We start from the raw sequence: 288358 nt of genomic DNA on the forward strand, positions 1-288358 counted from the left end.
TAAAACGCACAAATAATCAGTTGTAAAAATCCCTTCTACCCACAGAGTTGATATTTTTCCAGACCTAAGAAGAAACTAAAAAATTTGGCTTAACTCTTTTTTATTTTGGCATGGGATGAAATTTAACTTGCATAGTAGTTATTAGTGCTGTTTGCCACGTACTTTTGGTCCTCCGACCTTCTGGGCACAAGGTGGCATTGCACTTCCTGGATACCTTATGGTTAGGTGGGGCCATGTGACTGGTTTCAGCCAATAAGTGAGTGATGAAATGATATGTATCACTTCTGTACCAGGACATTGAACTACTACTGATGCAGGAGTCTCCAGAACTCTCTTTTTCCTCTAGCATTAACCAATTTCCTCATACGTTAACCAGTGATGTTTAAGATGAAAGTTACTCCATCTCCCTGTATCTCTGAATGTCTGCAATGAGCAAAGCCCCCACTGCTGACCCACAATGGACATATGGCTTGAGGTAGAAATAAAATTTTGTTGTTTTAAGGCACTGAGGTTTGGGGATCATTTGTTACAGCAGCATTATTTAGTCTATCCTGACTAATTCAACTGCATGAAGTTTTAAGAGAGATGGCTAAGCAAAATGATAGGTGGAGGCAATGTAAGAGAACATATTGCTCTTCTTCTCTAAGTGAGTCAAAGGCTATATATCCCCAGAGAAGCCAGCAGTGAGCCAGAGCTCAGAATCTTACTCAAGTCTTGTGTATAACCAGATTCCCAGTGCCCGGCACATAGTAGACATTCAAACAAAGTGTTTGCTTGATTCAATTAAGCCAGAGTTCTCCTTTCAGATTGTGCTTTTTTTTTTTTTTTTAATGGAATTTCTTGGAGGGGGGAATCAGATTCTTTTTAATTTTTTTTTTTTTAAACTTTGGGTTTATTTATTTATTTATTTATTTATGGCTGTGTTGGGTCTTTGTTTCTGTGCGAGGGCTTTCTCTAGTTGCGGCAAGTGGGGGCCACTCTTCATCGCGGTGCGCGGGCCTCTCGTTATCGCGGCCTCTCTTGTTGCGGAGCACAGGCTCCAGACGCGCAGGCTCAGTAATTGTGGCTCACGGGCCTAGTTGCTCCGCGGCATGTGGGATCTTCCCAGACCAGGGCTCGAACCCGTGTCCCCTGCATTAGCAGGCAGATTCTCAACCACTGCGCCACCAGGGAAGCCCCTAGATTGTGCTTTGTAAAGAGGAAGCACAGCATTTTCTGTCACTTTCCCCCACTACCTTCTCATTGCCTGCAAATGGGAGTGACAAAAACAACCTGTCCTCAAGAATTGTTGGGAGAAATTGTGCTGATTACAAAAAGCTTTGCAAAATGTGAAATCCTATCTAAGTAGCAATTTTCTCCATTGCTATGCCAATTGTAATAAATAAATATTGTTTTTAAAGCTGACTCCTGGCTTGCTTTCCCTTGGCCATCCCATAAAACACTCCAGCACACTGGGGGTTATTGTCTACTCTGGATTTGCATGTGTGTGCATGACGCTTGTGTAATGCTGTTTGTTTATTAAGGAGTTGAGTAATCCCATCTTGTAGCAATAAAACTTGAGAACGATGTCATACCCCATTGGAGAGGTGATGGGTCAGAACAACTCACCCAGGACAACTGTACTATATGTTCCCCAAGGGCAGGGGGACTTTTTTCAGTCATTTCTGCAGCCCTAGTGTGCCTGGATTAGAGAATGTTCTCTGTGGGTATTAACATTTTTTAATTCTTGGCCCAGCTTGTATTGAGAACCTAAGTTCCTGGCTCACGCATAGCTATGGGTAGAGTCCAGGAACTCCCATAAACTATGCATCTGCTGATTGTTAAATTCATGTTCACTGACCACTGAGCATTGACCACATGCTAGAAGCTATGAGGGATGCAAAGATTACTGACATACTTCCGGATTTCAGTGAGCTCCCAGTTAGTAGGGAGCTAAAGGAGACATTCATCCATTCATTCATTCACCCATTCAGTCATTGATTCTACTAATACTAATTCTACTAATGTCAATTGTTGTTCTAGGTACCATTCTAGCTACAAAACAAAGTCATGGCTCTCATAGGAGCATAAGTTCTAATAGGGGGATACAGGCATTAATCAAATCATTACAGTGGTAAATATTTTATTATAACTTATGATAAACACAGTTGAAAAAGATTTTAGAGTTCTGTGAGCACAAAAAACCAAAGGAACAGAGTGTTTCAGCGGGAGGCAGCCAAGGAAGTTTTCTCTGAGCAAGTGACCTCTGAGTTTAGGCCTAAAGGGTGAGTTAAGAGTTACTTGGTCTGGAGGTGGTATGGGGAAGGGGAACAAGTCAGGCAGGAAAAACAATACATTTGATGTGAGAAAGACTATATAAGGTGCCACAAATGAGAGGCAGATAACATGCGAGGGGAGGTCCCAGAACAAGTTTCATTGTTACTAGGGGAATGAGGAAGGCTGCCTATAAGAGGTGGTGCTTGGGGGCTTCCCTGGTGGTACAGTCGTTAAGAATCCGCCTGCCAACGCAGGGGACACAGGTTCGAGCCCTGGTCCAGGAAGATCCCACATGCCGCAGAGAAACCAAGCGTGTGTGCCACAACTACTGAGCCTGTGCTCTAGAGCCCGCGAGCCACAACTACTGAAGCCCGTGCACCTAGAGCCCATGCTCTGCAGCAAGAGAAGCCACCGCAATGAGAAGCCTGTGCCCCTCAACGAAGAGTAGCCCCTGCTCGCTGCAACTAGAGAAAGCCCACGAGCAGCAAGAAAGACCCAACAGAGGCAAAAATAAATAAATTAAATAAATAAAAAAAAAAAAAAAAAAGAGATGGTGCCTGGGCTGGACCTAGTAGGGCAGGGAGGACTCGCACAGGTGGATTTTCTAGAGGAAGGAGGAAGAATAGTACAAACAAAGACCCAGAGGTAGAAAAGAGTAGAGGATGAGGAATCTAGGGCAGACTGTGAAGAGCCTTGAATGCCAGGCTAAGGAGTTTGGACTTCCCCCACTGGTGGTGGAGAGTCACTGAAGGTTTTGGAACAAGAGAGTGATGTGATCAGAAAACTTGGGTGAGAGGGGCTCCTTTGTCCCCCCTGGAGACAGCTCTGTATGTAACCCAAAAGGATCTCAGAGCTTCTGGCCTCCTGGAGCTCAGAGAAGGGTTTCAGGGGCTAGTTCTCTGCCCACCAAGGAGAAACCACATATGCAAGAGAGGCAGGGAGTAAGGGACACAGGGTCCTGCAGCTGGCACTTTCTTCCTTAGTGGCAAGGAAATGTGTGTGTGAGCATTGTACCCAAAGTGGCCCAGAGCAGAGGTCTGTTTGTGTGTGTGCTATTGTATGAAACAGGCTGATATGAGAAAAGACCTTGTATTAGTTTTAGGACCCTTTAAGGTGCGAGGAAAAGAATTTCAACTCAGTCTAAAATAAAGACTAAAGAGAATTAATTGAGCTATGAGACTGGGTACCTATAGGAGATGACACTGACTTTAGGCATGGCTGAGTCCAGGGCTTAAACCAAGTCATCAGGATTCTCTTTCTCTCTCCATCTCTTGGGTTTGCTTCCATCTATATATTGGACTCATTATCTCCCATTGCAGTTGGGCTTCCTCTATGCAGGTGAGGAAAAGAACTGTTGAAAGTTCTAGGCTTACACTGCAGCACAAAGAGGGACTTTCTGTGTGTCAGTATATAAATCCCAGGGAAGCACTCTGATTGGTCCTGATAAGTCACATGCTCATCTCTTGGACCAATCACTGCTGCCAGAGGGAAGAGGTACTATGGTTGGTCAGGCCTGTCTGGAGACTGACTGCCAGCCCCAGCCAAATCACACACAGTGGAGGAGAGCAGAGCCCCAGTGGAAGCAAAGCTGAGTTGACAAAAATAACCCAGAGCCATTATGGTCCTTTTCTCAGGCTGTCCACTGTAAGGCAAGTGACCCATAGGAGTGTGTTTGTATTCATCCTGGCAATCTGGGAGGCTGGGTCATTTAAGGAGAGAATAATATAATAATATTTATAAATATAATAATTATATATTTTTTAAATGAGCTTTTTTATAGAGACATTCATTTTTTAATATTCTTTTCCATTATGGTTTATCACAGGATATTGAATATAGTTCCTTGTGCTATACAGTAGGACCTTGTTGTTTATCCATCCTATACATAATAGTTTACATCTGCTAATCCCACACTCCCAGTCCTTCCCTCCCCCATCCCCCTCCCCCTTGGCAACCACAAGTCTGTTCTCTATGTTTGTGAGTCTGTTTCTGTTTTATAGATAGGTTCATTTGTGCCATATTTTAAATTACACATATAAGTGATATCATGTGGTATTTGTCTTTCTCTTTCTGACTTACTTCACTTAGTATGATAATCTCTAGTTGCATCTATGTTGCTGCAAATAACATTTTTTCATTCTTTTTTATGGCTGAGTAGTATTCCATTGTGTATATGTACCACATCTTCTTTATCCATTCATCTGTTGATGGACATTTAGGTTGTTTCCATGTTTGGCTATTAAATGAGCCTTTGAAGTCAGGCATGGTCAATAATTTTGATATGACAAGATTAATTAAAGCTATGGAGTTCTGCTTTCAGTAGAGGTCTAGTTGCTCCTCTAAGGGGTTTTAATGCAGAGGGGTCGGTGGCTCTGTTATTTTGAGGGAAGAGCCTTGGAGGGAGGTCAGGTGATTGAGCTCTGGCTCTGGGCCTGCCCGCAGCTCACTCTGTAATCTTAGACAAGTCCTTTCCTCTCTCTGGACCTCAGTATACCCATCTCTACAACAAGAGGGGTGATATCTGCTGGTAGATCTCATGGAATTGGGCCCCTCCTGCAAGATCACCTCTCTCTGAGTTAAATCACATTGCAGGAGACGCCCATTGCTCCCACAAGCACAGGATGCCCCACAGGGAGCATGTGAGTCCTGCCCCCACCAGCTTCTCTCTGAGAACTGAAGAGTCTGGAGCATGTGGCTAGTGCTGGGGTAAGGGATGAACTAAAGTTCAGTATTCCTGTAACGCCTGGTCCTGGCTCCACTCCCCTGACAGGGGGCTACAAAGAGGGCATTTGCCAGCTGTGGTTTCTAAGAAGCCAATTCACAGAGTCACAGAGACCCTGAGCTAGAAGGTCCTGAAAGGTCCCTGAGCCAAGACTCCCGTTCTGTGCTGGAGCTCCTCCCTAACAGCCAGGAGAGTGCTCCTCCAGCCACTGTGCACACCTCCCGTGATGTGGGGCTCACTCTCATCCTTGGACCCCTCAAGAGTACAATTTGCCTTTGACATCTCCCTACAAGTCCCAGTGGTACAAAAGAATATTCTTTTTTTTTTTTTTACAAAGCAGACATTTTTAATTTATTTTATTTATTTATTTATTTATGGTTGTGTTGGGTCTTCGTTTCTGTGCGAGGGCTTTCTCTAGTTGTGGCGAGCGGGGGCCACTCTTCATCGCGGTGCGCAGGCCTCTCACTGTCGCGGCCTCTCTCGTTGCGGAGCACAGGCTCCAGACGCGCAGGCTCAGTAGTTGTGGCTCACGGGCCTAGTTGCTCCGCGGCATGTGGGATCTTCCCAGACCAGGGCTCGAACCCATGTCCCCTGCATCGGCAGGCAGATTCTCAACCACTGCGCCACCAGGGAAGCCCACAAAAGAATATTCTAGTCAGAGGTATGGGGAAAGAAAAGGTCAGAATGGCTGGAGCACTGAGCAAGTGGCAGGCGCCGGAGATGAGGGGCAAAGACGGCAGGGCCTTGAAGACTGAAAAGGAGTCTGAATTCTGCCTCAAGGGCAAGGGGACAGGGGCCCGTTCCCCCCTCCTTGGTCCTGGAGGTCCAGACCAGTGGGGGTAGGGGGAGGCTGGGGGGCAGGCAGGGTTGGGAAGGTAGGACCCCCTGGTGGGTGGCGAGAGCCCTGGACCCTGAGCCTGCTCAGCGCCGGGCTCTGGCCTTAGCCTTCGCCTCTGGAAAATGGGGCGAGGCGCCTGCGGGGCGTCCAGCCTGGGGGCTGAGCTGCTGATGGGCACGAGGCAGGGGACGGAAGGAGCCGGCTGGAAGCTGGTAATTAATAAATGAAATGCCCTGGGACTACCGCTGAGCCGACTCAGATGACATATCTGTCGCGGGCTCGGCAAACCATTAAATGACCATTTTCTGACAGAACGACTTCCCCGCTGCCGCGGCAGAGCTGCCTGACTTGCCGGGACGTATTTCCTTCTCACCCTCTTTCCTCCCCGCCCCCCGCCCCTCCCCCACCTGGTACTCTGCCCTCCCTGGGGTGCCGCTGTCCTCGGTGTATCTCCCTTTCTGTTTCTGCATGTGTCTCTCCATCTCTCTGCCTCTCTGTGTGTGCGTGTCTCTGTGTGTCTGTTTCTGCCCTCTTGGTCTCTCGGTGTCTCTATGTCACTCCATCTCTGTGTGTCTCTGTCTCTCTCCTCCCCTCTCACTCTGGTTTCTCTTCGTGGCCACCTCGCTCTTTCTCGGGTCTCTGGCCCTCTCGTCTCCCGGGCTGCGCGCTCTCTCCCCCGCCCCCTTGCCCTCTCTCCCTCTCTCGGTTTCTCCCCGTCTGTATAAGGTTTAACTACCCCCACCAACCTCCCCCCACCCCGCGTCTGGCTCAGCCTCCCCCCCCTCCCCCTCCCCCCCCTCCCCGGCTGCCTGACGGCTCCAGTTCATTTCTGCCTGTTTAATTGGGCCCCGGATGAGTTTGGTCGACAGGGCCATTCATCATGTGGCCGCGGCTGGCGGCGGAGCCCGGGGGAGCGGGGCTGACAGCTCCGCCAGGCTGGGATGCGGCCTGCGTCGGGAAGTTCACATATTTGGGCATTAGTGCAGCTATTAGTTTAACAAGCTTCGTTTATCCTTGTCACTACCACTTCAGCTTCCCATGTAATCATTTGAAATGTAGATTACAGCCAGACAAATGGGACAGCGCAAGATGCGCAGGGTGGAGGGAGTGACATGCTGCCGCTCGTTAGGGCTGCCTTCCCAGCCCCATCCCTTCCCAGGCACAGCTTTGATTAGCTTAATATTCACATGATTTCGGTGGGAAGCGCCAGTCACCTGTGCTGAGCCCCTAGCGCTGGGCGGAGGTGCCTAGGGTGCCCCCAGGTGAGGGTCTAGGTCCTGCCAGGGTAGGGCCCCTCTCATCCAAAGGCCATCCACCCTTAGGCAAGAACACACGTGGGTGGCCAGAGCCTCAGAGCCTGCCCCCAAAACTCCTCCCAAAGGGATCTTCCTCCCGGGGTGAGGGGGCCTCTAGACCTCCTTCTCCCTCTAGCTCTGATTTTGGCAGCCTGGAGGCTGGGCCACTGTCTCCCTGTGACCTGAGTGAGGTCTGCCCTTCTCTGGGCCTCACGTCCCCATCTGGACGGGGGAGTTTCGAATTAGACCACGTGGGCCCACTTGTCTCGCCTTGGTTCCTCTGATGGAATACCCCAGCTTCTAGTCATTTCTATTCTTCACCCGGTAGACTGAGGGCCCTTTTCAAAATGTGAACCTGGCTGTCGATGCCCTGCTCCAGAGGCCCTCGTGGCCCTCAGAATAAAGGCAGAGCCCCTTGGTAGAGCTTGGGGAGTGGTGGGGAGGGGGAGGTCGTCAGGCTCCACCGCTGCCCCCCTTCAGCTTTACCTGGAGCCCCCTCCTTTGTTGATGCGCAGCAGCTCCCTGCACCCCTGGCAGTTGTCAAATGCCCGAGCTCTCTCTCACCTCTGGGGTTTTGTGCGTGCTGTTTTCTCTGCCAGGAACACCAGTCTCCCTGTGGCCCCTCCCCCCACTCCTCTTCTCAGACATCTTTCTCATCCTCCAGATTCTCAGTGTAGAAATTCCTTCCTCCAGCAAATCCTCCCTCCCCCTGGTCCTTCTGCCCAGGGCCTCTCCTCCTGTGTGCATCTCAGAGCCCTGAACCTCCCTACAATAGCGCCTGACACACGGGATCAGGCTGTTTGCATCCCCACTGGACTGTAAGCTGCAGGAGGGCTGGGCCTGACGAGCAGGGACGCTGCCCAGCCCAGGTTTGCTGGAAGAGTAAATGCAGCACAAGCAGCGCCGTGCCTGAGGAGCCTCGGACAGAGAGGCCTGGCCCCAGCGTCCCTCACGGAACAATTGCGTTGTGTCAAAGCTCCTTTTCCCCGGCTCCCTTCTTCCCCGTCCTGCTGACTCTCTGGAAGGGTCGGAGTCTGGTTCTCATTGGGGAGGCTCCTCTGAATCAGTCAGGTCCCAGGAGAAAATGGTCAGCCCACTCAGAGTTCAGCCGAGAAGAGTTCAGTGGTGAGATTGTGCAGAGGAGTGAGCAGCGCTGAGGAGACTGACGCGGATGGCGAGGCCTCCGTGGGGACCGGTATAACCCTGGGCTGAGGGGCAGCGGGAGCGAACGTCATTGCCAGAAGCTGGAGAAAGAGCAGGAGCTGTAGAAGAGGGGCCGCAGGAGGATGGAACTCTAGAAGCAGCCACACAGAACTGGGGTGAGGCGAGGAGGGAGTGGGGGCTGAATTCTCTGATGAATTTTCTCTCCCTCCAGCCTCTGGCTGCTGCCTCCTGGAGGACCAGCGTTCTGTGTGATGTGGGCCACAGAGACCAACCTCCTGGGGTACAGGACAGGGCAGAGGAAAGAGAAGGCCTGGTGCGGGGGGGACAAACGGGGAGTATGGAGAACACCCCACATACTGTCCCCTCGCTCCCTCAGGCTGGCCCCTTTGCACGGAGGCCAGGACACCCCAGAAGGGCCACAAGAAAGCATGTCTCAGGACCAAGTGGACTCCTCTACAGAGGGCTCCACAGGGTGTGGACACCATCAACAGCTGCCTTTACCTCGTGCCTTCACTGCCACATCTCCCTGCCCAATCCGGCGGGCTGGGCAGTCCTAAACTCAGTTTCTTTTTCCACCTCTTCCCCTGCCAAGGTGCTTGTCTCCATTTCCTTCCTGACACCTTCTGAATAATGGCACCAGACCTTGAAGCCAACGAATCGTGAGTCAAAGTGGCTTCTCGATATCATAAAAGAGATGTTCTAAACCCCAAACATAAAGATCGTTTTATCTTTATTAATAGTTTAATGCATCTGAGAAAGCTATTTGCATTTTTTACACCTCCAACTCTTTCCTTCATGCATTGCTGGTCAGATTACACCAGGGTTCAGCCACTTAAATCCACTTAATAACTGACTAAATTCTACACTGAATTTACATTGAGCTACTGATTCTAGGATATAGATGAATTTTCTAATGGGGGAGAAAAAAAAACCCACACCAACAGATTTCCAAAGTTGTAAATCTGCTTTAATAATGAAAAAGGAATTAGTTAAATTATTGGGATTGATGTCATGTTTAACAGCATTTCCTGATGAAGACTCTGCAGCATAAAGTGAAGAAATAGACCTGGATTAATAATTGGGAGTATTTTCTTCACCTATTTAATTGAAGCACCACATTTGCAAACACACGTGAAATTAATTGAAAACACATGGAATTTGAGACACAGAGAACACAGAGACTCTTTTCAACCTCTGGCAGACCCAGTGCACATCAGTGCATGACACTGTAAGGAGAAATGTTTGGTCATTAATGACACTGACTTGGAATAACATCTAATTGGCTAATTGTTTCTACTGTAAATACACACACCCACCACTACTACCATCACCATCACAGAAACATATCCAAACACATATGACCACATTTAACATATAAACGCACACACAGTGGAGCCTAGCGCACCACACACCCGCATACATGCAAATATTCTCTCAACAAGAGACATACATGTGTGGGTCAATAAATTGTACACACATACTCCCAAGCCAGGCTTAGTAGAGAAAGGGGGAAAAACCTGCTCTCTGCCTCGCCCCAGCTTCCCAGAAAGAAAAAAAATGTCAGTGTCAGAAATGTGATAGGACTGTCAAAGACATATGGGAAAAACTCAAACAAACCATGGAAGTTGTGAAACATAAATCTCAGTTCTATTTGTTCTGCGACAGTGTACACACCACACATTTTTCAAACCACACATTTTCAGATAGAAAATTAAAACCCTCACCAGGTTCAGAATTGCTGGGGAAGTTGGATGGAAATTCTAGTATCCTGGCAAAAGAACTGTTAGCTGGCCTAGGACTGAAGGATGCTTCTGGACCACTGTCAGCAAGGCTTAGCTGGCCTCTTTTCCTCCACATTTTAGAGGGGCTGTGACCATGTCTGTGCAACCCAGGGCTGTGATGGGACAAACATTCCATAGATATGTTCTCCACTAAAAAACATTCCTTGGTTAAGCATAGGTTCTACTTCTGGGGAGTCCCCAAGCAGCCCTGATCTCCACATAGCTCCTGGGGCTGTCCTCTACTCGCCTAAATCCATAGCCAGGTCTGTTTCTCCACTGAAACTCACCTGATTCATTTCAAACCTCCAAGTGGCCTGGGAGTTTTTCCAATGCTTTAGTTCCAAATGTCTTAACTTCTTCCTCTCAAGGAACTCTCCCTAATAACCATCTAATATTGACTAAACCAGTTAATCCCAGTCCCTAGAAAAGTAGATAATGTTACTATGTACCATTCAGAGTAGTGTCTGTTTAATGCCCACATCTGGTTTTTCTTTCCCCTAAGCCAGTTTGTTAATCATGAAGAAATGTCCCAAGACTTCTTAAAAAGCTCCATGTTTTGGGTGGGTTTGTTGTGCAATGTCCCTAAAACATTTGAAGACCAAATAATGACACCTTTTGGTACATTCTCATCCAAACATCATTCTTCCTCAAAAGAAGCTTCCTGGATCAGACAGGCAAGCTTCTCTTTGTGGAAGCCTCACTCCCCCCTCCCCACAGTTTGTCCCTTATGGACCCTCAAGCCACCATTCTTAATAGCTCCTGCTGGAAACCTTCAACAGACAGGCAGTCTGTTGCCACTGGCAGCCTGACACTTCTTTGGCTTGGGGTTAATTTCCAATGCCAGGTGCCTCATTGTGGCCAGAGTTCTGCAATTTTATTCTCCACTTTCTTCCTAGCCCTAGGGTAGACACCAGTGTTGACTGAGATCCAGATGGTTGGCTAAGCAGAATCCAGTGCCCAGGGGCTTTCAGGGGGCCCTTTGAGGGATGAAGATCAGAACGTGGAAGGCCAGATCCAAGGAGCCCTCCATATCTTTGATCTCTCATTTTTGACTCTGAGTCCCCCTGGTCAGTGCTTGGTCTCTTGCCCTTGATTCACTGAGAACCCGTCTCACTGAGCATTTGAGAGGGAAGGACTGGAGAACATGTGGTTCAGCTTTATGTCCCCTACCCTGTTGTGCGGACGGAGACACTGAACCCCACGTGAGGACCTTCTGACATGGGTGCGAGAGGAATTAGGCAGGAAGATGACTGTTCTCTCTAGGGGTGGAGTAGGGTTCTTAGATGATCCCTCCTGAGTTTGTGAAGCAGGTCTGGGTCCTCTGTCATCCTCACCCAAGTCCACCCTATCTCCTGTCTCCCTTCAATTCAATTCAACATTTATTCAATAACGATCAGCTGAATAAATAATAAAGGAATGAGTCTCTCTGAACGAAGCAGTGTGCGGTAGGCAATGGAGACATGGTGGTATGGCAGAAACTGCTGCTCATGTTCCAATAGCCACCCTCTCCTTTGCCCATAGTAACAGAAGCTGTAGCTGGACCAATAGCGTCGCTCAGAATAAAGATCACCTTCTCCAGTCTCCCTTGCAGCTAGATGTGGCCACGTGACTCAGTTCTGGCCAGTGGGATATAAGCAGAAGGGTCAGGTGCCAGCTTCCGGGAGACGGCTGGTTCTCTTTTCTTCGTCTCCTCTGTCCTGTTGCCTGGAATCCTGCTGCTGCCATCTTGGACCTCGGGGCTGAGGGATGTAGTCCAGGGAGAGCCGAGGATGTCTGAGTCTGGTCCTTGTGGGCCTGCTGCAGCCAAGTTGCCATATCAACCCCGATTACCAACTTCCAGGCTCCGTATGTGTGAGAGAGAGTAAATCTTACGTCTTATATAAGCCACTGTTATTCTGGATTTTTCAGTCATTCATAGCCTATCTATTCTGTTATAGGCAGTAAAATAAGTACTTAACAAGTGTTTGAAAAAAAGATTGTATTCTTCCTAGCTTTGCCAAGAAAACATTGGACTTTTTCAAGGGGAAGTTTTATTAAGAAACTAGATCCTCTTGCTGAAAATATTTTAAATGTAGAGATATGTGTATATACACACATACAGCTCACGTTGCCCCAAGCCCCCACCAAGCATGGAGCAGAGATCAAGGAGCATTTACTTGCTGAAGGGAGAAGAAAGCAATGGACATTTCACTTTAAAATGCAGGTCCTGACAGCAGTTCCCAGTCACCCCAGTTGATTCATGCTTTTTCCTGGAATTTTAGTTTTTCTAGTATTCAACTTTCAGCCGCATCAAGGCATGCCAAGGTGAGGCATGTAAACACAAGGGCAGGTCACCAGATCTGCTGGCCAAGAATATACCCATACAGGAAGTGACATCCCAGTCTCTCCTTGAAGATACCTTCAAACTTCCAAGGGATTCTCTTAAAGCCACTTTCTTTCTTTTTTTTTTAAATTTATTTATTTATTTATTTATTTTTGGCTGTGTTGGGTCTTCGTTTCTGTGCGAGGGCTTTCTCTAGTTGTGGCAAGCGGGGGCCACTCTTCATCGCGGTGCGTGGGCCTCTCACTATCGCGGCCTCTCTTGTTGCGGAGCACAGGCTTCAGACGCGCAGGCTCAGTAATTGTGGCTCACGGGCCTAGTCGCTCCGCGGCATGTGGGATCTTCCCAGACCAGGGCGCGAACCCGTGTCCCCTGCATTAGCAGGCAGATTCTCAACCACTGCGCCACCAGGGAAGCCCAAAGCCACTTTCCCTTGGCTTTGGAGAGAGGAAGCAGCAGCCCTGCCCACAGGGCTCCTGAACCTGCATTTCCCCTAAGCTCCCCACCACTTCCTCTCTGTCTCTATATTTGCAGTGGTAGGGTGACTGTAGGAGAGTGGTACTGGGCAGTCAGGCCCATTCTCTGAATTGTCACCTCTCAGCACTGCAGGAGGTGACTGGACTCAACTGTTAGTGGCTCCATGAACTTTTAGCTTCAACTTTGGGCTTTGGCTATGCAATTTTTGGAACAACAGGAAAAAGTCCACTAAGCATCAGTGCCTGGAAGATAGTTAGCGCTCAATAAATGCTAGTAGGTATTATCGTTCATAACTCAACCCAAAGAGTCTTGTATTTAGAAGCAGGGCAGAAGATCAGAATGGACCAGGAGCATAGCTGCTGATGACAAGACGTGGGACACCGTCAGTTCTTCAGGCCAGGGATACGCTTGTCCTCCAAGCCTGGTGTCAGTTTGAGTTCAACTGAGGGTAGGACAAAGGTGAGGAGCAGGGAGCTGGGCATGGCGGAGCTGGGCATGGCTCAGCCATTCTTTTGCTTCAGCCTATCTGTCCTTCACTGCCCCAGAGTTAGTAGAAAAGAACTGGGTGAAGCTGAGGTTGAAATTCTCTGGAATTCATGAGTGTCATAAAGATACAGCCTGACTATCTGTCCCCAGGCCCATTTCCTCTTCATCAGCACACAGCTAGACGGCATTTCTCAGCCTCCTTTGCAATTGGGTGTGGCCACAGGACAGGGTTCTGGGCAATTGAATGTGAATGGAAAGGAAAACCTCCCAAGGCATGAACCTCCATGCTCTTTCCTTCTTTGCAAGCTTGATGCAGATAAACAGGATAACCTTGGAGGCCATACCTTAAAGATAGCAGAGCCAAAAGATAAAAGGAACCTGGATCCCTTAGTCACCTTGTGGAAGGCTGCCTGTCTACCAGGAACGCCCACACTTAACTGTTGTGTAAGTGAAAAACAGACTTCTATTTTGTTAAGACACTGAAGTTATGGGTTATGTTTGTTACATCAGTAGGCATCGCCTTAACCAATACGCCAAGTTCACACAGTAAATGAGGAAATGAGTCTGTGCCCACATCGTCCATGCTTTAAGAACCTCTAGGCATTTCAGGAGTTTATCTGCCCTGCTCTATAAAGTATGCACAATGTTTTAATTCCACTTTCTAGAAAGGTTTTCTTTCCAAACCTTCTTCTGGGCCTTCTCTATTAAAAAGGCCCATTTATAGAAACTACTACTTAGCATTTTTGGAACTTGTTATCCTATTCAGCAGAGTCTAAGTCAGGAGGCTTTGAACTCGGACAATTACTGCTCTTGATTAACAACAAGAACTGATGAGTTGGCCTTTCCAGTGTGCTAAGCAAACTCAGCCAAGCAGAAAATATCACTGAAAGGGAAACAACGGGAAGTGATTTTCTTGGTTACATTATGCGCCGTCGCGATATTTACACATGTTTGTGGATAATGTGGGAACCTCTGCTGCGCGTGCCCTTCCAGATGATACCATTGGGCTTGAAACGCCATGTTCCCTACTTGACCTGGGCTGTAAACGTCATCCTGTGACTGCAGACAGCCAGCCTAGTGGGAAAACCACAGACCTGGGAGTGGGAGTAGGCAGACCTGGCTGCAAGACCCCCGCTGTGCTCTTTTAGAGTCCCTGCTCCTCTGAGTGTCCCCAGAGCCAGCACCCAGGCCTGGCAATCAACAGGCAGCTGTGGCCTCATACTGTCGGACGGCCCAGAGGCAGCCTGGAGGAGCGTCCACTTCCTTGCACCCTCACCCAAACTGGGTATTTAAAAAAGATCTTTGTGACGTTGAATCATGTTTTTTTCTAATCTTGGACTGGACATTTACTAATATTTAGTATTACTTCATTTATGAGTGATCTATGCATGTCCGTTACCCATTTCTCTTTCTTCGAGATAATAGTATTTTTCATATAATTGCATACAGCATTTTCATATATTAAGGGCATTGCACCTCTTCACATTTCAAAGGTTTATTTTCCCAGGTTATTTGTCTTTTGTTTCTGTTAAAAAAATTTTTTTTGGTATATATAAAAGTAAAAGAAGAGAAACAGTCAAATATTTCTACTTTTTCCCTTAAGACGTTTCTTTATAAGCTTATAAAGTCACATTCCATATGGAGATTTGAGATATATTTATCTATAAACCCCTAGTTTTATTTTAAAAAATTAAAAGTATTTGTTTAACCTACCAGGGATTTATCTGAATGTAAGATGTGAGGTAAGGATCTTCCTAGGGGCTACACTGGGAGTTGAGATCTGGGAAACAGAGCCTCTGGCTTGTGTGGAGGTTTGGACACACAGGGGCAGACGTCCCTGGACAGAGGTGGCACTGGACAGGCCAAGGAGGAGTTGATGTGTGAAGGGCACATCCAGGCTGGGCTTGGGTCTGGGGGTCTCTTTTTTCTCAGGTGATTCTGTGGACTGAATTGTGTCCCCCCACTATGCCCCCGACCCCCCGGCCCCAAATTCATATGTTGAAGTCCTAACCCTAGTGCCTCAGAATGTGGCTGTGTTTGGAGATAGGGTCTTTAAAGAGGTAAATAAGTTAAAATGATCATTAGGGTGCTCCCTAATCCAATAGGACTATTGTCCTCATAAGAAGAGATTAGACAAGTACAGAGGGAAGCCCACGTGAAGACCCAGGGAGAAGTCAGCCATCCACAAGCCAAAGAGAGAGGCCTCGGAAGAGACCAACACTGCTGACACCTTGATCTTGGACTTCCCCACCTCCAGAATTGTGAGACAATACATTTCTATTGTTTAAGCCACCTGTCCTGTGGTACTTTGTTATGGCAGCCCTAGCAGACTAATACAGGTCGGCCCTCTGCTAAATGCCCTCAGAGCTGGTCTGAAGTGGGGCTTGCAAAGCCTCCCATTACAGTCTGCTGGTGATACCGAGTCAAGATAGCAACGTGAATTTTTAAAAATTATCTATACATTGTGTATAATGCATATTCACTAGGAAAAATCAGGATATACAGATTAGCAAAAGAAATAAGATCACCTGAGGTGCTAATGCCCCCAGTGGTCCAAACTCACACTGGCTGTGTGTCCTGCAGGGGGCCCTCCTCCTGACCTGCTCCAAGTGGTGGCTACCCCCTTCTCCTCGGGCTGTGTGGACCATGTATCTCTCCCAGAGACAGCTGTTGCATCGCGTATGGGCGAGGCCACTGCAGTGCTAAGGCTGCCAGAAGAGTCCCTTTACCCCATCACCACACAGCTGGCCAGGAGGTCCAGAGGCTGCTAGATTCGCAGGGCTGGAAGTCCGCCTGCTCCCACCCCCTCTGCAGCCTCCAAAGAGTCTTCACCCTTTGCTTGCACTTGCCACTGCCTCCTCCTCCTTAAGCAATCCTATCTGTTAGGAAATGACCTGAACCCAGTCTAGCCCTTACCTTTGACCCAGTGGCACCCACAGAGCCCCTGAAGGCAACGTGGGGGAAAGGCCACAGTGCCTGGTTAACTCAGAGGTAAACTGTCTACTGGCTCTTTCTGACACACCCCTATTCTCACCCTGGGGTTTTGTGCACTGTCCCTGCTGCCTGGAATGCCTTTCCTTCCTACTTTCTCTAAAATTTCTTATTGGAATCCTGCCCACCCTTCACAGCTCTGCTCAAAAACCATCTCTTCCAGGAAGCCTTTCCTGATCACCCTTCCCCCAAATGAATGGAATCCCCACTCTGAGCCTACACCTCACTGTCTGCTCCACCCATAGGTGGCACTGGTCACGTTGCCTGGAATTAAAATATGCACATCACCTGCCCCAGATGGCAGGCTCCTTGTTGGTTCATTTCTGTACTCCACCCTTGTCTTGGCCTATTGGGGCTGCTATAACAAAAACACTACAGACTGGGTGGTTTAAACCAGGGGTCCCCAACCCCCGGGCCATGGACAGGTACCAATCTGTTAGCAACCGGGCCGCACAGCAGGAGGCGAGCGAGCGAAGCTTCATCTGCCACTCCCCATCACTCCCTATCGCTCGCATTACCCCCTGAACCATCCCTCCCCCCCAACCCCCGTCCATCCGTGGAAAAATTGCCTTCTATGAAACCGTTGGTCCCTGGTGCCACAAAGGTTGGGGACTGCTGGCTTAAACAACAAACATTTATGTCTCACAGTTCTGGAGGTTGAGAAGTTCAAGATCAAGGCCTTGGTAGATACAGTGTCAAGTGAGGATCTGTTTCATATGTCCTCATATAGTAGAAGGGATAAGGAAGTTCTCTGGGGTTTCTTTTATTAGGGCACTAATGCCATTTATGAGAGCTCCACCCTCATGACCTAAGCACCTCCCAGAGGTCCCACCTCCATACACCATCACAAAGCAGAGTAAGTTTCAACATACACATTTTAGGGGGAACACAAACATTCAGTCTATAGCAATCCTCCTCCTGCATCTAGCACTAAGCCTGGCTCAGAGAATCTTCCAACTAGAGTTTGACCTTTGGATGTAAAATTTTGATTTCTTTGTGGCAGAGAAAATAAAAAATCTCACACAATGCATAACATGTTCCTTATAACATCTTCCAAGTAAATGTTATAAGGTTTATACCCATTGTACAGATGAAGAAACCAAGGTCCCTAGAATTTAAGAGAAGGCTCACATAAGCAAACTGACCATCAAGAACTGGAGCTGAGACTCCCAGCCCCGGCTCTTAGGAGCCTTTATCCCTCCACCTTTTTCACGGCCCAGGTGTAATCTCATCCTCCCAATGGATCACCTCTGTCCCCATCACCCAGCATGGGACCCGGCTGCAGTGAAAGTTTGAGGAACAAATGGGCCTGAGGCTTAAGCCTCACATGGCAGGCCTCAGGCATCTGCTCTGCCTCTCTTGGTGATGGTCGCTGAGGGCAGAGGTGTTGCTGGAGACAGAACATGCCTGAGCGTGTTCAGGGTGGCATTTCCACCCTCCCTACTGGAGGCCTGGCCCGAGACCTCCATCCTGCGTCATGAGGGGGTGGCACATGCCCTGGTTACTGCAGATACTGGTGCCCCACGAGGAGGGCAGAGGTGTCTCCTCTCTGTCCCAGGAGAGTCAGGGACAAGGTTCTGCAGCCTCAGGGACGAAAGCACAGCTCTGCCTCACTGGTTCCCCTAGGTTTGGAGCCCAGCTTTCAGTTCCCAAATGCTGCTGCTTCGCTTTGAAGTTTGTGCCTCTCAGTCCTGAGTGTGGGGAGGAGAGGAGCTGGACCAGTTCTCCGCGCAGCATCTCTCTCTCTCTCCCTCAGGAATCACCTCCGTCACCATCCATTGCCAAAATGAATGGAGGCTGCTCAGCTGGCTTTATTAAATATGAATGAGTCGCAGCCCACGGCCCCACACGGTCACTCGCCCACTCTATCTCTGGCAATTACTGCATCGCACACACTGTGCCAACGGGCGCAGCGGTCCCTGCCTGCCCTTGCAGACTGACACCGCCCAGCAGGGGCAGGGCTCGGGCTGTAGCTGCCCTGCCCCCTGATGGAAAGCCACCCCAGGCTCCCGTGCAGCCAAAACCCTCAGCTCTGAAGGCGTAGGGACAGGGCACCTCCCACAGAAGGATTGTGGATTCTTGGGCTCTGGTCTCCTGGCACGAGCGGCTTCCGAGCTTTGCTGCACGTTAGAGGTGTGGGAAACGCCCAGACTGCTTAGGTTCCAGGCAACTTAAAGATTCAACCCAGATCAAGGTTAAGAGCATGTTTGCATGCACGCACCATTACTGAGCATATACTCGTGCATGTTAACCTTCACGAGAACCCCCTAGCAAATAAGCTTCACGTTAGCAGGGTCCTCGTTTGCCAAGTTCTCCATTGTGTCCCTAGTGCTGGGGACAGAATAGATGCTCAACCACTGTTTGTTGAATGAATGAATGAGGTGGGTGTTACTGACCATTCTGGAGCTAATGAAATTGAGGTTACAGAACTCAGCCAAGGATCCCCAGCCAGTGAATCAGAGCCAGAAGTCAAATCCAGCGGGGGGCTCAACCATCACTCCCCCCTGCCATGGCTGCTTGCCTGGAACCTCTCGAGGGTGGGGAATCTGCCTCTCCTGCCCCTGCCCGGGCCACAGTCCAAAGCCACAGCACACCGTTCTAGCTGCACGGATTTGTTCTGACCCTGATTTTATCAGGAGAGCCAATAAAACTCCCCACAAGCCCAATGGGCTTTGTCAAAGTCGTAAAAGACCATCTATGAAGTTGTATAAACAAATGAGATCAAATTCTTTTTCTGAACTTAAAAAATTACTTTTATTTTAGGAACCAATAAAATTATGGCAAATATTTACAAATAATTATCTCACATAAAGGTTACATAAAATCAATTCTTCACAAGTAACAGTCACTCATGAAAAGACACACAGATATTGAAACTACGCCAATCTTATTGCAGGTTTCTCCAACTAACCTAAAATAAATGTGTTGCAGTCAACCATTTAACTTAGAATAAAACCACAAATTCCAGGTTTGACAAGAAAAAAAGTTAAAAATGAAACCAAAATCCCACCCCTCTTTTCTCCCAAGTCCCACCCCCAGCCCCTGCCCTCCTCCCAACAAAAGAAAAATATGTCCAACATCTTTGGCAAATTGGCACTGCTGTAATTACATTCAAATATTATTACACACAAAAGCAACACACATCACTAAGAAAAAAAAAACCACCAATATTTCAAGTCAATTATTTTCTACTAGAAAAAAAGAATACAAAACATACACATTTTTAAGAAGCATTTTTTTTTCAATCTGTTGGAGACAGATTATCTCCCACTTTCAAAGGCAATTCAATTGTGGTTTTTTTTTTTTTTTTTTTTTTTTTTTTTTTTTTTTTTTACAAGTAAGCGTCTATGCAGGCATCACAAACTTTGGCGGTAACAGTAGATATGTATTTCTTTGATGCTGGAAGGTCAGTCCCTAAGACAAAGTCAACTGTTTCAAAGAATGAAAAGCAAAATCCACGTGTCTTCCTGGCAAAGAGTTCCATTTGCAATGTAATCTGCATTTCTACAAATACTCCATGTCCAAGGCCACTAGAGACTGAAAAACCAGGGCAGCATCTTCCAGCAAGAGTCAGGGCAAAACCCGAGTCAGATTTCCACCCTTGGCCCAAACTTGGAGGCCCGGAAGCTGGGGCCGAGAAGTGTGGCCTCACTGCCTGCTACCCCACACCGTGCTGGCGGCTTGGGACCAGGGCATGGGCCTGCCTCTTCCTGAGCCCTGGGATAGGCTGCTGCCAGGTCTGCTCATCTCCTCTGACCAAAGGTGAGAAGAGCAGGCAAGAATTGGCATGAGGAGACTCAGTGCTTCCTCTGAGTTTCAAGTACGTCTGAGGTGTCGGGGTGCGCATGCCTGTGCGTGCGTGTGTACACTCACCTGGGCACGTGTGGAGGGGGAGGCCAGATTTGGAGGCTCTGAGCTTCGCAGGGTGTTTAAAATAGACTCAGGACTTACTTATTTTCTTTTTAGCTTTATAGCAATTAATTGGCTATTGATTGGTTGGAATGTTCAACTCTCCATTTCCTCAAATACAATAAAATAGTTTCATTAAAATGTATTCATGCTTGAAAATAAGGGAGCCATTAAATGGTTTCCTTTCTGTTCCACTCCAAGGGAAATGCACCATTTGTAAATCAAAAATCCATCATCGAAAATCACTTGTTCTTAATGGTGCTTTTGGAGAAGATGAGGGATGTGGTCATGAGCGTGGCAATTGTGGGGATGAGGGGCCCCTCTGGCTGCAGGAGTGGGTGAGCCCAGGTTGGGATGGGTGAGGCTGCAGCTGGGCCTCCTCCAGCCAGGCCTCAGAGTCAGGGAGGGAGGCACGTAACTCCCAAGGGGTCCCTCCCCCTGCTGTTCCACACACCTCTCTCCCTGCCAGGCTCAGAGCTGCCCGAAGCTGAAGGGCAGGATTCCTGCCCTCTCCCTCCTGCCCAGAGGCCAAATATACCACCTGAGACTGACTCCCTTTTACAATTCATCAAGATTCCCTCAATAAATAGATAAACTGCTGCATTTTCTCCTCATGTGGCTCAGGGGTCTAAGATGTGGGAAGAAGAATAGACTTACTGACTGGTAGTTATGTGTACCCTTAACTTGGAGATGAGCTAAACAGGACCCCTGGGAACATGTGGATTGAAACTCTAGAATGGCAGGGACGTGACCCTGAGGTCCCCTTTGATCCGGGGGGTCCAGGAACGGGACCCCAGTGTTGAGAAATTACAGTGAATGAAAGATAGGCTGGTGCCTGCCTGCTCCCGGCAAGCAGCCCGTGTCAGAGAAGCTGCAGGTCCCTGGTCAGGAGAGCGGGCAGGCAAGGGGCTCGCTCCCAGTCGGCCCCCTGGGACCTGGCCGCCACTCTGGAGGCGCAGCCGCGCTGACAGTGGGGAAGGTGGATCGACACCTCGGCTCTGCCATGAATATGCAAGAGGAAATCCTGAGGTACGGGAACAACAGGGGACAAGGGGCCAAAGGGGCTGCCAGGAGGTGGGGCAGAATGCAGGCTAGGAGTCATGGCCTGACTGTCCAACTTTCCAGTAATGTATTTTGTTACCTTTTAAGAAATGCACTTGCCTTGGACCTCTCCGAGGCCAAAAGAACTAAAGGAATGTATTCTCCAGGAGCGCTGGTGTGCATGCCTGGAAACCGTCAGAGGCGGGCTCCTGGATGGGTGAGAGGCCAAGGCTGCAGAGCCGCCTCTTAGCGGGGCCGCCGGGGAGCCGGTCTAGCCCCCGCGCTGTGGATCCACCCACTCTGGCCTGGGCCTGGCCTATCCAGGGGCCTGGATTTTTCCTCTACCCTTGTGGCAGTTGTGTCTCAGACATATCTTGTTTCCAGGTATTTGTCAGGAGTGCTTGGCTTGTTTTTAAGATTTGCTCTCCATGGCTTGGAGCTAAATTCTAACTGAAATGTCATCCAGAAAGGGGTGGCTGGAGTCAGAGGCTGCCAAGGCAGGGCAGACGCTCTGGGATGTGACTTCTCATAAAGGGATTTCATCCCTCAGTGCCTTGTGGCCACATCTGGGGCTCTTCCCTGGGCATGTGAAAGACGCCGGCAGCACTGACCTCACCTTGAAGCCAACAGTCCCCTATCCCGGTCTACCCGTCCCGCCTGCAAAGCCCAAAAGCCTGCAAGAGCCCAGAGTGTGGGAGGGAGAGAGTAGGTACTGGGGGTACCTGTTCCTGACACTGACTTGCTGGACAACATGAACCTCATCTCTTACCTCTCTGAGCTCCCATCTCCCCCGTTGTCCTTCATCTGCAATGAAGGACAAGGAGGTGAAGAAGAAAGGAAGCATTGGACAAAGAATGGGGATCACAAGCTGGTGACCCGTGGGTCAAATTTTACCCACAGACTTTTTTTTTTTTGGCTGACAGAGTATTTTAAAAGTTTTCACACTTGAATGCCACTAGGTAGGGCAAGCCCCCACTGCCCAGGCTGCCAGTGCCTTGCAGAAGCAGCAAGGTCACCCCACCTGCCTGGCCTGGGAAGCAGCTGGTCCAGGGCCCTTGAGATAGTGATCTGTGCTTCCCAGGGCTCTGGGCACCCCTGATGGCCCGAATCTGGGGACTGCTGCATATTGTCACAGCCAGATTTGAAGTCTGTTCCACAGCAAGAAGGACAAAGACAAGAGGAGTGTGGGGACAGCTCATGAGGCTGGAGCCCTGGACCCTGGGAGTCAGAGCTGGGCCCACGTCCAGGCCCTGTCAGGGCTTGTGCTATGGCCTTGGATAAGCTCCAACTCCCTCTGAGTTTCAGGCACAGCAGGGAATGAGTCGGGGTGAAACCTCAGAAGAGTTGGTGTGAATCTGGCAAAAACTCTGCAGTTTTCAGTGTTAATGGGAATCAAGTTGGACCAGCAAAGCTACCAACCCCCTGGCCCCTACGTCAGGCCAGCCTCTGAGTCTGTTTTTTCTTTCCTCATTGCAGGTCTGGGGGTTTCTAGGGGACTGAAGGGTGTTTCTAAGCCACACATGCCCATGACAGGAGCATGAATCTGGAAGAATGAGGCCTGGAAATCTGAGAATTCTCTTTACCTCTATCTTGCCATGTGAGTCTTAAATCTCAGTTTTTCCATCTATAAAATGGGCATTGTGATCTTTGCCCCATGGGATGGTCAAGGATTGCAAAGCACCATACAAACATCAGTTATGAAAGGGCTAACCCTAACTAAGGCGCCTTGGGAAAGGGATGTTGGGTTTGATATGTCATCAAATTTTTCTTGGTTTCAGATAGACTAATGGTATGAAAAATTTTTGTAAAATCTACAATGTCCTTTTCAAAAAGAGCTGGAACACAGGGCTGAAGGCCCATGGAGGAATGCCCCAGGCCTCCTGCCACAATGCTGGTGAAAGCCCTTGCCTTGTGTTTTCCTTCAGAATTCTCTGGCATCTACTCAACGGCTTGTGTCCTTTGGAACCTTCCTCTCCAAGCTCCCAGGAAGCTCCTTGGGCAGCGTGGGGAACTCAGCTGGTGAGAGCAGGTACATGTGTGGCAACATGCACGTGCGTCTGTGTGCGCTTGTGCTTTCTGCCTGGCAGCCCAGGAATCAAGTGGTAGTAATCGATATAAATACAATCTGAGGACCTGCAGAGCCTCAGGGGAGAGAGAAAAGGCATGGAGGGAGCTCATCACAGGTCAGGAGGAGGAACAGGATGGGGAGAGTGGTGCACTTGGGGCCAGGTGGGCTTTGCCGAGGAAGGACGGTGTGCGCCTTACGTAGCCAGTTCAGGGAAGGCTGACCTCCTCCCAACAGCCTGAGACCATAGGAGCACCAGGATCCAAGGATGTGGGTGCCAGAGGCCAAGAGGCCGATGCTGCAGGCCCCAGACTCCACCACTTTCTCTGGAAGGGAGGGAAGGTGGGAGGGTCCAGGTAACATATCTGCTCCTACCTTGCCCGGCAGGTGGAGGCTGGAGCTGGTTCATCTGGGCTCCCGGAGGCGAGCTCTGGCCCCAGCTGCCTCCTTTCTTGGCACAGCAGGTTCCAGGGCGGTGGGTGTGCCTGCGGTGAGCTCACTGGCTCCACTGCTGCCCTGGGTGACTGGGCTTCCTCGGCAGTTCTAGCAGCTCCAGGACACCTCGTCGGAAGTGGTGGCCCAGAACCATCTCCTGCTGCCCTCACTGTCGACTTCCTGCCCCAGGGATGAGAGCATCGCTACATGCCAGGGGTCAGGGGGCCGAGTCCCAGCCTCACCTCCACCAGTCACTGCCTGGGGACTCCACCTTGCTAAGCCTCGGTTTCTTCTTCTATCCCACTACCTTGTAGGGGCATTGTGGGGCGGGGGGATACTTGGTGGTGGCCAGAGGAGATCCGCTCTGTCTCCCTGCACGGTCCTGGGCATCCCCAAGCTGGGCCTCAGTTTCCCCTAAGGGGAGCTGACTTAGGTCTTCCTCAAAGCTGAGTTTCACCCCCCTAGGTGTTCTTGTTTTTCACTTGGTCGGAACATTAGCAGGACTCCGGTGCCCTACTATGCCTGCTCGGACCTGGAGGGCTTGCCCAGAGGCCCGTGTCACAGCCTCAGCGCCCCGGGAGAAAGGAAGGGAAGGAGAGAGCTGTCGGGTAATTCTGCAGGGGACCCTGCTCTACCAAGGCAGCTAAGGCTCAGAGAGGTGAACAGTCTTGCCTGAGGACGCACAGCAAGGCAGGCAGAGGTGCGGCCAGGACAAGACCTCTTAGGCCTGATAACCTCAAGTGCGGGCTCTCTCTGCCCCAGCTCTCTGCCAGCTTGGTGACATGCAGACATCAGGCACACTGTCACAGGAGAGGGCAAAGTCCACTGTCATTGTGGTAATTCAGTCCATGTTTGGATGGGGCCTCTACCTGTCTGTTCTGAGTTGGCAAGAGATATTGTGCAAGGAGTTGAGGCCCCAGGCAAAGAGATGGTGGCCCTGGTACCTCCATTTCGAAACCATTCCCAGTTCACACACCAATTCCTCACTGCCTGTCCTGTTCCTCTCCAGGAAGCTTTCCTCTGTCCCCCAGATCCTCCCAGGTGGCTTTTTCTGACCCCTCCAGCCCACAGTGAGTTATCCCAGCTCCCACTCCAGGCTCCCGAGGCCCTTGGCCATGGCCCTGACCATCACAGCCCCTTGCATCAACAGGTAGATACCCACTGTGCAAGTCAGGCATCCGCCCCCACCAGAGCACCTCTGTTCCTAGCTGCATACTAGGCTCCATGAGGCCAGGGAGGGGCTGGTCAGGAAGTTCTGGCTGACTGCTGTAGGTGTTTGCGGTCCTTGGTCCAGGCAAAGTCCTTTTTGTTAATCATTGTCTATGTGGCAGGGACAGGCTTGCCCAGAATCCACTCACAGGCATCCTGGAGGGTGGGAGAAGTGTCCATGGTAGGTGTCCAATGTGATTTGAGCCTGGGCACACCTCAGAAAACACATCCCAGTTCAGTTCAGTGGTTCCAGGGGCTGGTGGTCTGGAGAGCCTCAGGCCCGCCTTGGACCATCATCTCCTGGGTCCCGTCCAGCCCTAACATTCCAAGTCCACAATGCAATCAGCACCTTGGGTGACATCTTACTTTAAAACAGTAGCTGAGGAATCTCCTAGACAGTTCTTTTTGAGTCCTTTGATATGGAAAAGAGCTGCTCACACTGCACTGGGCCCAGGGAAATGGGGGCAGGAAGCCAGGGAGGGGTCTTGGGGTGGGGGGTGCTTAGAGCAAAGCCAACCCAATGAGACTCTTAGTCCAGATATTAAAGAAGTAGCAATGAGCAGGGAGCTGGGGCCTGGGGGTGGGCATCCTTAGTCTCAAGGGCATCTCCAAACCCACCTTCAGGGGGCACCCAGAGCAGAGGGGATGCTCTGTGCACAGGTCTAAGTCATCCTGTGACACGACGGGAGTGCTGGATGCATAATGGCTGGGCAGTCTGCTCAGCTGGACCCTCGGGCCCACAAAAAAGCAATAAGGTATTTACACGGGTGCTGTTGAAGCAACAAAAGCAAAAACTCTCCTTCCCAGGCCTGAGGCAGGAAGACGGACGGGTGGTCAGACAGCTAGGGGGCTGGCAGGCTGGGCTGGGGCTGCAGTTGTCTGCAGAACAGTCTGTTGGTTTGTGGAGACCCAGTCACATCGGGAGAAGCTCATCAACTGACTCTTAGAAATGGACGGGTGTCTAGAAGTCCAACAGTCCTACCACAGAAGCCCAGAGTCCCTGGCAGGAAAAGGGGGAGGGAGTTTCAGGCGAGTGGGGGGTTGCTGGGGGACGGTCTCATTGGGCCCCTCTGGCTGTGTTCGGAGGGGGCTGGGAGGCTATGGCCTTCAGTGATATGTGTCATAAGTGCTTGGCGCCTGCCTGGCTCCTGGGGTCAGTGACGGTCGTAGGCCGTGGCAGCTGCGGGCGGGGCGGCTCCTCGGGCAGCGGCGCTGTAATAGTACGGGGAGCCTGGAAGAGACAGAAGAGGCCACGGAAGTTGGAGGGAGACCCTGTGCCCCCAGCTCCGTACCGTGGGTCCCCTTTCCACCAGTGTCCCCTGCCTCTGTCCCTTCCTCCCCCTCCCCCAGTCCAGGCCACTGTCCTCTCTCACCAAGATCTCAGTCCCTGATCAGGGCCGCTGCCTGGTCATAGGTTTCAGGGCCTCCTCACCACCTAGAGCTGGGGTGGGCAGATGGGGCCAAATCCACCCACCCACCCCCCGCCCCCCCTCCCACCCCCACGCTGCTGCCTGTTTCAGTAATTAACGTTTGACTGGGACCCAACCTTGCCCATTCCTTTCTGTATCGTCTGTGACTGCTTTCATGCTGCTACTGCAGAGCTGAGTGCTACAATAGCGACCACACGGCCTGCAAAGCCTAAAATATGTACTATCAGGCCCTTTACAGAAAAAGTTTGCCAGTTTCTGAGCAAGATGATGAAAAGTCATCACTTCGTAGTCTGGCCCGTGGAAGCTTTGTGACCTAGCCCTGCCGACCTCTGGATTTCCCTCTAGGACCACCACCCCTCCGGCTCACTCCCAGGCACCCCGCTCCTGCAAGATCACACTCTGCAGCCATCTCAAATATACCAGAGGGCTAATGGCAGCTACCACAGGCTGAGCACTTCCTGCCCCACCCTGCCATATCCTTTACACACGTTGTCTGATTTAATCCTACGGGGCAGGTAGAGCTAGCCCATTTTATCCAACTCGCATGCCTCCGCGCCTTTTCCACGCTCTGCCTCCTGCCTGGAACACGTTGGCTGCACCTTCACCCCCTTTCCTGTCTGCTGAATAGTGCCGCCTCCTTCAAGTCCGAGAGCCCCTGTCTCCTCCTCTGGGCTGCCCCCTGTCCTGAGCCCACACCGTGCTGCAGGCTGGCCACGGGCTCTGATCATCTCTTTCTGTGCTTCTTCCCCCTCGCCTGCACGGAGAGCCCCACACGGGCAGGGGCTGGGTTCTGCTCTGCTCGGTGTCTGTCGCCAGCCCCCAGCCTGGAGCCCGGCACGTGGCACGTGCTCGGCTAGGTTTGCTGAGAAGATGAGCAACAGCACTGAGTGAACCAACAATAGTAAAGACCCTGCCCATTCATTCATTTATTTTCCAACCCTACTGGGTGCAGCACTGGGCAATAATGAACAAACGCAGGCCAATGTTCAGAGTCAGGAGGGGGATCAGAGCTCTGGGAAAAGAGCTCTGGGAATGCAAGATTATTCTGGCAGGGTCAGGCTTCCTGGAGGAAGCAGGTTGGGTTGAACTTGGAGGACATGAAGATTTGGATAGATGAGTACGTGGGCGAAGGGCAGGGGGCAGCCCTGCTTCCTGTGACCTCCAGACAGAGCCAGTGTGGGGCCTTTTGTACCGATGCTGGGTTCTTCCCACTGTCTCGGGGCTGCTCTCTTTAACTGCGTGCTTTGGATGAGGCCTGCCGGAGCCCTGCTCTGTGTTCAAACTCCTCTCCAGGGACAAAAGGGTCTGGGGGGCTCAAGGGGACGAGCAGATTCTCAGAACCACAGAAGTTAGAGACACTAGGCCGTCTCTTCCTTTTACAGGTGGGGCTGGGGGTGGTAGAACTGAGGCTCAACAGACCACTCATGTGCCCAAAGCCACAGAGCCTCTCAGGGCCAGAGCCTGGCCTGGAATTCTGGTTGTCGGCCCCTAGTTCAGGACTCTTTCTGCCATGACACAGTTCACAGCCTGTACAGCTATGTCGGAGGGCTGTGTTTATCCAAGTGGATAGCAGCTGGGGTCCTGTCAGCCACTGTAGGCCACGTGTCTGCTGGGGCAGGAATAGTAAGCTTCTTAATTCCCCAGGGGAGGTGACTCATACTTATTCTGAAATCTCACCCAAATCCAAACCAATCCTGGCAATTCTTCCAGATGCCATAACTGGGCACCAAGGCCTGAAGATTGCCAGTCAGGCTCTATCGCTCCTGGCTGAGTGAACTTGGACAAGTGGCTTCACTCCCCTGAGCCTCAGTTTTCTCATCTCTAAAAGCGGGGTCACAGTGGGGCTATACGAGGGCACCACGAGGTAAGGATGTGAAGGTACTCTGGAAATGAACACTTTTCTAAGCCCTTTATATGCTTTCACTCTTTTAATTTCCACAACAATTCTATCAGGTAGGCACTAGTATTGCCCCCATTTAGCAGATGAGGAAACTGATGCACAGAGAGAATAAGTAGCTCGCCCAGGGTCATGCTGCTAGGAGGTAATCAAGAGGGCAGGATTAGCATGTGCCACCACCCCTCCAAACTCAGCCCCATTTAGTGGGTATAATTCTCCCTCCCCAGCCCCCAGGAAGGCAGTAATGGCTCAAGCAGCAGTGACGATGGGGGAGCAGGCAGTGCCTTGCTGTGCTGTTCCGGAAGGTATGGACACCAGTGCCATGCTGAAGTATTCCCAGAGATGGATTTTTCTGCTGCCTTCTGTCACCTCCCTGGCCAGAGCCCTGACTCAGACGCATGTGTGTGTGTGTGTGTGTGTGTGTGTGTGTGTGTGTGTGTGTGTGTGTGTGTGTGTGTGTGTGTCAGGAAAACCACAGGGGCTGCCCCCGCAAATGAGGGACGGGAAATCCTGGCTCGGGCCTCAGAGTTTCCCAGGGGCCAGCTCTCATCCTGGGCTCCGACTCGCTTCCCTCTCAAAGCCTAATCTCTCGGCCAGGCTGTCCAGCGACCTCAGTGCGAGGGCCCCATGGCAAAAATCAAAAACGCTTGCATTTACCGTGAGAAATGAAAACATCACCTCACAAAGCTCTCTGTCTTCCTGGTGCCCATTAGACCTCCATCTAGAATAAACTTGTCCTTTCTTCTGTCATTTTTCCTCTCTAATTCACATTATCATCAATTTACTTCTTGACACAGTCATTCCGGGCTCCTACTCGCTCTCTAATCCCTTTACAGTGGCCACAGGCGCTCCGGTTCTAATCCTAATTGACCGCGGCAGCCTTTCTTCCTGCCGCCCCGCCTGCCCGGGGCCCCAATGGGATGCTGGATCCCGGCCGCCCTGGCTGGGCCGGGCGTGGGCAGACCGCAGGCAGCTCCTGGGGAGGAGGCTTGGCGGGAAGGGAGGCTCTCCTGCAGCTTCGTTAGGTGGCATTGCCCATCCAGGTGTGGGCACGGTGTGTGAGGGTCCCACCTGTTTCCACAGCTCCCACTGATCTAGCAGAGCACAGAGGCACCTCAGAGCAGGTTTCCCCGCTGGTACCCTCCCCAAGTAGCAGAAATACTCTACTTCTCCAGCCCAGTGGGATTCTTTCAGCTAAAGCCCTGAAGACACTGGGGGAAGGGCAGGCTGGTAGATGGGAGAGGGCCTGGAACTTATTTGCAAGACTATGGCAGAGCAAGCCTGGCATCTCACTCATCTTCAGGAAAGTGGGATCACCGCATTCCGGGCCTCAAAAGAGCATCGGGTTCAGCTCCCGCTTGAATGAAGCTGCCAGTGGCCACTATCCTCATTTTACACCTGCAGCAACTGAGGCCCAGAATGGTTGATGACCTGACCTTGATTCCCCAGGTTACAGACTTGGGCAGAGCAGGGGCCATTTCTCATGTTTGTAACAGTCCAACATTGTTTAAACTTTTCTTGCGTTTGCAGAGTTTTCTGTGGTATGAGGCCTGCCTCTTTGAGTTAGAAGTCAGAACTCATTCTCCCAGTTGCCTTTGCTGCTAGGGCACAGGGGCGTCACCTGGGCCCTGCCAATTGGAATCTCTTGAGTTTGACCTCAGTTGGGAGGGGAGCAGCTTGAGGAAGTGGGCTGACAGGCTCTACCTGCTGGAGGTGGGTACAGAGGCAGGGCAGAGCTCTCAAGCACCCCAGCTGAAGCAGTAGCACAGAGCGGGCTGCTTGCGGGTACCAACAGTGGAGGTGTGTATGCTAGAGCAGCCCTGGTGTTGTTCCTGGCTATGTGTCCCATGCCTGTCTCTTTGGTCCTCCTGGAGATTCTGGGAGCCCCCAATATTCCTTAATAAATTCACTTTCTGCTTAAACCAGCCAGAGTGGAATCTGTTGTTTGCAACTGAAAGCCTGACAGATAAATACAATAACCTGGCTTTCAAAAATAGATCAGCGCTGTTCTCATGGCATACAAGGTCTGAGTATTTGGGACTCCCAGGCTTGTTAGTATGGAGAGATGAGCCTCTTTTCCTGGCTGTAGTACTGTTCAGACTGAATTGGTCAGGAAGAGTAAGAGTACCACATCACACACTGATTATGAATACAGGCTCTAGAGTCAGGGTGACGGGAGTTTGAGTTCTCATTCTGCTCCCTGCATGCTGTGTGACCTCAAGTAAGTTAATTAACCTTTCTGAGCCTCACTCTCTTCATCTGTAAAGATAATATTGATACCTTGTGCCCCCTAGGACTGTTGATAGGATAAAATGAGGTAACCCCCATGAAGGGTTTTGCCCAGTGCCTGCACAATTAGCAAGTGCTCATTTAGATGAACAGAGTTTTGATTCTTTTTCCTCTTCTCCACACTGGTTCTGGCCCCCCTCAAGTCACTGAGCACATCGCAGCCCAGATACACTTGCCTGAGGCTCTCTCACCCCCAGCCTGTGAGCTCCCTGGGACATTGTCCACAACTTTTCCACACCAGACACATAGTCCACGCGTATAATTGGGGATATGAACTGGATTTCACTCCAGCTTGAGCAGCAAAGACCTCGGATGTGGTCTAGTCCCCTCCTCCCCTTGACATCCCCTTGGGGTCCTAGCTGCCCGCACAATCAGGTGCAGCCTTCTCAGTGTGGCATTCAAGGTCCCCCACGTGTGGCCCTACTTCCTATTCCATCCCTTTGCTATGCTTGCCTGAGCAGCTACTTTCTCACTTCTCTGATTCTTGAACTCCCAGGCAAATAAGCCTATCAGATACCTCATAAACATTAGAAAAAGCAGCCATACTCCTGTGCCAGGGCTTTGTACCATGCATGGGCTCGATTTCAGCCCCCACTTGTCCCCTTGGGCAGTACACGGCCATATGTGGAGGCCCTAGGTCAACATGGCCTCATTGGGGTCATATCCCCATCACAAGGAACCCCTCCTGCAGCCTGGCCCAGGCCTCCTTTGTGCCACATCCCCTGTGGGTCTCACAGCAGCGCTGGGACCAGGGCTCTGTATGAGGCCGATTTGCAGGGAGCGGCTCCCAGGCTCAGGCCTCCTGACCCGTCCCTCCACCCCAACCCCTGCCGAAAGACTGGTTCAGGGTCAGCGTTTGCCTCCTGACACTGACAACTGGGCCAACTCAGAACCCAGGGCCTCTCAGGGGGGTGGTTAAGGAAAAGCATTAAGTAAGCGGAGACCTTACTTCATACCTAGAAGTAATTTTTACCAAAACCAAAAAAGAAGTCTGAGCAATCAGTCCACAGATTCAGCCCCTCCAGGAGGCCACAGATGGCAAGAACCCAGTCTGCTATAAAACGAAATATTCAGGCACAGGGCCTGGAGTGCTAGTTGGCATTGTTCCTTATTTCACCTGAAGTTTTGCATGCTACACCAAAATGCTTTGGGTGGCCCAAGGCTCAAACGCATGGAAGGACTGCAGCAGGAAGGGATGGTGTCTACGTCATTGTCTGTCCTAATCACCAAAGCAGGTTGGGGAAGGGGCCAAGGCTGTGACTTCATGGCCTCCTTCGCAGACCCATGCCTAGCAACTTGAGTTTGAAGACACCAGGTTCTTGCTTTTTTGATGAAGTCTATGTTTCTCAGTCCTGAAATAATTCAGCATCCAGGGAATTAACAGGTTCTTAATTAAGCAGGCCTTGTTAAGCTGTACAGATAAACCTGGATGGTCTCAGAGGCCCTTCCATGCCTGACCTTAGTGGAAATTCCTCAGCTGACTGCTGGGGAAAGATCGGTGTTGCTGCCTGCAGGCTGATTCACTGGCTCTGCCCCCAGGGTGTGTGACATCTGCGAGCCCTGAGCCCCTGCTTCATGCTCCAGAATCTTCAGCTCCAGCTGGCACTCACCAGCTGGTCTCATGTAAGTTCATTGCAACAAAACAAAGGGCTCTCCTTGGCCTTTTGAGGGCTGAGTTAGCCCTCCTTGGTCTTTGGGGTGGCCCAAATATCTTTGATGATGTACACAGATCAGGCTGGCCCCAGCCATGGACCATCTGCAGTCTGAGGCCTGGGCAGAGTCTGGGCACCAGCTGAGCTCGGAACGGCATGACTTGGCAGGCCTTCAGCCACAGGGCAACCCATTTCTAATGGAGCTGGCTCTAGTGGTGTCCATGGCAGACATCACTAATCAATATCCATGCCTCAGAGTCCTTACCAAGACAGATAGCCACTACCAATCAATCCAAGTTGGTCTCCTGGCTGCTCTTATTTAGAGATTTCTCACCAAAATATTCAATGATTCTTAAGAAATATGTTACTCTTGGGCAGGCACTTTTCCTACCTTTCTCTTTCTCCCTCAGTGGCCTTTTTAAATCTGTTCCCCTTCTGTGCCATTTTCCCTTATCCACTAAAACATCTGGGGGAGGGCTGAGGGCACAAGCAGGGCTGGAGTGGTGTTTACTGTCCTGAAGCCCCATCACAACTCCCACGTTGCAAGCATCTGGGGTGAGCTACCCACCCCACCTCAGTGACCGGACCTGAGGATATTGAGGGACCCTGGCCCAACGGGGCAGCTGATGGCCCAGGGGCCCCACAGGGCCTCCGCCAGTACTCACCGAGCAGCCCCGGGTTGGGGAACCTCCAGGAGTCGTTGTACGAGGGATATTGAGGGTGGCTGTAGGGGCTCCCGGAAAACTCACTCCCTGCATGTGGTGGGTGGGGAGAGAAACAGGAACCAAATGTCAAGTCAGGTTCGGAAAATGCCAATGGCATTTGTCTCTTTCATAAACTGCGGGTACTTTGTGTAACCAATAAAGGCAAGTCCGGTCCACCCCCTTATCAAGTGGACAGCTGTCATTGGCATTGTCTACATTTTCCCCTATAACCTTTTTCTTATTAGTGGGATTGAATACCAACCTCTCACATGAGTACCATTGGATTACCATGTGCCAGGTGTTCCCTGGGGTTATTGGCCCATTTTATAGATGGGAAGACTGATGCCCAGGGTCTCTCACAAAACAGCCTGGATTCACCCAACCCAAGTCCAAAGGCCCAACTGCTTGGTTCTCAGCAGTAGCCTAAAAAGCCACTCAACAGCCAGCTACCTATACAACTGCTGAGAACCAAGCAGTCTGGGGCTTGGGACTTGGTTCTCAGCACTGACAGAGGCCACTCCAGAACCCCAGTGTGGATGCAGTGCCACTTCCCATGTGTTTCCTGAGTGGCTCTGGACTGGGAAGCCAAAGATGACCCCAACTCTAGTCTAGACCTCTGTGCTGTGAATCCAGAGGTGACTGCTCCCCAGGCCTCAGTCCAATGGGGAAGATGAGACATAAACTCAGGCCCCCGGCACTTTGCTGAGATGAAGGGACAAGCTGAAGGGCTGGGGGAGCACAGAAGAGGGACTGGGTGGGGCCTTCTGGGCATGGGGAAAGGACCAAGAGCTGCAAGCTGCGCCAGGTGGAGAGAGCAGTGGGTGTGGGCGGGCAGAGTGGTAATTGAGGATGGTTCACTCTTGCCCAGCTGTTCGTGGAGCCATGATACTTGCATCTGGCACTTCCTTGTGCCCTCACTTCCAGCCACAGGAGAGCCTCTTTACCACTAGCCAGTGTCAGGAGAGGAGCTCAAAATCCCTGCCCTCAAACCTTGCTGCCCTGGCTCTGTAGCAGGACAGGCCCCTCCTGTCTCCTCCCTGTGGCTGGAGCTCCTGGGGTGTGGGTGCCCCAGTGTGGCAGCAGTTGTGTAGGTAGCTGGCTGTTGAGTGGCTTTTTAGGCTACTGGTTACAGAGCATGTGGGCCCCACCCTGGCAGTGGTGACAGGAGTCACACAGCCCCATGAGACCACCCTTGGCACCATCCATGCTTCCATGGATTCTTGTTAGGGATGCCAAAGGGCCGAAGGGCAGGAGCCTCTAGAAGGACAGCCAGCCAGAAGTCAGGACGTGGAGCACTGCTCTTTCTCTGGGGGCCTCGGCCCAAATGTAGGGGCCCCAGGGCTCCACCAGGTGCAGCAGGAACAATAAAGCAGGCCCGAGGGCCAGCCGCTCCCACCCACCCCCAGGCCCAGCTAGCCTCCTCCCCACTTCCACAGGCGACTGCAGTCAGGTCATGCGCACGCGCGCGCGCACGCACACACACACACACACACACGCACACACACGCACGCGCTCGCACGCACACATGCGCTCCTCCTCTGGCCTCTCTGGGGGCCACTCCCAGCCTGACAGGCTGAGCCTTCCAATTCTCTGTTTTTTATGCCTCAGTGGTCAGGGTGTCAGGTTCCAGCGTGCAAGGGAGAGCATGGTGACAGTGCTGGGCCCCAGCAGCCCAGCCTCTGCATTTCCATCAGCGCCACGGCACCTCCTCCTCCTCCTCCTCCTGGGGGGTCGGGTGGGGGAGCAGAGCCACAAGCCGCCTGGAGAAGGGGGACAGCCACCCTCTCCCCAGGGCTCTGGGCACCCACGGAGCTGCACCATCAGAGGCACTTCCTCACAGCTCTGCGCCTGGCCCGGGGCATCGGACTACACCAGCAAAGGCCGTCTCTGCATCTCCATCTAGCAGCATCGCGCCTGTCTGCTAGGCCCAGCTCCAAGGCCACCTCTTCCAGGAAGCCTCCTTGATCTCCAGCCCCCAAAAGTGCAAGTCTCGGGCCTGTTCAGCTGGAGTTAATTAATTAATTGTATCGTTGTTATCCATCCCACACCTTCCCCCCAACTCTGTCCCCAAATTGGCAAAGGGCCATAAACAGCTCCAACTCCTCGAGAGGATGTACCTGTCAGTGTTGCCCACCATCCTCGACTCCGTCCCCACCTGCCTGGCCTTCTAGAATCCCACTCAGGTACCTCTTCCTCTGGGAAGCCCCTCTCCTGCCCCTCCTGGGGCGCACCCTGTCTCCTGCTGTGCCCCACAGCGCCAGATTCGCCCTGACCTGCACGGGAGTCTCCTGTGACATGGGAGTGTCTGTCTGCAGGTCAGCGTCTGATTCTTCTCAGCACCCACGTGCCACCCACCCCCAGTGTAACACCCCGTCCACAGCAGACAGTCGGTGCTCCATGAACCGCCGGTAGCTCGCTGCCTCTACCTGTAACACGATGCTGTTGTCCACGTGGCTCTCTCCCTCACCTCCTTCCAGGCTTTGCTCCAGTGTCACCTCCGAACCATCGCATTTCCAATGGAAACTCCTTCCACTTTCCCTGCTTAACTTTTCTCCATAGAACCGATCACAATCTAACATAACTAGCTTATTGTGCTTATCTTTCTTGTTAATTCTGCTTCCTCCACGAGGATGTAAGCTCCATGGGGGCAGGGAGTTCATGCCTCTATCTCAATGTCTAGCAGGCCCTGAAAACTATTTGTTAAATGAATGAAAGAATGGGAACTCCTCCCATTCTTTCATAGATGACGGCTCTCACTACTTCCATTATTAGTACCGATAGCCAGGGGTGTATTGTGAACCTGCTGTGTGCCAGGATTCAAACCGGTTTATCCGATCCATTGCCCAGGTTCCATCCACCACGCCATCCTTCTCCTGGTGGAAGAAATGAACCCCCAGGGACCCACCCTGCCTGGTGTGTTTAGAGCACTGGCATGGCGGTACCTTTGGTGGGGCCCCTGTCCTGTGAGATGCCCTGTGAGAGTGTGCCCTCTGGGTAAGGGGAGCTTGACGGTCTCTGGGGCATGAGGCTGACCTCAGGTCTGGTCCAGCCACATGCTGGGGACTCCGGGATGGTGTCATTATCTGAAGTGCCACACAGGCAGCTGGCTGGGTTTAGGGAGTCCTCACCCATGAGATGTGGGGAGACCAGGTCGTCAATTGCCAAGAAAGCTGCCTGTCTATGGACCCGGACTAGCTCGGCCACAAAGATGGCTGGGAAGCAGCAGACCACCCAGATTCAAACCCACATGCTGCCACTGAACCCTTCAGAGCAAGGGCTCTGGAGCCAGACTGCCTGGGTCCAAATCCTGCGTCTGCCTCTTCCTAGCTCTGTGACCATCAGCAGGTTACTCAACCTCTCTGCGCCTGTTTCCTCCTCAGTAGAGTCAGGACAATTAATAGATCCCACTGCACGTGGTCACTGTAAAGACTGAATGAATGATACACAGTGTCTGGCACGCAGTGACTGCTCAGCAAATGTCAGCCACAATGACAATGACCTGACTTCGGTCACCAAGGCCTCCTTGGCATCTAGAATCTCATTTAACCCTCCCAACAGTCCTGTGACGCTCATGAGATGGATGCAACCGTCCGCATTTTATATGTGAGGAAATGGAGGCTCAGGAAGGTGTGGGGGACTTGCCCAGGCCAGGAGGCAACCCCAAGTCCAGCTTCCTGTCTCCCAGCCCAGGGCCCTCTGCCCATGTGACACTGTGACACTGCCTTCCCACCCTGGGCCTCTGTCTTCCATTTGTGTCTAAAGGCCCTTCCTATCTGCTGAGCCTGAATTTCACTTCTCAGGGGCCACAGTGCTCCCAGCAGGGAGGGAGGCCTCTCCTTGAGGCTCTGTGGGCCCCACCTGATGATGAGTTTCTTTGGGTCTGGAGGCTCCAATCTCCTGCTGCGTCTCCCCTGCTTGAATTCGCCACCATCATGACACCTGAGGCGCATTCACCTTCTTTCCTTCAAATCTTAGGACCGCAGCTTAGAAAAGAGAGTCTGGTCCAGCCAAGAGAAGGTCCAGGGAAAGCACTGGGGATGCCTTCTGGGTGGAGGGGAGCATGTGAGCCAGGATGGGTAGGAGTTTGATATGCAGAGGCAAACAGGGCATTCCGGGCACAAGCAAAGGTATGGGGTGGGATGGACAGAGTGTGACCCCCGCACACCCAGGTCTTCATGAGGCCCCAGCAGAGGCAAGCCATGGAGCAGAGTGAGGCGGAGCAGAAACGTTATGCATTTCTCCCATCAGGGCTGGGACCCGGGCAGCCTTCAGACTCAGGAGGACCAGGACCTGGAGGACGGGCTGCAGGAGGTGAGCCCGTGGTCAGGGAGACCAGCTGGGAGGCTGCGGTCACAATCCAAGCCAGAGGGAACGGGAGCCTGAGGGACAACACAGCTGCAACATCCACAGGCACGAAGCGATGCTCCTCCAGCGCAGGGATGAGATTCTCAGGCATCACATGAAAGCCCCACTTCTGGCTCATTGTTGGGAAACCCAGAGGTGAGGCCAGATGGCCCAAGACAGAGCTTGCACAATAGACGCTTCTCTTACGATTGCCCAGCACCAAGGACACCACGGGACCCTTGCCTCATTCCACTAACTGATCCATGCTTTGAGCATCTCTCAAAAATGCCAACCCTTTAAACTGGGAAACCTTTTCTTTATGCATTAAAAGAAAAGCTTCTGTGAGGCCTGACTGTGGTGCCAGCTCATGCCCAGCAGCTCATGCCCAGTAGGCAGTGAGACCTCCATCTGGGAAGCACACAGCACATGGACCCTCCTCAGAGACCGTGTCTGGAGGTGCTCCGACAGAAGCCCCAAGAACTCTCAACAACGAAACATGGGTCATGATCTTCTCCATCTTCAGCCCCCCAGGAGCGAGCAGTCCTGAGGAGAAAGCAAGACTGGACCTTCTGAGACCAGGCCTGGAACTGGCACCGTGAGCTGGGCCCCCGCACTGTGCTGGGCCACCAGAAAGTGGGGAGGGGGCGGGGAGGAGCTGCCCACAGGGTGGGTGTGGGCTTCCCGTGGCAGTGCTGAGAGGGAGCCTGCCCCCATGGTCTGCAGCCAGCCTGCCACTTATTGGCTGTGTGGCCTTGGGAAAGTAATGGAACCTCTCTGGGCAGAGTCTTGTCATCTTGAATATGGGCCTAATAAAACACCTACATCATAGGATTGGTGACAGGTAAGCGAGATAATATTATTGGAAGAACAAAACTACCTTCTCCTGTGCCAAGGAGACTGGGGAAGCTGGGGAGTGAGGGAAGACTGAATCGGTCCCTAAAAGGAATTTTAGAGTGTTATTTATTTTTATCGCTGAGTTCTTGGATATGCAAAAGGAGGCCCAGAGCTGGGTTCAGGGGTGGGGATGGTGACGGCTCACGTGCGGTGCGCGGAGGACTGAACGGCCTGAACTGAGGGAGGTTCTGCTATCAAGAAGGAGAAAGCGGGAGACAAAAGGAGACGTCCGTGCCCCATGGGGTGGGGGGAGCGAAGAACATTCAAGAAGTGGGCATCTAATTCCCATTTTAAGTCACCCACATTGGGACGTAAAGCCTGCTACACACTCAAATGCCGGTACGACTGGGCTGGTGTTTTCTCCCCACGTGGAAATCGAAGGAAGCAGCTGCGTGCCACGTTTGGGCAGCCAGTGGGGTTGAGGTGAAAGACTGTGGTCCAAGAACAGTGTGGATCACAGGGCCCAAGAATTCCGTGATGTCAGGAAGCCTGAGTCACAGGGGTGGGCGTGCGAAAGTTAACCGTCCCCCCTCCAACACCCCGTCTGAGCGCAGTTAGGAAGCAGCCAGAGGGCGTGGCACTCCATCTCATGATAACCCCATCCAAGATTTTAGAGCAGAGAACTCAGGGGCTCGGGGCCGAGGGACTTGGCTTCTCACTAGGTATCCGAGGGACTAGCAATCACTCCCCTCATACCTACCCAACTCCAACCAACTCACTCCTTCCCAGAATTAATGGGAAGTAAGATAGGCCCGTTCCCCCCACCACAAACTTATCTTACATTACACCTCGCCAACCTCTGCTGGGACTCATAGTCCCAGATTATTTGGACTGGACAAACTTGAGAGATGAGTTCCTTCAACCTCCCCTCCCCCAAGCCACACACCAGGCACAGCCAGGGCAGGACCAGAACACCGGCCTATTCCCAAGTCCCCGGGCTTCCACCATCCCAAGGAAGACATCACTGGGCTGGGCCAGCGGGGGAGAGAAAGTCCTCCCCTCCCCACCCTCCCCACCTCTGGTATGTCTGAGAATTTTCAAACACACAGCAAAGTTGAAAGAATTTTACAGTGAACACTTGTGTACCCACTACCTAATTCCACCATCAATATTTTCTTATATTTGCTTATCATCTATCTCTCCCTCCAGCCTTTCATTCATCTTATCTTTTATGTATTTCCAAGTAAATTGGAAACATCAATACATTTTCCCCTAAGTATTTCAGCATGCGTATCATTAACTGAAGTTCATTATTTGTTTAAAAGTTTTTTCTTTTGACGTAAAGTGTACACATAATGAAATGCACAGATCTTAAATGTACTATTGCTACGTTTTGACAAATGTATACACCTGTGTAGCCCAAACCTCTATGAAGATATAGAACATTATCTTCACCCCAGAGAAGGAAAGTTCTCTTCTGCTGGAGAAGGGGGTCTTTTGACCATGAGAACCCAGTTATCTGAGGATCTGACCAAGTCATTCCCCCATGAACACGGGGCTCTAAGATTAGCGCTGATATCGTTCCTTCTGTTAACTAGAAGAGGGCAGTGAGTACTTTCATCTGCATTGTCTGTTAGAGCAGGGGACAGTTAAGTCCTTTGTGCTTGGCCAACATATCAAGCACATTAAGGAAGTTATCAAGCGTGATGTCTTGGAGGGTATAACCCCGAACATCGAAGACTGGGTAACTGTGACTAAAACAAAACAAGGCGGGCTGACTAAATCTGTTGATGCCCGCTACACTGTCTTTTATCTCCTCATTAAGCAGCATCCGGAGGCTCACTGGGCATGGACTAACATTCCAGCCTTTTCTCCAGCCGCCCTCCATACGGAGCGCCGCCTAGCTTTGATCGCTCAGCGGAAGAAGGATCTGCAGCCAGGGCCCTGTGGCCCTCGTAGCAAGGTACCTGTTATTCTTAACAGGACCACTCACAAATACAGCGAGGTTGTGGACTGGCTAGTCGAAAACGGAATAACTTCTGAGAGACAATGGTTGCTGGAAGACAAAGAATCCTTTCGCAGCTTTCAAGCAAGCTCAACAGGGCAGCACTGGAGAACGCGTGAGCCGAAATGCTCCTGACGAAGTCGGCCGATGACTACCTGCTAGGCAAGCTTCCAGTCAGGGACACCACCAAGAACAAGGTGTTCCAACGTTTCCAGGTGAATCGGTACGACCCCGTCTTGGCAGCGAACATCCTAGTTCGCTGGGCCCGGTGGGAGTTCAACAAGTGCAACGCCATCTGGTTCTACAGACCTGCGACCACCAGCAAGACAAGCATCGTGGAGGCTATTGCCCGTGCTGTGCCATTTTATGGCTGTGGAAACTGGACTAATGAGAACTTTCCTTTCAGTGACTGGGTAGATAAGATGGTGATTTGGTGGGAGGAAGGAAAGATGACTAGTAAAATTGTAGAGTCTGCTAAAGCCATTTTGGGTGGGTTGGCTGTGCGGGGTTGATCAAAAATGTAAAGGTTCTGTGCAAATTGAACCAACGCCTGTACTTATTACCAGTAATACATATAAGTGTGCTGTGGTTGATGGGAACAGCACTACCTTGGAACATAAGGAACCTTTGGAGGAAAGAATGTTCCTTTTTAGGTTCACAGTAAAACTCAGGCATGATTTTGGGAAAATAAGTAAATGGGAGATAAGAGAATTTTTCCAGTGGGGCCATGACAATGCTATACCAGTTGAACCGGTGTTGGAGGTTCCTACAGGTGCTAACAAACCCCGCTTACCTGAGACCGCTATGACTAGACCAGTTGTAGTTTCGGTAGAGAGGGGATTTCCATTGCCTTGGTGAGCAGCTCCTGAAAGTTCCCCATGTCAGCTGGAAAGTGCCGATGTTCCCCCAGCTCCTCCCTCGCCCCCTGCCGCATCTGCTGAATCAGCAGCTGACACAGGGATATAAGGGCCCACCAGGAGGCAAGGGAAAACACACCAGAGGAGTCTCTTGACCTGTTCACAGTGTGCGCTCTTGACACCACTGGTCTGGCTGAAATAAAGGCGAGGTGCCCAGAGCGCAAGTTTAGCCGTCATAGAGCTGTCCTGTTGTGCGAGGAACATAAGGGGTTGGCGAAACCAGTGGCTTTGGATCAATCTAATAAGCATACGCAGGAATATCACACGTGCGTGGCTCATCACAGTTTGGACTGTTATGAATGTTATCCTTTCGACCCCACTGAGTTTGATTTGCCTGGTGATGGTGACTCGGAACAATAAATGAGTAAAACATAGATATGGCTGGCTTTCTAGATACTTCTGAAGAGTGGTACAAGCGGGCAGCAGCTACTTGGTGCAACTCAAAACCTGGACGCGCTGTCCCTGAACCAAACCAACAGCAGCCGTGGCTTCCAGCTTTGTCTGGATCTGGAGTACAACCTAAACACTCTGCAATGGGTCTTGTCCTCCCTGGCTATAAGTACCTTGGCCCTTTTAACGGCCTTGCTAAGGGCCCTCAGGTCAACAAGGCGGACGCAGCCATGTGAGTCCATGACCTACGACAAAATAATCGAGGAGGGAAAGAACCCTTATCTCACTTTTAATTCAGCAGACCAAGAGCTGATAGACTCTTTCCAAGGAGATACCTCCTTTGGTGGAAACCTTGCCCGAGGTGTCTTCCAGGCCAAGAAGCACCTGCTGACACACATGGGCCTCACAGACACACACCCCCTCCCCCCTACAGCTGCTAAATGTCCCAAGGTCGCAGACACCAGCCCTGGAGAGCCCAGTCTCCCCGTGGGAGGATGAGGAGGAGAACGTACCCCTTTGGTCCCCCGCGGATCCTCTGGAGGGGCTACCACGAGAAGCACAGGAGGCAGAAATGCGGAGATAGCTACACGAGGCACAGAAGTTTCAGATGCAGGCGGCGGCAACAGCGGCATTGGAGAGTCCTCAGGAAATTGGCATGTGATTCTCAATGGCAAGGGAATCTCGTCACCACTCGTTCCACCAGAACTTGGGTGCTCCCCTCCTATGACAACAATCTCTACAAGCAGATTAAAGGCGATGCCTCCGACATGTCCTACTTGGGCTACAGCACCCCTGGGCCTACCTCGACTTCAACAGATTCCAGTGCCACTGGAGTCCCCGAGACTGTCAGCGGCTCATCGACAACTACTGGGGCATCCGACCAAAGGCTTGTAGAATCAAAATTTTCAACATACAAGTTAAGGAGGTCATGGAGGCAGCAGGCACAAACACAATTGCCAATAACCTAATGTCAACCATCCAGATTTTTGCAGATGACACATACCAGCTGCCATATGTGATTGGAAATGCCACTGAGGGGTGCTTGCCTGCTTTTCCCGGTGATGTTTTTATGTTGCCTCAGTACTGGTACTGCACTGTGCATACGAAGAGCAGAGGGAACACATCCCCTACTCCACGCTCAGCTTTTTATTGCGTAGAATACTTTTCCAGGCAGATGCTTCGCACCGGCAATAATTTCAGTTTTCAATATGCCTTTGAAGACCTCCCTTTTCACTCTTGCTTTGCACATAATCAAAGAGTGACTCGGGCTTCCCTAGTGGCGCAGTGGTTAAGAATCTGCCTGCCAATGCAGGGGACACGGGTTCGAGCTCTGGTCTGGGAAGATCCCACATGCCACGGAGCAACTAAGCCCATGAGCCACAACTACTGAGCCTGCGCGTCTGGAGCCTGTGCTCCGCAACAAGAGAGGCCGCGATAACGAGAGGCCCGCGCACCGCGATGAAGAGTGGCCCCCGCTCGCCGCAACTGGAGAAAGCCCTTGCACAGAAACGAAGACCCAACACAGCCAAAAATTAATTAATTAATTAATTTAAAAAAAAAAAAAAAAAGAGTGACTCATCTCTCCAACCCCCTTGTCGACCAGTACCTATATGGGTTCTACCAAACTTCAGAAGATGGCACAATTCAAACCACAAAAATTAAGAAGAGTAACTATGGGCAAAAATACACCAACTATGAGCCGGGCCCGTGGCAATGCATGCAGGGGTTCTCAACCAATAAAGAAAACAACCAACCTAACATGTCTGCAGAGGACCAAGCAGTGGAGAATTGGTTGGCAAATGCAAAGAGCTTTTGAAGGCCCAGACCAAATGGCAGGAGCAATTGGAACGACAATGCAGGGAAGGTGGTGTGGATAACAGCTTGATAATGCAGACCACCAACAAAGCACCTACCCCACATTTCAGCAAAGAAGATGAGACTGAAACAACAAATATCTATGCAGCTACTTCTGGCAGAAAAATTCCATCGAGTCAAAACACCCCCAGCAATAAACCACAAAAGGAAGTGCCCTTATATATGGGTGTACAGCCTGGTCAGGTATGTATGGATAAAGACATCTATCTCCAGGGCCCTATTTGGGCAAAAATTCCTGACACTGATGGCAATTTTCAGCCTCATCCTAACATGGGAGGCTTTGGGTGCAAACATCCACCTCCGATGATTCTGCAGAAAAATACTCCAGTCCCTGCAGAACCTCCTGCGGCCTTCACTGAAACGCCTATTAAGTCTTTATTAGTCAGTATTCCACTGGTCAGGTAACAGTGGAAATTGATTGGGAGCGAAAATAAGAATCCAGCAAACGCTGGAATCCAGAGATCCAATTCACAAATAATTACACCCCAACTGATTGGGCAGAGTTTTCTCCTAATGAAAAGGGAGAATACAATTATTTTCCTCGCTTTATTGGGTCAAGATACCTTATTAAGAACCTGTAACCCTGATCCCTCTATAAACCGTGTAATTCCTGAACCAAATATAAGTGTGTGTGTATTATTTTCGTCTTTTGATGTTTCCCTCTTATCTGGTTCATTCATTCATGGTCACGGCGGTGGCGGGGGAAGGGGTGGGGCGCGGAATGGTGGCTGGTACAACCGGAAATCAAGATTGCATCAGACGGAAGTGATGCAACTGGCAGCACATCACTGGACCGGAAACACGTCATCAGAAGGCAACTGGGCGGGGCTAGGGTTAGGGTTAACCTCCCCAATGGGATGTGCCAGGGCCGCCCGATCGCTGAAAGGCCCCTGAGTGGCAAATGGAAAGCCCTTCCAAAGCTACTAAACAGAATCAAGCTGAGGAATAGATGTTCTCTCCTCAAAGGCCCAAAAAGAAAGCAGAGGCTTAAGAAATTTAGGATAAATGGTGAATTTTCCCAAAACAGCACCATCTTTCAAACATAGAAGAGCTGGCTGTAGAAAAACAGTAACTATTGTAAAAAACAATAGCTAGGTAACTAGAAAGGAGTGATTGAAATTAAAAGTTTAAAGGGGGCCACAAGAAAAGGCACTGAATGCAGCTGTCCTGGAGATTCCAGGGCCAGGAAAATCGTCAGAATCAGAGATGTTTTAGTTTCCCCTTTGCTAAAAGCTCAGGGATGGCAAGAAAGTCAAAAATTCTCACTCTCACTAAAATTCTCAGAAGTGACAGGTAAAGGGCTCAGTGTAGCTCTTAATTAACCCAAAACGACACCTGCCAGATGATGGGGATTTGCAGAGCGCGCTGGGGGCCGACCCCATCTGCAGATGGTGGGCTCCCACCTCTGCTCAAGACCTTGGCCAGCTGTAATTAACATACAGAAAGTCTTTCAAAGTGACTTCGCAGCCAAGTTCTATTTCTGAAGGATTCAACTGGCTTTGAGAGAAAATCTCTGCAGAGGAAGAGGAGGAAGAGGAATGATTTGAAAAGGACCGTGAGACTTCTGCAGTCCTTCCCTGTGGTTTTGTAGAACTGCATGACGCCCCGTGGCTCAGGGTCAGCGGTACCTGGGCATATACAACACTGTCTATGGCCAGAGTGATCCTGACCAGAGCACCCAACACAGGCACAGCCAGCCTTTCAAATATATTACATATTATTTATATTATCACATTATATAATATACCACATACGTTATTATAATATACACGTATATATACACTGGATATATACATACACATATATGTGTGTACATACAATATATATAATGCACGTATCCACAGATATCCATATGCACATGCACACACATGCAGGATTCTGGGGCTCTGTCAAGCCTCTCTGAGTGACCTTGATCAAGTCTTTTCTTCTCACCAAGACTCAGTTTTCTCATCTGTAAAGGCGGTGTGTACGGGAGAGATTGAAATAACTGACCTCAAAGGGCTTTCATGGCTCAGATCCCCCCTTTCCTATCTTCCCTGCACCCACCCCCAATCTGGCCCCCTTGAAGGCCAAGGTTCCTCAACTGTCTTCTCTCCAGAGCAAGACCTTCCTGGGCTCCCAACGGAGAAAGGAAAACCCAAGCAAACTCGGTAAAGGTCAGCCCTGTCAGCCCGGACAGCCCAGCACACAGAGCATCGATCTGTTCCTGGGAAAAACCTCTTCTCCCACCAGCTAGGCCAGCCATGAAGCCCTTCAGAAAAACAGAGAGAGGAGAAAAACCAAGGGAGAGGGTGAGAGTGAGGGGGAGAATGCAGAATGTCTCATTTCTGCTTCTCTGGAGCGCCGTGGACTTTGCAGTTAGGTGGTGGTGCTGGCAGGGGCACAGCGAGACGGAGCTGAAGACCGGGGTTGAGTCGTGGCTCTTCCACCATGAGGCAGTGGAGTGACCATTCTGAGCCTTGACTTGGTCCCCAGTAGAGAGGAGGCTGCTGTGCCCTCAGCCCGCTTCCTGTTGTCTGCAACTCCAAAGCCCCGAATGCAGGGCCCCTTCAGGGAACTTAGGGGAAACAAGGCCACAGTCACATTACAGCGCCTCCAACACAGACCACAGGACGTGCACAGACCCCACCTGCTGGCCACCCATCAGAGGCAAGATTGGGGCCCCCGAGCCACATGGGGCCAACAGAAACATATTGCTGGTCCGCTCAGTGTTGTTTGGTTTTTTTTTGTTTGTTTATTCCCCACACTGTGCATTTCTTCCCTGGCTGCCTACTGTTTTAAAGGGGCAAGTGTGTCATCAGCTACAGAACAAGCAATATACAATTGTCTTGTTCCCAATGCTGATTTCCCCTCTTTCTGTGACGTGCCTGGCCCCTGTAGGTATTTCAGTGTGAGACCCATGGCTATGCTATGACTCACATTGAGCACTTCTGGTTCAATTTTAATCTGTTCTCTTGGTGTGGTATTATTCCAAAATTCTGTCTCAGTGCTCTCATTTAAGCAAACAATGCACAAGACAACGTAATGTCTCACTAGGGTGCAAGACAACACCTAATTTGTGAGTATGTGTGTGGAACTGGGGAGTTCCTGGTTTCTAGCGTGCCCTTACCTGGGAGTGCCCACAGGCAACACATGTGTGAGGACCAGGCCTGCAAGGTAATGCCCAGAAGCCTCATAGTGGCATTCAAGGCCCTGCAGGGTCTGTCCCAATGAGCTTCCCAGCCATACCTCCCACTGCCCCATTGCTCTTCATCTGAAATGCCACCTTCCTCTCCCTCCTCATGTCCAATCCCTCACCTTGTCAAAACCCAGCTCAAATACCACCTCCTCCAGGAAGCCTTTCTGGATTGATCGTCCTCACTTTTCCGTGAGCCCCCAACCCTGGGTCGATCCCTGGCTATGGCCCAGAGCACTTCCTGCCCAGACTCAGGCTGGTTGTGACCCTATCTTGCTTCCCCTGTTGGTAAGTCTGTGGCTTCTCCTTGAGGGCAGGAGCCAGGACTGATCATGTGTGACTGACAGATCCCAGTGGCCCCGGCTGCCCCCCAGAGCCTGGCTCCACCCATAGTACAAATGCTGGCTGAGTGAGCACTGCGTGTGTCCGACAGCTGTTCCTTGAGCCAGGTGCTTTCAACGTCAGATAGAAACAGATCGTGAAATTATGCTACAGAGCATTAGTGAAACACTGGTCCTTGCTCTTTGATAGAGGCATGAAGCATGAGGCAGAAAGACAGACAAAGGCAACAAAACACACAGAAAAGAGAGGTGGGCTATGTCTGCTGCAGGGGCCAGGGTGCAGGTCCCGCAGGTGGAAAGGGACACTGGATGGGTGCCATCCTGAAGGGCTAGGACCCCCATCAGGCCTCTCTGGGCCTCCCTGCCACATAATGACAGCACCAAGGTTGGCTCACTCCAAAAGAAGAAAGAAGTTTAAAAAAACGAAAGAGCAAAAACTCTTTCGTCTGATAGTTACAGCTCAGAAACCAGGACCAAACTGCATTCCAAGGGGCCGAAGCTGGGTTGGAAAACTGGGCAGGTTTTTTTCCTGAGAACTCATTTGGCCTTCAGAAGATGCTGGGTCTGGAAACCTGAAGACTTTCTCTGAGTGACCAGGAGGTGGCCAAAAGCCCCCATTCCAAGCCTAAACTGCCAGACTCCAGGTTCTACAGGATTCTGTGGGAATAACACTGAATTGCATTCCCGAGAAAATCCAGCTCACACATTTGTGATGGATGTCTAATAAATTCACAAGAATTCTGTTTATCCATTCAATTCCAGCATTCACAGTAGGCTCTATTCAGAGCTCTCTGCTTAGGTCCCCCTTCCCCCCACTCGGGATGGTGCACAGGCCCCGTATTCAGGCCCACCCTGCATCTAAGAGGACTTCCTTAGACCCAGAACTAGGCATTTAGGCACCAGCAAATGGTGAGGAGGACTTAGAAGCAGAGCAGAAGTTATCATTTATTCTGGCTGGGGTATCCAGGAAGGCTTCTTGTAAGAAGTGACTGTGATATGGGCTTTGAAGGACCTTGAAGCACCATCATTTAGTGGGTTACTGAAATCTGTTCCTATGCACCTCCCACCAGCCCCGGCTGCATTCTGAAGATCAAAGTGCACTGCCACTGTCCCCATGGAAGGGAGCCTGGGGGCAAGGAGGCAGTTCCGCAGGACACAATGTGTCCTGGTGTGGAATGGGCCACAGAGGCCTGACTCTTATCTCTTTCAGCTCCGTCGAGGCAACTGCCGATGAGGCACATTGACCGATAAACCCTGAAACCCTTGGACAGCTCTGAACCACATCATGACTTTTGTAAATTATGGTAAAAAGGTGGGCACTGATATTCTGCACAGGTAGTGAGAGCAGCCGTGGCTGCCACTCTGTGTTGATAACTGAGGCGATGGGGAAGCCCATGGGCTTGGAGCCAGTCAGTCTCTGTCAAAACCCCTCGGCCACTCAGCTGAGTGGCCTTGGAGGAGTCACTTTACTTCTCTGAACCTGAGGTCATTTGCAATGTGGCATTGCAGCATTCACAGGACTAAACTGTATCAACGCATTTCAAAGTCTTCTGTGAATCAAAAAGTGTTCTACAGACGTGAGGGGCTATTTGATGCTTAACCCAGGCCTTGGCACATAACACACACTCTGTGTGACAGTTGAAAAAATGGATGCACTGGGACTTGTTTTTAATGAAAATTATATTTCCAGATGATTTTCTCATATTTCAACAAGTGCTCCAAATTCTTGATTGTAGGGGAAGCCTTGAACTAGGAGTCAGGGTCCCAATCTTGTTCTGCCTCTACCACTGTGCGACCTTGGATATATGCCTTGGACGTTCACTTAGCCTCAGTTTTCCCAAGTGAACCATGGCAGGTGGGAAGTAGACAAGATTGGTTTCCAATCTCTCTGCACTAAGGAACACTTTTTCTCCTGGACTCCTGCTCAATCGCCCTTGTGCTTGCTTAAATGATGAGTCCAACCCCATGCCCTTTGAAAGTGTTCTTTGAAGTCTTTTTGTGGGCAAATAGACAATTTCCACCAGGCCGCCTATAAAGCTGAACAAGCCCCCAGCCCCAGTTACCAGCTCCCAGACTCAAAAAATGGCCCCAGCCGCCTGCAACTCAGAGGCCCTCTCACCTCCCGGCACATTCCCGGAGCCTCCTGGGATGCCTTCTCTCAGCTCACGTCAGCCCAAAGCTGAGTTACTTTCCCGTGGCCGAGACCTTGGCCTGTCCCTCAGAGCAGCCAGGGGTCCTCCTCTGAAGAATCGCCTCCCCCCTGGCTGGGCCTGGCTCGGCACGGAGGCCTGAGCGTCCTGCCGCTGACTAATGAGAGGGAGGTGACGGTGTCATACCTCGCTGGGAAGTCGCAGTGCTAGTGCCGACCCGCGCCGCCTGCCATCAAATTTTAATGTTGCTGCTGACAGATTTACGGAATGCCTCACCAAGTGTTTGCGAGGAGACCAGCCAAGATTTACCTCCACAATTACTACCACGATGTGCAGGCTTTGCTGTGTGCCGGGAACTTGCAGCAGAGCGGCCCGGAGCCACAGTGCACCCCGAGGATCGCACTCAATTCCACACACCTTTCCCGCCCCCAGAGCCAAGGGTCCGGGGCCGGAGGCAGAGATGAATCAGACTCGGTCCCTGCCCACCAAGAGAGCTCGCGGTCCGCGGGAGGGGGCAGCACACACATCAATTACTCAGGTCCTGGGTGGCTGGGGACCAGCACACAGATACAGGGAGAGAGGCGGGCTGGGCTGAAGAGGGGAAGGGGGTTATTTCTCTATCAGGGTCAGGGTCAAGGACGGAGCCAAAGATGGGGCTCCGCGGGGCCATCCAGCTGCTTCAGCTCTCCTGGTCACTCCTCTGCCTGGAAGGGCTCCGGGGCTCTCCATCCCTCCCCACTGCTGGGCTCAGGGTGTCGGCACCCCTCTCCATCAGTAGCTGTGCCCGCCATTCAATCCTTGGGGTGCCCTCTCCCGAGGCTGATGGAGTGGATGTAGCCTCCCAGCTCCTCACCCTTCCTCACCGTGTCAACGAATCCCTTGCTCTTTAAGTTGTAGGGCTCTCCCTGAGCAGAGATGCGCCAGAGGGCAGGAGTAACGTGCAGTGATCCAGGCCCGTGTTCTCAAACCTTGCTACCTGTTAGAATCATCTGGGGAGCTTTAGGAAATCCAGATGGCCAGGCCACACCCCAAACCAGTTAAATCAGAATCTCTGGGGTGGGGCCAGGTGTCAGTATTGGTCTGAACTCCTGAGGTGATTCCACGTGCAGTGACTTCGAGAAGTAGTGGACAGGCACTTGCTACTCAGAGTGTAGCAGCATCAACGGGGAGTTTGTTAGAACTGCAGCGTCCTGGGCCCCAGTCTAGTTTTAATGAACCAAATCTGCTCTGGAAGATGATCCCTAGGTGGTTTGTGTGCAGTAAAGTTTGAGAAGCACTGACCCACGTTAAAGAGTTTCCCAGCATCCTCAGAGGCACACTGTGTCTAGTCCCCAGGCCCTCTGAAACCAGCCCCCTAAGAAGGCTGGCCTCTAAGAAGGTTAACCTCCCACAGCTGACCGCAAAGAGGGGCCGCTGGTGTGGGTGGACCGGCAGGTGGCTGGGCACCTGCCACAGGTACTCGGCAAGTTTGATGAGGCACTTGTTCTGTGGAGGGAGCTGGATCAGGACACCCCTCAGGCCAATTCTCACAACTGTCAAGGCTGGACCGGAGGCAGGAGCCCCAGTGAGGTCCCGTCTCTACCACAAACTCACTGGAGCAAGGGTCTTCCCCAGTCCAGGCCTCAGTTTCCCCATGGGTGAGAAAATCAGCCCTGAAGTTTGCTGTGCCAGTGGAGTCCTCTTCTTTCTTAAATTCAACTGACACTTTCATCCATGTTCTCTGTGACCCGCCCACAGACCTGGCTGAGATGAAGCTTTGTGGGGAGGGACCTGGGAGAGGGGAGGGGAGATGTGTTTGGGGGCCAAGGAACGAAGAGTGAAGAAGCTTCCTAAGGGAATAAATGCAGGGCGAGGTGGGGGAGCCCCCAGGCGTGCCGGGGAGACCTGGTGTGTGTCTACCTTGATGCCAGGCACACAGCAGACGGTCAATGCTTCATCCGCCTATTCATTCAGCAGATGTTGGCTGAGTGCCTACTGGATACCAGGCACTGCTCTGGACACTGAGAATATAGCCGTGAACAAAACAAATGTCCCTGTCCTCGGAGAGCTTATATTCTAGTGGTACAAACAGATAATAAATAGGAAAAAGCAAAGCATAGAGTGTGTGTTAAGGAGAAAACATAAGGAGGTGAGAGGGTGGCTGGGGATGGCTTCACCAAAAAGGTGACCTTCGAATAAAGAGGCAAAGGAAGTGAGAGTCACCACGTGAATATCTATGGGAAGAGCACTCTGAGCAGAAGGAACGGCAAGTGGTGCAAAGGCCCTGAGGCAGGAGAATGGGTGGTGTGTTGGAGGATCGGTGAGGAGATCTGTGAGGCTGGAGGGGAAAAGTTGGGGGGGAGGCAGGCAGAAGGTGAGGTCAAGGAAGGAAGTGGGAAGGGGAAGATCAGGTAAGGACTTTGGCCTCTACTCTGAGTGAGCAAAAGAGGGACATGACCCAACTCAGATTGTAACAAGCTCACTCTGGCTGCTATGGTGAGAACGGACTCAAGGGGGCACGGGTGGCACTGGGGAGACCAGTAAGGAGGATTCTGCATATATTTACTGAAAGACTGACCTACCCACAGAGTGGGCACCTCCGGCCATTTGGAGCTTAATGCTATGGGGCTGGGAAGGGCCAGGCTGTGTGGCCATGCAAGTAGGTGGTCAGCTGGCCAAAGCCAAGGACACTCATAGGGTGAGGCCAGATATGGACGGCTGGGTAGAGGGGAGCACCTTGGATTCCAGTCCTGGCTCGGCATGGCCCTGGGCCAGCGCCCTCCTCTCACTGAGCCTATAACAAAAGTGATAACCAAGGGCACCCACGGGTTTGTGGTGAGGATTCTGTGAGAGTGTGGATGTACCAACTGCGGGTAAACTGAGGAGGGGTGTGGCGGCGGGGCCGTCCTGCTTGTCCTGCCCACACCAGGAATGCCACAGGCAGGAGGGCGATGTGTCCCGATTCTCCACTAGGGGGAGCCTGGGCAATTCCTCCTCCAGCAGAAATGAAGTTTGCAAGCGTTCATCCTGTCTCATCCGGGGAATTGCGGAAGTGCCCGGGTCCCTGGATGAGAATGTCCTGAGCTGTCCTCCTAGCCTGGGATTCTGTGTCTGGGGAGCTAGTCCTCTCCAAGACATGTGCTGAACAGCCCAGCAGCAGCTACTGAGAGGTCGCTACCTGGAGACCTAAAGTTCCATCAGGCTCACACCGTAGCCCCCAAATAACAAACCAAAGAGTAGGTGGAAAGGAAAAGCCACCCATGGCTGAAGTCTTTGGCCTGAGGTAAGCAGGATGGATGGCTTTTAGTTCACCCCTGCACGTGTTTGTGTGTTCACTTCCTCTCTTGGTCCACACATTATTAAATGTGGCTTCTCAAACCTTCACTGAGTGTCTGCCCTGTGCCAGGGTCTGTACTGGGTGGTGCTGTGATGCAGCAGACACTCAGGCTCGTAAGCCTCCTTTGCCCCCCAGACAGCCAGCAGCCAGCTGGGGTTTTGAGTTTCTTAGGGTCTCTCTCACCTCTCCATTTATCTGAAGGCTAAAGAGTTCCAATAAGATTCCCTTAAAACAGACAAAGGGGAAGGACAGCCCTGTAGGGATGAGTAGGTTGTTCACTGCACAAGAGCAACCAGCTAATTGGGCATGTGAGGACTGAAATCCAGCCCCCTCTCCACTTGCCATACCCTGAATCTTGGAGTGGGGCTGCATCCACCCACCGGGAGGAAGGAGCAAGGTCCTGAGAAACAGCCTGGGGGAAACTACAAGATAAGTTCTGTGGCTTCCCCTCTCTCTCTCCTGCTGTAGCTTCTTCACTCTGCTGTCACAGGTCAGGAGGAGAACACAAAGGTGGATACAGTGGATCCCAAAGACTGTCAAACCTGGGCCACCTGGGTTCTCTTCGTTCAGCCCACAGTTATTTAGTACTAAGAATGTGCCAAGCACTGTTAAGAGGCACAGGTTGCCTGCAAGGCGGTGTCATCACGCCTTTCACTGTCGAGGCAGAAGCATGATCTGGCTTTCAGGGTCCTGCCTTTTCTCTTGTTAAAAGGGCTCTGAGCAATCAAGACTGGACTCTACCCTGGCCCTGCCACTTGGGCAAGTTACTCTGTGTGAGCTGAGGCCTCAGCCTCCTCCGCTGGCAGGGAAATGGGGTACCATCAACACCAACCTGGTGAGGTTACTGTGAAGGGCAAGCAGGCTGGGAAATGACCAGCCCACAGACGTTCTCACTAGATGTCAGCTACTTCTAGAAAGCAGGGCCTTCTTCTCTTATGCTCACGACAGCCCTTGGAGGAAGACCATAAAGATGTCTCCAACATAAAAATGCTGAGTGGGGAATGTGACTGGAGGCAGGACTGAGGCCACGGGTGCCGAGTCCTGGGCCAGGGCGTCCAAGACACCCCACACACCTTCTCAGCCTCCCCCAAATCTCCCTCCCAGCTGGAGGAATTCCACGCATAGATTTGGACAGAGATGTTCCAGGCACGCGAAGGCTGAGAGGGATGTGTTAAGTCAGGCCTGGGAGACAAAGAAGGGAGAGCGAGGCAGGACTTGGACTTGCTGCTTACAGGTGTGCAGGTGGGAGAAAGTGCCCCAGGGGTCCCCACGGGGCCACTACGCAGAACCCACCCACTGAGAGGCTCCCTGGGCCCCGGGTCAGGGGGCCCCACTCCACCCTCACGCTGCCCCCGCGGCTCCATCCAGTCAAGGCTGGTGAGCTGAGCACCGGTCGGCTCCCCCAGCAGCCCTCCCGCTTCCTCTCGCTTCCTCCGGCTGGCCGGCATGGTGGCAGGCCCTGCCTGCTCCCCGGGGAGCCTGCCGCCAGGCCTGATGGCGCTGACGGAGGGAGGGAGGGCCGCCAAGCTGTCAGTCTGGAGGTGCCCCTCGGAGCCCCTCCGGCTGGAGTGAGGAGGGCGGGCCGGCGCCGGAGCCGGGCTGTCAGGGCCTTCACAGAGACGAGGCCGGAGAGGCACTGCCTGACAGCTCGCCCACCGAATTAGGACCATTTGCATGCTAATTTCCAGCGCTCTAACGGGCTGGCAGGCTGGCTGGGGTGTGGAGAGTGTGCAGAGAGAGGCGCCGCGGCCTCCCTGCCCGCGCTGGAACAATGCTTGACTGATCTAGCTGCGTTAACGAGCAAATTATGGTAATTTTGTTATTACAAATGCATAGAAATTTCCAAAGCAGGCAGCCATTCAGGGCAGCTCCCTGCTCCTCCCTGCTCTTAAATACTGAACCCCTGTTTGTACACATGGGCCTGGCACCCGCTTCAGGGACGGAGGTTCCGAGGGGCCAGGCTTCCATGGGAGCCTCTCGCGGAGTCCCAGGGTGAAACGGCCTTAGGCCAGGGGATCCCTTCCTGTCTGCAGTCCAGCCTTGCATCCCCCAAACCCCACCCTCCTGTCCCCCAGGAGTCCCTGCCTAGTCCCTGGGCCTAGCGGTCCCACAAACCTGCCACAGTCAAGCTGGTTTCTTTCCATTCTGAGCAGGTAACATAGGTGATTCTCCTCATAGATGCTCTGAGGTCTTGAGAAATTCAATGATTTCTGTATCCACTCTGTGAACTGGGCTCAGCACCCATGAGGAGGAGCTCAGGGATTGTCTGATGAATGAATGAATGAATGGGAGAGTAAATGAAGGAAGGAGGAAGGGAGGAAGGAAAGAGAGGAGGGAATAAGGGAAGGGGGGAAGGTTAGGAAGGGAGGTAGTGAAGGAAGGAGGGAAGGAAGAGGTGGAGGGAGGAAGGAAGGAAGGAAGGAAGGAATGGAGGAAGGAAGGAAGGAAGGAATGGAGGAAGGCCAGAACTTATCCCACAAATGAGGACAATTAAGAAAGACCCCCGGTCAGCTCACTGGTGATGTAATTAATCCAAGACCTCACCGGAGGAGTTTATTTGCCAACTGGCAACCCCTCCTGGCATTTATAATTGTCCACTGCTGGACAATCACAATTTGTCCCAGTTTTTCTGGTGACCTTCTTTTTGATTAAAAGTATGTTTTTGGAAGCATGCTCTGGAATGTATCCAGACAGAAACCTTTTCCAAGAAAGTGAGCTCCCTGCTCCCAGCAGCTCGGAGTGGGTAGCTCCAGCCGCAGGGCGGGGCGACCACAAAGCTGGATGGTGGGACCCTATTAAAAACCAGTGCACTTGTGGGCGGGGCCCACTGCTTCCCTCCGGGGCCTCTGCCTGTGACCTACTGGCAGTCCTCTGATTTCATGACAGGGATTTCAGGTTCGGGCTGATGTTATTGAAAGGTCAAGAGGCTGCCTCAAATCCATTTTGGAAGTCAGTGGGGAAAAAAATCATCGGTTACGGAGGAGCGCAGCACTGAGGAAGGTCTGCTCCAGGTGGCTGAGGAAGCCTGAGCCGGCCCGGCTCTCGGCTCGCGGCTCTCGGCTCTCGGCTCTCGGCTCTCGGCTCTCGGCTCTCGGCTCTCGGCTCGCGGCTCTCGGCTCTCGGCTCTCGGAGGGGCGTATGGGAGGCAGGGACCTAAATGTGTGCCGAGACTTTAGAACCGCAGCTGGGGTCATGGCCAGATTTTTCTATTTGTCTGATTTTCTAATTGGGTCACAACTTCCAGAGGGAAACTGAACCCAGGAAAGAAAACAATCATTTCTTTTCATCCAGCTGCCTGACTCTGTGGGGAAAGCTGAGAGCAGGGGGAGTCGGGACCTCAGCATGGCCCCAGGCTGAAGCTCTGACCGGCCTGGGGACGGGCACAGCCTGCATCCCAGGAGATGCTCTTGCAGCTGACCAGGTAGGGCCTGGGGAAGACCTGGGCTCAGGAAGAACATGAGAAGGTTGGGGTGGGTGGAGCGAGAGTCGTGCTTTGAGTTGTTCTAGAAGCCGGGTCACCCAGGGACCACCCCAGGAATGCCAGGCCTGCATGAAGTCAGGAGACACAAAGCTTCCTTTTTTTTGCTTCGGTGAAGAACGAGAGGGTGTGGTATTTCCCACCAGCCCAAGGGGGGACAAAAGGACAGGCTGCTGCCACAGAAAGAAAGCCAGCCTGGCTCTTCCTCTGACTTGCTGTACGACCTTGAACAAGTCCTTTCCTTGACCTCATCTGCACACTCCCCTGCTGATTTCTAAGGTCAGTCCAGCCCTGTCCATCCCTGGCAAAGGGAGAAGTAGCTATAGAGTGTACAAGGGCCATCTCCAGCCCTCTCTGAGGCATGTGTTAGAACAGATCCGCACCCAACACCCCACAGCTGCACCCCAACCTAGACCTGTGCTAGCTGCCTGCAGTGCTTTGCCCGCGGGCAGATTCCCCCAACGCCACGGGCAGGGCCTCTGCTGAACCAGTACCTTTGTTGCTGCCCCCAGGTACCTGCTCTACGTTCCCCTCCTAGGGTCCTGGGTGGTGGTAGGTGATACACAGCTGCTGTCCAGATTCCAATTCTCCTGCAGCCATTTCTGCAAACGGCTCCGACTCCTTCCTGGGGAGTTCTCTTTCTAGGAACCCCCCACCCAAAGTACTCTCAGAAAGTCTGCATATTCACAGAGTTCTGCGGCTGTGGGGATCTGCTTCAATCCAACACTCCTCAGTGCAGACCCGGGACTTCCCCTTATCTCAGAGCTGCCCGTGCAGCACACTTCTCTTGGGTCCTGCCAGAGAAAAGCACTGTGTTCTAAGAGTCAAACTCCAAATTGGCAAAGTCCTTCCCTTGTCATCTGGACCCGACCGCTCGCTAGCTGTGTGACCTTAGCCTCGGTTTTCATCTCTGTGAAATGGGGCTAAAAACCATGCCCTCCTGATGCTATGGTGGGGACTTGCTGAGATCACACAAGAAAAAGGCTTGTACTTTGTAAAGATCTGTCCAGATGGTGGTTCATGTTCTTCTCATTGCTGTGAACAAGACCTCAAAATGGCCACAACTGTCACACATCCTGCTCTGGCAGGACAATGCCCAAGGCATGTGTGACCTGGGATTGCGCTTCAGACAGAAGGACATGATAACACAGTTGTCATCTTAAAATTTCCTTTCCCCCCTCTTTTATGTCTTGCTCTCATTCCCACTCCTTCCCTCTCTTTTTCTCTCTTTCAGCCCTGGATCTAAGTCTCCCTGATTCGGGTCCTTTATCTGTGCCGTTGCACATAGACTCCTTATAAAGAAAATTCATTTGTTCAGGGTCACCGCGTGGTTTTTCATTAAAAACAAATTACCCGCATTCAGGGAGGACATCTGGGCTTCTCGGGTCCCATTAATGACTATATTTCCAGCCTCCCCGGCCCGGTTGGGCTCCCCTTGCCTGTCACCCTGCGTTCCCGGCCCCGGGAGGACAATGAGAGTGACAGTCAAGTGAAAGGGAAAACATGAGGGATGAGGGCGAGAGGCGAGTCCCCCGAGAGGGGAAGGAGGCAAAAGTGAAAAAAATAAATAACTCAAACAGAGGGTAACAAGGGCCATTGTCTCAGCGTCTTCCAGTGAGGAGCCAGAGCAAATATGGGAAGAGCGAGCCAGGGTGTGTAAGTCGAGCTGAAGCCCCGTTTAATTATACAGTCGGGCCCCAAGTCCCCGACTCTGGACCAGACAAGGTCGCGAGGGCACGTGCCCGATTCAGATACATCCCACCCATATCCATGGAGCACCTACTGTGTGCAGGGACTGGGCAGGTGGAGGACTGCAAGAGGAGCAACCAGGAGCTGGGAGAGCCCAGTCACTCCAGCTCTGAGCGAGGCGGACCACGGGCAGTGCCCTGGCGCTGCTCAGGGGAGAGATGAGCCCCGGGGTGGGGGGCGTAGGCTTCCTGTGAAGGAGAGCACTTGACCGGGGCCTAGGAGGATGGCTGAGACGTGGACAGGTGAAGATGGGCAGTAGAAGGGGATGTACTGGAACCTGAAGTGTGGTCCCCTGGTGTCCCAGCTGGGAAGGACTTCTCCCAGCCATAAAAGATCTCTGGGTCAGGAAGGCCATCCACAGCCCTGAGGGAGCACCAAGGAAACCAAGGCCTCTTCCAGGGCCCAGAGCCCATTCCTTCTCACTTTCTATGGGCACCAGGGGTTGGATGAACTCGGAACCAGAGTTCCAGGCACCAGGCCTAGCTGCTCCCCTGACTGTCTGTGCACCCTGGCGAGGCACGGCACCTCTCTGAACTCAGCTCGCTTGCCTCTGAAATATAGGGATAAAACATTCCAACCTCAAAGGTGCTTTCAGACTTCCCTGGTGGGTGCAGTGGTTGAGAATCCGCCTGCCTGCCAATGCAAGGGACACGGGTTCGAGCCCCGGTCCGGGAAGATCCCACATGCCACGGAGCAACTAAGCCCGTGCGCCACAACTACTGGCTAGCGCTCTAGAGCCGGCGAGCCACAACTACTGAGCCTGTGTGCCACAACTACTGAAGCCCGCGTACCCTAGAGCCCGTGCTCCGCAACAAGAGAAGCCACTGCAATGAGAGCCCCTCGCCTCAACTAGAGAAAGCCCGCGTGCAGCAACGAAGACCCAACGCAGCCAAAAATAAATAAATAAAAATTTTTTTTTCAAAGGTGCTTTCAAATTGCCACTGGGGGTGACAAGCATGTCTCCCTTATAGACTGTAAAGCACCATGTGTGTTGAGGCCAGGCTTGTTGGTGGAATTAACTTATGGACGGAGGTATTTGGCTTTAATTCCAAAGCATTTTCCTTTTGGAGGGGCACGAGCCAAGCCCCACTGCTCTCCCTGCCCCCGAAAGCTCTGGGGGCTGCCAGAAGTTCTCAGGGAGAGAAGCGTCGCAGGTGGAGTGACCCACAGGCTTAGTGGTGGCAGTCCATCCAGCTGAGGGCTGACAGCTGATGAAGTTTTAGAGACAAGGGCTGCAGATTCCAGTGGATCAAAGTAGGAGAACAAAGATGACCCAGTAGATTTGGTTTGGTTTTTGGAAGGACTCCAGTATGTACAGAAGCTAAGCATGCCTCAGAACCTTTATATTCACTATCCCTTCCCCAGACTGAAGCATTCATTTCCCCCTCCTCACTCCACCTCCCACCAGCTAACATGCTGCTCCAACAACATCAAGCCTGAGAATCGCTCTTCCTAGATTCCTCCCCTGACCCAGGGTGGCACCACTGGGAAGCTTTAGCTCTGCCCCTGGTCTCCCCCATTCTTTGATGTGGACAATGGTGTCTGCTCAATTTTAGCAAAACTCTTATGCAAAAGCTGCTTCAGACATGCTCACCGCCCCCTAAACAAACCCCTCTATAGGGAAATTCTGGAGCCGTCTATGCCTGACAATCCCCATTCTAGGCTGGATCCCCCTTCTCTCTCCTGTGCTCTGGTGCTCCAGAGTCCCTGGGATAACCTGGTTGCCACCCCCTGTTCCCATAGACCCTAGCTGACTCGCCTGTATGCACTATAGACTGAGATTTTCGTGTCCATGTCCATGGACAAGGGCCATGGCTCTCCTCCCCTCACATCCTAGGCTATGCCCATGCGACATGTAGATGGTCAATAAATGTTGGAAGGAAGGAAGGGAGGGAGGGAAGAGGAAAGGAAGGATGGGGTGGGGGGTGGATTGGATGGATGGATGGATGGATGGATGGATGGATGGATGGACGGATGGATGAATGGATGGAGCAGACATGGGGAAACTAACAAGAGGGTGGGACCCAGAGTAGCCTAGAGGAGGTGAAGGTGTCCTCAGTGCCCGCTCCGAGCTCCCCCAGTTGTGGCCACTTCCTGGGCAGCCTATCCTTGCCATGGGCCTGACGTGTGTGAGAAAAGGCTGAGGTGCCCTGCCTCCCACCTCCGTGCTCCCCAAAGGGACGCTCTGCTTAGATGAGGGAACAAATCATGGTCATCTTTGCTGCCTCTCTTGCCCTGAGGTTCTAGATTCCAAAGTCTGTAAGAACCCATCCCAGGTGGGATGCCCTGAAGGCCATCCTCGCCTGTCACAGCAGCGTTAGGGGACACAGCTATGGGTGTATGGGATTAGCATATTCTGAGGCACCCTTCCTTCAGCTCCACTCCTTGGAAGTGATTACCCAATTATATACGATAGCCCAGGGGCCGTTGCGTTAGCATGTCCCAGCCCCAGAGCTGAATGGAAACTGGAAGGGAAATTGCTGCCCACGTCAAACAGAGGTGGCAAGGCTCGGGAGCCCTCCAGTTCAGCTGAGGGGTGATACCAGCAGGCAGGGACATCACAGATTTAGAAGCCCTTGTGTGGCAGGACCAGAAAGCCCCCTACAGAGCATCTAATTCAATCTTCTCACCCCCTGCCTCCTGTTTTAAGAGAAAGCAGGAAGTCCCAAGACCACATCCCAAGGTCACACTGTGAGTGTCTGGCAGCTGGAATCAAAACCCAAGCCTCCTAAGTTCCAGTAGGACCTTCATGCCCCAGCGTGCTTTCCATCTCTGAGCCTTTGCTTTTGCAACTCTTTTCTTCCCCAATGCGGCAAAGCACTCATAAAGCCCACGTGGAGTTTCTCCCCAGTCCCAGTGTCACTTCAATGCAGTGTTCACATGGGGCTTTAGTCACATGCACTGTCCAGATCAGGCCACTCCAAACCCCTCATTCTCCATTCTACGAAGGCACAGCAGCCTTGCCTCTGACTCAGGTCCAGATCTTCCTGGGCCAAGCCTGCCATCTGTCAAGGCTGCTGTTTGCAGCACTTCGTGCCACAGAGGTTTCCAGGGGTTAAGGCTCTGGGTCTTCTTACACATAGTCCCTCACCCAGTAATGCCCCTCCAACTTCTCAGACTGACAAACTCACCCTTCAATGTGCAGCTCAAATGACCTTCTCGGGGAAGCCTTCCCTGATTTCCCCCACTCCGCCCCATTGCCCCAGCAGACCTAGCAGTCTCTCTCCTTTATTTCCTCAGCACATTCCTAGATTTTAGCTCTAAACACAGCATGCAGGGATGATTTTTTTTTATATCTGTCTCCCTAACTGGACTTTGAGCTCCCTGAGGGCAGGGGCTGTGTCTGTAACACCACACCTAGCCCAGAATGGGCACCCAGTGTCTCTCAGGAACTGTCTGAGAATGAATGAATGGACAAATGAATGGCCACCTGCCATTTCATCCTAGCTGTGCCTGTCATTCCTTGGGGTCTACGTTCCTGGTGTGGCAGAGTGACTGGAGGCCACTAGAGGGCAGCAAAGAGTCAGGAACGAGCAACAGGTGTGCACCCCGAGCCCAGGGCGGGCTTGGAAAGGTGTGGAGGGAGCTTGGAAAGTGCCCAGGCCACGGGACCAGCAGGAGCCCTGGTCAGGGGGAAGTAAGACCTAAAAACAAAGGCCATTCATCCCCTAAGCAAACACTCTGATGCTTGGGCCAGGGGAGGCACCTGGGGACAAAGCACTGATCCAGTCTCCTACCTGATGCTCCAGCCCCTCTGCCAAGTCCTCCCTGGCTTCTGCTGGCCCCTCCCAAGCCTGCCCATTCCCATACCTTCAGTTCTAATTTTGGAGAAGGGTCTCTATACAAGGCTGAAGAAGGTGTCCCTCTGACTCCCATCCATGGGTCCCGGCCATGCCTATGGAACTGTGCAGAGTGTATGGTCCCTGCTCTACAGGCTGAGTGAGGCCCAGAGAGTGGAAATGGCGTGTCAGACCACACGGTGAGGCCCTGGCTGAGCTCGGCCAGAATCCAAGCTTCTGCCTCCCCGCCTGGTGCCGGGCCCCCACCCCTCAAGAAGCCTTTCACAGAGCAAGCAATGCTCAGTCGGGGAGGGGCTTGCTACAGACAGACAAAAGAAGCCCTCCTCTCCTCCCCTCCAGACCTCAGTACCCTTTCTACCTGACACGGCTGGTGCCTCAGTAACTGCAAACCTTCATTTCAAATGCTCCTCCAAAACAGCAGGCAGGGCAGCTCAGAGAGGTCACAGAGCTCATGCATAGTCCCACAGCTAATCAGTGCCGAAGCCACACTCCTTCCACGGGACCCCTACTTCTCTTGGGACAATTCCACGTCTCTCTCTGGGCAGACTTTGCCCCTGTGCTCCTGATCTGCTTCACCACCTGTCTGCAGAGCACCTCACCAGGATGTCTGCTTGGTCTCCAAAGTTGACAAGTTCAGATCCTAACCTTGTTGGCCCCCGGCCTCCTCCTCAACCATCTCCCCTTCCTGTCAACCCCACTTACCCAGCTGGGCTGTCTGGGTCATGCTCCCGCCCACGTGAACCCCCTCCAGTCGATGGCGGGACCCACTCTCAGCCCCCTGCCCCACCCTCTTCTTCAGACGGCCAAGGATACTCCGGTTACAGCCCAGCTCATGGCCCTCTTTACCAGGACACCTTTCTCAACTGGACCAACCCCAGGTGCCTCTCCATTTTCTCCAGGCCTGGCACTCAGAGTCTGCCTTACTCCTGCTTGGCAATGCTCTTGTTTGTGACTGGATTCTTCTCTAACTGGATCTCCCATTGATCCATGGGATCCATGGGCTGTGGGCTTTGCTGGAGAGCTCTTGATCTGATGCCAGCTGGGCCAGGCCAGCTTTAGGCATGCCTGCTAGGCTTCTCTCCTTACCACCGCACCCAGCTCAGACCCCTGTATAAATAACAGCAATCATGAATAATAATAATAATTAATGCTTACATTGCACTTAATACGTGCCAGGCAGAGTTCTAAGAGTTTTTACATTTATTACAGCCGTCCCTCAGTATCTGCCAGGGATTGGTTCCAGGACCCCCTCGGATACCAAAATCCACAGATGCTCAAGTTTGTTCTATAAAATGATGTAATATTTGCATATAACCTACACACATCCTCCTGTATACTTTAAATCATCTCTTGATTACTTGTAACACCTACTCCAATATAAGTGCTATGTAAATAGTTGCTGACACTATTCAAGTTTTGCTTTGTGGAACTTTCTGGAATTTTTTTCCAAGTATTTTCTATCCATGGTTGGTTGAACCCATGGATGCAGAACCCACAGATACAGAGAGCCAACTGTACATCATTTACATGTACATCTCATTATCATCATCATTCCCATTTTATAGATGAGGAGGAAACTAGGGTCTAGAGAAGTTACGTAACTTGCCCCATGTCACACAGCTAGTAAGAAGCAGGACGGTGACTCAAAACCAGGCAGTCTGGCTCCAGAGCCCATGCTCTTAACCACTCAGTCTCCCTGCTTCACCACGTGGCTGCCAGTGCGGGCCCTCGGGCAGCCCAGCTTCCTTGGCTGCAGTGTTCCAGCACTGGGCTGAGCTCTCCCTGGCAGCCCAGCCCTCATCGCCACCACCACCCCTCTCCACCACCTTTTGTATCTCATCTACTGTTGCCTGAGTGCTGCTACGGGCCAGGCACTCTGCCAGGAACCAGGGACACAGCAGTGAACAAAACAGACAGAACCTTGTGTGCTGTATGACCCTTCTGTACTGTATAGACCTGAGAGGAAACTGGATGAGGAAGGAGTAAACCGCTAATTAAATCCCTTCCATTGTGCTTAGTATCACAAATGAAAAGAACAGGATGCTTTGAGAGGGGCGTGATGGGGTTCTGGTTCAGATGGTGTGGCGGGCAGAATAACACCGCCATCCCCCAGAGATGTCTACGTCCTAATCCCTGGAACCCAGGATCGTGTTAGGTTATATGGCAAAGGGGGAATTAAGGGAGCTGACCTGAAGATATGGAGATTATCCGGGATTAAGCAGGTGAGTCCAATAAAACAACAAGGGTCTTTCTAACGGGAAGAGGGGGCCAGGAGAGAGCAAACCTGGAATATGGAAGCACGATCAAGACTCAGCCCAATGTGGGGCCCCAAAGCAAGGGATGCAGAGGATCTACAGGCTGGGAAAGGCACGGAAACAATTCTCCCCTGGGGCCTCCAGAAGGCACACCTGGACTTCAGCCCAGGGAGACCCACTTTGGATTCCCGACCTCCAGAGCCGTAAGATGAGAAATTACCATTGTTTTTAGTCACTCGTTTGTGGTAACTCATCACAGAAGCGAGGAAACTAACACATATTTGGTGATGGGGAAGCCCCTCTGAGGAGGTGATACCGCGGGGGCGAGAGGGAGCCAGGCAGGCTGGGCCAGTCGGCAGCAGCGGCAGCAGCAGAGGGGGCTGAGCGCGCTAAGCAGAGGAAACTGCCCGTGTGAGGGGAGCAGGTGCCGTCATTCCTCCCGCTGGAATCCGGGGCCCTGTGCCTGCCCAGACGGCCTCACTGGCCTCAGGGGTCTGCTCCACCCTCACCCTCACCTCCCACTTCTTCAAGAAAGCCATCAGTTGATTGAGCAATTTAACTGAATGGCATCTAGAAGTGATGTACACCAATCCATGGCAAGTAGGGCGCCCAGGGCAGAGGAGCCTGCCAGGCTCCTTCTAGGGCCTCCCATCAAACAGCTGCTCGTCTGCTGCAGCGCAGGGAAGGCAAACACGACAGGATTTCCTGGCACTCTGGCCTGAAGCCCCCGAAGAGGAGTCCAGTAAAGGATACATGGGGGGGCTTCCCTGGTGGCGCAGTGGTTGGGAATCTGCCTGCCAATGCAGGGGACACGGGTTCGAGCCCTGGTCTGGGAGGATCCCACATACCGCGGAGCAACTAAGCCCGTGAGCGACAGCTACTGAGCCTGCGCGTCTGGAGCCTGTGCTCCGCAACAAGAGAGGCCGCGACAGTGAGAGGCCCGCGCACCGCGATGAAGAGTGGCCCCTGCTCTCCGCAACTACAGAAAGCCCTCGCACAGAAACGAAGACCCAACACAGCCAAAAATAAATAATAAATAAATAATAAAAATTTAAAAAAAAAAAAAAAAAAAGGATACATGGGGGCGCCCAGGTTCATCTCAAAGACAGTTGGTTACTTTCCTTCTTAGACTCACTGAAGCCAAAGGGCAGTGAACGCCCCCTTCTTTCCCCCAGCCTAGAATTTTTAAGAGTTTCAAATGCCATGTCGATATCTGTTAGGTTGTGCAAATATCTTCAGGTGGGAATCAACTAGTTATACTGCTCAAGACACTATGGAATCTTTGGTGCAAAACTTTTGGCATTTGATGAAGATAAAACCTGAAAACTGTCTCCACTCTGAGCTGACGTGATGTGCCGCACTTGCTTTAATCGACGAAGCAAAGGGTTACGCGGGGTTGGCAGAGCCACAGGAACTGAATCTACCAACGCTAGAGAAAACCAAGTAGCCCTGTTTTGCGGGTGTGAAAACACCCTGGAACCAGAAAGGGCAGACAACCCCTGATGGCAGAGTCAAATTCGAAATAAACAAGAGTCCAAGCCACCAAGCTGGCAGTACAGAAAAATGTACGATTTTTCCAGGCCCCAAAGTTCAACTGCCCAAGTGTTCCCTGGACATGATCCCTCCTCAACTTGTCCTAAAAGCAGACCTTATCCATGGAAGCCTCCTTTATAAATGGAAGCGGGGGCAGTGAAATGTTTCCCAAAACCTAGGGTAGGAAAAACAGCTCAGAAGATTTCAGTTTCCCTCGGGATTCACTGCCAGGCGAGGAGGGGGGACTGTTCCATATAGCGAAACAGACCATCGCTGTGTAACAGCCTCAGAGATACAAAAGCAGGATAAATGATTCTCCTAAAACCTTGCTCAGCTTGTTTCTCCAAATGCTGTCAACATGCCCTTGGGGGTCTAGAAATGGTATCGCCTGCGGTCACAATTGAATGAATGCCTCCCAGATCCAGAAGCCCCAGGGGTTATGGATCAGAAATCTGAACAACTACAAAGTTGAAACCCTGAAACAGGTTGTGGTATATCCACATTCTAATCCCTAGAACCAGGGCACATTACGTATACGACCAAAAAAAGTGGGGGGAGGGGTCCTTGTAGATGTGATTAAGTCAAGGATCTTGAAATGGGAAGATTACCTCACATTATCTGGGTGGGCCCTAAATACAGTCACATGTATCCTTACAAGAGAGAGCTTGAGGGAGACTTGATACACACACACACACACACACACACACACACGGAGAAGTGATGTGAAGATGGGGCAGAGAGTTGCAGATTGGAATGATGCAGCCACAAGCCAAGGAACGCCAGGAGCCGCAAGAAGGTAGCAGAGGAAAGGAACGGGTCTTTCTCTGGGGCCTCCAGAGCGAGTACAGCCCTGCCCACACCTTGATTTTGGTCCGGTGATACCGATTTCAGCCTTCTGGGCCCCAGGACTGTGAGAGAAATTTCTCTATTGTTTTAAGCCACCGAGTTTGTGCTGATTTGTTAAAGCAGCCACAGGAAACTCATATGCGGGTCAATGTTAATTTTCCCTCCCTCCCGCCCTCAGCCAACTCTCACAAAAAAGTACCTATTCCGTGTTATGGGCTATGAGGGGTGCAGAGGACGACTAAGGCAGAGGCCTGGCCTCAGTGAGCCCACCTCCTGGTGGCAAAGCTAATTGGTCCACGTGGCATAACAAACAAATGTACAGCATTGTCCCCAGAGCAGGGCCTCACCAGAGGCATCAGAGGCGGTGATGCTTATGCCCAGCCCTGGAGGGTGAAGCTGGATCCCAACAGGCTGAGGCAGGAGGTGGTCTAAGCCAGAGACACAGAATAAGGAGGGACACTGACCGGTCTGAGAGGCCTGCTGGGGACCAGCGAGCGGTCAGGGAGGGGACGGGCTGGGAGAGTTGGCCAGAAAGGCAAGTTGAGGCCAGACTATGGTGAGCCTGATGACAGGCCCGGGACCTGCTCTGCTGAAAGGTGGGCCGTCTCTGCCATGGGCCAACTCTGGGCAGTTCCAGCAAAGACCATGCATGCGGGCCAGCACTGCCCCATGAAGCCTTGCAAGAATGAGTTTGGAAATCATTTTGGAGACAGAGTCCCAGAGATGTGATGCTGGTTTGGACACTGAGGAACAGGAACTGAGGACCTGCCTGCTGAGCGTGGAGTCCCAGCCCTGACGCCAGGTCTGGCACTGAAGGAGTGCTGAGCTGCATGAGAAGAGAAAGCAGAGAGAGAAGGAAAAGGGGGAGGAGGGAGACGTGGGGCTCCCCCGCCAAAATGCTTGTCTTCCTTCCTCCTCACTGTGCACCCTCCCTCTCTGCAGAGTCCCAGGGGACCACACCACCCGGCTGGCCCCTGTGGCTGCCCCAGTCCAGCTGCTGCCGGCAGGTTTGGTTAGACTGTACCCTTGTGCAGGCCTGTGATTCCTGCTGCCACTGTTAATGGGCATCGGTTCCCGCTGGGGGCTCTGCCAGGCCCCCAGCCGTTTGTATCCTGAGCCTGGTAATTAGAGCTGGAAGAATCCCAGGGGCTGGAGGGCAGGCTCTGTCTGGATAATCTCGGGAAAGTTCAGCTGCTCCTCTGAACTCGGCCTCTTTGGGGTTGGCAGCAGGGAGCCAGCAGGGCCAGCCGGGTGGCGTCTGCTTCACCTGCCAATGTGCTCTCGGGACAGGGCCCAGGGTTGCCGCCTCCCCCTCTGCTATCACTGAAAGCGTGCATTGACAGACTGAACGTACACGATGGCAGAGGACAGGAGTGCTGAACTGGAGGGCAGAAGACCCAGATTCAAGATCTCCCACCACCAAGCTCTGCAGCCTTGGGCAGTTCCCTAACTTCTCTGAGTCTCAGTCTCCTTCTGACCCTCGGGACCCTGCCCACCTCACAAGGTTGTAACACCAAAGGGCTCCTGGGCAAGCACTCTGCACTTGACAAAGGGCTCCACAGACGCGAGGGGCAGGGTCCATCTCCTAAGGCTGCCCTATTTGCTGAGGGCTGAGAGATGAGTGGAGGTGGAGTGGGGGGCAGGAGGGCATGTGTCCCACCGCCTCCGCTTGCCCTGAGCATGGTGTGTCCCTGTGCTCTGCCACGGCCCATCCTGGCGGCAGAAAAGGCAAAGGCTTTGCAGGCGTGAACCTGGCAGGCCTCCCCAGCGTTGGCAAGGCCCAGGGCAAGAGTACGCACGGAGGCCATTTTCCATATGTCTCATATTTAAAAGTCATAAATCAAGCTAACAAACCGTTAAATGAAATATGCTCTGTCCTCCTACCTTGTTAAATACATCTTCGTAATACCCTGGAAGGCCAGGAGCGAATTTAGAATTCTGGGACTCCCTGGCGCCTGCGCCGGGCTCTGGCTGCGTGGGAAAGCCCGCTTGAGCTCTGGTCTGCCTAGCTTCCTTTCCCATTGCCCAGCCCACTCATCCTCACCCCGGCCTCGACGCAGGTGTGGACGCCCAGCCTTCACGTCCAAGCTCTGTCCACACCGTCGCGAAGAGTCGGTCCTCAGGCCCTGGGGGTGCACGTGTCTGTGACGTGGGCTGGAGGGGGGCTGGAAGAGGCTTAGGGCTGTTTGGGCAGGACCCTGGGTGGGCTAGAAGGAGGGGTATGGGTACCAGATGGGCACGTCCCCTTGGCCTGCAGACTCCCCAGTCCATGGGTGGGGGGACACTGCCCCTGCAGTGTGGAGGTGGCGCCAGAGCAGGGGCCCTGCTGCCTGGTCTAAGGGTGGTTCACGCTGGTCATGGCTTCTAGTCGTGGCTTCAGCCTCCTACTTGATGGGTGCTTAGGCACGTCCCGGCCCCCTCTCTGACCTTCGGCCAGGGTCCCGTCCCCCTCCGTGTTCAGGCTCCCTGTGTAGCCAGTGAGGGGGTGTTTGAGTGACAGTCAAGGGCCCCCCTCTCTCTGATGTCCTCCCAGGTGCTGCCGCTGGCTGGTCCAGCCCCACTGCCAACCCAGCTGCAGAGAAAGAGGCCAAGAGTGCAGACCTCTGCCTCATTTATTCCGGTCCACTTCTCAGAAGCAGAGAGGTCATCTGGGCTGTTTGCGGGATGCCCCCGGAACCCCGAACGTCGCCTGCTACAGAGACGCAGAGAGCGCAAACTCACCAGGCACCATCCCTGTCAGTGTCGGCGCTGAGTAGCTGCCCTGTCCGGCGGGGGGGACATGCGGAGGGTACCCAGGGAGGGTCGTGCTCGCCAAGTCGCGGCCTGAGGAATCAAAGCAACAAATCACAGGGTGAGCATCTCCACGGCCAGCTGCTCATGTCCACAGCTCCCTGGACATCTGCACATTTGTCACGTCTGGATGCTTAACACCAATGTGCCCCCAGTCCACGTGCATGTGCATGCACGTGCACGCGCGCACACACACACACACACACACACACGCTTACCCACCCCTCCAGCCGCCCAGGCTCCACTCAGCAGGAAGCAGGGATGGCTCTGCCACATCCCTGGGAAACTGGAGCTCTGACCAGCTCCCCTTGCTCTCTACTCCCCAAGTAGGGCTTGGACTTCTCCATCCCACACCTTTTCTTCTGCTGTGCCCTCCGCACACGGCCCAACACCAGCCGCCTTCAAAGACCAGCTCAACCACCTCCCCCCTCCTCTTCCTTGACAGTGGGCGGGGGCTCCTGCCTGCCTCAGACCCGTATCTGGTCCTCACTGAACTTTTCCTCTTTGGGCTTAGAGCTTGTCATTCATTCAGTGATGGTGCAGGAAGCACCTCCTGACACCAGACACTGTTCTGGACTCTGTGACATGGAGGTTACGGCCTCAGCCCTCGGAGGCAGACATCCAGTGGGCACATGTCCACCTTGTTGCAGGCTGTCAGCTCCTGAGGGCAGGGGTGACCCCTCGTTCAGCACCCAGAACACCTGCCTCCACCACAGGGCTTAGCACCTATAGTAGGTCTTCATGAATAAATGTGTGAATGAATGCAGCAGCCAAGTGGTCTGGGTTCCAGGCCGTGTGGAAGAAAACCCCAAAGTGGTAGAACTCTGTAAGGGAAGTGCCACTGAGGTTTGCCGCTCAGGGAAAGAGCGGGGCTACAGCTCTTCAAACACTGCCAGTCACATGTATGTACCAAGGTGCTCACGCACAGACCAGCAATCCAGACCCTGGGAGACGGGACTGTTCAGTGATTACCTGCTGAGCTCTGAGGACGAGACCCTACCCTGGTGGGCGGAATTGGCAGTTGCCCCTAAAAGAAAGGGTTGCCCCTGCTGTCAGCCATCCTGGGAAATGGGTGGGAAATCAGGTGCCCTTGGGATGAGGGAGGGAGAGAGGGCGGAACCTTGACCTCTTCTGGATGTGGACACTGAGGACCGGGAAGGCCAGAAGAGGTCCAGCGGTGTGGGGGACCAGCCCCTGACCCTGCAGAGCCAGACTGGGGCCCAGGAGCCTCCCCTAGGGCCCAGTGGGGTGCTACCAGCAGGACACAGGTAGACGACTTTGAGCTCCTGCACCGCTAGCAGGTGGCCCAAGAGGAGGGACCACCTCTGACCAATGCCGCCCAGAGAATCCAAGGCAGCGTGTGGTATGAGCCTATAAATGGTCCCCCATATGAAATAACAGCGCTTCCAGTGCCAGTCACTCAAAGACTGTCCAGCCAGCGCCCAGAGGCTGCCTCGTTTCACAGGTTCTGCTTGTCTTCCGGACCCTTACAGAGCACAAGGCAGCTGCTCGACAGCAGGCCCCCGGCCCCCTCCCTCTGCTCAGCACCTCCCTGGCTTTGGACTGGGCATCTGGCTTGTGACAAGCATGGCTCGTGTCTCTTCACACGCGGCATTGCTGCAGCACAGCAGGTGCCCCAAGGTTTACCTCCCGGAGTCCTGATCGCCCCCTGAACTGCACGTGACTCCCCATGAGAGCTGAGATCAGACAGAAAAGTGGGGTTGACAGAACTGACCACACTTACATGGTGATTTCAAGAGGCTTGCCCCCTCCCGGCCCCCCGGCATCCCCTCCTTCTTCTGACCCAGCAACCACAGCCCTCCACGGCAGCTCCTTTCTGCACAGTCTAAGCTCCAGGATCAAGTCTTTGTACCCTAAGGCTGTAATGGCAGAGGCCTACAAACGTTTAAGTGAACAAAAGGCGTGGCCCTGCTAGAGAAGCAGAAACTCTCTGGAGGCCATAATACTCCCCTCCATCTGGGGTCAAGGGCTCTCAGAGCTCTTCTTGACCAACCCCTGTGCCATTTTGCAGACGGAAAAACTGAGACCCACGGCAGGGAGAGGGGAGCAACTGGCCCAGGTACGTCTGCCCATGTTTCCTAACATCAGCCCAGGAGCCACCTCTATCTTAAGCAGCATCCTGTTGGGGGTTGCGGGAGCACCCAGGCCCAACACAGTCTTCTCCACACTTGCTACAGAGATTTGGTGACCCAAGGGCCACTGAAAAGATGTCTCAGGAAGCAGAGTGAGCACAAGTGTCAGAATACTCGGTGCAAGATCGTGGTGCCAGGGGCCAGACTGTGAAACGTGTAGAGAGAGCACAGGCTGGGGCTGCTCTAATGGGTCGGCTTCCCCACTGACCCGTGGCGCACCCACTCGGCCCCGGCCCCAGACTCAAACCACAAACACCCTGATGACAACAACAAACCACAAACGCTTACACAGAAATTGTAAACACCAGGCTCTATTCTCCGTCTTTTAAATCATTAACTCATTTAACCCTCAACAACCCTATGAGGTAAGGTACCGATACTTTCCCCACTTTATAGAATAATGAGACGGAGAAAGGTCAAGTAATTTGTCCAGGGCTGCACAGTAAGGGCCAGGGTTTGAACCCAAGCAATCCAGTGGCAAAGACCATATGTTTAGCCAGTCCACTCCACTGCCTTGCACAGGTACCTGGCTGTGCTTCTGTCCACCCGACTCTCAGCTGGGACAGCAGGCTGAGCCCTGCCTTCAGGCCACAGCGTCACCATGGCTTACTGGCTCCCTCATGCAGAAGGAAATTCAACTACACGGTTTTTGTGATATATGTGTTGAGGTGGGAGCCAGGACCACACCAGCAGGAGGCCAGATCTGCCTCCTGAAAGATGCAGGTATTATCCTGATAGGAGGCTGCCTGGTGCAGGGGGCTCCTGGGGCCAAGCTGCACGAGGTCCGCACCCCACCTGTCTGCCTGAGATGGATAAGAGGCTCCTGAGAAGGGAAGGGACTTGCCCATGACACTCTACTGATTTGAGGCAAGGCTGGGACTGGAATCCAGCTCTCCTGTCTCCTGGGATTTGGTTCTTTCTTCAACAGGGGCTGTTCTTTTGGTCACATCTGAACCTCAACGGTTTCTGCCGCTGTTACATATGCTTTAAAACCCTGATCCCATCTAAAGAAGATATACAAAAATGGCCAATTCGCTATCAGGGAAATGCAAATCAAAACCACAATGAAACACCACTTCATACCCATTAGAATGGCTATAATCAAAAAGACAGATTTTGACAGCATTGGGAAAGATGTGGAAAATTGGAACCCTTATACACTGCTGGTGGGGATATAAAATGGTGCAGCCACTTTAGAAAAGTCTGGAAGTTCCTCAAAAAGTTAAACATAGAGTTACCATGTGACCCAGTAATTCACTCCAAGAGAAACAAAAACATATGTCCACACAAAACATGTACATGTATGCTTAAAGCAGCATTATTCATAGTAGCCAAAAAGTAGAAACAATTCGAGTATCCATCAACTGATGAATGGATAAAGAAAATATGGTGTATCCATACAATGGAATATTTGGCAATAAAAAGGAATGAAGTACTGATACATGCTACAACATGGATGAACTTGAAATCATTACGCTAAGTGAAAGAAGCCAGCCACAAAAGACTACATATTGTATGATCCTATTAATATAAAATGTCCAGAATAGGCAAATTTATGGAGACAAAAAGTAGATTAGTGGTTGCCTTAGTCTGGGGGTGGGAAACAGGGGGAAGGGAGGAACTGCTAATGGATATGAGGTCTTTTTTTGGGGGGGGGGTGCAATGTTCTAAAATTGGTCATGGTGATGGTTGCATGACTTTGTGAGTGCACTAAAAGTCATTGAATTGTACACCTCATATGGGTGAATTGTATGGTATGTGAAGTATATCTCAATAGCACTGTTATTTTTTATTCTTGCCATCTATCATCACCATCATCTTGAAAAAGAAAAAGTCATTTGACACCAAAAATGTAGGAAGGACATACTATTAAACTGTTTCTGAAACCAAATAAAATTATCTTTAAGGAAAAAATATACAATAAAAGATTGATAAAATGGATTACTTAATAGAACAGACCAAAAATCTCTTGCCTGGTAAAAACAAAATAAGCAAAGTCAAATGATAAATGGCGGACTGAAAGAAATTATTTGCAGCATATACCGTAGATAAATGGCTACTATCCCGATATATCAAGAGCACATAAGAATCAAAGGGAAAAGAACAAAAATCCCGTAGAAAAATGCACAAAATTCATGAACATAAAACTCACCAAAAAAAAAAAAATCTATATATATATGTAAAATGACAAACAAATTGAAAAGACGTTCAGTTTACTCATAATACTAGAAATGCAAATTAAATGCAAAATTGTACAACCCCATGTGGAGGGGGATTTGGCAACATCTAACAAAACCACACAAGTGTTTACCTTCCAACAAGCAATCTCACTTCTAGGGATTTACCCTGAACATACAGATGCCTTCAGCAATACACAAATGCATACACACGGGTTAGTCACTGCAGCACTATTTGTAACTACAAAGTACTGGAAACGACCTAAAGGCCCAAGCCTAGAGAACCGGGTGAATAAACTGTGGCGCGCACACACACTGGGGTGCTGTGCAGCTGTGCAGAAGAACGAGAAGCCGGAGGGCTGCGCCTGGCACAGGCGATGGAAGCCAGGAACTGAACCCTGGTCTCCCCACGCCTTTGCAGCAGGTTGCTGTCCTCCACACAATCCCAGGTCAGAACCCTTAGGGAACTTCAAGTTCAGGTTCCAAATGACTAACTTTGGAAAACCACGGAGGAACGATGGTAGGGAAGGGACAAAAGTACACTGTTGGTCCTGGAGGTGCGTGAGTTTGGAATGCTCAAAATACAAACGAGTGAAGGGGAGAGGGCGCAGGGCTGGCTTAGCCACAGCTGACACTGGTGGAGGAAGTGGCCTCTGGAGGCCAGACCCATCCCGAGGGAGGAGACGCTCAAGCCAGTGCAGAGGGTGTCAGGCTCCAGGGGGCACGAAGCCACCTTCACCTGCTCAACTCTCATACAGGCCCCCAGTTGCCTCCAGAGCCAAATCTGGACTCCTGGGCCTGGCAGGGGGCGTGGAATTTGGAATCACACAGGTCTGGGTGCAAACTTAGCACCACCACTTCCCAGCCGTCTGACCTTTGGCAAGTAATACAATCATCTGAGCTTCAGTCTTCCTTTTGTAATTGGAAAAAGAGCGTATTTATTGGGAGCAAAACAATGTGGTGCTTGCTGTGACAGTATTAAAACATGTCCGCAAAACATGTCTTCTTTGCTAGCCTTCTCATAGAGGGAAGGGGTCTATGTCCCCTTGCCTTGAATCTGGGCCACTTTGGTGACTAGTCAACCAACAGAGCAACAACTTCCTTAGAGGTTCCTATGAGCCAGGCCCTGGGCCAGTACTTTACATGCCTTATCTCAGTCAACACTCACAACAACCCCAGAATGTGGGTGCTATTATTTTCCCCACTCTACAGATGAGGAAATGAAGGCCTCAAGCAGTTGATGTGCCCAAGGTCGTACAGCTGATAATCATGATCGCCAACATTTTTGCAGCACTTACTATATGCCAGGCACTGTTCTAACACTAGGCAGCATTCCAAACACTGTTCACTGTGTTTTGTAGATATTAACCCATTTAATGCTCAGAAACTCTGTAAGGTAAGTCCTACTATTATCCCCATTTTACAGATGTGGAACTAAAACACAAAGAGGTTAGGCACCTGCCCAAGGTCTCACATCTAGTAAGAAATGGAGCCATATCCAAACTTAGACATTCTGGCACCAGATTCCTCACACTCCCCCAGTACACTGGGCGCTTGTCCTTTTCCTGCCTGTAAATTGGAGGTCCCCAGACAGCAAGAGCTGCTCACATCCCTCCCTTCCCTGCACTGGCCGGGCACACAGTAGGTGCTCAGAAAACGTCTGCCAAGGTGAAACTAATCAAAAGACATTGGTTCTCCCGTCTGAAAGAAACTTTGGTTCCCATCTCATCAACATCTCAGAAAGCCCTTCATCATGAACTCCACAAGATAACTAGGCCTGATTTATCTTTTTGCTCGGATGCAACTTTTTCTTTTTCATACAGGCCATTTCTAGGTAGGCTCTCTCTATGTACACTAATGGGGGGAAATCTGAATCCAATTAACTTCAAATTTAGCTCATAATGAACTTATCTCATTTTGCTACCAGCTCCATTCTCATCGTGTGGCAGTAATTAACCACTGGGGGTTGTCACTCCCAGACACATGACATGGAGATCCTCCCATCTCCTCACTTCAAACCCTTACAGAATTCATTACCCTGACAGTGTGCAAACCCTTCATTCTGAATACCGCAGGGCACCAACCAAACTCCCCCTCTATCTGCCTGACCGTGTGTGAGTGAGAGAAAGAAGAAAGCGAGCCACTGAGGAGGCATGAATTATTGTGAACAAGATGGGAGCAGGATGCTGGTGATGGTTCAATGGCCAGAGCAGGTCTGCCAGCCTTGACAGCCCTGGGTTGGAGGTTCTGCCCAGAGGAGGGTAGTCTCCACCCACAAAGCGCAAGCTCTAAAGGAATATGGCAGAGCTGGCTGGGGAAGGCTAAGTCCCTTCCAAACTGGCGATCATATCCACTGGAGACTCTTAATGCCCAGGAAGCCTGCACACCCCAGGTTGGGGCAATGGTGACTTGCTGTGTGACCTCAGGTAAGTTCTACCACCTCTCTGGGCCTTAGTTTTCCCATCAGAACACTCAAGCAGTGGGAACAGATGGCCTCTGAGGGTTTTTTCTGCTCCAACATTCTATAGGTCAGAAGCCTCACTTTACCCCTGTGTTGTTGGAAATGGAGGCCGGGCCAGCTGCTATAGAGATGGAAGTTCCTGCCCAGCTAGCCTCAGCACTCCCGCCTAAAGCCTCAGGTACCCTGGGGCCCCTGGATTAAATCCTAGTGAAAGGAGGGTAAGCATCAGTCTTGTTTCTGTCTTCAGGAAAGGAACTTACGGCAGGAGATGGGGGCTGTCGACCTGCACTTTACTGCCATGGCCCCCTCACCAAATTTCCACAAGGGCGAACAGGCACCTGGCCCGGAAAGCAGGTCCTCCTCGGCTGTGGCTAGTTTTCAGAAGAAGCTGGTTTCATTTCATTTGGGAATCGCCTGTCTATGTGAATGTTGACTCAAATCCAGTTTCTAAAATGTACACTGAGGGCCAAAGAAAACTTATCTGAAGCCCACGTTTAGCCCTCAGACGGCCAATTCTCAACCTTTCCTATCCTCAAAGCTCTCGAATCCTGTCTGAACCTCCCCACACCATCACCCCCACCAGCTTCACCAGCTGCCAGGCCTTTTAAGGACATGAGCCCTGCCTGGGTGTCCAGGTAACTGTGAAAGAGGTAACCACCGTGCAGGGCAGAACAGGCCAGGGGATGGAGGAAAAGCACAGCAGGAGGCGACTGGTGAGAAACTGGGGCACGACCACAGCCAGCTCCCTGCGGCCATCCTAACCGCCTACCATCTTCCTTATTTCGGGGGGGGGGGGGGAAGGGACAGCCCCAGCCTCCCAGCCACGCCAGCTTCCAAGACACCCGTTCTCCCTCAAGCCCAGTCAGTCCCCAAGCCCCTCCTGACTCTCCATTGCCTTGGTGCCCTCTCCTCCCTGGCCCGACCTGCCAGGTCAGACTGTTCTTCCCTTCACTCTGTTTCCTGGCAACCTCCTCTCAGCCCCCTGCCCTGTCCCTGCCCTACCGTCTGTCTGGATGGCTTGTCAAGGCTGCTCTTCCAGAGTCCCGGCATCCAGCCACCAAACCGCTCGGCTCACCCTGAAGGACAGCTTGGAATCGCGCAGGAACTCAGTGAGGGCTCTGAAGCCAACGCTTCTGATTCTATCTTGGTTCAATAATTTAACCAGAACTGCAGACACTTCTACTTCTACAACATTTTCTCAGAAAACACTTCCTCAGAGTCACAGAACCATGAGAAAGCCTTTTGCATGTTAAGAAACATTATGAAAACTTAAAAAGAAAAGGTCATAAAGGTGGGAAGCATAGCCTTTCAATGTCACGGGGCACCATTTAACAGGCACACCCAAGGATCATACTTCTAAGAGAATATGGCTGTGTTTGATGATTCTTTACTGTTTGATGAGAGCCTAGAAATAGGGAAGTTACACATTAATGTGTAGATTTCTATCAAGTAGAAAAGATAACCCCAAAGGTTTGGGTTTATTGCCCTATAGGGCATTAACCAATTTTGTATCTAATCTAGCAATTTTATTCCAACATTTTTTAAAAATGCCTTTCTCCATGGACAATATAAACCCTGTTCCTCAAATGTTCTTGGAACCACTTTTATCTTTTTATAGGTTCGCTCATTAATATGAGTTGAGTAAAATCTTCATGTGTTCATTCTATATTTGTACATGAGCTATGTTCTTAATTTTTTAAAAATTATACTTTGACACTCGTTATAGGAAAAAGCCAACAAACCCTGAGTGAGTTGAGTTGAAGATTTTCAACCAACACCAAAGCAGGTGACAGTAAACAACTGCCGCCGTAGGAGAGGGAAAGAGGAACAACCCAACACCCAGGATCTGGGAAGGGGATTAATCCTGCTGCACAAACCCCCGGTGTGTGTGTACACGAAGTGCGTATGCCACCAGGCTCGTTCTTTCCAGCTGGCGTTTGAAATGTGTGACAGTTTGAACAGGGGCTGCTCCGGAGTCTCCCTTTGTTCAGACCTGCCACAAGCAAAGGGTGTGTGAGCTGGTGGGTGCAGGGGGAGTGTTTCACCTAGAGGGGAAAGGCTGGCAACGAGGGAGTAGCCCAATTGCCTGCACACAATGGACGTGCTAATTGCAGACGGGCCTATCCAGTCATTAAAGCAGACCTGGCCGGCTCCTAATGACAGGTTTATCAGCCATTAGTTTAGGTGGTGTTATTTACTTAGAAATAATAACCCTCAATTTCTTTCCCCCAAATTACTTAATCCCCACTTTCAACTAATTCTGACTAGCCCTCCTCTAATTGCCCTGGCTAAAGATCTAATCTGGATTTGTCTAGCAGGGAAGACAACTCTGAGAATTCATTCATCAGGGCTCTGTTTACTTTGCAGCCTCAGGCCTCCCCATTCTTTCATTCCAACCGACCTCATCTACTCCCCTGGAATCACTGGGAACTTCCGGACTCCAACAACTGTGTTTCAATTTCAAGAAAATGTTTGAATTTCATCTGCCTGGCATTTTAGAGCAGATACTGGGGCTCAGTCAATATTTCCATGTACATTTATGACAAGATCTTCCTCAACTAGCAACTGTTGATCCAACGTAATAAACCAACAAAGGCAGGGTTCTAGTGAGCAAGACTGCAAAGTGGCTCTGCCACGCTCATGGCTCCGGGCGTCCCTGACAGGACAGGTGCTGCTCCAGGGAGAGACGGAAGCCAGTATTTACAGCAAGAGGACAGCAAGGGCCACTGTGGGCTAGCTCAGGTCTTCACTCATTCATTTGTTCACTCATTCATTCATGCATTATCTGATCCCTACTGAGTTCTAGCACCAGAGGACCTGGAGATGATAATAACAGTAATAATAATATCCACAACAATAACAATGATTGTTTATTCAGCTCTTACCATGCGCCAGGCACCATTCGAAGTGCTTATATGTATGATCTCATTTAAGTGTCACAGCCACCCTGGGAGATATAAACCTTTATAATCCCTAATTTGCAGATAAGATGGTGGCACTTGGAGGCAAACTGAGGCCAACTGATGCCAGAGTCCGTACCTTTACCGCCCCCCTCCCCTCATTATTCTTCTTCAATAGGTGAATTGCAAAAAACAAAACACACCTCCTTTTGACCTGCAATTCTACTTCTAGGACTTTACCTATGGAAACACACAGAAAAGTACACCAAGATTTATATTTAATGGGAAGGAAGGAGGGAAGGTGGGGAAGGAGGGAGACAATCCAAGTGTCTATCATAATGGCTGGATTAAATAAATTATGATACTTCCCTGTGATGGAATATTGCACACTTCTGAAAAACAACGAGGCAGATTTGAGTGTGCGGACTGTGGAAAGAGCTCCAAGATACATTATTGAGTGAATAAAGCTAAGTGCAGAAGAGCACTGTGCACAGTGTGATTTTATTTGTGCCAGTAAAAAGTGGATAAATCTATCTGCTGATAGATGCATAAAAATGTTACTGGAAGTATACACAAGACACGGTTAACTTTGGGGTGAGGGATTACGGATGGGAGGGCTGAGGTTGGGGAAAGGAGAACTATTTTCCATTTTATATTTTTCTGTATGGTTTAAATATTTAACCACATGCATGTATTACTTTTTATTCAAAATTAACTTTCTGATTTAAAATTAACTTTTTCTTAAGAATCAGACACTGTCTGTGCCCCAAGGGGCTCACTGACAGTCTTGAAGGGGAGATAATAATGAATCTAGGATGCACAAAGGGCACACTCCCCCCACTCCCCCCTGCTCCCACCTCAGCAGCTCCTGGGCCAGAGCTGTCATGGCGGGAAATCCTCGCTTTCAAGGACAACATCATGATGCCAGGAGCATCTTGGCCAAGTCACACATCCACAGCTTATGGTCCCACCAGGCCTCCCCCACGCCAGCACCCAGCCCTGCACAGACAGAAAATGCAGTGATGTCCCGCCCATCCGAAATGTGCCATCAGGGAACCTCAGTCCTGACAATCTGGCTGTGAGTAGCCAAAAGGTGGGCACAAAGCCTGTCCCTAGAGCCCCCCTGGGCACCAGCTCTGGCAGGCCAGGTCCTCATCTGCACACAGTTCCAACAAGCTCAGTGGCTTGGTTTCCCAGCTGCCAGCAGATTGAAAACAGCAAAATAAGAAGAGAGAGAGAGACTTCTAGAGCCAGGCAAACTGATGTTAGGAGAAGTGACAGGTGAGCAGCAAGGATGGAGACGGGAAAACAATATAATCCGACATAAGAAGCCCAAACCTCAGCAGCCTGGGGTGCTTGGCGGAGGGCAAGCTGCCTGCTTACAGACCTCCAGAGCCTTCGCCGCTGCAGCGGTCGAGGTTCAGGGATGCTGGTTCACGGAGGTGAACCTGGGTGCTGTCATTGGAGGAGGGTGAACTTCTGACTCTCCAGCATGATTATGTGCATCTCTTATCTGAGAAACTGATATGACAAACCACTGTTTTGAAAGTTGGCTTGGGACCTATATAATCACAAGTAGCAGATGGAGAAAAGCCCAGTTGTCCATCTCAGTCTAGGATGGGTCCTTAGAGAACCCTTGTACGGTGCATGGCAATGGAAAAGACCACCAGGAGATTCGATTGCTGATGGAAACCCTCCTCGCCTCCACTCCTGGTTATGGTACGCACCCACCCAAGCTGGCTGGAGGATATTGAAAATGTATTCTTGCCTCCCAATGTCTCGGAACAATGGAGTCCCATGGCTGGACTGAAACTTGGAGGTGTCCCAGTCCCCCCGCCGCCCTGACTCAGGGCTGACAATATTCTCATCACGTTTACCGACCCCAGGCTGCTAATGCAGAACACACTTCCCAAATCTAATGGTTGGGAGTCTCTTCCTTCCCAAGAATTGTTTTATACATAAACTAGATGATTACTAAATGGAAAGTGGAATGAATAAATGAATACACAGAAAGCATCGAGTTCCCCTGAGGTGACCTTCCAGATTGGGGGACTTTAAATCTTTGTAAAAGGGCACAGTGTGGCATGGTAGTTAGGGACAAAGGCCACAGCCTGGCAGTCTCAATTCAGACCCTGGGTCCACCCTTGTTGGCTGTGTGATCTTGAGCAAGTTGCTTAGCCTCTCTGTGTCCATTTTCTCATCTATACATGAAGATCTGCCTCATCGTGTTGTTGTGTGGATTAAGTTAACAAATGCATGTAAAGCCCCCAGCACAGGGCCCAGCACAGAGCAAACACTCAATAGTGCCACCACAGCTCCATAGCTCACCCGAGAGCACAGCCAGATCAGTCTTTGAAGGTGTGGCTCTGCTCTCCTCAAGCCATTGTCAGAACCTGCAATGGCTCCCCACTGCCAACCCAGCAAAGACCACACCGTTAACTAAAAACACGAGCCCACCCGGAGCCCAAATCCCAGTCCTGACTCCTACCCGCCGTGTGACCTTGGGCGAGTGATCCAGCCTCCCTTTCCTCACATGTTTAAAGAAGCAGGAAGGCTCCGCAACAGTTCCTCCCTGGTGGGGTGATTGTGCGTGAGGCGAGTGCCTGGCTCGAGCCCCTCACTGCCCACTCCCTATGCAAGCGCACTGCCCTTTCGGGCCGCCTGTCTTCCTTTGTGCCCCATAAATCATTTGAAGAACGAAATGTGAAAGACGGTAAGTGAAGAAGGAAGCCATACTCTACACGAAGGTGGAAAGTCTCAGAAAGCTCACCCACCCACCACTGGGTGTCCCCGCCGTGCGGTTGAATTCACGTACGATGGTTGGAGCTCTGCTGAGCTCTATTTGCCAGGTACTCTTCTACGTGCTTTATGCGCCTTGTCTCATTTAATCATTAAAACAATCCTACAAGGTAGAAGTTATTATTATTGCTGTTGCTGATACTGAGAGGATGAGCCTAGCGGTTAAGTGCACTGGCTCTGGGAGCAGACTACTGGATTCAAATCCCAGCTCTGCTCCTGACTAGTTGTTTTGTAATCTTGGGCAAGATTTCACCTCAGTTTCCTCATCTATAAAATGGGGCTGATAATAACACCACCTCCTTAGAGTGTTTAAAAGGATGAAAGAGGGGCTTCCCTGGTGGCGCAGTGGTTAAGAATCTGCCTGCCAATGCAGAGGACACGGGTTCGAGCCCTGGTCCAGGAAGATCCCACATGCCGTGGAGCAACTAAGCCCGTGCACCACAACTACTGAGCCTGCGCTCTAGAGCCCGTGAGCCACAACTACTGAGCCCATGCGCCACAACTACTGAAGCCCTCACGCTTAGAGCCCATGCTCCACAACAAGAGAAACCACTGCAGTGAGAAGCCCGTGCACCACAACGAAGAGCAGCCCCTGCTCGCTGCAACTAGAGAAAGCCCATGCACAGCAACGAAGACCCAACGCAGCCAAAAGTAGTAAAAAAAAAAAAAAAAAAAAAAGGATGAAAGAGTTACTACAGGTGAGGCCCTGAGAAAGGTGCCTGGCCCATGTAAGTGCTCCCAGCTATGCTTGTTATTTCCTCCAGTATTTGGAGGAGGCCACTGAAGCTGAGAGAAGTTAAGTAACTTGCCTGAGGTTGCACAGGCAGAAAATGGGCCGGGCAGGGCTGTGGGGCAGGATTAGAAACCAGGCAGCCTGTGCTCTTAACCACCAACCTCCAAATCTAGGGTGGGTTTGAAATGAAGTCAAGCATGGTGGGAAGCACCTGCTGGACCTTTCCAGCTAAAGGGTGAGGTCAGGGCTTGAGGACCGAGTGTAAAAGCCCTGGACTGGGAGTTGGACGCCCTCCACGTCCTACCGGGCCTTCAGGCAGATCCTCCCCTCTCTGAACATTCTCATCTGTGAACCCAGAGTCCCAATCCCAGGCCACCCGCCTGGGAGGAGATCAGACAATGGTAGAGACTTGAGGAATGTGTATTATCAGGTTCTCAGCCTCCTTCCACGTCGGGCTGACTGCCCATTTATTTTAAGAAATAGTCAATAGGTACATGTCGAAGTCAGAAAAGCCTCCGATAGGCTTCTGATCTCATGAAAAGGGACCAAGGCCTGTCACAAATCCTAAACCAGTGCCTTGGCCCATCCACTTCTGGTCTAGAGGGTAACAGGCTGGTGGATGTCACAAGATATGGGCCCAGAACCAACAGAGCCGAACCAGATGACACCCTCTCCCTCCAGTTGTTTCCCCAAACCACACAACAAGATTGGAAACCACCACCGAGGGGGCCCACACGAGACGCAGGCTGGGCAGGTGTGCTGCTTGCCGAGGAAAACCAAGCCCACCCCGCAGAGGCACCTCCCAGGGTGCACGGCAAATTAATGTGCTGCAGAGAACACGCATTAAATTGTGCTGCTGGCCTGCGCCACAGGCTGCTGAAGCACCAGCCCATCCCTCCCCGGCCCTCCCCTCTCAGAGAGGCCGAGTCAGGTGCCGGGGCTTCTGAGAAGCCCAGCGTAGCTTGGGCTCTTCTTTGCAAGCCATTGCCAGTTCTGGGATTGCCCGTGCCCTGCCTCTCTCGTGGGCCATCAGGAGACCCAACTGGGATCATAGAAGTGAGAGTGCTTCGTGCAACACGGAACGGGCCCTACTGAGCAGGGGCATCACGTGGGGACAAGTGCACGAGTCCGTCGAGCCTGGGTTCAACTTGCCAGTTACTCACCATCTCAGTGACCACAGCTGGGGAAACCGAGGCTGAGAGAGGCTCAGAGTAGCAAAGATCCCACGTGCAGCAAAGAGCGGCCCTGAGATTCAGTTCCTGTAATCGGACTGCAGGCTTCCTGGAGGCGGCAGGACTGGAACTGGGTCTCAGTGGGTAAGGCTCCTCCAGGGGGATCGGGAGCAGGGCTCGGGCTGAGTCAGGGCCGGTGGGCAGTACTGGTGGGTCCCGTCATGCCAGTGAATGAGCCTCGAGGGGCAGCGTGCTTGGGACTGGTCTGAGTCTCCTCAGGCACAGGCAGAAGTTGGGGTGAGGTGGGTGGGCAGCTGGGGTGTAAGGTAGGAGGACCAGGTTCCAGAGGTGGGACCGAGAGCAAGGCTGAGAAGAGAACACACACGCTGTGTGAGTAGCCTTCACACTGTCTTGAAAGCCACTTTGGAACTGGAGAGCACCAGAGCCCAAAGGACACGAAAGGTCGACCAGGCAGGGGGTCCAGCTGTGTTCCCTGGGGCTTCCTGGGGCACCTCGGGGGGCCTCTGGGATGGCCACCTCTCAACCACTGAACCTCAATTCTGACTGTTTACATAAAGGCTTCCCAGGAAGATTTCATCTGAACAAAACTTTTCTGGACAAAAACTAAAACAAAACAAAACAGAAACAAAAAACTTAATTGTTGGAAAATCACTAATTGCCTATATACTGCAGGTGAATGAAGAAGCCCCTTTGAGGGCGAGGCCTTGCCCAGAGCTCCTCACACAGTAGGCCCAGGCTCTGAGCTCCCAGAGCCCCCGATCCAAAAAGGCGTGGGCACTGGTGAACAAGCCAGGCTCCTGCCCATTTGTATCTAAACCTGCCGTGCGAGTGTGTGTGTGTGTGTGCGCGCGTGTGTGCGTGTGTGTGTGTGCGCGTGATTTTTGTCACATCTTTGTATTTATTGCACCTGCCGGACAGGACCAGGTAGGGGAACACACACAAGAACCAGACTTCCCAGAACGTGCCACTGGTTTCTTCCCTCTGTGTTACCAACAAATGACTGCACTTCCGTGAGCCTCACTTTCCAAATCCACAGAATGGGGATATACCCTTTGCCCTGCCTCCCAGGGTTCCTGGGCTTTGGAAATGGAGGAAGGAGAGATGGAGGAAATGAGAATGACAGGGAGGAAGAAGCCAGAACCTTCTGGTGAAAAACTGGAAACATTCAAACATACAACCCAATGTGGCACCAGCTTGAGTTTTAAAGTCCGGAGGGCCGGTGTTTGCCACCCCCGGCAACCAAGCACTATTTATGTGGTCTCAGCAGGTTCCCTAATTTCTGCCACTCAGTTTCCTTGTCTACAAAATGGGATATAATACCCATTTCACAGGGTTATTTGAGGTCTGAACCAGGTCATCGTGGAGCCTGGACTCGGCCAGCACGCGGTCAGAGGCCTCTCCCGTCCCCTCCTGCCCAGGCCCCAGGTCCCCAGCTTCCCCCTCCCATCGCGAGCTCCTTCTGCTCCAGCCGATCCCACCAAAATGAACCTCACCGGGCAGGAGGACTGGGAGAATTAAAACACGCAATCAAACAGCTTCTTGACGGGAAATGCTTTAGAAATTTTCGGCTCCATTTACTTCTCAATCTAATTTTGTCCTCGGATGCACATTAGGAGCGAGATGGGATCTCATGTGGTTTGCCCGCGCTCCACACACCAGCAGGAGGCGGCCCGCGTGTCTCCACTGCCTTGAGTGGCATAATGAGGGCGCCCTTGAGCAAGAAGTCCCGTCCTGGACACCCTGGCACCCTCGGCCCAGCCTCTCCCACCGGTGCCCCTGGGTGGGCTTTGGGGGAGGTATCACCAAGTCACAGCCCCTCCGCATCCACGGCCAGCTCAGGCCCCAGTGCAGACGCCTGTCACCACCCACCCCTCAACTGTCTCCCTGCCCGGCTCCAGCCTCCTCCAGGACCCCAGCCCCTCTGCAGACCGACCCTGCGCTCCTCACTCCCACCACCCCAGCATCAAGTCCAGGCTCCGCGCTGCCCTCCGTTCCTGCTGGAGGAGCGGAGCCTCCAGCTCCCCACCCCCACTCCAGTCCCACATGGCTTGCTTTCCCCCAGCCGCCTCCAAACCTCAGCAATGTTGCTGCTCTGCCTTGGCAGCTCTGGGCAAACACCACCCACGTCACCTCCTGCGGAAAACCTTCTCAGATGCCCCGCCCTGCCGGGCCCTGCCCTGCCCACCCATTAGTCCCCTCAGAACCCCTGTGCCCGCTCCACATCGCGGCGCTCATCAGGCTGCCCAGGACGGCTGTCCGCAGAAGACACAAGACTGAACCCTTCCAGGGCAGGGACGGTGTCCCACTCATTCATCTGTTTTCCCGTGGAAGCGGCACGGTGCTCAGCTGGGGCCAAAGAAATGCTTACTGGTTCATTCATTCATTCATTCATTCATTCAGAAAACCTTTCCAAGCCTTTCTTCTAGGCCAAGCCCTATGTCAGGTACTGGGGACGTGCCCTTAAGAACAGGAAGCTTTCTCTTTGAGACCAACGGATGATAACTTTCCATCATCCCCACTGGAGAAAAGCCGCCAGCCAAAGCTCAGTTCTAGCAAAGGGAAGTGCCTCTAGCCACCGCCAGAACTCCCTGGGGCTGGGACTGGGCCACTGGGTCCTTGCCTCCTCCCTCTCCCTTACTCTTTAGTCCAGTTACTCAGCGAAAGTCATCAAATCCTGGAGAAACAGCCCAACCCCACCTCCAGGCTCCAGGGCCCACTGCAGCTTCTCTCTAGCGCTTTCCTGGTGACCAGTACAGTCACTTCCCCCACTCTTTGGGTGCTTTCTGACCTGTGTGCAGACGTCCTTGGGTCTGAATTTAATGATGCCTCAAATCCTATGGAAGGGGTTGACTGTAGTCAATAAATGACTCAAAGAACAAGACCCTCCTAACTGCCAAAGCCACGGTGCTTCTCAGTCCTGCTCGCTGGGATCTCTGCTCGCTCCCTAATTCTTCAAACATCTTTGGCCACCTCACACCATTGAACACCCTTCTTTTGTTTTTTGGGGTTTTTTTTTTATACATTTTATCACAGTCTTTTTTTTCTATTAAATTTATTTATTTTATTTATTTTATTTTTGGCTCTGTTGGGTCTTTGTTGCTGCGCGCCGGCTTTTCTCTAGTTGGGTCGACCAGGGGCTACTCTTCGTTGTGGTGTGTGGGCTTCTCATTGCAGTGGCTTCTCTTGTTGCGGCGCACAGGCTCTAGGCGCGCGGGCTTCAGTAGTTGTGGCACTTGGGCTCAGTAGTTGTGGCTCACGGGCTCTAGAGCGCAGGCTCAGTAGTTGTGGCGCACAGGCTTATTTGCTCCACGGCATGTGGGATCTTCCCAGACCAGGGCTCGAACCCGTGTCCCCTTCATTGGCAGGCAGATTTGTAACCACTGCGCCACCAGGGAAGCCCCCTTCTTTTGTTTTGGGAATTTTCCACCTTAAGAGTTTAGGCTCCTCACAACAGAAGTCAGGAGCTTGACCTCCCAGCCTCCCTTGCAGCTGGAGCACAGGCGCCATCCTGGCTCCATCAAGTAGACACATGTGTGTGAGTCGTTAGTCTAGAGGCAAGTGACGCAGAGAACTAGGTGCCTGTGGGATAGAGGTTCTACTGGTGATATCTGGTGTCCAGTGACAGCGACGTGAGCTGAGGGCTCTGTGTCCACAGGCCAAGGTGTGGCGTTTCCACAAGACCAGTCCTGTGCTGTTTCAGGTGTGGTTCAGGTGGTCAGGTGTGGTTCCTGGCTGTGAAGCCTCCAAGTCTAGTTCTGTGGGCCTCTTGAGAGTCTTAAGTTCTACTTAAGCAGCCAGAGAGAATTCTGTTGTTCCCACCTCAGGGCTGTGACTGCTCTAGGCTCCCAGATGGAGCGCATTCATGGTCTGCTTTGTCCTTCACCAATCACCTCTTCCCAGACTTCTCCATGGCTTCTTCTCTCTAGCCATCCTTGTTGTCCAGTTTCTTCCAGGAGCTCTGCTGCTCTCAAGCCTTTCTATCTATGCATCTTCACCGGGTGACCCATCTCCTCCATGCCCATGACTTCCAAATTGGTATCACCAGCCCTAACCCCTCCTCCATCACCCTCTGGACGTTTCCACCTGGGCGTCCCTGGGCCACCAGAAAATATCCAAACCAGCTCTTCTTCCTGTTGTCTTTGTCTCAGCTGGTGGCTCCGTTATCCACCCAGTCCCCCAAACTCCAGCCAGGGGAGCCATCCTTGACTTCCATGTCTCACCTGTCCCCCACATCTGACTATTGCCAATTCTACTCCTCAAAATTTTTCCTCCATACTCATCTCCACTGCCTGGGTCCAGGTCCTCATCCTTTCTCTCCTGGACTTTTACACCCATCTTCGATGAGTTCACTCTTCTTGCTGGTCTCATCCACACTACGTTCACCCTCTGTCAAGACCCCAGAGAGAGTTCTTGGAAGATGCCACTCCTTACTTAAAACCCCGCAAGTTTCCCCAGAATCCAGAGGTTATGATCCCAGGTCCTTGGGAGCCTCTGTGGTCTGACCTTTCCTCACCTTCAGCTGCACAACTCGCCACTCCTGGGGCTGCTGGCTCTTCTTCACCCACCTGGTGCTGTTTCTGCCTCTCTCACTTGTTCCCTCTGCCTGGTATGTTCTTCCTCATCCGCCCTCCCCAGCCTGGCTAATTCCTACTCATTCCAATCAACTCCAATGTCACCTCCTGCAGGAAGCCTTCCTTGGCCACCTCCCCACACAACCTCAGGAAGGCATAGGTGGCCCTCCTCTGCTCCTGTGACATCTACCACATGCTTCTCTCATGGTAGTTCCATGTTTTATAAACATTTATTGAGCACTTCTGATGGGGCAGAACCTTGCTAAGACTCTTCCATGCATTATCTCATTGAATCCTCATAACAGGCTTATGAGAAGAGTGTTATTCTCATTTCCAGATGAGGAAACTGAGGGTTATAAAGTTGAAGTGACCATCCCATGACCAGCAGCTAGACAGCGGAGTCTAGGATTGGAACCCAGGGCTGTCTGACACCACCATTCCTAACAGTGATGCTCTGTTGCTTCATCCAGGGAGTTGCCCTCTGCATCTGCCTGGTGTGGCATAACCTTGGCCAAGTTGCTTCACCTTGCTGAGCCTCAGTTTCCTCTTCTGCAAAATGGGGCTCAAGTCTCTCCCTGCCACACCCCCACCCCCAAAGGATGGAAGGAAGATCTGAAAAATAACAGCTGTTAAAATCAATCCGTAAACTGTAAAGGGTGGTGCACAGGCAAGAAGTTATTAGCATACTTTTAGGAATTGGTTTCACTGAACAATTTCTTTGCTCACCTTAGAATCAAAGGCCTGCCATTTCCCCTTACTTTAGAGTGGGGAGGCCTCCCACTTTCTCCCCTGGACCAGATTGCCCCTGAGATTTTTAAAGTCACCATCCAGCTGTTCTCATCCCCCCTCCCAAAACACAATTGTGACAGTCAAGCAAAGAAAGGCAAGAGGGGAAAAAATCCATAAAGGCTCGGCAAAGCGGCGGCCGGTGGAATTCTCCAGCTCCTGACCACCAGTTAGTGACGTCAGGATTTATAACTGTATTAAATGGTGTGACAGGCAGCCTTGATATATCAGTTCCCCCTTCTTCCCAAATCACAGACAATAAAAGCTTTGGCAGTGAAAGTCATTCATCATCATAAAGACCTGAGACATCCCAGTCATCAATTTCACTCACATCCTTAATACACTGGAGGGAGCGCAGGAGTTGAGCACCTTGAAAAGGGGAAGGAAAAAACACGAAGGAAGATTGAACAGGAATAATTACAAAGGTCAAAGAAGGGATTCCTCTGGGGGCGGGGACATGGGCAGGGCCGGTCCCTGCCGGAGGTGTGCTCAGCCCGCAGAGAAGCCGCGCAGTCGCTGGGCGAGCTCCAGGCAGCCCAGAGGCCGGGCCCTTAGACCAGACCCTGGGAGCCTTGGGGTAGGAGCCGGCTGACCCGGGCTGCAGAACCAGAGGAGGGAGGACAGGGAGCCCTACTCTGGGCTCCGTGGCTCCAGGCTGAGCTCTGTGGGAATCTTTTACTCCATCAGCCTCATTATCCAAAAGAGATTTAAAGATAATAATAAAACCACAGGTATCTTTTGTAATCTACCCCCATATTGGCACAGAAGGCTATTCGTGACAGCTAGGGTCTTCCTTTTGGCAACACCTTTTGAATAACTAACTAGGGCTGACACTACTTGTTGTGAAAGACACCGTAACACTGCCGGGCCAGCTGGGAAAGAGACACTGCTCAGAGCCCCTCAGGGCACCCTCTGCCACCCCTGCCCCTCCCCAAACCCAGCCACCTTGACCATGATGCTTCCATCCCAGGAATCCAAGAGAGGACATACACCCCAAGGCCCCGGTCAATTAGGCGAGCCCTCCCACCCCAGCCCGCTCTCAGTGTGAGGACCAGGACAGCCCAGCAGGGCCCGAGCACTCACCCCAGTGTCCTGCCTGCCACCCCGTGGTGGATCCCTGCCGGGCTGCCCAAGCACCTGGGCCAAGGTTTCCCACCCCTGACCACCTGGACTGTTGCTTAATGTCCTTTTTGCTCTCAGGCAGGCAGGGCAATAGAGGATGAGAAAGCAGGAAGCTGTGCTGGGTGCTGTGTGAAGAGCCGTTGCTTTAGCTGACTTCTTCCTGAAGACAGCCAGGGCTGAACTGGCTTGACCCTCCCAACGGGCGCTTGCCCAGGGGAAGAGGAAGGAAGTCTGTTTAAGGAAAGCAGTGACCATTATTTTTCTTTTGCTTTCTTTCCTGAAAACAAAACAACAAAAGAGCAGCTGGGTCTAGGTGGGGAGTTGCTGGGAGTGCCACTGTCATCTGCCCATCCACTCAACAGACCTTCCCTGAGGGCCTACTGTGCTGCTGAGGCTGCTGAGGTCTGCCTGGGTGCAGGCTGACCTACACGGTGCTGGTTATTGGAGGGAGAGTCAGCCCGATGCCCTTCAACCAGATAGCACCCGGGATCAAGACAAGCCACATCACACGTGCCCCCCGTGCATGGCCCTGATCTACTCAACAGCCTTGTTTGTGGTCTGTTCTCTAAATTGGGCTCTGGCCGACTCGGACCTCCTCTGGCCAGATTGCCTGCCTGCCCCTGACACAGCAGGTTGGTGAGGAGCAGTGTGGTACAATGGTCAGGTGTGTGTCCTCTGGAATCTGACAGTATGCATTTGAAACCTGGCTCCACTACTTAGGAGGTGTGTGACCTTGAGCAAGTTGCTATGCTCTTCTGTGCCTCAGTTTTGGCATCAGTAAAATGGGGATAATAAAACTAACTTTCTCACAGTGTTGTTTTGCAGATTAGACAAGTTAACACATGTAAAGTGCTTAGAACAATGTCTGTTGCCTGGTGAGTGGGAGGCAAGTAGTAGTTATCACTCCTGCTGGTGACTCTTGCCTTACTGGATCTTATTCAGGATTGAGACCAGCTCTGGGGAAAGAGCCCTTACCTTAGTCCCCACTCCAGAGGCCAACCCTCCAAACAGGCTATTTGACCCCCCTATCCTTGAGGTGGGCATGTGACACCATCCTGGACCCGGGTTAACAGAGGGTTACAAAAGGAGCTAGTGGCTCCAGAAAGGCCAACACTCCTCTGGATGGGCAAGTCTGGACAGGCAGCAGGTGCCCCCTAAGGATTCGTGCCCAAACCAGCCTTACCAAACATTTATAGAAGATCTAGGGGTGGGAGTAGAAGTTCTATAGCCTCTTGGGTAATGAAAATAAAAGCTAATAGAGATAAATTAGAGGGAGATTTTTTTTTCTGGGCTGTGAACATTGGTGGGAAAAAAAAAAGGCTGCAAACCAGTAGAAGCTAATGCATTTGGAGAGAAATAATAATTGTCATAATACCTTGCATTCAAATGTCCCTTTTGCTCATCAAAGATGTGTGTGTGAGTGTGTGAATCATGTCGATAACCTTGATAATAACCTAGATGGGTATGGTTTGGGGTGATTAGTAGCAACCCAACATATTAGACAGCTCACTTGTTCATCCATCCATCCGTCCATCCATCCATCCATTCAACAAACATTTCCCGAGTACCTACAATGTTCCATGCCCCATGGTAGGCAGAAGACAATTCAGAACCTCATAGTCTAAGGATAAAGTTAGGCTGGACACAAAGAATCATAAGTCAAGGCACAATGGGATAACAAGTAGGCTGATTCAGAGCCCAGAGAGGGGGATATCACTCTGACTGTGGGGTAATTAGGGAGGGCTTCCTGAAGGAGGCGGCGCTTGAGGACTGCTCCCTGGAGACATGCCCTGAAGTCACATGGACAGAGACTGGCAGCCCTGCTGGTTCCTCAGCCCTCAGCAGGTGTCATGAGAGCCTTTCACAGGCAAAGCCCTGCACCAGGTCACGGTCACCCCCCACTGCTGGGGACACAGGACCTGAGCACCTGGCACAGTCAGGTCAAAAGAAAGGCTATAGCTTCTTACAGCTCACGTACACTTCACTGAAGTCCTGCAAGGAGAGGATGAGCCAGGATGATAAATTCCTATTGGGCAGATGTGAAAACTGAGGCTCAGAGAGAGAAAGCGTGTCCCAAAGTCACCAGGGAGTTATGGCAGAGCTGGAATGAAGATCTGTGATCCTGATCCAAGTCAGCCCATGGCTCTTCCTTTCACAGCAGACTACCGCCACCTCTGGGCAAATGACAGGAGCATCCTAAGCAGAGGAACCAGCAGAAGCAAAGGCTTGGAGTCAGGACTGGGTGTGGTTGAGTTGGAAGGTGATAAAAAGGCCTGAATAAAGGGTTCCATCAGGCATAGAACCCAACGGACGGCAGTGGACCAGTCAGGCTGAGAAATGAGGACAGGAGAGGGGGAAAGTTCTGTTCTGGAAGGCTGAGTCTGGCAAGGAGGGGGAGCCAAGAGATGTGGGTTCTGGAGCTGTCTCATGTGGGGAGAACTTGAGTTCTCAGTCCTCCGTGTCTCCATATGCTCGGAGTTATGCTAATGATCTCCAAGGAGCACCAATATTCCAGTCTCTTGACCCTAGGTATTCCAGCACGATTGTCACAATACTGGGGCAGATGGAGGAGACACAGTGAGGACCAGCCAATGCTCACAAAGGTGGTGGGGAGAAGTCAGGCAGATACAGCAAAAAAGGTGCTGATCCCCTCCCAGATCATGCAGAGTCCTCAAGGAGACCTTTATAGTGGGCACTGGGGAGGTGTGGTAGACAGAATCATGGCCCCCAAAGCCTGTGAATATGTCACCTTACAAAGCAAAAGGGACTTTGCAGATGTAATTAAATCAAGGATTTCTGAGACGTGGAGACAATCCTGGATTATCCGGGTGAGCTCAATATAATCACCAAGAGTCCCTATAGGGGAGAGGCAGGAAGGTCAGAGTCACAGAGAGAAGATGTGACAACAGAAGCAGAGGTCAAAGAGGACAAAAGATGATACCCTGCTGTCTTTGAAGACAAAGGAAAGGGCTACAAGCCAGGGAACGTGGGCAGCCTCAAGAACCTGGAAAAGGACTTCCCTGGTGGTACAGTGGTTAAGAATCTGCCTGCCAATGCAGGGGACACAGGTTCGAGCCCTGGTCCGGGAAGATCCCACATACCGTGGAGCAACTAAGCCCGTGCACCACAACTACTGAAGCCCGTGTGCCTAGAGCCCATGCTCCGCAACAAAGAGAAGCCACCATAATGAGAAGCCCGTGCACAGCAACAAAGACTCAATGCAGTCAAAAATAAATAAATTAATTAATTAAAAAAAAAAAAAGAAGCTGAAAAAGGCAAGGAAATGGATTCTCCCCTAGAGCCTTCAGAAGGAATACAGCCCTGCTGACGCCTTGATTTTAGGACTTCTGACCTCTAGAACTGTAAGATAATAAATTTGTGTTGTTTTAAGCCGTGAAGTTCATCGTAATTTGTTACACCAGCAACTGGAAACTAATACAGGAGGCCAGTGGAACATCCAGAACAGGGAGCCATCAGGCCTGCTCCACACTGGACAGATCCCAACCCTGGCAAGCTCCTTCTCCATCCCCTTGCTGTGGAGGACCCCTAAACCTGGCTCTCTGGTTTAGGCAGCTTTCCTGAGCTCCAGATGTTTAAAACAACACTTATTTAGCACTTACCATGTTCCAGGCAGAGTTTTGAGTGCTTCTGAAATATTAACTCATTTAATCCATGTAACAAGTTTCTATTCCCATTTTATAGGTGGGCAAACTGAGGCACATACACCCAGTTGCAACTGAGGTCACCCATTCATAAGTGGGATAAGAGTTGAGATCCAAAGATAGGCAGTCTGGCTCCAGAGACTGTACAAGAGATTCTACAGTTTGATCAGCTTCCACAGACCCCAGGGGTCGCCAGTCTAACTGTGCTGCAGGTGAATGTGAAAGAGCTCTGCTTGGATACCTCTGATCATGTGGAGCTTATTACCACCAGAGGCAGTACAGTACAGGGGTTAGGAGAAAACCAGCTCTGCTACTTACTGCTGTGTGAACTCAGGCAATTTCTTTTTAACTGTTAGTTGGGACAAAAATAGTACCTAGTTTCATAGAGTAAGGGGTGAAATGAACCAAAGCACATAATACATGCTCAATAAACATTAGCTATCACTGTTATTATCTCCAGATGCAGCCTATTCCAGCTTCAGAGAGCTCAAACTGTTAAAAAAAAACTCTTCTTTGTGCTCAGCTACGGCTTGCCTCCCTGTGGCTTCCCCTGATGAGCTCAGAGCAGCCACATCTCCTCCTCCCATACCCCTGAGCACGTGGGAGGCAGCGGCCAGGCCCCCAGTCTGCCGTCTCTAAGCTGACAGTCCTGGGCTGCCCGTGGATGACAAGGTTCCCGTCCCGCTCCCCTTCCTGGACCCTGTCCTTCTCTGTCTGCACCCCAGGTATCAAATACTGAGAGGGATTCACCCCTTAGCCCTGAGGTAGGAATTCCTTAGCCCATACTGCTAGAGAAGAGTTCATTATGGTTCATCCAGAACATTAGAAAGGATGGAGGTTCTGGACCTACCTACATGTTGGGTGTCCATAAAACATGAAATAAAATTTTTTAAAAACTGACCAACAGTATGACGAGCAAAAACCCCTTTGTAGGAAATGAACTATATGTGTGTAACCTGATATAGTTTTTTATGCATAGAAAAGGTTCTGGAAGGATATTTACCGAACCATCAACTCTGCTGACAGCAGAACAGGCTAGGAACGGGGTGAAGGGATACAATCACATGTTTACATATACTTCCGTACCATTCGAATTTATTTTACAATGAGCACGTATTCCTTCGTGATTTAAAAGGGATTAGTAAAGCTGGGGGTATTGCAACAGACTAGACCAAGCTTCAGAGTAGAGAAACCAAGAGTTCGTGGCTCCCCAAGAGCAGCTTCCATGTGGTCTCCCACAAAATGTTCCCAAACCCCACAGTCATAGAGAAGCAATATTTCCCTCCTCCACGCCTTCAAAAGCACTTGGCTTCTCCCTGGTATTTCTCTTTCTTTTTCTTATTTGTTTTGTTTTGCCCTGTACATGTATCCACATTTACCCCCCTCATCAAATTATGGGTATGTTGAGGGCAGAGACCCTACAGCCACAAGACCCAGCCTAGGCTAAGGTCTGATGCGAAGGAGGAGCTGGGTTTTGATGGAGAGGTGAGTGAGTGAATGAGAGAATGAATGAATAATGAATGGCAACCGCCCTGCTAATTGCCAGGAGCTACAGTTTGGTGTGTTTTCTCCTGCAGATAATGGCAAGGCAGTGGAGATCTCTGACCAGGAGGACGAGCTAATGAAATCGCTGTTTTAAGAAGATGGATCACAGCAGGGTCAGCTGGGAAGCTGGAGGCCCAGAGACCTGCTCGAAGGCTATTTGGAAAGGTCGGCTTCCAAGCTGCCCGCAAGTGTAAAAATCTATGAGTGCATTACCAGGATGGCCATCCACCTTTGTTTATTTTTATCCTACAAAATACAAGGTCAGAAACAACTGGAGTACTTTCTCCTGAAATTATTTTTTTTAATTGACACTGCTCCTTACACAAACATTAATTCATTTATTCAACAAATAGTTCTTAGGAACACTGTGCTAACCTGAAAGCAGATCATATTTTCCTTTGATGTGCATTTTAATTACAGAGATGCTTGAATTTCATTTGGGTTTTAAAATGATCAGACCGGGGCTTCCCTGGTGGCGCAGTGGTTGAGAATCTGCCTGCCAATGCAGGGGACACGGGTTCGAGCCCTGGCCTGGGAAGATCCCACATGCCACGGAGCAACTAGGCCCGTGCGCCACAACTACTGAGCCTGCGCGTCTGGAGCCTGTGCTCCGCAACAAGAGAGGCCGCGATAGTGAGAGGCCCGCGCACCGCGATGAAGAGTGGCCCCCGCTTGCCACAACTAGAGAAAGCCCTCGCACAGAAACGAAGACCCAACACAGCCATAAGTAAAAAAAATAAATAAATAAATAAAATGATCAGACCTCTGGCTTCTCTGAACCTCTGAGTATCCTTCCAAACATTTAGATTCCAAAATTCTAGGTTTCTCTAGAATCTATAACTGTGAGTCTATTTAACAAATACTTTAATCCCCAATTGGATTCACCTTGAATCTTTCTGGAATGCAAATAGCCTTGTTTTACTGGGGAAAGTTCCGATCTTGGGTGCTGAGTTTTCTCTCCGGTCTGTGGTCCCCTGAAGCAGGTTCACAACATTTAGTTTGGACAGAGTGTGACATCACTGCACGGGGCTGAAATGCCTAATTGTCACACATTCTGGAAAACCTTGCACTCGGCACTCCAGGCCCTTCCCACTGGATGGCTTACACACGGAGCTGATATTTGGGGAAAGCCATTCCGGACAGGCAGAACAGCGTGAGCAAAGGCCTGGAGTCAGGGACAGGCAAGGCCAGTTGGACAGCCTGTGGTCAGCCCTTCCTGGCCTGGGTTTCTATTGGGCAGGAATAGGTGTCAGAGGAGACAGGAAGGAGGGGCTGGGGCAGGTGGAAGACCCACAGGGAGCAGCAGGCAAGGACAGTGAGTGAAGCTGGCCAGGTGGAGCCTGGGACAAACAGGAGTGTGCGGCTGATGTAAAGGGATGGCCCCTTCTCAACGCTCCCCTAGCGTGGCCACGTGGGAATGTGGACCCTGGTGGACAGTCTTCCAATTTTTCAAAACAAGTTAGACATTTTAGCCTTCATGTGAAATCTCCTAGTTTTAAAGGAATTTTTAAATTTAACTTTTTAATAGTGATATATTAATATATATATAACGTTCAAAAAATTTAACATGTAGATGATATTCAGTAAGAAGTCCTCTTCCTACACCCACTTCATCGTCTATGCCCAAACGTGGTTACTGAGTATCCTTCCAGAACTTCTGTATGCTTGTGTGAACAAATACGCATTCCCATTGCCCCTCCCTTCTTTACACAAAAGGTAGCATTCTGTATATATTATTATTGCTTCTTTTCATGAATAATGTATCTCCAAGATCTTCCCAGTCAGGACATAAAGCGCTTCCTCGTTCTTTCCTGCAGCTGCACAGTACTCCATCTTACGGGTGAGCTCTTCTTTATTGAACAGTCCCCTTCTCATGGACATTTGGGTTATTTTCCTCTGATCTGTAAAATGTGGGCTATGATTTTTTTTTTTTAGGTTTAAAAAGCACTATTTGGGCTGGACCCTGAGGACCCAGAATGCCAGTGCCTGGGTCTGAGTTCACAGCACGGATGCCAGCCTAGACTTTGCCGACAGCTCAGCTCTGGCTTGCCAGTGGGAAAGGAAATCACTTCAATGGAGAGTAGCTTCAGGTAAGTCCTGTTTGAAGATTCTTTGCCTTTGAGCTAGTGAAATCCCCATCACTAGAGGTAACCAAGTCCTGATATAGAATAGATCCCAGGGTTGGGTGATGGGTTGGGCTACCCAACCTCGAAGTTTCCACTAACTTCCAGAGTCCCTGAGGCCTGATTATGGGCTGGGCCCAACTGGCAGCAGAGAAAGAACTGAGAAATGGCCCCATCCTCTCAGCACCTCATTCACTCATTCATTTATACAGTTAAAAGGCATTTCCCGAACAGGAATAAAGACACAGATGTAGAGAATGGACTTGAGGATAAGTAGAAGGGGAAGGGTAAGCTGGGACGAAGTGAGAGAGTGGCATGGACATATATACACTACCAAATGTAAAATAGATAGCTAGTGGGAAGCAGCTGCAGAGCACAGGGAGATCAGCTCGGTGCTTTGTGACCACCTAGAGGGGTGGGATAGGGAGGGTGGGAGGGAGACGCAAGAGGAAGGAGATATGGGGATATATGTATATGTATAGCTGATTCACTTTGTTATACAGCAGAAACTAACACACCATTGTAAAGCAATTATACTCCAATAAAGATGTTAAAAAAAAAAAAAAAAAGGCATTTCCCGAGGCTGTATCTTCTGTCCAGATGCCTTTTCCCCAAATCTTCCCAAGGCTTCTCCTGGTTGGGGTCTCAGATCAAATGCCACCTTTTCAGAGAGGCTCTACTTCATCCCCCACCCCTCTTGTCACTGCCCCCAACCCGTTTCTCTCTACTCTCTCTTCCAGTTTTCTTCAGATCACCTGCTAGTATGAAATCACATTGCACATTTCCTTCTGTGTTTGCTGAGAATTGTCTGGCTCTCCCCAGCAGGTAAGCTCAGTGAAAGGGGGGACTATCCACCAGGGCCACCATCATACTCCCAGCTAAGCCCCGAGTGACAGCCTGATACACAGTAACTATCGATATTATGCTCCCCTTCCAATGCACACAGCTTTGAGAGCCTAGCATCTTCCATGGGGCTCCTAGGAAAGCTCCATGGCTGAGCGCTTGGTTACGGGGTATCATGCTGTATTGTGTTGTAGCTTTTATTGTCATATTTCCAGCACCTTTCAGCCGCCTGGATACATGAGGCATTCTTCGTATTTTTGCTTTTATTTTTCATTATGATTTCACTTTGAGTGAAGAGGTTTATTTAGTTTGGTCTGATTAAGCCTCAAAAACGCTCATAAAAACCAGGTCAAAGGAGGTGTTCCCCACGGAGAGATAAGCAAACGGTCGTTCAGAAAGGCCTGGCACCTCACCAGACGTTTTGGTACAAGAGCCCAGGAACATACTAATAGCTACCATTCGTTAAGTGTTTACCATGTGCCAAGCACCGGGCCAAGACTGCGTGGACCATGCATGAAATCCTTGCAGGAAGCCTGTGAGGGAGTGCTATCTTGGGCCCCATTTTACAGATGGGGACCTTGGGCATGGAGGCTAGTAACGTGCCCAAGGTCACGCAGCTAGAATACGGAGGAGCTGGGCTTCAAGGCCAGGCAGTCTGGCTTTGCTGCTGACATTCTCAGTCATATGCTAAAAGAAATGCCTTCTGGAAATTTAAACTGGGATTTTTTTTTTAGTCCATCCAACCACATATTGGCAGCAGGCTGTGGAAGCCAGGGCCCTGGATGAGCCCCAGATCCAGCTCTAACTCACTGGATGTGGCCTTGAGCAGGTCACCTCCCACCTCTGAACCGGGGTGTCTCCAACTGTGAAGTGAGCAGTTGCTCTGAAGGACCCTCCCACCCTGCCTGTCTGTGGTCGGATATTTGCCCCAGAGGAGGCTGGGAAGACCCAACACTGGATCCCAGACCCTCCAGATCTCCTTTCCGGCCCACACACACTCAGATGCCCCCTTAGTGGCTCTCAAACCCTTCCCCGTCACTGTCTCATTATAGCCTCGAAACAGCCAAAGGAGGCAGGCAGGGCAGGAATTGTCATCCCCATTTCATAGATAGGAAAACTGAGGCTCAGAGAAGACAAGCTATTTGCTGAATGATAGGACAGTTAGGTGGCAAAGTCCAGGCTTAAACCTGTTCCTCTGACTCCTGGGTCTAGTGCTCTTTCCTTCAGCCCTCAGCTATTGCTCAGATGAGAAAGGCGGAAGAGGATGGACTTACTTGCTTTCAGGTACCAAGTTTGGGATACAGAGACTCCAAACATTGAGCCTGGGGGATACCAGCAAATCAGAGCTGGTGGTCCTGGGGACTCGGCAGCCATCTGTCTTGTCTTCGTGGGTGCTCATCCACTGGCCCATGTATGGTCTCTGTTGCTTAGAGGGGACAGTGCCCAGGGGATGCCTCAGACCCCAGGACCTGGGTCATGCACCAGGCAGGTGTTTCCCAAAGTTGTTTAACCAGAAGAAGCCTCCCTCAGTCTCCACCTCCCATTCCAACTGGTGATGCAAAGAGATGGTCCTCAGGGGAACGGGCCAGAAAGGACACAGGCTGGCCCCGTTACTTTGTTTTCCCAGGCAAAGGGTCAGGTGGGCACAGCCGGGGGCAAGACTGCCGGGTCCTTTGCTGGTGTCCACCTGCTGTCCTCCCTGGCAGGTAGGCACAGTGGCTGTCCCATCAGCAGGCCTGTGGCCCAAGGATACACCTGCAGATAATTAGTCCCCATCAGGACAGGCCCAAACTGCTGACGATGCAGGAACGGGTGGGCCATGTCACTGCTTTGCAAATGGTGAGCAGTTTCTAAACCGTGGCCCTGGCTGGTAGAGCAGGAGTTTAACTTAAAATTTAACATGGCATATAAATGATGGAGAGACATGGACTCGTTCTCTAATGAGATCTCCCTGGGTAGCCGGGAGCGTGAGGGCTAGGGTGGAGCAGTACACAGACCAGCCGCCTCCTAGACCCCAGGCTGGCAGTCTAGCTGAGCACCTTGTGAGGAGGGGAGAAGGAGCAGGTGGGGCTGGAAGACTCAGCCCTCCCCTGAAGAGTTCAGAACTGTGTCAACACATCCATGGGCACAGGTGGAATTAAATTAATGCCACATGGTGACACGTAGGCCCATCCTGACAGCTCTCAGGGGTATTCCTTCAAGGTGTTCTAACAGCTCTCATTGGGATCATCAACTGCCCCCAGAGGGTGTTTTGAAAATTTGTGGGAGCTTTTATATGATTGACAGGTGTTATTGGCTTGTGGTGGAACAGTCCCACACAACGAAGAATCTGCCTTTATCCTGCACTATTTTCATGTCCTGCCCAACATTCACATAGGTGGTAGGTGAGAAATCTGCTTGTAATTCTTTAAATCTAGAACAGAACTTCATTTCCATATAAATGTGACCTTGCAATTTCCATGGTCTTAATAAACACTGAATTTTCTAGGAATGCAACTACTGTGTAAACTGAGCAAAGCTTGTACTTTGTTTTATTTGGAACTTTGCCAAGAGTTCCTCACCTATTGGTAAAATCTCACTCACAGTATGTGAAACACAGTAAGTCTGTGTTCGGGATTGTTGCATTCGCGTTGATTCTGTGCATGGAGCGAGCCCTGGGCTACTCCATTATGTCTTGCAGTTTAGACATGCCGAATGCTTACTTATCAAAGTACATAGCAGTTAATTATAAACAATTTCACTTTCATTTCTCCTTTATCTTATAGTTAGGGTATTATTTTGATTTTATTTGAAATTACTTGTGAAGATAGGCTATATTTTTTATGAACTTAATTTCAGGAGAGTAAAGGGGCAATGTAAATATTTGTTATTCCCCAGGGGACACTGGGTGGGGCTGAGCAGAGAACCCCAGTGTCAGCACAGCACTACAGTGCCCCATTAGAGGCTGGGGATCTTCTCCTACCGAATCCTCATATGCATGCATCTGATCTACACATGTGTGTCCATGCCTCTGTGTGTATGTCCCTTATAATTTTTCACACTAATGGAATCATACTGAACATATTATTCTACAAATTGTTTATTTGCTTAAAAGTATATCTTAAACATTTATTCATGTCAGCACAGATAGCTCTACTTAATTCTTTTTAATGGTTGCAGAGTAGTTTATTGTGTGAAGGAGCCATAATTTATTTAACCTGCTCCTATTGATAAACACTGAGTTTTTTCCATTTGTTTTTCATTATAAATAATTCTGTCATTATTATATAGATTTAGGTATCACTGTGCATCTGTGTGAATATATCTTGAGATAAAGTCCTTAAAATGCGTATAAAAGTTCTGAGTTAGATGGTAGGTATGTCTATTTAAAATATTAATAGCTACTGACAAATTTCTTTCCAAAATGATTGTACTTATTTATACACCTATGACTGTGTATGGAAATATCTGTTTCTCATATCCTCTCTAACACTGGACCTCAAGAAACATTTCAATCTTTGATAAGCTAATGGGTTTTATTAAAGTGTCTCCTGGGAATTCCCTGGTGGTCCAGTGGTTATGACGTGGGCTTTCACTGCTGAGGTCCCAGGTTTAATCCCTGGTCGGGGAACCACAATCCCACAAGCTGCGTGGTGTGGCCAAAAAAAAAGAGTATTTCATGATTATTTTAATTTGTAGTTTTAAAACTATGAGTCAAGTGCATATATTTTCATATGCCATTGGACATCTGTATTTTTTCCTGTTCATTTGCTTTACCTGTCTTTTCTACTGATTTTTTTTCTTATTTGTTTTTTAAAACCTCTTTATATATTAAGGAAATTAGCTTTTTGTCCTCTGTGTTCCACTTTAAAAAAGTTTTTTATTCTTTGTTTTTTTGGGTGTTTTTACATACATATATAAAACGTTTCTGTTTTAAGCAGTCGTTTATATCATTTTCCTTTGTCTTTTGTATTTGGAACGGTTTTTTTTTTTTGGCCACACAACACGGTTTGTGGGATCTTAGTTCCCCGACCAGGGATCGAACCCAGGCCCTCAGCAGTGAGAGGGCAAAGTCGTAACCACTGGACTGCCAGGGAATTCCCTGGAACAGATTTATAAATTTATTTATTTATTTTTGGCTGCATTGGGTCTTTGTTGCTGCACGCAGGCTTTCTCTAGTTGTAGTGAGCAGGGGCTACTCTTTGTTGTGGTGCGTGGGCTTCTCATTGCAGTAGCTTCTCTTGTTGTGGAGCACTGGCTCTAGGTACACGGGCTTCAGTAGTTGCAGCATATGGGCTCAGTAGTTGTGGTGCACGGGCTTAGTTGTTCCGCGGCATGTGGGATCTTCCAAGTCCAGGGCTCAAACCCATGTCCCCTGCATTGGCAGGCAGATTCTTAACCACTGTGCCACCAGGGAAGTCCTCCCTGGAACAGATTTTAAAAGGCCTTCTCCACTCGAAGTTTATTAAAAAATTTCCCTTATGTTTTTTTTTTCTAGTTTTATTATGATTTCATTCTTTAAATTTTAAGTTTTGATCAACCTGGAATTTCTTTTGATATAGAGAATAAGGTATGGATCCAACAGGCCTAACTGTCCCTACACCATTAACTGAATGATTTATCTTTTCTCCACTGATTTGCAATGTTGTATCTGTAAACACCCACATATATTTGGATCTATTTCTGGATGCTCCATGCTGTTCCATTTGTCTATTTACTTCACTTTCAGTAACAGTTTTAATTGTTGTAGCTGTATCATAACATTTTAAAATATGCTATGTTTTACTCATTTCTTTATGTCAGAATTTTTCTAGCTACCTTGAGTGTTTATTTATCCAGTATTTGTGTCATTTTGACAAGTTTTAAAAAGTTGACATTTTGATTGAAAATGCTTTGAATTAATATATTACTTCAGGGGAAATGACATCTTCATGATACTGAGTCTTCCTACCTAAGAACAAGCTATATCTCTCCATTTATTCTTTTATGCTCTTTAGTGGAGTTTTAAAGTTAAGTTTATTCCTCAGCATTCTCCCTTTTTTTTTTTTGATGCTATTGTTAATGTTTTCCCCTATTATTTTTCTAGCTAGCTATTGTTTACTTACAAGAAAGCTAATGGTTATATTTATAATATTATACTATTATATAAGTATTATATATTTATAATTAGAGTAATTTTAGTATTTCAACATTAGGCGTAATTCTGACTTTGAGATATTTATATCCTTTTTCTGCTCTGTGATGTGACTTTAAAATAGATTGATCATAATACAAACAAGTCTTTGGTCAAGGGTTTACCTGAAAACCCAGCCCACATCCAGACTTACCTTCTGCAGATCCTGGACAGCTAAACCACCCAGCTGGCTTTTAGCACCAACTTTCTAAATCAGGAGTATTCAACTCAAATTCCTTTCCAGGTTAGGCTTGTAAGATAATGAGAAAGCAGGTGGGCGGGGGCCATATCTCTAGGGGCTGCTGCCACTAAGGCCCCGCCTACAACGACCATGTGGGAATACGGCCCAGTCTGGCCAGATCTTTTTTTTTTTTTTTTTTTTTTAATAAATTTATTTATTTATTTATTTATTTTTGGCTGTGTTAGGTCTTCGTTTCTGTGCGAGGGCTTTCTCTAGTTGTGGCGAGCGGGGACCACTCTTCATCGCAGTGCGCGGGCCTTTCACTGTCGTGGCCTCTCTCGTTGCGGAGCACAGGCTCCAGACGCGCAGGCTCAGTAGTTGTGGCTCACGGGCCTAGTTGCTCCGCGGCATGTGGGATCTTCCCATACCAGGGCTCGAACCCGTGTCCCCTGCATTGGCAGGCAGATTCTCAACCACTGCGCCACCAGGGAAGCCCCAGATCTTCTTATTTTTCAAGGGAAGCCGGAGATCCAGATTTATAAATTTTCAATGTTGACTCAAATTTATAAAAAGTCCTACATGGGGCCAACTAACCATATCTGTGGGCTAGATTAGCCCTTTGGGCAGCTGGCCACCAGTTTGCCACGTCAGTAGACAAGAGTCTCGGAAATGCAACTATAGTCTCAGCGTTTACTGGATTATTTTCCATCTAAATAGGCTTGTGCAGATGGTAGAATATGTCTTCCTGTGATTTGTCTAAACCCATGAACCCCAACCCTAATAAAAAACCCTCCCTCTGCAGAGCAGTCCCCTCGGGGATCTCATGTGATCCTCACAAGGGCCCTGAGAGATCAGAGACACATCCAAAATCACAGCAAGGAAGTGACGGCGCCAGGATTAGCCCCCAGATTATCTGTGTGGTAGAGTGGCAGACTGTACTGGCCTGGTGTTCAATTTTACCTCTGCTGCTCACTAGCTGTGATCTCTGGCAAGCTGCCCCGGGCTTCTATTTCCTTGTTTACAAAGTGGATGTGATGTAAGAGTACCCACCTCCCAGGGCTCCCCTAAGGGTAAAACAAGTTCACCTACCAGAACGTTTGGTACTCCATAACTACTCAGTAAAGTGACTTATTATTGTTATTAACTAGTTCAGGCTTCTTTCTACCCTACCACAACCCCCTACCCAATTATTTGTACTTCTTTGAAAAGAATAAGGACCCAGGAGACTGAAGGCCGGCTCCAGCTCTCCCCTTTACCCCTTATATTGGGCAAGTCACTGCCCCTCCCTGAGACTTGGTTTCTGCATCTGTAAAATGGGAATGCTGTCAGAGGTCTTGTCACGGACTCTCATGACCCCAGGGGGGAGGATTCATGGGACACCTGTGATGTTAGGAAAAGTTCATTCTGACTGAGGTTCGCCTCCCCCATCCGTGCCCCATTACTGACACCCCCCCACCTGCAGGCTCAGCAGCCCTCCAGGCTCTTGCCCCATCTCAGGTAGACAGGGGACCAAGTCACTCTTGCCTCTTAACTGATCTCCACGCGGTGCCCAGATGTACAACCAGAGTCCTGGCTGCTCCTGCCTGAGCCCCACGAGCCCCAGTCTCAGAGCCGGGCCCTCCCTCCTGCCTTGGGGCCTACATGAGGCTGTGAGAGAGCCTGTCTCGTCCGGCCCCCAGCCCCGCCTAAAGTTCTAACCCGAGTCCAGCCCTGTTGCAACTACAGCCCACTCACATTTCTCAGAACCCCTTGTCTCTGTCACTGCTTCCTGTGTCTTGCCTACCAACCTACAGGGACATCCCGCTACCTTAGGCTGGACCTCAAGGCTCTGGCCAAAGTGTGATCCCCAGCCCCTCACTGTCTGTTAATGTGAACTATCCAAGACTGCCTTCTGCCTGCATGGTCGGACAGCCTCCCGGAGCTGGTGGCTGAGTCTGTCCGTCCAAATTATCCCGGTGCTGCTGGAGCAGGGAGGGGTGTCTGCCGGTCCCGCCCTCCTGGCCCAGCCCCTTCACAGCAGTGAGCCTGACGTGACCAGCCACCATGAGAGGAGTAATAATCGCAACATGTATGGGGTGCTTGTGTGTGCTAGACCAGAGTCTAAGCACCTCATATGTTTACAGCATTAATCCTCACAGCAACACTGTGGGCTGGGTGCTATCACCATATTACAGATTTAAAAACCACAGCCCAGAATTCTTATATAACTTACCCAAGAGTACACAGCTCGTCAATGGCAAGTTCAAACCCAGCAGTGTGCCTCCAGGGCCCAAACTCTTCATCTTTACACTGACAGCTAAAGCAGCTGGTCCCGAGCCTTCCAGAAAGGAAGCCTAAACCTCCTGCCCTTCTTAACTCCACCTCTGCCTGGAAATCTAAAATTCCTGCCAGGAAACCTACAATCTGCCAGGAATCCCACTCATCCTCCAGGCTGATGCCAAACAGGGCTGCCTTTCTCCTGAGAGGGCTAAATCCCAGCGCTCTGAACACTCAGCCCCACCTACAGGGGCCCCGAAATCACCCAGCCCCTCTGACACGAGGCTTCCCTGGCCCCCCTCCCAGCCCATCATCCGTTTGCCATTTGTTCTCCTCTGGCTTTACCAGAGCGTCTACAACCATGTCTCATCAAAGCCACACCTCCTGGCCCCAGCAGTCCCCTGCCTGACCTGTTCCAGGACCTCATAACCTCATTAAGACAAAGATGACCAATCAAGTCCAAAAGCACCAAGAAGCCACTTTCCTCATCACACACACGTCCTTTCTCTCTCTCTCTCTGCCACTCACCCCCCATGCCCCAGGTGCCCTCACCTGTCACAATGGGGTAGGACTGCGGCCCCGGCACGCTGCTCCCGATGTCGGCAGGGGTAGGGCTGGTCAGGTTGGCCTTCATGTCGTCCAGCCCTCCAGCCAGCGAGGCCATGGTGGAATAATCGGCGGTCTGAAAGAGGAAACAAGACAGGCACCTCAGCACTGAGACTCCAAAGCACCCCAGCCAAATGCCACCATCACATTCTGGGCTCAGCCAGCTAACCCATGCCAATGCCAAGGCCCCCAGGGGGCTCACGGATCCCCAGTATTGAGAGGGCAGATTCAGCTCGACAGAACAAGGCAGGTATCGAGAATCAGCAAGTCTCCCCAAGTGAAGAGGTAGACAAGATTCAGTGCAGCCGCACAAGAATTCAAACCTAGCTTCTTTATGGCCTGCAGGTTTCCCTTACCCAGCCCCAGCTAGCCAGAGACAACCATCCTCCTCAATGCAAGGAGGAGGAGAGAGACATCCATAACCAAAAGGAAGGCAGAAATAAGAGTCTTGTAGACAAGAGGTTGGAAAGAAAGGTTTTTGATTTCTGTGCTCTTAAACCACAGATGTAGAATCACAGAAACAAGGATTAAAGGGAATTTGGGCCATCACTCAATCCAAATCCTCATTTCACAGATAAGTAAACTGAGGCACAAGGGGAAGAAGGCTTTGTTCAGTGTCAACAGGGGATGGTTCACCATAAACTCCCACCCAAAAGCCAATATATCTAAGCATATGAGTCACAGTTGGCAAGTGTTTTTGAATTCCGGAAGCCTGTAAACACCTGTATGCCGAAAACCGTAGGGTGCGCACATCTGATTTACCAAGTCCACACTAACCATGAGCATTTGGCCATGAGTCATGCTCCTTTCTTTAAGCCATTTCATGAAATCAGAGCTTGCGATCAGTCATTTTTCTGGCATCCAAACCACTGTCAGAATGGTCTCCAGGCAAGGTTGTGAAGATGCCAACCTTTCTTCCCACTCAAGGATAGACTACGGTATAGGCATGAGTGACAGATCTCTTCCACCCCCCTACTCCCCTGGCCTATCTTCAGTAAAAGAAATATCTGCAAACACTTAAACCAAAGAGTCTAGCTGTGCCAAGCATTGGTGCAGGGAGTTTCCTCTACCACCCTGGCACTGCCAGTGGAGGACACATTACTATCTGTCCAGGGTTATGTCCTTGGCAGAGAGGGACAGGGAAGCGAGCAGTCTTCTGATAGAAGTTTGCAGGCACCCTGGGTAGGATGATGAGGACTGAGCCACTGGGAGGGAAACCAGAGGAGCTACCAGGCAAGTGGCAGGCAGAGGGGACTCAGGCTCAGGCACGTTCCTGGCACTTTTCTCTGCAAACGAATTAGAAAGTACTGCCAGGGCAGCTCAGATGCCAAGTGGGGTGGATGGCAGCCGTGAGTCCAGGAGGTACTGCAGGCCCAGGCACCCTGAGATGGATTCTTGTCCAGAGCTCCCGGGGCTCTCCACCCATCTCCGGCAGAGGCTGATTCTGAAACACGCAGAGATGAACACAGGCCCGAAGCCAGCCCAGGTAGGACAAGATGGGGGACAGGCCTCCCCGACATCAGGAATCACTATAAAGCTGCAGTAATTAAGACAGTATGGGACTGGCACAGGCACAGAAAAATAGGCCAATGAAACAGAATCAAGTCCAGAAATGGATCCATGCATATATGGAATCTTGATATATGAGAGAGGTGATGTACAAATCAGCAGGGAAGGATAAGACTCTAATAAAAAATGCAGGGTAACCAGTTATCCATTCAGAAACAAGAGGGAAAAAAGAAATTGGATCTTTACACCAGACACAAAAATCAATTCCAGGTGGATTAGAGACCTAAATGTGAAAGGCAAAGGTATCTAACTAACATGGTCAGCTCTAGGTCCAGCCAAAAATCCTTGGGAACAAGTCTATCCTTCATGGAAAAGGAAATGAGTGGTCCTGGGTTGCTCACACAGAGTTCCTGGTCACTGTGAGGACAGCAGTGGGTCCTGGTCAACCTGCTGCCTTGCTTCAATGCTTCCTCCTCCAGGAAGTCCTTCATGACTACCACTCCCCAGGAAGCAGGAGTCCCAAGTGGTACCAGGACAATAAAAACCATAATCTTCACGACCTTGTCAAAGCTCACATTTATTGATCACTTACTCTGTGGCAGAAGCTTTACCTATATTATCCCATTTAATCCTCACAATTACCCCATGTAGTAGGTTCTGTGTTATTCCTATTTTACAGATGAAGAAACTGAGACTTCTATTATAGAGGGAAAGTGCTTGCCTAATGTCACACGGCTTCCAGGTGCCAGAGCCAGGATACAAACCTGGGTATATCTGACTCCAAAATCTCCACAATTACCCTAATGATTTTCCTATTGTGTTCTAACCCTTTAACAGGTATGAAATCACTTTGCTAGTACCAACCGTTTAAAACAGAAAATAGAGTAGTCTAGAAGAGAAATTTTCTAAGAGTCTCACACATAGAAAGAGTAAATCCTGTTTCATTAATCTTTGTTTCCATATAAGTGGATATGTGTGTACTAGGTGGAGATGACAATATATTTCTTGCTATAGGTCACACCCAGCAGAGTCTTCATTCCATAAAGCAGGGAGCTATTGCGAAAAGGTCACTGTCTAGACTTTATCCTACGCAGAATGGGACTTGGGCACGACATTAGCCCCCTAATTTGCTTAAAAAATTAGGAAGTAAAGCTCAATGGAAGCTCCTCCTTCAGTGCATTGTCGTGTGCAAAGACAGGAGGTCAAGATGCCTCTGTGAGGGTCTCTGGGGTTTCTGGGACCCCGGGGTGAGGACCGCGCCTCCCATTTCCCTATGTTCCTGTGTCCTACTGGAGACCTGAGCATAGTGGATGCTTAGCATTTATTGAGCTTTTCTTGTGTGCAAGATGGCACGTGAAGACCAGACATGCTCTCTGACCTTTATCCACAAACCTCAAGGGAAAAGACACGTGGCCCCGAAGCTCCATCCAACAGGGACAAGGGCACAGAGCCATTCATTTACACGGGGCAGGAAGTGGTGAGGAAAGGTTTCTTGGGCAGGCTGTATTTATCTTGGGCCCGAGCAATCCCTGACCCCCAGGCTGAGAAGAGCTGAAGGAACGCTTAGAGGTGAGACAGGAGTGATCCAAAAACAAGGCACATGCCAATAGCTGCAGGAGGAAGAGGTGGAGATGAAAAAGTAGACAAGCTGGGATTTGACTCTGAAGAGCTTGCGCAATGAACACTTGGATGAGCAAATGAATGAATGACCCCTTACCCTCAGGAGAGCCAGGCAGCGTCCTAGCCAAGAGGAGCATTCCTGCAGCTCTCCCCACCCCACTACCAGGCCTGGCCCCTTCCTAGACTCCAGGCTAGGCAGCTGGGTCCACAAGGGAAAGCCTCTGATTCCCAAGAAAACATAGCCAACCTGGGTTTAAGAAAATGGGGAGAGGATGGCCAATCCTGCCTCTTATTTAATGTCCAGATGGAGGGGACTTTTTGTTATTTGATTTTGTTTTAGTCAATAAATTCAGTATCAAGGTTTGTCCAGTCACTTCAAAAGTTGGCTTTGAATCATCTTCTCAAGACACGAAAATCTTCAACTTGTGTAACACGTGCAATGGGAGGTCCAAAAACCCAGTTTCCCAACCACCGATGGTTGCCAGAAGGTAAAGTGACCTTTCCTAAAGAGCTGGGGCTCAGGGGACAGCTGGATTCATAAACCAGCTCTCACTGGCCTTTGCCATTTGTGTCTCCCACCGCCCCACCTAACAGGGCTGGCCTTGAGCCCAATCTCTTTCTTTGCTGGGATTCCACAGCTCTTGCTCTGCTCCTGCATGAATCAGGGGATGCTGTCATTTCATTTGCTGTGTAATTATTCCCTAATTTCTCACCACTGTCTGTCCCCCCGAGCTGCCTAGATTTTTAAAGGCAACGGCATTCTCCCCAGTCTCCTGGGATCCCTGGAACCTTATTCCACTGGCTGCTCCTCAGCCACTCCAGGCACTGTCCTACCCCTGCCTGGGAGGCCCATCTCACTCAGCCACTTAAACTCCTACATTGTCCACAAGACCCAGCTCAAATGTCACCTCCTTGGTGCAGCCATTCCTGGGCCCCACATTCCTACCAATAAATCATGATTTCCTTGTCTATGTTTCCATAATTGGCGTCATTTTGCACAGACCTCTATTTTCATACTTCCCACCACATGTAGTGGCTGTTCGTCTGTCTCCTTCCAGGTTGCCTTGAGAGCATAGAGCATGGAACAGCACCAGGGCCCCCTAAGTGCTTGTTGAATGAATGAATGCATGGTCCAGCAGCATGACATTTTCCACAACATCCAAAAATTAGCTGGGGAGTGTTCAAACAAGAGCTCCAAATAATATGCTAACCTCCTACCTCTACCCTTCATCAAGTCAGGTGATCAGAAAACAGCATCCTTGTCTACCATGAGGTGAAGTCCCTGAGGAAGTGACTTCACTGGTCTGTGACAGAATATCAGGCATTTAACACTGATTAGAGGCAATAAAAGAAAACAGCCATACAAAGAACTTTAAAAACAAACCCAAACAAACTCTAGAGACGTGCCCATTAGAACATTCAAATTCCATGTGAACCTCTCCTATAATTCATTACCAGAAAAAAGTTTTTTCTCCTGACAAATGGTTAATTTGCCTCTGATTGAACAATAGGAACATTGGAAACCACTACATATCCCTCCTTGTCTTGGGTGCCAGGAAAATCAGTCAAATTCAGTGCTCAATCACCACAACTACATCATTGCTGGAGCCTCCTGCAATGATCTTACTCTTTCCTCTGCACAATTTCTGAACTTTTTTCAGCCTTAACTAACTTAGATATATGTAATTGTTTATTTTGCAGGACAAGTCCTCTTTGAAAATGGAGGCTGGGAGAAGTAGAAAGAGTGACAGAAAAAGAAAACGGGAGGGAAGATCAGGACACGGAAAGAGAAGAGAAGAGAATACATTATTGGTGTCTCTTTTCTTGGTAACAGTGGTATCTATTTCCATATCTCATCGTTACTTGGGAAGCCAAGGGCTGAACAGTGGGGTTGTGTTGGTGCACCTATGCCCTTGGGAACATAGCCCCCCATCCTCCCTCCATCAGCCCCCAGCCTCCGACAGCCACAGGCAACAACTGTGTTCCACATTCCTACTTCTCCAAGCTTTTGGAATTCTTTCTTTGGATGTCATTTTGGGCTTCTGCTCCCTTCCCATCAGGGCTCCCTGGTGCTGTCCTTGACTATGACCCAGGAAGGGAAATGAACAAGGTCAGCAATTCACAGAGCATCCACTCCAATGCAACCAATTGGGATAAAACTTCTCCACCAACTCACATGAAAAGATGTTCAACGTCGCTAACTATTAGAGAAATGCAAATCAAAACTACAATTAGATATCACCTCACACCAGTCAGAATGGCCATATCATCAAAAAATCTACAAACAATAAATGCTGGAGAGGGTGTGGAGAGAAGGGAACCCTCTTACACTGTTGGTGGGAACGTAAATTGGTATAGTCACTATGGAGAACAGTAGGGAGGTTCCTTGAAAAACTAAAAATAGAGCTACCATAAGACCCTGCAATTCCACTCCTGGGCATATATCTGGAGAAAAACGTGGTCCAAAAGGATACATGCACCCCAATGTTCATTGCAGCACTGTTTACAATAGCCAGGACATGGAAGAAACCTAAATGTCCATCGACAGATGAATGGATAAAGAAGATGTGGTACATATATACAATGGAATATACTCAGCCATTAAAAAGAATGAAATAATGCCATTTGCAGCAACATGCATGGACCTAGAGATTGTCACACTCAGTATAGTAAGTCAGACAGAGAAAGACAAATATCAGTATATCACGGAATCTAAAAAAACCCTACACAAATGAACTTATTTACAAAACAGAAACAGACGCACAGACTTAGAGAATGAATTTATGGTTACCAGGAGAGAAGGGGGAGGGGGGAGGGATAGACTGGGAGTTTGGGATTGACATGTACACACTGCTATATTTAATATGAATAACCAACAAGGACCTACTGTATAGCACAGCGAAGTGTGCTCAATATTATGTAACAACCTAAATGGGAAAAGAATTTGAAAAAGAATAGACACCTGTATATGAATAACTGAATCACTTTGCTGTACACCTGAAACTAACACAACGTTGTTAATCAACTATACTCCAATATAAAACAAAAAGTTTTTTTTTAAAAAAAGATAGGCAATCATCCGTCAAGCATAGTTTAGATGGGTGGGTTCCACATTTTGTTTGCATCAATTAAAAAAAAAAACCAAAAACTTCTCTGCCTACTGCCACAAACTCCTGGGAGGCCTCAAGTTCAAGCACTGGCAGGTATGCACACCCTCCTCTCAGACACCATGCTCCAGATAACAAACCGTCTTGCACTCTCAAATGTCTGAGCTAGAAGGATGCTCAGGGTCATCTTTCCCAACCTGGAAAAACTGATTCAGGGAGGGGAATGGACTTCCTTAGCTAATTTTTATCTGCATCATTTATAGAGGTTGATCCCGTGGTAGAAAGAACAGTGAACTAGGAGCAATAACACGGGGTTCCTGCCCCAGCTCTGCTTCTTTCTCACCTGTGTGACCTCAGGCAAGCTGGGCCAGCTCTCTGAGCCTCATTTTCCTTATTAATAAAATGAGATTTAAGTCTAACCCCTTGCTGCCTGCCTGCCGAGGCGATTGTGAAAATCTGAAAGATAAGGCGAGGGATCACACTTCGGAAACTACACAGCATGAAGGGTCAAGGAATCCTAGCAGGGACTCAAGGAGGCGCGTGCCCCAGGAAAGTGTGTGCTGGGTGTCATTTGGGTCCCTAGGAAATTACCTGGAAAAGGACTGCCTGGGGCTGCACCAAGTATTGTCTCATCAGCACGGGGCACCACTGCCATAGCATGGAGGAGAAAAGAAACACAGACACGTGAGAAGGAGGGCAGCACGAAGCAGGGCAGTGCAGGGGGACAGGCTGGAGGGCTGGCTGCCTCAGCTGGCCACTTGGGGCCACAAGGCTTCCCCGTCACCTGCTGAGCTCCTCCAGGCTCACCGTTGGGCCAGAGGCCAACCACTCCCTTCCTGAGGGACCAGACACCTGCCCCCTACACACCTACCCAGAGGAGGACAGAAGCTGGAGTAGGGGAGGCGTGTCCCCCGGGCCTGGACTGATGACAGGCAGGAGTGTGGCTGAGGAAGCCCACCAGCCCTAGGGACAGGAGGACGGGGTTCAAGTCTGACACAGCCAAGTTTGTGCTGTGTGGAACCAGGCCAGGCACCTCAGTTCTTGGCTCCTTTTCTCATTTGTAATGTGGGGATATATGACCTACCTCACAGGGTCGTGAGAAGGCACACAGGGAGTGATAAGAAAGTCAAGTCCTGAGGGCAAGCCTTTTTGTTCTCATTTTTTTAGTCCTCAGGGCCAATATACCAGTGAGTTTATCAACATCAATATCCCAGTGTGATTGTGCAAGATGTTATCATTGCGGGAAACTAGATAAGGGTATATGGAATCCCTCTGTATTATTGCTTAGCACTGCATGTGAATGTACAATTATCTCAAAATAAAAAGTTTAATTTTAAAGAGTTAGAAAACAAAAAACAATTAGGTTTTAGCATTGCATCTCCACTAAACCAAATAAAGATGAATCAAACTTGAAAAAAATGTTTGCTGAAAGGAGGGACTACGAATAACGCCTGCAAAAAGGTACCCCATAATCTACAAAGGGCTACTGTCAGCATTATCTGAGGGGAAGAACTGCCAAGAATTCTGAATGGCCTCCCTCTTCCAGGAAGCCCTCCTGGATTTCCCCTCCTCTGTGCTCCTAGAACCCCAAAGTGGGCACATCCCTACCACTGCACTTAACACTCTGCATTGTATACTTAATTGCTCAGGGTTCTCACTCCCCAACTACAGTGTGAACTTCATGAGGATAGGGCTGTGTCTCCCTCATCTTTGTGACAGCAGCTCCTGGCCCAGTGCCCAGCTCTGAACAGATGTGACATAAATGCCTGTGGAACCAAATGAACAGGGACAGGTACTGTGGCCTGGCTCTGCCAACAGCATCATAGGTGCTTCCTAGGGTCACTGAGAGGGTAAGTGATGGCAAAGTGCTTTTATTCATCAGAAAGTACCCTAGGCATGAATGAGACATGCTTGTTATTCATTTGGTTCTCCAGAACTGTGCCCATGCCTGGGTCAACATGGTCTGCAGTGGAATCAAGGGGCTTCCAAGAAGAGATTTGCAAGGTTTAACTGACTCATCTCTCCCTATTCTGTTTACAGCCTGGCAGGCGCCCCTCCAGCCCACCCCCAGACACACTTCCAGGTGGTGTGGGACAGCAGGGGAAGCCCCAGAGAGGAGATTGAAATCAGGTGTTGTGGTTTCTGTCCGGGAGAAACTTTTCGAGAAATGACTAATCCGGAGGCCCCCTTCTCCCGCCCTAGCCACTTAGAGAATCTTAGTGAGCCCCAAATCTCAGGGCCCAAAGGAGCTCAGGGGTTATGGAGGCTAATCTTTAGCTGATGCTCGAAACTCACTGGTGACAGGAAACTCACTACTTCCTGAGGCAGCCGCTTGGTGGCCACACAGCTCTGGCTACAACAAAGTGCTAAGGCCTCCCCACGTTGGTCTTGAGTGTGCTCTCTGGGGCCCCAGTTCCAAAGAATGTCCTCTCGGGGCCTAAGAAGCCTGCTTCTGCTTTTTTTGTTGCCTCATCACCTGGTTAACTCATGCTCTTCTCACAGTCAATGCAGAGCTCACCACAAGCGCTTGTGAAATGGAAAGTGATTTTGTAGATGATTTTTTCAAGTATTCATTCTCCCCCATCCCTAACCAGCATGCTAGTTGTAAGCGAATGTTCTGTGCTGGTAAACCCTCCCTGGCTCCTCACTGCCTCCAGGTAATGTTGACCCAAACCATACAGGCCCCAATCCAAATCCCAACCTACTTTTCCAGGTTCAACTCAGATCTACCTACTTCCCAAACGGCACCCTCTACTCCAGCCACACCACACACACGAACTCCTGAGCGCCCCAGTCCCTCCACTCAATGCCTTTGCTCATGTTGTTTCCATCCTCACCCCAGTCCAAATCTTGTCCTCTAAGGCCCACTTCCAATGCCATCTCCTCCTGGATGCTTTCCATAAATCTCTTTGGTTGAAACAAATCATTCCCTTCTCTGAATTCCCCTGGCATTTTCCCCGCGCCTCATCTAGGACGTTTGTCCCCTGCTACTTGATCCCAGTCATCTGGCAGCATGTCTGCTCTCCCTCTGAGACGAGGAGGCTCCTTCGGGCAGCCTGATCTGAACCTGGGTCCCACCAGTAGGCCTGGGCAGGACATATCCTGAGTGAAGCTGAGAAGGGAGACAGGGAAGGAGCAAAGGAATCTGGGGCCCACCCTGAACCTCAAGAAATCTGTAAGAAAAGCAGGGAGAGTAAGGCCCTGGGCTCGGAGCATTCCGGCTCTTGTCCTCCCCCAATGCAAGAGAAGAAATGACAAAGCTTGGAGCACAGAGTTCCACTTCCAGAGGACAAGAGCTGGGACCCAGCAGCCAAGGCCCCCTGAATGATAAGAAGATGCAGGGGGGTGGGTGGTAGACTCGTGTGGAGGAGGGAGGGGAGGACTCCCTGTTTGGGAAGCCCCAGGGTCTGCTCAGACTCTGCCATCCAGATCCTGATGTAGAGAAGAGGAGGGAGATTTCCGAAAACGAAGCTCTATCTTGGAGCAGCCAAATTCCACCAGCTTCTTCCAGGCAGTTCATGGTGGGGCCTAGCTGTTCCATCCTGCTACAGGGAAGGGAAAAGGGCAGGGAGACCCACTACCCCCAAAGGGATGCAAGCCTCCTGGCCACCTAGGGGCCTGAAAGGGGGCATGCAAAGGGAGGTCCCCCATCCTGGTACAGGAGTGGGGAGCATCCCAGGATGCTCATAGCTCATTTTCTTTTGGACTTATTTCCCCACTGTGGGAAGACAGAAAGGCTATCCTGGGGCCATGAAGAAATGAAAAGACTTCCCTCTGTACTGCAAGATCAATAGGATGGGGGCAGGGAGGTGAGCCTGGATGTCCCTCCCCGCCACCTCTGCCCTGTTACCGCTGAGTGGTGACACGCATGTGTGCACACACACACACACACGTACACACTCACATATACACACTCCTCAGGCCAAAGGCCATCTCTCTGCCCCTTCTGCTCCCCATCAGAAAGAACTTTCTAACAGGCAACATTCTGAAAAGGCAAACAGGCAGTCTCGGGAGGGTGTGCCCTCTTTGTCACCAAAGTTTGCTAGAGCCAAACAGACACCGTGCAAGAGAAATACCAGAACAAGAAGGCTGAGAGGACCAGGCCTCTCACGGCTATTTCAGACTCCAATTCAGACGTCTCTACCAGTTCTCATCTAAACCCTCAGACACAGAATAAGTCAGGAGTACTTGCATTTCTTGGATGCTTACTACACACCAGCTAGGTGTTCTAGGTGTTAAAATCTATTAATTTATTTAATCTTACAACGACCATACGGGGTAAGTATTATTATTCCCGCTTTACAGAGGATGAAAATGAGGCACAAGGGGCCAAAATAATGTGTCTGAAACACCCCCCAGCAGCGCAACTCCAAGTCTGAGATCCTGAACGCCACCAGACACCACCGTCATCAACTCTATCCTGGTACGAATGAGAAAACTGAGAATGGGGAGTGGAGTGAGCTGCTCAGGGGCTGTTAAGACTCAGGTCCTGTCTGATGCCAAAGTCTGTGTTCTTCACCACGACTCCACAGTGCCTCGCGCTGGGCCCAGGAGAGGGAGACCGACTGCTAGGCCAGGAGCATCTTCATAAGCTTCACAGCCTCCTCAGACACCTACCTGCTTCAGGGTCTATCTCCCTTCTCAGGGAGAAGGCCGGTCCTTCTCCCTGAGTGCCCTTTCCTTTCCTCTCCTTCAGTCTTGTCCCTCCACCCCTTCACGTCCCGGCTCTAGAATGACCTCCAGTATGAAATGTTTCCAGGTGGGTTCGGCCAGTGATGGTATGAACCTCGTCATTTATTCTCCCCACTTAGTCGCAGAGGGCAGCCTAAATGATCAACTCAGAGGACAGCTGCGCTCAGACTGATGTCAGTGTTAGCAAGTAATCTTAATATTCGTGGGAAACAACAGAGAAATAAAGGAAAACGTGACATTGTTAGCACTGTTAACAGAAAAATCAGGCATCGGACTGTTTGCTTGGTTCAAGCGCTGTGTTCTCTATTGAAGGCAACATTCTGGTTTTAGAAAGATGAGAAACTAAAGGAAGGAGACACTAGGCTTAGATTTGAGCTCTTATGTGTAAGCCCAAATTTTAGCTAATGTAAATAATAGAGACAAAACTAGCACAATAACAATGGTGTTTCTGTTTATATGCCTCTTTATCAAGATTAACTTAAGAGCCTTTGCTTTTAATTACTGAAAATATGTTTGCATTTTGCAGTCGTGTCAATTTCATGAATCTTGCATTTCATACCTGGAAAGAAAGCATAATAACCATTCTTTGTGCTAATACCTATAATTTATTTGAACAAGCGAGCCATTGGCCTTGAGACTGGACATGTAAACAAATACACTTCGGAAGGCTTGGTTCGAGCTTGATTTTTAACAGTTCCTTTCCCCCTCTCTCTCTCTCTCTCACACACACACACACACACACACACATACACGTTAACTTTAGCCTCCTGGTTTTATTTCCTTCACCTCTCAACCACAAATCAAACCTCAAATAATATAAAACTGCTGGCTAGAAAGAGGCTTCCCGCAAATAAACAAAAGCTTTCAAGCCAAAGGCAGAGACGTTCACATCTCCCCATCCAACCATCTCCACCTCCTCTGCCTGCTCCAACATAACAGCCTTTCTCTGCCCAACTGCCCAGGAAAACCCTGAAATCTCTCATTTCCATTTCCAGGAGAGGAAGAGGTTTGATCCCTCACATAAAAAGAAAAGTTCAGTAATAACAGTAAGCTGGGAAAACCCAAGCAGACTTTTCCCAGCCACCCATGTCAAGCTCACAAAGAGAAAAAAAATCACATCATCCGACATGGTTGGGAGACTTTAATCCAAAGCACTGCTAATTAATATCCCCGGCTTTCCAGAAGCCAGTGCCACATACAGCTGTGAGGGCAACAAGGCTGTTCTCCCTTCAATTTTATGGCAAGAACATTTTCATTACAAAGCCTCCTCCCAGACCCTCCTCTCTCACCAGATTAGCCGAGAAGGAAGCGGATGATCCATGTATCAGAACTCCTTCTCTCCCCATTAATTTTATGATTTATAACCCATTTTACAAGTTTATTGGTGCAACTCACTGTGCATCTGGCCAGAGCCCTCTGACAAAAAGTGGTATCTTCCTGCATCTTCTACTCAGGGGGAGTTGATGAATTGGTCACCAGAATGTGCCAACTTTTTGAAATTTGCCTTGGAGAGGGAGCTGACTCTAGTGGCATTGCCTGCTACCCCGCACAAACATACCATTTTTAAAGACGAATGTTGGAGGTTCTAAACTCACTCATTTGTGAAATGTAGGTGTACTTGATGGCTTAGCATGAGCTCTGGGTGCTCCCCCAAGGACCCCCTAAAACCCTGGGGAAGTCCTACATGGCCCCAACCAAACCAAGCATCCCCAGCTGTTCCAGCAGAGTTGACTCATTTTTTTAACCCAAACTGCCAGACCACGGACAGGCCTGGAGAGGCCACGTGTCCTACCATTTTATTCTGAAACCCCACATGCTCAAAGCTGTCTCTTTCCAGACTCCTAGAGGGACTCCAAATCCAATCTAAATGTCTTGAATTCACCTGTTTGTCTTTTATACATATAAATAGCTGCATTTCCATTCTCTCTTTGTTTCTCATTTTCATTTGGTTCTAATATCTGCATGTAAATGTCGGAAAATAGCATCTGTAATTGGGGATTATGAAGTATGGTCAGCTCCTGACAGGCTGCTAAGGAAGATGGATTATCCTCATTTTTCTGTAAATTTTGTCAATTTTGGAATTCATAAGCTATCAACACTGATCAAAATGGGACTTCACAGCTGTGTCAAAAAAAAAGAGAGAGAGAACAAGAGAGAGCGAGCGAGCGAGCTCTGGAAGGCAGGCGGCTGTGCGCAGGGGCCAGGCGGCAGGCAGCCGTGGTGTTGGCGCATCAGATTGGATGCCGGGTATCATCGGCGACCACCCTCCTCCCTGTGCCCTCCCCTCCACGGTGGCAGCTCACTGCGCAAGGGCCAACCTGGAAATCGGAGTGGGGCTGCCTAGTCCCCTGGCTAAATCAAATAGCTAAATCACACTACTGGAAGGCCACAAATCCTCCAAGGCACCCACTCAAACCCGAGGCTTAATTTATTGCCCGGCACAGCCTTCCTTATTTATCCGAGGAGTCTGCAGGCTCCCTCAGCACGGGCCTCCGAGATGTTCTACTCCTTCCAAGACCATCACGGCCCACTTGAGGCAATTGTGTTGGCCTCTCTCTCTCAATTTTCCCATTACTGGGAGTAAGTACTGTTGGGACTCTGTAATAGCCCGACTGCAGCCCATATCAATAACAGATGAGGTTTAATCGTCCAACACAAAAATTATTTAGGCGCAGTAAGGACATTCAATGTCATTTGCATAATGGCATTTCTATCGCACGCACCTAACCCGTCTTGCATAAACAAGGCCTTGGGACCATAAATAATAATAAATCATGACGTCTGCAAGCCTCTTGCGGTAATAGGAGCCACTCTTTGTGGAAATTATTTCAGCAGGAAATGGGCACTGTAATTTTAAAGACATGTGGCGAGGACAGGTGCAGTAAATCACGCCTGCGCACGAGCCTCAGGAGCAGCCGGGGACCTGCCCCAAGCCCACAGCGACATCCCTGGGCAACTGGAAGAGCGGGCGGGTCTTGAGGGGGAAACATCCGGGACCTCTAGAACGGACAGATGAACGTGCCACTGCTCCAGGAAACTGCGAGAAGGCAGGACGCTCAGAGCCCAGCACAGGGAGAATGGGCTTCGGACCCGAAGAAGCACCCAGGCCTCAGGTCAGAAACCGTCTTTGTTCCAGGAGAATGGAAGCTCCATGAGAGCAGTGATTTTTGATTTTTTGTCGGTTCTGTTCCCTGCTGTACCTACAGTAATGCCTGGCGCCCGTCAGGTGTTTGGGAAATACCCTAAAGACATGCAATGAGAGGAGAAGATCCTGGGCTCAGGTAGTGAGTGGATGAGAAGAGCCCTGAAAACAGGTTAAGGTGAGACAGACGGAGGCACAGCCCAGGGGAATTAAGGCAGGACGAGGCACAGAAGCACAGGTACTGCTGATCTGTGAATGACAGAGTGAAAATGTCCAATAAACTCTAAGTCGTATTGCAAAGCAGCTGTGGGGTAAGAGAAAGGCACAGATGGGGGATGGCTAGCACAGCGGCAAAGACTGCAGGTCCAGGAGGCAGACACAGCTGAGTAAGAATCCCAGCTCAATGCATCTCGACTGACTGCCCCTCCCCTCCGCACCCCAGCTTTCTCATCTGTCGAGCGAGCCTAATAACAGTACAGGCGGTACTGTACGGTACTCGGTATCTGCGAGTTCTGCATCCGCGGGTACAGAGGGCCGACTGCAAGGGGCTTGAGCATCCCGGGATTTGGGTATCTGCAGGCAACCTGGAACCAATCTCCCGAGGATACCAAGCGATGACTGTACTCAGCTCACGGAGTTGTTCTGAGGGTTAAATGAGATAATGTGTGCAAAGTAACCAGCGCTTGATCAAGCTTTGCTGTCATTGTGATTGGTACAACTGCTGTTATCTATCCTTCAGGAAGCAACAGCAGAGAGTTCAAGTACAACTCCGCCTCTTACTGGCTGTGGGCCTCAGTTACCTCTGGTCTGTCCAAGACGAGCATATTAAGACAGTCCCTACCTACCTCCCAGAGCTGCTATGACAGTCAAATGAGGTGGTGCCATGAAGCTCCTTATTAGTATAACGTGCTGTCTGCACGGGAAGGATGAACATTAACATTCCTCATGAGTGCTTGCAAAGAACGTGTGGGAGAGTTCCCTACACCTGCCCCCTGTCATCTCCAGCCACCCCTGGCAGCACACTCAAAAGTTTGTTCTTTCCAGAAAAGTCCTGAGAGGATACACACTAAGGCAACCACAGTGTTGCCTCTGGGAGGGAGAAGAGGGACTGAGACTGGAGCTGTTAGTTTAAGCCTTATCTGTAATGTGTTAATTTTACTGGAAGAGAAGTAGTACTTGAGTCATTGGGATTTTTAAAGCTGATGGACTTTCATACCTCTATGCCCTGGCACACCCTATTCCCTCTACTGGAATACCAAAAGCAACGAACATGCTGATGGAACGGCAAAAAGGTGCCAACCCAATGATTTAACAACAACACCCAAGTTTCTCACCCAAAGGAACTGAGAGAAACAGCATGACATCATTTCTCCATCAAGTGTGGCTTTCCAGCTCAGGAGGCCTGGGCTGTGGGCTGTGCTGGCCCACAGAATGATGTAAATCACAGGCACCCACAATCTCTTGGGGGGTAGATGGCTCTGGCACCTGCAGTGCCACCTTCAGCTTACACATTGACCTCACCCTTGCCAAAATGAGAAAACTGCTCAGAGCCAAATAAGGTCTGGAGTTTAGTTATTAGTATTGTACCAATGTTAGTTTCTTAGCTTTGACAAATGGATTGTGGTTATATGACGTTAACAATAGGGGAAACTGGGTGAGAAGTATGTGAGAACTTTCTGTACTATCTTTGCAACTTTTCTGTAAATTTTAAATTGCTCCAAAATAAAAAGTATATGTAAAAAAAGAAAAAAAAAAAAAGCAGCCAGACTACACTCATAATAAGAGAAAAGCCCAGTAAAACCACAGTGTACCCTTTTTGATCTGTCAGATTAGCAATGATTCAAGGGGTTGACCCTGCACTGGGTGGGCAAATGGGGAAAACAGGTCTTCTCACTTCAGGGAGGAACCTCTTTGGAGAGCAAGGGCTCTATCTTTCAAAATTCACAATGCACACACACGGATCCAGCCATTCCAGTTCTGGGAGTTTATCCTGCAGGTATAGTCTCATAGCGACAAGGATGCTCACTGCAGCCTTTATTTATTTATTTTTATTTGGCTGCATCATGAGGCTGGCGGGATCTTAGTTCCCCAACCGGGGATCGAACCTGTTCCCCCTGCAGTGGAAGTGAAAAGTCCTAACCACTGGACCGCCAGGGAATTCCCACTGCATACTTTTTTTGAAAAAGAAAAAGGTTGGAAGCAACCAACAGGAGCCTTGTTAAATAAGTTATGATACCCCCCCATATAATGGAATACTTTGTAGCTGTTAAAAAGAATGAAGCAGCACTCTATCCATGTGAAACAATTGCCAATAAATATTTGTTATGGAAAAGAACAAAAATAGAACAATGGGAGGGGAGTTTTATGTATGTGTGTGTGTATGTGTACATATATATATACACATACACATAAATATACACATATATATGTGTGCATATATATATATATATATATATATATATATATATACACATACACATAAATACACACATATACCTTACCCTCACCAAAGTATTATATGTAAATCTCTAAAGAATACAGAAGAAACTGCTAAGAGTGGTTGCCTCCCAGGAGGGGAACTGGGTAGCAGGGAGAAAAGGAGTCAGGAGGAGACTTACTTTTCACTGTGTACATTTGATATTGTCTGAAATTTTTACCATTTGCATGTACTACCTATTAACATTTTTTGAATAAAAAAATAAAGAGTGTTGGTCAGGTAAGTGGCAATGAGCACGGGCTGCCTGGACTTGACCAGGGCCATGGCTGTGCCCATGGGCACCTCAGGACCCCATCTGTCTTAAAGGGTGCCCCGCACACCTCTGCATCACCCAGCCTGTCCGGCACGAGTCTCTGGGCAGCGAACTCAGCAGCTGGTGGCCAGATGCATGAATTCCTGTGCCCACCTGTGTGTCTAGAACCCTGCCCCACTCCTCAGCTCAGGGAAGGACTGAGGCCCTCCTGCATCAGACCCGCAGCTGCAGACAGTGTCTGAGCTGGAAGAGATGTGGGGTATCCCCATTCATCAATTTTCAGATGGAAAGTTGAAGCCTGGTGTGGGGAAAAAAAACTTGCTCACTGCAGAGAAGTAAGTTGGCCCAAATCAGAGCTCAGGTTTCAGGAAAAGCAACACTTGCCATTGGGAGCAGGAAAGAAACAGGAGCCATTTCTCTGGCTCTCAATTGCTTCATTGGCAAGATGGGAATAAGAATGTCTGTCTGCCCTTTGTATCCCAAAAGTGTGAACAGGGATCAAATAAGGTCACCGGTAGGAAAGCAGTCAGGAAACTTCTGAGCACCTTACATGGATAGAATCCCCCGCTGATGTGCTGGGTGGGCCCTGAAGAAGATCCAGGATGGGTACATTTACAAACCCCTGCTAGGTTACAAGTGTTGTGCTTAGATGCTGACACAGCTTTTTTTTTAAATCTATTTTATTTATTTATTTTTATAAATAAAAAATATATTCATATTTTTTATAAATATATAAAATTTGGCTGCGTTGGGTCTTCGTTACTGCGCGCGGGCTTTCTCTAGTTGCGGCGAGCGGGAGCTACTCTTCGTTGCGGTGCCAGGGCTTCTCACTGCAGTGGCTTCTCTTGTTGTGGAGCACGGGCTCTAGGTGCGCGGGCTTTAGTAGTTGTGGCACGTGGGCTCAGTAGTTGTGGCTCGCAGGCTCCAGAGCGCAGGCTCAGTAGTTGTGGCGCACGGGCTTAGCTGCTCCACGGCATGTGGGATCTTCCCGGACCAGGGCTTGGACCCGTGTCCCCTGCATTGGCAGGCGGATTCTTAATCACTGAAACACCAGGCAAGCCCGGCACAGCTTTTATGTTGAGCTTTGCTCCAACTCAATCAGAGAGGTACTGTCATTTTTACTCTTCCTTGGTGCAGATGCAGAAACTGAGGCACAGGGAGATGAAGTGAATTTCCCGTGATCACACAATTAATAGAACTGTAACCTAGATCATGCAGCCACAAATGCTGATGCTGGAGGCTGAGCTTTTCGCAGAGATGCTGCTAGCAGTAGTGCAAACGGGCTTTCTTCCCAAGGTGCATGGGCACCATAGCACCAGTTACCATGAAAGGCTATGGCCAACGGGCAGGGTCTCATGGCCGGTCAGCTACCTTCAGCACGACCAATTCTATCCCAGGAAGGCTGCAAAATGTGGACCACCCACTGACCCTCCTCTCCCAGCCGCCTCCTCTGCGCCCAGCCCTCGGTTTCCCCTACCCAGAGCCTCCTCTGTCTTAGCTTACTCTCCCCCGGTGCTCGCCCCATCTCAGCCAAATCCATGTATTCTTCTCCAGCTCAGACCCACCATCCCCACCTCAACCGCTTCACACCCTTGTCTCCCCATTTCCTGTGACATGAACAGGATCGTCCTGCCTGGTGGCTCTCTGGTCTGTCTGCAGGACGACTGAATGAATATACCTCCCAGGGACATTACCTGACGTGGGTGCAGTCCGAGGGGGCAGCTGCAGCAGAGGGAGGGGGTCTGAGGTGCCCAGATTCCCCCCAGTCTTATGGCTGGCTCCTAGCATCCCACAGGCATTAGCTCCAATTCATTTCCCATCCTTTCCTCTCTCTCATTTTAACTGGCTATGCCCAGCCTCCAGAACATGAGCCTGGAGTTTTACCACCCAACATTTCTTTTGAAAAGCAGAACTTCGTGGTGAGATAAAGCTGATCTTACTCGCTTAGTTCAACTCGACTGAAGACAATGCTGAGGATTTGTGGGTTAGTTCGACATTCACACAAGCACACAAGAGCCACATCTTTGCAAGCTATTTAATACCCAAAAAGAAGGCCTAGGGATCTCTGTGTCAGGATTCAGAGTAAAATAATATGGCAAGAGAATTTTCATATTAAAATCAGAAAAGATACATGAAAGACTTTGAGAAGAATAGACGAGAGTCCAAACAAGTGTGCCTATTAGCAATTGTTGTATTAATTTTATTTATTCGTTCACTCATTCTTTCATACCTCATCACTTTCCAGAAGAGATTTACAGCAGCTCACAATGGGGAAAAAAAAAAAAAAAATACGAGGAGGCGGGGAAAGGCAGAAAGGAAAGCAAGAGGAAAGCGTAGAATGGAACCAACAATAGTCAACTGGAGCCACCAGTGAGCACATAAGACCTGCCCAAGTGGGCCCTGCACTGCACAGGGACCCTCGCGTAGACCATCACACAGTCCTAGGAGGCAAGCCCTCATTACCCGCATTTTGTAGATGAAGGAACTGAGGCTTAGCAAGGCCAAGGAACCTGCCTGAGACCACGCAGCTGACAGACAACAGAGTTGGGAATGAACCCAGGCAGTGTGGCTCCAGAGCCCACACTCTCAAACACCACACAATCCACACCATCAAAGCCAAGACTGGGGCTGGAGGCTTATGAACTTGCTACAAGGAGGGACCACGTCCAGCCCTCCTTGTTGCCACCTGGAGAAGAGGAACCTGGTGTGTTACTTCACAGAGTCCGTGAGATGCAAACTGTCCATTGCTCACAGGTTCTCACTGCTTTCAGACTAGGAAGGGGTTCTCCCCAGGCCCTCCCTAAAGAACAGGCTGAGAAATTGTGAATTCCTCCAGACCCAGGGATGATGAACGCAGGTTGTTTCTTAGGGTGTCCCTCATGCAGGTTCAGGCATCACCCTCAGCTCAGTAAAAGTAATTCTAAGGGGATCACACAGGTAGTTCAGTTACTCAGTTGAATGGCCCGATCTGGGAATCATTTTAGAATAAATGGAAGACTCATCGATTATATATTCTCCAAGCAATCATCCCTATATATTTTTTCTCTGAACCAAACTGAAAATAATGAGAAGTTTTTGATTCTAACAAGTGGCAGGAGGGAAGCTCCTCTGTGCGCACAGTTCAATGTTGACCCAGCTGGCAGTTGACACCCTCTTATGAACACTGAGGGGCCTGGTAGGAACCTGGGGCTGAAGTCTCAGAGGTAAGCAGAGAAGCTACCTGCCGCAGGGACAGGAATCTCCTTAGAAAATTGTTTTGGATCCACTCCAACACAGAGATATCTCGATGACGGAGACCCCGGAGTTCTCCTCCACTTAGCGCTGTCACAAGGCTTATGGCCCAGAAGATATTTGGGGCAGGTGTAGCCACTCCCATCTCTGTCATTAAAAAACAAAGGAAATAAAACTCCCTTTGGACAACTAGCTTTGATCAATGCCACTTCTATTACCTTCTAGGATGAAATCAATTCCAAGATAACCAAAGCAAGTAGCTTGTTAAAAGGGATTGCTATTTATAAATCTGTTCAAACATGGGAAACAGGTCCTAAAAACAGTAACTTTTATTTTAGAATACTTGGCCTACAGCCCGTTCTTTCAGGCAAGTTGGATCAGCTGGTCCAATTGTTTGGGCAACTCTTGAAGACAGAAGAGCCTGTTTTCAAATCCCAGTACCACCACCCACCAGCTGCGTGGCCTTGCGAAAGTTACTTAGTCATTCTGTTCCTCAGTTTCCTCATCTGTAAAATTAAGATAATAGAAGTCCCCACCTCACAGGGCTGCTGAAGGGATTAGATGTGTTAACTGGATAACAGAAGGGGAAACCAGGTGTTGGTGATGGGTCACAGGCTCACCAGGCTCTTTGGGGTTGGAGTCCATTTTAGGATATTAGGAAGTCACTGGTGAGCTATGAGGCGTCCCCAGGAGACACCTGAGACAACTGATTACCAATAGGCAAGTCCCCAACAGAATCTGAAAGCCCCACAACCCCCTTTCTGTTTCTCAGCTCCTAACCTCCCAAACCACAAAGAATAAAGGATGTCAGCCATGCCCAGAGCCAAAACAGGAGGGAAGTGGTTACCTAAATGTCCCTTCCAAAGAGGATCAGAAGCCCAGAAAAAGATTAGTAGCAAGAGAATCTATAGTGCTGTCCACAGGGCAGAGACAGCACAGGATTTCTCCAGATTTATTCCATATGCTATAACTTAACAGCCAGATGCTGTTCATAAATGAATTCGTTGAGAACAATCTGTATAAATTAATACACCTACTCCTACAAGAGTGTCCCACAGGGGAGCAATACTCCCCTTCCCAGCAGCTCCAGACGCAGCCCTATCCGCCCCGCCACCAATCCTCACACCACAACATCCGAAAGTGATGAGCGCTTAAGTTGAAAAGACAAAAATCACACTGTGTTAACCAAACCTACTGCATGTGTCTTGCCAATCAAATGTAATGTAAAAATTTTAAACCTTGCTGTATATCAAGTAGCATCCCTTCAGTTTCCTCATCTTTTAAATGAGGAAAATAAACACCAAGCTAGAAGGGTGTGTTATGAGAATTAAATGAGATAATACAAAGTATTGAACCATATGCACTGTCCAGATATTATAGTATTATTTACATGCCATATTATATTACATTTTATTGTGTTGTACTCTGTGTGTATGTGCACGCACGTGTGTGTGTGTGTGTGTGTGTGTGTGTGTGTTTTAAAACGGGCTTTTCAGAGCCATCAAATCTAGACCTCATTTTCTGGCCACCTGAAACTACTGCCCCTTCCCCAGACTATGCACGAACAGGACTCTGTGCTTTCGCTCTTCCTCTTCTCCTTCCAGCACCCTCTTACTCATCCTCCCCCCCACCTGCTTCCTGTGCAGCCCCCTGACTATAAGCTCTGTAGGTGTAGGAGCCTTGTCTGTATCATTCAGGCATTCTCTGAGGATGTAAATAATAAGGATAAATAACACCTACTGAGTGTTCCCATGTGCCAAGAGCCGTCCAAGACGTTACACACACGAGCCTCCCGTTCTGTCGTCACACCAACTCTGGGGCACACTAACATCCCCATCTTCCTCTTGTGGATGGGGAAACTGAGGCTCAGTGAGGTTGGGCAACGTGATCAAGATCACAGAGCCAGTAGGTACAGGCGCCATGTTCCAGAACCAGGCGAACTCCAGAGCCCTCACTCTGAACCACCTTGCCTGTGGCCAGCATGCGTGACCAGTGCAGTGCTGCCTGAGTTCCCAGACAAGCTGAGCATGACAGGGAGGGGCAGGCGTCCCTGAGAGCCCGATCACAGGCGCTGGCGGTCCCAGCTCCTCCTGCCAGAAGGGACATTCACAAGCTCAGAAGTACCAGAGTCTGGGTTGGAATACCCTGTTCTCCCTTCAAGACAGATCTAGGGGGCTGGAGAATTCCTGTCCTCTGTTGTACCTAAACGGAAATATTAATTTGCTTGTTTGTAGGGGAAGATTCTTATAACACAACCCAGAATTAATAATTTATTATGGAGGTTTCTTAGCTCCGCAGGCAGAAGTTCTAAAAGTGATACAAATTGTTATTTTGATTACTTTAATAGGATTTTCCCCTCAAAGCCTAAACTCATTTGCCTGTGTAATCTGTGGCCAGGCAAACAGTGAAAACAGGGAACGCCTGGGGAGGAGAAAGTTCCCAGCAACTCCTGAGCGCAAACGTTCTACCACTGCGTCTGGTCCGTCTCTCATCCCTCCCACCCGGCATCCCCGTCTCTTCGCCTCCTCTCAAACTCCCCTCCTGTCCATCCAGCCCTGGTCCCTTTCCCACCATGACCCTGTCTCTCTGCCCTGTGGAACCTCAGCTGTGAAAAATGCTCCTTGATGATAATGATAATAACAACAACAATAATAGAAGTAACATTGACCCAGTGTCTATTATGAGCTGGACCCTCTGCTAAGCCCTTTTGACATTCACCTCATTTAATGTGTACAACCAAAATGACACAAGAACTGTTATTATCCCATGATATGAGAAAACTGAGGTTAAAGCAGTGGTAAAGCCAAATAGGTTTAAAATAGTAACTTTGCACATAAAGGAAAAAAAGCTAATGTTTGTCTAAGTGATAGGGCCCAGCGTGCTCAAGTCCAGGAATAAAGAATCACACAGACTCTGGAGGTAAACCTGCAATCACTTATTACCAGAATCTCCCCAGGCTCAAAAAAAAAAAAAAAAAAAGTAACCTAACAGGTTGTGAAGTCACGAGCAGCTGCTTCAGAAGCCTGTGCTCTTAACCACAACACTGTACCTCCCCCAGCGGCCCCGCAGATGTGGGTCCCTGACTTCCACCCCAGTGGAAAGCACGCCTCCCTCCTCTTGCAGCGACTTCCTAGGAGAGGCAGAGGGGTCTGCACACTCACTGTTCCCCAGCGCCAATCCCAGGCCACTGCTCCCCGACACCGTCCTGCCACACCATCTCCTCCTCAGAACCCCACCAGTGGGCCCAAGCCAGTCCCTCCACACTGTTAGTGGACTGCCTGCATCCCTCCTGACAGATGCCCCCTTCCTGGGGCCCTCCCACCGTCATCTTCACCTGCCCTTGACCTCACTGAGCACACCTCTTTGACTCCATTGGTCTTGATCTCCAACCCCCTGCCCAGCCCCATGGATGGCCACAGGTAAGACCTTGTCCTGCCATCCGGAGGTCCACCTCCAAGACCTCACCCCCTAAGCCCCTTCCAAGTACAACCTCTCATCATCTTCCTTTCACACCCTCCTCCTGAGGAGCTGGCTCCTGCCAGGAACCCGCAGAAATTAAAACAGGTGGATAAAGTTATCCGCCCTTTTGGTGGACTGAAATGGAAATAACATCACCAATTCCCTTACCTCGACCCTGGAATCGGCCATATCCTCTTAAAAGCACTGACACTGAGTTGGTCTATGTGATGGTCTTCAAAAAATTCATTCTGTTGTGTTTAACAGCCAAGATATCAGGAAAAGGGCAATAAATCCATCTTTTCTCCAAAATAGAAGAGAGGAAAGACAACCCCATATGTCACAGAATGCCAAAGCTCTGAGCTGGAAAGGAAACTACTGGTCATCTCTTCCAAGCCCCTCTCCGATGCCTGAAGACTTTCCTCAGCCTTCCTTCCAAGAGGCCACATTGCCGAGGCCAGACACTCCCAGTGACAGGAAACCCACAGCCAATCCACATGTGTGCAGTTCTGCCTGTTTGAAAAGTTTCCTTCGACTGAGTTGAAAGCTGCCTGTCTCTAATTTCCACTAGGTCCTGGGTCTGCCCCCTGGAGCCACAAATAAGTCTGCTTCTCCTCCATGGGAACCCCTCTGAGATAGGATTACACTCTTGTGTATCCAGTGAGTTTTCCCTTCTCCAGGCAAGTTCCACTTCCTCCACAAGTGCCTCACAAGACAGGTTTAAGGGATGGGGAAGCAGGGTGGTGTAAGTGGGGGCAGGATAAATGGTGGTTCAAAGCACAGGCCCTGGACTCTGACTGCCTGGCTTCAGGATCTGGCTCCAAATGTTTCTACCTATGGGTCTTTGGACAAGTTGCCCTCAGTTTTCTCACCTGTAAAATGGGAATAATTCCACACCACCCACTTCATAAAGCATAGAGTAAGGAGCTACATAAAGAGTTCAGCACAGTTTCCTGGCACATACTAAATGCTTAGTAAATGTTAGAGGTGTAGTCACTTCACTCCCAACCTGGTCACCTCCTCTGGTCATCTTCCAATAGTCAACATCGTTCTTAAGGAGAGGCACTCACCTGGAATTCCACCATCACAGGTGTGGCCTGACCAACACAGAAGAGTTCACATTCACTGGCAGCTATGTCTAAGTTCACAGACAGCTAAAACCCCTAGATTTTTCTCACCAGTGCTTCTGTTAATCTTCATGTCCACTTGCCTTGGTTTTCTGAAATTTTACTTTTATAACTAGGAGGTTATATTATGAACCACTGAACCCATTCCTAATGGCCGCGGTCTATTCACTCTTACTATAGCTAGAACTATTCACCCATACCCATACATACAAGTCTAGAAACTCTTTTATCATTAGTGTCCCTGAGACACAGATTAGGCGAGAAGTAGGAAGAGGGTCTTTCACTTCTACTTAGCATGATTCTGTATTGTTCGAATTTTTTTGCAACACATATGTGTTACTTCCGCTTTACCAAATTGGAATTTAATCTGCTGCTCTTTTTCTAACTTCTTGAGATGAATGCTAACTCATTACTCTTTTATCCTCTATTTTAGATTAATGCATTTAAAGCTATGCATTTCCCTCTAAGTACCACTTTAGCTTTATTGCACAAGTTTTTATAGGTAGTGCTGGTTTTTTGTTTTTGTTTTTGGTTGTTCAGTTCTAATATTTTGTAATTTCCATTAGGATTTCTTTTTTGACCTATGGATTTTTTCAGAAAATTGATTTTGTTTTTTAACTTTCAAACACAGAGAAGATTGGAAGCCATAATTTGCTTTAGACTATTAATTTGTAATTTTAGTGCGCTGCGATCAAGAACATGGTCTATGATGTGGAACTGGTATATTGCTGAGATTCGCTTTCACAACCAGCACACAGTCCATCTCTGTAAGTGTTCTTCCACGTGTTTGAAAAGCACCTGTACTCTCGAATTGTTGGCTTTCATTTGTCCTATTTGATCAGCTTGTTAAATTTGTTGTGCAAACTTACAAATGTCCTTGCCAATTTTGTCAGCTTGATATATCCGTTAATAAGAGGGGTATGTTAAAGTCTCCAAAAAATACTATGGGATTTTTTTTCCCTTTGTTCATTGACAATTTTTGCTTTAACTATTTTGAGATTTCTGTTGCTTCGTATATACAGGTTCAAGATTGCTATATCATTTTCTTCTTATCATTGAGTAATGATCCTTTTGTCTTTTGAGGATACATTGGGCCTTAATTTCATCTGAGAGTGATATTACTCTATCATATTTTACTTAGTTTTCCTATCTCCTACTTGCAACCTTTCAGTACCATTTTGTTTTAGGTCACTTCTATAAACAGCATATTTCTGAGTTTGGTTATTTTTCATAACCTCTGTATTATCTAACAAATTCAGTCTTATATTTATTGGGACTACTCAAATATTTTTATTCTACCATCTTACTATCTAATTTGTATTTTTAAGGGACCATGCTTTTCCTTGCTTCTTCTTCCTCTCCCCTGTCTCTCTTGGGCTCACTGAGTACTCTATATCTCTCTTTGCCTCTTACGGTTCCGAAGTTATACATTCCACTACTATGCCGTTAATGATGACCCTTAATTGCTCACCTGCATCCTTGACGTACCCAAATTCACAGTGATCAATCTATCTACCTCACCTGAGTAATACAAGGATCTTAGAATTTTTAACTCAGAGCAGCCAATCCCCAATCTTACTCTATATTATTGTCTTTTTTTAGTTTGTTTTTCAATACCCCCAAAATAGTATATGTTATAGTCAATAGTTATTTAAATATCCTTCGTTATCAGTTATTGGTTACCATTGCTTCTTAAATCCCATTCTTTCCTTCTGTATTTCATATCCTTCTCATAGGCAACATACAGTTGGGTCTTGTGGTTTGTTTTTTTTAATGCACTCTTTTAATGGGTACACTTAGACCATTAACATTGAAAGCAATTATTAATATAGTTGGATTAATATCTACTATGTTTGTAAATGTTTTCTATTTATTGAACTTGTTCTTTATTTCTTTTTTCCCTGCTTTTTTTCTTCTTTCTCTGGATTTAATTAAATATGTCATTTGATTCCATTTTATCTTAGCACTACTTAGCACTACTGAACCATACACTCAAATATGGTTAAGAGGGTAATTTTTACATTATGTGTTTTTATCACAATTTTAAAAAGATTTTTAAGTCAAAAAAAATAGTTTTAGTGGTTGCCCTAGAGTTTTCAGTATACATTTATAACTAATCTAAATTCACCTTCAAATAACATTGTACTTCTTAAATTGTAGTACAGTTACCTTCTAACAGAGTATTCCCAATTCCCCTTTCCTGTCCCTTGTGACATTACTGTCATTCGTTTCACTTATCCATATGTAATAACCATATGGATACATTGTTACATTTTTACTTTAAACAGTTTCCTTTTAGATCAATTAAAAATAAGAAAAATCAAAGAATTTTTATCTTCATTTATTCCTTCTCTGACTCCCCTCCTTTTTATTTTTTGTAGATCTGAATTTCTGACCTATATCATTTTCCTTTTCCCTAAAAAAAAATTTTTTTAACATTTCTTGCAAGACAGGTCTGCTAGTCATGAATTCACTCCATTTCTGTTTGACAGAAAGTCTTCATTTTTCCTTCATTTTGGGGGTACAATTTTCCAAGATATAGAGTTCTAGGTTGGTGGGTTTTTCCTTTCAGTGCTTTAAATATTTCACTCCACTCTCTTCCTGTTTACATGGTTTCTGACATGAAATCCACTGTGACTCTTATCCTTGTTCTTCTTTAAGTAAGGTGTTTTTCCCCCTCCGGCTTCTTTCAAGGTTTTTCTCTGTCTTAGGTTTTCTGATGTTTGAATACAATATGTGTAGGCTTAAATATTTTGATATTTACACCTACTGCTTGGCATTTTCTGAATTTCCCACATCTGTGGTTTGATTATCTGACTTAATTTTGGAAAGCTCTTGGCCATTACTACTTCAAATATTTCTTCTTCATTCTCTCTTCTCCCTCTGATATTCCAATTATGCACATGTTATTCCTCTCAAAATTATCCCATAATTCTTGGATTGTGTTCTGTTCTGGTTTTTGGTTTGTGCCTTTGCTTTTTCTTTTTCTTTTTTTATTTTTATTGGGGTATAGTTGTTTTACAATGTTGTGTTAGTTTCTACTGTACAGTGAAGTGAATCAGCCATATGTATACATATATCTCCTCTTTTTTGGATTTCCTTCCCATTTAGGTCACCACATAGCACTACATAGAGTTCCCTGTGCTATACAGCAGGTTCTAATTAGTCATCTATTTTATACATATTAGTGTATATGTGTCAGTCCCAATCTCCCAATTCATCCCACCTCTGCCTTTGCTTTTTCATTCTTTTTTTTTCTTTTGCATTTCATTTTGGGAAGTTTCTATTGACACGTCTTCAAGTTTACTGACTCCTTACTTGACTGTGTCCAATCTATGGATGAACCCATCAAAGGCCTTCTTTATTTTTGTCACTGTAATTTTTAAAATTTCTAGCATCTTTTTAATTCTTTCTTAGTGTTTCCATCTCTCTGTTTACATTGCCAATCTGTTTTTCCATGCTGTCTACTTTTTCCAGTAGAGCCCTAAACATATCAATCATAGTTATTTTTAAATTCCCTGTCTAATAATTCTCAAATCTCTGTCATAGCTGAGTCCGGTTCTGATGCTTACTTTGTCTCTTCAGACTGTGTTTTTGTCTTGCCTAACTTTTTTTGAAAGCTGGACATGATGTACAGACAGGGTACAGAAACTGAGGTAAATAGGCCTTTAGTATGAGGTTTTATGTTAATCTGGCAGATCTCAGCTGTAACTCTCTGTGTTCTCCTGTCTTTCCAGATTTTTCAGTAGCTGTTTGCCCTGCAACCTTAATTCTCTGATGGGTCGAGAATAGTTGTTGTTCAGTTTGCTCAGCTTTATTTCTTGCTGCAAATATGGGAGTGATGACTCCCAAGCTCTTTATACATCAGAGCCGAAACTGGAAGTCTCTCATATCCTTGTTACTGAAGTACATTGTTTAGCAGCTCAGCAAGAGTGTGTAAGTGGTAAACTCTCCTTTGTCTTAAAATGTTTTTATTTTCCTTCATTATTAAATGATCATTTATCTGAGGATATATCAATTGTTATTATCTCTTAACATTTGAAGATAATTTCTATTGTCTTCTGACTTCTATTGATGCTTTAAAAAGTGTCCTGTCAATCTAAAAGTTATACTTTCTCTCTGGTTGCTTTTAATTTTCTCTTTGTCTTTGATGTTCTTCAATTTTACCAAAGCTTTGCCTAGATGTGCATTTATTGTTATTCAACTTGTGTAGGATTTAGTATGCTTCTTCAATCTAATGACACGTCTTGCAACAGTTCTGTTCTATAAATTCCTTAGCTGTTAGTTTTTCGAATGTTGCCTCATCTCTGTTTTTTCTATTTACTTTTCCAGAGCAACTATTAGATGTATATTGGACCTTCTCATGAAATAGTGTTTTATCTCTTACCCTCTCTTTCATATTTCCCAACTCTTTAGATTTCCATACTGCATTCCTGACAAATTCCTCAGCTCTGTCTCCCAAATCACTAATTTTCTATTCAGCTGTGTCGTACCCTGTTATTTAACCCATCAATTGAATTTTTAACTTTGATGACTAAATTTTTTATTTTTAGAGAATTTATTTGGTTCTTTTCCTAATCTGCTTATTCTTTTTTCATGTTGTTTTGTTCTTTTTTAATGTTTCTAGTCCTTTTTTCATCTCTTTAGTCATTTTATTGTCCCTTTCAGATTGCCTGGTATTTTAGGTTCTTGGAGTACTAATTTTCCTGGTTATGTCTCCTGACTTGCCCTTCTGTGGTTTGCAACTTTTTAATTGTGAGCTCATCTTCAGTAGTTAACATTTACTCTGTAGGCACGTTGTACATAATGGACTGTGAAAGTATCCACATGAGAACTTTTCATGTGCTTCTGCTCGGCTTCTCAAGAATTTCACTGACATGAGCCCAGTTTTTATATTAATTTCTCTTCTTTGGTTTCTTGCGAGTAATATAAAGTGAGATGCAACACCTGTATGTGCCATAGTTGGATTTCAATTTGTCATAGGAAACTTTGGTTCTCCCCTGAGTCCCATACAGAATCAAGTTTCCTTGCTGCTTCCCTCAGCCTACTGTTCATTTCATGGAAAGTGTGGTCCTTCCAGGTTTCAAGTTTTTAGCAAGAGTTTCAGTTTCAACTCCCATATTACACAGGTCTAAGAGTGGATCTTCTATCTTAACACCAGCATCAAAACTCCAGCCCCTGTTCACTAGGAACAATATCCAGGACCAGTACCCTGGGCCACTGGGACATTAGCTCATGCATGTAGAATTCTGGCTCTGAGCTCCTTCTAAATTTCCAGCTCCAGAGGATTTCTCTCTCTTTATTTAAACCTCAGATATATATATCTATATATAGATATATAGATATATAGATATATAGATATATATTTAGGTATTTAGATATATATTTTTTTCATTGTTATACTTGATCCAGTATTTCTATTGTTTAAGATGGGAGGGAGTCTGCAATAGGTCAGACCTTGTTATCAGAACCAGAAACTCTATGGAGGTTTTTTGGTTTTTTTGTTTTTTGTTTTTGTAATTTACAAAATAATGTTTGCATTTTTTTAAAGAGCTTTGTGAATAACCAAATTCCTTAAGCCAAACTTGCGGTGCACTCTCAAGACAAATAAGCTGTAGGACTGGAATTACCTATTCTGTTAGCTTTTTTGTCTTTCTTTATTGCAAGTATTGGTTAGCATTGTTTAGGGGGAAATATCTCTACCCAAAAATCAGTTTTCACATAGTACCTTTGGCTACATCTATTGCTGTTACTTAATGCCACACAGCACAGCGCAGGTGGTCAATGTCACTGACATGGCACATCTGTAAAAGTTTCTTGGATGAATGAATGAATAAATGAATGAAAGAACAACCCAGCAAGGCACAGGCAGCTCTTTGACAATTCGCTTGTAATCTTTAAACCCCACATACACAGAATTTGCCTGTCATCTAAAAGAGTGGAACAGACAGGAAGAAAAAAATGTAAACAAGTCAAAATAAAAATAAGAGATGAATTCCCAATTTGTTTTAGCTCTCACAGAATGTTAGAGCTAGAATGGATCTCAAGGATGACCCAGGCTAATCCCCCACCCCAAATGCAGAAACCATGACCCAGAGAGAAGTGACTAGCCCAAGAGCCATTATGAAAGCCCAGCGGTCCATCCCATGCTTTTACACAATGGCAACTTGCTCAGTGTTCCCTCAAACATTCCCCAGTCTTGCAAAACAGGCATGATTTTTCTTGGGCAGAAAATTGGGCATCCTCAGGCAAGATCCTCAGAGCAAAGCTGAGATCCCACATAGTCCATGTAATTTTCACCCTTGGGTCACTTTGAGATGATGACAGTAGAAGGATAAGGGACAGTATGGCTGGTATAGAGGCACCCAGTACCTCTAGAGATCTAGGAAGCAAGAATTCCAGCATAAGACTTGTCATTATCTCATTTCAAAGGCAAGATGATATCCAAGTTAAATCTCGCTTAAGCATCTCAGTGTTCAGGATTCTAGCCCCTCTCATCCTGGGAAGAACTGGGTAGAGAATTCTTACCCTTCTCCTGCCACTACCACTCTCTCCACCCTCCTGTAGCTCCTCTCATGGGTGCTGCCATGGACTGGAGAGAAGGTCAGCCCCAGACAGGGCAGGCAATGATCTCCAGGGATGCAGTGACATTGTCTGCACCTTGGCAATAGCCTACCAACACTCCAAGTCTCCTCACAGCAGCCAGAATAATCTTCTAATCCATATTGGATTAGATCCTGCTAGTCCCTGGATTAAAATCTTGCAGAGGCTTCTCCTTACTTTCACGATAAAACCCAAGCCCCTGGCCCTGGTCCACAAGTCCCCTCACAGCCGTCCCCCACCACCTCCCTGACAGTACCACATACCACATACCATGCTTACCCACGGGACATCTTTTGGTTACTTTCCAGCCTCAGGTCTTCATTCAGGCTGTTCCTTCTGCCTGGGACACTGTTCCCACCACCCTTCCCTATCTTGAGCTCAGAGGCGCCATCCTCAGATAGACATTCCTGACCTCCCATCTAAATGAGGTCCCACTCTTCACTCTCAGCACACCCTGATCTGTCTCTTCACAGCACCCATCATGTTCTGTAATTACTGGTAATGATATACTGTTTTTACTGGCATAATTCTTTTGCTAAAATCTGTCTCCAGGACTTCCCTGGTGGCGCAGTGGTTAAGAATCTGCCTGCCAATGCAGGGACACAGGTTCGAGCCCTGGTCCGGGAAGATCCCACATGCCACGGAGCAACTAAGCCTGTGTGCCACAACTACTGAGCCCGTGAGCCACAACTACTGAGCCCATGTGCCACAACTACTGAAGCCCGTGCACCTAGAGCCCGTGCTCTGCAACAAGAGAAGCCACTGCAATGAGAAGCCCATGCACCTCAAGGAAGAGTAACCTCCGCTCACCGCAACTAGAGAAAGCCCGCATGGAGCAACGAAGACCCAATGCAGCCAATAAATAAATAAATAAATAAGTTTATTTTTTAAAAAAATCTGTCTCCATTGCTATTGGGTAAATTCTAGGAACCACATCTTTGTTGCTGCTGTGTCCCCAGCACTTAGCACAGTACTTGGCACAGAGCAGGTACTCCATAAATATTTGCTGAATGAAATCAATCACTCAGATGTCTATACCTGCAGGGGTCAGGGAGCTGACTCCAGAGAACTGTTTACACCCACAAAAGGCAGGAAGCAGGGAATGTGGCAGTCTTACTAGCTACATCATTTGGGGCATGTTACTTTAATCTCTCTCTGCCTCAGTTTCCTCATCTGCCACATGAAGATTATACTGCATATACTCTACCTCATAGGGTCGCTGGGAGCAAGAGTGCTATGTGAAAGGTTATTGGGGTTTTTTAATTAGTAATTCCTCTACCTTCAATTATGCCTCACACTCTGCCAGCCCCCCTGCAGGCGGTGGCACCTGCTGGCAGGACACCGTCTGTTTAATCCTCCGCTCCACTCCCTACCCCCGACGGGTCTGGCCATGAACTCCTGGGCAGAGGATGCCGGTACTGTGTGTGGGTGGTGAGGCTGGCACCAGCCACTGGTATCCAGGCTTCTGGCCCTGGTGTCTTCACCAAAAACCCCAGCCCTGCTCTGTGCACTGGTGGAGCTGGACTCATCATTGGCCTCCCAAGACCTTGCAGCCTCCAGCCCTTCACTGCTCAGAGCCATGGCCCCTGTGACCCAGGCCTCTCTGCCTACCCTAGTGAGGATCCCTGAGGGGAAACCGCCCTTCAGTGTCCCTGCCATGCTGCAGCATGAAAGGTCTTCTCCTTTTGTTGCCTCCCCTACCCCTTCCCCTCTTCCCAGTGGACCTTCTCACTCTTCTTACCTTAGAATCATTCTTTCAGGTTGGAAGGACCTTGACTTTTAGCTAATCAAGCCCTCCGTGGATTCTTTTTTTTTTTTTAATTGGGGTATAGTTGATTTACAATGTTGTTTTAGTTTCATGTGTACAGCAAAGTGATTCAGTTATACATATACTTATAACCACTCTTTTTTAGATTCTTTCCCATATAGGTCATTACAGAGTATTGAGTAGAGTTCCCTGTGCTATACAGTAGGTCCTTATTAGTTATCTATTTTACATATTGTAGTGTGTATATATCCATCCCAATCTCCCATCTCTGTGGATTCTTAAACTTTTAATACAGCATATATGAAAAAGGATAGATTCTCCTTATATGCCTCCAGTGACGGGAAGCTCACTACTTCCCAAGGAAGCCCACTCCACTGTGAGAAAGCTTGGGCTATTAGAAAGTTCTCTTAGCTTGTTTCCTTCCCTGCTCACACCCCCAAGTCTTCCCTTCTTCAGACCAAACAGCCCTAATTTCTCCAGTCATCCCTCCTAGGTAAGATTTTTAATCACCTCTTCCGAGCAAACTCTGTTTTGTCTGCAGTGGAGGAGCCTGGCCCTGAGCACAGCCCTACGAGGGGAGGGGCAGAGTGAGAGGAGCACAGCTAGCTCAGAGTAGAAGGGGACAGTCACTGCCCTGACTTTGGTTCATACCTCCAGAGACTATATTGGTTTGCGGGCAGACCCAGCACTTCCTAATTCATGCAGCTCCCAGGGTGAGCAGACTGGACCCTCAGGGTGTATCTCTAGGACACTGCCCACCCGGAAGAATCGGTGGGCAGCCTAATTGTGCTGCAACTGGGGGTAACCCAGTGGCTACCAGCCTGGACTCTGGACCTGGCTTCCGACTTGGCTCCACACTTACTGTGCCCTGTGGCTGAGTCATTGCACTGATCTCACCAAGCCTCAGCCGTCCTGTCTGCACAGTGGGGATAATAGGAGCTCTGTGACTTTGTAATGAGATGGGGCTAGAAGCGTTCTCCTCAGAACAGAGCCAGGCCCATGGTCAGAAACGAATACACAGTTGCTACAACAATTACTACAGTAATGATTAGAACCCGGTACATTTATGAACTCAGACAAGAGGTAAGTCAGTGCAGGCTAAGTGGGTCAATGAAGGCCTCCCAGGGCAGGCAGGACTCCTGCTGGGGCTGGACTGCATAGATTTAGAAACAGACTGAAAGAATGTTCCATTCGGAGAAACTGTGAGCAGGAGTTCAGAGTGAGAACAACAACATCAAGAAAGTAATAATAACTGCAGTCCCTGCCACCCTGCGTGCTCAGAGCCATCCCTGGGGTTCCCGTGCCCGCACATACGCACAGGCACGCACACACACACATGCACACGCCAGCCCATCGTCTGTGGCCCCCTCGGAGAGGAGGAGCCCAGCCCATGAGGAGCAGTGAGGGGTTAGGCCCAGCTTCAGCCGGAGCATCTTGTAGGCAAGCAGAGGCCTGTAGGAGTGGTGAAGGGTCACGCTGAAGACGAAGAGCCGGGATTGAGGTTGTGAGCAGTGGGAAGCCACGAGGGGCTAGTATGCGAGGATGAGCTTCAGGAAGAGAAAGCCAACAGTGCAGCAGGGACAGGACAAGAGGCAGGAGCCCCACTGAAGGTTGTTTCCAGGAGAGCAGACTAGTCCAGGCTACAGACTCGGGGCCCTTCAGGGCACACTGCCCCAAAGCAAAGCCAAACCTCCTCACCTCCACCTTCCAGCGCTCTGGGGTTTAGGGCCCTCCTGCTTCTCCAGCCCCGTTGTCTCTGACTTTCTTTCACTCAGCCCATATTCCAACCACCTAGACCGGCCTGCAGTTCCCTGCCACACTTGCACTCCTCCATGCCTTCATCCGTGCCGTTCCTTCTGCCTAGAATGCCCTCTCCAACCAACTCTACCTTCTCCACAGAGCTGGATTCTGCCCATCCCTCAAGGCACAGCATGAATGACACCTCCTCCAGGAAGCCTTCCCCCATTCTTAGCCTGGCACACCTGTCTCCTCGCTCCCTTCTCTCCCCACCCTCTCTCCTGGAGCTCCCTGAAGAAAGAAAGCATGCCCACCACCACCTCATCGTTTTCTCCACAGTCCCCAGCCCTTTTTCTGACTCAGGGAGGGTTCAAGCCATCTCTGATGACCAAGCTCAGTCATGCTCAGAAACACAAACCAGCCCCTCCCCAGGAGGAGGACGCCCACAAGAGTAGGCAATGCTCAGCCCCAGGCCCACCAGCCTGGAGAAATGCCACCGTTCAGAGGGCAAAGCAGCTTATGAGAGCAGGAGGCATTTCTGGTGACTTCTCTGTTAGAGAAGGGACAGGACTTCTCCCGGTTTAACCTTCCATGACCTTTGAACTTCCTGAGAGGTCAGCAGCACGTCCCCCTTCCCCAGCTGTCTTTCTGTCTCTGGCCCGATGGGAGGGAGGGCCCTGGGCCTGTTCCATTTTGCGCCCGTATTGATCTGTTGGCAGCAATGGGCTGGATAATTAGCCAGGAATTAGGGTTTCTATTACAGCCAGGAGGCTGCTCCAGCTGATTTATCACCTGAATAATTTACTGTGATTGAAAGGAAATTAAAATGAACTCCATTTGACAACTGTGAGCTTTTATGGGCTTTAGTGAAGGCTCAAAAGCCAGATTAATAGCCTAGTGTTGGTTAATAGTCTGCTGAGAGTAAATACGGCAGGCTGTGCTTGGTGGCGGCCTTCCTGGTGGCCAGAGGAGGGACCAGCTCCCGCCAGGAGCTCAGCACCGACCACAGCGTCAATGCAACTTTTACTGAAACAGATGCCACTGTTCGAAACACACGCACACGTACCACCCACCGTTGTTTCCTTTTTTTTTTTTCTCTTCTTCTCCAGGTGATTTTTACTCACTCCACATGTAGGGAAAACAGAATTGCTTTTTCAATAACTATTTTGAAAAGGAAGTGTTTCATTGCCCCAGGAGTGTGTATATATTAACCCCTTCCACCCAGGGGCAAGGGTTTACTAAGTTCTCTCATAAAAGGGAGAAGCCTGGGACTTCTCTGGTGGCGCAGTGGTTAAGAATCCACCTGCCAATGCAGGGAACATGGGTTCAAGCCCTGGTCCGGGAAGATCCCACATGCCGCGGAGCAACTAAGCCCGTGCGCCACAACTACTGATCCTGTGCTCTAGAGCCCGCGAGCCACAACTACTGAGCCTGCGTGTCACAACTACTGAAGTCCATGAGCCTAGAGCCCGTGCTCCACAACAAGAGAAGCCACCGAAGTGAGAAGCCCGCACACAGCAACGAAGAGTAGCCCCCGCTCGCCGCAACTAGAAAAAGCCCGAGCACAGCAATGAAGACCCAACGTAGCCAATAAATAAATAAATTTATTTAAAAAAGGGAGAAGCCTGGGCCCACCCACCCAGGGTAGATCTTGGCAGGAAAAGCAGCCAGGTGAGGGCGGGCTCTGAGATCGTGGAAGTGACAGGCGGGACTCCAGCCTGGCCCTGAAGAGGAATGTTCTTCCCTTGGGCAGTTAGGGGTGGGTGATTAAGGAGGACTTGACCACCCAAGCCTATGGCAAGAATCTGAGGGTTCTACAATGACCAGCAGACTCTAGCTGCAAAAGGCCAGTTCTGAAAACCAGCCAGTCAGAAAACTGGCCCCTAGAATTGTTTGGGGACATGGAGGCCCATGTAACCATCTTGCACAAGATGGACAAAAGATCTTGAGGTCAGATTCCAGCTCTGCATCCTCGACAAGTCCCCTTTGGGCCTGAAAATGGGGTGAACAGTCTGGAAAAAAATGTTCCAATCGCAAAATGGAGCTCACAAATCTTGCTTAACCTGTGTAGCAGGCAGTTACACGGAGAGTCCGATGAGAGGATGGATGTGAAAGACCTTAGATGACTGTAGAGGATCACACATAGGTGAGGAGGATCACTGCCGCTATTGTTAGGCTATTGCTGTGCTGTTGTTGTCACCATCACAATTACTACTGTCCCAGATATGGCAACGGAGGTCCAGAGAAAAAGTGACTTGCCCAGCCGGGCAGAAGCCGGTCTCAAGTCAAACTCCCCCATCTCCAAGGCCGGCACACGATCTTTCTTCCCCACAAACTGCCACTAGACCGTGGAGACCAGATGCTCACAAATGGAAGAGGGGTCAGTATCAGCAGACAGAGCTCTGGGCCCCTTCCTGGCACCGCCACCACACACTCTGGGCTCACAAGGCAAGGTTGCCAGCGGGCACGAGGGGCTCAAGGAACCCGTACCCTTGACGCATCCCTTACCAGCCTGTGGCCCCTTGCTCGGCCGACATTTGTCCAAAGTGACTGGGAGTGGGGAGCAAGGGTATGTCATTCATAGTCCAGTGCCTGCGTGTGTGCCCGGCAGCCCCGTGGCCTCACCTCCCGTCTCTCCTCATTACGCCCCATTACGGGGAGGTGAAGCAGATTAACCAGAAAGCACTGAGTCAGTCATTATCCTATCGGCAGGCCCTGCCTCAGAACCCACACGGTCAGACAGGCCCTCAGCGTGTCCACGTCATTCTGAAGGACACTGCATGGCCAGACTGCTAGAAACAGAGTTTGTGATTCAGGTCTCCTCCCCTGAGGCCCACCTCTACATGGGCCTAATGACCTGTCCCCTAATGTCGCCTCCTCCATGACTTCCTCCCTGTGCTCCCAGCAGAGGCAACATCTCCATTCATCAGGGTCCATAGAAACTTCTCCCTCACCTAGGAGGTTATGAATCCATGTCACACTGCCCCTGTGTGGCTGGAGGCTGAGCTGATGCCTGATTCATCCCGCCCTCCCTGCCCTGGGTGCCGGCACTGTGCCAGGCTCACAGCCAGCATGTAAGAAATACGCTGGATAAATGAGCATCTGAGCGCCTGAGCAAGTGAGTGAATGGATACCTGGATGGACTCCTGTCACATACGAAGCCCTATAGTCTGCCCAGGCTTCCAGGGCATTCCATGCTGGATGAACTATGATTAGACTCTGAGTTTCCATGAGAATCACATGAAACACAGGGAAACACAATCCCTAACACCTAATGTGTTAATTCACCTAATGAATTAAGTAAATAAGGGCTTAATAGAAATGCCAGAGGTTTTGTGCAGAGGTATGGCCCTCGCTTGCTGGGTGACCTCAGACAAACCCTATCCTTTCTCTGGGCCTCTAGAAAATGAGGGGGTTGATAGCTTGCTTCTTTAGTCCCTGCTGGCTCTAAAATTCTGTAATATTGTCAAAGGTTTGCAGGTAATTTTTCTCCCAGATTCTGGAGGGAAATGTAGGCCTCATCCAAGGAAGGTTCCGGGTTGAGTTTCTTTTCTTTCTCCTCCTGGGTCAGATGGAATGTGGCTTCGGCCATCTCTCCGAAGGGCTCTGAGTGGGAGAGGCTGCCTGTGATGGAAACAGACTCCCTGAAGCCCAGGAACTAGAGCGTGTGAGATCAGCTCTTACCAGCACATACGACTATGTCATTCCCAGAGGAGGTGTCACTCGACTTGCAGGAGAAAGACTGAAATCCTGAGCACAGTCTACGAGACCAGGCCCAGCTCCCCAGAATCTCCTCCCACCCTCCTCAGCCCACTCCCTGAAGCCCAGCCACACTTTCTTTCCATTCCTCACTCCTGCCATACTCCCCCTGACCTCAGGGTCTTTGCACTCGCTATTCCCTCTGCCAGGCACGTTCTCCCCACCACATCCCTTCGGGGCTCAGCATAAGCCATTGTGGCCTCCAGGCTGGCTCAGCATCTGCTTTATCCCTTTAGAGCACCTCAGACATCCCCTCCTCAGCGCCTAGTGCATCTGTAATCCGTGACCCTTTGAGTAATCCTTCTTTACTGTGATTCTTCTACACATCTGTAGGCTCCCTGAGGGCAGATCCAAGCCTGTCTTGTTCACTCATGTACCTAGTGACTGGCTCCGTGCCTTGCACATAATAAACACTCATCAGTGTTTGTTAAGTGAATACATGACTTGCTGGGTGGCCTTAGGCAAGTCTCTTTGCCTCTCTGGGCCTCAGTTTCCCCGTCTGAAAACAAAGTAGCTAGATGGTCTGTGAGAGCCCTCATAGGAACTGCACAGAGACAGCCAGACTATCGTAGGATGGTGGTCCCTGAGGCCTTGCTCACTCCTCCCCGTCCAAGGTCCCCTCCAGCACCTATTCTCTCCACAGGAGCCTGTGCTGCAGCCTATACTGTTTTGAGTGGCTCTTTGGGAAAACTTCAGAAGCATCACCTAATCAGCCTGTAGAGGAAGCTCAGCAGGCCAGTCCTCCCCACCAGGACCGGCCAGCAAGTGCTGGGGAAAGTTACTACTCACAGGCCTCTGTGACTCACCCACCAGGTGGGAGCTCTCGGCAGGCAGGAGCCAAGTCTGAGCTGCCCGTGCCTGCGAGGTATACAGCCCAAAGCCTGTCACAGACGGGGCACCAGGAAACAGTCTCCTGAATCGAATCTGGTACTGGGGGGACCTTATCCAGGCCCCAAGAGCCTCTCACTGGGCAGAGCCTTTCTGATGCCATCTCTGCAGCCACAGGCAGTGACTGCTTCTCGGCCCAGGTTAGAGCAGGGAGCTGCTCAGCAAGGGATCATCCTGCTTCCTTCCCTCTCTTGCAAATGACCCAGCTGCGAGTTTGTCCAATGAGACACTTCCTTATTTCCAGACTCTTGGATTCAGTTCTAAAAGCATGACAGGACAACGTGACGAGAAGGCTGACAGTAGGGGACACACCAGTGTCATCATAACCTGGTTTATGGCGATACGGTGCTTACGTATTTCCACCTGCACCCTGACTGACAGGATAATGACCCAAGACCACCTCAAGTGGCCCAGAAGATCATTACACCACCCTGTGCAAAGAGCCCTGGGAAAAGACACCACCCCTCAGCAACGGCAGAGCAGCCAGACACGGCACAACCCCCCGCCGGCCAGAGAGAGGAGGCACCAGGGCAAGCAATTGCAGAAGCCCCAGACACATCCTCCAGACCTCGTGGGATGCTGCCACTGGCCACGTTTGGCGGAGAACGAGAAGCCCGGCTCTGAGTAGAAGCTGGCACTCTCACCCACTCCCCACTGAATGTCTTTGGGTGGGTCACCCAGGCCTGCGTGCAGGTGGCAGGTGTGGAGGCAGCGAGTCGGGGGCATACCTGCTCGGGCTTGATGGGCTCTGCGGTGGTGAAGATGTCCGAGTAGTGCTGCCTCTCAAACACGCGGTCCAGCACCTCCAGCTGCTGCTGCGTGAACAGGTCTCCCCGCATCTGCTTCCGGAGGAAATCTCTGCCCGGCAGTGAGTGACCGTTCGGCACAGGAGACTCCTGAATACCTTTGATGAGCATGAGAGAGGAGGGGTGAGTGCAGGTCACGCAAGCTGCTGGGGAAGACACGTCAGACCCTGGATTGGGAAGAGGGCCTGAGAGACCCACGAGCCCAGCTCCTCCCTTGATGAGAGAGGAAACAGACAGGGGCTCAGACAGGGGGGTCTTTGGCCAAGGTTGCCCTGCTGGTTAGGCCAGAGCCAGCTTCCCACAGTCACAGGCCAGGCCCTGCATGAAGCATGCGTCATTGTATCTAATCCTCACAATGAACCCTATGTAGATGGCATTATTTCCCCCATTTTGCAGATAAGAAAATTGAGGCCTAGAGAGATTAACTGATTTGCCTGAGGACTGGAGCTCGGGTTGACTCAGAGGCTTAACCACCAGGTGCCACCACCTCTCCTGCTCTGAAGATCCCCTTGGAGGTATAGTTTTTTCCCAGAGCTGACGCCCTTCCCCGGGACAACTGCCACCACATCATGTGACCAGCCAACAAAACACTGTGTTAGGAAGGCTGTAAGGAAACAGATGCTCTCACACAATTCTGATGGGAGTCTACTGATCACACACCTGTGATGGACAATTTGATAAAATCTATCAAGATCACAAATGCAAGTTCCCTTTGACAGAGCAATTGTACCTCTGGGAAATTGTTTTATAGTTAGACTTACACATATGGGAAGTCATATATATGCAAGGTTCTAGTAGCAAAAGACTGGAAACAACCCAAGAGTTTATTTGTAGGAGCTGGTTAAATAAGTTATGGTATGCTTACAGAGTAGAATACTGTATGGCAACAAAAAGGAAAGAGGATTCCATCTGTGAATTGATATGAAAAGATCTTCAAGATTCATCGTTAAATGAAAAATAAATAAACAAGATGCAGCACAGCATGTATAATATACAACGTTTTGGGCTTCCCTGGTGGCGCAGTGGTTAAGAATCCGCCTGTCAATGCAGGGGACATGGGTTCGAGCCCTGATCCCGGAAGATCCTACATGCCACGGAGCAACAAAGCTCATGTGCCACAACTACTGAGCCTGTGCTCTACAGTCTGCGAGCTACAACTACTGAGCCCATGTGCTGCAACTACTGAAGCCCGTGCGCCCTAGAGCCCGTGCTCCGCAACAAAAGAAGCCATGGCAATGAGAAGGCCATGCACCACAATGAGGAGTAGCCCCCGCTCACCACAACTACAGAAAGCCCGCGCGCAGCAATGAAGACCCAACGCAGCCAAAAATAAGTAAATAAAATAAATAAATTTATCAAAAAAAATATATACAACGTTTTGTGTAAAAAAGGAAGAAAATAAGACTTTACACACATTGTGTGTGTGTGTATGTGTATACACACACACACATATATGGCTCTGGAAGGCAGCACGAGAAACATTTAGAGTGGTTACTCATTCAGGGAGGTAGGAGCTAAATGGATGGAGGCAAAGGGGAGGGAGACTTTTCAAAGCATGCTTGTTTTGTTTTGTTTCGTTATAGAACTTTAAATGTATTGACTATTCAACAAAATGTAAATTACTAAGAAAGCACAGGATTAAGTTCTCTATGGGTTCTGTATTGTTAGCTCTTCACCGTGATAATGCCTACATTTCAGAGAAAATACTAGGAATTATCAATTAAAAATTAAATGGGTTGAAATATCTTTCATGAGCTTTGGGCTTGACCCATTCAAAATGAGAGAAAACAAGGAGGATGAAAGATTCCAGTGAGGAAATGGCCTGCAGGACCATCATTCCCCAGGGCCCTCTGGGACCGAGTTGCTCGTGCAGGGCTGCCCAGAGACACTGCTGGAAGCCAGGCCCGGAGGTGAGGCCTGCCTTTGCCACTGGGAAGCCCCCGTGGGAAACCAGTGTGTGTCAGATCTCTCCCGGGCAGGTGCCCTTACCCAAGGCCTTGCCCAATCCCCCTCCCACCCCCCACCCCGCCAGTCCACTGCCGCCCTAGACTTCATCCATCATGTCAAAACCCCACCCATGTGAGGAAGGAAGCCGAACCAAGGAGCTTGAAGCAGTGGGATATTGTGTCCCTGAGACACTGACCCAGGTTGGTGTTTCCCCAACTGTCCTACCCAGGGCAACTGCAATACAGGCTCTGACATTTGAACAAAGACACCAGCTTTGGGTGTTCACACGAGTGCTGGCCTTTCAGAGTCCCCCGTGGCGGCTGACAGCTCAGAGCACCCCAGCATCCTCGACAGGAAGGGCCTTTAGAGGTGGCTTAGGACACCCCTGAGAAAATGGATCCCAGATCAATTTTGCCCCAAGAGGATACCTAAGCTTGGCTGTAGACTGAATGACCAGACACCCCAACGTGTGGGCCAAGGAGGGAGCAGGTCTCTCTGGTTGATGTCCCCCAGTCTAAAGCCTGAGGCCCTCCCCTGGAAGCCTGTGACACTGGCCTTCCACGAGACAGGTCCCTGCTCCTGCCCACGGGACATCATCCTCAGAGACCCCTCTTTCGTCATGGCCTATATCCATGGGGGTCATTCCCACAAGGGCACCAAGACTAGCAGGATGTGGGAGCTCACGGCCCAGCCTGTGTCTGCCCAGCAGTGTTCTCCCATTGGCTGGCATCCACCAAGTAGCCCATGTGTGCACAGGTACACACGCACACACACGCACACACACACACACACACACACACACACACGGGAAGGAGGCTCAGCTGGCTCTGGCCAATCATCCTGGCCCCGGTCACTCCTGCCAAAGCTTGACCTTGGCCTGGGTCCCCAGTGCTCCCACTGAGTCTCTCCCTGTCAGAGAGACCACGTCCACTTTTAGGAGACTTTTCCCTGTCCACCAACTTCACTTATAGTCCCCAGCCCCCATCCTACCAGCCAGACCCTATTAAAGGCTCCTTCCTATCTGCCAGCTCCTGACATCTCCTGCCAAGGCTTCTCCCTGCTGAGCCCCTTGGGCAGTGCCTGCCTCTTGCCTCCCACTCAGGCTGCCCCCTCAGACACTCCACATCTCTGCCCCTGGAGGAGGCCTCTCCCTGGCAGCCAGTCGGTCCTCCCGCTGATGTCCTCTCCCATGGGCTTCACAGGCTGGGCTCTGTGCACAGCTCAGAGCTCTGGAAAGGCAGAGCTGCACCTCCGCTGAGGAAGCTCTGAGGAGATGGCTTGGCTGAGGGCTCCTGTGGGCAAGGTCACTGTCTGGTCACCAGGGAGACCCTGGCACAGAGTTAAGGCTCAGGGTACATGCTGACCTCAAGTGGCATGCACTGCGGGTCCTTGGAGGACCAGCCCCCCGCCCAGGACACCACACATTCTTCAGCACAGGCAGCCGCGCTGGGGCCTGCTCTGAGTCTTCCAGAAGGAAGGCTCACCGCGTCCCACTCAGGCCTTCTGACAGTCAGCCGCAGCACCATGGGCGGAGCCCGGGAGAGTGTCCAGGCTGTCTTGGTGACCCAGAGACTCGGAATGGAGGACTGGGAGCTGGGAAGAGGCACCTCTCCAGGCACTCGGCCCAATCCTGACCCCTCTGACTGCTCCCGCCTGCCAGCACCTGCACCTGCTTTCTCTCCTCGGGAAGGAGGTGAAGTCTACCTGCCACTTTGCAGGTAGTCTGTCATTTCCTTAAGAAGGCCTGGGGCACTCCTAAACGTACAATCATTTATTCATTCATTTAACAGATATTGATAAAGAGTTTACTCTGCACCAGGTAATATTTTAAAAAAACAAAACAAAAAACAGAGGATACAGTGATGACCAAGACCGGCCCCTCTTTGCAAAATAGAAAGGGCAGCCCACTTTAGTCAAGTGCTCACACAAACAGATATGATTACAAACTGTGATAAGTAGGAAAAGTGCCTAGAAATATATTCAAATGGCCATGTGTATGACCTCACGGGGAGGAGTCAGGGAAGTCGCCCGAAGCGGAGTCATACTCGAACTGAGAGCAGAGGACAAGATGTCAGCAGGGCAAAGCGGGGGATGGGGGGGGGGGTGTGCCAGGCAGAGGAGATGAAAGGGACAGAGGGAGTGGGAGGAAGAGGCCCCAGGAGACTCTGGAGAGGCAGGCGGGGGTCCGGTCAGGCAGCCACAGAGGCCACAATAGCCACGGAGGTCATCTGAGCCTCGCTGGGGGGAGGGGGGGCCACAGAAGGGGGCTGGGGAGGCAATCGCCCTCCACATTTCTCAGTCCCAGGGCCTGAACTGCTAGTTCCTGTAGATCAGGCTGTGCTTTCTAAACCCTGCTCCCAAGGTCTGGAAAGACTAGGAACTGGCAAGATGAATTTTACATTTGTGCACATTTGAAGGTGATGCCTGGAGTCAGCCTGTCAGCCACAGGTGATCCACAGAGCCCATATGGAAGGTAAATCACTCCTCATTGGCGTGTGCCCTGTCGCCAGGACAAACACTAATCATTGCACCGCATGCCGCATCCTCCAGGGTGTCTTCCTTCATGCTTCAGTCACGCGCCACCCTGACCACTTTCTCCCTCATCTTAGGAGTCAAGCCCCTGGGCCCTTCACTCTCACATAGCACTGTTAGCTACCTTGGGGAGAAACACCACAATTAATTCATCTCTGTCTCCTCCACAGAGAACATCTGTGGAATAAACAAACAAGTTAGTAATACCACCTTCACTCCGCAGGTCTGGCCTGTAAATGTCACAGTCCCTCCATTTGACCCATTCATTCATTCGTTTGTTCGTTCTTCTCTCAACCAACCTTAGAGAGCAGGCGCTGGGCTAATGCTGGGCATAGAGAGATGAGCAAAAGCTGGCCCAGCCCTGTCCTCATGGAGTTACATCCAGTGGAAGAGGCAAATGTTAACTGAAAAATAATCAGACCAGTAAAGGTGCAAGTGTCAACCAAGACAAATATTCTGACAAAAAGGCTCATGGTTCTCAAAGGCCAGGGACATGGCTGACCCATCTCTGGGTATCGCAGACAGTGGGTGAGCATGAGCCAAACAGATTACATGCAAAGAGACGGCTACAAAAGTGAACACCAGAAAATCACACCCTGCACAAGGACAGGTCTGAACCTCCAGGCCTCCAATGGACGCTTCCATAGCGTTTCTCATCCACAAAGGTGCTGCCTCACTTCAATGGAGAATGTGATCTTGGAGACAGGCTCCAGAAGCACTCGGACCCATTGTATTCCAGGGAAGAAAAATCTGACTCACAATGTGAATGGTATGCTTAAATATATGGACAGACATGGGCAAAAGTACAAAGGTATACAGGGGGCATGGTATCTTTAAATCTTTTTTCTACTCCAAATCAAATAATATGTAATAGACTCAGTGCTGGGCTAGTAGTCAACCATGGCTCGTAGAATTAACATTCTGGAAGCTAGCTTCAGGGGGAGCAAGGGGCAGGAAGCTCCATCTCGGGGAGCAGAGAAATGCTGGCTTTAAATTTCAGGTTAAACCAATGTTATTCACAACCTGGCTTTGAAGCTAAAGCTTTACACAATCGGGTCTGGTCACGCAAAGAGGGAGGAAGCAAAATAGCTCAGATTCCCATCTGTCAAGAGAAAGCTGTCTCCTGTGTGTCTTAAAAGATCATAAACCATTGCGTTTTCTTCAGAGCACAGCAGATTCAGGGGTTTTGCATTTTTCTTGGAGGGTTCTGGTTTGTTTCTTTAAAATCATCATGTACTTTATGTCCTGCAGATGCTCCCTGGGAAGAAAGAAAATAAAAACAAACAGGAATCTCCATAATTCCTTCTGGCATCATGGCCTTTGGGATGCAGCCCCAGCTGGAGGCTCCAGAGCCCAGGAAAGGAGGCTGAGCTACTGGGTCAGTCTCTGGCCTTTCTCAGAGTCCATTTCCCGCAGAGCCCAGCCCAAGCCAGAGCCCTGACACAGCCTCCTTTATCCTCACAGTTGCTCCTCAGCATGGCAGGGCAGTGGCAGGGCCCAGTGGGAAAAGGGTTGGGAGCCAGCAGACCTGGGTTCTAGCCCCAGCTCTGCCCTTACTTGCTGTGTGAGCCCAGACAGGTACCTCTCCCTCTCTGGGCCTCACATGCCCCAACAATAAACTAAGCAGGCTGAGTTAGTTGTTTCTAACCATTTTCTCCTCCAAAAGCCACCGAGATTTTGTCTACTAAATAGTATTAAATGAGCATTAACCTATTTTTCCATTTTGGTTGTTTGTGCAGTCTTTGTAGGGGACACCCCCCAATATTCATTCTACCCCTAAATGATGGCCAAACCTACCAGGAGATCCATTCTCTTTGCTAATACTTACTTTAAGAATGGACAATGTGAGGAGAGGGGGCCCTTGGAGGGGGCTTCTAGGAGAAAGTCAGAAGACAGGAGAAATCTTTTTTTCTTCACTGGGCTGCATTCACACCCTTAATCTTTTGAAATTGTGAAAATAAACTCCCATGCCCCACCCTTACCCCAGGCTCTGAGGTCTTCTCCCAGTCTGGCTGGCAGTGCTCCAAGGAGGCTGACTTCCAGCCAGTTTGCTGCTTCTGGACTCTGGCACCCACCATGCTCACAGCCCTGCCTCCCCCAATGAAGACAGGGACAGAGCCAGGTCTTGGTGGGTCATCTGCCACAGGAGTCTAGAGCCAGGGAGGTTGGGAACATTGAACTGGTGTGACCTGGGGCATTTCCAGCTAGGGTCAGGTGAGTCCAGGGAGCTTGGGGTTGGTCTTCCCAGATGGCTGCCATGGCTAATTCTTAAAGCAATCCATAAAGCAGAGACCAACCAAATTCAGACCATGCTAACTTGCAGCTTTAAGAAATTGTTTCTGATGCAATGGAAGCTTGCTGAGGGCAGTAGTGGCTCCAGAATTTTCTCCATAGGAGGTGATAGGCATGACTATGGGTTACAAAAGGGGGGTGAAGGTAGACAGGGTACTTGTTCTGGGGCTACATCAGCAAAATGCCCTGCATACCACTGAAAGTGAGAGAGCATCATCTGTCCCTAGCTAAGAATACAGGGGTAGTGACAGAGATGATGGGGAACACAGGCTCTCCAAGCCCCACGATCTCCCACTGGATAGAACACTGCTCCGTGCCAGGGCTGAGCCAAGTTATTTTCGCATCCTTAAATTTCATTGATCCTCAGAACATCTGGGTGAGGTGTGTATTCTTACCCCATTTTACAGATGAGAAAACTGAGGCTCAGAGAGGATGGGTAACTGAGATCACTCAGGTGGGACTTGGACCTCAGTCTCTTGTCTGCAGATCCATTGCTCTCTCCACTTCCCTTTACTCCTCAGGTCAGCTACTAAGACTAAAGCCCTCTGTTTCCTTATCTGTAAACTGGGAACAATGGTAAGCAGGACCATCTCTAGGGCTTTTATAAGGATTAAATGAGATAATCCCTGTGACACACTTAGCACAAAGTTAGTGTCCAAACACCGTAAGCTATTGTCATCATCATTTACATCAGGAAAACCCTTCCAAGGCTGTCCCGTGACAAAGCCCAAGCCTCCCAGGCCTCCATGACCTGCCCCTCCAGTCAAGGTCACCCCTCTAGTCACCCCCCAACACCATCCCAGTAAGCTACTCCTCATTCCCCAAGTGTCCCTGATGCCACTCCCTGACACCACTGTTCATTCCGTTCCCTCTGCTGACTCACCTTTTACCCCTGCCCATCAAAGGCTCAGCCTCTCTGAAGCACAAGGCTCAATTAATCACCCTACCTTCTAGGTCTCCTCAGCAAGTTGCATGGGCCACCACTATTATCCTGGATTTCACTCCTCACAACCCACCCTGTGAGGTCCATCCTCTTGGAATCCCCATTTTATTGCTGAGGAAAGTGGAAGAGATAATAAGTAACTTGTTCAAGGTCACAGCAAGGTCACATGGCAGAGCACTTGCACACCTTTTAACACATCTTAAGAGTCAAGCTGAGCACCGTGATGGATGTGATACAGCATACTAGGGAGGTTCAAATCCTCACTCTGTCTCTTACAAGCCTATGATATTTGAGAAACTTCTTTAACCTCTCTAATCCTCAGTTTTCTCATCCATAAAATGGAACAATACATAATGATACATGGGGTCAATGAAAGAATTGAATGAGGATATATATAAAATGCTTAGCATAGTACCTGGCACGTAGTTAGTACTCAATAAACCTGAGCTGTTTCTAGGATTATCCCAGTCATACCTCGTTTTATTGAGCTTTGCAGATAATTGCATTTTTTACAAATTGAAGGTTTGTGGCAACCCTGCATCAACAAGTCTATTGGTGCCATTTTCCAACAGCATTTGTTCGCTTCATGTCTCTGTGTCACATTTTGGTCATTCTCGTGATAGTTCAAACCCTCTACCAGCAAAAAGATTATGACTCACTGAAGGCTTAGATGACAGTGAGCATTTTTAGCAATAAAGTATTTTTTAATTAAGGTACATACATCATTTTTAGAAATAGTGCTATTGCAGACTTAATAGACTACAGTATAGGGTAAACATAACTTTTATATGCACTGGGAAGCCAAAAAATGTGTATGACTCCATTTATTGTGATAATTGATTGACTGGGATGGTGTGGAACCAAATCCGAAATTTCTCCAAGGTATGCCTGTATTTCTTCCCTTCCCTGCTAAGAGTATAAGCTCTCTGAGGACAAAGCCCACATCTGGCTCACCTCAAGCAAGGGAGATGCTAATCAATGTTTGTTGACTGAATGAGTGACCTGGGAAGACTTGAGGGGTTGCAGGTCCGAATGGTTCAGGGGAACTCAGTAATAGGATAGTGTCTGGCATCATCAGAGAACTCCGGAGAAAACCTTTGGAAGTGACCTCCATTATATCAGTGATCCCGGAGGAGAAAGAGTGAACCAAATAAGAGTTTATGTTCTACGTTCTAAGAAAGAGCTGAGGCAATTCACAAAATTTTAAACAAGAGGATGATAAACTACCAAAATTCAGTTGAGCGCTAAGCTTCCTGGTGACACACACCAAAAGGAAAACACAGCAAGTCTCATAGTGCTCAGAGCCCAACAACAACAACAAAATGCCATTAATTCTTCTACACAAAATAATTCACAGAGCTTCTCTTCTCTTCATGGTGTTTTGAATGATTAGGGTAACTCAGAGATGACTAACAACACAGAGGTGCATCCTGGAGGAGGAAACATCAGACCCAGACCTCAGATAAGGGGAAGGGACAAGGTGCTGGCATAAGGGGATAGGATTCCAGGCCCAGACAACTAACTTCAGTCGGCAACATTTCTAGAGCATCTATGTGAGCCAGGCCCTGTGCTGGGGATCAGGGTGGCAGGGCTGGCAGGGTCCCACGGCAGCCCAGAACCAAACTCGATGTTCCGGGTGATTTTATAAATGCCATCCTAAACCGGGGCAGCACGCTGAGAAAAATCAGAGCGGCATGGAGGAAAATTCCATTGGAACAACCATTATTCAGCCATTAGTTTCACTCAATCTTTCTTCTCGGGAAGGAAAACGCAAAATTGTAAAATTGCCGAATACGTTCAGGTTCGACCAGAGTGAATCTGATTGTGCCGTGTGTTACCCAATGAGTCATAGGCTGTCAGTGAGGGAAAGACCCCAAAGGACTGATGATTCCACACTCAGAAACTGCAAAGGGATTTGTTTGGGGCCAGAAGGCAGGTCCAAGGTGAGCTGAGCCTAGGAACACATGAGGCCCCTGATTCCTGTTCCAAGCCTCATGGATCCATTCATTCCTGAGCAGCATGCACCAAACTCCTGCTGAGTGTTTGGCCCTGCACTTGGCACCTGAGCTAGAGAGGTAAGTTCTAACCCCTGTCTTCAAGTGGGGGACACAGACAAGTGAAAAGTCCCAATGCAGTACAGTAAGCCGCCCTGAGAGCCAAAGGCAGAGAAGCAAGCCTGAGAAGCAGAGGCAACCGTGGGAACAACACGGTAGTAGCCACTCCTTATACAGAGCTTACTCTGTGCCAGGCACTATTCTAAGCAACTTATCTGTTTAATCCTCACAACAACCCAGTGATGTCAAGTCTGTTATTGCCCCCTCCCATTTTACAGATGAGGAAACTGAGGCACAGGGAGGCACAGGGAGCAGAGGGAGCACTTTGCCCAAGGTCACACAGCTAAGAGATGGACGAGCTGGGATCCAAACCCAAGCAGTCTGGCTCCAGAGTCTGCTCCCGCCCCTACACTAAACCACTCCACTTAATCCAGACTGGGAGCAGAAGTGATCCAGAAAAGTCCCCTGGAAAAGACGAAGCCCAAGTCTTAGGGATGAGTAGAAAGGAGTTAGCCAAAGAAAGGGGCAGTCAAGAAGTGCATTCCAACCAGAGGGCACAGCACATGCAAAGGTCTGGAGGCACAAAAAAGCCTGGTGCACCAGGGAATGGCTATAAGTCAGTAGGTTTAGAGGGCAGGAACTCGGGGAAGGGGAGGGAGTAAAGTGTGCAAGGCTCTTTCCTCCCCATTTAGCGGCCTGGTACTATTATCTATTATCCAGAGCGTAATATATACTCTGATGTACAAACAGTACAAATACAGTATTGAAGCTCCCATGGTGTTGGTATGAAGAGATGGGATTTCTTTGTGCTTAAATGAATCAAGATGACCTCAAAGAAGAGGCAGGAAGGAAGTAATACCTTAAGCATTTCCACAGGACAAGTCTGTTCTCTCTAATCCGTACTGTCCAAGTCCATTACTTCGTACAGTAGTACCTAATTACTCCACCTTACAGAGAGATACGCACACTAATTAGGAAGGATGTTAACCACCATAGTGAAAATATTCCAAAGCAAATGAAATACTACTAAGAGCAAAAGGGTGATTTGTTTCTGTGAATTGTGTTTTCAAATGAGATCAAAGAATGCTAAAGGCTTCGTTTTAATTATACCTAGAAGGACTTCTCAGGCATGCATCCCTTTTTCGGCTTTCATGCACACAGCAGTCTGTCCCCATCCCCCACTGTGCAGAAATAAATAAATAAAAGGGTTTAAAATCATATTTACTCTGATATCTTTGCATTACCCCCATTTGAGTTTTTAAATTACTGTCTTTATTTTTTTCCGAGGACAATATAACTAAAAAGAAGGTTCATATTTTGAAGTGTATCTATCTGATCATTGCACAAATGTTTTCGGGAGAAATCACTATATTTCTCCAAGATGGGTATGGGTTTTGTCATAGATCAAAGTGAGAGGGAGGAAAAAAAGATAAATCATCAGAGATCCAAAAATACTTTTCATTTGGAGAAGATATCAGGCCATTTCGATGGGGCTGATGGAGTCCCTGTTCTGTCTCCATTACCCAAGGCAGGCAGCCCCAGCCAGGAGCCAACTACCGAGATTATATTCCCCATAAGATGGTCCCCCATATATATATATATATATATATGATCTTCAACCTCTATTGATTGACCAATTTCACAAGAAAAGACTGGTGAAATGAAGCTGAAATGAACATCATGCTTTAACTCATTGAACCTATCAGGCCTGAGTTAATCTCACTGTCCACTGTCTCTGATAGAATTCAATTGATCAATCATGTTTCGGTGATAGTACCATTTCACTGGCTTATTGCTTCTTCATTTCAGAGCTTGACCTGTTAGATATACTTGGACTGGCTTGACTCCTCTTGGATACACAGAGATCAGCCTCTGTCTGCCAACGTGTGTCATCTCCTGTCCCAACTGAAAAGAACTCAAGAGGCTTTTGTGTAAATCTGTGGTGTGTTTTTCCACCAGACATACACACATGAGTGGTGGATTTATGATGGCATGGAATTGAAAAAGCACAAATTATAAGAGAGGCTCTTTATTCTGCACGGAAGCACCATCATTCCCTTTTACATAGCTAAATTGAGGTGCTTGGGCTCTGTACTCAGCGGGGGCATGTTCTTATATTGGCAGCTGTATGCGCCCAGACAGAGTAAGGCACATGTGGAAATGGTAACAACAACAACAATAACAAGCGCCACTCCTCAAGTATACATTCACGCTGACCTTTCACTTTCATCAGCTTCTCTGATTCTCACCATAACCTCAGGAGATGGGCAAGAGATTATCATTCCCATTTACAGACAAGAAAATGGGCTCAGAGAAGGGCAAGCAGCTTGCCCAAGGTCACATAGCAGAGCTATCAGGCCAGTTGAGCCTGAGAGCCCTGGTATCTCAGCTCCTGAGTGCCTCTTACCCCGCTGAGGCCGACCTCCAGGCAGTTTCAGAACTGTGGAGTCATTTTGGGTACACCACTCTGTCCCTGACTACCTGGACGAAGGAAACGACCTCCAAATTCGGTTCAGAGAATTTTAGAGCTTACGATGGATTCTAAGATCAGCTGCAGCGTCTTCTACAGCTTAGAAACTGAGACCCAGAGGGCAGAAAACAGTTTTCCAAAGTCACCAAGACACTCAGCATCCCAGTCAGGACTCAAACCTGGATCCCAGGCCCTCAGCCCAGGATTCTTCATGCTTTCTCTCAACACGTCCCCTGATTCACGCCAAGCCACATTCTCCACTCTCAACATGGCCCAATGTGCTGCTTTGGTTCCTTCATCGCAGTTAATTTAATTTTCCTAACTGCAAGCTAAGATGTTGTGCTTTGGGAAATCAGGGCACAGGGGCTCCACCCGGCTGTCTGCCTGGGGGAGGAGGCTCTTGGAACCACAAAGCTGAGCCCAGCATGCAGGTCTCTGGAGGAGGCCAGGGCAATGACAGTTTGCAAATAAGCCTTGCATCTGCTTAGAGCTGGCAGAGTCTGCAAACACACTAATGGACTTTCCTCTGCCCACAGGGAGCTGGGGAGAAGCAATAAATAAAGTAGGCACCTCTGGGGGGAGCCATTGCTGAGGCCAGAGATGGGGCTGAGATGAAGGGCTTGTTGAGGGTGGGGGAAGGGCTTCTGGGACTCACACTGCATCATGTTGCCCCCCCTCCCCATACACCTTCCAGTAGCCCCAGACCCTACCTCCCAGATCCCTCAGTCTGTATTCCAAATAGTCGGGCCCTTGTCTGATTATATCAATACACTTACAATTCAGTCCATACACAGAACGGTTGTGGGGTAGAGGGGCTCATATGGTTGCTGTGGCCACAGAGTAGAGACCCTCTTGGAGGGGGATAAGAAAAGGCCCAGGGGCCAGATGGAGGCCCTCACCCAGGAAAGAGCGCATGGCGGGAATGGCTACCCAGGTTCAGGGGCAGGTCCAGGAGACAATGAAGAGGGAAGTCTGCCAGAGTTAGAGACTCACTGGTGGTGGAGGACAGAACGCACCCCTGAACTTCCCTGTTAGACGTTTCGGGCTGCCCCTCACTGATGCCCCATCTCACTGAGAGCAAAATCCACAGTGGGTCATGGCTGACAATACCCTACTGTATCTGGGTCCCCTGGCCTGCAGCCCCACCTTCCTGACCTCCCCTCCTCCCACCCTCCTCCCACTTACTCTGCTCTGGCCACATCGGCCTCCTTGCTGTCCCTCAATCATGCCAAGTACACCCCTGCTTCACTCAGACCTTGCCACGTGCTGTTCCCTCTCTCTGGAACATTCCTCCCCCAGTACCTGTTTGGCTCCCTCCTCCTTCCCCTAGAGTCTCTGCTCAAATGGCATCTCATCATTATGACCACCCTCCACAAACCAGCATGTACCCTACCCCCGGCCCTGCTTCATTCTCTATCTCCTTACCCAGCTTTGTGGTCCTCCAGAGCACTTAACAACATGCTGTTTATTTTCCTTATTTATTTATTCTCCCTCATTAGAATATCATTCATGAGGGCAGAGGTTTTGTCTGTCTCGTTCATTGCTGTGTCCCCAACACCAAGAATAATGTCCGGCACATAGTAAGCGCAAAAAAACACTTGTGGAATAAACAGGTAAAAGTGGATATTTCATTGAAAGTGAAAAAAAAAAGCAAAAACAAAAACAGGTACAAAGGAGACAGCCACAGCCACTCCTTGGCAACCTCCCATTGTGAAGGAGTGCTCACTCCCTCCCTGCGGGCATCTGATGAAGTGCCTTTCCATGCTTGGCCTAGGGCTTGGGAGATAGAACTCCCTCAGGGAAAACAAAGGGGGCCACCAGGCCTTGACCATCACTGAGGCCGCAGTGCCCAGCTCTCAGTCAGGAGCCAGTGAATGGATGAATGACTCCCCAAGGGGGAGGCCCGGCCTTGGAAGAGTTTAAATGACAAAGATGGTAGTGTACCAGGTGCCAGCTCTGGCTCTGCCACTTGCCAGCCGTGTGACCTTACACAGCACATCTCATCTCATCTGTGCAATGGGGTCAATAAATCCTGCCAAGCCTGCAGCACTGGGTCAGAGCAAGCAAGCCAGGGGGACCACAAATTGAGACAGTATCATCTGCACAGCAAACATCTCGGGTCAGCCGATGAGGACAGGGAGTGAGAACAGGAAAAGGGAAGCCATTTGCCTAATTAAAAAGGACAAGGTGTGTTCAGAGAGGAGCACCTGGCTAAGCTGCACCCTTTGGTTCAAGCATTCATTCGTCTTTTGCTGGTGCTCTGACCCCAAGCATAGTCCTGTAAGGGGAGCCCATTTCCTAGCAGGGGGAAGAAGCCTAGAGATGGAGTTAGGATTCAAGCATCGGAAAGTACCCTACGAGAGCACTGAAGAGCAGACAGTGGGCGCCAAGAGAGAGTCTGTTTGGTGTTAGGGGTCAGGGAGAGGGTCAGGAAAGGCTTCCTGGAGGAAACAGTTGGCATTTGAGCCAGGATTTGGACTTGGGGGCATGAGAGAGGAGGCAGAGGGTATCCCAGACAGAGACAAGATGTAGGTGGGGCTCTCACCAACCGTGGTTCCCTGGGAGCTTGGTACCCATGGAGGAGCCCCAGATGCACATCAGGCCATGCTTCTCTGTCTTCCCAGCACAGGGTCCTCCACACAAAATGCACAATATATGCTGATTTTGCTTTTTCACAGAGTCACAGAACTTCCCAAAGGAAGAGACCCCAAAAAGAAACTCATTTGTTGCAGTGGATCTCAACAAGGGTGACCAAATCAGAGGAGATTTTGGAAATCTGTGACTTACTGTTATTTGGGGAGGAGTTATGGCATTTAGTGGGCAGAGCCAGGGTGCTCCCCAGTCTGGGCCAGTGAAGGATCGCCCTGCATCTCACACATCTTTGGAATGATTCATCATACATTCAAGTTGGTGAAAACTCTCTTTATAAATATTTGAGCCATGAACCTAACGCTATTTTACTTATATACACAAACTTGGTGTTTTAATTTACACTGAATTTTCCAGGAATACAACCATCACATAAATTGAGGGAAGATTATGCTTTGCTTTGGTTGCAATTTTATCAAGACATGTTCACAATTTCAGAAAATCAGTTTGCTGATGGCAACACCACCAGAGGTATTTGTATTGCCAGAAAACGCAGCTGTCCACATTTGTAGCTGCCGCGTTCATGGTGATTCTACGCATAAGTGCAAGCAACTGACTACTTTATTATGTCTTCTGGTGTAATCAGGCCTGAGCATTTACATAATGAAATACATCATTTAATTATGATTTTATTTTTCTTTCCTTTTTTTGTTACAATTGGGGCATTATATTGATTTTTAAATTATGTGTATAGGTAGGTTATATTTTCTCTAAATTTCATTTTAGGATAGCAAAGGAAGCACTACAAAATACTTGTTTTAAAGAGGGGAGGATTTAACAATTTTTAATTTGACAGCATTTAGACTCACTGTATACGATTTCCAAGGTCCCTTCAGCTCTGCCAATTAGGACTATCTCATATTGAGACTATCACCCTAATCTGTCTTTCTGAAAAAGGGTGTCTTTGGGGAGAGAAAGAGTTCTCCAGACCCCTTCTGAGGAACAGGAAGACAGGTGCCAAAATTAACTATAAAATAAATGTACTTCCTCAGGCATGAAAAGTAAGAGCTTGTTCCTAAAAGACAACACTGGATTCCCCCTCTTCTTTTTTAGCAACCCAATTCCAGATACAATAATCCAGCTAGGACAGAGCCAAGAAGGGACCCAGGTTCCACAACAGCTTCCCCCTCCTGCCAGGTCTTCTCTCAGCCATCTGCGTCAAGGAGAAGAGCAAAAAGCCAGGGGAAGAAAAGACACCTTGACAAATCAGTGCTCCTGCTGCCCTGCAAACATGCAGAATGAGCTTTGGAGCTCGGAGAGCAAGGGAGGTGGGACTAAGACCAGGTGAGGTGTAAGCGCAGGGGAGGGATTGCAGGGTTGGGGGGTTTACGTGCTACCTCTGCCATTAACAGAGTGATTAAGTGCACAGGCTCTGAAACCAGACTGCTTGGGTTTGAATCCCAGCCCTGCAACTTACTAGCTGCATGACCCTAGACTGATAATTTAACCTCTCATCTTTTCCATCTGCCAAAGGGAAACAGTAATAGTACCTACATTTCTTAAGGCTGGCGTTGTACACGGTGCCTGTCACACAGTGAGTGCTTCAGTCTCAACGTCAGCTGCAGTGGTCACACTGCAAGACTGGGCTGGAAGCAGAGACCTGGGTCCTGCCTCCATCTCCCCTGTGGACGACTCACACTCATCTGGTCCTCAGAGACCATCAATTCCAATTCCCCCATTTTACAGACAAGGACACTGAGGCCCAGAGAGGGGAAAAATATGGACAGAGCTCACACAGCAAACTAGCATTAGATTCCCAATCTAGACTCCTTCCACAACATCGTGCTGCTTCTTAAACACACTAAGCATCAGTTTGTACATTTCTGAATAAGAGTGGTTGTCACAGGGTGGCACCAAGGATCACTGAATGCAATGACGGGGGGAAAGTCCTCAGAGAGCCCTTATTAAGCCTGTGCCAACTCAAGGAATTCAGGCCGTTACTCAGCACACAGTAGGCGCCTGACACATATTTATCACGTGCATTGTACTATCTTCTCTCACTGGTCAGTAAGTTCCCCAAAGTCAAGGGCCTTTCATATCAGAGTATCTGACACATGGCTGCTTCTCAGTAAATATTGGTTGAGTGAATGAATGAATGATAGTGTGCCTGAAAACAGAACTAGAAAGGGGGGTGGGGTGGGGGGAGAAAAAGGAACGCTTTGGTTCTCTAACTAGAGGGAAAGCAAGAGACTGAAAAGAAGAAAGAAATGCATCCCCTTATCCACTCCTTCCACATCTGTGCTCTGTGCCAGACCCCAAGCTGGGTGCTAAGGGAGCAACTGGGAGGAATCGGAGGTGGTCCCTGCCCTTGGAAGTCACCAGCCGATGGGGGAGGCAGAAGAAGGCTGCAGAGACTCAGAGGTGGCCATGTGGCTGGCAGCCTTCTCCGTGGGGACAAGGAGGGCTTCCTGTGGGGGGTGCCACACCACAAAGAATGGGGATACAGACAGGGGACAGAGGTGGAAGGAAGGTCCTCTCTCCAGAGCAGAGGGCACAGAGACAGCATCACCACATGTGATGGGCTGATATGCAGCCCTGAATTTGTCAAGCCATGCCCCGAGGGGCAGGAATGCCTTTGTGTCTTTTTTTACTTTTCCACTGGAGCAAAAGACAAAAAACTGATGTCAGGGCATCACTCAGCAAGACCAGAAGAACCCTTACACTCAGAAGCAGAGGGAAGAAGAGGCCGCAGGAACACCAGGAGGACGGGCCAGTCCAACAAGAGAGCAAGGAATTTACGAACCCCCAGCCCAATTCTGCACTGCGGAGCAAGGCGAGAGTGGTGTGCATCACCCACCGCAGCACCGCGGTGCAAGGAGGCCCAGCAACCCGGCCTCTCCTCCGCCGGCTCCGGGGCGCACAGTGTCCCTCGGGCTCCTGACATTCGGTGGGCCGGTTCCCCGCCGCCGGCGCCCCTCGCCTCGGCGCGCTTCATCTGCTCCGCTGCCCAGCTCCCGGCTGCCGCCGCGCCCGCGCTCCCCGGGGCCCGGAAAGCTGGCATCCGTTGTTACCATAACAAACTCAATTGTTCTCAGCAGGGCCCCGGCAAATAAAGTCATTCATTACGGGCCTATCCCGGCCGCCGTAGGCTGCGCGGCAATCAGCGGGCCGCCCGCCGCCCCCTCGCGGGCCGAGACACGCGCCAACGCCGGTACCTGCCGGGGCCGGGCCCGCGGCGCCACGGCCGCCACGCTGTGCCCGCGGCCCCGCCGCGGCCGGGCCGGCGGGAGGAGCGCTGGCCGCCGATTAGTTTTATCTCGGCACGTCAATTGACTTATACTGATTGGCTTCCTGCCGCCAAATGTCAATTAAATTGCAAATGCTTGGCGGAGGCAGGGCAGGCGGGCCGCCTCCTTGCCGAGGGCGCCGCGCTCTCCCTTTTTTTGCGCCATGTTCTGACGCGGTTGGATTTCTTTCTCCTGCCACCCCGCGCAGCAAACCCCCATGCCCTCCTGGAAGACAGTTGCCCTCTGTTCCCAGCCGATGGGGCGCCCCGAGAGCGGGGCGGAGGAGCGTGGTCTGGCCTCTGTCTTCTCCCCAGGGCCCTCGGCCTCTTGGAAGGGCTTTCTTTATTCGCTGGGTGGCACGGCGGAATCCCTGAAAATTCCCCAGAGATCCTCGCAGGGGACTCCTGGTGCAACCTTGAGCATACCCCTTCCGCTCCACTCAGGCCCGGCTTTCTTCGCCGACCAAGGGGGCTTGAAGGAGATGGCGGCTGGGGGCCTCTTTCTGGGTGTGCGGAGGGAGGAAGGTCAGCAGAATCACAGACATTCACTGGGTGCCGACTCTGTGCCGGGTCATGCGTGGGCACGGGCTAATCTGCTCAACAGCCCTCTGCAGCAGGTATTATTATCCTTCTTTTACAGGCAAGAGAACTAAGGCACAGGTTAGGGAAGCAGCCGATTGGGTTTCAGAATGGGCAGCCAGGCTTCAGAAGCCTGTGGCTTCAGTATTGTGCGCGGTACTCAGGGGAGGCACCGTGAAGAAATAAGAAAGGGAAAGGGACAGGGCACTAACCTAGACCTGGGCACCTGCCACTGTTACCAATCAGGGTTCTTGGCCTTCCCCAAGCAATAGAAATTGACTAGAGGCCAGACAAGAAATTCAGGCAAGGCTTTATTGGGGCCCCTTGTGCAGCCACCTGAGGGCCAGCGAGAACAAACCACAGGTTCTCTTGCTCGCTCCCCGAGGGGGGGCAAGCTTGTTTCTTACATGGGGTGAGGGTAGGGGTGTGTCCAGGGGTCGGGCCAGAGGGGTGGCTTAGGTGTTTTGCCCACCCCTTAGGTGGTGGTGTGGGCAGGGGGCGTGCACGGTACCCTGCTTTTGCTCCCGACACCCTGTTTTTGCTCTGGACACCCTGTTTTTGCTCCAGACTCTTCAAAAGTGGCAGTTGGGTTTTTTTGGTCTCTTTGTATCTTTTGGGTCCAGAATTTGCCCCAACTGGGCATGCATACAGTTATTTTTAGTCCCAGGCAGTTTCTTTGTATTTTGTTGCTCGAGGAGAGGTGTGTCCAGGTGCAAGCACTGCAGCGCTGCAGCAAAGGGTCCCAGGTCCCAGCCTGTCTCACCACTGCCAAGAACAGTTATTCTTGCCAGTTGTTTTACAACCATATGAAATTCTCACATTAATTGTATGATCTAAGGATTAGAGTCCCCATTTTACAGATGGGTAAATGGACCCTTGGAGAAGTTAATTCTCCAAGGGTAAATGGACCCTTGGAATTTGTCCAAGGTCACAGAGCAGGCACTTGAAATGAACTGCGACACCCATACCTACATAGAGCTTGACAGTTTATAAAGCACTTTCTCACACATTGCTCCTCCTGAGTTGGCACAAGACTTTGAGGAAGGAATTCTGCTCTGTCTTTGCCAGTAAGAAAACCCAGGCCCAGCGTGGCTTGCCCAAGATCACCAGCACTCAAACCCAAGGCCCTGTGATTCCTGATCCTGTGCTCCAAGCCCTACCTCAAAGAGACCTTGAGCGAAAATGACTCAGGCACAGGTCCCACTCGTCCCCTCTCCCCATTCTGTGGGGAGCTATAGAGGAGTACGCAAGTCATAACTGGAGTCAAGCTGGAAAATGCTTAGGGTCACAGGGAGAGCAGGAAAGGGGGCACCCAGGAAAGACGGCATTTTCGGAAAGGACCATACATTAGGCCCCCAAAGAGATTTGGTGGGTTTTCCTTCACTGTCTGCCATAAACCTCCCCCTTCGCTGCTTCTGTCTGCCTCCTTAAAGCTCTGTCTTGGGAGAGAGGTATGCAGGTTCTTAACTGATGAAATGTGCCAGCGTTTAAAAGATACAAACCTGACCAATCGTTCTTTTCAGAAAAGAGATGTTAGCGGAACAAAAGTCCCATTCAAAAGTGCTGGATGGCGTTTGTATCTCACACAGAAAGGAAACGAAGAGAGAGAAGATGGAGGAGGAGGGAGGGGGAACAGCAGGGAGGAGGGAGGGGGCAGAATCTGGGGATGGAAGGGTGATCCGGGCTCACTGCATCCAAATCAAAGACCCAGAGGGTAGGGACCTGACTGAGACCACACAGCAAGATAGTGGTGAACTGGAGCCAGGAACCCAGCCTCTCCACCCTGTGACGGGCTCATCCTGCCTCTGCAAGCTGCCCTCAGCTACAACTCGAATGGTTTGTTTCTGAGAAAAAGTGGAGCTAAAATTCTGCCAATGTAAATTCTGGTGCGTACATCTTTTCCTTCTGACCCTAGCCTGAATAATCCTATCATTAGACTTAGCAATATAAACAAAATAATCATTTAAAAAAGAGAGAAAAATGGGAATTCCCTGGCGGTCCAGTGGTTAGGACTCGGCACTTTCACTGCCGTGGCCCAGGTTCGATCCCTGGTCGGGGAACTAAGATCCTGCAAGAGAAAGAGAAAACAAAAGAGCTGGGAATTTAGAAAGTTCTTAAGAAGGTCTTCTTGAGGAATTTGGATTCAGGGTAAAAACTCTGCTCTGATGAGTTAAATATTCTTAAAATGTGCCATGTGCCAGAGCTGATCAAAATACTATAGATAGGGGCTTCCCTGGTGGTGCAGTGGTTGAGAGTCTGCCTGCCAATGCAGGGGACACGGGTTCGAGTCCCGGTCTGGGAGGATCCCATATGCCGCAGAGCAACTGGGCCCGTGAGCCGCAATTACCGAGCCTGCGCGTCTGGAGCCTGTGCTCCGCAACAAGAGAGGCCGCGATAATGAGAGGCCCGCGCACCGCGATGAGGAGTGGCCCCCACTTGCCGCAACTAGAGAAAGCCCTCGCACAGAAACAAAGACCCAACACACCCATAAGTAATAAATAAATAAATTAAAAAAAAAAAAAGTAGAGGAATTTAAACAAAAAAATTCCTAAAGAAACTCAACATTTGAAAAAAAAAAAAAAATACTATAGATAGGGGCTTCCCTGGTGGCGCTGTGGTTGAGAGTCTGCCTGCCAACGCAGGGGACACGGGTTCGAGCCCTGGTCTGGGAGGATCCCACATGCCGCGGAGCAGCTGGGCCCATGAGCCACAATTGCTGAGCCTGCGCGTCTGGAGCCTGTGCTCCGCAACAAGAGAGGCCGTGATAGTGAGAGGCCCGCGCACCGCGATGAAGAGAGGCCCCCGCTTGCCGCAACTAGAGAAAGCCCTAGCACAGAAACGAAGACCCAACGCAGCCATAAATAAATAAATTAATTAATTTTAAAAAAAATTTAAAAAAAATACTATAGATAATGTTTTTTAATTACCAGGAATTGCAGGAATTATTATCCCCTTTTGACAGATGAGGAAACTGAAGCTCAGAGAAGTTCAGGCCCTTGTCAAAGCTCGCACAGCTAGTAAGTGGCAGGGCTGGGCTCGAACTCCAATCCACCCACTGTGCTACCCTGCTGTGGTGTGAAGTCCATATGTGATCAGCCAACTGCACTTGAAGGTGACCAACTGGAGGATGTGACAGGGAAGCATGCATAGCAGTGTCAGGGGAAGCCTCAGAAATGGCTGAGTACCTGAGTGAGGAAGCGGGCTCTGCACCAAGGTCGCCCTGAGCTCAGCCTGGCAGGGTGATGGGGATGGTAGAACTGAAATACAAGGTGGGCTCAAAGCCCCCTTTTGGAGAGAGCTGAGGACATTCCCACTGATGCCATCCTGTGCAACACTCTGTGAGAGGCAGACCAGGGTGGCAGGTAAGGCTACTCTGCAAGCCAGCTGCCCAGGGGCTGGTCCCAAAAGTGCCGCTGTGGAGCTGTGTGACCTTGGGCAATTTCCTGGATCTCTCTCTGAAACTCTATAAAATGGGGATGATAAGAGCTTCACCTGGTACAGTGGCGGTATTAAATGCATTAATAGTTTAAAATCTATATGGCAAACACTCAGTAAATGCTAACCATTAGAGTCACAGTTCCCATTTGAGGCTGTGATCTATATACACCTGGAGCATATGCTTAGGTAAGGCAGGCAAAACAAGGGCCCTAGGCACCAGCATGCAGAGCTATGCATGTGTGTGCGTGCGTGTGTGTGTGTGTGTGCACGCGTGTGTGTGTTTAGACCACGGGAGAGCTCCCTCCTCCTCTAGAATGGTTGTCATGAAATCCTTTCTGTGGAGCCAGACAGCAGCGCTGGAGGATGGAGACGATGGAGTCAGGCAGGAGTGAAAGGAAGAAGTCTTTGATGTGTAAGGCTCTGGGTTCTACTCAGCAGCCTGCACCTACGGACCAGATGGGCTCCCGGCTTCTGTGACATCAGTCCCTATTCAGTACATATCTGTTACCAAGAACCAGCCCTGTGCTGGGCACTAGGGCCACAATGGTGACCACTACAGACACTAGTCCCGCCTGCACAGGGCTCCCAGTCTCACAGGGAAGAGAGATGAGTGACAAATGTGATACTTTTGTCAACAGGCAGGCTCTGGGTGCTGCAGGTGGGCCCAGGGGAGCTGACAGTTAGGAGGGACCCTCAGGGAAGCCTTCACTTTTAGGAAGTGACATGAGCTGGATCCTGAAGTTGTAGAACGTCAGCTGAGTAAATGGTAGGGTGGAGAAGGGGGGCAGTTTCCAGGCAGTGGGAACACATTACCATAAAAGGCATCCTTTATAGAGCACATATCATGCATCGGGGTCCTCCAGGGCACTGTGCATGCATTACCTCATTCAATCCACGTAACAACCCAATCGTAGGCACAATGGGTGCCCTTGTTTTACAAAGAGGGAAACTGAGGTCAAATAACTTGCCCAAAGTCACACGAGTAGGCATTGGTGGAGTCAGCACCAGAACCCAGGTTGCCTGACTACAACCCGTGCATATAACCCTTAGGCTGCCAGCAGGAAAGAACAAGTGGTGCTCAAGGGATGGAATGAGGTTTGGTATGACTGGGGTGAGCATGAAAAGAGGAGGGTGGTGAGAGACGAGGCTCATGAGATGGGCACGGGTCTGACCACAGAAGGCCTAGCAGCCTTGTTAAGAAGTTTAGATGATTTCTGAGAACAATGGGCAGATTTGAAGGGTGAAAACCCTTCAGGTGAGTCACTGATCCAAACTGTATTTCGGAAGTGCCCCTGGGGCTGCTATGCAGAAGGTGGACTGTTTGGAGAAGTCAGTGACATTGGAGGTGGGGACCCACTAGGAGGCTACAGCAATAGTCCAAAGGAGAAGAGAGGGTGCTTGGACCAAGGCAGTAGCAGTGGGGACCAAAAAAAAGGAGCAGATTCATGAGATAGTTAGGACAGAGATGTAGTGACCTTGAGAAAACACCTACCATAGGCTTTGATTTGTGGTCACAGGCAGAGGCACAAACTTTCTGAGCTGTGAGGATGGTAGAAGGCCTGCTTCTGGCTAACCTAAGTTGCCTGCAAAAAAAATAAATAGCAACCCCTCCCTCTCCTACAGCACCAAAAGAGATTTCAAAGCATTTTCCAACCTGCTATTTCATATAACAGACTGTGAGGGAGATGTTACTGCAATCCCCACAGATGGGAAGTGAGCTGCCCAAGGTCACACAGCCAATGGAGAAAGATCCTGAATTTAACTCCAACTCCAGTGCTCTCTCTGGCACACCACAGAATGTCAGAGTCCAAAAGATCCCTTAAGTCATCTGTTCAAATATCCACATTTTAACAAAAGGAAAACAAGACTCAGAGAGAAGTGACTTGCCCAAGGTCACACAGCCAGCAAGTAAAGGCTTAGACTAGAACTGAGGACTTGACTCCCAAAAAGGTTTATATTAAAATATCTGCACCATGGAGGTGAGGAAGGACGGGACTGATCCCCAACAGCAATGGCCCAGCCTCCCACTGCTGTGACTAAATGCTGGCAGAGAAGTGAAACTCAGGCAAATGGTCAGCCTACCTGGGCACTGCTGCCCCCCACCGAGTTACAAGCATACCAAGCTCGGAAATGGTCAGTACACACTGTCCTGTAACCCCTCTTGTCCCTAACCCTGGACAGCAACTAAGCTGTCTTGGGTCGATGGTGCCACCTGGTGGCTGGTGCTGGGAAGAGTCTGACCCCTTTGTCGCTTTTTACCGTCCTCTTTTCTAGTCTCTCTAGGGGCCATGCCTTTCTCTCTGTTTCCTCTCATAGCTCAGTTCATCTCACTACGAGCATATCTCCTCTAGCATCTTTCAAGTCTTCCTAAATGACCTTAGGAAATTCTCTTTTTCTTCCCCTCCTCCATTTTAGTCCATCAGCCCAAGGAAGGACTAATGCAAATGATAAACTTGTACCAATGAAAATGAAAACTGGAAATTTCAAAATGAAATTACATACACACACACACACACACACACACACACACATATGCACGCACACACACACGTGACCAACCACTGACATTCTGGAAAAACTCAGAAGCCCCGGTGGAATCAGAACAAAAATCTCCCTTTTTTTCAATTGCCTTTCACACCTGCTTTTCCTCAAAGGCCAGGAGTCAAGATAAACACCAAACCTACTTCTTTATTTCATTTTATTTTGTTTCATTCCAAATCAACATTATTTGCTGGGGTTTTCCCCACCAAAACTATGCGCTGGGTGGGGGTCTCACGGGCCTGCCCTGAACAACTGCAGAGCTGAGCTGGGATGGGGAGAGGTGGCTGGGTCCCCAAACGCCCACTCCCTGGGCTCTTAGGGAGCACTAGGAAGCTGTTGTTGGCCCCAAAGGAAGCCTGCTGGACGGAGTTCAGACCTCAAACCCTATGATATTCCACTGGAAGTGAAAGGAGCCTCCGTAGCTGTGCCTTTCTGTGGAAGTTTAAGCTTGGGAGAGGACCCAGAAGCCCTGCACACCCTAATCTGCTAAAGAACGGTTTCCAAAGCCCAGCGTGTCTTGTCACTCCCTCCCCACCTCAGAAGCCTGCCATGGTTCCCACTGCCTTCAGGAGAAACTGATGGCACCTTTCTTTTAATGAAAACCACTTAACTGCTCTCCCTCTCTGTGCGAGTGATAAGTAAGCTCAGAGTCTGCAGCAGCCTGAAGCAGAGATCCTCAAAGTCCAGTCCAGGGACCCCTTGAGTGATCCCCAAGACCCTTCCAAGGGGTCTGTGAGGTCAAAGCTATTTTCATAATAATACAAAGTTGTTCTTGGCCTTCTTCACTCTGATGCTTTTCCAAGTATACAGTGGCGTTTTCCAGAGGTTCTAAGATGTGTGATATCACAACAGATTGGATACAGAAGCAGATATGAGAACCCAGCTGTCTTCTATTAAGCCAGACACTAAAGAGATTTGCAAAATCATAAAGCAATGTCACTCTAAATGTTTTGGCTTGGAAAATACAGTCCTTTCTTATTTCAAACAACACATTATTTATGTTATTTATTACTGCTATTTTTAATACATTAATAAATATTTTAAAATTTTGTCCATTTTAATTAACCCACATAAATTCAAAAGCTCCTTGAGGTCCTTGATCATTTTTAAGAGTTTAAAAGGGTTGCAAGACTGAAAGTCTGAGAACCACTTGTTTAAAATAATGCCAAGAGGACTTGAGATGGGACCAGGAGAAGCTCAGAATCTTGGTACCAAAGAGAACCTTGATCCCATGTTTTAGATGAGGAAACTGAGGCCCAGAGAGAGAAAGGGATTTCCCCAAGGTCACCAGCAAGTCAGCCACAGACTGAGGACTGGAACCCAGAGCCCCAGGCTCCCTCCTCTGGGTTCCCTCCCCTGCCTCATGAGCCTCTAGTACTTGGAGTGTTGCAAAGTCCTGAACTGCAGATTCTGCAGCCAAAGATTAACCATATTCCAAAGACAGAGAAAGGACCATGGGATTCTCTGCCCCACAGGGCACCAGGGCATGCGGAGTGGGGAAGAAAGCCAAGTCCACTCCACCTTGAGCTCCAGACGGCCCTGGCAGGGGGCCTGCCCGCCATGGATGAGACCGCACAGCTCTCCTGGTTGACCCCAGAGCCGACTCACACTGTGGCCCCTGCTCTTTACGTCCCCCAGGGCTCTCTGGGACACCAGTGCACAGTCCCGTGGGAAAAGCTGGTGGGGGAGGGGTGGAGGAAGCCTCGGTGAAGCAGGTGTGCAAACAACAGGGGTGGGGGGAGGGTGTTGGCTCTCATGAGGGCTCTTACTCACTGAATCAAAGTGAAACTCAGGGACCTAGGGGCCAGGAGGAACTGAAACCTGACCCCCCGCCCAAGGGACAGACCCTAGGCACCAGGGAAAGGCCCAAGGAGCCCCTCTGATTGACCACCTGGCCTCAAGTCCCCTGCTTTACCAAGGAAGCCTCGGACACTTGTCTGCCTGGCTGAGGTGCCAATGACTGCAAGGCCGGAAGGACGGGAGAGTGGCCAGCCAGGCTGGGAGATGGGTCCTTAGCATCACTGCCACTAAGCGCTCCCGTGCCTGGACCACCCATCTGGCAGGTGTGAACTGAATGACCCCCGTCTCACTGTTCTTCTGGGCTGCTAAGGGGTGGGGCTGCTTGGCCCTGCCCTACTGCCTTCCCTCCCTCACCTACCTCCGGCCTGAGAGCCTGACTGCCCAGTTCCCTGACCGCATGCACGCACCCGCGGGTGTGCGCGCACGCACGTGCACACACACGCACACACACACAGCCCCATCCAGCTCGATCAGGGCCCTGCCTCCCATAGGCTTTAGCTGCCACAGGCTGGACTCAACCAGACTTGTTCTTCAGAGTCCATACTAGGACTCCAGAAGCTCAAAGGCATTCAGGTAGAGAAAAATAGAGCACAAACGCCATGAACAAGGTGAGTACAGAGCAGTCTGAGAATCACAGGCCCAGCAGCCCCAGTCTGGGGGTAGGAAAGCCTGCCCAGTGTCACAAGATCTGATTTTTTTTTCCCAAGAAAGGCTAGACATCCAGATGGGAAATCTCCTTATTTTTAAATGTTGGTAACTAACTCAAAATCATTTTAAATACAGGACAAGCCAAGTAAAGCATGACCAGAAGGCTGGCAATCAGATTCAAAGTGATGCCCTCTGAGCAAGCATGTTGGTCCGGGCCCCTGCCCAGACAAAAAAAGAACTCAGGGAAGGGCCCCCTACATGTCCAGCCTGAGGGTACATTCAGGGGACACCCTGTGGAGGGCAGGGAGGGAACCTGCCCTGCTGAAGCCCCAGGAGAGACCAAGACAAAGTGGTGGTCATTTCCTCCTCTCTCTGCAGAGTCTGTCTGGTCTCCAAAGCTCCATGCTGGCCTGGGATGAATCCAAGGGCCTCAGCCAGTTGTGAGGGACCAATGGCCCAACACTGAAAATCCCCCAGGGAGTAGACTGGCTCTGGAAACCAGGCCAGGTCAACAGACCAGCCTCAAGGACAGCATTCCAGGTGGAGGGCTTTGCCTGGATAATGGCCCAGAGACAGGAGAGCTCAGAGACTGTGCGGCGACCGGAAGCACAGAAGGGATGGGGAGGAGGAATGGGAGGCCAGGGAGGGAAGGTCAGGGCTCACTGTCAAGAGTTGAGGCCCAGGGGTGATAGGCTGATGGGGTCAGGTCAGGGTTGCTCATGGCGTTCAACAGTGGGGGCAGCAGATGGGTCTAGGAGAATGGAGGAAAGGAGGGGAGGTAAGAAACTAAGATTTGGCCTGTCAAATGGCAGTAGGATATCAAGGATGTTCTGAGGAGTCCGTCTGTCCCTCTAGGTTTTCTGGGTTTTTACCATGTGAAATGCCATTTTTACTGGTCAGACCCCTTCTTTTCTCCAAGCCTGTTTTCCCATCTGAATAATGACAAGGTGACACGTCCCAGATGCTCTCCAAGGCCCTTCCAGCTCTGACAAGGGCTTGTGAAAACCAAGGTGGTGACCCCAAACCCCTAGAGGCCCAGCCCTCCCAGGTCCAAGTATTCTGCCTTCTGCCCTCCATCCTGGAGGTCTCCACCACCTTGTGTACCCAAGACCTCACTTCATGGAAAACTGAGGCTTAACCCTTTTATTCTTCCATCAAGGGGTTGAAGTGAAGGTCCTGAAGGAAAAGGAAGCAAAGGAAAGCCGGGGGCCCTTCCCTTTGCAGCTGACACCTGGGGGCGCTGTTGTTCAGTCTTGGCGCCCAGAGAGGCTGACTGTTACAAACAGGAAGTCAGGGAGGGGGGCAGGGGGGGATCAGCCAGTTTCAGCTGCCAAACAGCTGCAGCGGGAGCCTGCTAGCCCTCAGCCTGGACCGGCCTCCCACGCTCGAGCCCCGGTCTCCTTCAGGGGCCATTTATTAAATACTTAGGACCACCAGGCCCTGGAGCTAAACCCTTTGCCAGAACGACTTCATTTTATCCTCACAATAACGCCCAAAACTTGTGCCCCCTCTACTTTCCGATGGCAAAATGCAGGCTCCGAGAGACTAAGTAACTTGCCAAAGATTTCACCACACAGAGTCCTCGAACCAGTTGGTCCCTGGCCTGTGAGCCTGGGTCCTTGCCTCAATACCTCAGGTTATTTGGGGGTCTCCAGAGATCACTGATCTGTGGAATGGTGGTGCCGCAAGGGTGCCTACAACTCCCACCTGACTCAGGAATCCTGAGCTTTTCCACACACCCCAGTCCCTGCTGGGAAATCTGAGAGCAGTCTCTGCATCTCCTGCTCCAGCTGGCTGCCTTCGGTCCTGAGTCCGGGAGCAACAGAGTCTGAGTGTCAGTGAAAGAAGAGGGTCCTAGGAGAGGAAGGCCAGGGCCTGCCCAAGGTCAGAGGGTCCCTGGGGCCCCACATGGTCTGTGAACTTCTGAAACCCTTTCCCTCCCCAAGATGACTTCCATGGAGGTCTGCGGGGCAGGGCTGAGCTGAGGCTCCCAGCCTGGGAGAAGGGGAGGGGGGAGCTGGTAAGAGAGAGCAAGAGCCAATACAAGAAAAGAGAGAGAGTGGGTGAGTGCACATGAGAGAGAGAGAAAGAGAAGAGAGTGAATATGAGAAAAAGAAAGAGAGTGAGAGTTGGAACAGCAGACAGAAGCAGACACAGAGGAAGTCTCGATAAACAGGACATAAACAGAGGCAGAGGGTGCTGGATGAGATGTACCCCCAAACAAAAGACACAGGGAGAGACACAAAGACAGAGAGGAGACAGGCACCTCCAGAAAGAGGGATGGACACAGTCATGACAGGAGCCCCCGCTAAATGCCCCCAAACTTCCCCATGAGGGTCTTACTGGACTTGGCATCTTTTGAAAAGGACAGGCCCCTTCCTGTGCCCGCTGCAGGCAGAGGGCAGTCCAGAGCCCAGAAATTCCACCTGCAATGTACCCTCCACTGCCCCCAAAGAAGCTTCCACACTGGTGCTGGATTGGCCAGCTTTCTGAGCTAGTGAAAGGCATTCGCTGACCTCGGTGTGTTGAGGGCCTTTCAAACTGGCGGGATGAAGGGAGGGGGAGGTCAAGGGGACCTGAATGGGGGCCCTGGAGACGGCGGAAGGAGGCCCCACCAGAGATCAAAGGCCCAGAAAGGAACAGAGGGTCTGGGGCTGCCCTTTCACCCATGGCCGCTATTCACAGCTCTGCCTACTCCGCCAAGTCCAGCCCCGCCACGACCTCCTCTGGGCCTTCCGGGGAGGGAGGCACTGCCCGGGCTCTGTCCCCCTAGCCCCACAGGATTCCTTAGGCCCATGCCACAGCTTTCTCCACGGACGCTCTCAGGACAGCCCAATCAAGAGACGAAGCTGCCTCTCACGCCTGGGCAGCACCCCAGCCTGACTCTCACCATCCACAAGCCTCCTGAGCCCTCTGGGCACCAGGCCCTGTGCCAAGGGGCCAGGCTGGGGGTAGAAACACAGGCGATGCGGCCCCGCCCAGTCAAGCCCACATGATGGCGGACTCAGAGTCAGGCAGCAGGAGGGAAAACAAGTAGGCAGAACCACTTCCAGATGCCAGGCAGTCACAGAAGCACTTGTCCCCCAGATTGTAACAGGCCTCAAAAGTCATGGAGTCCAGAGACTTCCCTGGTGGTGCACTGGTTAAGAATCCGCCTGCCAATGCAGGGGACACGGGTTTGAGCCCTGGTCTGGGAAGATCCCACATGCCGCGGAGCAACTAAGCCCGTGCACCACAACTACTGAGCCTGCGCTCTAGAGCCCGCGAGCCACAACTACTGAGCCCACGTGCTGCAACTACTGAAGCCCGCGTGCTGCAACTACTGAAGCCCACGTGCCTAGAGCCCATGCTACGCAACAAAAGCCACCGCAGTGAGAAGCCAGCGCACCACAACGAAGAGTAGCCCCTGCTCACCGCAACTAGAGAAAGCCTGCGCGCAGCAACAAAGACCCAACACAGCCAAAAATAAATAAATAAATAAATAAATTTAATTTTAAAAAAAGTCGTGTAGTCTAAACCAAAATGCCTTCTTTGACTCTTCTGCCCTTCACCCCTGCTCATACCTCCAGTGACAGGGAGCTCACTACCTTTCTAAGCTAATGCTTCTAACCTTGGCCCAGCCTGGGTGTTGTCTGAAAGCTGTTCCTTGCACTGAGCCATGATCTTCCTCCCTGTAGCTTCCTTTAACCAGCCCCAGCTCTGCCCTCAGAGGCCCCACGCACCTTATCTGCTGCCTCAACCGCAGAACCGTTCATCTGAGATTTGGACACAGTGGCCACATCCCCAGGGCTGGTATTGGAGGCACATGTCCCAAGGAGAATCCTAGAATTTCTAGACTAAAAGGGCCCTTGGCAATCCACTGGTCTAACAGTGTTTTAACTTGTTTGTTTTTGCTACAGAACTCTTTACTCAAATAGAGCTTTCCACGGAAGCCAAAAATACCAAGAGAAACACTTCTAGTTGAGGAGACTAGAGATTCTCCCCACCACCACTATCCTCACTAATTGTGAACCCTCTACAGGCACGTGACCAACCCATTCTACGGAGAAGCATTTATTGAGCACCCACTATGTGCCAAGCATTTGTATTCAAGCCATGTTATCCAACAGTAGCCACTGGGCACATGTGGCTACTGAGCCCTTGAAATGTGTCTAGTGCAACTGAGGAACTAAAATTTTAATTTTATCTGATTTTAATTCATTTAAGTTTAAAAACAAGCCGTGTAAAATATTTTTCCCTTTATAAAGTGCCACTTCCTATGAGAGCCCTTACCGGATCCTTTTGGTCAATGTTGGCCCTTCCCTGCCCTGCCCTGCCCTCCCACTCTGGTGCCATCCTCCCAGCACAGCATCACCCCACACACTGCCCATCAGAGGGACTTTGGGTTGTCAATCTTCCCCACCGGCCTGCAAGGTCTAGAGGGCGGGTCCTCTGTGATGGAACTCTCCCACCACCCACCCCTGCCCTGAGCCCATGCCCACAGGGTAAAACCCAAGTCCAAGTGGAAGATGACTGTGAACCAGAGCTGAGCAAGGAACTCCACCCTGCAGAACTTCAGTCACCTCATCTGAAAAATGGGGATGGGGACCCTCAGCTGTCTTCCTCTTGGCCCTCTATTGCCTCTCTTGCCCCATGGCCCTTGCCTCAGGCTGCTGACGGCTCCTGAGGAAAATGGTGCCACGGTCTGCAGCCTCAACGGGCCGGCATCCAGCGCACCAGCATCTCCCCTGTGTTTCCCCAGCGGCTGGTTCTTACTTTCTCACCGCACTCTTGGCAGCATCCAGCCTGCTGACCACGCCCTTCTGCTTGAAACCCTCCAGGCTCTGCCCAGCCCCAGGCTGCTCCACCTCCAAGCATCACTCTGGAGGGGCTGAGGAGCAGCAGGTGGCTGGACAATGCCAGGGAGCTGAGGCCTCAGGGGCTCTCTCCACTCCTTCCCACCCCACCCCACCGCCTGGCCATACCAGCCCTGTGGCTTTGCCAACATCATGGAACTCCCTGGGGCCTTGGTTTCCTCCCCTATAAAAAGGGGGTGGCAATCTCTGCCTCTTCAGCTCCTCCTGAAGCCAATGCAAGGATGCAGGGAGCTATAGAGGGAGGATGGGAAAGGGCAGTAGGGAGCACCACACTGTACTGCTCCCAGGCAGTTTGCTGATGTGAGCAAGGGCACTTCTTTTTTTTTTTTTTTTTTCAGTATTTTAATAACAATCAAATGTTAAGTGATTATTTTGAGGAGCAATGTATTTATAACACATCCTATAAAGTGGGTGTGTTTTGGAACCACAAAGACTCAGGACTATGTACAACATGGAAATCCACTGTGTCTAGTCTCCACAAGGCAAGAATAATGTTGACTCTCTCAACCCTTCCAATATTTATGTGCAACATGTGTATCATTTCAGCTGATCTATTTTGGAAGCTTAAAAATGGAGCTATTCCTAAACAAGTAAAATTTTAATGTATCTTGGCACATGAAAGTACATAACCTGTGAAATATGCACATTTCAGAAGCAGAAAATTCTGCTTTTCCTGCACAACTATGCCTATTAATCCTACTATGGTAATTTAAACAACCACTTGGAGAGTTTAGTCTTAAGGGTTAAAAACAAACAACTAAAATCTGAGAAACACCAAGTTCAACTTGATTTGCTATCTTTTATATATTACGCTTCTGCCCGTCGTATAAAGGCCCCAGGCGCCAGACTGAAATTTGCCAGATTCCTTTTCATAATAGAGATTTTAATTTCATCTTTTGTTCTAGAACTTAGAATTTCCAAGTTTCATTATGTTTTTTTTGTTTGTTTGTTTGTTTATACTGTAGGTTCTTATTAGTCATCAATTTTATACAAATCATTGTATACATGTCAATCCCAATCGCCCAATTCAGCACACCACCATCCCCACCCCACCACAGTTTTCCCCCCTTGGTGTCCATATGTCTGTTCTCTACATCTGTGTCTCAACTTCTGCCCTGCAAACGGGCTCATCTGTACCATTTTTCTAGGTTCCACATACATGCGTTAATATACGATATTTGTTTTTCTCTTTCTGACTTACTTCACTCTGTATGACAGTCTCTAGATCCATCCACGTCTCAACAAATGACTCTGTTTCGTTCCTTTTCTGCCCACGTCTCTGCCCAGCCACATCCACTCTCAGTGATGCAGGGCAGGGGGCAGGCGGGGGCTCTGCTTGTTGCTTGAGTCTCTCAATCTTCCCAATCCTGTAAGCTTTCAGGACCATCAAATCCAGACCACAGACTGGATCACCTCCGAAGTCTTTCTGGGGATCAGGGCTCAATCATAAATTCCAAAACTGAAAGGATCTCAAAGATCATCCAATTCTGCATCTGATTCTTGATAGTCTTATACAGCAGCCCAGCAAATGGCTACCTAGGCTCTACTAACATACCTCTAGTGACAAGGCACTCACTACCTCCTGAGGCAGCCCCCTTTGGCCGTAGACCACTCGCATATTTACAAAGTTATTTTTTACTCTGAGCTGAAATCTATTCTGCATCTGCCACACACTGGCCTTTGAGGCCACACAGCAAAGTCTCATTCCTCTTGCCTTCCATGTCAGCCTTCCAAATATTTGAAGGCAACAATCCAGTCCTGCTCATTCTCCTCTTCTTGGTACCAAAACATCCCTAGAGCCTTGAGGTATTCTCCAAATACCTCTCCATCCGGGTTATACCCATCTGGACACATCCCAATTTGTCACTGTCCCTCTTAAAGGTCAATACCACAAATGAGTCACAGCCTTCAGGAAGGATCTTCCAGCACAGAGCAGTCTAGAGGAACAACACTCACATCCTGACCACCCTTACACCTTCTCAAGCAGCTTGAGAGGCTAAACAGTGACCACTGATCAGAGGCTGAAAGCCAACAGAGCACTCAACAGACACAGTGACACAGTCCCCCCAGTTCAGGACCTGTGTGTTTGATGGTAAACATCAAAGTCAATGTTTTTCTCTCTTCAAAACTCTCTGCCTGTATCCCTCAACCTCTGAGAGAACCTCACATACCCGTCCCTCCACATGATCAAACACAGCGGGCCCCAGCTTGGGCACATCTGCTGTGAGTCCAGGTGACAAGGGGAGAAAAGATGACACCATCAACGCCATAAACCGACAGAGATGGTAGGGCCACTGCCTCCTGCAGTACCCAGTACAGCAATCCTGAGTTAAAGGCTTCCCACATCTGCTCTGAGTGTTGGGGGGTGAGGGGGCGGAGAGGTGAGGCAGGTTCCAGAAGCTGTGACTCATCCCCCATGTACTCCACAGCTCCTAACAGAGGCCACAGGCCCAGCTCCTGCATGGCCTGGAGCCCACACACCACAGGCCAATCCACCGCTGGGCCGACTCAATTTTCTAGTTACAGATCTTAAGTACTTAGGCATGTGCTCGCGAGAACATACATCCCTTACAGGGAGCCGAGAAAGGGAATTGTGCTGAGGAACAGAATAATTGAATCAAGATTTCTGTCACCCTGCTCTCAGCCCCTAGACTACAGCCCGTTTTTTTTTGTTTTTTTTTTTCCTTTCCTGACAAAGGTTTTACAGACTCCCGGGGGGTCATTTCTCCTCTCAAACCCATTAATGTCAGCCTGCTGGCAGCCTATCCAGGGAAAGGAGACCCAGGTTAAGGTGGGCCCATGTCCGGGACAGAGGCGGCGGCCAGCTCCCAAGGCCCGGGTGGCACAGCGAGGGTTGAGAAAACCAACAGGGAAGATTGTCATCTATTTAATCCCCGGGAGGCCCCCTGCACTCCTTCCTTCCAGGCCCAAGGACAGAGATGAGAAGATTATTCACTTCCTCAACGCCCCCCATCACCGCACTGAAGGCCTTCTGAAAGAGGTGTGCTCAGACCCTCGGAGAGGCCACCCGCTGACCCTGCCACCCCATGTGTGCCCCTCTCACTTTGCCCAGCCCCTCCCTCTCCCCTAGGCCTCCCCCCAAAAGGGACACTGCTGCTGTGCTCATACCCTCCACACCCTGCCCTCGGGGCATCACATCTGCAAATGCAAGGGCTTCTTAGAGGCCGCAAAGCACAGGCCCCAAGGGCTCTGCCAGGCCCGCCTTTCCCACCAACGGGGTGAACACGGGAGGAGGCCGGCGAGAAGTCCAGTCCCAGCCGGGGCCCTCTTCCTCCCCCGGAGGGCTCAGCCCCTTCCCCGTGGTCAGGACGGGACTGGGCTGGGCCAGACGCCTCCAGCGCTCTGAGGTAAGGGGTGCTCCGTGGGCGTCTGTGCTTCCACCCCTGACTTGAGGGCCTGGAAACGGATCCCACAGATCCGCTCAGGCCCATCCCCGACGGGCAGCGCCGGCGTCTCTTACCTTCATCTCTCTTGCGCTTGTTGGTGTCGGCGCTGGGGGATGTGATGCCCAGGATGCCGCTGATGGAGTAGGAGGAGCCGGCTGAGTCCGTGCTCACCGAGGACACCTGCGTCACGGAGCCGGTGGACACTGCGCAGAGGGAGAAGACGGTCAGGGCCGGCACGAGGCTGGGGGGCGGTGCCGGGGAGGAGAGAGGTCGGCCCCGCCTTCGGGCCAATTCAAAGGCACTCCCCCTACAGGGGGCTGGTGCGACTGGGAGAGAGCCGGGCAGGGCAGGTGTGTGCTGAGGACACTTGCCACAGGGCAGCGGCCAAACCTGGGCGATGAGAGTAGCCCAGAAGAGAACTGCCACCGCAGAAGGGAACACGGGCACTAGTTCAAACCCCAGCCTGTCCGAGGATGCAGGGAGCAGGGGGATGGAGCAGAGAAACGGGGGAGCTGGGGCCCACCACCAGCCAGTGCTAGAAACGACCTCACTCCCTACTTACAAATCCACCCATACACGCAGACATAAATATCTGCACACTCATACACAGAGCCAGCAAAGCACCAAATGCAGACTATCTCTTCTTTTTATAGTTCCTCGCTGTCTTTTCTCCTTCCACTTTACCTGGATTTTAATATTTTATATTAATTATATAATATTAATATACTATATGTTATACATATATTGATTTATAATAATGATAATTTTTTCTGAGAACTTACTCTGTGCCAGGCACTCAGGCATCATCTCATTTAATTCTGAGAACAAACTTATAAGCTAGGTCACTGGAAAGGTAAGGGAACCAAGGCTCAGAGAAGGTAAGTGACTTGTCCAAGGTCACACAGCTAATAAGAGGCAGAGTGGTGACTGGAACCAAAGAACTAAAGTCAACCCCTATAGTAATCTGCTCCTCACTAATGAATAATGAAAAACAGTAATATGCTTCACGTTCATAAAGTGCTTTTCATTTGATGCTTGCAGTAACCAAGAGTGCTATTATTCATCCGCATTCATCAGGTGAGGCAACTGAGCCTCCACGCAACAAAGTGATTGGCTCAAAGTCATCTAGCTAACAAGCCGTAGCCCCAGGGCTCAGCCTTGGTTCTACTCACTTAAAGTCTAGACTTCTTCTGCCCAGAAATGTGGGTTGGTGACTTATTGTGACTGAGACCAGGTATCTAAGTTCCTAAAAATAAGAATGGGGGAGGGGAGGTTTGTGCAAGTTTCACATTAACTCCTGGCCCCAGAATCCAAGGGGGAGACCTGTCGGTCATCAGGGTCCTCTCAAGCCGTACAGCTGAATTTCCATTTCTGGGCTGTGGGAATTCTTTCTTGGTTCATTAAAACCTACAGACCAATCTCAGACACATTTCCTTCGGCTATAACTAGCTGGAGGCGGGTGGAGCTGCTTTTGACTCTAAAGTGTAGGAAATTACTAGAAATGGTGGTGATTGGTTGAGAAGCTGTTTGTTGCTTTCCTTGGAGCACATTCAGCTCTTGCTCCTACAGACCTAAAGGGAGCAGTGCCTTTCTTCTCATATTTGAGTTTGATTTTAGATCTTCTTTAGGAGACACAGAAGTAGAAATCGTTAACTTCTCTTTTCCTTCACCAGAAGAAGCTCCTCAAAATAGATTTATGCAAATCTCACAACCTTTTCTGTGTTAAGGTGCAAAGAACAGAGGAAGAAAGAAGCTCACCAGTCATTCGGTACTTTAAACAACCACCACATATAACCAAGGCTCACCACGTTGCTGACAGAGCCGATGACATGTGTTTCAACATTTTGTAATCACACTCGGCTCAAAAGACTCAGGTTCCAATTCTGGCTCCACCACTTACTGGCCATGTGACCTTGGGCTAGTTATTTCATCTCTCTAAAGCTTCCATTTCCTTACTCCTCAGTAAGTTAATAAATTATAAGGGGCTGTACACAAATAAGATATGGATTTTATACAAATTTCTGAGATAAGGCATTCTGCTGACTGTCAAGTGTAATTATTCCTCTTACCCAATTGAAAGAATATTATCAGTTACCCTAAGTTTGATATACCTTGCTATGTGACCTGAAATTGTTAAAGCTGCAGATGAAATCCCAGCCACAAACACTTCCCCAGAAAGCTCTCCTTAACCCTCTCCACTCCAGCTCAACAAAGCTGATCTTTCCCTCCCTTCTGCTCCCACAGCACCCTGTACTCTCTTCTTGAGCCTGATCTCAGTGTTTTGCAGACTTCTCTTTGTTATTTTCCCCCATTAGACTGAGAAGCCCTTGAGAACGGGGATTTTGTCCCGCCTTCCTTATAACGTTAGTCTCCACCACCACGGGCTGCATAGCAGGGGCTTAGCAAACGCTTTTTGGATGGATTACTAAATGAAGAATTATTTTATGGAAGGGAAGAATTCTGTCTTACCTTTATGCAAAGAAGCAACCATGAAGAATCAGAGACCTCAGAGGGCACTGGGTTTGTGCCCCTTGCTCCACAAATGGGGAAACTGAGGCTCACAGAGGTGAAGGGGCTTACACAGTTCACTGGTTGACTTAATGACAAAGCTGGAACTATAAGCGAGGCCTCTGCCTGTCCCCCATCACCATGGGGAGTTCAGGTTTTCAGTCAAAGAAGGAGCAACAAAGGGTACACAATCTTTGTGTAATTAAGGTGTGATTAAGTGGAATTGACAGGGCCTGTGGCAGCCAGAACCGTCAGAGGCTTGCTGAATGGTGGCCCGCTTTCTTATAGTAGAATAAGCTTTCCCCCAACTAACCAGAGGTGTTTCCTTTATCCAAAGTGGAGAAATCATACACCTTGTGTAGACACACGTCACTTTCATCTCACGATCTTTGCAGGGAAGGGAAGGCAAGGGAAACTTCTGAACTCCTGGGTAGTAGGAAATATGACTCTTCTCCTTACGAGTCATGGTCACTCTCAGACTTCACCCATGAGTGTCAGAAACCCCACTGGCAGCCCTTGACAGTTCACGGAGCACATGAGATCGAAGCAAGAGAGAGAGAGAAAGAAAGTTTGGGAAGTTTTGCCACATCTTCACTCAAGACTGCAAGTGCACAAAGAATTGTAGAAGGGCTGGTTGATAGAAGAAAAAAACACATTCAAAACTACTTACTGACTAATGATGCAGAAAATGTTATGAATAAGTATCCCTTTCTTGATTTATTACTTTAATTATCTGACATTCTATAGACCCCCATTAGTGGATTTTTTTTTTTTTTGGCTTAGATTTCAATTTTCTGTCTCATGGTGAAAGCTATTTATCATAATAATCAGTAAAATTCAAAACCTTTTAGCAGTATTTATAAAATTCATTTACCAGGTTCAGCCCTTGGAGAATGACAAAGAAGGCGCATTAGTACGTGTGCCGAAGTGTTTTATGCAGAATTATCTGTCCATAAGAATGATTAAAAGTTCTTTAGAGTATTTGGAGCCCATTAGATTTTTAAATTTTTTTTAAAAGTTCTTCTTACCTATGCTGTGACTGGAAGCTGGGACCGGCTGGTTGGGTGGCTGCTGTACTTTTGTCCGGATGATCCTGTGAACAGTTGGGAGAAAAAATAAATGGCTATTTACCATCATGGAGGAGAAGAGATCTCAACTAGCGATGCCAGAAACCCATATCCAGCTGGGTCGTGGGTCAAGCTGGGGCAGAAGTGGGGGCAGATTATGAACCCAGGTCCCGAGTTGGGGGTGTGGAAGAAATATAGATTAGTTCCAAACTCAGCCCCTACCTCCCTGGGTGTCTTTGGGTAACTTGCATCCCTCTCAGGGGCCTCAAGTGCCTCTTCTGTAGGAAGAGATTGATGTGTTAATATTACAAAGAGGCATCCCATTCTTGGAGCAGCTTCAGCTCCATAAGGAACTCACTGAGTGAGTTAGAAAGTTCCATCCCTTTCCTGGACCTCAACCTCCCATCTGTGGAATGAAGGCACTGAACCAGGTGACCTCCCTGTCTCCTGGCAGCTCTCACACTCTGGTTTCTCTGCCTTAGAGAGCCACAGGAAAAATAACATCCCTGCCCATCAGAAATTATCAAGGGGGTAGGGGGAGGGATGTGAATGTTGCTACAAAACTAGAAAGGGTTAAAGTGCTGCCAGGAGAGGCCTGGCTTGGCTTTGCTAAGAGGAAGCCTGAATTATGCAAAACAGTGGAAGGCTCTAAGGGGCTGGGAGCCAGGGCTGTCCTGGACTGTCTTTCCAGAGACCTTGCTCCAGTTCTAATATGAACTGGATTGTGACCCTGGGCAAGTCCATTCCATTGAGGCCCTTGATACAATGAGGGAGTTGGAACAGACCAATCTTTGCTTACTTTAAGTAATCAAATCCTTTTTGGAAAAAAAAAAAAAAATTCTTATGGAAAAGTACAGAGTATAAAAAGGATAATAGCAGCAGTGCCTTCCCTTTGCTACCTGGCAGCTCTGATGTCCTTCTGCAGAAACTTGGGCTCTGAGAAGCTTAGTTTGTAACTTTCCAGCTGGGACAACATGTGAGGCCTCCATGAGACCCCAAGCCCGATGCATCGTACAGCAGCTGACCAGGGCCAGGCCAAAAGTCCCTTTTGGGTCTGCAAGAAAGTTCCTTCCCTGGCACTTGGGAGAAGGATAGGTGGTAATAAAATGTGCAACTTCTTTGGTAAAGTTCTATTCCAGTCTCCAACTATGACCTTTTAAAATAACATTTATTAGAGTTTTTCCTAATTATAAAAGTACTTTGTGTTCATTGTAGACTATTTGGCCAACAGGTATAAAGAAGACATCTAAAACCACATTTTGGTATATTTCCTTTATGCTAGCATTCCTGTGCATATTTGGAAATATCCATTTCTTCTTAACAAAATCAGGATTAAAGAAAGGGAGAACAGAAGTGTCTCCTGAACTTCACTGGGCCATGGCCCCTGACCTCTGTGATCTCACAGCTCAGTGCTGGGCACTGAGGGTGCTCAGCATCCTCAGCTGGTAGTCTGGAATGGATGTTTCTGCTCACACCACAGCCTAGCCACAGGCCCTCTGGAGCCATGGCCACTTGAGCTCAGCATAGGGCCTTTGCCATTTTCTGATGAGTCAGCATATGTGCTCCCTCAAATATACTGAGCGTTTTGTTTGTTTTCTCCAATATTCAAATAATTTATTTTGACTAAGAAAACATGGAGCGTATTAACAAAGACCTGGGTTTGAGGCAGTCTTTTTGACTACCTGGAATTAAGCTAGCATCTGACCTAATTTTGGATTTTTGTGTGTGTCACCTTCTCTGTATACATGTATGTGTGTCTACAGAGATATAGCTAGATGTGTGAATATACGGATATGCCAGATTTAAATATAGTTTATCTATATTATGGTTTATGTTTATACAAACATATGGTAAAATATTAATAGATTATAACTATTTCCTGTTGAAGTCCTGTATAAAGTCCTAACTTTTCAAAGCATTGTCTTGCCATTAACTTTCTACGTAAGCAAGGAAAATTATGTTTTCCTTATTTTTCTTTAAAAATATTTATAAATCATTGGTAAAACATTATCAATTTTTATAAATCATTGACAGGCAGCTGCAGCGGCGTGAACAGGCTCCGGATCCGGACTTCTAGAGTTTAAATCCCAGTTTTGCAATTTGCCAGCTGTATAATGTTGGGTGAATTACTTACCCCTCTGTGCCTCAATTTCTTCATCTGCAAAATGAAGCTAAGAATCATTCCCGCCTCATAGGGTTATTACAAGGATTAAATTAATTAAGTATGTAGAACAGTGGCTGCTGCATAGTAAATTCTCGATAAATGTTAGCTGTTGTTATTTTCACTGGTATCTTCATAAAGATTAATGACCAGCTTCAACCTTTAAAGGTTCATATTTTCCACAAACGCCTTAAAAACACATGGGATCCCCCTGGGAGCTGGGGAGGGGAAGGTAGCCATCCCCATACCCTGTTTTAAGGCTGTAGTGGGGCTTTCCTTTATAAGGAAGACTTGAATCATAGGGAACCCTCCAAACCCATCCCCAGAGATAGAAATTCTGCCCATCTGCTTGTAGCAGCTGCCAAGAAAAGAACAAAGAGCATCATTTTCCATTGAGAAGAAATGGGAGTGGGAAGAACAAGACTATAATTGAATCATAACAATTCTAAAAAAATTAAAAATTGAAAAATTAACATCAGGACTCATCACAATAAGAGCCATGCTCTGGACCTGTTCTAAACCAGAGACATTCAGAGCTAATTGACAGTCAATGCTAAGAGGTGCAGCCTTTACTTTGCTGAGCATGAGCATGACCTTGGATGCCATATGATCATCCTAGATGGTCCAATGGAGAAGGAAGCTCAGCAATCAAAGTAATTCCTATAAATGAGGAAACTAAAGCCCAGAGTGCTCAAATGACCTGCCCAAGGTCCCACAGCAAGTCAGCTCCCATGCCCGAGCACTTTTCTTTGAGCCACATTCAAAGGAAGCAGTCCCTCTGCTAAATACTGCCTGTATGAGGCATAAAGCCTATTTGGATTCAAAATCCATCTAGAGTCCGAAGATTCAAAGTCCGAGGAACTTTAGACATTACAGTCACTTGTAAGGATCCCTTTTCAACATCACCCCCGCTGCTTTGAAAGGCTAGGTCTTCTCACCATCACCCCAGCCACCACCTCCCCAACACCACATACAAAATTCCACTGAAAGAGAAAATCGTGGTGCCTTAAAAAACGAAATGGGGCTATAAGACTGAGAGAAATACCCACGTCTACCTCACTGATAAAACTGCCATCTTGCAGTAAGAATCCTGGGCCATCAGCTGTGTTAAGAATCCAGAAACCAAGAGTCCAACTAGGCCAAGCTGGGAGAGAGTCCACAGGTGACACTCACACCTGCGGCTGATGTGGAGAAGAAAGAGGGAAGGGATGAACGATACCAGAAGGCTTGTTGCCCAAGTCAGGATGAAGAGCAGAGTTTACAGATGGTCATCCCCAGGCCACATCCATCCCTGGACAAGGTTTGTTTGGCCTGCACAGTATATTTATTTTCATTTGAATTAGTTGCCAGTATTGGTAAGTTGGGAGCGTTTACATAAATACGTGGATTTCTAGCTTCTCTTGAAAAATCAGAACACCCAGAATACTGGCCCCGCATCCTCACAGGACAACCACTGGTTGGTACTAAATAGAGCTGCCCCTCTAAGCTGGGAATGTCACTCGGCCCCTGGTTTAGAGCCTCGGGACTGGAACAGACGAAGAAGGAAGGCTCCGTTCCACCCGGCATTGGGGTCAGCTCTAAGACAGTCACCTCCAACTGTCTCAGGCTGGATTCCAAGAACCTTCATGCAGGTTGTGCAACACCCCAGCATGTATTTGTCCTTAAGAAGCCACATAAACATGATGCTTTGCGTCCCAGGGAATCTCCCACAAACCTAGCAGAACTGGTTCAGTGTTGCTTCACCCCATGTCAGTCATGGTTTCCCAGGCAGGATCCCCAGAAGGCAGCAGGAAGGCACACACTTCTGGTGGGGAAGGTGGAGACGGCCCTGTGGCCACCAGGGTAGCTACAGATCCAGCCACCCTTCCCTCCCTAGATGTCTGAAGTATTGGAATAGTGAGACGTTGCCTCCCGGGGAAGCAGGGGCTGGGAGAGGGAGCTATGGACCCTCTTACACAACATTTGCAAGACAGTTATTTAGAAGCTGCATCTGTTTGAATGCAGTGGGATCTTTATATGGAAAATAAAACTGTGTGCTGGGATGCCTCAGGCTTTGTGGGTGCGGAGCTGCGGGGTGGATGCAGCAACACAAGACTGTCCCGCACTTAGTTTATTTGCATTGCGCGGTCTGTTGCTAAAGACACCAAAGAGCTCTCACAGAAGAATGTGGTGAGGAGCCAGAGAGTGCTCCCGGGAGGAACCCCAGAGAGGAGCACAGGAAAGGGCTATAGATCACAGAGGAAGCCTGCCGACAGGCAGCAAAACATACAGGCTGTGAGGCTCAGGAATGGATTGGGAATGCAGTAGGGATGGCTGTTTGCCCTTCCTTGTCTCTCTCCTCACAGATCCTCAGTTCTGTCCTGCCAGAGTCCTACTGGAGAGTGGCGGAAAGAAACATCCCTTCTCTTACCATCAGGGAGCCTGGGCTCTACTCCCACCTCTAGCTCAAAATCATTGTTCCTGTGCACTCCCCATCTGGGCCTTAGTTTCTATACCTGTCACAGGAGAGAGCTAAGCTTTGAGGGCCATAGGAGACCCCAGATGTGGCAGCACCTTAGAGGTACAGCCGGTGGAGCCACCGGGCCACCGTTATGGACTGGGACACCCAGGAGGCCCCTGAGGCTAGTCATGGCCCCAGCAACTAGCAGTCTGACCCTCCACACAGCACGGCTCTGGGCACAAAGCATCAGTTGAGCCATGATTTCCCTGGACACTCATTCAGGTACCCCTTCATAGCCTTCACCACATCTGTAATCACTGTGCTCTATTTGCTTCATATGTTTCTTTCAAATCACTTACTTTTTGACTTAGACTTATTTTATAAAGCAATATTAGTTCTTTACCATAAATGGGGGGGATAGTTCATAAAGTTCACACTCACTGGTTTCAAGTGCTAGTTATATTTTTCTAAAGTACATTAAAATAACTTCGTCACAAAACAGTTTTCCTCCTTGTATGACAGAAGATAGAAGTTGGGGCCCTGAAAATGATTTATGCTTGTCCCGCAAAGGCATTTTCTCATCGACATTAGTTGCCACTGTTTAAAGATATAGAGATTTCATATACACAAATGTACAAATACATGCACACACAAGTCCTAGTTTCTGACTCCTCTTTAAGAACGGAAAAAAAATCTGGCTACCACCGGGCCCACATTCCTGGCAGCTTTCAGCTAGAGCCGAGAGGCAACTGCCCCTTCAATAGAGCTTGTGTTCCTAGTTTGCCACAGACCGACCTTCCCCTGTTGCCTTATGCCTGGGCCACTTCCCTTGTTACATCATCTGTCTGACCCCATATTGGCATTAAGGTTTGTGACCCCCACGGGCAACCTGAGGTATCTTTCAAACCACATGTATAACCTAGATTGAAAAATCTCGGGGCCTCCAGAGCCTGACCACCAGTTTGCTAGAGGCTCCTCTGCAGAGCAGGCTGACTGCTCCTTCACTGATCTCAGCAGAGCAGGCCTCACCCCATGTTAGGGATTTTGGAGACACAGGTAGGTGGAAAAGTCATGTTGCTTTGTGTCATGGAAATCTTTCAAAGAGCTGGCAGTAGGGGACTCAGAAAGCACATGGAGCCACTCATAAGCCAGAAAAGAACCGGAGTGATGCCCCTCAGACCCACCACAATAATTGCTACCTCTCCAGCAATTCTGTACCTATGGCGGGCTATCCAGACTTCTCAGTGAAGGCCAGAGTCCCTCCCTGGATAAGGAGCCCCTCTAGAACAGAGACTAAGAGACCATATGCCTGATTCCCCTCTCTCTTCATAGCACCTTGAAGGATGTCAGAGCCAAGGTAAAGGTTTGCTGAGAGAAGAAACAAAAAACAGGCTAATGGTTTATGAAATAGCAGGACTCAAAACACCAACACGGAAAATCACACAGTGATTCTGTGCATTTGAGTCATCACAGAAGGAACAATGTCAGGACCAGAGGGGATCTGGTCTGATCACCTCAGTTGCTGGGGGTGAGGGATCCCCTATGCCCAGACAGGCTCTGCACTGACAAGAGCAGGGCGTGGCCTTGGAGAAATGGGAACTGTTCAGGTTTTCAGTCTGCTGGCTTCTTTTTTCTTTGTGGGGTTTAGAGAACAATCATTTCTGTCATCTCACAACGTCATCCTTGACTTTATGGGTTTCAATGGAGTTGAGACAGCACCATCTACGGTAGAAAACTTTCCTTCAGGAATTCAGTTTTGAAGCCCTGAGAGCTCTGTTGGATGTATTCTGGACCAGACTGGAAAAAAGAAGTAGCTCCCAAGAAGATCCCCAGCCTGGTATTCATGGTATTTCTCCGGATCTTTCTCCCCACGGGTGAGATTCGGGGCAACTGGGGAAAGGGCAACCCCCTAACTCCACAGGATCTTAGCATCCTGGATGTCAATCTTGGAAATCACAGACCCACATCAGCACCACCAAGGTCCTGGGCTCTCAGAGAGAGGAAGAGCTTTGTCACGGTCACACTGAGTTTGTGGCAGAGCTGGCACAGGAGCTAAAATCTCCCAACTGCAAGTCCGGGCTCTGTTCCCCACACTCAATAGCTCAAACTCTGCGCAAACTAGAGGCTGGAATTTTCCTCCTGGGAAGCCCTGAGGTGGACCAGTGCCAACCTTGAGGATGGGCTTGCAAGGAAGTGACATTTGTGAAGGCCTAACAGGACAATTCACTGTGCGGTGCTTCACATGCAGAGGCAAGTGGTGAAGGGAGTGATGGAAATGACTCTGGGCTCAGAAGAATCTGCAGCAGCCAGAGTGTTGGCATAGCCTCCCCTCCCTGGGCTTAGGACACCTGCCCAGTTTGGAGAGAAGAGAGGGTAATAGAGCGATGCATTCAGCCCTGTTAGCATCTCTCCTGTCTGATCACCCCTATGGGGACTTGGTGAAAGGAGAGACCAGATCTCCAGGAAAGCCACATGCAGAGCCCCCAGTATCCCCACCCCACCCAGACCCCTAGCCTCCCACAGGCACCAGCCCCTCACCTGTTGATGGAACTGACGCTGGGCACCGTGTCATTGTCACACACCCGTTCCGCCAGCAGCCGGTCCCTGATCTCCCAGGCAAACATGGTGGGATTTTGGCGTTTATACTCAGCGATTTTTTCCACCACTTTGGGTGTGGCAACCTTTGGTTTGGATCCTCCAATTACCCCAGGCTTGATGCTCCCCGTCTCATAATACCTAGGACCCAAGGAGAGAGGAGCTTAGCCATGAGAGACCTGGAAAATGGGTGTTGGTAACAAAATAATGGACTACTCTGTCCAGGAAATGTCCAGACCTGTGCTGTCCAGTACGTACCCACTAGCCATATGTGGCTTTTGAACATTTGAAACGTGGCTTGTTTGAATTGAGATGTGCTATAAGCGGCAAATACACACCAGGTTTTCAAAACTTAGTACAAAAAAAAGTAAAAATCTCATTAATGATTTTTCTATTGGTTACATATTGAAATGATCATCTTTTAATATATTGGGTTAAATAAAATATAGAATTAAAATTAATTGTACCTGTTTCTTTTTCCTTTTCTAATGTACTATACTACTAGAAAATTTTAAATGTCATGCATGGCTCACATTACATTTCTATTGGACAGCGCTGGTTGGAATGCTCTGCATTAATTAGTTAGTTAATTAATTAATTAATTAATTCTGTCACATTTATCTACCATTGACAGTTTACAGAAATCTTTCAAGTTGGTTTTCCCCTTTGATCCCCACAACACTTCTAAAGCACATAATTTTGAATTTCTAATTTCTAAAGCACAAAATTCAGTTTTGAATGACTGAATGAGTGAACGAATAAACAAATAGGTCCCCATCTACAGATATAAACAGAGATCCACAGAGGTTAAATGGCTTGCCCGGGGTCACTCAAGATCCAGTGGCCAAACTAGGACTGTGGCCCAGCCTCCTGAGCTACAATTTCCCAAGAAAGTTGCCCTGTGCCTTTAATTTGCCAGCTCTCCCATCCCCTAGCAGACTCATTCTGTGAAACTGTCCCTCAAAGTGCAACTTCTTTTTCCATAAGAGATAAACAATAACCCTGGTGTAAAATTAAAAAGAGTGTTGGATTCCAGAATTAACTAGAAATATGAGTTACGTATAAGTCAAAACCCAAGCAATCAGAAAAACAAACAAACAAACAAACAAAAACACCCAACCACAAGTCACTGCAGCTCTTCCAGGGACCTCCCCTGAGGTAAATCACTGTTTCTAAGGACATTTCCATGCTATCAGCTCTTCCTCGTTAATGCAAATAGGATGTCAGAATTTTACAGTAAAACCGAGACCAGGGAAAAGAGTGCCATGAAAGAATATTTCAGGGGAAAAAAATTACTTGATTCCTTTTCTGAATCTGAGCCTTCACTGGACGTCTCTCTCAACATTTACAGAGGAATTCTTGACTTCCTCTTGCAAAGATTATCTTGCAGTTGAAAAAAGTTTTTAATGAAAAAGACATTTTAGAAATTGCTGGAAAATTTTAAACCTAACAAGAGTTTATAATAGCTAAGGGAAAGCGGTGATTCTCCCATGTGATGGGTGGGAAAGGTAACCCAGAACAATGACTGGTTACGTTTAAAGAGGTGCTTCTCAGCTTGGGTAAGTCTGATTAGGGCCAAGTTAGTGAACATTCTAGAAACAGATGAAATAATTTGGGACCAGTGACGTGGATGCGCAAATTCTGTTTTTCACTAAGAAGAGTGAGTCATGTACAAATTTGGACCATAAAGCAAAACTCAATCTGTGCTCTTTCATTCTCTAATTGCTAAAAATTTGTTATTAGTCACAAATAGGTTTTTAGAGATATCCAAGAAAATACTTTTTTGCCAAAATTCTAAAAAAAGTATCTAAATCAAAGCACACAGCAATCTCTGCAGATTCGGCAGATCCTTTCAACTTTACAATAGAAAAATATCTGTTACTATCAACACAACAACTCATTATTTAGTCACAGTGCCTTAAAGTTTACAGAGTCTTCCTTGAATTATCTTCATCCTCACACCAATCCTGAGAGGCCAGTATGGTTTTATAGAAGGGAAAACCGATGATCAGAAGATTAAGTACCTTGCCCAACTCCCTTCTGGAACTTAGAAGCAGTCCTGGGCTTTCAAACCTGACTCTGAATCCAGTGCTCTTTGCACTAGAACAAGCTGCTGCTTTAGTTGTAAAAATTAAAATAATACTAATACTAATAATAATGATCCCATGCAATTGTAGAGAGCTTTACTGTTTACTAGGCACTTCCATATGCATCTTGTCACTCATTCACTCACTTAATCAATAGTCACAGAGGGTCTGTTAGGACAGGCACTATCTTGGGGCGGGGGTTCAGACACACAGACAACCCTGCGCTCAAATATGTTAGCTGAATGGGACTACAGTATTCACGCAGAAACTCTGAGAGGGTGGCAGGATGAAACCTCACCCCCCAGCACTTGTCTTGCTTGTATGGCTGTGGATGGCATTGCCCATGGCTCTCCATCCATCGCACCTGAACACGGCCAACCATAGGCAGCTATGGTCTTGACACAAGAGGTCTCTGTCTTCCTTTTGACTGACACATGGGCCAGGCACTTAGAAGGTAGCCCTGTCACTCCAGAAAACCCCAACTGGCAACTGTGTCAGACTAAATAACCACCCTTTCATCTCAGCAAAACAGCCACACAGCAGCGCTTTGGCTTATACACAACAAGACGAACAATAGCCACTAACACACAGTGCAGTTCAGCGCAAAGAACATTAGTTTGCGAGTAAAGAGGTATAGGTGCCAGTCAGTGGCTCTGATACTAACTCGCTGTGTGACCTTGACCAACTCAACCTCTCTGGGCCTCAGTTATCCCATTTGTATAATAAGGGGAGGATGTTCGCCCTGCCTACCTTGCAGGGCTGTTGTGAAGACAGAAATGCAGAATGGTTAAGAAAAAGCTTTGTAAAACATAAAGAGCACGTGTTGCGGATTAAAATCCTCTGAGTGTTTACTACTGTGTAACATACCACACAGTTCCAAATGGCCTGAACCTCCCAGCCAGGCTCCAGTGAAAGAAGACAACAGCCCAGCTTTCTGGGTGGATTTAAATGGGTCTCACATGCCACCGGGCTGTGCCCCTCGAGCCCCTCCAGAGCCTTGAGCTCTGTGGACTGAAGGCCCATACTCCTGGCAGACCGCCACCTTCCCGAGATGACTCTGCCTGCCCCAGGGACTCTGCCTGCCTTGCCATGCAGCCTCTGAAAACCACAGCCACCACATACCACACGCTCTCGACAATCTGTCACCCTGTGTGCGCCCATCAAATTCTTCGGTGACCAAAAAAAAAAAAAAAAAATCAGTGGATGGAACAACCCCAGTTCAGAAATTCCCAGTCACACTGTTTTAGGGCTGAACTTGTTTCTTAAAAGGCAGTTCTAATTAGAGTGACATTTTGTCCACTGTGGTTCTTAGTTATGAAAATAATGAGCTATGAAATTCCAATTTATTGTTGACAACTTAAACGGCCAGGCACCGGAGCGGCGCGTAACTTCCGAGTGCCACTCTACCTAGTGACAAATCTATTCCGGGCCGCGGGAGGCTGCCGGCTGGGCTTGGGAGGGTCACTGTCTCTCTCCTTCAGTCTCCCAGGGAAGACGTGGAGGGCTCCCGGGCACCAGAACATGAGGACCCGGCATCTGGGTGTCCCCTCTGAGAAGGGCTCAGCATCTTGCCCTGAGAAGATTTCAAATAGCAAGCAAAATGTCGGCTCAGCAAAGACATCTCAGCAAAAACAAAGGAAGGGCCTCTTTTTTCTCTCTCTCTCTACCTCCGTACAATGAGAAGGCTTCCCAAGAAGATATCTAAGATTCACTCGGAGATGGTCTAAAATATTTTTCTTTTCTCTCTCTTTCTATCTTGTCTTCATTTCTCTGTTTCTCTCTCGTTTTAAATCAGTCCATTTCTTTTCTGTTTTGTTTTTTCTTTCTCTTCTCTTTATCTCCCTCTCCTCTAGTTTTTTTCTTTTTCCTTCGACTTACACTCTCATCCTCCTGCCTAAAATCACCATCTAACAAGAACACCACGCTGATGTCCTGACCTTCTCCTTGAACTCGGGCTGGGGCTCGTTTGCTGCTGAGTGCTAAACAGGAGTGGAGCGCACAGCCTCCATGGCTAGGGTGACCTGGGGTGGGCAGGGGCATAAGGAATAAACAGGGGGATATGGTCTCTAAAGGGGTTGCCATACCCCTGGCCCTGAAACCTCTTCTCTCGGCCTCCAGTGAGTCTCCTCAAGGTTAAATACTGTTGTTCCCTCCATCTGAGAGGACGTCTTAAATTCCAGCCGACGGAAGGGAAAGAGTAAGCAGGAAATCACGATGGCACTGATATACTTCAAAATATTTATTTTCTATTCAGGCGCCTGTTCTCAAACCATAACGCAAGCTACAGGCCAAAAGTTGTTTTCTGACCTGGCAAGAGAAATCCTGAGAGAGCATTGACAGCTAAGCCCGAGAATGTTCCTGGCTGCCAGGGCAGACCTATAACAACTTCACATGCCTGGAAACACACTTGCGGCTTTGGTTTGGGAGTACAGCGAGATGCAGATGGTCTCGGAGTTCTTAAGACCTCTTCCCAGCCTGAGTGCTGGCTGACTAGCTAGATGGACCTGAGTCAGTCACTTCGCCCTCTAGATTTGTCTCCTCATCTCAAAACAAGCTTCCCTGGACCATCTCACCCGAGAAAATAAACAGGCGCATTAAGAGACTGCAGAGCCCTCTGGGAGAATTGGCATTGTTAGTATTTTGCTTGCAGCAAATCACCGGGTCAAGTGGCACCTTTCAAATGTCAGATTTGAGAGTTAGTGTTTGTTTGGGGTTTTTTTTGTCCCTTCTCTAATTTCATATATATTTAGGATGCCTGTCACTATGAAGGAAACAAAACATACAGAAGGAAAACACTACAGCCCAAAATAATAAGGTAGATGATAACCCAAAACTGAAAATGACAGCTGACTTTTAAAAATGGAATGTGCTTTTTGAAAACATTAAAATGAAACATTGAAGTCTGGTTATGTGATTTTATAACTTGTAGATTTTCCACTCAGCCCTGCTAAGGCCCTGAGCTCACCAAAGATGTGTAGGGGAAATTCCTAAGAACCTCTTACTCGTGGGTTCTTTGGAATAATTCACCAGGCTTTCAGAAAACATGTCACCCTCTTATCTGAGTCACCCCATTCCACAACAGGGGTTTCCTGGGGCTACTTTGAACGGAATGGCCTCAAAAGGGCTTTGCAAACTCCAAAGTGCTATGCATGTGAGAGAAGTGCCACCATGATTCTCACTATGACACTGCCACATTGGACAGCTTCTGGGTCATGTTTTAGGTCATTATTTGAAAAATCAAGGGAAGCCTGAAGCGCCTGCCTTTACCTGCCGAGGATTTTGCTGACACAACCATGGCTGACTCGAAGCTGCCTGGAGATGTCGCAGGGCCTGACACCTTGATGAGCAAGTTCCACTATCCTTTGGCGGACTACATCCGGGAGTGGCCGTCCATTCACAAAAACCCCCCCAAGCTGATTCACTCCTCCATGTCCTGAAACAGATCAGAAACAAAAGGCAAGGGAAAGGGTGGTTAGAACCAGTCACACAGGAGTAGAAACACTGCTTTGAGCACCCAGAGTCCCTCTGATCAGAAATGGCTGCGGGCTGGCTATCTTGAGCCTGGGGTCTGATCATGCAGGCTACATGAACACCTCAGATTGTTTTTTAAAATTAACCTTAGCCTTTGTCCATCTTCAGCCAGTCAATTGGGCTATTGATAGCAAGCATCTCCATACTATGTTTCCTTTAGTTACTAGCATTTTCTTTATAATTTTTTTTAACAGTGGAATATATGAAGACCTCAAACTATACCAGGGACAGAACTTATCATATACATGATGCTGAGGTCTAAGATAGATCCTAGGGAGAAAATACATTTCAAAATGCATAAAATTTAAAGAGATTTTTAAAAATGCAACTCTTTCCTTTTAACAAATATCTTTAAAAGTGAAAAGGACTGCTCTAAAAAGCTAGATCTCGGGTGGGGGGGGGAATATTTTTTAAATCAGCAATCTGATTCAAGGGCTAAGGACTTTAAAAAACATTTTTTTAGTAGTATCTGCAGATTACTGAGACAAAACCCAACCATTGCCATGATAAAAACCCTTTCTTTAAGAAGGTGCAACTCATACCTCAATAAAGATGGGGAAAAAAATAAACAAACAAAAAAGGTGAGGCTGACATGCAGACTTGACCACTGTACCCTCTTAGAGCACACAAAAGAAATGGGTCAAAGGATCACATTTCACTCTAGTGTATCAGGATTTGTTATAAAGGAGTTTCCCTGGAATTTTTGGAGTGTTTTGCAATCAACAAGCAGCTTTAAGTTGGTTCAGGGGAAATAAAGAAGCCGGAGAAGGCTTCTGAGTCCCAGGTTTTACAAGGGCTCTGGGATGGATTTTAAGTAAAAAGAGCTCGGGAAAGTATCGCCTGCACCCAATAAGCTCCCTTCTCTTACATCAAGGTCCATCTGGAGGGAAACAGGGATCTAAGTAAATGAAGAGCCAAACCAGTAAACACAGAGTGATCCAGTGTAGCAACATCATTGATCTTGTAGCTGTTAATCAGCCACTAACTGACATCGCTGAGGACTGTCAAAAGCCAGAAGCCAAGTCCAAGCATTCACCATTGCTGCTGGCAGCTCGGAGGCCAAGGAGGGGGAAATCTTCTCCTAAACTGGGACTTGCCAGGGACTTGACTGTACCAGGGAAGCCAGGGCATCTCAGAGGTCACACACACACACACACACACACTCCAACTCTAAAACATAAAATAGCCACCTCATCTCAGCTATTCCCCCCCAGCACTCAACTACTATCCAGGTTCATGCACAGTATCTGAAATAGAGGGGGAAACACTACCCATAACATAACCTATTTCTTAAAAACTGCCAAAGCTATTCACTGAAGTTTACCATGAGAGTCCAAATTGAATATTTCCCCAAATTGTCAAGTTCAGGCTGATTTCAAGGGGAAAAAAAACCATTTTATAGGTGATGACAGTACTTAATTCTAGTTCTAAGCTGAATTTCTTTTTTGATTTTCAAAATGAGCTTTAAACAGTTTTAATTGTTCTAAAACACTCCAGACATAAGAAAAAGGAAAACCATCTCGAATAGAATTTTATAGTTAAGAACACAACTGCATAGTTCATCTAAAACAAAAAGACTACAGCCACCCCTAGTCAAGGGGCTTAAGAAAGCTTTGTTCTGGGGTTGGGGGCTCCTAATAAAAAAGAGTTGTATGGATCTTTCAATAATAAGCTGGATTTAAGAGGCAAGTAAATTGAAAATTGGTACAAGCTTATCTGAGAGGACAAAAAGGAAGCTAAAAGCACCTAGCACACTTTTGAGATAACCTATTAGTCAGGCATTGGAGCCATCTGTAATGGCCTGTTCCCTATACTACTGGCAATTTAAATTTTCTGCCCAAAACACAGTGGCAAACTTCAGAGGCCTTAAATTCCAAAAGCAGTCCTGCAGGACATTTGTGAGCTTTGGGGACTGTTTGTGTCATGGAAAAAAACCTAAGGGTCAGACACTCTAGGTGACAGCAGGTCCCCATACCCTCTAGTCTTGACCTCAAAGGCCAGGCTACCAATGCTCTTGCAGAGTCTGATCCACATATCCACAGCTGACACCAGACCCAGGATGACCTGGGGGCCCCCTATGTCCCTCAACTTCCTGGAAAGGCCCCCAAACCCACATGGCCCTCTGCCTCTCTGCCTATCTATTAGAGCATGTCAAGGGTGGTGGGTTGGTGATTTAAAACTGAAGTCTGAGAAGGCAATGTCTCTCACTTACCCCAAGACTGGAAAGAAGTGAAACCAGAAACCCGAGAGAAGGGAGGCAAGAGGACAGGGAAAGAAATCAGGAAAAGAGATGTGAGGGCAAGTGTACAAAGAGCGGGAACTCAATGAAATGAGACACACAGCAAGGAGAGAGAGCCTGGAAGGGAAGCCTCAGGTTAGAAATGAAGAGGAGGAGAAAAAGGAATGGATTGGCCAGAACGGGGAGAAGAGAAAGGAAAGAAAGGTAAATGTGGTGTACAGTGGGAGGCAAGAAGAGAGAAGAGAAAAACGGAGGAAGCCCAGCATGGGGGCATTTGGAAGACAGGGGACATCTGTGGAGGGGGACCTTTGTTTTCTGGGACCCCAGCTCCAACCCTGCACTTCTTCAGAGAAGCCAAGTCCCATCCTCTACTTCCTATGGACTCCAGCTGAGTGAGGGTTCATTATGTGGGAGGTGCTGGGGGGAGACATGGACTCAGCTACACTTTTCAGGGTCAAGTAGAATTTACAGAGACTGACACAGAGACAGATGCAAACAAATCAAGGCAAAGACCAGGAAACAGACACGCAGATACAAGAGAAACACAGCCCCGCCTCCACAGGGCAAACAGAGCAGGGTTTGGAGGAGGGGAGGGCAGGGGAGAAGGGTTGAATTGCAGATGCCCCTGGGGCCTTTGTGGCTCTGGTCTGGAAGGGGCTGGACTCCACAGATGCTCCTCAGGCCCTGATAAGGACATGCTGCCCACCAGGGCCCCCCCTGTCCACAGCCCCAAAGACCACACTTGGGCATAGCGTCTTGGGGAAAGGGTCTGTGCTGACTCAGTGGTAGATTCAACTCCAGGATCCACAGGGTCATTGAAGTTCCCCCTATTGACATCAGAGAGGATGACTGAAGGGACACACAAACATGCAAACAGGAACACAGGAAAGGCAGGGATGAAATCTCCTTAATGGACTCTGACAGACAGGTGCCGGCACATATGGACAGTGGGGCCATGGATACAGACATAGTTAAACCAGACAGATAGTGCCTTGCACTTGTGTGCAGCCACCCAGAGGTCCACTGCCCACTCTCTGGAATCTGAGTCCCTCTCTCTCCCCTTCTGTGAATCCTCAAAAGACTGCCTCCAGCTTTGTCCATGTGAACTTCCTGTCAGTCCTTTTGTCTGTCTGACCTCGAGATCATACTCTGTAAAATAGGTGTAGCTGAAAGTTTAGAAGACAGTCAGGGAGGAGACTGGGTATAAAGGTGCTTAATAACTGGTAACTATAGCTGGGGGTGGAGGCAACAGAACTCAGAAGCCCATATCCTGGCGATGCCTGCCCCTCCCCCTACACCACCTCCCCACAGAAGCCACCCTCTAGTGGGGGAGAGGGGAAAGGAGCTGGAGGAAGAAACTGACCAGGGCCAAGAAGGAAGATGAGAAGGTGGGACATGGTCTGAGTCCCTACTAACCAGGCAACTTCTCAGGATCTACTGTGCACCCCTCCACTCAATCTCCAACAAATTGGGGCCTGCATTGTGCAAGCAAGGGCACTTCCAGAGAAGGCAGCTCTGGAAGCTAGGCAGGCCGTGGCCAAGCCCCCACCATGCTGCAAGGGAAATTGAAAACGGAAGGAGGTAGTACTTCTCAAGGAGGGGGCAGATGAGAGCTGGGACAAGGAGGGACAGAGACAGGCATTAGCGGTTGGCTAACCCGCACCTGGAAGGAGCTGCCTTCTTCAGCCTCATGCACAGTCATGGGACCACCAGTTCTGATGTGACCTCCCCAAGGGCTGGGGCACAACCTCTGGGCCACCAGGCTCTGTGCAGAAGGAAGCAGTGAGCGGATCCCTGCAGGCGAGGATAGAAGCGCAAGGGCAGCCCTCCTCATTTTGTCCTCAAATCGCTCCTTGACTAAGCTAAGGGCTTGGTCACCTCTCAGAGTACTGACCCCAACTCCTTTGCTTTCTGGCTCACTCTGCGAGATCAGAGCCTCCCCTGAGCCGGGCTAAGTCTGCACAGGAGACGGCTGCTGGGGGCGCTGGGGTCACCACGTACTGGAAACCGTTTTGGCATAGGCCCCTAACGGTGAGGAATCGTTTGGGCTGGAATCCGAGAAATCGGCTTCTCTCCACAAATCTCTCCACTGCTTTGGTGGATGATCTCGGACTCGTGAAACTGACACAAAGAGAAACTGACTTGCCCGCAGCCAGCCCAGCAGCTTAGATCAGCATTTCCCTGCCTACCAGGCCGTTCGGCCCTCCGGGGCAGAAACGGACATATTCGCCCGGGGAGCTCGTCTTCTCTCCAGCCGGGTCTCTGCTGCCTTTGTTAAATAGGGGATCCAAGGCTAAGTAAGCAGGATCCTGGGCTGTCTGAAGCTTTGGGGAGGGCTCCCAGCGCAGAAGCAATTCCCTGACCGTAGGTCCGTGGGGGCCCGAGCTGGGCACCCGGCTGGATGCCGCCGAAGCCTGGCGCCTTGCTCCAGCCCAGCTGTGCAGCGCTCAGAAGGAAAATACGATTCGTTCCACTTGGAATTTCCTCGAAATCTCCGAATCTAATCCGGCGTTAACTCACCGTGAGAGGACCGCTCATCTCACAGGAGGGTGTACTAATGGGTGAACCGGCGGATCCCGACGGGTCAGGCAGCCGGCCAGCCTCGCCTGCGCCCAAAATGACCCTTCCCGTCTCCTACACACGCGGTGTCTTTCAGAAGGCGAGGGTGCCTGTATGGTGACTAATTGGCTTCTTCTTCTTGATTTTTTTTTTTTTTAAGGGGAGAAGCCATCATGAGGCAAGCGTCCTGCAGAGGACTTGATAGTGTCTTTAAGGGTCTCTGTATGAACTGGAGGCTTCTAAGCAGAAGCTCAGCTCAGGGACGGCTACTTCGTTGATTTTTCAAATCCCACTCCTCAACTCCAGGATGCCTTTGGAGCTCTGGACCTGGTGTCCTCGCTTAGCTCTCAACCTCTTCCTCCACACATACAAGCACACAGGCAGTTTTGGGGCCCCACTTTCCCTCCAAGCCCCAGTTTTGATCAGCCCCACCGCTGAAAAAGGCGCCATCGGGATCCGGGTGTGGGGCGCTGTCTGAGACTCAGAATGACCTCTCCCTACAACTTCGTGCCCTCCAACTGGCCCGGCCCAAAGCCCTCTCCGGGTCCGAGTCAGGAATCTCCCGGCACGCTGAGATGTTGCTGCCGGAGCCCCGGAAAGACTGCAGCTCGCTGCCTACACTACCGGTTGCTGGAGGCGGGATTCCCGGTGCCAGGTGCTCCGGCCTGGTCGACCAGGAGTTTTGCTCCACATCCCCTGCCTGGAAGCCCTGCACTTTGCAAACTTGACTGCGCGGCCACAAAGGTCCTGGGTCCTCCCGTCCTTAGTACCTGCCCCGCGGTCCGGCACCCCCAACCCCGTCCCGGCGGGAGAGTGAGAGAAGCGAGCTCGCCGCCTACTTACTATGCATGGATGCAAACGGGTCGTGCTTACAGTGTATTTCCATCGGGGCGCTCCAGACTGCAGGCCGGCCCACGCTGCCGCCTCCCGGCGCCAAGGGGCTGCCCAGCGAGGCTACGGAGCCGCGCCGCCAGGCCGGGAACTGTGCGAGCTGGGCTCAGAAAGCACTGCTGGAGCTTCTGTTCCTCTCTCAGACCCGCTCTGCCGGAGATCGCCGAGAGCTGCGCCTAGAGGCGGGAAACGGCGCTAGTACAGTCCGGCTGGGAGCAGTGCGCCCAACTCCTGGTGGCTTCCCTCCCGGGCTGGCTCAGGCGTCGGCTCCGCACCCGGTCCGGGGTAGCTGCGGCCAAGGCGCCCGCAGCTTCGGGGGCATAGTTTAGGGGCCCGCCTCCGGGACGGCCTGGAGCCCCCCCGCCTCCTGTAGGAGCGGCTCTAAGGAGGCCTGTGGGACACACAGCCCTTGGCTTCACTCGGGGGGCAGCGAGGCCCGCGGGCTGCCAGGCTGGTTCCGCGGCCTCGCTGCCTCTGGAGTCTCTCCTCGATCCCTCGGTCTCCACCGGATCCTTTCCCTTTCTGCTTCTTTGAGTCTCTGGGGCTCGGACTTGCCGCTTCAGCTCTTCTCCACCCGGCTCTCCGACGTCTCGGACGAAGTTGCAAAGAACTTCCTCTCTGGCGGCGCTGGGGTCCTGGCGGGTTCTGAGACGCTTACGCCACTGAGGTTGGGGCTAAGACTCTGGAGTCCCCGGGAGCCTGCAGCCCTCACACCCTGGGACCCACTGCCTTCAAAGTTCCCGCGGCCCCCGCTGCTCCCTCATCGCCGGGACCAGGAATGGGGACAACAGCGACGATCTCCTCCTCGCCTGAGTATCTGCCTCGCACCCACCAACTCTTCGAGCTTCCGCTGCCTTCTCTCGGGGGTCTGGTTCGACTGTCTTTCAGTTGCCTCTTCCGGGACGGCCGCCACGCCTGCCCCAGGCGTAGAGCGAGGGACAGAGAAGAGAGCGAAAGGTCCCCTAGACCAAGGCCGCCGGGACTGCCGGTGCAGAGATGCAGCCTCTATCTGCTTTGACTCCCAGCGTTGCCGCCGCAGCCGCAGCCGCCGCCGCCGGCGCTAGCCCTCCGCCTGTTCGGCGCGCACAGTGCGCCACCGCGCCGCCCCGGAGCCGCTTTCAGGACCCGCTGCGTGTGGACAGCGCCGCCCGGGGCTCAGCCTCCCTCCGGGCGGGGGCGGGGGCGGGGCGGGGGCTAACCTGCCAATCACGCTTCATCAAGCCAGTCAGAGCGGTGGCAGCCGGCTCTGACCCGAGACACCGCCCCATTGGCTGAGCAACCGGCGGGCTCCGCCTGATTAGCCGATACCTGGGCAATGGGAGAGAATGGGGGGCGGGGCCCAGGCGGCGGCGCCACGTTCATTGACAAACGCGCGGGGCGAAGGCCTAGTGGAGCGCGGACTGGGGGAGGGGGAAGGGGATCAACACAGTGCCTGGAGAGTCCAGCTGCAGGTCCAGCAGGAGCCTGGCCTCCTCTCCGCGGCATTGGGACCCAGGGATGCCCTGAGGGATTAAGGGCAGCCGAGGCGGGGATGGAGGGTGGGGAGTGAGGGTGGGGAAACAGTCTCCAGAAAACGCGCGCGCGCGCGCACACACACACACACACACACGCGCGCACACACACACACACACAACGGATGTTGGAGGAAAACAAGGAGCTCAATAGAGGTCAGGCTTTCAATCTAAGCACCATCAGACTCGCGATGGAAACGTAGTGTGTGCACATCTGCTCCGTTCTGACCTCAGTTTCCTCATCTGTAAAGTGGACAGAGTTGACTTACCTAGTTTTTAATGAAGGCTCCTTCCAGCGGAAATATTTCATAGTTTTATCAAGCGCCTACTAAGCTGACGCTGCCGCCTCCTTGTCCACCGTCCTCCCCTGCTCTAACTCAAGGGCCCCCAATTCTGAGCTAACCGTAGGCAGAGACATAGAAGGGGAAAATCTCACAGTCCTTTAAAGTTAGTAACCAGGGTGCTCCTGGGGGAGAGGTCTATCTGAGGCTTTGGACCAGGTTGCCCAAGCACTGAGCCGTGAGCCCCTCTTTCCAGCCTCAGACCAGGAGCTGTCAGACGCTTTGGGGGCTAGTGATATGCGCAGCTGAAGGCTTCTGTCTGCAGGGGCAATTCTGCATCCGGAGCAAGGCCTCTTGGGAACTGAATGAATCCAGTCCCGTCCAGTGCTAATGAGAGTCCCTGAAGCGGGCGGGCGCATTCAATCTGCAAGGGCCACGCAGAGCTGCGCTAAGGGTGCTACTGTGCTGCAGCTCTGTCGTCGAGAAAACCCGACTTTTCCTCTCCTGGGTAAGTTCTTGTCGCTTTTAAGACAAAATGAGTGGATTTCTAGCAGGACTCTTTTGGTCCAGAAGGGCAGGGTCTTCGGCCAAAGAGACTCAGTTTCTCAGGCGTGTCAGGCTCTGGGACCACAATCAAAGGAACTGTACGACAGCCATTCTACACCCAGGAGGCAATAGTTCTGTGAGCGCCTATGTGCGCCCAAGCCCAGCCCTGGAATAGTAACTGAAGACTCCCCTGTCCCAGCAGCTCATGGGAGTTGTCCAAGACCCACCGTTTCGAATTCATAAGTGATGATCTTCTAATATTAAACATAAATCCACCAAAGCAAGGGCTCTGAGATGCCTGCTCTGGACCTGGGCTTGTAAGGAGGACAGAGCACGGGTTGACCCTGGGAGGACTCCCAGGTTATTCTCTACTTCAGTCTCCCTTCTCTCTACCTCTGTCCAATTTCTCACACTCCTACATGGGATCAGCCCTTGGATCCATCTTCTGTTCCTGCCCCAGATCCAGCTGCCCCTGAACGGTAGATAAGTTTCCGGCAGTGACACCGTCCCCACCCCCTCCAGGGCACAGCTGCTGAAAACAGACCCAGGAAGTCCTCTGGGGGCCCAGGAGGCTGCGTATGCACTGGGGTGGGGTGGCAGTGGGTGTTATCTCTCCTTTGTCTGGAACCCCGCCTGTCCCAATCTTCGACCACACTCCCCTCTCCCTGGAGCAGGAGGATCGCAACGTCGCAGAGGGACCAGGATGGTTGGGGTTCCCGCGTTCGTTCCAGCCGGTGGCGCTCGATGGATCAAAAGTGGACTAAGAATTCGACGTGGCGGCTCTGCGTTCCCACCGGAGAGGCGGGAGTATGGGGACGCTCAGAGGGTCGCAGCCAGTGACACCTCCACCTCCAGCCCCGCTCTAGTTCAGGCCTAGAAACTCAGATTCTAAAGTCTTAGAGCTAAAAGGGCCCTGAGGCTAGGCCTTCCCCATTTTACAGATATGAAACCTGAGGCCAAGACAGGAGGCTACCTGTCCAAGGTCACAGAGCAAGTCCGGGGTAGAGGAAAGGCTGTGAACTGGAAACCTCTTTCTCAGAAGGGTTTCTCCAGAGCCACTCTTGGGATGACGGGGCGGTTTTTTTGGGGGGGGGGGGTGGAGGGGAAACCCAGCCAGGGTATGCCCATACACACCGATTTTCCTTCCGATACCAGTGCGGCTTGGACCGAATCCCCCCAAAGCGCTGCCAGGGTTGAATGGAACCACATATATTACTTGAACTGGAATAGGTCGGCTTCCCATTTCACACAGAAGGCTTTCGCCTTCAGGATGGTGTTGGGCAGCCTAACCTGGGCGGCGAGAGCAGCCCCCTTTCTCACCTTGTGGTGCGCAGGGCAGAGGGTATTTCCCTTTGGATATAGGATTATTCACAGCCGCCTGAGCGTGCCGGCCTCCCGGAACTTCTAACTCCAAGAGGCGCCATCAGATATCCTGGCCACCTAACCCAGTCTTATAGGCCAGCAAATGGCGGCCCAGAGAAGTTACTTGACTATTCGGGATAACACAGCGATTCCTTGACCAAGCCGGGCACCGCGCCTCAGTCCTGCCTCCGAAAGCTCACCAGCCCACGAGTCTGCGTCCAGGAGAGAGAGGCTATCAGGGGGTTGGTCTCCACGCCGCTGCGCTGAATGCGGTAGGGTGTCGCTGTGCGCAACAGTCGCGTGGTTTCTTTCCTCCGCTGCGTGACTTTGGGCCGGGCCTTGTATTAAGCGGCGGAGGCAGCAGACGGGGAAAGGAAACCCCCCGGAAAGAAATTTAATTTGTGTAAATGGAATTGCCTTTGAAAGTTTTGTTATTGAAAGAAAGCCCATTGAGAATAATGTTTGAGAAGCCACTTTCAGAGGAATGTCCACCTCCACCTCGGTCTCCATACACAAGCCTGGCTTTACTCGGAACACACCCCCTCCCCGCCTCCCCCTCCCTCCCCCTGGGCCAGCCCCTCCTGCGCCCAGCGGCGTCTGGGGGTTGGGGCTGCTACAGTGCTCCTGGGCCTGAAATCGACTCCCGCAGCCCAAGTCCAGCTCATCTCCCTTCTGGTGCTTTGGATAAAGCGAGGCCTACAGGGCTCAGATTGGTTGCTCAGTTCGAGAAAGCCAGAGAGGCCCTAGCGGTGCTGTCCTAACTTGGTGGGTCCTCTCTCAGCCTCATTTTAAACGCATCAAAGAGAGAAATGAACTGACCCTAAGTTACACAGCTAGTCGGGTCAGAGCCGATTCCTGCATGATTCCTGCGCCTGGATCAGTGGTCTGCTCTGCCTGGCCCAAGTCTGTTTGTAGGAATGGTCGAAGTGGGAGAAAAAAGGGGAAAATTTAACCAGATTTTTCAAGAACTGTGCAAAGTGCCTTTGTCAGGGTTTGTTATCATTACCAGCGCACCTCAAAGGCCAGGGACTCTGGGACTACGTTTATTTCTCCCAAAGGCGGGTCCTGCTTCTCCTAGGGCTCAGTTTCCCCATGTGTCTGAAAAGAATCCCTGAGATGAGACCTCCCAAGGTTCTGAAAGATGAAGATCCATGGGTAGAGGGTATTATTCCACCAGGCTCATTCCAGAGCTAGGGGAATGGATGCCAACACGCAGGCAGTGTTCAGTCTATCCTGCTCTCCCTGGCCTTGGGACTCCTTAACCCTCACCTCAGCTAATTTGCCTAATTGTCATTTTCCTCCAAGGGAGGCCGTGGGGGGAGGGGGGTGCGTGGGGCTCTATCGCCTTTTCCAGCAAGAATGAGAGGTTTAAGGGCAGAAAAATTACCTTTCAGTCCTACTCCCTCCATACTTCCTTCTGTATGATCTCAAATAAGTCCCTGCTCCTCTCTGGACCTCAGTTTTTCCTTTTTTGGCACCACAAGGAAGAGGCTAGACAAGAATACCCTTAAGCGGCTCCTTGCTCAGGTGGAACCTCACCGACCTTGGGCTTACAGCTAGAATGGCATATATGCCTTCCCCATTATACAGATGGGGAAACTGAGGTCGAAAGAAGGAATGGAATACAGTTCTGAAGGAGGGAAAGGGCCATCGAGCGACCCATACAAGGCCCTGAAGTTGGGAGAGGGGAACGGCCCGAGCAAAAACCCCAAAACCAGACCTGGACGCCCCTAGACTGGCCAGTTTCTCAGCTCTCTTTTCTTCCCCGGCCCAGGCTGGTGCAGACAGGCGGAAGTGTAGTGTTACCTGAGATACCGCCCTTTCCCAGGCAGGGCCCTCACCCAACCCGTCGGTGAAGAGGGGGCATGGCTCTCCAGATTTTTAAACTCTGGCCAGCCTAGGGGTCCTCAGCCCCACCCAGGCCTGTCTCGCAGAGGAATGAAATGCTTTATTGATTAAACGATTATTCAGACGATTGAACTAATCAAAGAGCCCATCGACCGCCATGAATTACAGTCTTCGTAGACAGCTTGTCTGGAGAGGCAGCCAGGCCAGCCATGCAGACCCTCCAGTGGACCCTCACAGGCCTCTGACCCATTCCCAACACACACACACACACACACACACCCTAGTCCCCAGCGCAGACACCTCTGGAGTCTCACCTACTAAGGGACCCACTGCGGAGTAGTGGGGAGAATAAGGATAGAGCAGAAGGGGATTCCAGGTTCCCTTTCCTGTGCCTTTACCCTGGAGAATCCTCTTCAATTCCCTGCCTCTTAGATTTCTGCCCTCACTTCTCTTCAGTCATGATTTTGGAAACACATATATGCCTAGGGAGTTGTCCTGGGTTTCAGATACAAGTTCACCCCCCCACCTCTCTCTCTGCTTTTTGACCTGTATTTAGGGCTGGGGTGGAGGTGGGTGCTCACAGAACCATATGGATAGGGGAAGGGGAGTTCTGTCAGGGCCAGAAGTGTGTTTGGATGGGGGTTTAGCACATTTGGCCTAATGAGTAAAAGAAGTGCCCATACCTGGCTTTTACCTCAGGGCAGACAGAAGCTTCCTGCTGCCTTCCACCTCCTCTCAGACATAAACACACCCTGCCACCCACTGCCTGGGCCTGTGGGGGGAACACCAGGCTCTGTGCCAGGAACGCTTCTGTGCATATAGGTTCAGAGCTGGATGCCCCAGTTAGGCACACATGTCCACCTACTTGTGCTCTCCTCCTGGCACCCAGAAGATAAAACCTGAGCGCACACACGCGTGCACACACACACACACACCAGTGACAGAGGCTTGTCTAGGTAAGAGCTAAGGCAGGCTGGGGGTCCCTAGAAATGTCACAACTAGCCTATAGGTAGGCTGCCTCCTCTCACCTGCCAAGGTTGTGCCTGCAACGTGAGACCCTTTTGTACAAATGGTCGGCTCAACAGTACCCACAGAGGGAAGCAGTGTACACCACACAACGAAGGGCTGCACACCTCCACTCCTGTTCTCTCAACAGAATGGAACCTGAGCCTGACTGATGGCAGACTTAGTACAACAGATCCCCACAGGTCCCACACCCATCTTTGTGCCTAGAGGCAGGCACTTTTGTGTACATTGGCATGTGCACAGTGAACAGCTGTTGACATCCAAAAATGGAGGGGTTGGTGTAACCATCTTATTCTCACTTCCAGAATCACTTGGGATGTGACGGGGAAACACAGACCCTTAAAGAAGTAGATGTACACTCAGACACTCATCCAAATTATGTATACACCACTCATAGACACACATTTTAGATACTCAAAAGAACAGTACCCAGGAACAGCAACTCATAACCACATACTAACAGACTCACGAATATAAAGCTACACATACACAGGCACACAGATTCTTCAACACACACTCAAAATTTTTGATAATATATATATATACAGGGACACACAAACTCATTGTCACTCATGCACACCCTGAGCCCCTATGTAAACACACAAACCCAAACTTTCAGACACCCAGATAAACATCCACATAAACATTCAGAAATAGAGAAAAATACACGCAAACTCGCAAACACTTGGACTGATGCAGAAGTGTGTGAACAGATTGGAGAAAAGAAACGTACCGCAGACAAACGCGCAGTCAATCCCTGCGAAAATGAGACGCGCCCCCTCCCCCAGGGCCGAAGTGTTTGAGGGCCAGCGCCCGGCTGGGTCTCTGAGTTAACACGCCTAGTGCCCGTATCGCGGTCCTACCTGTCCTGCCGGTCCGAGGAGTCGGGTAATTTTTCTCTAAATCCATTTTGATTTTTCAGAACTTGATGTAATGGACAGGGAAAAAAAGTTTCCACTTTTTGGTGCTTTTTTTTTTTTTTTTTTTTTTTTTTTTTGGGTCTCAGGGGCCGCTCGCAGGTCGGAATAATTCAAGCCTTCCGCTCCCCCGCCGAGCTGGGGTAGCTGATCACTGAGCTGAAACTAAACGTTTTAGGTGGAAAAAAAGCGTCCGAAGGCACCGTGAAATGATTAAGGAACTAAAGAGCTTCTCGCCATGTGAGATCATGTCCTGTTCTCGCCAACATCACAAGATGTCCCCAGACGCGCCGCGCCCCCAGCGTGCCTCCCCGCACTGCAGGCCCCGAACTGGGAAAGGGTGTCCGCGCTCTGCGGCCCGGCCTGCTCAGCTGGCCAGACGGGGCGGGCCGGGCCGGGCCAGCAGCAGTGCGGGAGGCCGGGAGAGCAGCAATGCTGCCGCCGCGCCGCCCTGGACTTTTATAGGGGGTTGCGGGGGAGGGACGGACGGCTTCAGACGGAGCCGAGCGCTAGCCTGCGTTCTAACGGCAAGGAGCCGACCGCAGGCGAGCCGGGACCCCTGGCGTCGCGACCGCACCTTTTACAAATCCCTAAGTCTGGGTGTCGCGGCCCTCTGCTCTGTGCGCGAGGCCGGTGACCCCTTTAGATGCAAACCCCGCCACGTAAGAGGGTGCAGGCCGCGTTTTTGTTTTTTAAGAAATTAACCACTCGGCCAAGCAGGTGCAGTTGAAAGGGGTGTAGAGGCAAGCCGTGTTGCCAGGCATAGAGGGGGGCGTTCCAGTTTCCTCAGATTCACCCCTAGGGCGGCGTCCGCCCTCCAGAGCTCTCAGCCACTCCACCCCACCGCAGTTTGCAGCTCTATTATTACTATTGCTGTGTCCCTGACTCTAGGGCAGTGCCAGAACCCTAGAGCGCCCAGGTACCATTCCTGGCCCCAGAGCCTTTCCACACACCATGTCCCATCCCGGCCCGGAGCACAGAGGTTAAGCTGTGAAATGCTGGAGATAAAATCCCGGCCTCCGCTTTGGAACACCCGGGCTGAGGAGAACCTTCTCAGGAGGTCCTGGAGGTTGGCATGAGTCCCGGACACCTTACCCCGGCCCATAAGTGGAATCCCCTTGCCCTCCAGCCCCGAGAGGTTGAGGCGTCCCCGAGCCCCAAGACTTGACTTCAGAGGGGAAATCAGAGAGACCGCGCAGAAGTTTGGCATGTCCAGCCCGTTCTCTTCGGCCCAGGCTCAAGACTTCCCTCCCCTTTCTCCTCCCAAGTCCCGAGTCCAGCTGCTGGGCTTGGCCACTGGAAGCCCGTGGGGCCCCGCTGCGGGGTGGTCGCAGGGGCAAGGTTCTCCAGGGCGGGGGAGAGAGCCGCAGGAGGACTCTTGGCCCGCCGGACAATGGCAGTTTCGAAAAGTGAATCGTCCTCAGCGAGAGTGTTGTTTGTTTTTTGGAGGGGGTGGTCACGAGGATGGGCCGAAACCTAGGGGGAAGAGCCCAGAGCTCGAGAAAAGGGGGCGGGGGGCTCGGGAACCGGACATCACTTATCCACTGAGCCGATTTCGCCACAATCGGAAACTTGGCTGTGGATTCCCCGGCGGCTCCCTCCCCCCCGCCCCCCACAAGTAGTCTGCGCAGTCCCGCTGCGCCGCCTCTTCCTGCAGCCTACGCGTCCGGATCCCTGCCCCGGCGACTTGATTTTTGGCCATCTCCAAGCGCTCGACTCTCCCTCGCAACCGGGCCCCAGCCCTTGCTTCCCGCCCTCCCGCCTAGCCCGCGCCGGGAGGCTGCGCAGAGGAGGAGCGGCCTGTCCGCGCCTAGAGATCAAAAAGCCCTCCCGGAATTGACATTTCATCTCGGGCTGGGGACGGGAGTTGTTTGGGGTTTTTTTTGTTTTGTTTTTTTCTATTTAGAGGGTTTGTTTTGTTTTTGTTTGTTTTCTTTTCATTATCCATGTGAGTGTTTTGTTTCGGGTGTTTTGCGTGTTGGTTGTTCGTGGATTTCATTTTAGCGGGTTTTGCTCTGTGAGTCTTGGTCTTTTCTGCCTTGTGTTTTGATTTTGTGTGCGTGCTGTACTTTGTCCTTGTAGGCTTTTTGTGTGTCGTTTGGAAGGCTGCTCTTTCTGCACGGTGTTTTGATGTGTTTTGATTTTGTACTAGTGGGTGTCGTTTGTGTGTTTTGAGTTAGGTGAATTTTGTGTCTGTATGGATTTTGTTTTCTTCGATTTTGATTTTGTTTTTATGAGCAGTGCGTTTGATGGGAGCTTTGGTTTATGTTTTCGTGTGTTGGCTTTAGTTTTTGTGTTTGTGGGATGCTTTGGTGAGTTTTGCGTGTGTATTTGGCTTTGTGGGGCTTTTGGATTAGGGAGGGGACACCGGCCACTTCTTCATTCTTGTCCGCACCCAGGAAGGGCAGAGGATTAGGCCAAGCACCAGGACCCGTGGACTCGCGGTGCTCGGAAATACCTGACCCCCGCGCGGCCGAGTCGTACTCTGGGCGCTCCAGACCAACGCGAACAAATATGTGTTCCCGAGGGGGCGCCCGCCCTTACTCATAACCCCGCCGGTCGTGTGGCGCCAGTGCCCAGAATTCACAGAGCCCCCCCCCCCTCGCGGGGTATCCAGGCCCAACCGTCATCCCCTTGCCCACCCTGCCCGCTGTGGGTTGACCTCCCCTTGCGCCTGGCCAGCGTGCTTCGGACCTCTCGGACTCCCGCAGCGTTGAACCGAGGGGCTGCTCCCTGATGCGGAGAAGGTGGCGAACCTCTTCGGGGGACCCGGAATTGATGCTGCGACCTTAGAGATACTGGGCAAGGGGCTCTGGACACAAAGAGTCTAGGCGCAGATCGGCATTGGAACCCCCGAAAAATCCCCCGTCTCACTTGGCCGCAGCCTCAGAATCCTAGAAACCCAACTCTGCTCAGCTTTCGGTTCGGAGAACTTGCCCTAGTTTGCAACCATCGACATACAAATCCACACTCGAACATAGGCATACACAGCTAGAGAGCGAGAGCGAGCGAGCCGGCGCCTTGGTAGCAGCGGCCTGCGTGGCTGAACCAGCGCTGGCACCACCTCAAGGGGAAGACGAAGTGTAGTGACCGGAAATGTCCCAAGGACAGAACAAGGCTTTTTTTTTTTTTTTTCCTGTCCACGTTGCCGGAACTTCTCCAACCTCGATACACGTGGATTTGTTTAATGCTACACCGGGGAGAAAAAGAGAGACAAATTCAGAGAGGCAGAGAGACATGCTGGCTAAAAGGGCGAGGAAGTGCGGGGAGAATCTCTAGAGAAAGAAATATGGAGAGGGAGAGAAAAAACTGTGAGGAAAGGCAGACTGGAGACCCAGGAAAGGGGCTGGTGAGGAGGCTCCTCCAAGGCCCCCCGCGCGTTATGGCCTTCTGTGAGAGGGAGAAAGCAGAAACCGAGAACAGAGAGTGACAGGAAAAGAAAAGAGTCGCAGAAGGGGTTGGCCTAGGCACGCTGCGAGCTTCTCTCCAGCTAAGACGCTGCAGTCCAGGATTGGGGAGGCCGACGTCGGGAGGCGAGGAGCCTAGGTCGGGCTCTGCTATTCAGCCAGGAAACACCCGAAGACTCCAGGGTTTGTGGAGCCGAGACTGAGGCTCGATTTCGGCCCGGCGCCACCCCGAGACTCCCAGCCCGGAATCCAGCAAAGATTGGACCACCGCGGTCCGCCGCTGGGCCTCCCTCTGTGCGAGCCCTGGGAGAGGCGGCGGGGAACGACTCCGGCCCTGTGGCTCTGGGACGGAGCCTGCTCTGAGGGCGGGTGGGAACCGACGTCCAGGCAAGTAGCTAGGAAGAGGCCCCGCCCTAAAGCTGGGGGCCCAGTTCTGGGAGCGGCTGAGGCCGCAGCTGGACTCGCAGGATTTGGGGTCCGCGCAGCGCACACGTGGCACCGCACCTTCCGCTGGAGGCGCCGCTAAACCCCAGCCCCGCCCCGCTGCGTTTGCTGGGTCTGGATGGTGTCAGGATTGAGGGTGGACGCCGAGTCCCGGCGAGTAGGTTCCTCAAGGCCTAAGCTTGGGGCTTGCCGGGGGGCGGCGCCCGTGTGGATGGGGGCACCTCTCCACTGGCAACTCCCGGCGAGCAGAGCGCAAAACGCGCGCAACGCAGGCCAGCCGCCGCCGCCGCCGCAGGTTTTCAAGCGGCGCCCGCGGTGGAAAGGGGCTGAGGAATGGTTTGGATAGAAGCACCCATTTCTGCTGGCATTGGAGTCCTCTGCACATAAAGGGCTTCGAGCTTCTGGCTGCTGGCTTGCTGGGACACCATGTGCTAGCGGCTCGCCACCCAGCAACACAGGGGTAGTGCTAGAAAACACGATGGGGCTGTGTTCGGGGAATCTGATGCTCATGGTGGGTTATTGCTACTGTTGTTTACTGCCTTTCTTGCTTTAATTAAAAGTATTATTGAGAGAAGCCTCAAACAGCGTAGAGACTCGGGTCATTTGGATGGGTTCATTTCAACTCAAATCCAGTAATTCGATTCAGTTCCACGACTGGTTTCCAGCTCACAGGTACACACGGCAGACGTCGTGTCTGCCGTATACCGGGACGCGATTTGAAGGCAACTTGTGGAGAATTTTGAGATAAAATTCACTATCCTGTAGTTACATTCGCAGTTATGAATATGGAAAACAGGGAGTCAGTTGTATTTAAAATTGGCCAACATATCCCAGCAATCCACTATTACCTAAGAATCCAAAACGGGGCATTGAAAAGATTTACTGGCACTCTGATTATTTAACATTGAAAACAGTGTAAATCAGTTTATTTCTTCTTCTATTTCCTTTTAAATTTAACAATACCATGATTTGTAAGTAATAAAATCATATTTTGCCAAAGAAGACTTACATGCAGGATGTTTTATTTCTGCCAATATTTATACGATGAACTGTTAGCTCTCCCCACCCCCTTTTTCTTCTGCTATTTCTCCGTGTAATGTAATGTGAGCTTTAAATATTCATGTGCCAACCCTGACTTGCATTTATTTAATATGTTTTAAACTAATAACATTTTAATGTGATATAATTTGATGCCATGAAGTACTGGAACATAAAGGAGCCCACTTCACCAGCGATTTTGACTGCGTGCACAGGTTAAATGATTCTTATAGTTTTTGGACACAGATCAGAATGTTAAATGGAAGTGAAGCGCCTGTAAGTAGGCCCTTTAATGTTCTCGCTTACTTCATTCTCCATTTTTCTGTAATAACTTCAGAGCTGTGGCAGAGGATCGCAGCAGGATTGGGGTGTTTTTCCTGGAGCCTGTAGTGTGACCTTGCAAATCGCCAAGTGAGTACTTCAGTCTTATGGCAGGTTTTGGACTGATTATTATTACTTTTTTTGAGGGGATGTCTTATGGAAAGAAAAGCAGACTGCAGGATAAAAAGTCTGGACTTGAGAGCATGCCTGAAATAAAACTATACGCTGTAAAATTCTTTCAGATTTGCTGCTGATTACATTTTTTTTTTTTTTTACATATTTTTAACAAATCGACCTGCTATTTGCTGGTAGCTTCTTCCAGAACTCAGCCCAGAATAAGATGGGGAAAAGGAGCTGGGCTTGGGTCCAAAGGGCCTTTGAAGTGAGCCCTATATCCAGCCCAGTGTCTAGCAATCACCAGAGACACTTCTCAAAGTGCTTATATTCTCCTTTACTTTGTATTTGAGGTGGGGGCCAGACCTTCAGACACTGAATGCCAGTCAACTAAAAAATTGTCAACAATAAGAAAAATTAAAGATGTCCCCTAATTTATTTTCAGTCAGATAAAAGCCATTTGGCATACCAAGTTGGTATGAGAAGCTTATGAACATAGAAGTAGAAAGTTATTTTCCCCCAATCATAAAAATATTTCTAATGGGAAATCATGACACTGTATTCTCCTGTATTCACAAAAGTGTCTACTCATCACACAAGGAAACTAACAATCCACTATTACTTAAGAATCCAAAATGGAGCATTGAAAAGATTGGAGGTCTAGGACAAAATATTCATACTAAAAGAATCATACTAAATTATTCAACTAAAATGCTGCTAAAATTTCAATGAAAGCAATTTTAAGGACAAGTGTTGGTAATTTTCTGGAGACATTTTGTAAATTCTCCCAGAAAAAAAAAACAATTAAGGAATATCTATTCATATTTTGTATTTACAGCATATGTTTATATATACTATAATTATTATATAATATATGTAATATATAGTTCTGTGCATAGGCAGGCGGAGAGCTGGAAGATGGGCTTCTTGTTAGGTACAAATTCTGACAAACAAGGTATGAGATGGAAACGGTTTGGTGAACTGAAAGGGGGCAATTTTTTCCTAGTTTGGTATAGCAGTTGGTATCTCATTTCTCATGCAATTTGCACGTAGACTCATGTACCCCATGAAGTGACAAAAGAGAATTAGGCAGGGATGGAAACCTGCCGGTATCTGCAGGCGGTGCCTCAAAGCACTCCTTTGGACACACGTTCCTGGTGGTAGGGAGTTTGCTGCCTTTAAACCAGGCCTGACCTTTTGTCTTTTGACCTCTGATGCATGAAATTAGGTAGCAAAAGAAAATGTGAAGAAAAAGATACAAAAACATGGAAAAACAGCCCTCCTTGACAATAGTCATTGTATCAGATCATAGTGGAGCTGCCCTGCTCAGCCCCAAGTGCTTGTTTGTAAGGCTTTGGGTCTTCCTGGCCACTGGTGTTCCTGTTCTCCTTTGTGGGCGATCTGCATTTCTTGGGGGAGGGATTAAGCGCTCTTTTTAATTAAGCTTAGAGCTGGGTTTTGTCCTGGCTCCAAGCTAGTGAGTGCTTGGTTCTTCCATTTCCCCTGAGGCCCTCAGTGCAGGCCCAGTGCCCAGGTTGCACCAACCACCAGGACAGCTTTGGAGACCCAGAGGAGTCTCCAAGCCCTTTTGGCCACCCTGGCAGAAGCTGTTTCCCAGCTAGCACCAGGAAGGAGGAGCGGCATGCTTCCAGGTCCAGAAGGGCCACATACTCCAAGTGGATATCCCTCCACTCTCTCCAGACCCAGGTGGGGGAATCTGATGCTTGAGGTACTGGGGTCCCTGCCCCCTCAGCCTAAGAGAAGCACAGTCCCCTCTACTGTCATGAACACCAGAGAGGAGGGCAAGAACGTGTGCAGACGAGCCCTCAGGGAGTCTCCAGGCAGCAGTCATTTGATCCTCACAGCGACCCCGGAAGAGATGCCCAGCCGTGTGTCAAGAGCCCTGGCGTAATGTCACTTGAGCCCCAGGCCCTATCCAGAGGGGAGACAGACCTATACTTAGACCATAAGAGTGTGAGGATGGGTGTCACCAAAGGGGGCTGAGGGAGAACCAAGCAAGGGGGGTCAAGCCAGACTCTGGAAAGGGGGAGGCCGGAGGAGACCTCACTGGGGGAGTGACCTATATGAGTGTTAAAGGGTGAGTAAGACTTTGCTAGATAAATAATGACACAGGGAACGCAGTTAATGTCCCCATTTTGCACGTAAGGCTGCTGGATATCAATGTAAATGTAAAATGCTATGAGAAGAGCTGACTAAAGGCTCAGGGTTGATAGGAATGGCAAATGTTTCTGAGGGGAGGAATTCACAGTGGTTTGGGGAGTGGGGCAAAAGAAGGAGGCTCAATAAGGTGGGCAAGCCCCTGCCACACCTCCCTGGAGATTATCAGATTCTCCCTTTCCCAGATGGAGTGGCCCCAAGGGTCAAAGGGAGAGATAGGGGAAAGGCCCTATGACCAAGGAGAGAAACACAGGAAAGCCTAATTTCTAGCAGTTTTCCACTTTCTGCCCTGGGAAAGTTTGTAGCATTCATGAAAAAAAAAAATAGCCTGGAAAAAAAGAAAACATATTTTTTTTTTGGAATGTTCCTCATGCACCTTAGGAAATCCTCCAGCTGTGGGACACCCTCCCGGAGCTACAGGTGGTGGCCACTGCTCACTGCTCAGCCTGCACAGCCCTGAGCTCTCCCTTGTCTATGTCCCTGTGTGTCTGAGATGGAATATTGTGTCCAGTCCTCATGGTCAGGGCTCCACCTCTGGGACCCCAGCTCTTCGGGGAGTAAGTCACTCAGTTCCCTGATAACAGTAGCTTCTAAACTTCAGTGTGAAAGGAGTCACATGCAGATCCTTGGGCCCCAACTCCAGAGAGCTTGATTTAGTGGTATAGGACAGAGCCTCAGACAAGCTGAGGAAACGGAGTCCCCAAGGAGATATGGTAAGTATTGCATTAGAGCAATCTTAAGGTTTGCAGGTGGCACCCATGGGAACAGCTGAACTTCCTTCTGATCTTTGCAAGAACCTATTTCTTGCTGAGCCCTTCTGACTAAGCAGAGGTCACTGCCACCTGCTTCTATGGGCTTTATTTTTTTTAAGATTTTTTTTGATGTGGACCATTTTTAAAGCCTTTATTGAATTTGTTACACTATTGCTTCTGTTTTATGTTTTGGTTTTTTGGCTGCAAGGCATGTGGAATCTTAGCTCCCCAACCAGGGATCAAACCTGCACCCCCTGCACTGGAAGGCAAAGTCTTAACAACTGGACTGCCAGGGAAGTCCTTCTATGGGCTTCTGTGTCTGAATCTCAATGGGTCCACACTGCTGCTAATGCCTTTGTCACACTGTTGTAGCAATTTGTCTTCTTGCTTTCTCTCCTGAGAACAGGGACAGTGTCAAATTCTCATTTGTGGGTCTGACGAATGAACAAATGTGGTGAAGGGGAAATCCTCTGTGGACTGGGCCTCTGCGGTCCACGAGTCTAGCTCCGCTTTACCACATCCTAACAGTATGACTTCACCTCCCTGTCCCTCAGTTTGCTAACCTGCATAATGGGGAGATTAATTGTCATTCACTCAACCTACTTCTCAGGGCTGTTATGAGGACCAAATGATATAGTAGCTGGGCACTTGCTTCATGAAGTATTGTTACAATGGGTTTAGATTCCCCAAGGCTGTTCAAAGAAAATGTTTTTTGGTTGACTAGATATATTTCTCCTTTGATAGAGGAGCAGATGGCCCAGCATTTGACAGGAGCGATGAGTGAAGGTTTGTATAGGAAGACGCCGACAGTACTCATGTGTCGAAAAATTGTGTGGTTCTTTTTGAAGTATCCTTTACCAGCACTTCAAGAGAGAAAGCAATGAACAAAAAATTCAACTCAAGCACATCTGAGAGCCATAGGTTAACAGCTGTCATGATACTGCTGCTAAATTTCTGAAAAGACAAGGTTGGATCTAGAATTTCTGGGGGAAAAAAACACAGCTGGGTAGAGCTGAAAGGGAAAGAAAACCTCAGATCCTAGAGGGAAAATGAAAAGGCATAATTGCAGTCAATAATACATTAACAAGGTGAAATCTGCTGTACACACACACACACACAGACCCCCTATACTTTGTAGAAAGAATTTCATACTGTAGGAAAGAAGGCTCAGAAAGATGAGTCAGAAGTCATGCATTCTGTCTGATTCTCCACCAACCCCTAACCCCAGGAGTCCTCCAGTGGGCATTCTCTTCAGAGAGAAGCCAAAATAAGCCAGAGCCTCTAAGATGGTACAGATAGTAGTTTATCAATTAATGTATTGCTAATTAAGTAATAAATCAGTAAATAGTTCATTAATAGCACAGGGAATTGAGGTAGTGAGCGTCATTAAATTGTATGAGTTGTATCTAGGCTGGCCTCTCTACAGCACCCCAGTAAATAATCATTTAGCCTGAGCTTGAATACCTCCAGGGACAGTGAGCTCACTAGCCCCTTTTGGAATTGGTATTAATGGAATGGCTGCCAGGGAGTCCTTTCCCTCATTGAACATGCACTGGTCTCCATGTAGCATCTGTCCACTGGTCCTAGTTCTGCCCTTTCGTCCATTGGTCCTAGTCATTGTCCTCAGGAAACAAACAAGGTGACATAGTAAAGTCTCCTGTGAAAATATCTGCTTAGACAGTGCAGGGGGTTGGGGAGAGGGTTTCAACATCTCTTCTACGTGATTGGACAAGTAATCCCAGCTAGAAGGGGTGGTCTTGGAATGTCAACTAGGAGAAGTACATTCAAGAGTAAAGCAGAAACAGGATTATAAGCCTGAGAGTCTAATCTGCAGAACATTTCTGGAATCCCATTCCCATAGCTGTGTCCCCATGGGCTACAGATTCCCACACAAATCTATCTTTAAAAGGACAATGTTACAACCACCACTGTGAAACCATTGTCCCTGAGATAGCCCTGGAAGGCCATTGAATCCAGCACCTTGCCCCATTTGACAGGTGGAGGCACTAAGGCCCAGAGAAGGAAACAGAATTGCCAAAGGTTCCACACTGAGTTAGTGGGAGGGGTAGGACTAATAAGTGTAACTGACATTTCTTTAGTGTTCACTATTAACCGGGCACTGTGTTTCACATATCACCACGAGTTGAGTCTAGTTTGAACTCTGAGGCTCAGAGAAACAGAGACTTGCCCAGGACCACGCAGTTAGGAGATGGCAGAGCTGGAATTTGAAAGCCAGTTCTGAATTCACAGTCAAATTTCTTAACAGCTAACACTATACTGCTTCCCTAAAACCCAGTCCTCCTTCTTCCCCCACCCTCACCCTCACCCAGATTCTACCCCTGGTTTCCTCCATTATGCCATACTGACTCCTAAAGAAAAAATATCCAACTGGACACAGTTCTGGAGCATTTGCAAAGCACTTTGGTGTCTTCCTACACATTATCTCAGGGGATCCTGACAATGGACTTAGGGGGCAGCCTGGGTAGAAATGAACATGATCATTTCACAAGGCAGGACCAGTTGGGGTCCCCGGTCGGTTGAGAAATGCATAAGGTAAGAATGGGGACCCAGGCCCCACTGACAAGACAAGGAAGAACAGACATCTGAAACTTGGCTAGGGAAACTTTTAATCCAAAAGAAAAAATGAGTGCACTTTCTTTCTTTATGTGTTTTAAATAGAATAATGAGATAATCTTGGATTTAAAAAAAATTAACTCTGGTGTTTATATTTTAATTTATTCTTAGAAGGGTAGGAGGGTCTAGAGGAAATGCAATATGTGGGTCTTATTTTATGATTTGATATGGTAAGCCACATTTAATCCCTTTCTTCAGTGAAAGGATTTATGAAGGATACAACAAAATGTACCTATCTGTTGCTTTCATTGCGTTTTTTTTCCAGATTTTTATTTAGTTCACAATGTTACAACAATAAAGAAAATTAAAAGGAAAGAAAATTATCTGTAATCCTACCATCCTAACAAATGAACTGTTCAGTGTTCCTCTTCTGTCCTGACTTACATGCTGGCTAAATTTACATAGGTAATTTATTAGTGTAGTTACAGCTTGGTATTCAGCTTTCTCACTTAACAGTTTATCATTATAATTCCATACTGTCTTCATAATTATCATTTAAAAATAAGTGTTTTAATAATATTTAATAAAATTATTACTTTAATGGTTGCTTAATACCCTTTTAAATGGATATGTCATTCCCTAGTATTGTATATTTAGAAGAACTCAAATTTCCACTATCACAGATAACCCCAAAGTGCACGTCTTCATACCTCTCATTGTCTCTCTCTTTTTTTTTAATCTCCTAAAATCCCCAGATCTAGATTTGCTGGGTCAGAGGGTCTTTGCATGGTTCTTGATATCTATGGGAAAATCACTTTGCAAAAGGCTTTTACAAATTTATTTTGCCTCCTGTAATGGATGAGTATAATAATTTCATACTACCCGCTTGCCCTAACCAAGGGAAATCTATTAACGAATGAAAGATAATGTGATAAGGAACATTTTTTACTCATTAAGTAAATGGTTTGACAAACCTGTCATCAGTTCTCTATTATCTGTGTTGCTGTCACAAATTAAATGCCTTTACCAAGAATGTGAGGAAAGCAGCAAAGCAATTGCTATACCCACTTTATAGCTGAGGAAACTGAGTCTCAACTTAGGGTTTTGCCCACAGATGCCCAGTGAATAATTGGACGTGCCGAGATTTTTGTGATACTATTATTTGTAGCGAACCAAAGACGATTGCATTGGTCTCTTATAACCTCCTGGCATATCCTGGGGTGTTTGTTTGTTAATCCCTTGAGTTTCTGGAGAAGCTGGGAAAATACATCCACATCATGTATATCTGTAACTTTTTTTTTTTTTTTCTCATTTGGTTGCACTGAGTGGCCTGCAAGAATCTTAGCTCCCCGACCAGGGATTGAACCCAGGGCTATGGCAGTGAAAGCACTGAGTCCTAATCACTTGACCGCCAGGGAAGTCCCATATTTGTAACTTCTTTTAACAAGCATCATAGACCTCCTTGCCTCCAATTGCTACTCAAAGCATGGGCTCACTTCGGAGGAGATCTTTGATATATTCTTGCCAGAGAATCTCTGAAGTTCAGAGCTGGAAGGAACGTCAGAGATAATCTCAACCAGCTGGCTTATTTTAGAGATGACAAAGCTGAGGCCCAGAGAAGAGAAAGGACTTGCCCAGGTTTATTCAGAGTTGGCAGCCCAATCAGTATCCACCTCCTTTTGCACCCTCTGGTTTAAAATGTTGCCTCAGCTCATTAGTGGGTCATTGTGTTTTATGAGATAGTAATAAAGTGAATATTTTTAGAAAGGATTTCAGGGTCAAAACCATTTGGGAGGGACTTCCCTGGTGGTCCAGTGGTAAAGAATCCACCTTCCAATGCAGGGGATGCGGGTTCAGATCTCTGGTCTTGGAACTAAGATCCTACATGCCATGGGGCAACTAAGCCCACGTGCCACAACTACTGAGCTCGCGCGCCTCAACTAGAGAGCCCGCGTGCCGCAAACTACAGAGCCCAGGCGCTCTGGAGCCTGCACACCTCAACTAGAGAGAAGCCCTTGCAGCATCGAAGGGGCTGCACGCCACAACGAAAGATCCCGCGTGCCGCAACTAAGATCCGACACAGCCAAAAACAAATAAATAAATTAAAAAAAAAAATTTGGGAAACGCTGGATATCTTATGTTTCTTTTGGAACTTCCTGGTGAAATAAGTCTGGTAACACCGAGTTAAAATAAAACAGGTTTATTAATTAAAGGACTTCCGAAATCTTTAGTACTCCAAATGACATTGTTTTAAAAAATTTACTTATTTATTCATTTATTTAATTTTTGGCTGCACTGGGTCTTCGTTGCTACACGCGGGCTTTCTCTAGTTGCAGTGAGCGGGGGCTACTCTTTGTTGCAGGGCGCAGGCTTCTCATTGTGGTGGCTTCTCTTGTTGCAGAGCACAGGCTCTAGGCACGCAGGCTTCAGTAGTTGTGGCACATGGACTTCAGTAGTTGTGGCTCACGGGCTCTAGAGTGCAGGCTCAGTAGTTGTGGCGCACTGGCTTAGTTGCTCCGCGGCATGTGGGATCTTCCCAGACCAGGGCTCGAACCCGTGTCCCCTGCATTGGCAGGCAGACTCTTAACCACTGTGCCACCAGGTAAGCCCCTGACATTTGTTTTTATTTTTATTTTTTTGTGGGATTTTTTGGGGGGTTGGTTTTTCTTTGAGCAAATATTTTTTACTAGATTTTATGTTTAAATTTAATATTTGTTATATATTTTTTGACTCAGTAGTACATACGTATGGCTCAAGTTCAAAAGGCACGAAAGCATTCTGAGGAAGAGCCTCTTCCTACGTCTCTCCCTCAACCACTCGGGTCCCCTCCCAATCTGGTAATCAGTGTTCCCAGAATACTTCCAGAGGTAGTTCATAGGTGTACACTTAACAATATAACTTGGTGTCACATGCTGGTACATAAAGAGCTTTCTCATTGTTTCTTTCTTTCTGTAGCATGGTGTTCTGATCAATATTTGAATCTCCAATTGGAATATAGTCTCCACCCTCAAGGAGCACAAAGATCCCTGGAAAAATGAGTTGTCTTCATTATGACCACTAAAAAAGGTAGAAATTGCTCAGGGAGGAGCATACACGGTGTGGTGGGTATGTGGAGGAAAGAAAAGATCCCACTCTCAGGTAGGTTTGGTTTTGGGCAGGAGATGGAACCTGGAAAGGTTTCTGCAGCAGATGAGTCTCAGCTGAGGGATAGCCCGAAGCTATTATTCATCACACTGACCTTTGTCTTAAAACAAAGAAGGCCTGAATATCTGTATCTGGCCAATCCCAACATTTAGATGCTAAGCACAAAGGCTTGATATTTATTAGCTCTATTTGTTGCCCACATATTGGAACCAGTCTTAAAGTGGAATCAGACATGTATATCAGATATCATTTGGAGTAATGAGTGTATTTTCCTAATCTTTCCAACACCGACCTTACAATTCATCTCCAATAGCATGCATACTAATTAATTTGTTTTCCATATAGTAATAAGATTAACAACCTCACGTTTACATGGGGTACTGAGTCATGTTCAAATAAAACAAGTTCTAATGAGAAAAATTGGATGCGGCAGCAAATCATGTCCCACTTGGCAATCCAGGTTTATGTGTGTTTGTCTGTCTTTGCTACACGTATTTGTGTCAGGATCTCACTGTAAACAAGATGATTTCTTTCATGTTGGGTTAATCTGGGTAAATTTGTTTAATAAACAACAAAGTCATTGTAAACATTGCACAAATCTGAGTGCCTTGCAGTGTGGCTAGGAATCTTTTAAGCTGCTGCAAAAAATAAAAGGTGTTAACCATGAAAACAATAGTGGGGAAAAACACTATTAATGTATGAACACTCTTAGACACGCAGTCTGGACCAGTTGTCTCTGGCTAACTGAAGAGTTTGTGGTGGAATGGGATGTGACCTTGTACAGTCACTCTGCCTCCCCTAATATGAGCCTCAGTTTCTCCCTCTGTCAACTGGAGTTTTCTAGGCATGTGAATGTCCCATCAAAATCAACTGGGGGGGGGTCTTTAAAAAATACAGATGGCCAACCTGGCCTACTAAATCCCAGTCCTTGTAGACTCCAATTTCTGGGGGTCACTGTCCCAGAATCTGTATTTTTCAAAATAAGTTCCTCAGGTGATTTGACGACTAGGCTGGTTTGGGCCCCGCTGGATTAGACAGATGACTAAGATCTTTTCCAGCTCTTATGTTCTTTCTTCCTGATTTCATGACCATAAAACCCCACGACTCTAAAAACCCACCTTGAAAAATACTGTTGCTTTCATCTGGGCCAAGAACGAGAAGTGTTTAGGGTGGTGGGAACCTGGATTCTATTGGATTGGCCAAAAAGTTTGTTTGGGTTTTTCTGTAAGATTACGGAAAACAAGGGCTTCGGACCAGGCGATGTTGGAAGGTCCTTTCTCTCTGACATTCCGGAGCCCAATTTCTGACCCCATTGGGATTCATCCATCTGCACATAAACTGCCGTCTAGTTGACTTTTGAGACCAGAGGTTGGCATGAAGGCTGGTTGCGGTCACCTGCAGTAATCTACTCATTCTTTCTGAGGCCAAGGGAATCTCTTCTGGCCCCTCCCTCACGGTGGGTCCTGCTCCATCTGGCACTTTTCTGAAAAAGGGCCACGAGGGTGTGTCTTGGCTGACAGCCTGGCACTTCCAAGACTCTCATTGTTTCCCCTCACTTCAGACTCAACTGATTCCTCCAGCTTTTCTTACTCCTCTGGGGCAGGATCTATACCTCCATGCTAGACCTCCCACCATTCCTAGCTCAGTGGCCCCTATGTAGTAAGAGCCTCAAAGCATCTGAGGAATGAAGGAATAAATGAGTGAATGAAAGTCACCTGAGGTGGCCTCCAACCCTAACATTCAGGGCATCTTGGTCCTCAGTGGGGTCCGTGCTCAGTGAGGTGGAGGGAGAAGGCTTTTGCCAGATCTACACACTGCGTAGGAGTGAGCTAAGAGCTTGGTCACTTCATCCAAACATAGAGCTCTTTGTCAGTTTTCTAACTTTATACGAATGGGATCATACCAGATGTATTCTCTGAGTTCTGCCTCTTATATGCCAACGTTATACTCTGTTTCCTGACTGGAGTGGGGGTTACCAGTATTCACTTCTAATTATTCATTGAACTATACACATGTGCTTTATGTATTTTTCAGCATCTGTACTACATTTCACAATAAAAGAAGGAAAACTGAGGGAGCCTAAGACAATTACTGTTCAATTTTGCCCTCAAGAGACAATCTAGAATGTCTTAGAAAAAGACTCTTTTAGTCTTAGGAAAAAGTGACTTGGGACTCAGCAAGAATTTTTTGTTTGTTTGTTTGTTTTTTGGAGTGTTACCCTGACAGTGGCATCTTGATTTTACCAGGTGATCAGGTCTTTGGCAGAGGGATGATTCTTTTTTTTTTTTAAACATCTTTATTGGAGTATAATTGCTTTACAATGGTGTGTTAGTTTCTGCTTTATAACAAAGTGAATCAGCTATACATATACATATGTCCCCATATCTCCTCCTTCTTGCGTCTCCCTCCCACCCTCCCTATCCCACCCCTCTAGGTGGTCACAAAGCACCGAGCTGATCTCCCTGCGCTATGCGGCTGCTTCCCACTAGCTATCTGTTTTACATTTGGTAGTGTATATATGTCCATGCCACTCTCTCACTTCGTCCCAGCTTCCCCTTCCCCCTCCCCGTGTCCTCAAGTCCATTCTCTACGTCTGGGACTCAGCAAGAATTTTTACAAAATGTAAGGGAGCGTGGGGAAATCTTTCCACTTGGTGACATTGCCTCAGAGCTTCCCAGTTACCTTCTCTTTTTCTCCACCCCATAGCGAGCATTCGCTCAACAAACAGCAGCACTGCCTTCTCTTCCTACATCAGACACCAGCCCCTGTGCCTCCCCCAGCAAGTCCCCTAGCCTGTCTGAGCTTGGTTTCTTCACATGTAAAATGATGGTGTTGCCTGCAGCTGGTGGCGGTGGCGGTGGGTGGCGTGTATGCACGTGAATGAGGTTTCAGGACCCAACTTGCCATACTTCTGATTGGGTCTGAATCTACACGTGTGGCAAAGTAACAGTGTGGAAAATGGGGGTTATAGGCTCTGTGTTGATAAACCTGAGGAAGAGTGGGGGAAAATCATTTTCCATTAGGAGACCCAGTTCAACAACACTTCAGTATTACCTGCCTGGGCTGCCTTGTGCATTGCTCTGTGGGGAGTCCGGGTTTAATGAAGTAGGATAAACCACACAGGCACATTAGTTAGCTTCAGCACAGGCAGGATTAACTTTACACTCCATTTGCAAGAGCAAAGCTCCTCTCCTAGAGTTTGTTATAAAGGGATTTAGAATCACAGAATGATAGAGCTGGAAGAGAGCCCCTAAGACATCATCATAATCCTCCCCCGTCATTTTACAGAGGGTCAAGCTGAAGCCCAGAGAGCGGAAGGGTGCCCAAGGTCACCTACTGAATTAGCTGTGGAGCTCAGGTTGGAACCTGGGTCTCCTGATCCCCAGGCCTGTGTCCTCAACATTTTCTGATGGATTACTGCCCAGTTGTCTTGTAACAAGGGTGGGCAACGTAGTTTTCTGGATGGCTTTGCTCCACACCCCTTCACGGGTGTGTGAACAAGCCAGGTGATGCTGGGGAGGAAGCATCCGTGTTGCACGGGTTGCATTAGGCACATTGTGAGATCTTGGATCTTTCTAGGAACTGTACTCTAGGGGCTGAAGGCAGATAGCCCTCATAACGCCACCACCAGCAGCTAACACTTAATATAACATTCACCACGTGCCAGGTTCTGTTCTATATTCCATATAAGCACCTCCTGTATTTACATTCATTCGATCTTTACAACAATCCTGCAAGATATTTATTATGTACATAGTAGTATCATCCTCATTTTACAGAGGAGGAAACTGAAGCAGAGGTTAAGTAACACACTCAGGGTCACGGATTGTGAATTGCTGAGCTGGGATTTGAAGCAAGCAATCTGGCTCCAGAGTTGGGGCTCTCCTAATCTAGTCCCATCTACCTTTCTTTCTAGTCCACCTATCTTCTGGATGCCACCCTCCAGTACACATATACTCTTCCTCTTCTCTTGCGTATTGTCCTCTGCTCTGGCCACGCTGCACTTAGAGATTATGGTTCCTGAGCTTTTGCTCATGTTCCTGCTTTTTTCTGGAAGGCCCTTTTCCTATCTGCACCTGTCAAGGATCTTCAAGGCCCAGTTCAAATGCTCTAGATAGAACTTCATATCTAGAATCTCTCTCTTTTCTATGTTTGTGATTCTTAACCTTTTTCAAAGGGTGCTGAATGTTTTCAAGAGAAATAGATGCTCTTCCAGACCCACTCTCTATCCTTCTCCCCTCTGTTTGGTGCCCTCACAGGCTGACCTCTATAGACTCCATCAACCAGAACTTCTTGCCTTTTTACTTTCTTTTTGGTTCAGCCAATGGGAGGCATCAAATAGAAAGGAGAGGACAGGAGAAGAGAGAATTCAGAATATTTATTCCTCTGATGCTGTAAAAAGGACATAGCTAGGGATGTGGGCTTAAAATAATGAAAAGTAAGATGCTGTTTACAACTTTTCTATGGTTCTCTGGTCCGTCAGAGTAAGGTGCAAATTCCGTAGCATGACATTCAGGGCCCTTTGTGGCCTGGTCCCTGCTCAGCTGTCAGTTCCATCTCTCCCCATGGACCTCTCTGTGACATATCATAACAAAGGGGTCTGAGGTCCTGAGAGGAGGAAGGGGAGGGGAACACAAAGGCTGCCTTCAGTACCTGAAGGGCCACTAAAAGAGTCATCAAATGCCCCTCTTTGACAGGGAGGGTCAGAGAGCTTCTAAGCAGTTCCTGGGGCCAGAGGCTGTTGCCAACAGCACATCTTGGAGAGGAGAGGCAAGGATGAGTCAGCAACATGTCTGAAGATTGCCTGTGAGAAGCAGTGGGAGCCAGTAGAGACATCAGACACTGGGAAGGGAGCAGGAGTTGTAGCAGGGCCTTGGTGGGGAGGGCGGGGAATGGGGTGGCCTGGATCCATGCTGGAGGTCAGAAGAGCTGCATAGATGGGAAGAGGCCAAGAATGTTGTGCTCCCCAGAGCTGAGAACCAGGCTAATGATGGAGAGGTTATGGAGAAGCAGACTTGGGCTTCCTGAAGGGAATATTTTTCTACCAACTAAGTCTGTCTCTGTTAGTCAGGCTTATTTTGGGCCTATGAGCCCCAAATCAAGGAAAACAAGAGACAGAAGCCCAAATCAAGGAAACTTAAGGGAAAAGGAGACTATTTTGATTCATGTAAATGGGTAGTTCAGGATAGAGCTTCAGGGACTTTAGGAACTTGAAGGATGTCATTGGATGTCTCCCCATTCCTTGCTGGTTCTTTCTTTGTGCTAGCTTCATTCTCTCACTCTGCAGATGGGTGTTGTAGACATAGCTGCAGACTCCACTCCTACCCTACCCAAGCTCAGTGACCCTCATTGAAAAGTGTATATACAGCCTTAGAGTAGGACTTTGATAGGTCCAGCTTGCATCACATGCCCAGAACAGAGCCAATCACTTGGCTGGAAGTAGGCACTATGATTGTCAGGCCTGGTCACAAGTGGAATCATATCAGATGGGATCCAAAAGGAAATATAAACCACTCTGAACAGAGGGAGTTTACTGGTTATACACAAGTGATGGAAGGGCTTCAGGAGCCTTCCTGAGAACAGTGAAGCAACTGTTCTCAGATATTACCAGGCCACCGCTAATCCTAAATTGAAGGGATAAAGGGAGGTGGTGGTGCTGCGGGGATCACCCAGTGGAAGCTGGAATCATGGTGGATCTGTGCAGTGGGAGCTGACTCTAAGACATGGAGGAAACGCAGCTGCAGTATAGGAATCTGACACCATTTCCCTCTCTATAAAGGGGGACAAATACCTTGACTTCTCCCCCTCCAATCTCCTGCCAATGCCTCCCATTGGTCGGACCTGCTAAAACCCAGCTGACATGGGAGTCTGGGACTGAGGGCCTATGGGGTTAGCCCCCTCCCCTGTGCAATACAGAGAGGGGCAGGGGAAAGGCAAGGTGGGATGTGAGGGCAAACAGGTCACGGAGCAGCACACCACCCCTGTGTCCTGTCAGAACCACACAGTATGAAGAAGTAGCAGTTCATCCAAGGAAGCTGGTGCTGTTACCGGAAGGGGGAAAGTATGTTAGACAGCATTTGCCAGCTGTCCAAGTATGAAGTGGGTTGCTTTGTGAGGTAGTGAGATGTCCATCAGTGAAGGTGTTAACAGAGACTGGATGCCCATTGTCAGGGATCCTATAGGGGCATTGCTGAATATAAGGGAAGATGGTCAGGACTGTCTCTAAATACCTTCCATTCTTACTTTGTGTATTTCCTATTTTTAGACATGTTGTTTCTTCCACAAGCCTAGACCATTCATTTCTGTGATTAACACAGACTAACAAACTTGTAAACTGCAACACACTGAGGAATCTGGCACCATCAAGTGGGCCACTGATTGTACTTCCCCTTTGCATCTATCTGGTCCTTCTTGTTACATCTCTGCTCCTGTGCCAGAAGTATCGTTGCCAAAAATGAGACTTAAACGTTTACTTTTACCTTTTGGCAGAATCAATAAGCTGGATTATTAAAGTTTTGTCTTCCCTCTTTGAAACTCCCAAAAGAAAAGAAATCACAAGAACAGATCTTGGCATAGAAAGAAAATGAGACACAGAATGTAATCATAATACTAGTGAATGGTTTTCAGACTGACATCTGTACATTAAGAATATGTAAAAATACCAATTTCATGCTCTGACAACTTATTCTGCATCGGGGTGGGGTAATGCCTTGGGAATGCCAAATGTCAAAGCATTACATAATGTCAGCTATTCATGTGCTCCTTTGATGAGCTATCACTGGGAATGGGAATTCCTTAAGGGAGAGATGTCTTAAAAAGAGGGAGGGGAGAGGGGAAGCATAAGGAAAGGAAAGGAAAGAAAAGAAAGGAAGGAAAGAAGAGACAAAAGAAGAAAGAAGCTTTCAAGTTAGAATAAAAGAATGACTGCACCAAGAAAAATTAATATATACATATATATTTAAACCATACATAGAAACCCAACCTAAGCTACCATGTGTAGGAGTTACTCATCTCTGTTTTGATTTGCTACAGTTGGAATATCCATGTTTGATTTCTTTTCTTTCATATGTGTAACAGTGTTACTTTTTACCTGAATTTTTGTAACATTGACAGATATCTAAATGTAAAAATTCATCTATGATACTATTGCTCCAATATATCAAACTTGCTTTTTCTATTCCATTCTGGTTCTTGCCCAAATGCATAATTTCACACAGTGGCTATCATATAAGTAAAAATTCACATGCTTTCTAAGTTTTTATCATAGGACTTTCCCCATATTATCATATGGACTTCAAAAGACCAATTAAATTACTTAAGAATATTCCAAAGTATACTTGTGCTAAAATTTACTTATCCAGTCTTGTGTCATTGGACTTTTAGGGTTCCTCCTCATTTTTCCATAGTTATAGACAATGGCAAATGCACATCTTCATATATTCAATGCTTTCAACAAACTTTTATATGACAGGTACTGTGTTAGGCAATAGGGTTTATCTGGAAGGATTCTGCTTCAGGGTCTGGAGGGAAACAGGCAAATGAACACACAATTCACAACTCTACCCCTCTGCTACCCGAAGTGTAGTTCACTGACCAGCAGCATCAGGTTCACCTGAGAGCTTGTTAGAAATGGAAAATCTCAGGCCCCACCCCAGACCTACTGAGTCAGAATCTGAATTTTAATAACATTCCCAGGTGATTCATGGGCACATTAGAGTTTGAGAAACTGCCAATCCCAATCCCCTCCTGTCTACCTTGGTAGGTCACTTGATTGATCATTCCCAAGTCTTTCCTGCCTTTTCAGCCTCTTCTCTACTTTCCCAGAGCCACAAACATGCTCATGTCTCTCTTAAAAACACACTAAAACCCCTCAAACCATGATGTTGTTCCCTTCCTGGTAGGGCCCTCCAAAGACTCGTCACGTGTTTCTCTGTAACCTCACGTTATTGATGACACACTTTGAGATTTTTGGTATGGAATCTAATGATTCTTAAATAAACTAGAATCTCAAAAGTCTTGCTACTCAATGTTTGTTATATAGTCACTTAGACCTAAGCCTTGAGGAACACAATTCCAACTAGGAATAATAACGAATGAGAATACAGTCCTTGAAATACTAGCTCCTTATCCCTAGGATTTTATTAGAATGAGAATATTATCATTTATATAGTTTAATTTATGGTGTATATTTTTTAAATTTCATGTTTTATAAGGAAAAGCAGTCTCTAAGAAAAATTAAAAGCCATCTATATGAATGTCTAAATTTTCAAGAATGATTTCATGGATGAAAATTGTGTGCTCTCTCCATCACCTTGCAATTTGAAGAACTGCAAAATCATGAATAATAAAAAAGGATGTTAAACTTTTCAACAAATCCAGATGGGTACCAATGTCATTGAGAATTCCCGAGAATCACCTTGATTGCTTCCTCAGACTAGGAGCTTGAATTGAATATTGCTTACCAGCTGCAACATATGGGCTTTAAGTTAACAAGTTTCTATAATTACATTTTAAAACTGTACTGACATTAAGTCTGTATTTGCGGCAAATGAAAAACATCCAAACTTTAAAGGGTAACAGTCACTTCGCTTTCCAGTCTCTATTTCTGCCTCAACCTTTCAGAATTTTGCACAACAGAAAGAATAATGGACTGTGAACTGGAAGCCAGTGTTAACACTTGCTGGGAACTTGCAAATCCTGCCTTCATTGTGGGTCTTCGTTTTCCCTTCTGCAAAATGATGGAGTTGTCCTAGACGTCCCTTTCAGCCACTGTCCTAGGGTTTCTTATTCTATAGTCACTGGATGAAGAGAAATTGTCAATGAAATGACAGGGCAGCCATAAGAACTTGAGTTATTTTTTGCAGGGCTTGAGGCTGGGCATAAAGAAGGCTTAATCTTCATTTCCGATATTAGATAGCAGGGAACTGGGCCCATTTGTGGGTCGTGTTGCTCATGATTCCTACTCTCTCCCCTCCCGCTCTCCCCACACCATGCCATGTTCTGGACACTCAGAGCCACTGATTGTTTCTCAATGCAAGACTCATGCTTGTCAGTTTCCTTTGCTTATCTTGTTCCTTTGCCAGAAGATTCCCCCTGCCTTCTCTACCTGGCAAACTCTTATTCTTTTTAGTTTTCCTTTTAACTTTATATTTTGGCATAATTTCACAGTTAGATATAAATTGCAAAATTAGTACCAAGAACTCTTGAATACCTTTTACCCAGATTCCCAAAATGTTAACTTTTTGCTACATTTGTTATCCTTCTCCTTTCTCTCTCCCTTTCTCTTGCCCCCAAAACAATTTTTTTCTGAACCACTTGAGAATCAGTTTCAGACATGATGTCCTTTTACTGCAAGTACTTCAGATTATACAACCTAAAAAAGACAAAGACATTCTCTTACATAACCGTAATACAAATATAAAAATCAGGAGGAATACAGCTATAGAGCACTGTCATCAAATCTAGATTTATTTGGATTTTGCTAATTGTCCTAATAATATCTTTTCTAGCAAAAGAAAATCCCAGATCATGAATTGAATTTATTATGTATCATGTCTCTTCTACTGTCCTTGAGCGTGGAACAATTCCTCAGTCATTGTTTTTTATGACTCTAACATTTTTGAAGTGTTTTAAGAGTCAGGTATATTGTAGAATGTCCCCTAATTTGTTTTTGTCTCGTAGTTTCCTCATGATTATGTTCAGGTTATGTGCTTTGGTAGGAGTACCCCAGAAGTGATGTGTGTTCTTCCCACTGAATTACGTCTCTTTTTTTTTTTAAGTGAAAGTCCCTCTTTATTCCCTTCCACTCCCACTTCCTTCCTCAGAAGTCAGTAACCACTGTTATTGATTGACATCCATCCAGTATTTTCTCTATGCATTATATACACACATATCTATACACAGCCACACAAACTCTTTAAACTATAACAAAAATGAGTACATAATACACCTATTGCTCTGCAATTTGCCTGTTTTTTTCACTTAACTGTATGTCTTGGAGATCTATGTCAGTACATACAGATTTATCTCATTCTTTTAAAAGCAGCATACTTTAAAAAAAGATAGTATCGCTGTATCCTTGTTTATTTCATTCCCTATTGATGAATATTTGTTGTTTCCTTTTTTTTTCTATCACAATCTTTCTACATACATTTAAGAACATAGCTCACTTACAATTTTGATGGATACTGTCAACTAACTCCCCTAAAAGGCTTTTCCAATTTGTATTTCCATGCACAGTGTATGACGTCATTCATATTTTTCTGATTATTAGTGCTGCTGAACACTTCTTATCATAGTTCATGGCCTTTCGGATTTCTTCTGTGAATTGCCTGTTTGTGCTCTTTACGGTTAGAATGCTGGACTGTTGTTGTTTTACTAACCACTTACTTGGCCTCCTCCTCTGCAGGAGGCTTCTCCACTGCTCCTAAGCAGCCAGCAGCTCCCTCCTTTGCTGTTCCACAACACTGTTCAAACAGCACCCAGGCTTTCATTTGGCAAACATTCCATGCTGAATCCACTCACTCCACCAGTGACCTCTGGAAGCCTGAAACATACTCTGCCTTGGGTTAAGTACTGGAGAGACAGAAGCAGGTCATCATAGTCTCCACCCTCGAGGAGTTTAGTTTTGAAAGGCAGTTTGGGTATAGAAAAGAGCATAGGTTTTGGATTCAGACAAGACTTGAGTTTGAATACCAGCTCTGTCATTTAGAGCAAGTCACATGACCTCGCCAAGTCACAATTTCCACACTAGTGAAATGGGCTAACACTCCCTTACAATATATCTGGCAGACAATATACCTGAAGTGGCTCACAAGGGGTTATTACATAGTAAGCTGCCAGTGAATGGATAGTAATGGAAAGGCAACTGATAAAAGGTCAAAATGATTAGTTTTTCAGAGGTTCTAGGTACCACTAAACCGGAATAAAATAAAGGAGGTAGCTCCTCCCTCTGCAATGGAAGTGTAAGGGTAAGTCACTTGCCCAGATCCTGCTACACTATATCCCCCACCTGGCCTGCCCTCTGCAGCAGGTTTCTGCTTTCTCCTGGCCCCTCACCCCAGTTCAGCTGCTCACTGTTGATGTAGTACTGCCACTGCCCTGGCGAAAGCAGGTGCTTCCTTTCTCAAATAAATGGACTCCTTAGGACATTCTAAGAGAGGCTCCAGGATATTTGTGCATGCTACCACTTGTGATCTCAAGAGGTGTGGGCCAGAGACAGTGTGAGGTGGTTTGGGGAGAGACTCAGAGACCTGGATTACACACACAGTTCTGCCTCTGCCAGGTGACTCTTGGCAAAACTTCAGTTTCCCCGTCACAATAGGAGACTGAATCTCGTGATTTCTAAAAACCGTCTAAATGAGAACTTATCATGTAAAGGCAGGGTGTATGTATATATACACTACTCTTCTTGGTCAGAAATCTCTGTATCCTTGGGGTCCCTGCAGCTCTTTATACCATGTTAGTATCATGGAACACTACACTGCATTCCAGTTATTTGGAGTCATGACACGTTTCCCACTGAACTGATAGCTGGTGGATCCATATCTGGTTCTTGGTTTCCTAGAACCTCAGGTAGTTAGAGGTCCTTCATTCCTTTAACACCATTACTGAGTGCTTGCTGTCTGTCAAGCACTATATTAGCTGGCAAAGATACAAAGATAAAATGTCAAAGCTTCTGCCTTCTGGGAGCCCACAATCCAGTTAGGAGACAATTTTAAGACAATATAACTGTCTTGATGGAGGTTTGTCCAAAGTGTAGTGGAGCCCAGGGAAGGAATGCCTGTTCTGTCTGGTTGAGTTGGAAAATTTTCCTCAAGACCCAGTCTTGAGCAGAGTAGGGTGAATGACAGGGAGGACTTTACAGGCAGTAGGAATGCTCTCTGTAAAGGCACAGATGTGATAGAGCATAGTGTGTTCTGGCAACGGCCCAGTATTCAGCATGGTGGTAAAGAGGTAGGCAGATGTCAGCTCATGAAGTGTTCTTTATGACATTCAAAGATTTCTAGGTTTTATGACATAACCTGTTGGGGGTGCCTAAGCATTTTGAGCATGGGAACATAGCAAATCTTTGTTGAATGCAGGAGTAATAGTGAGAGTACTGGGCATAGTAATTGGGAGCATTTCCTGGCCTTGTGGCCTTGGGCAAGTTACTTAACCTCTGAATCTATTTCCTTTTTTAAAAACTCTCAACCTCAAAGGGTTGTTAAAATTTAAAAGTTTATACATAGTAAATTTATAGGAGTAAGCCTGGCACTTGATAAAAGCTCAGTATATTATTATTTTTAAGATAACATTTGTTCTACACAATACACATTACCTAATAAACAATCTAGTAATTTCTGTGGCCCATTTCTTAGCCTGTTTCCTCCTCTGCAAAATGGGTCCTCCAATTTTACCTTTTCATTGTATCCTGTCCTCCTTCCTAGCACTTACCATAATGTTAACTAAAATTTCTAATTATTTTTCCGGTCAAACTCTTAGACTATAAGCAAACTATCTGTATTCTGCTTTCTCAGGTAGACTCTAGCTCTATGAGACCAGAGACTTTAAAACATTTACCACTATATTCGCAATTGCTAGCACTGCCTGGCTCTTAAACAGATGTTCGATAAATGTTGGCAAAAATAATCAGTGTCAAACTTATCTTTCAAGACTGTTGCCAAGGGCCGACGAATTGGTAAAGATGTATAGTTGGGTTTAGTATTACTGTTAAAATAAGGTGTGAGACGAGGAACCGAAGCCAGGGGCTCCCAACACAATCTGTAGCCTCCGGAGGCTTCCAAAGGACCAGTATTGACTTCAATCTTTCGAAAGAGTTCAGCTCTTCAAGGTTCACAAAGAGTTAAATCTGTTGTCTTGTACAGTAGGGGAAAAAAGGAGCCGGAAGTGCCCCAGTGTAAACTAAGTTTACCTTCAACTTAGAGGTAGGAGGGACCTGCCTAAGGTCACCTAGCTCGAGAGAAGGATCTAGACCAGGCGCTCTCAAAGAGGCTTCTCCCTCGCTGGGATTCCCCGAGTCCACCAGCCAAGCCGCCTGCCGCACGGGTCCTCGTCCCCTTGCTGGGTCTCGGCTCCGCTCCCGCGCCACGTGGCACATGGAGGGTGTCCTCCGAGGTCAGGGGGAAAGGAGGCGGAGCCCGGGCTAAACCTCGCCCCGGAGCATCATGGTAGATGTAGTTTTTCTCGCCAGCACAGAAAGGCGCTGTCTCCCCGATTTTGCTCGGTAAGTAGCATATATTCTGTTCAAGTCATTCAAACATGGTGTCCCCTGTCACAGATGCAGCTTAAGTATCTCTGAAAGAAGCCTTTGGGGGGAAGGACCAGAGCAAGACAGGCACATCAAGGGGAAGGGAAAGGGTTAATAGTTGTTACGCATGCGTACAGAAGGCCTGGTGGATGGGCGGGACGGAAGACGACTCCCGGGAGCTGTGTTTTCCCCGGAAGTGCCTTCCCTTCTCCCGGGTCCGCGCGGACGCGGTTTTCTTACCTCATTTGTCCTCGCCCCTCCCCGTCCCTCTACGCGTTTTGGTTCCTGGTTGGTGCTTCCTGGTCGCAGCCGCGGCAGTGAGTATGTGTGTGACGGACCCCGAGTCGTCTGCGGCCGGGGGACCCCTTCCCGCCCTCTGCCTCGCCCGCTGGGCTGTGGAACTAGCGCGCGTCCGCCCTGTGTCCCTCACTCGTGGCGGGGCTCGGCTCGTGGCCTCTCAGTCGAGCTCTGCTCCACGCGACTCCGCGGACCGGCTGGGGTGTCCGCTTCTCCCTGCCCCTCCAAGGCCTGAGGCCGTGGTTCAAAAATGGCTGGGCGCCCATGGCCTCGGTGAGGAGTGGCGTTTCTGCCTATTTTACCTCCACCACTCCCCGAGGTTCCCCTGTCTTTTAGGAAAGCCGGTCAGTCAGTTAAACGCGAAGAGGGCTCGGCCTTTGAGGACCGAACAGTCCTGGGCCAAATCCAGCGTCAGCAGTCAGAAGCAGCAGCTGCAGCTGTGGGGACAGAAAAATTTCGGGAGATGGGCCCCTTCCCCCACGTAAAACAAGGAGACTTGGACTGTGTTCGCTGATTCCCTTTATCCTTCACATCTTAGCCGGCAGTTAACTTCAACTTTAAGAGTTGCAGGTGTAGTGGGAAAACTGGCTGAGTGGAGAGTCAGCAGGCCTGCGTTCTAGCCGGGGCTCCACCACCAGCTCGCGCTGGTGACTCCAGAAATCTTCTCTTTAGGCTGTATTTACCTTGATTTCAGATTACGGGGTTGAATTAGGAGATCTTTTATGCGCAGTGAATAAATAAGCTTCTCAGAGCCCATTTCTCGATGTATAAAATGAGTGTTCAATTTAATGACTTTCAGGTCCCTTCCAAAACTCTTGTGTTTTGAATTTTTAGGCTGTGTATGTTTCAGACGGTATTGTGCTTTGGGGATGATTCACTATCGCTGTTTTCAAGAGAGTCTGAGGGTGGGAATAAACTGAGGAAGAAGTGGAAGTGAGGATTGTACAATAGCTTCAAGGATAAGATACTGTGTAATAACAGGAAAAAGGGCTGAGGGAAAGGTGAAGGAAGTGTTTTGAGATAGGATTAGTTATTCTATGAAGACTTTATGTCAGGAACAGCTGGACTTGTCTGAATAAATTTAGCATTATTTTCTCCCACCAGCATCTCGTATTCTGTCTGAATTTTTTTGTGACCATTGTTTCCCACATTTGAATTCTCTGTCCCAGTTTGATTTACTTCAAATTGAAAGCCCATTCGAAGAGTGGGCAGAAATTTTAACACTAGAGTCAGTAGTGTTTCAAATCTGTCACTATCAGGATAGTTCACTAAGTCAGAAATTTTAATTTGAAATTAAACTGTTAATCACGTTCTAAAGAAAACTAGGCTTGATATCAAGCTGTGAATTTGATAAATTTCCTTGAGATGGATAACTATCTCATCAAAAAGAAACATCTAGGCTAAAAGTTCTTTGAAGAGAAATAAGAGCACAAGGACCGAAATGACCAGTTGGTAGACTGTTAGAGCAGAAATGTTGGCTTTAAAGATTGTATAATAAAATCTGAAAGCTTAAATAAGCCTTAAGTTGTCTAGTTTAAAAAAAATCAGTGAATGAATACTGCTCTCACTTTTGAACAGCGAGAGCCTTTGCAGTTATTCTCTATAGCTGTTTTATATTTGTTAAGCCATTTAAATTCTTCAGAGAAGTTTTATTCCCAAACTGATATTTTAAGTTCTTATATAAGAGCCTTCTTTTTTGGTCATGGCATTGCTATGGCCTTTGTGTACCAACTTGGGAAGCTCTTGGATGGTAAACTGACAAATTCAAATGTATGCTTTTCTTTCCAATTAAAATGCCTCTTTTATAGTTTTTAAACTCCACGGAAATAAAATGGATATTTGTTAGGTAAATTTAAGTGTTAGAACTACTGCAAATTTAGCTTTGAAGGAAGGTTGTTTTTTTTTTTAATCTTTGTTTGAAATGATTATTATTTTTTTAATCAGGGAAATGTGAATCAGTTTTAGCTGTGTTCTTAACCAGCTAAATAACTTTGGATAGGCCTCCTTATCTCTTTGGACCTCAGTTTCCTTATATGTAAATTGAGGAGGTTGATGAGATAATCTGAAAGGTCTCTTCCAGATTTAAAATTTTGTGACTCTCATAGGGACTTTATGTTATCTAGTTAAGTATGCTTGAGAATTGTGTACAATGATCAAAAAGCTGAGAAGTCCTTCTGAATCAAGACAGTTGCATACATACATATTTTTTTCATATTCGTCCTTGGAGTATGAATTTAAAAAGTTAACTTAATGCATTTGAATGTAATTAAAGTAGTAACATAAACCAAAACAGCCTCAGGCAAACCTTAACTCTGGCGTACATAAGCTACATAAATAGAAGAGCCGGTTATGCTGAGCACAATTTTCAGTACAGAAGGTGCAAAATCCTCTTAAAGGCCATAGGGGCTAAATTGTTAAATTCATTTTTCTACATTTCAGGGAAAGAGATAAACCCTTAGACCCAAGGAAGTCTGTTTTTATTTTATTTCTGTAGTTTATTTTTGGCATACATTCACAGGTGTGCCTATGGCTCTATTCTTAATCCCTTTCCTTTGGGATAGCTCCAAGAGTAGTACAAATTTGTAACTCTGTAATTTAGCTCTTTAATTTTTTCTGTGCTGCACCGGAATTATGTTTTATCTTAAGTCCACACTGGATCCTCAAGATGGATCCAGTGAGGATTTTGAAGGACGCATAATTCCTTTGACTTCTTTTAGAATTAATTTACCTATTAAATAAAAAGGAAAGGATTCATCTTTTATTTGTATTCCTCTGAGGCTAACATTTCAATATAAACTGATAAATGCTATGAGCATTATTTTTCAGACAGCCACATTCAACTTGTATGACAACAGCATAGCAACCTGAAGGACAGTGCAAGAAGGGAACAGGTATATTGTACCTTTTAGAAGGAAAAAAAGGCATTAAAAGTTGGGTTTCCTCCCCAGCTTTATTGAGATATAATTGACAAATAACATTGATTTTAAGGTGTACAACATGATGATTTGATATATGTATATATTGTGAAATGATTAACACATTAAGGTTAGTTAACACATCCATCACCTCACGTATTAACTTTTTTTGTGTGTGGTTAGAACATTTAAGATTTACTCTCTTAGCAGATTTCAAATATACAATATTGTTAACTCAGAACTTTTAATCATCTTTTCCCCCCAGCTTTATTGAGATATAATTGACATATAACATTGTATAAGTTTAAGATGTACAACAAAAGTTGGTTTCTTTATTTCTGTAAAACAAGAAACTCCAGCATGAGTGTAGTACATTTTTGGCTCTTGTTCGTTTGATTTTTGGAGTCAGCAGGTTGTATCACCAAAAGTACCCTGCCATTTTGGGCAGAGAATTGATAAACTAAGAAAACAACTAGTCTTTCTAAATTGTATCTGTATAGCTAAAAGTAGAGTAGAAAGAATAAATTGTCATTTTTAATTGTACTCTATACTGTGCCTGATTTTTTTTTTAACAAAAATGAGTTTTTTTCCAGCACTCATTTTTTTTTTTTTTTTTTTTCCAGCACTCATTTTGATCAGTGTTCCATTAGTACCTAATTGAAACATCTGTGTAGATTTTTGGTTGATGATATGAGAATCTTTGAAATAGTTGGAGACAACTATGAAATTCATCTCATCATAATTTTCATATTTTAGACACATATTAGATTTATTAGGGCTTTAGAACAAATACCTGATGATATTATTCATTTATTTATTCATTTGTTAGTTCAGCAGACCTTTATAGAGGTCTTGCTAAATGCCAGTTACTCTGCTTGGTTTTGGGGATCCATTGTTTAACAAAGCGCATATAGTTCCTGCCCTCCTGGGGTATGTGATTTGTGTTTGTGGGAGATTTACATTGCACTAGTAATTAGAAATGTGAATGTTTTGAAATGTAAAGTGCTGTGGAAACCTATAAAGGATCGACAGTTTAGTCTGGTGGGTCAAGGAAAGCTTCCCGGAGGAAGTGATATTTAAACAGAGTTGAAGGATGAGCAGGATTTACTATGCTCACAGTAGGAGAGTAAAGTGCTCCTAAAGCTGAGTTTTACCTCTATTTTAGGTCTTTAGTTAGTTTGTATTTCATACATATCTTTATAGGTAGCACAGAAATAAACTAGGTTTATCAGCTATTTTTATGTATTCTTTTGGTCAAAGATCAGAAGGCCTGGAGATTAATTTTTTAATTGAGAAGACAAATATACACCAAAACAGTAAATATAATTATGTCCTTTTGTGGATTTTAGTCATAATTGAAGTAATATTCCTGTGTGAGAATGTATACCAGGAAAGATGAGATACAGAACCAGAACCAGGGAAAAGATGAAGAATGGATGGAATAGTAGTGAGAATGACCTAAAATATTTTTGTGATTTTTAACATTGTGGAGAAAAAGTGATTGGTGTCTGAAACAGTGGATCTCAACCTGTTTTTCCTTTCTAACATACTTGTGAAATATAACATTTCCATTAATAACTGTAACTCAGTTTGTTGGCGGTAATTTTCATTTGGGAGGGGCTGGGCATTATTAGAGTGGGTCATAAGAGAATTTAGAAAATCTTGAAAAATGGTACTACTCTAAAAGAAAAAGTTATTTTAATATGTCATTGAGAAAAATGATGGCTTTCACAGAAGTTAGCTCTAAGAGGTGATATCATTATGCAGTAAACAGGCATGATCTGAGCTGTTAAAATATATTCTTTCTATGACTTTCTCTTTTACAGCATCAAGGTTACTGACTTTCCATGATGTTTGGTGGTTATGAGACCATAGAAGCATATGAAGATGACCTTTATCGTGAAGAGTCATCTAGTGAACTGAGTGTTGATAGTGAGGTGGAATTTCAGCTCTACAGCCAAGTTCATTATGCCCAAGATCTTGATAATGTCATCAAAGAGGAAGAACATGAAGAGAAGAACTCTGGGAATTCTGAATCATTCAGTAGTAAACCAAATCAGAAGAACTTAATTATCCTTTCAGATAGTGAGGTCATCCAGCTATCAGATGGGTCAGAGGTCATCACACTGTCTGATGAAGATAGTATTTATAAATGTAAAAGAAAGAATTTTAGAGTCCATGCAGAAGAAAAGACCCAAGGTCCTCCTGCTTTTCTTCATTCTAATGCGTTGGCAGATAAGAAATGCAAGAGGGATATTGAGAAGACTAAACCTGGAGAGAGATCAGGTACAATCCAAGAGGTCATGATTATAGAGGTCAGTTCAAGTGAAGAGGAAGAGAGCACCATTTCAGAAAGCGATAATGTGGAAAGCTGGATGCTGCTGGGATGTGAAGTTGATGATAAAGATGACGATATCCTTCTCAATCTTGTGGGGTGTGAAAAGTCTGTTAATGAAGGTTAGTATCATATTGGCCATTAAGAAAAGTAGTATCATCTTTAATAAGGAAGACTGCTTTTCCTAAACAAAAGACCATTAGGGTCTGCTCCATTTAATTCCTCACCTTTTGGTCTTGTTTTTTGGCTTGTTTTTCATGAGACTCTTTTACCAATGGCCACTTTAATGGTGGTCTGTCTGAACATCAGAAAAGTATGTCAGGATATCAAAGACACTCTGCTTCTGCTATAAGCAAATTCATAACTGCTTCTTCCTGTTTGGCTAGAGCCAGTTCTGGACCTGAAATCTTAGTTCCCCTCTCTCTCTGCTTGGTACCACAGGTGAGTACTCCATCCAACTGACATTGGCCCTATGCTCTTATTTGGCCATCCTCTGTTGGTTCTGCCTCTTCCTAAGTGATTTGCTTACCCAGGAGGTAACCATATAGCAAGCATGGGGAATGCCTGGTATACAGAAGATATGGAATTAGTATTAAGATTTTTATAAACTCCATAATCAGTAATGTAGGAAACTATGAAGAGCTGTAAGTCTACAGTAGACTGTAGGAGAGAATGCAAATTCTTGAGAGCCACATAATCGAGAATTGAAATTTTGGTGTTAGTTTTGTCTCTGTCACATGTAGTCATCAAGTATTGATGCTTATCCTTTTAAAAAGTCCCTTTCATTTTTCTCCCTTTATGCTTAATGTGTAGTCTCTTGCAATATTTTCCTAAATGATCTTTTATATCTTCCCTGTATGCTGTTGTTAAATTGGTAGTCTTGAAATGCCCTTTACTCAGTACTTTACTGCTGCTCCAAAACCTTTAATGGCACCCACTTGTCCTCAAAAGAAAATGATGATATTGAATATAGATCATGCTTTGGAGCCCCAGAGATTGACAAACTTTTTTTTTTAAAGAGCCAGGTAGGAAATATTTTAGGTTTCCAAGGCATGGGATCGCCTAACTACTTAACTTTGCCCTTGTTGTAGGAAAGCAGCCATTATATCTGAAAAAATGAGATGGCTATTTCAACAGAATCTTATTTACAAAACAGGTGTCTGGCTCAGGCTGTAGTAGACCAGCTCTGAGAATTTGACACCAAAAGGAAGAAAAGAAATAGAATAGTAGCTAGAACATAGAGCAGAATCAAGTAAAGTTTTGTCAGAATAAGAGAGTTGATAATGTTTTTAGGTGGAAGGGGAAAATCTCTTGAAGGAGAGATTAAACATGTTTGGTGGATTGGGGTAAGGGAGGCAAATAAGAGATGGGCTCAGGTATATTGTCTGAATTAGTCTTAAAAGGGAAGAGACATTTAACTGCTAAATTACCAAATATTTATAGAGGTGGAGAAGAAAGAATAAATTCAGATGGATTGAGGTAGATGAGGGAATATATGAGGATGTGTTTGATTTTCTTGGGAAAATGAAAGTGGAAGTGGGTCTGGAATCGGGCAGGGGATATTTAGAGGCTTACAGTATGGGAAAGATGTTTAGGTGCTATGGGGAATACTGTTAGGCAGTGGATCCCAATATGTTGAAGATGACAACTTCTTTAACTTCAAAAAAATTTGTGGACCCCCCTGCCCCACATAACTATAGTTATATTTTTAGTATTTGTTAATTGAGAAAATGCATGTTAGCAAAAAGCTATTCAGTACATTCATACATGACTTTGTATTTTATTAACCACAACATTGTCGACACATTTGAAAAATATTGTATAAGGCCTGTCTGCAACATATATGGCCTTATATAAAGTATGCCTCTGGCTACCCATTGTGATAACTAATTCTCCAGCTCCCAGGAGTCTGAAGCTCATAGGTTGGAAATCATTGTGCTAACAAATCAACAATAAGAGAATAAAAGCCTTGCTTAAAAGTAGTGTTCAATCAAAATTGAAACAATGTGAACTTTTAATGAACTCACTCTGAAGGATTTCATAACTTTTTCCAGTAATACCTGGGGCAGGGTGACAGAAACCAAAAGATCCAGGGTTAGGCAAAACATTACAGAACGTCAGAACAATCATTTAGCCTATTCCTTCTCTAAATTGCCTTCCTGTAACATGACACCTAGTTTCATCAAATACTAATGTGTTCATGATGATCAGCCACTTTTCTTGAATTCAAGTTCTGTATGTCCACTGTGCCAAATATTTCCATTTGGGTATCTTATTGTTATTTCACATTTACATACTGAAAATCTTGATAAATTGAAAAGAAGGCTTATCTTTCCACAGAAAGAGGAGCAGGTTAACTGGATGGTGGCTCATAATGTAACTAGGGTTTCTCAGGGCAAAATGAAAGGGATTGATGAGGGGTGGTGAGGATGGGGTTAAGGGTAGCTGAGCCATATGGAGATGAGGATTCTAGAGGAAAGGGAATGATGGACTTAGTCAGGTATGGCTTTTAGGAATGAAGAAAAAATTGGTAATCAGGTATATAGAGAAATCTCTGGAAAACAATTTTAGTATTTTATGTTATAGACAATAAGCATGGCTGTTCTTGAACTGTATTTTGGGGGGATAACTTGTGTTTATGGTATTTGTTTATTTTTTATTGAGGTGAAATTAACACAGAATTAACCATTTTAAAGGTTCAATTTGAAGGCATTTAGTACATTCACAATGTTGTAGAACCATTACCTATATCTAGTTCCAAAACATTTTCACCGCATCCAAGGGAAACGCCAAAATGTTTTCACCACATCCAAAAGAAACCCTGCACCGATTGAACAGTCACTCCTCATAACCTCCTGCCCCAGACTCTGACAAGCACAAGTCTGCTTTCTGTCTATGGATTTACCTATTCTGGATATTTCGTGTAAATAGAATCATCCAGTATGTGACTTTTTGTGTCTGGCTTCTTTCACTTAGCATAATGTTTTGGAGACTTATGCATATTGTAGCACGTATCAGTACTTCATTCCTCTTTTAAGGCTGACTAATATTCTATTGTATACCTGCATTTTGTTTATCCATTTATCTGTTGATGGACATTTGTGTTTCTACCTTTTGGCTGTTATGAATAGTGCTACTCTGGACATTCATGTACAAGTATTTACTTGAATACCTGTTTTGGGTATTCTTTTGGGTATAAACTAGGAATAAGATTACTGGCATTTCTCTGTTTCACTTTTTGAGGAACTGCCAAACTTTTCCACAGTGGCTGCACCATTATACATCCGCATCAGTAATGTATGAGGGTTCCAATTAACTGCAGTGGTTTTTATGATTACTTGTCATGTTGCACATTTCTATTTGATTTACTGGTAGACTCTTTGTTATTTCTTAGCAACGTTGGTAAAAATATTTATTTAAGACCTAAGTAATTCCAAGTAATTCTTGATTCCAAACAGTAAGTGTATGTTCCCACTATCCATATTGAAATTTATCCCTACTCTGTGCTCCTTGATCTACTAATGCCATAATCCTATTTTTTTCTAGTTAATAGGCAATATATTCAGTACTGATGCCTATTTGAGTGTGTTGTTACTTTCTAATCATTATTATCCCATTCATAAATAGACCTGGGGGTAGATCTGGTTCAGTTTGTATAATAGTCTTTAGAGAAAATATTTTTTCATATCAGTGGAAGTTTGTGGAAATTCTGGCATACTTTTGAAATGATGATGATTGTTAAACAGCAACAATAATGATTTTGTGTACTGCTCCCCCTCCTCTGCAAACCCCCCAAACTGTGGCATATTTGAAATATCAATATAATATAAGAGAAGAGATTAGTAACTCCTTGAGGACAGGTCTTTTCCTCAGAAGCCTTCTTAATACTATTTAGAGTAATTCTTTGCCATATATATTACTTTGTTTTTCATTAATTGCTAAATGATCAAACACTTATTGAGCATCTACTCTATGTAGAATACATAGAGGGGATTTAAAGTGGTAAAAGATGTAGTTTTAGCCTTAAGTGGCTTGGTGTTTCACTGAAGAGACAAAATATAATAAGAAGCTTAAGTAATTTATGGAAGTCTCTTCTTAACCATTGGAGTTAAATCTCTCAAAATCCTGGGGATAGATGTGGTTGAAAACTTAAAACTTTTTAAAAAATAGGATTAGTGAATTTGAGGTAGTACATGAAAAGTCTGAAGGACTATGTAAGTACATCCATATTTTCCATTGTTAAATTTGTAGTAATGAGTGCAGCACCACTCTTGCTCTGTGGAAATGTGAGGCTCTTTTGCACTACTTCAGTTTCAGTGAGATGCCTAAACGTTTGTTTTGCTTTAATACACAATTAGAATACACAATCAGGCAGATAATATACAACCAGGAGACATTTTTTCCCTCTTTTTTTCTTCCTCTAAATGTTAAATACTTTTCTGATTTTATGATCTGAAGCTGTCGATTAGCTTCCTTGGGTTCCATGGAGGCCTTGGTGATGTAGCACTCAGGTAGTGTGCTCAGCCTAGCTTTCCTCAGTATATACAGCTTTATGATGAGGGCTCTGCTTACAATAAATCCATGCCAAAACACAGGCCTTCAGTACCTGTTACATATGACTCTCAGCCCTCGCTACTGATGGCTGTAGGAGTTTATTTCTAAAGTCTAGAAACAAACTTCATTTGCTTCACTTTCTTTACTCTTTCCTGACGCTTCTTTATGTAAATGATACCTGCTCTGTCATTTGTCTTCCTTTTAAAATTCTCACTCTTTACTTTCTTTAGTTTATTATCCCCAGTAGGAGTGGCTTGCAATTCTCCTTTATTAGAAAGACAGATTTCTTGGTTGAAGACAAGGTGCAGCAAAGGAAATCAGCATGTTTTTTAATTTGTCAGGGAGATCTCTAGTTTGGGAAGGATTATTGTATATGACAGCCAAATGATGGGAATAAGTGCTATAGGAGTTATACATGAATAATCACCAACTTATTTTCCTGCAGAGGGAAGGGATATTATTAGCTCTAGGAGTAATTGTTAAATCTTTGTTAATTTTTAAGTATGGAAATTTTAAAGTATACAAAACTGGAATGTCGTAATGGTCTCACTGTTCCATAAACCAGCTTCAACAATTATCAACTTATGACCAATCTTTTCTCATATGTAACTCCATGTCCCTGCATTATTTTGAAGCAAATCACAGTCATCATATCATTTCATTCATTTATTTACATACATATACATACATATATACATTTCAATATGTATTTCTAAAAGATAAGTTTTCTTTTTAAGAAACAATCATATTATTATCACACCTAAACAAATTACCAATAATTCTTTTATCATTAAATAACCAGCCTTCAGTTTTCAGGCTTCAGATTTCCCTGATGGGCTCTTAATTTTTTTTCCTACAGTTTATTTGAATCAGATCTATTTATTGTAGTTGGGTGGTAACTTGTGTCCTTTAATCTTAGGTTCCTCCTTTATCTCTTTCTTCTGTGTGTTTTTTTTCTTCCTTATAAATTAATTGTTATACTAACTGGATTGTTTATCCTCTAGAATTCCCTGAGTTTGAATTTTGTGATATTGTTTAACATACTCCACTGTCCCCTGTATTTCCTATGAATTGGTCGTTAGATCTAGAAGCTTAATTAAATTCAGGTTTCTATCCCTGTGATTGTGCTATTAACTAGACACATAGATAGGTTCATTTGTTTCATTTTGCTTTTCATATGTTAATATTTAGTATTACCTTTTAAGAATTCAGTTTGTTTCATAATTATGTAAAATATTTAGAACGTTCCAAATTCAAATCAATAAGACAAGGTAAAAAATATTCAGAGATGTCTACCTTCTGTCCAGTCTTCATTCTGTTCCCACCCTTCCTCTTAGGGGTAACTGTTAAGAGAAAATTGATAGTTTGTCCTTACATTAAAAAAAATATAAGCAAATATGTATATATCTTCATATCCTCCCTCCCCCTTCTTGAAGTAAACAGTAGCATATGATCTACACTTTGCTCTACATTGTTTTTTTTCTCTTAACAGTATATCCTGGAGATCAGTCCATAATAGTACCTAAAGATATTTCTCATTTCTACGACTATGGACTATTTTTGTGTCTTCTACACTAATCTGAGCTGGACACATTAGGCATGTAACAAATACTTTTTGGAAGTGAATGAATAGTAATTTTAAATAGTTGATGGATAATATAATTGTTACAGTTTTAAAATGTATTTTAAATAAATGTATTATAGTCTAAGTCCACTTTCAGAAGCATGCTTTATACCTATACTTATACTCCTGGTCTTACCGTTTCTTTCTCATTTAGTAATTTTGAAAGATTTAGATTTAGCAAAAAATTAAATAGGTTCAGATTTTAAAAGGAAAATACCTTTTAAAGAATGAAGAGTTCAGCATTTTTAAAAGTGGAAGAAACCTGTTAGTTCCTAGTGTATGTGACTGTTATGGTGTAGAACTTTACATTAATGTAGAACTCCTTCAGTATGTACAGTTGGGTACATCGTTCTTTTATAATAGTTTGTCAGCATTTGGCACATAGTGGGTACCTAGCAAATCTTGGGTGAATTTAATTGAAGTTCTACCTTTCCGTATAGAATAGTGCTCTTTACATGGTACTACATGAGGTTGAAGTGAAATTATGGCTTTAGTAAAGTAAAATCATGAAGTAATTGATTGAAATTGAAGTATAATTATGGCTTTTAACGACTTAGTGCAGTAAGTCTTTTAACTGTTTTTGTGTCAAGTCACTTTCACCCCTAAAAAATAGGCACATAAAAGTTTTGGATACATTTTCAGAAGTTGAAGAACTCATCTAGAGGCAATTGCTGAATCCCTGGTATTTATAAGGCACTCAACCAAGACTTGATAACTAATTAAAATTTGAGTAGACTGGATTACCTACTTGAATTTCAGTTTTTCAAATACATCATATTTTATTTGATCTGGGTCTTTATATATGCCTGGATCAGTTTCTACCTTGCCTGGCTGATACCTACTCATCCTTCAAGTCTTAGTTTAAAGTTTACTTCTGAAATGAGGTAATGGACATAGGTTCTCAGTGGTGGCTACTAGGTCTTTTACAGCTCCATAGTTGACTACCTGTGACTTTGGGTAACTTAATTCTTTTACTGGGAAAATAATAAATTTTATTTCATTAAGGTTATAAGCTAAAATGAGACAATGGATAGACTAAATTAATGTAATAGGAAAATATTTTGACAAAACTCCTAACTACAGGATAAGTTCACTGTCAACTGTGGCAAGCATGGGCATATAGCTTCTACTTGGTTTTTTTAAATTAGAAGTTCTCAGATTTTTTGGTGAACCCAAGTTGCTTTTGAACAACATGTCTCTAGTATGGCACTTTATTTGAATAAATTTTATTTGATTTGGTGACATTTTATGATCTACTAGTTAAAACCTAAATCATCTGAAGTCTTAAAATCAATCCAACAGTTACTTACTGGATGCTTACAATGTACAGGCACTATACCGTTAAGATGTTGGGATTCAAGAAGTGCTATGTAGTCCCTGCCTTTAGAAACCTTAAAGTGCATGACAATATGGAAAGTCCACTCTATTACCAGAGTTAAATACATTTCTACAAATACAGGAGATGTCCCAGCACATACATAATCATTTCCAGTTGAATGTAATAGACTTTTTAAAAAAGATTATTACAGATAGGCAAAGTACAAGAGTGAATTGAAAAGTAACCCTTTGAACTCAGTCTTGAAGAATGGATAGGATTTAACGTTCAGGTTAAATGCAGGGTGGAAGAATAAAAGCTGAAAACCCTAAAACTATATGATACCATTAATGTTTAATTAATGGCTTAATATGTGGCTGGGTATGATTAAACATTTTAATAGCATGTCCTTTCAGAAACCACCTCAGCCTAAATGAGAAAGGGTATTTATGTTCTGCATATGCTGTTGGAAGATTTCTTGGTTATTATTTTATTCCAATATTTTCCACCTATTTCTTGCTCATATGTCTCCTTTTTTTTTTTCCTTTAAAAAATTGGATATTTCATGCAACTTTATGGCAGATAGAAAAATTTTCTCAGACGGACCAGATGCTATATGTTAGTCAAAGGACATGACCGGCTGCTTAAAATGTGTGTTTTATGCAAGGCTGTTCAAAGTAGAGCATGTCTTGAAATATAACTTTGGCTCGTCATAGCTTGTGTTCTTTACCATCTTTTAACATAGAAAAGGAACACATTCTGTTAGTTTGGAAATACAAATAAATTAAACTTTCCTTTCAATGCTCTTCAAATCTTCAAGGTGGTATTTTTTGCCCCCTTTCTGCATTCATCAGATAACCAGTCAGTCATAGGGTCTTTTTTTTTTTTTAATAAATTTATATATTTTTGGCTGCGTCGGGTCTTCGTTGCTGCGCGCGGGCTTTCTCTAGTTGCGGCGAGCGGGGGCTACTCTTTGTTGTGGTGTGCAAGCTTCTCATTGTGGTGGATTCTCTTGTTGCAGAGCACGGGCTCTAGGCACGTGGGCTCTAGAGTGCAGGCTCAGTAGTTGTGGCTCACGGGCTTAGTTGCTCCACGGCATGTGGGATCTTCCCCGACCAGGGCTCGAACCCGTGTCCCCTGCATTGGCAGGCCGATTCTTAACCATTGCGCCACCAGGGAAGTCCAAGTCATAATTTCTTGAGAGATCTTATGGCCTAATAGGTCGTAAGAGTGGGTTGGTGTTTGACATACTTCTTATGGATGTATAGTTTAATTTCTGCCTTATAATTGAAAAGTGGCCGCATGCTGGAGTTCTGGTAACCGAGAGCACCAAAGAGCTCCCTCCCTGATGTTTTCAGCTTTTGTAAGCATGCACTACACAATTCCTAAAGCTGCTTTTGAACTGTGTCTGTAGTTGTAGCATGTCACCTTACACTTAACTATTGTGAGGGCATCTTTTTATTTAATTTCTAATTAGCATAATGACTTGAGCTGTGTTATTCACTGTTCCATGGTGAAGTTGTCATAGGGAGAGAAGAAATAAAAATGTTCAATTTCAACTTTACTTGTGAATGGAGTGAAGTTTGAAAGCCTTTTATTGCCATTGTTCAGCAGACTGAAAATCTCATTAGAAATCCCAGAAATGCAAAGGCAGCTTTGGGTTGGATTTTAATAACATTTTGGAATGTTGGTATTGTATGTCGCTAATTTTTGTGATTTCATTGTTGATCAGCAACTTAGCTATGCATTCTTCCAAAGTCAACTTAAGACTTTTAGCCTAAATTCATTTACAGTAGCTTTTCTTTTCAACAGTAATAAGTACCTAGGGAGAGAATTAAATTTTACTTTTTTTTTTTGACGTTTCTCTTAGAAACTGATTTGATTTTCATATAAGATATACTAAATTTGTTGGAAACTGCATGTAAGGTAATAGCATGCTATAAGAAAATAGCATGTTTATTGAACTAATGACTTAGTTTTGTTACCATTAAAATATTAGTCATCTTCAGGTCTACCTTTTTTTTTGTTTGGTTTTGAAATGGAGAAGCATAAAATAAGATGGCAAGATTTTCATTCTTATCTAATTGTCATAGGAAGTTGAATCCTGATGTCTGGGTAAAGAGTGTTTAAATATAAAATTCTTATAGCTGTTTGCTATAAAAATATTGTATATAGAGATCACTTGTTTAAGAAGATAAGTCTAATTTATAGATAGTATGGTCAGAAGGTAGAATTTGATATGAACTATATACGATTAGACTGTCAAACATTTTTCAAAAGAAGTACAGAAATGAGAACATTTACTTTTTTTCCCCTTGTAAGAGTAAAGGCTACTCAGAAAATTCATGACTCTTAAGTTGATCCTGTTTTTAAGACTTTGCTAAATTTGTATTTAATTTCAGGGTAATTTACTAATCTCTTGCTAATTTCCTCTTGGTTGTTAACACTTAAGTAAAAGTGTTGACTTATTGGAAGTTTTTTAGCCAGAAGTTTTTAATCTCTTAAGTGTTTTGTTATAAATTAAAGTTATTGTCATGGTTAAGTTTTTGGCATTTTGAGTTACTTGCCAGATTGTTGTTGATTCTGCTGATAATAAGGAAATGAATATTTTAATTGAGCATCCACCATGTGTAAGGTCACATTTTCTTTTTAAATTATACAGATACACTTAAGAAAATCTACAAGAATAGATGTGACTTGTTTTTTAGTTTTTGAATCTTGATCTAACAGCATTAGCTCTGGATAGAGATGTAATTCTGGGGATAAAAATTATTTTTGTAATACATATTTGGATTCAAATATAAAGGCAGTCTAATAATGGGTTATTTAAAAGTGGATCTTGTCTGATGTGTGTACCTTTTATTTCTATGACATTTTTACATTAGAATTTCATAGTTTTGTTATAGTTTTGAAAATTAGTTAACGGTGGACTTGAGAGCATCTGCTCTCCCCATCTTTTGCAAATACATTTTAAGGGAAGACAGCATAATTCTATAATGGGAAAAAAATTTTTATTCTTCCCTTCTGCTTTTGCCTAAATATATAGTCAACTTATAATTACCTCAAGATGAAAGAATGCTGTTTAGAGCTACTCATTGAGAGAAACTGTTTTGTTGGGAATCCCTTAAAGTGTGTAGGTCACTTCTGATTTTGCTTTGTAACTAGCGCCTGTTACAGAATTATCTACTCTAGGGAGGGAAAGCCCCAATTTCTAGAAGACTTTTCAATACTCTTTCTATATTTTTAGTTAATGAGAAACTCTGAAGATGTAGGAAACAGACTGGTTTTGGCTGATAAATAAGATTGTTAAAGTAAGTCAAAAATTAGGCTTTGAAAAGTCAGGTGAGAGGAATTCAGGATATAAATTCGCAAATTTAACTGAAGAAAGGTTTTATTTAAAGAAAAGGTGTGCAACCATATCAATCTTGTAACTCCTTGTATTGCACTAGCCATTTTTTATTGTTAGATGGTCTGATTTAAACAAAAATGAACTTTGTCAGTGGTTTTATTTAGAAATAGCATTACTTTCTACTTTTAAGGAGGATTTTAATTGTCAATAAAATTTCATTGTTGAAAAATCACCTCACTCCCATATAATTAGTATTTTGTTCTTCATTCAATACCCTGTATCTAGTCCACCCCTTTTGGGTTTGCTTTAAAAACTATATAAATTTTGTGGGAGAATAAATATAACTTATGTATTGCTATAAATGTATTCTTATTTGAATCTAGTATGATTGGTTTTTATGTGTATGAAATACTTCCCTAAAAACATAATATTCAACCTAAATGTTCTAGATAGGTGAGTTACTGGTAAAAAATCCATCAGGTCTTAAGTTGTGGAATATTTGTATTGGTACTTAAGACTGTGACTGCTTTGGTTGTTGTATAAGTCTCTTTATTCTTCTGTTTGAGATGTTCTAGTTTGGGAAATTTCCTTTATTATCAGATTTAACAGATGAAATGTAATGGTTGTACCACAGATCATCTAATTTTCAACTTTTGGTTAGTTAAACTAACTTTGGTATATAGTTCTTTATGGATAGTCAAAGAGGAGTTGTGTTCAGCTGTGTGATTGTGCTACCACTTAAGTTAACATCAGCAGCAAAGGGTCTCATCTCTGACTTTTCTTCCTTTCATTAAAATTTTCAATTGCTTTTAACATTATTTAAGTATAGAAGGAGATAGAGTTGTAAAACAAATTTCTGATTTGGTGATTCTCAATATTTAGCAGTGGGGATCCTTTTTCTTCCTTTAGCTATATCACATACATATGTATATTTTGATTTAAGGGGAAAAAACTTAATTTTCTTTATGTATGATGTAGATACAGTTATTGTTTATTATTTTTTAAAGTTAATAAAACTAATCTCAAAAGATCTTTAGTAGTATACCTGCAACCTCAGCAGTCCCTTTTTATCTATACAGATTTCCCTGCCTATTGTGGCCGTTTGCTCTAATTTAAATTTCCCATGGCTTTGGGTTGCAGACTTGGTTTTCTGCAAGAGTGCCCATGCTTACATGGTCATATATTCTGGGTGACTTTTCCACTTTTTCTTTTTTGTTATTTTGTTGATTGCTAAAGGGAAAGTGGTTTTTTTTTTTTTTTTTTTTTTTACTTGTTTCTTTGTTTTGATCTTTCTTCCTTAGCCTATCTATTTGTGTGTTGTTTTGTTTTGTTTTGCAGATTGGGAAGAATTATTGTGTGGACTTAGATCCATGGGGAGTAGCAGGGAAAAACTAATTTTGTTCTTGGTTTTGTTTTCTTAATAACAGTAGCAATTTAATTTTTGAGCCATTGAGAAGCTCAAAAGATATGTTAGCTTTATGCATGAAATTGATAGAAAATTATTAATCCCGAAATTTTCTGTTCATGGTTGCTCTACTGTTGGAATAAAAATGTTATGTTATAGTTGAACTAAGTAAATCCTAAAAATACTAATTAGCAGTATATAGTACTGTTAAAAATTCTTAATTTAAATATTATTGTATATTCAGAAGTTATTCATAGGAAATCAGTTGTAATCTGTTATGTGATTTCTTTTTTCATTCAGTTTTTGTTGTCGATGGTGTGTATATATTCAAATAGACATATGAATATACATTTGACTGGAAACAGACATTTTTAACTTGACCAGATTTAAAAGTTTGCTTTTTCCTGCAAAACATGCTTATTTTTCAAATATGAAGAATTTTGTTTTATGAAACAACTTTATGCTGCTGAATGTTAAGCCCTTGGAGAAGTGCTGTGGCAATTTAAATATTGGGTAATTCAGTACTAATGTAAGGGAAAAGTAGAGGCCTCTAGTCCTAACATCTCCCCCAAATATTTTTTCATTAGTATCTGAAGACTTTAAAATATCAAATTAATGTGGTCAAAGCTACTTCTGTTTTACATTTGTGAGGGTGCCATCACACAGTAGCATTATTTAACTGGATTTTGTATTTATTAAATTAATATACAATAATAAAAAGATCCATTTTAGCATTTAAGGAATTGTAATAATTTCCCAATATACCATAAAAATGTTGTTATGATATACTGTTAACTAATCGGCTAGGAGAACTTTCTAATTTGATAAAAAGGATGAAAAAGGATTAATTTTGATATGCATAATTTGAGGGGTTTTTGTTTTTTTAATTGATTATATACCATGGCAGTGAAATATCTAAAATTCTCTTTCTGGTTGTCTGTTAAGTACTTTGGGAATTGGGGTGAGGGCAAGTTTTCTTTCTGTGTCTGCTAATTATTTTTTCTTGTGAATTTTAGTGCTCCTAGCATATGAAACTGATTTATAGAATTTGCTGTTACCGAGAAAAAAAGAGCATTATTGAAATTTTGTTTCTTTTAACTATTATTTTCTAGTTACTGTATTTCACATTTTGATTTCTACCAAATGACTCCTCAAGAAGCAATTTCTTTTGAAAAACAGTGAGAGTTTCAAACTAAGAAGAAAATGTATACTGATAGTCTAATTATTTATTGTTTGTTCATGGCAATTAAGATAATCTTTTGAATTTCTGCTCTTTAACCATAGTTAGAGGCTTCATAAGTTTGTAAAATTATTCTCCCTAGTTCTGACTAGTATTTTAAAAGGTATTTTATAAGTTTGTACTTGATATTCATATGTGATTACTGAGAAAAACAAATAGCTTGTAAAATGTATTTGTTTCTAGTATTTCCATCAAATCAGGGTATAATCTGTGAGATGAAAAGTGATCCAATTGTGAAAGTATGCAGCTTTTAAAATAACACAAAATTCTTCTGTTAACACGTTTTACCAGCAAATGTTCGTGTAAAATGTTATTAGTTCTTAAAGCTCATGCATAGACTTTCTTGTGTGTGGCTTTTCATAGGAGAGCACTATAGAGCCGAACTTGAAATTTATTAAAGAAAGAACAAACTGGTGAAATGCTTTCATGCTGTTAAAAAACTTCACAGACAATTGTCAGACAACTTTTTTTTTTAAAGGTCATGATTGCCTGGTGCCTTTTCCAGTCTTTATTTGAAACTCTTGTTTTGTAGGATTTCTTTTTTGTTCTCCCTCTCCTTTTTCTTTTGGCAGTGGGTGGAAGATTCTTTTAAAACTGAATGGCTAAACATGTATAGTAACTATTAAAGTATAATGGAAATACTTTTATTCTTGATATTTTTTAGGCCAGAAAATGCTGTGAAGGTAAGCCAGTTAGGGTAAAATTACATTGTGCCTTATGGAAACTGTTCAGAGTTTTCTGTTTAGAAAAGTGGGCTCTTGAGTTTGGGCTTAAAATAGGGGTTGTTTGTGAAATATTTTGCAGTTCTCTTATAGGTTGGTGAGTTTGAGGTTGTTTTTAATATTTTAGTGTTCTAGTTGATTGTTGGTATTTCCTGAAAAATAATATTATGTATATGGGAGAAGATAGGGGGTGAGAACAGAATAAGAACTGGGGGGAAAGAAAACCTCCTTCCCAAAATGTTGCCACCTGACAGGTGGAGATTATCTGCCATTATAGATTTTCAAAACAGAGTACTTAACTCTTTTTCTAAGAGTTCACATAAACTTTGACATATTTCACAAAGTACGATTGTGATAAGTATTACAATTTTAACTCTGGTCTTTATCCTAAATTTAAGGCTTACAAAATTAATCAAAAATGCCTTGAGGCTAATTGCTAATGTTCAATTAAGTTACTGTGTTCAGTTAAGTAACAGTTCTTTGACTATAGTATTTGTTTGATTTTATTAATATGATAAGCTAAGATTATAAAAGGTCTATAAGAGTACAGAAACTGAACTATGTGAAATTAATTTTTATATTTTGCCATAGAGACAAAATATGTCTTGGTGCGTAGTAATTTTTTTCTTAGTATTATATGGACATCTATTGGCTTTCAGCATATGGGAAATTTAAACCTTTTAATGTTAAATATTGGCAGTCATACTTTTTTTTAAATTGCAAAAACTTCAGGCAAATATGTAAAATATGCTAGTGGTTGGTTTATTTAGATTTTAAGTGACTAGACTTTGTGAAATAGGAATAAAGCCTGGGATCTTATTTAATCTAAGAAAATATACTTAATTTAAAAATATTACTGTTAGAACTAGAGAAATCTTTTCAAATATAGTAAATCCATATCCATAATTACTTTAAATCACTAGTTAGAGAGGAAGGTATGAGATGCTGATATCTTTGTTGGAAGTCATAAACTGTTTTGAAAAGGATGAAAGGGGAAAAGTAAACTGCTTTCAGGCAGATTCATATCATTTTGACATTGGATGTTATTCATGGGTTCATGTTACAAAAACCTACAAAACTTAGGTGTATTTTAATTCAGTAGGCTCGCTGAAAACTGTTTTGTGATAAAGCTAGAAAATTTATAAATGTTTTTTTCTTGTTTAAAGCTTAGTGATTCATCTTGGTGCTTGTCTCAGTCTTCTTAATTTAGACATGTTGTGATTATTTGTTTTAAAAATTTATTTCCAGTAAAATGTTATCGCTTGGATACATTTTCACCGTTTCTATTACATTTTATCCATCTATGACATCTTATCAGCCAGCTATTACTATTTTATTGTTCTTTTTGTGGTGGTGTTGTAAGGTACAGACTTCACATCTAAAGTAAGAGCTAGTGTATATTACAGTGTATATGACCATTTCTAATTTGACCTGTTACTGTAAAGAAGGCTAACAAGTGTGTGTGACTAGCCCTCCCCTTCTGGAGCAGTTGAAAACAGGCCTCAGAAGACTCAAAGGAATTCTTTTAACTCCTAGCAGGGCCACGGGGTCAATGTCAGATTTAGTCATGCTGTTATTTTAGCCCAGTGGTCCAGAGAGATGACTGAAAAGTGAGTCTTTTATTTCTTTTTTTGTGTGGTTATTAACAGGATTAAATGTAAGCCATTGTGTACTTAGTACCAATTAGTTTCTCATCTGAGAGGTTCATTATGATTTTTTGTCAGCCTTCGTCTTGTAATATTTGTTTCATTGTTTGATTAGTTAAGGGGCTGAATGGAATAAAGAAAAGTTTTATAGCAGTACTTTTAAATTCATTGAGCATTTTAATAAGTAGTCAACTTTTCAGATACGTAGACCTTGATTAAAAAATGGACCACGTTGAAAATGGGCATGGAAGATGGTGAAGTTAAGTAAATTGTTAAAAATTTTTCTTTTCCTGTTGTACTTTTCTTTAGTTTTAAAAATAGACTCTCTTTGTTACATCAAATAATACTTCTATATTTTTAAAAGTTTGCTTTGGTTCTTATACATATGTCTAAAAATATGTTCCGTTTGCTGTGAGTATGTAATTGTTGTTTGGGAGGCACACACGCCAAAAAAAACCCTTCCAAATTAAAAAACCCTTATAATTTCTAGATTGGAAACATAGATTGAGCTATTAAAAACAGAACATAAGAATTCTAGAATAAAGATAATTGTCAGGTGTAAACAGGCCTTAATTTAAAGGGAAGCAGCCTGGAAGTTGATTCTTTATGCTATTATAAATAAGTAAAAATGCCAAGTTGTATGAGTTCAGAGAAGAGGAGCATACCTAACTTTTTAAATTGCTTATTAATTAATTGGTAGTTTTTAAAAAACCTTTGACTTAAAGAGATTCTATTAAAATGAATTTTTCATTGAGTAATATTCCTCATTTAAAATATTAAGATATTTCAGTAAAATTTTGGACAAAAATTATTCTTATCAATTGGATTGGAGATGCTGATTTCAATTAGAAGCAAGGAATATAACCCAGAATTTAAATAGAAGTATTATTTTGTTAGTAGGTAATTATCTGGGACAGTAGGTCTTGTACCCCGTTGTTGAAGTGTATAACACACTTTTTCACATGCATTCATCTTTGAATGGGAATGCTTGTAGGCTGGTTCAGTTCTTTTTTTACACATTAAAAATGATCAATATTAATTTAAATAAGAGCAATTACTATTTTAACTTATTCTTTTAGATGAGTTGCTTGATTTTTCTCACATTGTTTGATGTACCATATTTAGTATTACACCCTTGTACTAAGTCCTTTGCTTATTGCCAAAGTTTTTTGGTACCTAAATTACTTTATTATGGAGTTGGTTATTCAAGGTTTGATGATCCACATAATTATGAAGTATATAGATCCTGACATATAGGGTTTTTTGCTCAAATTAATTTCAGGCATAGTGAATTTACAGACCTTGCTTTTTTGTATTTGTGTATACAGTTTTCTCAGAAACAAACACATTTCTATTAAGTCTATATATGGATGTTATTTTTCTTTTCTCTTTAATTGTAATTTGGAAAGGATTTAGATCCTCCCAATGAAAAACCTTATTTCTGACCATATGACTATATGATCGTATTACCAAATTACACCTGCTTTATCATGGTATAGCAGTAAGTCCCTCTTTACTCTCTCTACCCTGTTTTTAAAAGCAAAATTGTGTGGTAACTATATTAAATTGCCAGAAGATTTTTAATTAACAGGAAATAAATCACTAGTAATTTCCTCTGATGATTTGTTGTTCATCACACAACAAAGTAGTTTCTTTTGAGAGAGATGCAGTTTTTGCTACTCAGCATTCCCATAAGATCTTTGGAAAAATAAGAAGGAAATCTTTAGTGTAATGGCCTTGTAATATGAAAAGGGCAGATTTTAGAATAAGTTAATTTCTCCTTTTATTTGTTTTTGACTTCAGAGGAAGCTATTAAGTTGAAAATCTGACTCAGTAGCAAGTGCTCTAATGGTCATATAATTTAGATAATTTAACATTAATGATTACCTATACTGATTGAACTAATATTTTAAAAACATAGCTAACAAAGTCAACTAATTTAACTACTCTCTTAACTTAAAAGTTGAACTAACCGTAGATACCTGATAGAGTAGGTCCAGAAATTCGCATTCAAATAACTGTAGAAAGTATAAGGTAGACAGGCTATCCTAAAGATAATTTGTTAGGACTTGTGTCTCTTTTAGCATCTTTAATGTAATAGTAACTGTTGTAACAATTGAATTATATATATCAATTTAGTAAATAATCACACCATTAATAACATTTAGCCCCCATTCCTTAATAATTGCTACCCAAACACCTTCAAATTATGGTATTTAAAAAAACAGTTCAATAGAAGTTTGGGAACTTAAAGTAATACTACTTCATCTTAAAGCCACTACAGAATATCCTTTCTTTATAAAGTTTTAGAGATAACGGACTTTGTAATGTAATTGAAAAATGTTGTGTCCCACAAAAACTACTTTTATTTCATACTTTTTCTCTCTAACTAAGTGAAGCCTAACAAGTATAGCAAACAAAACAAAACAGAAAACTTTTTTGACAGTCTAATATTGTGTAATGTAGAGATATAGTTGTGTGATCTTATTCCATAAAATTAAAATGCAAAATTAGAAAGAAAAAAAAAGAAAAAAAACCCAACCTCCCAAATGTCTAAATCCCAAGGAGATAAATGGAAGTTGAGTAAAGAGAATAGAGATATAGTTTTTGAGTCAGCTAGCTAAATTTTATATCCAGAGCTTTAACCTTTTAGTTTTTTACATTTTCTGCAATGCAAATGACTTTCTTTTGCAAAAGGCATGACAATCATGATAGGATTAAAAGTAATACCTCATATAATGCTTTTTATTAGCATCTAAGGAACTATCCATATTTGACTATATAGTAACTTAGAATTGATTTTTTTAAATGGATTTTTAATGCAAACCAGACCTTTGTGGCTTTCGAAAGAAAAATAAGCATTATTTTATTTTAACTTACTGTGTTTGATGAATTTTATTTCATTTTGCACAAAGGGTGCTATAGATCCTTATCCACAAAAATAGTCACGTAAATGCTGTGATTTTATTGGTTCCGCCAGGCTCATTGACCACTTAAAACCATTTAGGTTTTAAAATCACTACTATTTGTCAGCTAATTTTTGACACATTATAGCATATGAGAATTTGATTATAAAGGAATTTCATAAAGATGCTCTGTACAAGCACTGATGGTAATGATGTTTGTATCTTTTACTGACTTTTACTTGGTATCGTAAACTATCAGTAATTGTTTCTTTATATTGAGGAGGAAATACAAAGGCTATACTTACATCTATTGTGACTGTTTTTTTAATCTTATAAGCATGTTGTAGGAATTGAATTGAAAAGTCGGTAAACTTTTGATGATCTCTGATACTGGTTGGGAATAAAGACATAAGTAATCTGAGACAGCAAATAGTAGCCAGAGAGCTATATTTCATCCATTCATTCAGCCAACAAATAACCAGGGCATTTGTGAGTCTCTGTGTAAGATGTGCTGATCCGTACAGAGATGAACCAGGCACAGACCCTGACCTCAAAGATCCTATAGTTTAAGAGAGGAGACAAGAGATGAGGGGTTTAAGAGAGCTATTGGGGTGCAGAAGATGAAAGACACTGCTTTCGTGAGGGTGGAGGTATGTGGGGGAGACAGAGTATGTCATGATTAGGTGGGCAGCAGACTCTTATTTCTGTTTTGGATAGGGCATTGTTTCTCAGAGTGGGTTCCTTATACTCCTAGGGTCCATTTTGAGGGAATGGTCTTTGAGCTCCATAAGGATTGTTAAAATTTGTATTTTTATTTTGATGCTTAAAAAAGGAATTATACAACTTATAAAGACAACACTTTTTAGTGATAATTCACAATTGAAAGACAGTTGTTATAGAATGAGACTTTAGTCTCTTAAATGAGTGTTTTCTCAATTTGGGATTTGTGGACCAATTTGATGTTCCAGAGAACTTTTCTTTTTTAAAGGGATTCATATATTTCTTAAGTTTGAGAAACAAAGGCTTAGGCTAATATTTTGTATTCTCTGAACCACATGGAAGTGGCTGGCTTAGAAATATGTGAGTAGCAAGGGGAGCCATTTTGGGATTAAATTTATTTTTTATTTTTTATTTTTTTTGGAGACAAGGCAATTCAGAAAGGTAGCTGAGAGTTCACTGTAAGTCTCCAAATTCTCTGAGCTTTTTCTAAGTCACCACCATTTAGGATTTGAATTGAATTCATCAGCAGTGCTGATGAATGGGCACAGCTTGTGTGATTTAGAACAATAATGAACTGTGAATTTATTAAATAGAGGGTAAAATTCCTAAATATATTCTGCACATAAACTAGTCCTGTTAAAATGGTTTCTGTTATAAGCCTTGTACTGTACTTCTAAACAGTATCCTATACCGTAGTTAAAGCTTTTGTGTAATTGATTACTTTTGGAGTCAAATTTTACTTTCTGCTTATAGTTATATAATAAATTAGCAGTTTAATTTCATTAAAGTTAATTAAACCTAGATTATTTTGTAGACTATGGTATAGGATTTTGTTTCATAAATTGGGGTGAACTCATAAGGAATAAACAAGTACTTTAACTTATAGTTTGTTGTCACGAGATATTTGGGTTTCAAACTGGGCAAACAGAACATAGTAAATTTAAGAATATCTGTACCAAATATCCCAAACATTGTAGAATTTGGGGGGAAAAACACTGAAGAATATTCCCCTTTATCTTTCCCCTTCTTTCCCTCTTAAATTTTTTAGGGGTTAAAAACTGCTTCCCCTCCCCACAACAAACAAAACTGACCAAAGCAAGAATTAGGTGATTAAGCTTTCATTTCCTTACTTTTTTCTGAAATCAATCCAGGCTTTTAGAATGGAGGATTTCCTAGGAACTACTATTCTTACCTGGGGAAAAGACTATTTTACTAAGGGAGAGGACACTGGGGTGACATTATTTGTTCACATCATACATGGAATCATTTTGGTTCGTCTGTAGCTTCTTTATTTCTTACAGTGTTTTGCATATAATATATGCTACTTTGAGGATATTTTATTACTGTTGGAGGTTCTTAATAGTTCATGTATCAGCTTGCCTTTATGTAAAAATATGTTTAAGTTGCTTTGACAGATACTTTAAATAGCAAATGGGAAGCACATAAATTCAGTGTTGCCATGTTCTCTTTTGTTTTGCCATTCTTATTTTTTTTCTTTTAATCCCTGAGCAGTTGTAAGCATTTCTCATAATTTCCTGTGCATAGAAATTCCCTGAAACATTAAGAAGCTGCTAAAAGACTCAAGCTCTAAAAGAAGTCCCAAAGATACATCACTGCTTGGCTGCAAACATTTTTAAGAAGTCACTGATTATAATGAACACAGCCTTTAATGGCAGTTTTTCCTCTCCTTTTCATGAGAATGTGACAGAGTGTCATTAAGGTTTTAGAAATGAATGCTCCTGAGGAAAGGAGGATCACTAGGACTACAATGATGCCCAGTATGTGGCCATGGGATTCTCAGTTGGGCTCTTTTTAGGTTTTTAATCAGGTTGGAGAAGGGGGAATGGAGAGGAGGAAGGGAAGGGGAGTAGACAGGAGCTTGGGGACACCTGTACACCAGAGCAGTTTACTTTCTCATTGATCTCTTTAAATGTTGAATTTGTAGGGTCTAACGTGGAAAGGTACGCTAAATTCTAAATATTTTGAGGGCTAATAAACAAAATAAGTCCTAACTGATACTTTGAAGCACAGAATTCTTTTTTGCATTTAAGTTAAACTGTTTGGATATATTAAATCTGAGATTTCATTTAAATTGTAATTCCACTTCTGCTCTAAGGATATTGTTTTAACCCATTGTTCTTTTGTATGGTGACAGTAATTGCCCTTGATGTATTCTGCAGGTCAATCAGATGTATCACAAAAGAGGGTAAATAATAAGTGTGTGTGTGAAACAGCTATGTCTCAGGACTGGAATAGAAAAGCATATTTTTGCATCAGACATTGGAATAACATCCAGAAGGCATTGCATCACATATGTGTACAGAGCTTTTTAGTGGAGTGTAGGGTGGAAAGAGGAGTTATTTTTAAGTATACAACCATAATTTCCCCTTTAAGTTTCTTAACAGTAAGAAACGCTACAAACCTTATATTTAATGCATCCTAACATTTAACATCTGTGAGTTTGTTTTATGACTCTTTAACATTACAGTGTGTACTAGACTTGAGAAGTTTAGTAAGTCTTAACATAGTGTTTCTGAGCAGCTTTTTTTTTTTCTTGTGAATCAGTGTAGCATTGGAATTTATAGAGACCTGATTATTTATCTATTTCTTTTCAGCTGAAATCAGAAAGAAATTTCTAGAATACCTCAAGTCTGTTTCTCAGAGAGAGTAAGCCTTTTTTTCTAGCTAAAATGATCCTTCTGTACTTCAGTTTACTTGGGATTTTCTGACGTTAAAGCTGACATTGGAAAGGTAGTTTTCATTTTACTTTTTGACATAGGTACTTAGGTTTTATGAAAAATTATAAAATGATCTTCATATATTAAAGCTTAAAAAAAATTCTTTTTCCTTTGACTCTAGGGTAATGGTGGGGCTTTTTTGAGCTTTGAATATAAACTTAGCTCCTGTGGGTTGTTTCTTGGTAGGTTTTCTGGTAGCTCAATGCTATATGAGCAATTCTTTATTTTGGCAGTGTATATCCCCACATAAAATACAAACCCTCATAAGCATCCCCCTTCCTTTTTTTAAGTGAAGAATAGAGACCAGTAGTTCTAATCTCTCTGTGGAAATCTAGACTTAAATTAGAGCAAACTGACAGTGATGGTAGCATATACTAGGAAGGTTTTGAGAATTTCTTTCCCTTGAGTTTTAAAGAAATATTTCTAAGTATCTACAGAAGGTTAAATAACCTGCCTTAAATTATGTAGGATATATGTAGGAAAATAGTGACACCTGAACTTCCCCCTTTCTCTCTTTTTGTCCTGTTTGCCTTTACTTTTTTTTTAAAAAAATGAACTTTTGATTTTAGAATGGTTTTAGGTTTATAGAAAAATTGCTAAGATAGTGCAGAAAGTTCTCACCCAGTTTCCCGCATTAGTAACACCTTACACTAGTGTGGTACATTTGTCAAAATTAATGAACAAATATTGGTACCTTATTTTTAACTGAAGTCCATACTTTATTCATATTTCTTTAGTTTTTACCTAATGTTCTTTTTTTGTTCTAGAATTCTATCTAGAATACCATATTACATTTAGTTGTCATGTCTCCTTTGCTCCTCTTAGCTGTGACAGTTTCTCAGACTTGTGTTTGATGACCTTGTCAACTTTGAGAAATACTGGTCGGTTATTTTGTAGAATGTCCCAAATTGGGATTTGTCTTGTGTTTTTTTAATAGTCTGGGTTTATGGTGTTTTTGGAGGAAGAGCACAGAGGTGAAGTACCATTCTCATCACATCTTATCAAGTGTAAAGGCTATCCACATGACTTATCATGATGATGTTAGCCTTGATTACCTGTCTGAGGGTAGTGTTTATCTGGTTTCTCCACTGTAAAGTTACTCTTTTTCCCCCCTCTTTTTTATACTTTACTTTTTGGAAGGAAGTCACTATGCACAGCCTGTACTTAAGGAGTAGAGAGTTAATGCTCTACCTCCTTGAGGGTGGGGTATATACATAAATTATTTGGAATTCTTCTGTGTGGGAGATTTGTCTTTTCTTCCCTACTCATTCATTTATTCATTCATTCATATCAGTATGGACTCATGGATATTTATTTTATACTTTGGGTTATGATTCAATATTATTTTGTTGTTTAAATTATTCCAGCTTTGGCTTTTGGGAGCTTTTTCAGTTGGCTTCTGTGGCTCTTTGACATAATCCCATCATCATCATTCATATTTTTAAGCACTTTCTTACTTTCTGGCACTACAAGATGCTACAGGCTCATCTTATATATTTCTTTCCCTAGACCTAGAATCAGCTATTTCTGAAAGGAGCCCTTGTTCCTTTTATTAGAGAATGATATTAGAAACCAGGATTTGAGCAGTCGATGTTTGTCTTTTCTTTTAACATAGATTTAACATGATGGATTGACTCAAATCAGACATATTTGAATATCTGATCCTTGATAACATTCTATAAAATTCAGCAACTGATTCAGACTGTAGCCATATCCCCAGTGGTTCATAAGGAAGATTGGGTTTACTTAGAGGTTGATTTAGATATTTGTATTGCCAATTTAAGACTCAATTTAAGACTTTTTTTGTTTATTTTGTTGGTTTGTCTTGGTTCTTTATAAAAGTCAAACTTTTTACATTTGCTTCTAAGGAAACTTATTCTCTAAGTTGATTAAGTCTTTTGTATCTTCATAAAACTCATACTAATGTTTGACCATAAACCCTTTTTTAAATTCAGTTATCACTTCTCAGAACTTGAGATATATGTTTTTCTTCCCCCTTTGAGAATTTTCGGACTCAGGATGGTTTATAATTGGGCAGGTTACCGAAACCTTTGGTATGATACCTCCCTTAAGTATTGTAAGGTTTTTAAGCAATCATAGTATAGGCAGTATGCATTGGGTGCTAGGATTATATGAGACATATTAATGGATTTTATTTAACTTAGTTTTTTAGAGAAACCATAAAAAGGAAAGTTATTAGTTAAGCCCTTTTAGGGTACGGTGATGATTCGTCATTAGAATCTTTGGAGATCTTGATTATTCTTGAGTGTGGCAGGAGTTGGGTAGGGGCAACCCTCTTCTTTCCTTCTTAATACTAGTCTCTTTCAGTTTTTCCTTTCTTAGGATTTTTTTCCTATTTTGTGACTAGATAGGACTTCTCTTTCTCTTCCTCTTCCCTTTCCCAGCCAATCACAATGGCAGAGCACTTTGGTAGGCAGGGAAGGTGTAGGTGGTTAAGAGCGTAAACTTTGAAATTGAGACCTACGTTTGATTTTTGCTACTTATTACTAGTCGTCTGATTTTGAGCAAATTCCTTAAATTTTCCAAATCTCCTTTTTCCTCATCTGTAATGAAGATAATAGTGCCTACCTTTGGAGTTTGTTGTGAAGATTAAATGCAATAATGCATATGGAACACTTACCACAGTCCTTGGAACATTGTAAGAGCTAAATAAATGTTAATAACTGTAGTGACCATATCTCTAATCCACTTTTAGAGATGAGCTGATTGAAATGTCAGGGTGCCACATAGGCAAGAATATGGTATAAATATAAGGTTGTTTAGAATTGTATATCTTTAAATTGCATGGTATGTAACAGTTAACTTGAGATTATTAATCTCAGTTTGTTGTTTAAAAAGTTAAGATGAATATAGCACTTTGTAAAATAATCTTGATAAGTTTTGTGTTTTATTTAACTTATTCAGATTTTATTAAAGTGTAGAGAATTTATAATCTAAAAAATTAGTGTATATTGTTTGGCCTTTGGAAAAAAATGAAATTTATGTAATTTTAAGATGTAATCAGGATATTTAATATTCTGTGGATCCACATTTGTGAGTGTTCTAGCTACACTGGGTATTGGAAGATTATAAAAGATGGCTGTTAAGAAGACATTGCTATAGTTCGCTTAGCAATAACTAAGTCAACCAAATTGATTTTATTAGTATGTAATAGCAATGCTTTTATAGTTTTATTGCTTTTAATAGTAATGCTTTATTATTGAATGTATTCTAGTAAATGGTTTTGAATTCTTTTTTTTGAATTTTATTTTATTTTTTTATATAGCAGGTTCTAATTAGTTATCTGTTTTATACATATTAATGTATATATGTCAGTCCCAATCTCCCAATTCATCCCACCACCACCACTGCCCCCCACTCCACTTCCCTCCCTTGGTGTCCATACGTTTGTTCTCTACATCCGTGTCTCTATTTCTGCCCTGCAAACCGGTTCATCTGTACCATTTTTCTAGGTTCCACATATATGCGTTAATATAAGATATTTGTTTTTCTCTTTCTGGCTTACTTCACTCTGTATGACAGTCTCTAGATCCATCCACATCTCTACAAATGACCCAAGTTCGTTCCTTTTTATGGCTGAGTAATATTCCATTGTATATATGTACCACATCTTCTTTACCCAGTCGTCTGTCAGTGGGCATTTAGGTTGCTTCCATGATCTGGCTATTGTAAATAGTGCTGCAGTGAACGTTGGGGTGCATGTGTCTTTTTGAATTATTGTTTTCTCTGGGTACATGCCCAGTAGTGGGATTGCTGGGTCATATGGTAATTCTGTTTTTAGTTTTTTAAGGAATCTCCATACTTTTCTCCATAGTGGCTGTATTAATTTACATTCCCACCAACAGTGCAAGAGGGTTCCCTTTTCTCCACACCCTCTTTAGCATTTGTTGTTTGTAGATTTTCTGATGATGCCCATTCTAACTGGTGTGAGGTGATAACCTCATTGTCGCTTTGATTTGCATTTCTCTAATAATTAGGGACGTTGAGCAGCTTTTCAGGTGCTTCTTGGCCATCTGTATGTCTTCTTTGGAGAAATGTCTATTTAGGTCTTCTGCCCATTTTTGGATTGGGTTGTTTGTTTTTTTAATATTGAGCTGCATGAGCTGTTTATAATTTTGGAGATTAAGCCTTTGTCTGTTGATTCATTTGCAAATATTTTCTCCCATTCTGAGGGTTGTCTTTTTGTCTTGTTTGTAGTTTCCCTTGCTTTGCAAAAGCTTTTAAGTTTCATTAGGTCCCATTTGTTTATTTTTGTTTTTATTTCCATTACTCTAGGAGGGGGATCAAAAAAGATCTTGCTGTGATTTATGTCAAAGAGTGTTCTTCCTATGTTTTCTTCTAAGAGTTTTTTTTTTTTTTTAGAAATTCACGTTCTTTTAATTAATTAATTAATTTATTTATTTATTTATGACTGTGTTGAGCCTTCGTTTCTGTGCGAGGGCTTTCTCTAGTTGCGGCAAGTGGGGACCACTCTTCATCACGGTGCGCGGGCCTCTCACCATCGCGGCCTCTCTTGTTGCGGAGCACAGGCTCCAGACGCGCAGGCTTAGTAATTGTGGCTCACAGGCCCAGTTGCTCCGTGGCATGTGGGATCTTCCCAGACCAGGGCTCGAACCCGTGTCCCCTACATTGGCAGGCAGATTCTCAACCACTGTGCCACCAGGGAAGCCCCCTCTAAGAGTTTTATAGTGAATTTGGTAAAGTTGCAGGATACAAAACTAATGCACAGAAATCTCTTGCATTCCCATACACTAGCAACGAAAGATCAGAAATAGAAATTAAGGAAATAATGCCATTCACCATTGCAACAAAAAGAATAAAATACCTAGGAATAAACCTACCTAAGGAGGTAAAAGACGTGTACTCAGAAAACTATAAGACACTGATGAAAGAAATCAAAGATGACACAAACAGATGGAGAGATATACCATGTTCTTGGACAGGAAGAATCAATATTGTGAAAATGACTATACTACCCAAAGCAATCTACAGATTCAGTGCAATCCCTATCAAATTACCAGTAGCATTTTTTACAGAACTAGAACAAAAAATCTTAAAATTTGTATGGAGACACAAAAGACCCCGAATAGCCAAAGCAGTCTTTTTTTTTTTTTTTTTTAAACATCTTTATTGGAGTATAATTGCTTTACAATGGTATGTTAGTTTTTGCTTTATAAAAAAAGTGAATCAGCTATATGTCCAGAGCAGTCTTGAGGGAAAAAAATGGAGCTGGAGGAATCAGATTCCCTGACTTCAGACTGTACTACAAAGCTACAGTAATCAAGGTGATATGGTACTGGCACAAAAACAGAAGTATAGATCAATGGAACAGGATAGAAAGCCCAGAGATAAACCCACACCCCTATGGTCAACTAATCTATGACAAAAGAGGCAAGGATATACAGTGGAGAAAAGACAGCCTTTTCAATAAGTGGTGCTAGGAAAACTGGACAGCTACATGTAAAAGAATGAAATTAGAACACTCCCTAACACAATACACAAAAATAAACTCAAAATGGATTAGAGACCTAAATATAAGACTGGACACTAAATGGTTTTGAATTCTAATTCTCCTTTTAAAATATTTTTTTTTGTGTGAATACTATTATAAATTCAAGTTCAGTGATTAGATATCTCATGCTATCAATTAAGAACATTCAATTCTTGTAAACTAACCATTGGTGTACTGAGAAGTTGGATATTAAAGAGTGCCTTAATTTTTTAAAGTCCTCATTCTCAGAGAGCAGTCCATTAAATTTAACCAGATTTCAGATTCCTATCTACCTACTTACCTAAAATATACTGTCTTTGTTCTCTTCTTTATGTTCTTCCAAATATCTTATCAACTGGTAATTGGTTAAGGATGTGAGTACAAAGAATATTTTGTTTTGGCACTGTCTGTCATACAGTGTAGATGCCCCATCAGTTCACAAATATTTATCAACTGCTTTCTTTGTTAAGCACTAGAGGTGCCTGCAAAGTTGAATAAGACTAGAGTTCTTGACCTGTCAAAAATATCACCATCTGGTCTACCATCCATCCAAAGTGACCCCAGCTTTGCTATAAAGACTCTCTTTATTGGCAGTTTGGACATGTTAGTTCGTGTGTATTAGCTATTATTTTGTTTTTGTTTTATTTTGGTGGGATATAATGCTAAAATTCTTATGTAGCTAAACACTGGGATCAGGTAGGCTTCATCCTCATATCTCTTGATGGATTTCTTTGCTTTAAGCTATGATTTGCTTTTCTTGTTTCTTTTCCCATTCCATCTTTCCCTCCTTAGTAAAGCTACATTTTTCTGAATATTTACTTGAATTAAATTTTCTTCTTTTGATTTAAGCCATTTTCATGAATTTTCTCCAAACGCATACATTAACATTAGATATCTAATTTCTTTTTTTAATAGCTGTGGTGGTTCATTATATTTTGGCTATAAAAAGGCTATTTTAGCTTTTCTTGAACTTCTCTTCTGAGCTGTGTGTTAGTTCCGAAGGGAGAGGCCACATTTTATCCCTTCTTATATACTGTAAAGCATACGGTAGAATGCCTTGTATATGGCAGGTCTTTAGTAAATGTTTGTTGAATGGATTCTCTAAATGGAGTAAAAATTATTTGAAATTCTTTTTCATGGAATGGACAATCCAAATGACCATAAAAGAGGTTAAAAACACCTTGTATGAACATTTTCGACTTTTGCTTAAGCTATTAAATTCCTTATAAAATGGGTCATTGTTAAAAAGATGGCCATAGTTGTACTATAAGCCAAGCATTGTTACTCTGGTAACTGGAAGTTTATGAACGTTTTAGTAAATGGATTTCCTGGCCTAAGGAGTTTTAATGGGAATGTTTAAATAGGTATGGCTTCATTGCCATTTTTTTTCTCTGCATTTGTTAAAATGGTAATACTATCACTTTCTTCAGCCTCCAAATTAGCTGATATTTATTTACCCATATTACCAACGTTCTTTCATTAATAAATGTACTCCTCCCTCTCCCTCCCTCCCTCCCTCCCTCCCTCCCTCCCTCCCTCCCTTCCTCCCTTCCTTCCTTCCTCCCTCATCAACAGCCTTATTGTAGCAAGGCATTGTGAAAAGTTAATGGATTTCCTGGCCTAAGAAGTTTGTAATCTAGCACAGTGTTTCTCAAAATGTGGGCTGTTGGACCCTTGTGGTTCCTGCAAGATTAAAACTATTATTTCCATCATAATAAGATACTATTTTCCTTTTTCATTGTGTTGATATTTGCTCTGATAGTGCACAAGCAACAGTGGGTAAAACTGCTGCTGCCTCACCATGAATCAGAGCTTTGGCACCAAACTGTACCAGTAGTCATTATATTCTTCATCACCACAAACTCAGTTTAAAAACAAAAAAACGCAAAACTGGTTTTGCTTAATGTCCTTGATAAAGCAGAAAAAATTATTAAGTTTTATTAAATCTCTACCCTTATCACTTTTCCCCATTATTCTGTGTGATGAAATGAGTACACATAAAGCACTTGTGTTGTATCCTGAAGTGTGATTGTTGACTGAAGGAAAAGCACTTGTTCAGTCTTGTGAGCTGAGCTAGCCTCGTTTTGCATGGAACATTTTTACTTCAAAGAATAATCGACAAGGTACCACTATTCAGAATTGGGTATTTTACAGACATTTTCTTGAAAATGAACCACGTAAGCATGCCACATCAAGGAAAATAACTGCCAACATTTGTTGCCAATGATAAAAATTTGAACTTTCTAGCAAAAATTAGGATTTTGGGAGACATATCTATCATGGTGAGTTTGACAGAGCTTTCCAGTTCTTAAAGACTTTTCTGATGAGATCAGTTGTGACATTAACAAGTGTGATTTTTTTTTGATTATTATATAATGAAATATGTCAACATTTCGAAAATCTTCATAACTCAATGAACAGTATTTCCCATGTGACCCATACATGATGTTACAAAATTGTTTGTGAGGTGAAAGATCCTTTCAAGGTACAGGATAGACCAATGAATTTTAATGTTAACACAGTACGTGAAAGTTCATTGATATAGTTTTATCTTCTGCATTGCAACTAAGTTTTGTTAGAGTATCAAAGAAGGATAGTCACAATTATTTGAATAGGCTATTAGAATACTCCCTTTTTTAACTACATATCTATCAAACCTGATTTTCTTTGTAATATTTCAACCAGAATAACATACCACAACAGATTGAATGCAGAAGCAGGTATGAGAATCCAGCTGCTTTTTATTAGGGAAGTCATTAAAGAGTTTTGTAAAACACAGCCACTCCTACTACTAAAATTTTTTTTGGAAAATAAAGTTATTTTTTCATAAGAATGTTATTTATATTAACATATAATGAATTTATTATGTTAAATGAATTAAAACTTGTTTTCAATATTACTCAGCTTTAGTTTCTTACGTGGTAAATATTGGTAAATAACCCACATTAAAAAAGGTTTTTGGAGTCCTCAGTAATTTTTAAGAGTATGAAAGGGTCTTGAGACCAAAAAGTTTGAGATCCAGTCGTCTAGTATAAGCATATAGGACAAATACTCAAATACAGGATGTTTGAATTCAATGATAATTTGAATATGATAATAACTAAGAATGATATAAAATTCTTTGTGTTCAGGGAAGAGAGGGAATTTATCTCTTGTTGACAGGAAACCAAGAAAACTTCATGAGGGAGGTAAGTATTAAACTAGGTCTTGAAAGAGAATGTGTAGTCTTTCTGGAGATAGGGAGAGGAGGATATATAAGATAGGGAGAATCAAATCAATACAGTTCTTTTAAAAAATATTTAAATATATCTAGATAAATAGATAGGTGACATATAGTATTACTCTTCTTCATCACTGTGAATTGGTGAATTGATTTGTAGAGACTGAGGGCTGACCATTTTTAGAGAATCAGCTTCTTTGTAATTATTTCTTTTTCATTGCCTATCATTTCTCCATGGAAGTCAGGCTTGGTAAACCTTTGGCTAAATGCAGAGTTAATGTTTCTGTTACATCTGTAGTTGCACATATATATAATATGGACAACTGTTTGTTGGCTCTATCCTAAATAGAATCTTCATGATGTAGTTTTATTTTATGAAAGTGCCTATATGTATGTCTATTCCTGTGTACATTTATGTTCTTCTGTGTCCTTCTCCTTTTTTCCCCCTACCCTTCTTTTTCTTTCTGGTTGTATATTTCTATTTGGCTTTTGACCTGGCTTACTTGTGCCTGTAGTAAGTAGATCCTCTGATTCCCCCCACCTTTTCTCATTTTTCTTGGTTTCTTTTCTTTCATTATTGAACTAGAATAGATAAATATACTTATTATTTATATATTAGATGGGCTTTTCCTTTTTCTTAACATAAAAATTAGAGTAGTAACGTATTCTACATTTATATTCCCAGAAAAAAAAATAACATTCTCATCAACAACAGACCTTAATATGTATGTGTATATATATATACATGCACACATTTTCCTTTAGGGCTAGAAGCTTGAGATTTTTCTCATAACTTACAGTGCTTTTTTATGGAGTCTGTTCAGTTTCCTTAATATTTTATATACTTAGTAGATCTCTTTTGAGGGTTGTGTTACTGGAAATTGAATGTGATATTTGTATTCACTAAGAAAATATGGACACTTCTTTCTTTTTTTTTTTTTTATTCCTCTACTTTTTTTTTTTAAATTAATTTATTTATTATTTATGGGTGTGTTGGGTCTTCGTTTCTGTGCGAGGGCTTTCTCTAGTTGCAGCAAGTGGGGGCCACTCTTCATCGCGGTGCGCGGGCCTCTCATTATCGCGGCCTCTCTTGTTGCGGAGCACAAGCTCCAGACGTGCAGGCTCAGTAATTGTGGCTCTCGGGCCTAGTTGCTCCGCGGCATATGGGATCTTCCCAGACCGGGGCTCGAACCCGTGTCCCCTGCGTTGGCAGGCAGATTCTCAACCACTGCGCCACCAGGGAAGCCCGACACTTCTTTCTTGATTAGAGTAGAAAGCCCTTTTTGTCTGGTGCTATCAGGATACGTAGTCGTCTGATTAAAATGAAGAATCATGAAAAATGATATGTATGAACATTAAACATACCATCTTAACTTAAAACATGTTTTAAATTGATGTACACTCATTTGCCAGTCCTTTGGTAGAAGGTCACAACCTTTTTTTCTGAGTATCACTATCACTCTGCTGGTTAAAGTTTTTCATCGTATTTCTTTCATAAGCCAATGTTTTGGAACAACATGAATGCAGAATCCACGCGCCTCCCCCCACCCGCACCGCCGCCCCTGAGTGTTAGTCTTTTTTGTTGGCTTGCCTACATCTAATTTGACATTAACTTTGAGCAGCTCATTTAAACCACAGTCTTTTCTTTTTTAATCATTTCACTGGTTTACTTAGCACTTATTTACATTAAATATCACAGTGAGAAGTGCAACTGGCAAAATTAGCTTTGCACTGTATACAGTATATACTTCAACTGGTTAAAGCCGAAGTGAGGGGGTTAACTTATGAGTGGACTGCTACTCATGAGCTAGTATTCCGTTGCATCAATATACTTTACAAAACAAATTGAGAGCATTTTACTTTAGTTAGTGGATTAAGATTTGTTAAGAGAGCATTTATTGTAACATTTTGAGTCTAAACAATGTCCCTGGACAGAAACTTAATTAAAATGCTCCAGGGAGTAAATAAATATATGCTATTTCCCCCTTTCTATGTCCCAAATGTTTAGTGGTGCTAGATTCCCAAAGAAGTTGGTTGGTTTTAAGCACTTAGCCTCACATTGAACAAGAACACATAGGCAGGACAAATTTGATGAGTGATGCAAAAGGGGAGAAACAAATACCAAAAAAAGATTTTGATTATGAGTGGTGGTGGTCAAGGAAAATACGATGTAGAAGTATTAGAGTCTAGAGGGAATATAGAAGACAGTAAGTTTGTCTAACAGGTTTGAGAGTTCTTTATATGACGTTTCTCCCTTGAGACTTGTATATTTTATCATGAATTTTATAGTAATGGGCATAATAAATGCATATATTTTTAACTAATATGGAAACAAATGTTTTTCTGGAGTGGATTGACTAATGAGTTGTTTATTAGATAAATAAATTATAAAATTGATAGGCTTCTCATAATTCTCCTTAGAATCTATCATTAGAAGAATGATTTTTATAGAATGTGTGAAAGATCAAGGAATATGGGGCAACTTACAGTTGTTTACAGCGGGGTTTGCAGGTGGCAACAAAATATATTAGTTTGCCAAATAAAATTAAGCTTATTTTTCTTTCTGCAGCATATTAATTGTATTATAGTATGCCACAGCCACTTTCAATGCAATCCTCCTAGTCTTGGAACAGCAGCCAATTCCAAGAATTAAGAGAATTAGGTTACTTTGCCTAGTGGCACAAAACATACCCAAGGTATTAAATCATTGGCTTGTCTGTTTGGGGCACAAACAGAAAGAAAGTTTAGAGATAAAAGTTGATTTGCATGCTGTTCACATTTATTCATACAACTTTAACAGATATATTTTTCTATTTCTGTCTGATTCATATAATCCTTTCTAAAACAGATTTTCAGTTGTAGTTATGTACAGAGGTGTAGAATTTTAATAAAATTTTAGGATAAAGAGTAAATTCAGGATTCAGCTGCAATAACTTGATGCTATTGACTATGAAAATAGTTTAATCTACCTTTAGAATATTTAAGAAAATATTAAAATATGTGGTTACCTAACAGATGGTTATTACTTAAAATTTTTGAATCATCTATTAACCTGTTATATCAAGTAATATAAGAAACCAGTTTGGTAGAGGGAGAAATGATAGTTTAATTTGAACTTCAGTATTTCCAAAAAATGATGTTATTTTTGTACTCAAAGCAGTAGAAGCAGAGATGAGGTGACAATATGAGAACCTTTTGATTTTGTTAGGGTGGAGTTTGGTCAACTTTTATAGCTGACATTAGTATTGTATCTCTATAATTTTATGAGATTTGGGGGAAATTGTTTTAACTTTTCACTCTCAAGCTCTGAAGATCTTACAGAAACCTTTGCCTTTCTGTTCTTATAACTGTTGCTATTCCATCTTGAAGCTACAAGCAGATGGGACAATGTCTTTGGTTCTGTAGAGTTTCTGATCTCTACTCTGCTCTAAAATATCCCAAGAATAAGGGGGAAAGAATTGCTTTGGAATAACTGATCATTCCTTAGGGGTCTCTGGTAAGTCTGAAAAGAAGTAAAGATAAAGAATGCAGTGATTAATTAGAAATAACCTATTTATAAGATGGATCAGTCTTGACACTAATCCTCAAAAAATTTAAACTTATTTCTCCCAAATTAGTAGAATTTAAAGCAATTCCCTTAAACATTAAACATGAGGGCCTTCTGTTGTGTACCTTGTTCAGAGTGCCGCTGTTATACCTTGCTTTGACCCTTATGGCTGCCAGACACTCCACTCTCATTGCAGTCTTTGGAAATACTGCTTAAAGAATGTTGCATCTGGAAGGACCTAAAAGGCAAGAATTTCCCAAATCTTGTTTTATGCCAGGATTTAAGAATATGTCTCCAGGTTCTACCCCAGACCTACTGAATTAGAAGCTATGTGGGTGAGACCCAGTATTCTGTATTTTAACAAGTCCCCCAGTATTAGGCTGGCACAGATTGATTGGAAATCACTGCTTCAAGGCCAGTGCTCTCATTTTCTAGATGAAAAATCTCAGGCTCAGAAGAGATAAGTGACATGTCAATCTGTATTCAGTTTGGTCCTCTTCTCTGCATTGCAGCTACAATATACAGAGTATTTTGAGGTCAAATCATGATAGCTACAGAACTCCTTTAGCTGGTGGACCATGCTCAAATGCCTCTTAAGAGCTAACACTTCTTCGTGTGATCCTTCAAGATCTTGTCATGGCAGACAACATTTCTTTTTTTTTAAATTTTATTTATTTATTTATTTATGGCTGTGTTGGGTCTTCGTTTCTGTACGAGGGCTTTCTCCAGTTGTGGCAAGTGGGGGCCACTCTTCATCGCAGTGCGTGGGCCTCTCACTATCGCGGCCTCTCTTGTTGCGGAGCACAGGCTCCAGACGCGCAGTCTCAGTAATTGTGGCTCACGGGCCCAGCTGCTCCGCGGCATGTGGGATCTTCCGGGACCAGGGCTCGAACCCATGTCCCCTGCATTGGCAGGCGGATTCTTAACCACTGCGCCACCAGGGAAGCCCCAGACAACATTTCTTTTGCTATGGCAGGTAGACTTTGAATTTTTAGCAGGAGAGCCAGGAATCTCCTCCTTCACATTAGTATGCTATGAATGAGCACAATTAGATACTTTGGAAGGTTGTGGAGATGTTTCAAGAAAATAGCTCCTAATAAACACCTATGAATGAAGTGTCATATAGATGACTGTTAGCAAAGTGATACTTTTGTTTAAAAGGAAAAAACCAAAACTTTGTTAAGGTATAAAATTGACATACTGCAAACATTTAAAATATACAATTTGATAAATTCTGTTATATGTATACACACAGGAAGCCATCACCATTCAAGAGAGCAACATATCCAAAACATATTTTGGGATTCTCCAGAGACTAGTTCATGGTGTTCAGATAACATACTTTGTGTGACTTGAATCCTTTTAAGTTTATTGAAACTTGTTTTATAGCCTGGAATATGGTCTCTCCTGGTAAATAGTCTCAAAAAGAATGCCATTTCTTTTTAGGTCAAAGTTGGGAAAATTTCAGCAATTAATTCAGTTTTTTTTTTTTTTTTTTTCTGTCTCCCCACTTTGGGTACTCCAGTTACATGTGTATTAGCTTACTTGAAATTATCTCATAGCTCACTGCTGCTATTTTCATCATTTTTAATTCTTTTTTCCTCTGTGTGTTTTATTTTAGATAGTTCTTACTGCTTTGTTTTCAAATTCACTAATCTTTTCTTCTGCAATAGCTAATCTGCCACTGATTCCTTCCAGTGTGTTTTTAATCTGAGACACTGTAGCTTTCATCTGTAGAAGTTTGATTTGTATCTTTTAAAAATATTGTCCATGTCTGTACTTAATTTTTGTACATGAGGAATACAGTTATTACAAGTGTTTTAATGTTTTGGTCTCCTAATTTTAACATTTGTGTTAAGTTTGAGTTGGTTTCAGTAGATTGATTTTTCTCTTCACTATGAGTCATATTTTCCTGCTTCTTTGCATGACTTCCAATCTTTGACTAGGTGCCAGACACTAATTTTAACTTGTTTGGTGCTGATTGCTTTTATATTTCTATAAATATTCTTGACCTTTCTTCTGGGATGAAATTAAATTACTGTGTAATTATTTGATCCTTTTGGGTCTTTTAAGATTGTTAGGTGGGAACAGGGGAGTGTTTAGTCTAGGGCTAATTATGCCCCACTACTGAGGCAAGACCCTTCTGGGTGCTCTACATAGCATCCCATGAATTATGAGATTTTGCAGCCTGACCGGTGGAAACAGGCACTGTTCCCATCCGCATGTGGGTGCATGGTACTGGTCTGTCTCATCCTTTTGTATGATTATTTCCCCAGCCTCAGAGAGTTTTCTTACACGCGTGCTGAAAACTCTGCTAAATACTCAGTGGGACCCTCTGGAGATCTGTGTGATTGTTTCTCTCCCCTTTGTTACTGTATCCTTTGAACCTAACCTGCCTTGGTCTTCCTGGGTTCTCAGCTTTTTCTTTTAAACTCTTGGTGTTTGTCAGGGTCTGCCTGTGTTCCCACTCCCTGTCCCGTGGCCTGGAAACCCTCTCAAGGCAATAAGCTACAGCAGTGGTAGGGTTTACCTACCTGTCTCTCAGGGATTTTATTGTCCTTTATTGCCTGACATCCAGTGTTTTAAACATCATTGTTTCATATATTTTGTCTGTTTTTTTATTTGTTTTGATGGTTTCAGGTGGACTGGAAAATCAGATCTCTACTACTTTATCTTAGTTGGAGGCAAAAGTTTGGTACTCTTTTTTTTTAAATTAATTTATTTATTTGTTTTTTTTTTTTGGCTGCGTTGGGTCTTCATTGCTGTGCGCGGGTTTTCTCTAGTTGTGGCGAGCGGGGGCTACTCTTCGTTGCGGTGTGCGGACTTCTCATTGTCGTGGCTTCTCTTGCTGCAGAGCAGGGGCTCTAGGTGCACGGGCTTCAGTAGTTGTGGCTCACGGGCTCTAGAGCGCAGGCTCAGTAGTTGTGGCGCACGGGCTTAGTTGCTCCGCGGCATGTGGGATCTTCCCGGACCAGGGCACGAACCTGTGTCCCCTGCATTGGCAGGCGGATTCTTAACCACTGCGCCACCAGGGAAGCCCAGGTACTCACTCTTGATTTGTGTATAATAATTTCTTGAGGTTTGACTTTGTGCTATAGAGCACATTAGACTATTTCATCTGTATCCCTAATGGTGTATATATTTGGATGCCAGAAAGCTTAGTTCTAAATCTGCTTATCGGGAGAATGGGGATTCACTTTATATTTGCGACCTCCTTGTATTTTTGGCACATTCTGGCGTATTCAGTATGTCCTCTCTAATGCCTGGTAAAATGAAATACATAAACAAAGTACTCAGTATGGATTTATGGACTCAATAAATTAATTAACTTTTTTTAAAAAATTAATTTATTTATTTATATTTATTTTTGGCTGTGTTGGGTCTTCGTTTCTTTGCGAGGGCTTTCTCTAGTTGTGGCAAGCGGGGGCCACTCTTCATTGCGGTGCACGGGCCTCTCACTATCGCGGCCTCTCTTGTTGCGGAGCACAGGCTCCAGACACGCAGGCTCAGTAGTTGTGGCTCACGGGCCTAGTTGCTCCGCGGCATGTGGGATCTTCCCAGACCAGGGCTCGAACCCGTGTCCCCTGCATTAGCAGGCAGATTCTCAACCACTGCGCCACCAGGGAAGCCCCAATTAATTAACTTTTAAAGGGCCAGGACCCTTCCTGTATCCTGAGATATCATTCCAATCCTGTGCAGTTTATGCAGCAATTCTTTGAACTGTTGGAAGATTTCCTAACACGTTCCTGCTGTTGTTGCTGTGTTAAGCAATAATCTTGGTCTTAATGGTAAATGAACTGGAAAGTCTAACTGTAAGTTCCTCTGTTCATCAGGAAACACAGTACAAAGGTTATAGTCAGGATCCTGCCTATAGTAGGCTTTAAAATGTCTGGTTCTGCTAGTATATAATCTTTCTTATCTTTTTTTTTTATTTTGAGATTTGATATGAATTCAAGAGAACCATTCCATTGATGTCAAGAAGGCAGTTATTTGTTGACTAAAATTCTGTTACTCTGGCATGAGCTCTTTTTAAAAACACACAAATATTTTGTTATGAGAATGGAACCAAATATTTCACTAAGGGACCTATCTGCTAGGGGTGAGTTGTCATCCTGAGAGATGCTTGGAAGACTTGTGAGACTCTTACCTGTTTTGCCAGCCAGATGTCTGCCAGCTCCTCTGACCTAGATCGAGCTCCAGTGGGAATTTCACTATGGTTGCTTGATCTGGACTCTAATTCCCCTGGTAATCCAGTAGTGCTGGTTTTGTAATTAAAAGTCTTCAGAAATTCTTTAAGATATATTTGCTTTTTTAAAATCATTGTGTAATGATTTTTGTAATGTGGAGTTACTGTTTCCAAAGAATATGTTTTTATTGTTTGTATGTACTAGCATTCCTTTAGATACAAAGTAAACTATAAAGAAAATTTCTAAATTCTGGATCCCATTTCTCATTAATTTTAATTATTGCTGTGTTCTTTTTGAAAAAATTTTGAGGCAATGGAGTATGGAGCAGAAGTCATTGTGGCCATGATCCTGTCAGTTTGTCTTGTTCTGCCTTCTTGGTGCCCTGTTTAACTTTACCTTTCTTGCCAAGTTTAGTGAGCTTATTAATGGTAGCAGTTTCTCCCTTGGTGTTTCTATGTCAGCCCAGTATGTAAATTTGTAATGTTGAGCAATTGGTAAATTAAGAATTAATTTGTGTTTACTAGCTATATAAAAAAGGCTACAAATTTAAATTTTTTAATTGAATTATCCAGTTCAGATTACATTAAGTGTGCCTATGTCTTTGCCAGTTCTGTTTGGTTAGGGTTTCTTTTTGCCCGAAGTGAGAAGTTTAATCTGGCCAATCACTTTTGCAAAGAGCCAAGCATGTATTTCCCATCAGTTGTCTTATAAATGTCTTTGATAGAGGTGTTTTTAAACTTAAAAAAAAAAAAAAAATAACCTTAAAAAAATTTATGCTGACGTACCTACCACTTTTTTTCTCAAGCAAAAATAAAAACAAAAACATATTTGGGAGGAAGAAGGGATACTTAATTCTAAAATTTAGGAACATAAGTGTTAACCAGTGTGTCATATATTTTTTTATGGAGTGAGTTGTTCATTGAAAAAGAATTTTTGAGTTACAGAATCTCAAGGATGAAAAAAATTTAGAAATTATCTAATGCTAGTTAATCATATTAAAAGTAGATTTGGTATTATTGCTATGGTTATTTAGGAGATAGTCCTTATTTTTAAGAGATGTATGCTAAAATATTTCATATGTAGTCTTTGTTAGAAATGGAGTGGAGGTACATTGTTGGTAGTGGTGAGAATTAGGTGGTAGAATGCCAGCTCAGACATTTTCTGTTGCTGCTGTGTTGTTAGCATATTTGTAAATGCTGCGTTTAAGTGGTGTGAATTTCAGTAATAGACAAAATTGTTAATACAGGTTAATTGAAGTCTCTATTTGGCATCTTCTTGAGAGACCTCTTCTTTGGGAACTCTTTCTTTTCCTGCTGATGTTACAGTGCCTCAACCAGAGGATCCTGAGTTCTACAGACTAGTCATTAATAAGTTCCAATGTACAATTTTAGCTTATAATGGTTTAAGAGGTTGCCTTTTTCAGTTTAATTTATATTTGATTCACAGGAATGAGTTTTTTCAGGTAGAAAAAATTATTTTGGGGTAGATATATTCCTAATATCTTTTAAATCATATTGATAAATTATCATTTACTCTGTTTGTGGATGATGTTGACCTGGTCGATTACCAAATTCATTAAATAAAAGACATTTGTATACTCAGTTGTTTAATGGTAAGTGATAGTTGTTTTATGGGCCTCATGCCTCTTAAAGTTCTAATGTGCCTTCTGTATCAAATTGTCAGTTTAAGAACAAAATGAAGATTAGAGGCAACACATGTAGTAAATGAGATTGTGTACCTGTTGTTTTTACTCATTTGTTTTTTTCCCTTCCTATTCCCAGTCTTTTAAGTATCATCTGCAGATGATTCCAAAGTCTGAGTTACAGTCATGACCGTCCAATCATTCCTTTGGGATTTCCCCATGTGAGTGTTTTAGAGTCATCACAAACTCAGCTCAACTCGTCTTTCTTTTTAAACTGGTCTTATAGTGTCCTAAATGTGTCAGTGGTATCATCATTCCTTAGTCACTCAGGAAAATCGTAACTGTGGTTACACACATTCATGAGAATGTTTTAATAGTATTTGTTTATTCATTAGTTCAGTAAACATTTATTTAACTCTTATATGCAAGAAACTGGAGGTACACAGATAAAGAAGATTTCATCTGTTCTCTCTAGGAATTTGTAATCACATTGGGTAAAAAATTGTGCAACAGATTACTAAGCACTCTGGTTAAGCACAGTATGCATAGGATGCTGTGGGGACAGAGAGGGAGGCACCTTCTTAAGGATGCAGCTCAGGGAGCATAGGAGAGGAGCTTGAGTTACATTTTGGAAGACCACATAACAGTAGAACAATATGCTTGGGAGAAATGTTGAAAGGCATGACTTTTTAGGAAATAATTTGGCAAAATATGAGGCTTTAAAGAGTGATTGATTCTTTTGATGCAGCAACCTAAGGAAATTATCTGAAATAGAGAAAAATTCTTTATATATAAATGATTTGTGTTTTTTTAAAAAAAATAATTAATTTATTTATTTTTGGCTGTGTTGGGTCTTCGTTTCTGTGTGAGGGCTTTCTCCAGTTGTGGTGAGCGGGGGCCACTCTTCATTGCGGTGCGCGGGCCTCTCACTGTTGCGGCCTCTCGTTGCAGAGCACGGCTCCAGATGCGCAGGCTCAGTAGTTGTGGCGCACGGGCTTAGTTGCTCTGCGGCATGTGGGATCTTCCCGGACCAGGGCTCGAACCTGTGTCCCCTGCATCGGCAGGCAGACTCTCAACCGCTGCGCCACCAGGGAAGCCCAAATGATTTGTTTTTATAAACCTTTTAATTTTGATTTAATTGTAGAGTCACATGCAGTTTTAAGAAATAGTACAGAAAGACCCTGTGTACCGTTTACCCAGTTTCCCCCAATGGTAGCATCTTGCAAAACTATATGATAGATATCACGACCAGGATACTGTTATTGATACAATGAAGATACAGAACAATTTCGTCACCACAAGGATCCCTCATTATGTTGGCCTTTTATAGTCTCCCTTTCCCCGGCTGTCTCTGACCCCTGACAACCATTGATGTGTTCTCCATTTTTATAATTTTGTAATTTTAAGAATGTTATATGAATGGAATCATACTGTGTGTGACCTTTTAGGATTGGCTTTTTTTAATCCCTGGAGATTCATCCAATTTGTTATGTGTATTATTAGTTCATTCCTCTTTATTGCTGAGTTGTATCCCATGATATGGATTCACACAGTTTGTTTAACCATTCATCTGTTGAAGGACAGCTGACTTGTTTCCAGTTTTGGGTAATTATGAATAAAGCTGCTGTGAACATTCATGTACAGATTTGTGTGAACATAAATTTTCATTTTTCTGGGATAAATGCTCAGGAATTCAGTAGCTGGGTTGTATGGTAGTTGTATGTTTAATTTTTTAAGAAACTGCCAAACTTCCCCATACCGAACCATTTTACATTCCCACCAGTACTGTATGAGTACAAAGGATGCGTTTGTTATTTTTTTAAAAAGAAAATAACACAAGCATTCAGTAAAAGTGGAATAATTAAGTATTGACTATACATCTATATCATGGAATACTGTGTGGGTCATCAGAAATGTTTATACAGTGGTTTTTTTGTTGTTAATATTGGAAAATGGTTGTCTTAAGTAGAGAAGCAGAATCTAAAATACTATCACCTCAAGTAATAATAAATAAATAAATGCATAGAAAATAGAGAAATGATTCATAATTGATCACTTGAATAAAGAATGTTTATGGCAAGTATATGTTAAAGGATATTCATATTTAGCTTGGTTCTTATGTCACTCCTAACAGCTGATGGTACCCTTCATGAAAAAAGGAGGGAGAGAATGTATTCTTCCCTATCTAATCCTTGTTTATGACAGTATTGAAGGGCTCAGGGTATTCACTGCCTACGAAAACAACTTTTCGTGAAAGTTAATGTAACAGTCTTAAGAATACCTGATTCTGGGGAGGGGACAGGGGCAGTATGCGGGTGGGGAGTTAAGAAGTATAAACTATGCTTAAAATAGGCTGTGGGGGGATGTATTGTGCCCACAGGGAATGTAGCAAGTGTTTTGTAATGACTGTAAATGGAGTATAACCCTTGAAAGTTGTGAATTGCTATGTTGTGCACCTGTATCTTACATGGTGTACATCAACTGTATTTCAATTAAAAAAAAAAAGAACACCTGATTCTGTGGTTTACTGGATATAGTCAGGGCATCTGATGCAGTCTGTTTTTCTTATCATCCCACCATGGGGATGATATATATGTTTCCTTACTCTTTAAAGTTCTTACTTTTCTCCTTAAGTATGTAAAAACATATGTATAAACCTTATCTGACTTGAAATTGCATCTCTGAACTCAGGACTTTTGTTCATTTTTTTGTTCTACAGCTCTAGCTTTCATTTTCTGTGATTCCCAATTAACGCCTTCTGCCTCTGCTAGTTTGGCCTCACTCCTAGGAGTTCGTCTCTCCCTGTGACCTCATCTCCCACAAAACTGTTTTGTCCCTTTCATTACGGGTAAACAGAATTGTCTGTCTTGCAGACCATATGATCTGGCCAGCCTTTCCACCAAGTGTTAGTATTTAATATTAAACAAATTAAAAAAGTAATTTTCTTAGTTTTGTTTAAATACTATTGTTGTAATCACTATTTTTCTGTCTTTTATTAAAAATACAGAGTATTAGGTTGAATCATGTGAAATTGATGTAATGGTTGAATGTGGCAATTTCACATTCTTCAGATGAACATTTCTTTAGCCTAAAGGGTTAAATACACTTTTATTAAGTTAGCCTGAGAACTCTGCCACCCCATAGATTGTTGCTTCGGTGCAAAAATGAGCACCAAGTTTTGAACAATAGTCTGTTGCTGTGTTTTGGGGAATATAAAACCTTTTTATGTTGGTGGTTTAGTATTCATCCTTTCGTAGTCTTCACCTTGGAATATGTGTATTTTTCATCAGCAGTGCTTCTAAAAGTCGGTCACTGTCTTCTGCCTCTGACTATGTTTAATCTAGTATTGTTTAAACATTGCAGTGTCCCTGAGTTATAGAGTTCTTTTAAGCCAAAGCCATTTACAGGAAGAACCGAAGAGACATAAGAAATGTAAATCTCAAACAGTATAGCATAGGTATGAATGCTATAACTGGAAAGACACATAGCTTGCACTGCCACAGTCTATGTAGAGCTAAGGCCTGTGTAGAGCTAAGGTGGAGACCAGTGGTTCTCCACCCTATTAGGATAATCTGGAGAGTTTTAAAAAAACTACTGATGCCCAGGAATTCTGATTAAATTGGGACCTGGGCAACAACATTTAAAAAGCTCCTGCATGTTTGATTCTGATGGTTAGCTCAAGTTGAGAACCTCTGTTTTGGACCAACTTTGAAAGCAGAGTCAGGTCAGATATATGTACAGACTTGGAAAAATCACTATAGTGACTCAAAGACTAATCTTTGTGCAGTATGAGAAGCATAGCTGGATTTAAAAATTTTTTTTTCTCCTGTGAGTCACGCCCAAGGATAGTAGCTATTAAAATGGTCACCTTCAACAATGAAGAATAGCAGTATATCATTAGGGAGTAGAAAAATGAAAATGCAGTTTTTGTGAAGGCTATGGCTAAATCAAAACACAGTAAGACAGGTAGTCAACACTATCATCATCAATGATAAGTCACGTTGATAGCATTTACACTTGAGACAGTCGTGATGAGAATGTTACTTTATCTCTGTGGTCTTCCTCCCAAAACCCATAACTGCAGCCTAACCATGA

General features: G+C 46.8%; 2 protein-coding genes across 4 annotated transcripts in view; one reads left to right on the top strand and one right to left on the bottom strand.

Annotated features, from left to right (window-relative positions):
- Positions 1–26143: 26143 nt before the first annotated feature.
- PAX5 (paired box 5) lies at positions 26144–203672 on the bottom strand. Its single transcript, XM_036855868.1, has 10 exons — positions 203630–203672; positions 197725–197890; positions 192314–192511; positions 185136–185200; positions 181674–181802; positions 146140–146315; positions 105969–106098; positions 68691–68792; positions 32923–33009; positions 26144–26220 (listed from the first exon to the last, which is right to left on the bottom strand). Exons 1-10 carry the CDS (start codon positions 203670–203672, stop codon positions 26144–26146), a joined length of 1173 nt encoding a protein of 390 aa, XP_036711763.1.
- Positions 203673–238595: 34923 nt separating this feature from the next.
- The window catches only part of ZCCHC7 (zinc finger CCHC-type containing 7), a 240898-nt gene continuing 191135 nt past the window's right edge, over positions 238596–288358 (top strand). The window contains exons 1-2 of one of the 3 annotated variants that reach the window (XM_036856592.1): positions 238596–238706; positions 243428–244058. In XM_036856592.1, the coding sequence (XP_036712487.1) occupies positions 243449–244058 (610 nt within the window). In that variant the 5' untranslated portion in view covers positions 238596–238706; positions 243428–243448. The other 2 variants (XM_036856594.1, XM_036856593.1) reach the window with 2 other exon arrangements.

Source organism: Balaenoptera musculus, chromosome 6, assembly GCF_009873245.2.
Source record: "Balaenoptera musculus isolate JJ_BM4_2016_0621 chromosome 6, mBalMus1.pri.v3, whole genome shotgun sequence".
Taxonomy (NCBI): Eukaryota; Metazoa; Chordata; class Mammalia; order Artiodactyla; family Balaenopteridae; genus Balaenoptera; species Balaenoptera musculus.

Excerpts from the sequence above, each read along its gene's own strand:
- PAX5 (XM_036855868.1), bottom strand. The coding sequence starts at position 203,672 with ATGGAAATACACTGTAAGCACGACCCGTTTGCATCCATGCATA. Across the intron at positions 192,512-197,724 it reads GTCAGCAAAATCCTCGGCAG|GTATTATGAGACGGGGAGCA; the intron begins GTAAAGGCAGGC and ends CTTGGGTCCTAG. Across the intron at positions 106,099-146,139 it reads AGCCCATCAAGCCCGAGCAG|ACCGCCGATTATTCCACCAT; the intron begins GTATGCCCCCGA and ends TTCCTCTTTCAG.